This window comes from Scyliorhinus torazame, chromosome 16 (assembly GCF_047496885.1).
Source record: "Scyliorhinus torazame isolate Kashiwa2021f chromosome 16, sScyTor2.1, whole genome shotgun sequence".
NCBI lineage: Eukaryota > Metazoa > Chordata > Chondrichthyes > Carcharhiniformes > Scyliorhinidae > Scyliorhinus > Scyliorhinus torazame.
Window position 1 is genome coordinate 177,026,590 of NC_092722.1, and position 288,358 is coordinate 177,314,947.

The following is a 288,358-nucleotide window of genomic DNA, read 5'->3' on the forward strand; positions in this document are numbered from 1 at the left end:
CTCTGTGACGCCGCTCGCTCTGTGACGCCGCTCGCTCTGTGACGCCGCTCGTGACGCTGCTCGCTCTGTGACGCCGCTCTGTGACGCTGCTCGCTCTGTGACGCCGCTCGCTCTGTGACGCCGCTCTGTGACGCCGCTCGCTCTGTGACGCCGCTCGTTCTGTGACGCCGCTCGTGACGCTGCTCGCTCTGTGACGCCGCTCGCTCTGTGACGCCGCTCTGTGACGCCGCTCGCTCTGTGACGCCGCTCGTGACGCTGCTCGCTCTGTGACGCCGCTCTGTGACGCCGTTCGCTCTGTGACGCCCCTCGCCCTGTGACGCCGCTCGCTCTGTGACGCCGCTCGTGACGCTGCTCGCTCTGCGACGCCGCTCGCTCTGTGACACCGCTCTGTGACGCCGCTCGCTCTGTGACGCCGCTCGCTCTGTGACACCGCTCGCTCTGTGACGCCGCTCGTGACGCTGCTCGCTCTGTGACACCGCTCGCTCTGTGACGCCGCTCTGTGACGCCGCTCGCTCTGTGACGTCGTTCTGTGACGCCGCTCTGTGACGCCGCTCGCTCTGTGACGCCGCTTGCTCTGTGACGCCGCTCGCTCTGTGACGCCGCTCGTGACGCCGCTCGCTCTGCGATGCCGCTCGTGACGCCGCTCGCTCTGCGACGCCGCTCGCTCTGCGACGCCGCTCGCTCTGTGACGCCGCTCTGTGACGCCGCTCGCTCTGTGACGCCGCTCTGTGACGCTGCTCGCTCTGTGACACCGCTCGCTCTGTGACGCCGCTCGCTCTGCGACGCCGCTCTGTGACGCCGCTCGCTCTGTGACGCCGCTCTGTGACGCTGCTCGCTCTGTGACGCCGCTCGCTCTGTGACGCCGCTCGCTCTGCGACGCCGCTCGCTCTGTGACGCCGCTCGTGACGCCGCTCGCTCTGTGACGCCGCTCGCTCTGTGATGCTGCTCGCTCTGTGACGCCGCTCGCTCTGTGACGCCGCTCTGTGACGCTGCTCGCTCTGTGACGGCTCTCGTGACGCCGCTCGCTCTGTGACGCCGCTCGCTCAGTGACGCCGCTCGTGACGCCGCTGGCTCTGTGACGCCGCTCGCTCTGTGACGCCGCTCTGTGACGCCGCTCGCTCTGTGACGCCGCTCTGTGACGCCGCTCGCTCTGTGACGCCGCTCGCTCTGTGACGCCGCTCGCTCTGCGACGCCGCTCGCTCTGCGACGCCGCTCGCTCTGTGACGCCGCTCGCTCTGTGACGCCGCTCTGTGACGCCGCTCGCTCTGTGACGCCGCTCTGTGACGCCGCTCGCTCTGTGACGCCGCTCCCTCTGTGACGCCGCTCGTGACGCCGCTCGCTCTGCGACGCCGCTCGCTCTGCGACGCCGCTCGCTCTGTGACGCCGCTCGCTCTGTGACGCCGCTCGTGACGCCGCTCGATCTGTGACGCCGCTCGCTCTGTGACGCCGCTCGCTCTGTGACACCGCTCGCTCTGCGGCGCCGCTCGCTCTGTGACGCTGCTCGCTCTGCGACGCCGCTCGCTCTGTGACGCCGCTCGTGACGCCGCTCGCTCTGTGACGCCGCTTGCTCTGTGACGCCGCTCGCTCTGTGACGCCGCTCGTGACGCCGCTCGCCCTGCGACGCCGCTCGCTCTGCGACGCCGCTCGCTCTGTGACGCCGCTCGTGACGCGACGCCGCTTGCTCTGCGACGCCGCTCGCTCTGCGACGCCGCTCGCTCTGCTACGCCGCTCGCTCTGCGATGCCGCTCGCTCTGTGGTGCTAACGCTCTGCGACGCCGCTCGCTCTGCGACGCCGCTCGCTCTGTGGTGCTAACGCTCTGCGACGCCGCTCGCTCTGTGGTGCTAACGCTCTGCGACGCCGCTCGCTCTGTGACGCCGCTCGCCCTGTGACGCTGCTCGCTCTGTGACGCCGCTCGCTCTGTGACGCCGCTCGCTCTGTGGTGCTAACGCTCTGCGACGCCGCTCGCTCTGTGACGCTGCTCGCCCTGTGACGCTGCTCGCTCTGCGACGCCGCTCGCTCTGTGGTGCTAACGCTCTGCGACGCCGCTCGCTCTGTGAGGCCGCTCGCTCTGCGACGCCGCTCGCTCTGCGACGCCGCTCGCTCGTGACGCCGCTCGCCCTGCGGCGCTGCTCGCTCTGTGGTGCTGCTCGCCCTGTGACGCTGCTCGCTCTGCGACGCTGCTCGCTCTGTGACGCCGCTCGCTCTGTGGCGCCGCTCGCTCTGTGACGCTGCTCGTGACGCCGCTCGCTCTGCGACGCCGCTCGCTCTGTGACGCCGCTCGCTCTGCGACGCCGCTCGCTCTGCGACGCCGCTCGCTCGTGACGCCGCTCGCCCTGCGGCGCTGCTCGCTCTGTGGTGCTGCTCGCCCTGTGACGCTGCTCGCTCTGCGACGCTGCTCGCTCTGTGACGCCGCTCGCTCTGTGGCGCCGCTCGCTCTGTGACGCTGCTCGTGACGCCGCTCGCTCTGCGACGCCGCTCGCTCTGCGACGCCGCTCGCTCTGTGACGCCGCTCGCTCTGTGACGCCGCTCTGTGACGCCGCTCGCTCTGTGACGCCGCTCTGTGACGCCGCTCGCTCTGTGACGCCGCTCCCTCTGTGACGCCGCTCGTGACGCCGCTCGCTCTGCGACGCCGCTCGCTCTGCGACGCCGCTCGCTCTGTGACGCCGCTCGCTCTGTGACGCCGCTCGTGACGCCGCTCGATCTGTGACGCCGCTCGCTCTGTGACGCCGCTCGCTCTGTGACACCGCTCGCTCTGCGGCGCCGCTCGCTCTGTGACGCTGCTCGCTCTGCGACGCCGCTCGCTCTGTGACGCCGCTCGTGACGCCGCTCGCTCTGTGACGCCGCTTGCTCTGTGACGCCGCTCGCTCTGTGACGCCGCTCGTGACGCCGCTCGCCCTGCGACGCCGCTCGCTCTGCGACGCCGCTCGCTCTGTGACGCCGCTCGTGACGCGACGCCGCTTGCTCTGCGACGCCGCTCGCTCTGCGACGCCGCTCGCTCTGCTACGCCGCTCGCTCTGCGATGCCGCTCGCTCTGTGGTGCTAACGCTCTGCGACGCCGCTCGCTCTGCGACGCCGCTCGCTCTGTGGTGCTAACGCTCTGCGACGCCGCTCGCTCTGTGGTGCTAACGCTCTGCGACGCCGCTCGCTCTGTGACGCCGCTCGCCCTGTGACGCTGCTCGCTCTGTGACGCCGCTCGCTCTGTGACACCGCTCGCTCTGTGGTGCTAACGCTCTGCGACGCCGCTCGCTCTGTGACGCTGCTCGCCCTGTGACGCTGCTCGCTCTGCGACGCCGCTCGCTCTGTGGTGCTAACGCTCTGCGACGCCGCTCGCTCTGTGAGGCCGCTCGCTCTGCGACGCCGCTCGCTCTGCGACGCCGCTCGCTCGTGACGCCGCTCGCCCTGCGGCGCTGCTCGCTCTGTGGTGCTGCTCGCCCTGTGACGCTGCTCGCTCTGCGACGCTGCTCGCTCTGTGACGCCGCTCGCTCTGTGGCGCCGCTCGCTCTGTGACGCTGCTCGTGACGCCGCTCGCTCTGCGACGCCGCTCGCTCTGTGACGCCGCTCGCTCTGCGACGCCGCTCGCTCTGCGACGCCGCTCGCTCGTGACGCCGCTCGCCCTGCGGCGCTGCTCGCTCTGTGGTGCTGCTCGCCCTGTGACGCTGCTCGCTCTGCGACGCTGCTCGCTCTGTGACGCCGCTCGCTCTGTGGCGCCGCTCGCTCTGTGACGCTGCTCGTGACGCCGCTCGCTCTGCGACGCCGCTCGCTCTGCGGCGCCGCTCGCTCTGTGACGCCGCTCGCTCTGCGGCGCTGCTCGCTCTGTGACGCCGCTCGCTCTGCGACGCCGCTCGCTCTGTGACGCCGCTCGCTCTGCGGCGCCGCTCGCTCTGTGACGCTGCTCGCTCTGCGGCGCCGCTCGCTCTGTGACGCTGCTCGCTCTGTGACGCCGCTCGCTCTGTGACGCCGCTCGTGACGCCGCTCGCTCTGTGACGCCGCTCGCTCTGTGACGCCGCTCGTGACGCCGCTCGCTCTGTGACGCCGCTCTGTGACGCTGCTCGCTCTGTGACGCCGCTCGCTCTGTGACGCCAATCTGTGACACCGCTCGCTCTGCGACGCCGCTCGCTCTGCGACGCCGCTCGCTCTGCGACGCCGCTCGCTCGTGACGCCGCTCGCTCTGTGACGGCGCTCGCTCTGCGACGCCGCTCGCTCGTGACGCCGCTCGCTCTGTGACGCCGCTCGCTCTGTGACGCCGCTCGCCCTGCGACGCCGCTCGCCCTGCGGCGCTGCTCGCTCTGTGACGATGCTCGCTCTGTGGTGCTGCTCGCCCTGCGGCGCTGCTCGCTCTGTGGCGCTGCTCGCTCTGTGGCGCTGCTCGCTCTGTGACGCTGCTCGCTCTGTGACGCCGCTCGCTCTGTGACGCCGCTCGTGACGCCGCTCGCTCTGTGACGCCGCTCGCTCTGTGACGCCGCTCGTGACGCCGCTCGCTCTGTGACGCCGCTCTGTGACGCTGCTCGCTCTGTGACGCCGCTCGCTCTGTGACGCCAATCTGTGACACCGCTCGCTCTGCGACGCCGCTCGCTCTGCGACGCCGCTCGCTCTGCGACGCCGCTCGCTCGTGACGCCGCTCGCTCTGTGACGGCGCTCGCTCTGCGACGCCGCTCGCTCGTGACGCCGCTCGCTCTGTGACGCCGCTCGCTCTGTGACGCCGCTCGCCCTGCGACGCCGCTCGCCCTGCGGCGCTGCTCGCTCTGTGACGATGCTCGCTCTGTGGTGCTGCTCGCCCTGCGGCGCTGCTCGCTCTGTGGCGCTGCTCGCTCTGTGGCGCTGCTCGCCCTGCGACGCCGCTCGCTCTGTGACGCCGCTCGCTCTGCGACGCCGCTCGCTCTGCGACGCCGCTCGCTCTGCGACGCCGCTCGCTCGTGACGCCGCTCGCTCTGTGACGCCGCTCGCTCTGTGGCGCCGCTCGCTCTGTGACGCCGCTCGCTCTGTGACGCCGCTCGCTCTGTGACGCCGCTCGCTCTGTGACGCCGCTCGCTCTGTGGTGCTAACGCTCTGTGACGCCGCTCGCTCTGTGACGCCGCTCGCTCTGTGACGCCGCTCGCTCTGTGACGCTGCTCGCTCTGTGACGCCGCTCGCTCTGTGACGCCGCTCGCCCTGCGACGCTGCTCGCTCTGTGACGCTGCTCGCTCTGTGGCGCTGCTCGCTCTGTGACGCCGCTCGCTCTGCGACGCCGCTCGCTCTGCGACGCCGCTCGCTCTGCGACGCCGCTCGCTCTGTGACGCCGCTCTGTGACGCCGCTCGTGACGCCGCTCGCTCTGTGACGCCGCTCGCTCTGTGACGCCGCTCGCTCTGTGACGCCGCTCGTGACGCCGCTCGCTCTGCGACGCCGCTCTGTGACGCCGCTCGCTCTGTGACGCCGCTCTGTGACGCCGCTCGCTCTGTGACGCCGCTCGTGACGCTGCTCGCTCTGTGACGCCGCTCGCTCTGTGACGCCGCTCTGTGACGCCGCTCGCTCTGTGACGCCGCTCGCTCTGTGATGCCGCTCGCTCTGTGACGCCGCTCGTGACGCTGCTCGCTCTGTGACACCGCTCGCTCTGTGACGCCGCTCTGTGACGCTGCTCGCTCTGTGACGCTGCTCGCTCTGTGACGCCGCTCGTGACGCTGCTCGCTCTGTGACACCGCTCGCTCTGTGACGCCGCTCGTGACGCCGCTCGCTCTGTGACGCCGCTCGCTCTGTGACGCCGCTCGTGACGCCGCTCGCTCTGTGACGCTGCTCGCTCTGTGACGCCGCTCTGTGACGCTGCTCGCTCTGTGACGCCGCTCGCTCTGTGACGCTGCTCGCTCTGTGACGCCGCTCTGTGACGCTGCTCGCTCTGTGACGCTGCTCGCTCTGTGACGCCGCTCGTGACGCCGCTCGCTCTGTGACGCTGCTCGCTCTGTGACGCCGCTCGCTCTGTGACGCCGCTCGTGACGCCGTATGCTCTGTGACGCTGCTCGCTCTGTGACGCCGCTCGCTCTGTGACGCCACTCGCTCTGTGACGCCGCTCGCTCTGTGACGCCGCTCGCTCTGTGACGCCGCTCGTGACGCCGCTCGCTCTGTGACGCCGCTCGCTCTGTGACGCCGCTCGCTCTTTGACGCCGCTCGTGACGCCGCTCGCTCTGTGACGCTGCTCGCTCTGTGACGCCGCTCGCTCTGTGACGCCGCTCGTGACGCTGCTCGCTCTGTGACGCCGCTCGCTCTGTGACGCCGCTCTGTGACGCCGCTCGCTCTGTGACGCTGCTCGCTCTGTGACGCTGCTCGCTCTGTGACGCCGCTCGTGACGCCGCTCGCTCTGTGACGCCGCTCGCTCTGTGACGCCGCTCGCTCTGTGACGCCGCTCGCTCTGTGACGCCGCTCGTGACGCTGCTCGCTCTGTGACACCGCTCGCTCTGTGACGCTGCTCGCTCTGTGACGCCGCTCGCTCTATGACGCCGCTCTGTGACGCTGCTCGCTCTGTGACGCCGCTCGCTCTGTGACGCCGCTCGTGACGCCGCTCGCTCTGCGACGCCGCTCGCTCTGCGACGCCGCTCGCTCTGTGACGCCGCTCGCTCTGTGACGCCGCTCGTGACGCCGCTCGCTCTGCGACGCCGCTCGTGACGCCGCTCGCTCTGTGACGCCGCTCGCTCTGTGACGCCGCTCGCTCTGTGACGCCGCTCGCTCTGTGACGACGCTCTGTGACGCCGCTCGCTCTGAGACGCCGCTCGCTCTGTGACGCCGCTCTGTGACGCCGCTCGCTCTGTGACGCCGCTCGCTCTGTGACGCCGCTCTGTGACGCCGCTCGCTCTGTGACGCCGCTCTGTGACGCCGCTCGCTCTGTGACGCCGCTCTGTGACGCCGCTCGCTCTGTGACGCCGCTCGCTCTGTGACGCCGCTCTGTGACGCCGCTCGCTCTGTGACGCCCCTCTGTGACGCCGCTCGCTCTGTGACGCCGCTCTGTGACGCCGCTCGCTCTGTGACGCCGCTCGCTCTGTGACGCCGCTCGTGACGCTGCTCGCTCTGTGACGCCGCTCTGTGACGCTGCTCGCTCTGTGACGCCGCTCGCTCTGTGACGCCGCTCTGTGACGCCGCTCGCTCTGTGACGCCGCTCGCTCTGTGACGCCGCTCGCTCTGTGACGCCGCTCTGTGACGCTGCTCGCTCTGTGACGCCGCTCGCTCTGTGACGCCGCTCGCTCTGTGACGCCGCTCTGTGACGCCGCTCGCTCTGTGACGCCGCTCGCTCTGTGACGCCGCTCGTGACGCCGCTCGCTCTGCGACGCCGCTCGCTCTGCGACGCCGCTCGCTCTGCGACGCCGCAAGCTCTGCGACGCCGCTCGCTCTGTGACGCCGCTCGCTCTGTGACGCCGCTCGTGACGCCGCTCGCTCTGCGACGCCGCTCGTGACGCCGCTCGCTCTGTGACGCCGCTCGCTCTGTGACGCCGCTCGCTCTGTGACGCCGCTCTGTGACGCCGCTCGCTCTGTGACGCCGCTCGCTCTGCGACGCCGCTCGCTCTGTGACGCCGCTCGCTCTGCGACGCCGCTCGCTCTGTGACGCCGCTCGTGACGCTGCTCGCTCTGTGACGCCGCTCGCTCTGTGACGCCGCTCGCTCTGTGACGCCGCTCGCTCTGTGACGCCGCTCGCTCTGTGACGCCGCTCTGTGATGCTGCTCGCTCTGTGACGCCGCTCGTGACGCCGCTCGCTCTGCGACGCCGCTCGCTCTGCGACTCCGCTCGCTCTGTGACGCCGCTCGCTCTGTGACGCCGCTCGCTCTGTGACGCCGCTCGTGACGCCGCTCGCTCTGTGACGCCGCTCGCTCTGCGACGCCGCTCGTGACGCCGCTCGCTCTGTGACGCCGCTCGTGACGCTGCTCGCTCTGTGACGCCGCTCTGTGACGCTGCTCGCTCTGTGACGCCGCTCGCTCTGTGACGCCGCTCGCTCTGTGACGCCGCTCGCTCTGTGACGCCGCTCTGTGATGCTGCTCGCTCTGTGACGCCGCTCGTGACGCCGCTCGCTCTGCGACGCCGCTCGCTCTGCGACGCCGCTCGCTCTGTGACGCCGCTCGCTCTGTGACGCCGCTCGCTCTGTGACGTCGCTCGCTCTGCGACGCCGCTCGCTCTGTGACGCCGCTCGCTCTGTGACGCCGTTCGCTCTGCGACGCCGCTCGCTCTGTGACGCTGCTCGCTCTGTGACGCCGCTCGTGACGCCGCTCGCTCTGTGACGCTGCTCGCTCTGTGACGCCGCTCGTGACGCCGCTCGCTCTGTGACGCCGCTCGCTCTGTGACGCCGCTCGCTCTGTGACGCCGCTCGCCCTGCGACGTCGCTCGCTCTGCGACGCCGCTCGCTCTGTGACGCCGCTCGCTCTGCGACGCCGCTCGCTCTGCGACGCCGCTCGCTCTGCGACGCCGCTCGCTCTGCGACGCCGCTCGCTCTGTGACGCCGCTCGCTCTGTGACGCCGCTCGCTCTGCGACGCCGCTCGCTCTGCGACGCTGCTCGCTCTGTGACGTTGCTCGCTCTGCGGCGCCGCTCGCTCTGTGACGCTGCTCGTGACGCCGCTCGCTCTGTGACGCTGCTCGCTCTGTGACGCCGCTCGTGACGCCGCTCGCTCTGTGACGCCGCTCGCTCTGTGACGCTGCTCGCTCTGTGACGCCGCTCGTGACGCCGCTCGCTCTGTGACGCCGCTCGCTCTGTGACGCCGCTCGCTCTGTGACGCCGCTCGTGACGCCGCTCGCTCTGCGACGCCGCTCGCTCTGTGACGCCGCTCGCTCTGTGACGCCGCTCGTGACGCCGCTCGCTCTGTGACGCCGCTCGCTCTGTGACGCCGCTCGCTCTGTGACGCCGCTCGTGGCGCTGCTCGCTCTGTGACGCCGCTCGCTCTGTGACGCCGCTCTGTGACGCTGCTCGCTCTGTGACGCCGCTCGCTCTGTGACGCCGCTCTGTGACGCCGCTCGCTCTGTGACGCCGCTCGCTCTGTGACGCCGCTCGCCCTGCGACGCCGCTCGCTCTGCGACGCCGCTCGCTCTGCGACGCCGCTCGCTCTGTGACGCCGCTCGCTCTGTGGTGCTAACGCTCTGCGACGCCGCTCGCTCTGCGACGCCGCTCGCTCTGCGACGCCGCTCGCTCTGCGACGCCGCTCGCTCGTGACGCCGCTCGCTCTGTGACGCCGCTCGCTCTGTGACGCCGCTCGCCCTGCGACGCCGCTCGCCCTGCGGCGCTGCTCGCTCTGTGACGATGCTCGCTCTGTGGTGCTGCTCGCCCTGCGACGCCGCTCGCTCTGTGACGCCGCTCGCTCTGCGACGCCGCTCGCTCTGTGACGCCGCTCGCTCTGCGACGCCGCTCGCTCGTGACGCCGCTCGCTCTGTGACGCCGCTCGCTCTGTGACGCCGCTCGCTCTGTGACGCCGCTCGCTCTGTGACGCTGCTCGCTCTGTGGTGCTAACGCTCTGCGACGCCGCTCGCTCTGTGACGCCGCTCGCTCTGTGACGCTGCTCGCTCTGTGACGCTGCTCGCTCTGTGGCGCTGCTCGCTCTGTGACGCTGCTCGCCCTGCGACGCTGCTCGCTCTGCGACGCTGCTCGCTCTGTGGCGCTGCTCGCTCTGTGACGCCGCTCGCTCTGTGACGCCGCTCGCTCTGTGACGCCGCTCGCTATGTGACGCCGCTCGCTCTGTGACGCCGCTCGCTCTGCGACGCCGCTCGCTCTGCGACGCTGCTCGCTCTGTGGCGCTGCTCGCTCTGTGACGCTGCTCGCTCTGTGACGCCGCTCGCTCTGTGACGCCGCTTGCTCTGCGACGCCGCTCGCTCTGTGACGCCGCTCGTGACGCCGCTCGCTCTGTGACGCTGCTCGCTCTGTGACGCCGCTCGTGACGTCGCTCGCTCTGCGACGCCGCTCGCTCTGTGACGCCGCTCGTGACGCCGCTCGCTCTGCGACGCCGCTCGCTCTGCGACGCCGCTCGCTCTGTGACGCCGCTCGCTCTGTGACGCCGCTCGTGACGCTGCTCGCTCTGTGACGCCGCTCTGTGACGCTGCTCGCTCTGTGACGCCGCTCGCTCTGTGACGCCGCTCTGTGACGCCGCTCGCTCTGTGACGCCGCTCGCTCTGTGACGCCGCTCTGTGACGCCGCTCGTGACGCTGCTCGCTCTGTGACGCCGCTCTGTGACGCCGTTCGCTCTGTGACGCCGCTCGCTCTGTGACGCCGCTCGCTCTGTGACGCCGCTCGTGACGCTGCTCGCTCTGTGACACCGCTCGCTCTGTGACGCCGCTCTGTGACGCCGCTCGCTCTGTGACGCCGCTCGCTCTGTGACGCCGCTCGCTCTGTGACGCCGCTCGTGACGCTGCTCGCTCTGTGACACCGCTCGCTCTGTGACGCCGCTCTGTGACGCCGCTCTGTGACGCCGCTCTGTGACGCCGCTCTGTGACGCTGCTCGCTCTGTGACGCCGCTCGCTCTGTGACGCCGCTCATGACGCCGCTCGCTCTGCGACGCCGCTCGTGACGCCGCTCGCTCTGCGACGCCGCTCGCTCTGCGACGCCGCTCGCTCTGCGACGCCGCTCTGTGACGCCGCTCGCTCTGTGACGCCGCTCTGTGACGCCGCTCTGTGACGCTGCTCGCTCTGTGACACCGCTCGCTCTGTGACGCCGCTCTGTGACGCTGCTCGCTCTGTGACACCGCTCGCTCTGTGACGCCGCTCTGTGACGCTGCTCGCTCTGTGACGCCGCTCGCCCTGCGACGCCGCTCGCTCTGCGACGCCGCTCGCTCTGTGACGCCGCTCGTGACGCCGCTCGCTCTGTGACGCCGCTCGCTCTGTGACGCCGCTCGCTCTGTGACGCCGCTCGCTCTGTGACGCCGCTCTGTGATGCTGCTCGCTCTGTGACGCCGCTCGTGACGCCGCTCGCTCTGCGACGCCGCTCGCTCTGCGACGCCGCTCGCTCTGTGACGCCGCTCGCTCTGTGACGCCGCTCGTGACGCCGCTCGCTCTGTGACGCCGCTCGCTCTGCGACGCCGCTCGCTCTGCGACGCCGCTCGCTCTGTGACGCCGCTCGCTCTGTGACGCCGCTCGTGACGCCGCTCGCTCTGCGACGCCGCTCGCTCTGTGACGCCGCTCGCTCTGTGACGCCGCTCGCTCTGAGACGCCGCTCGCTCTGTGACGCCGCTCTGTGACGCCGCTCGCTCTGTGACGCCGCTCGCTCTGTGACGCCGCTCTGTGACGCCGCTCGCTCTGTGACGCCGCTCTGTGACGCCGCTCGCTCTGTGACGCCGCTCTGTGATGCCGCTCGCTCTGTGACGCCGCTCGCTCTGTGACGCCGCTCTGTGACGCCGCTCGCTCTGTGACGCCGCTCGCTCTGTGACGCCGCTCGTGACGCCGCTCGCTCTGTGACGCCGCTCGCTCTGTGACGCCGCTCTGTGACGCTGCTCGCTCTGTGACGCCGCTCTGTGACGCCGCTCGCTCTGTGACGCCGCTCGCTCTGTGACGCCGCTCGCTCTGTGACGCCGCTCGTGACGCTGCTCGCTCTGTGACGCCGCTCGCTCTGTGACGCCGCTCTGTGACGCTGCTCGCTCTGTGACGCCGCTCGCTCTGTGACGCCGCTCGCTCTGTGACGCCGCTCGTGACGCCGCTCGCTCTGTGACGCCGCTCTGTGACGCCGCTCGCTCTGTGACGCCGCTCGCTCTGTGACGCCGCTCGCTCTGTGACGCCGCTCGTGACGCTGCTCGCTCTGTGACGCCGCTCGCTCTGTGACGCCGCTCTGTGACGCCGCTCGCTCTGTGACGCCGCTCGCTCTGTGACGCCGCTCGCTCTGTGACGCCGCTCGTGACGCCGCTCGCTCTGCGACGCCGCTCGCTCTGCGACGCCGCTCGCTCTGCGACGCCGCAAGCTCTGCGACGCCGCTCGCTCTGTGACGCCGCTCGCTCTGTGACGCCGCTGGTGACGCCGCTCGCTCTGCGACGCCGCTCGTGACGCCGCTCGCTCTGTGACGCCGCTCGCTCTGTGATGCCGCTCGCTCTGTGACGCCGCTCGCTCTGTGACGCCGCTCTGTGACGCCGCTCGCTCTGTGACGCCGCTCGCTCTGTGACGCCGCTCGCTCTGTGACGCCGCTCGCTCTGTGACGCCGCTCGTGACGCCGCTCGCTCTGCGACGCCGCTCGTGACGCCGCTCGCTCTGCGACGCCGCTCGTGACGCCGCTCGCTCTGTGACGCCGCTCGCTCTGTGACGCCGCTCGTGACGCCGCTCGCTCTGCGACGCCGCTCGTGACGCCGCTCGCTCTGTGACGCCGCTCGCTCTGTGACGCCGCTCGCTCTGTGACGCCGCTCTGTGACGCCGCTCGCTCTGTGACGCCGCTAGCTCTGCGACGCCGCTCGCTCTGTGACGCCGCTCGCTCTGTGACGCCGCTCGCTCTGTGACGCCGCTCGCTCTGCGACGCCGCTCGCTCTGTGACGCCGCTCGTGACGCTGCTCGCTCTGTGACGCCGCTCTGTGACGCCGCTCGCTCTGTGACGCCGCTCGCTCTGTGACGCCGCTCGCTCTGTGACGCCGCTCGCTCTGTGACGCCGCTCTGTGATGCTGCTCGCTCTGTGACGCCGCTCGTGACGCCGCTCGCTCTGCGACGCCGCTCGCTCTGCGACGCCGCTCGCTCTGTGACGCCGCTCGCTCTGTGACGCCGCTCGCTCTGTGACGCCGCTCGTGACGCCGCTCGCTCTGTGACGCCGCTCGCTCTGCGACGCCGCTCGCTCTGCGACGCCGCTCGCTCTGTGACGCCGCTCGCTCTGTGACGCCGCTCGTGACGCCGCTCGCTCTGCGACGCCGCTCGCTCTGTGACGCCGCTCGCTCTGTATCGCCGCTCGCTCTGTGACGCCGCTCGCTCTGCGACGCCGCTCGCTCTGTGACGCTGCTCGCTCTGTGACGCCGCTCGTGACGCCGCTCGCTCTGTGACGCTGCTCGCTCTGTGACGCCGCTCGTGACGCCGCTCGCTCTGTGACGCCGCTCGCTCTGGGACGCCGCTCGCTCTGCGACGCCGCTCGCTCTGCGACGCCGCTCGTGACGCCGCTCGCTCTGTGACGCCGCTCGCTCTGTGACGCCGCTCGCTCTGCGACGCCGCTCGCTCTGCGACGCCGCTCGCTCTGTGACGCTGCTCGCTCTGCGGCGCCGCTCGCTCTGTGACGCTGCTCGCTCTGCGGCGCCGCTCGCTCTGTGACGCTGCTCGTGACGCCACTCGCTCTGTGACGCCGCTCGCTCTGTGACGCCGCTCGCTCTGTGACGCCGCTCGCTCTGTGACGCCGCTCGTGACGCCGCTCGCTCTGTGACGCCGCTCGCTCTGTGACGCCGCTCGCTCTGTGACGCCGCTCGTGACGCCGCTCGCTCTGCGACGCCGCTCGCTCTGTGACGCCGCTCGCTCTGTGACGCCGCTCGTGACGCCGCTCGCTCTGTGACGCCGCTCGCTCTGTGACGCCGCTCGCTCTGTGACGCCGCTCGTGGCGCTGCTCGCTCTGTGACGCCGCTCGCTCTGTGACGCCGCTCTGTGACGCTGCTCGCTCTGTGACGCCGCTCGCTCTGTGACGCCGCTCTGTGACGCCGCTCGCTCTGTGACGCCGCTCGCTCTGTGACGCCGCTCGCCCTGCGACGCCGCTCGCTCTGCGACGCCGCTCGCTCTGCGACGCCGCTCGCTCTGTGACGCCGCTCGCTCTGTGGTGCTAACGCTCTGCGACGCCGCTCGCTCTGCGACGCCGCTCGCTCTGCGACGCCGCTCGCTCTGCGACGCCGCTCGCTCGTGACGCCGCTCGCTCTGTGACGCCGCTCGCTCTGTGACGCCGCTCGCCCTGCGACGCCGCTCGCCCTGCGGCGCTGCTCGCTCTGTGACGATGCTCGCTCTGTGGTGCTGCTCGCCCTGCGACGCCGCTCGCTCTGTGACGCCGCTCGCTCTGCGACGCCGCTCGCTCTGTGACGCCGCTCGCTCTGCGACGCCGCTCGCTCTGCGACGCCGCTCGCTCGTGACGCCGCTCGCTCTGTGACGCCGCTCGCTCTGTGACGCCGCTCGCTGTGTGACGCCGCTCGCTCTGTGACGCTGCTCGCTCTGTGGTGCTAACGCTCTGCGACGCCGCTCGCTCTGTGACGCTGCTCGCTCTGTGACGCTGCTCGCTTTGTGACGCTGCTCGCCCTGCGACGCTGCTCGCTCTGCGACGCTGCTCGCTCTGCGACGCTGCTCGCTCTGCGACGCTGCTCGCTCTGTGGCGCTGCTCGCTCTGTGACGCCGCTCGCTCTGTGACGCCGCTCGCTCTGTGACGCCGCTCGCTCTGCGACGCCGCTCGCTCTGTGACGCCGCTCGCTCTGTGACGCTGCTCGCTCTGTGACGCCGCTCGCTCTGTGACGCCGCTCGCTCTGCGACGCCGCTCGCTCTGAGACGCCGCTCGTGACGCCGCTCGCTCTGTGACGCCGCTCGCTCTGTGACGCCGCTCGTGACGTCGCTCGCTCTGCGACGCCGCTCGCTCTGTGACGCCGCTCGTGACGCCGCTCGCTCTGCGACGCCGCTCGCTCTGCGACGCCGCTCGCTCTGTGACGCCGCTCGCTCTGTGACGCCGCTCGTGACGCTGCTCGCTCTGTGACGCCGCTCTGTGACGCTGCTCGCTCTGTGACGCCGCTCGCTCTGTGACGCCGCTCTGTGACGCCGCTCGCTCTGTGACGCCGCTCGTTCTGTGACGCCGCTCGTGACGCTGCTCGCTCTGTGACGCCGCTCGCTCTGTGACGCCGCTCTGTGACGCCGCTCGTGACGCTGCTCGCTCTGTGACGCCGTTCGCTCTGTGACGCCGCTCGCTCTGTGACGCCGCTCGCTCTGTGACGCCGCTCGTGACGCTGCTCGCTCTGTGACGCCGCTCGCTCTGTGACGCCGCTCGCTCTGTGACGCCGCTCGCTCTGTGACGCCGCTCGCTCTGTGACGCCGCTCGCTCTGTGACGCCGCTCGTGACGCTGCTCGCTCTGTGACACCGCTCGCTCTGTGACGCCGCTCTGTGACGCCGCTCTGTGACGCCGCTCTGTGACGCTGCTCGCTCTGTGACGCCGCTCGCTCTGTGACGCCGCTCGCTCTGTGACGCCGCTCATGACGCCGATCGCTCTGCGACGCCGCTCGTGACGCCGCTCGCTCTGCGACGCCGCTCGCTCTGCGACGCCGCTCTGTGACGCCGCTCGCTCTGTGACGCCGCTCTGTGACGCTGCTCGCTCTGTGACACCGCTCGCTCTGTGACGCCGCTCTGTGACGCTGCTCGCTCTGTGACGCCGCTCGCTCTGTGACGCCGCTCGCTCTGCGACGCCGCTCGCTCTGTGACGCCGCTCGTGACGCCGCTCGCTCTGTGACGCCGCTCGCTCTGTGATGCCGCTCGCTCTGTGACGCCGCTCGCTCTGTGACGCCGCTCGCTCTATGACGCTGCTCGCTCTGTGACGGCTCTCGTGACGCCGCTCGCTCTGTGACGCCGCTCGCTCTGTGACGCCGCTCGCTCTGTGACGCCGCTCGTGACGCCGCTCGCTCTGCGACGCCGCTCGCTCTGCGACGCCGCTCGCTCTGCGACGCCGCTCGCTCTGCGACGCCGCTCGCTCTGTGACGCCGCTCGCTCTGTGACGCCGCTCCCTCTGTGACGCCGCTCGTGACGCCGCTCGCTCTGCGACGCCGCTCGCTCTGTGACGCCGCTCGCTCTGTGACGCCGCTCGCTCTGCGACGCCGCTCGCTCTGTGACGCCGCTCGTGACGCCGCTCGCTCTGTGAAGCCGCTCGCTCTGTGATGCCGCTCGCTCTGTGACGCCGCTCGCTCTGTGACGCCGCTCGCTCTGTGACGCTGCTCGCTCTGTGACGGCTCTCGTGACGCCGCTCGCTCTGTGACGCCGCTCGCTCTGTGACGCCGCTCGCTCTGTGACGCCGCTCGTGACGCCGCTCGCTCTGCGACGCCGCTCGCTCTGTGACGCCGCTCGCTCTGTGACGCCGCTCCCTCTGTGACGCCGCTCGTGACGCCGCTCGCTCTGCGACGCCGCTCGCTCTGTGACGCCGCTCGCTCTGTGACGCCGCTCGCTCTGCGGCGCCGCTCGCTCTGCGGCGCCGCTCGCTCTGCGACGCCGCTCGCTCTGTGACGCCGCTCGCTCTGTGACGCCGCTCGTGACGCCGCTCGCTCTGTGACGCCGCTCGCTCTGTGACGCCGCTCGCTCTGTGACGCCGCTCGTGATGCCGCTCGCCCTGCGACGCCGCTCGCTCTGCGACGCCGATCGCTCTGTGACGCCGCTCGTGACGCCGCTCGCTCTGCGACGCCGCTCGCTCTGCGACGCCGCTCGCTCTGCGACGCCGCTCGCCCTGCGACGCCGCTCGCTCTGCTACGCCGCTCGCTCTGCGACGCCGCTCGCTCTGTGGTGCTAACGCTCTGCGACGCCGCTCGCTCTGTGGTGCTAACGCTCTGCGACGCCGCTCGCTCTGCGACGCCGCTCGCTCTGTGACGCTGCTCGCTCTGTGACGCTGCTCGCCCTGTGACGCTGCTCGCTCTGTGACGCCGCTCGCTCTGTGGTGCTAACGCTCTGCGACGCCGCTCGCTCTGTGACGCTGCTCGCTCTGTGACGCTGCTCGCCCTGTGACGCTGCTCGCTCTGTGACGCCGCTCGCTCTGTGACGCCGCTCGCTCTGCGACGCCGCTCGCTCTGTGGTGCTAACGCTCTGTGACGCCGCTCGCTCTGTGACGCCGCTCGCTCTGCGACGCCGCTCGCTCTGCGACGCCGCTCGCTCGTGACGCCGCTCGCCCTGCGGCGCTGCTCGCTCTGTGGTGCTGCTCGCCCTGTGACGCTGCTCGCTCTGCGACGCTGCTCGCTCTGTGACGCCGCTCGCTCTGTGGCGCCGCTCGCTCTGTGACGCTGCTCGTGACGCCGCTCGCTCTGCGACGCCGCTCGCTCTGTGACGCCACTCGCTCTGTGACGCCGCTCGTGACGCCGCTCGCTCTGTGACGCCGCTCGCTCTGTGACGCCGCTCGTGGCGCTGCTCGCTCTGTGACGCCGCTCGCTCTGTGACGCCGCTCTGTGACGCTGCTCGCTCTGTGACGCCGCTCGCTCTGTGACGCCGATCTGTGACGCCGCTCGCTCTGCGACGCCGCTCGCTCTGCGACGCCGCTCGCTCGTGACGCCGCTCGCTCTGTGACGCCGCTCGCTCTGTGACGCCGCTCGCCCTGCGACGCCGCTCGCCCTGCGGCGCTACTCGCTCTGTGACGATGCTCGCTCTGTGGTGCTGCTCGCCCTGCGACGCCGCTCGCTCTGTGACGCCGCTCGCTCTGCGACGCCGCTCGCTCTGCGACGCCGCTCGCTCTGCGACGCCGCTCGCTCTGTGACGCCGCTCGCTCGTGACGCCGCTCGCTCTGTGACGCCGCTCGCTCTGTGACGCCGCTCGCTCTGTGGCGCCGCTCGCTCTGTGGCGCCGCTCGCTCTGTGACGCTGCTCGCTCTGTGGTGCTAACGCTCTGCGACGCCGCTCGCTCTGTGACGCCGCTCGCTCGTGACGCCGCTCGCTCTGTGACGCCGCTCGCTCTGTGACGCCGCTCGCCCTGCGACGCCGCTCGCCCTGCGGCGCTGCTCGCTCTGTGACGATGCTCGCTCTGTGGTGCTGCTCGCCCTGCGACGCCGCTCGCTCTGTGACGCCGCTCGCTCTGCGACGCCGCTCGCTCTGCGACGCCGCTCGCTCTGCGACGCCGCTCGCTCTGTGACGCCGCTCGCTCGTGACGCCGCTCGCTCTGTGACGCCGCTCGCTCTGTGACGCCGCTCGCTCTGTGGCGCCGCTCGCTCTGTGGCGCCGCTCGCTCTGTGACGCTGCTCGCTCTGTGGTGCTAACGCTCTGCGACGCCGCTCGCTCTGTGACGCTGCTCGCTCTGTGACGCTGCTCGCTCTGTGGCGCTGCTCGCTCTGTGACGCTGCTCGCCCTGCGACGCTGCTCGCTCTGTGACGCTGCTCGCTCTGTGACGCTGCTCGCTCTGTGGCGCTGCTCGCTCTGTGACGCTGCTCGCTCTGTGACGCCGCTCGCTCTGTGACGCTGCTCGCTCTGCGACGCCGCTCGCTCTGCGACGCCGCTCGCTCTGTGACGCCGCTCTGTGACGCTGCTCGCTCTGTGACGCCGCTCGTGACGCCGCTCGCTCTGTGACGCCGCTCGCTCTGTGACGCCGCTCGCTCTGTGACGCCGCTCGCTCTGTGACGCCGCTCGTGACGCCGCTCGCTCTGCGACGCCGCTCGCTCTGTGACGCCGCTCGTGACGCCGCTCGCTCTGTGACGCCGCTCTGTGACGCCGCTCGCTCTGTGACGCCGCTCGCTCTGTGACGCCGCTCGTGACGCCGCTCGCTCTGTGACGCCGCTCTGTCACGCCGCTCGCTCTGTGACGCCGCTCGTGACGCTGCTCGCTCTGTGACGCCGCTCGCTCTGTGATGCCGCTCGCTCTGTGATGCCGCTCGCTCTGTGACGCCGCTCGTGACGCTGCTCGCTCTGTGACACCGCTCGCTCTGTGACGCCGCTCTGTGACGCTGCTCGCTCTGTGACGCCGCTCGCTCTGTGACGCTGCTCGCTCTGTGACGCTGCTCGCTCTGTGACGCCGCTCGCTCTGTGACGCCGCTCGTGACGCTGCTCGCTCTGTGACACCGCTCGCTCTGTGACGCCGCTCTGTGACGCTGCTCGCTCTGTGACGCCGCTCGCTCTGTGACGCCGCTCTGTGACGCCGCTCGCTCTGTGACGCCGCTCGCTCTGTGACGCCGCTCGCTCTGTGACGCCGCTCGCTCTGCGACGCCGCTCGCTCTGCGACGCCGCTCGCTCTGCGACGCCGCTCGCTCTGCGACGCCGCTCGCTCTGCGACGCCGCTCGCTCTGCGACGCCGCTCGCTCTGTGACGCCGCTCGTGACGCCGCTCGCTCTGCGACGCCGCTCGTGACGCCGCTCGCTCTGTGATGCCGCTCGCTCTGTGACGCCGCTCGCTCTGTGACGCCGCTCGTGACGCCGCTCGCTCTGTGACGCCGCTCGCTCTGTGACGCCGCTCGCTCTGTGACGCCGCTCGTGACGCCGCTCGCTCTGCGACGCCGCTCGCTCTGCGACGCCGCTCGCTCTGTGACGCCGCTCGCTCTGTGACGCCGCTCTGTGACGCCGCTCGCTCTGTGACGCCGCTCGCTCTGTGACGCCGCTCGCTCTGTGACGCCGCTCGCTCTGTGACGCCGCTCCCTCTGTGACGCCGCTCGTGACGCCGCTCGTGACGCCGCTCGATCTGTGACGCCGCTCGCTCTGTGACGCCGCTCGCTCTGTGACGCCGCTCGCTCTGCGGCGCCGCTCGCTCTGCGACGCCGCTCGCTCTGTGACGCCGCTCGCTCTGTGACGCTGCTCGCTCTGCGGCGCCGCTCGCTTTGCGGCGCCGCTCGCTCTGTGACGCCGCTCGTGACGCCGCTCGCTCTGCGACGCCGCTCGCTCTGTGACGCTGCTCGCTCTGTGACGCCGCTCGCTCTGTGACGCTGCTCGCTCTGCGGCGCCGCTCGCTCTGTGACGCCGCTCGTGACGCCGCTCGCTCTGTGACGCCGCTCGCTCTGTGACGCCGCTCGCTCTGTGACGCCGCTCGCTCTGTGACGCCGCTCGTGACGCCGCTCGCCCTGCGACGCCGCTCACTCTGCGACGCCGCTCGCTCTGTGACGCCGCTCGTGACGCCGCTCGCTCTGCGACGCCGCTCGCTCTGCGACGCCGCTCGCTCTGCGACGCCGCTCGCCCTGCGACGCCGCTCGCCCTGCGACGCCGCTCGCCCTGCGACGCCGCTCGCCCTGCGACGCCGCTCGCTCTGCGACGCCGCTCGCTCTGCGACGCTGCTCGCCCTGCGACGCTGCTCGCCCTGCGACGCTGCTCGCTCTGCGACGCCGCTCGCTCTGTGACGCCGCTCGCTCTGTGACGCCGCTCGCTCTGCGACGCCGCTCGCTCTGCGACGCAGCTCGCTCTGTGACCCTGCTCGCTCTGTGGCGCTGCTCGCTCTGTGACCCTGCTCGCTCTGTGACGCTGCTCGCTCTGTGACCCTGCTCGCTCTGTGACGCCGCTCGCTCTGTGACGCCGCTCGCTCTGCGACGCTGCTCGCTCTGTGATGCCGCTCGCTCTGCGACGCTGCTCGCTCTGTGACGCCGCTCGCTCTGTGACGCCGCTCGCTCTGCGACGCTGCTCGCTCTGTGATGCCGCTCGCTCTGTGGCGCCGCTCGTGACGCCGCTCGCTCTGTGATGCCGCTCGCTCTGCGACGCTGCTCGCTCTGTGACGCTGCTCGCTCTGTGACGCCGCTCGCTCTGCGACGCTGCTCGCTCTGTGATGCCGCTCGCTCTGCGACGCTGCTCGCTCTGTGACGCCGCTCGCTCTGTGACGCCGCTCGCTCTGTGACGCCGCTCGCTCTGCGACGCTGCTCGCTCTGTGATGCCGCTCGCTCTGCGACGCTGCTCGCTCTGTGACGCTGCTCGCTCTGCGACGCTGCTCGCTCTGTGGCGCCGCTCGCTCTGTGGCGCTGCTCGCTCTGTGACGCTGCTCGCTCTGTGACGCCGCTCGCTCTGTGACGCTGCTCGCTGTGACGCTGCTCTCTCTCTGATGCTGCTCTCTCTCTGATGCTGCTCTCTCTGTGACGCTGCTCGCTCTGTGACTCTGCTCTCTCTGACGCTGCTCTCTCTGTGGTGCACAGCTGAGGATCCATGCTCCGTCCTCAGCAGGGTGCTGGTCTTGGCCACATGCAGCAGCACGTCGCAGTCTCCATTGCTGCTCTATCGCTATGAGTAGAAACTCCAATTCAAGAACTCCAGCGCACTACCACCTTCTGAAGGGCAACTAGGGAAGGCAATAAATGCTGGCCTAACTAGCGACTCCCACATCCAATAAATTACTTTCTAAAATACTTCCAAGAATGAAACTGATGTGTTAGGCAGGTTGGTTCGATGTGGACTGCACTCGATGCAGGGAAGTTAGAAACAGACGTCTAAGACAGGAGAAGATCCAACACTGTTTTATTCAACTAGATGAACTGCTGTACATATTCAGCTGTGGGTCAACACTGTATCGTGGTAGTGTCCTGTCTGGTGATTGGCTGCACAGTGTTGTGTGCTTACTGGTCATCCTGTGTGTCAATCGCTGCCTGTCTGCATCTCATTATATACGAGTGGATAGTATGACATCTACCCCCTTTTTATTTTTTTAGTTAAATAAATACTGAGGTGTATATATGCCTGACTATATACAAAAGGTGATTGAACAAACGTATATACATGGGAAGGTGTCGATAGTGCAGATACATGGCAAACTAAGCAATATGTACACGAGTTAAGTCAATGGATTCAGTCACAAACATTTACAAAAGTTAAGTCTACAGATTCAGTCTTTGTGGCGGGCGACAAATTCTTGTCAATCGCCGCAGAGGTGGATCAGGAGCCGCCTGCACATGGATAGGCCTGATCGCTGCCATCGCGGTGGTCGCGTGGGCCGGCATGGTCGCTAGCAGATCGGTGGCCTCGTGGCAGGGTACGTCCGGAGGAAGCATGATAGCTGGCGGAGCACGGAGGTCAGGTGGTGGGCGTGTAACTCTTCGCAATGCCCGTCTGTTGTGCCGTAGCAGGGAGCCATCAGCCATGCAGACAATGAAAGACCTCGGGGCAACTCGTTTGACCACAACAGCTGTGGCTGACCAGCCGCCCTCAGGCAACTGGACGTGAACATGATCGGCTGGAGCCAGCTCAGGTAAATCCGTGGCATGAGCATCGTACGTGGCCTTCTGTTGGGCCCGGGACTGCTGCATTTTCTGGTAGTACCGTGAGGTGGTCAAGGTCTGGAACATGGATGGCTGGAACTGTGGTCCTCAGAGTGCGATTCATGAGCATCTGTGCTGGAGACAACCCAGAGGACAGCGGGGTTGCCCTGTATGCCAGCATTGCCAGGTTGAAGTCGGAGCCCGAGTCTGCAGCTTTGCACAGCAGCCGCTTTACAATGTGGACCCCTTTCTCGGCCTTCCCGTTTGATTGCGGGTAGTGGGGACTGGAGGTAACGTGACGGAAGTTGTTGGACTGTGCAAAATCAGACCATTCTTGGCTGTAAAAGCAAGGACCGTTGTCGCTCATTACCGTGAGCGGTATCCTGTGCCTGGCGAACGTTTCTTTGCAGGCTTTGATGACCGCCTTCGACAGGAGGTCAGACAGTTTCATCACTTCTGGGTAACTGGAGAAGTAGTCGACCAGGAGTACGTAGTCACGCCCCTTGGCGTGAAAAAGGTCTACACCTACTTTGGACTACGAAGAGGTCACGATCTCATGCTGTTGCAGTGTTTCCTTGGGTTGAGCTGGTTGAAACTTCTGACAGGTGGGGCAGTTGAGGACCGTGTTGTCAATATCCTGGTTAATGCCCAGCCAGTAAACCGCCTCCCGAGCTCTGTGTCGGCATTTCTCGACTCCAAGGTGACCCTCATGGAGTTGACCCAGCACCAGAGCCTGCATGCTTTGAGGAATTCGAGCTTCAGAAGGATTCCCTCCACAACCGTCAGTTCATCTTTAACATTAAAGAATTGGGGACATTGTCCCTTCTGCCAGCCATGGGTAAGGTACTGCATCACACGCTGCAGCAGAGGATCCTTGGCCGTTTCACTGAGTGCTGAATTTGGTGCTTTTTGAGTGCGATAGTGAGAGTTTGGTGACCGAGGGAGTATAAGGCTTCATTTTTATCTAAAGTTTAGTCTTTCTTTTATTTAGTTAATTAACTTAAAAGTTGCTGTTTGGTTTAGAAGAAGGTGAATTTTCAATCAGCTTTAAACAGGCTTCTACTTCTAGGCACTTGCAGCTGGAGCTTGTTAATTAGTTAATTGGATTAGGCCAGTTTTTCGGAGGCTAGATTCACAGTATAAAAGTGATCCCCTACAGTGCAGACTTTGTTTGCACTGAGTGCTGAATTTGGTGCTTTTTGAGTGCGATAGTGAGAGTTTGGTGACCGAGGGAGTGCTGAATTTGGTGCTTTTTGAGTGCGATAGTGAGAGGGAGTTAGGTGAGGAGGGAGTAAGGTGCTCCTTTCATTTTATTTCCGACATTTCCGCAAAGAGTGCGAAGAGAGCCAGGAGTTTACAGGAAGTGTAGCTGACTGGGAGCAGAGTCGGAGGGCGGAGATCTAGTTAGTCCACACAGCAGCTATATTCTGTAAGGTAAGAGGGGATGGAGGCTAGGCCAGTTGCATGCTCCTCCTGTAGGATGTGGGTGGTGAGAGATACCACCGGTGTCCCCACTGACTATACCTGCGGGAAGTGCACCCAACTTCAGCTCCTCAAAGACCGTGTTAGGGAACTGGAGCTGAAGCTGGATGAACTTCGGATCATCCGGGAGGCAGAGGGGGTGATTGAGAAGAGTTACAGGGAGATAACCACACCCAAGGTACAGGACAAGAATAGCTGGGTTACAGTCAGGGGGAAAAAAACAAACAGGCAGACAGTGCAGGGATCCCTCGTGGCCGTTCCCCTTCAAAACAAGTATATCGTTTTGGATGCTGTTGGGGGGATGACCTACCGGGGGAAGGCCCTAGCGGCCAGGTCTCTGGCACTGAGTCTGGCTCTGGGGCTCAGAAGGGAAGGGGGGAGAATAGAAAAGCAATAGTTGTAGGAGATTCAATGGTTAGGGGAATAGATAGGAGATTCTGTGGTCGCGAGCGAGACTCCCGGAAGGTATGTTGCCTCCCGGGTGCCAGGGCCAGGGATGTCTCGGATCGTGTCTTCAGGATCCTTAAGGGGGAGGGGGAGCAGCCAGAAGTCGTGGTGCACATTGGTACCAACGACATAGGTAGGAAAAGGGGTGTGGAGGTAATAAACAAGTTTAGGGAGTTAGGCTGGAAGTTGAAAGCCAGGACAGACAGAGTTGTCATCTCTGGTTTGTTGCCGGTGCCACGTGATAGCGAGGCTAGGAATAGGGACCTGTACAAGCAGGACGGGTTGCATCTGAACCAGAGGGGCACCAATATCCTGGGAGGGAGGTTTGCTAGTACTCTTCGGGAGGGTTTAAACTAATTTGGCAGGGGAATGGGAACCGGATTTGTAGTCCAGCAACTAAGGTAGCCGATATTCAGGACGCCAAAGCATGTAATGAGGCAGTGGGGAAGGGAACACTGACAAAGGAGAGTATTTGCAGGCACGGAGATGGGTTGAAGTGTGTATACTTCAACGCAAGAAGCATCAGGAATAAGGTGGGTGAACTTAAGGCATGGATCGGTACTTGGGACTACGATGTGGTGGCCATCACGGAAACGTGGATAGAAGAGGGGCAGAAATGGTTGTTGGAGGTCCCTGGTTATAGATGTTTCAATAAGATTAGGGAGGGTGGTAAAAGAGGTGGGGGGGTGGCATTATTAATTCGAGATAGTATAACAGCTGCAGAAAGGCAGTTCGAGGAGTATCACCCTATTGAGGTAGTATGGGTTGAAGTCAGAAATAGGAAAGGAGCAGTCACCTTGTTAGGAGTTTTCTATAGGCCCCCCAATAGTAGCAGAGATGTGGAGGAACAGATTGGGAAACAGATTTTGGAAAGGTGCAGAAGTCATAGGGTAGTAGTCATGGGCGACTTTAACTTCCCAAATATTGAGTGGAAACTCTTTAGATCAAATAGTTTGGATGGGGTGGTGTTTGTGCAGTGTGTCCAGGAAGCTTTTCTAACACAGTTTGTAGATTGTCCGACCAGAGGAGGGGCAATATTGGATTTAGTACTGGGTAATGAACCAGGGCAAGTGGTAGATTTGTTAGTGGGGGAGCATTTTGGAGATAGTGACCACAATTCTGTGACTTTCACTTTAGTAATGGAGAGGGATAGGTACGTGCAACAGGGCAAGGTTTACAATTGGGGGAAGGGTAAATACGATGTTGTCAGACAAGAATTGAAGTGCATAAGTTGGGAACATAGGCTGGCAGGGAAGGACACAAGTGAAATGTGGAACTTGTTCAAGGAACAGGTGCTACGTGTCCTTGATATGTATGTCCCTGTCAGGCAGGGAAGAGATGGTCGAGTGAGGGAACCATGGTTGACAAGAGAGGTTGAATGTCTTGTTAAGAGGAAAAAGGTGACTTATGTAAGGCTGAGGAAACAAGGTTCAGACAGGGCATTGGAGGGATACAAGATAGCCAGGAGGGAACTGAAGAAAGGGATTAGGAGAGCTAAGAGAGGGCATGAACAATCTTTGGCAGGTAGGATCAAGGAAAACCCCAAGGCCTTTTACACATATGTGAGAAATATGAGAATGACTAGAGCGAGGGTAGGTCCGATCAAGGACAGTAGCGGGAGATTGTGTATTGAGTCTGAAGAGATAGGAGAGGTCTTGAATGAGTACTTTTCTTCTGTATTTACAAATGAGAGGGGCGATATTGTTGGAGAGGACAGTGTGAAACAGATTGGTAAGCTCGAGGAAATACTTGTTAGGAAGGAAGATGTGTTGGGCATTTTGAAAAACTTGAGGATAGACAAGTCCCCCGGGCCTGACGGGATATATCCAAGGATTCTATGGGAAGCAAGAGATGAAATTGCAGAGCCGTTGGCAATTATCTTTTCGTCCTCACTGTCAACAGGGGTGGTACCAGGGGATTGGAGAGTGGCGAATGTCGTGCCCCTGTTCAAAAAAGGAACCAGGGATAACCCTGGGAATTACAGGCCAGTTAGTCTTACTTCGGTGGTAGGCAAAGTAATGGAAAGGATACTGAAGGATAGGATTTCTGAGCATCTGGAAAGACACTGCTTGATTAGGGATAGTCAGCACGGATTTGTGAGGGGTAGGTCTTGCCTTACAAATCTTATTGAATTCTTTGAGGAGGTGACCAAGCATGTGGATGAAGGTAAAGCAGTGGATGTAGTGTACATGGATTTTAGTAAGGCATTTGATAAAGTTCCCCATGGTAGGCTTCTGCACAAAGTAAGGAGGCATGGGATAGTGGGAAATTTGGCCAGTTGGATAACGAACTGGCTAACCGATAGAAGTCAGAGAGTGGTGGTGGATGGCAAATATTCAGCCTGGAGCCCAGTTACCAGTGGTGTACAGCAGGGATCAGTTCTGGGTCCTCTGCTGTTTGTGATTTTCATTAATGACTTGGATGAGGGAGTTGAAGGGTGGGTCAGTAAATTTGCAGACGATACGAAGATTGGTGGAGTTGTGGATAGTAAGGAGGGCTGTTGTCGGCTGCAAAGAGACATAGATAGGATGCAGAGCTGGGCTGAGAAGTGGCAGATGGAGTTTAACCCTGAAAAGTGTGAGGTTGTCCATTTTGGAAGGACAAATATGAATGCGGAATACAGGGTTAACGGTAGAGTTCTTGGCATTGTGGAGGAGCAGAGAGACCTTGGGGTCTATGTTCATACATCTTTGAAAGTTGCCACTCAAGTGGATAGAGCTGTGAAGAAGGCCTATGGTGTGCTCGCGTTCATTAACAGAGGGATTGAATTTAAGAGCCGTGAGGTGATGATGCAGCTGTACAAAACTTTGGTAAGGCCACATTTGGAGTACTGTGTACAGTTCTGGTCGCCTCATTTTAGGAAGGATGTGGAAGCTCTTGAAAAGGTGCAAAGAAGATTTACCAGGATGTTGCCTGGAATGGAGAGTAGGTCTTACGAGGAAAGGTTGAGGGTGCTAGGCCTTTTCTCATTAGAGCGGAGAAGGATGAGGGGCGACTTGATAGAGGTTTATAAGATGATCAGGGGAATAGATAGAGTAGACAGTCAGAGACTTTTTCCCCAGGTGGAACACACCATTACAAGGGGACATAAATTTAAGGTGAAAGGTGGAAGATATAGGAGGGATATCAGAGGTAGGTTCTTTACCCAGAGAGTAGTGGGGGCATGGAATGCACTGCCTGTGAAAGTAGTTGAGTCGGAAACATTAGGGACCTTCAAGTAGCTGTTGGATAGGTACATGGATTACGGGAAAATGATATAGTGTAGATTTATTTGTTCTTAAGGGCGGCACGGTAGCATTGTGGATGGCACGGTTGCTTCGCGGATCCATGGTCCCGGGTTCGGTTCCGGCTTGGGTCATTGTCTGTGCGGGGTCTGCGCGTCCTCCCCGTGTCTGCGTGGGTTTCCTCCGGGTGCTCCGGTTTCCTCCCACGGTCCGGGGATGTGCAGGTTGGGTGAATTGGCTAATGATGGATTGCCCTTGGTGTCCAAATTGCCCTTGGTGTTGGGTGGAGGTGTTGGGTTTGGGTAGGGTGCTTTTTCCGGGGGCCGGTGCGGACTCGGGGGGCCGGGTGGCCTCCTTCTGCACTGTAAATTCAATGATAATCTATGATTAATCTAGGACAAAGGTTCGGCACAACATCGTGGACCGAAGGGCCTGTTCTGTGCTGTATTTTCTATGTTCTATGTTCTATGTTTCCTCACAAATCTGGACCACCCGTTCGTCAGAGGCTGGGAGGTTGGTGGCACACAACTGCACTTGCGCTTCTATGTGGCAGACGAAGTCACCTAGTTCACACGGTGTGGTGATGGACCGGGATAGGGCACCTGCAATGATCAGCTCTTTGCCTGGCGTGTCGACAAGTTCGAAGTCATAGCGACGGAGTCGAAGAAGAATTCGCTGTAACCGAGGTGTCATGTCATTTAAATCCTTCTGGATTATGTGGACTAGAGGCCTGTGGTCCGTTTCCACCGTGAATTTCGGCCGTAAATGTAGTCAGGAAACTTGACTATTCCTGTCAGGAGACCCAGACACTGCTTTTCGATCTGGGCACACCATTGCTCAGTGGGCATCATGGCCCTGGAGGCATATGCCACTGGAGCCCAGGACGTGGAGTCATCTTGCTGGAGAAGCACTGCGCCAATGCCGTCCTGGCTTGCATCAGTTGATATCTTGGTTTGCTTGGTTGGGTCGAAGAACGCTAGAACCGGGGCTGTGGTGAGCTTTGCCTTCAGCTCACACCATTCCTCTTCATGCGTGGGCAGCCACTGGAATTCCATTGACTTCTTGACGAGATGGCGGAGGGCCGTGGTGTGGGATGCCATATTGGGAATGAGTTTCCCGAGGAAGTTGACCATCCCGAGGAAGCAGAGGACCGCCTACTTGTCCTCCGGGGTCTTCATGGCGTTGATTGGCAAGACCTTGTCGGCATCTGGCCGCAAGCCCTGCCTCGAGATGTGGTCACCTAGAAACTTTATATCAGATTTACCAAATGAGAACTTGGCCCTGTTGGGCTAGAGACCATGTTTATGAATTTGCTGGAGGGCCTGCTTGAGGCGTGTTCCTGAAGCATTGTGGATCAGATGATCACGTCGTCCACGTATACTCGTACCCCCTCGATGCCCTCCATCATCTGCTCCATGATCCAATGAAACACTTCGGAGGCAGATATGATACCGAAAGGCATCCGGCTGTAACAGTAGCGGCCGAACAAGGTGTTGAATGTGCACAGCTTGCGACTGGACCCGTCCAGCAGTATTTGCCAAAAACCCTTGGAGGCGTCCAGCTTAGTGAAGAATTTGGCATGAGCCATCTCACTGGTCAACTCTTCACGCTTCGGGATCGGGTAGTGCTCCCGCATGATGTTGCGGTTTAGATCCTTGGGATCAATGCAAATGCAGAGCTCCCCTGATGGCTTCTTTATGCAGGCCATGGAGCTGACCCAGTCTGTTGGCTCCGTGACCTTCGATATGATGCCCTGGTCTTGGAGGTTCTGTAGTTGCTTTTTCAGACGATCCGTGAGGGGCGTCGGCACCCGGCGTGGTGCATGGTTCACAGGGGTGGCGTTCGCCTGAAGCAGGATTTTGTATCGGTACGGGAGCGTGCCCATTCCATCGAATACACTGTGGTACTGCGTGATAATGTCGTCTATGTCGGTTTGCAAATTTCCATCGGGCGAGGCCGTCGCCGGTGACAATGACATGGTGTGGACTCGCTGAACCAGGTTCAGGAGCTTGCAGGTGCGAGCACCGAGCAGGGACGCCCTGTCAGGCCTGACGATTTCAAATCGTAACGTTGCCTTGATCGCCTTGTTGGATACCCCTAGTTGACATGAGCCATTGGCAGCTATGGTATTGCCATTGTAGTCAAGGAGCTGGCAGGCCGGTGGAAGAATGCTTGGTCGGGCCCGGATGGTGTCGAGGCCGGATTGTGAGATGAGGTTCGCAGACGCGCCGGTGTCCAGTTTAAATCGGATGCGAGCCTTGTTAACTGTGAGGACAGCACACCACTCGTCGTCGGGATCCACACTGAGGATCGAGAGGGGTTGCGCAGGTGTGGTGGAGGCCAGTTCATGTGTGGTTATGATGTCCACCCGATATGGAGACTTGAGGCAGTCAGCATCAGGGTCCATTGGGCTGTCGGGATCAGAATCTGGCATGCCTTGTTGTATTGAGCGGATACCTCTGCGCCGCAGCTGGGATCGCTGGCTGCTGGGCAGTGGAGCGGATCAACAGAGGGCTGCGTAGTGGCCAAGCTTGCCACACTGGAGACACGGCGCCCTCTTGCAGGACATTGCCGCTTTAAGTGGGCAGAGCCACAATTCGGACACGTCATGACGCTGACGTCAGCGCGATCCGTGCGGTCGGCCAACGTATGCACCTGCGCAGTCGGGTTTTCGGTCTCGTCGTGCCGCGCATGCAGCATCCGAGAAAAGCGCGCGAAACGGCCACTCTCCTCGATGCTCAGGCCCTGCATTTGTGCAATGACCTGCACCCTTTCTGCCTCATGGGAGGCCAGCTTTGCAGTTTCTGCCGCCCTGATGTGGGAGTAACGATTCTTAGCATGCTCATGGACAACGCACGTCTCGATAGCGACAGAGAGGGTCAACTGTTTGATTTTAAGGAGCTGCTGCCGCAGGGAGTCGGAGTGGACCCCGAAAACGATCTGATCCCGGATCATGGAATCAGCCGTCGAGTCATAGTTGCATGACTGCGCTAGGATGCGGAGATGGGTCAAGAAGGACTGAAAAGGTTCATCCTTACCCTGAAGCCTCTGCTGGAAGGTGTACTGTTCAAAGCTCTCATTCACCTCAATGTCGCAGTGGCTGTCGAACTTCAGCAGGACTGTTTTGAATTTTGTTTTGTCTTCGCCGTTGGCGAACGTATGCGAATTGTAGATATGGATGGCGTGGTCCCCCGCAGTGAAGAGAAATAGTGCGATCTTCCTGGCTTCCGATGCTGCCTCGAGATCAGAGGCCTCGATGTACAAGAGGAACTTTTGCTTGAAGATTTTCCAGTTGGCGCCGAGGTTGCCGGAGATGCGGAGTTGCGGAGGAGGCTGGATGTTTTCCATTTCGCTGGATGGCTGCTTGCTGGTCGATGCTGATTCACTCGAGGTAGGTCCGTCAAGATCAATATCACTCTGGTACCATGATGTGTTCGGCAGGTCGGTTCGATGTGGACTGCACTCGATGCAGGGAAGTTAGGAACAGACGTCTAACACAGGAGAAGATCCAACACTGTTTTATTCAACTAGATGAACTGCTGTACATATTCAGCTGTGGGTCGACACTATGCTGATCTGACTAGTGACCTTGTAGTAGCCGGACCAGACTTACTAGCTACCGCATGGTGTTTGCACTGTGCTAGCTCGTGGACTCTGACTGTCTCAGTGGCTGGGTCCAGAGAGAGCGGGAAACCTAGTGCCCTCTGGCTTTATAGTGGTAGTGTCTGTCTGGTGATTGGCTGTGCTGTGTTGTATGCTTACTGGTCATCCTACGTGTCAATTGCTGCCTGTCTGCATCTCATTATATACATGAGTGGATATTATGACAGAAACCACTGCTCATTTTATCTCTCTCTAATATTTATTTTCACCTTCAATCACGCCTGCCTAACTTCTTTGGAAATGTTGTTGCATTTGAAGTTCACATCAGTTTAACTTCACAGGGAGCACATTCATTATTTCTTGTTAGGCAACTCTGAATGGGACTTTGCAGAGTCAAGCATTGCTCTCTCTGTTGTAGTGCATCCTGCAGAGGGAGATCACGCGTTGACAGGTTCGATCCATTCAATTGGCCCTGGTCTGCAGTTCACAGTTAACCTGAGCATTTTTCTGCTTAAAAAAAGCAGACTCCCAAACTCAGCACACAGGAATCACAATAAAAACCACTACCAAAGTGCAGCAGTGACAACGCAGGTTTGGGTGAATTTTTCTCATTGCCTCAATGTTGTTTCTGACAACAGCTCTGATACATTTGACTTTTCCCTTTCCTATTCAATCTCAAGTTGTTTTTCTGACGGCTTGACCCGAGTTTTCTTTTTCTCTTAGCTTCACTCAGGTGCCCCCTGTTTGACCAGGTATTACACATCCTTTCCTGCTTCAACCCAATTGAAATATAAATAGTGCATCTTCCGCGAGAAAGCTGATCTTTCTGCCCTGCTGCCCATGATCATAAATTAAAGAGGTCAGAATTACATTCCAGGAAAAACTGCCAGCTAATAGCGAATAAAAACATTTCTTCAAATCCCTTATCCACTAATATGTTGGTTTGGAAGGTTGCATTTCCAATGTTTTGAACTGTGGGTGAACACTGTTCCTAATAATTTCCTTTGTGTATTAGCTTTGACAAATACTTATCATTCCAGCAAATGAGTTGTTAATGAGCTCTTTGCAATGAATGCAGAGAGGGGAATAGTCTAAATGTGCAATTAATAATTCTCAGGATTCCCAGGATGACGTCTAAGAGTATGGTTCCCAGAATATATCATAACAATGCTGGACCACTATTCAAACCTCCCGCATTGTGACAGGAAATCATTGTAGCACCATGTACCTTTTGCAAAGTGACAGTGAACTTCAAAAGTGCAACTCACTTCCAAACAAGGTACAAAGGCTTGGCTAAAGATGAATACGAAAATAAAAAGTGATTTAAGAAGGAGTTGCCGCTATTGAACAAAAGTAATGCTTTTGTGCAAGTTATAAAAATTCTAGTTATACGCAACTATAGAACCATAGAATTGCTACAGTGCAGAAGGAGGCTATTTAGTCCACCAAGTCTGCACTGACCTTCCGAAAGGACACCCTACCTAGCCCCATTCCCCCGGCCTTATCCCCATAACTTCACCTAACCTACACACCTTTGGACATTACGGGGCAATTTAGCAAGGCCAATACACCTAGCCAACACACCCTTGGATACCAAGGGGCAACTTAGCATAGCCAATCCACCTAACTTCCACATCTTTGGATTGTGGGAGGAAACCGCAGCACCCGGAGGAAACCCACGCAGACACGGGGAGAACGTGCAAACTCAGCACAGACAGTCCCCAAGGCTTGAATTTAATCTGGGTCCCTGTGAGGCAGTAGTGCTAACCACTGCGCCACCGTGCCACTATCTTTGACCTTTAATCAGAAAAAGAAAAGCATTATTGTAGAAGACTATGCCAAGGACCTTTGATAATGTACTGACCCGTTGCTCAATGACAATTGAATACACAACATATCACTCCATGCAATACAATGGTGCTTCAAAACCAGCGTTTTAATCTCCCATGTATTAAATTCCAATTGGTATTCGTAGACCATCAGAGTGAAGCAGCATTTGCTTGACACTGATGTTGAAATACAGGCTAAAAATTGCCTGTTCACCTAGAAATTTAAAGAGAGTGGGAATCTGGAATTAACGGGCAGTATTTTCTCATGCTTTGTGACTTAAATATACAACAGAAGGGCAGCGCGGTGGCGCAGTGGTTAGCACTGCTGCCTACAGCACTGAGGACCTGAATTCAATCCCGTCCCCGGAACATTGTCTGTGTGGAGTTTGCACATTCTCCCCGTGTCTGCATGGGTCTCACCTCCATAATCCAAAGATTCGGTGGATTGGTCACGCTAAAATTGCCCCTTAATTGGAAAAAAATATTGGGTACTCTTAAAAAAAAAAAAAAAAAAAATTTTTTTTTAAATAAAAATAAAATATACAACAGAAAGTAATTAAACAAGAAAAACACTTTAATAACTTGGAAGCAATAATGACCCTACTGCTAATTAAAGTAAAAATGCTGCTACTTTAATTAAAATATTTAATCTCCAAAATATAAATAAAGAGCAATCAGTGAAGTAGGACCCAAAGAAATTTTGAAAGGAAAAGTTATCGAATCATTGACATGAATTCCGTCAGTGCTATGTCATGCATCTAATTTTAAAATAAATCCATTTATATTTTCGCAATCATTTGGTGGGCATTCAAAAGTAAATGTTAAAACAGAAAGAAGCCATTCACACTAAAATCACATGTGGGGTACTCTTGTCTTTCACACGATTAACTGAGACAAAACCTTGACGGTTACCGAATCAGTTTCATTATTTCTGCCCTTCACATTGGCATTTACATACATGTTTTCTTTTAAAAGAAAGTGTCCAGTTTGAAACTTATGTACTACCTGGCATTTGGCGAGAAAAGCAATCATTAACCTCAGTCGAAAGAAATTGCTGCAATAATTGGCTTTCTAATTTTATGTTGCTTTAAATTTCAAAAAGAACAGAGAAGATGGTCCCAGTTAGTAGGAGTCAGCCTGAATCTGAACAAAGATTGATGTCTTTCCATAACCACATTCTAATGAGATAAGCCCACTCCTTCAATTTAATCTAAATGGCATAATGATGCACTGTTAATGGCAACTACTAATTAAGTGGTATTTAGAAATGGCAATTATTATTAATCAATTTAATAGCTCTACTCGGTGAGTTCTAGAAGTACTGAATTCAGTGCGGTACCTATATTTCCTATTCAAGAAATCTAGACCGACATTTTTTCATTATTCAGTATTTCCAAACCAGCACAGTCACTAAAGCAGTACAAATGTAAAATAATTTGCAATCATTCGAAATTTGGTATTCTTGCATTTGTCCTGATGAGTGCAAGATGAAAAGCTTTGGCAACACATCTCTTTTTTCATCAATTTACAGGATGAAATACACTTGCCTTGGCCATCAAGTCTTGGGGTGGGACTGTTGTGGGGAGGCAAATGAATGGATTTACTATCAAACAATTATTCTTCGGGACCTTTGAACTTATATAACGTTGGACAATATGGTGGACTAGGAAACGATAGTTCCACAAAGACGTCAACGATTAATATGCCAATGTGGCAAATGGACACAAGCAATGCTAACTGAATGCTGACATGGTACCATCTGCAAGTAGTCTGAATGAGGGTCAAACAACACGTTTCCAGTCTAACTGGCTCTTAGTGACCTCAGCAACTTGTTTTTCGAGACATCTGCGAGAAGTCAGAATATGGGTCAACAACATGTTTTCTAGTTTAACCTATGGACCAGATACAGCTAACTGTTCTAACAAGGAAAGAGATTGGGGAAAGGGTCACAGAAAGATATGGGTAGATAATACTCACTCTGCCCGAGTGCGCATCTGCAACTTGTTTAAATATAAATTTGAACCAGACAATGCTCAAATGTAAACAATGTCTTTCCCTATGTGCTCTGCTATTGTATAAATATCACTTGATTTTTCTTAGTTGGTGGAGTCAGTCCCAGAGACCTTTCTTCAATGTTTGCTCTCCCAATGTGTTGGTCAATAAATGCTCGTTCCTGTACCTGAGTCTCCTCTGACTATTCCTTTGACACTCGGTCAGATCATTTCAGACAGGCTTACTGCACTATTAATAATCTTTATTGTCACAAGTAGGCTTACATTAACACTGCAATGAAGTAACTGTGAAATCCCCCAGTCGCCACACTCCGGTGCCTGTTCGGGTACACTAAGGGAGAATTCAGAATGTCCAATTCAGCTAACAAGCACGTCTTTCGGGGCTTGTGGGAGGAAACCGGAGGGCCCGAAGGAAACCCCTAACTACAGGTGGTAAATAAAATATACTCACTCTTTTTGCGGAGCCGTTCTGATGATCCGACAAGAGCACGCTTGATCCTTGAAGATTCTTGACAGTGTTGGTATTGAAGCTGATGATGAGTGACTGAATGAGGTCAACAGTGAGCTGAAAGTCAAGAACGTAGACAATGTTATCACTGCTGCCAATGCCAAACTTGCCAGTGTCTCTGCTGGAGGTGTTGCAACTGCTGGCCCTACAGGTGGCGCTGCTCCAGCTGTAGCCTCTGCCGTTGAAGAAAAGAAAGAGAAGAAGAAAGAAGAGTCTGAAGAATCAGATGATGACATGGACTTTGGACTCTTACACTAAATACAAAACTGTTTTAAAATAAACTGTTCTGTGTCCTATTTGAATGTCACTTGTGTTTGTGCAGTGGTACAGCATTTTTGCAGATTGTAATTTATTAGGTTGAGAATGCAGCTGAGATTTCGTATCAACAAAGAATAGGAATGCCCCAAAAATCAGGCATTGGAAATGTAATTATATGGAACAAGCAGGACTACGGCAGAGTGTCCAAAAATCTGGGGCGGGATTCTCCGAGCCTCCGCGGCGAAATCACAATCGGAGTGGAGGTGGAGAATGTGCATCAAACCCGAGATCGGGTCAGACGCCGCTCTCGCGGTCCTCCGGCCCCCAGAGAATCGCCGCCAATTGCACACGCGCTAAGATGTGCACCCCTCGGAATTTGAAACTGCTAACCATCTCCACCTCGGCCCCGTTGATGCTGACAGGGGTGTGTACAGTACTTTGCTTCCTGAAGTCAATGACCAGCTCTTTGGTTTTGCTGGCATTGAGGGAGAGACTGTTGTCACTGCACCACTCCACTAGGTTCTCTATCTCCCTCCTGTATTCTGACAAGAGATGGTGTGAACAAAGAACAAAGAAACGTACAGCACAGGAACAGGCCCTTCGGCCCTCCAAGCCCGTGCTGACCATGCTGCCCGTCTAAACTAAAATCTTCCTGGGTCCGTATCCCTCTATTCCCATCCTATTCCTGTATTTGTCAAGATGCCCCATAAATGTCACTATTGTCCCTGCTTCCACCACCTCCTCCGGCAGCGAGTTCCAGGCACCCACTACACTCTGTGTAAAAAAACTTGCCTCGTACATCTCCTCTAAACCTTGCCCCTCACACCTTAAACCTATGCCCCCTAGTAATTGACCCCTCTACCCTGGGGAAAAGCCTCGGACTATCCACTGTCTATGCCCCTCATAATTTTGTAGACCTCTATCAGGTCGCCCCTCAACCTCCGTCGTTCCAGTGAGAACAAACCAAGTTTATTCAACCGCTCCTCATAGCTAATGCCCTCCATACCAGGCAACATCCTGGTAAATCTCTTCTGCACCCTGTCTAAAGCCTCCACATCCTTCTGGTAGTGTGGCGACCAGAATTGAACACTATACTCCAAGTGTGGCCTAACTAAGATTCTATATAGCTGCAACATGACTTGCCAATTCTTATACTCAATGCCCCGGCCAATGAAGGCAAGCATGCCGTATGCCTTCTTGACTACCTTCTCCACCTGTGTTGCCCCTTTCAGTGACCTGTGGACCTGTACACCTAGATCTCTCCGACTTTCAATACTCTTGAGGGTTCTACCATTCACTGTACATTCCCTACCTGCATTAGACCTTCCAAAATGCATTACCTCACATTTGTCCGGATTAAACTGCATCTGCCATCTCTTAGCCCAAGTCTCCAAACGATCTAAATCCTGCTGTATCCTCTGACAGTCCTCATCACTATCCACAATTCCACCAACCTTTGTGTCATCAGCAAACTTACTAATCAGACCAGTTACATTTTCCTCCAAATCATTTATATATACGAGCAGCAACGGTCCCAGCACTGATCCCTGCGGAACACCACTAGTCACAGCCCTCCAATTAGAAAAGCACCTTTCCATTGCTACTCTCTGCCTTCTATGACCTAGACAGTTCTGTATCCACCTTGCCAGTTCACCCCTGATCCCGTGTGACTTCACCTTTTGTACCAGTCTACCATGAGGGACCTTGTCAAATGCCTTACTGAAGTCCATGTAGACAACATCCACTGCCCGACCTGCATCAATCATCTTTGTGACCTCTTCGAAAAACTCTATCAAGTTAGTGAGACACGACCTCCCATTCACTAATACGTCCATTTGCTTCCAAATGGGAGTAGGTCCTGTGAGGGGGAGGGTTTCAGATTCCTGGGGCATTCGGACCAGTTCTGGCAGAGGTGGTATCAGTACAAATTGGACGGGTTACACCTCGCAGGACGGGGACCGATGTCCTTCGGAGGATACTTGCTAGAGCGGTTGGGGAGGGTTTAAACTAAAAAGGCAGGGGAATGGGAACCAATGCAAGGAATCAGAGGAGGGGAGAATCAAGGACCAAACCAAAAGACAGAAAAGGGACTAAGAAAAGTGATAGTCAGAGAAAGCAAGGGCCAGATTCAAACTGGGCCACAATGAAAAATATTGGGAGTGGGACAAGTAATGTCAAAAAGACAAGCCTGAATGCTTTGTACCTTAACGTGTGGAGCATTCGCAATAAAGCGAATGAACTAATCACGTAACTGGATGCAAACAGGTATGATATAATTGGGATTACGGAGACATGGTTGTAGAGTGATCAGGTTTGGGAACTGAATGTCCAGGGGTATTCTGTATTTAGGAAGGACAGACAAAAAGGAAAATGCGGTGGAGTTGCATTGCTGGTCAAAAAGGAAATGAATGCAATAGCGAAGAAGAATATTAACTCTGACAATGTGGAATCTGTATGGGCAAGGCTTAGAAACACTGTTGTGGTGATATTGGGAATGGCATTAAACAGGAAATTAGAGGCGCATGCGATAAAGGAACATTTGTAATTATCTGCATTTAGATTGGGTAAATCTAGGCAGCATGGTGGTGCAGTGGTTAGCACTGCTGCCTCAGGGCGTTGAGCATCTGGGTTCGATCCCGACTCTGGGTCACTGTCCTTGTAGATTTAGCACATTCTCCCGTGTCTGCGTGTGTCACACCTCCACAACCCAAAGATGTGCCTGGTAGGTGGATTGGCCACTCTAAAATTGCCTCTTAATTGGAAAAAGAATTGGTACTCGAAATTGTTTTTTTTTAAGAAAGATTGGGTAAATCTTATTAGTCACAATACCGTAGAGTAGGAATTCCTGGAGTGTATACGGGATAGTTTTCTGTATCAATATATTGAGGAACCAACTAGAGAGCAGGCCATCCTAGACTGGGTTCTGTGTCATGAAAAATAAATCGTTGACCATCTAGTTGTGCGAGACCCCTTGGGGATGAGCGACCATAACATGATAGAATTTTTCATCAAGATGGAGAGTGACATGGTTGATTCTGAGTCTAGGGTCCTGAACCTTAATGAGGGAAACTATTTTGATATGAGGCGTGTGTTGGCTATGATCAATTGGGAAACATTATTTAAAGGAATGACTGTGGATAGGCAATGGTAAACATTCAAGAAACACATGGGGGAAACTGCAACATTGTTAATTCATGCTTGACACAAAAGTAAAACAGGCCAAACCATGGCTTACAAGGGAAATTAGGGATGGTATTTTATCCAAGGAAGAAGCATGCAAATTGGCCAAGAAAAACAACAGACCTGAGGATTGGGGTTTCAGGATGGAAGTCCAAGGGATTGAATAAAGGGAAAATAGAGTACGAGAGTAAGCTTGCAGGGAATATACAAACTGACTGTAAAAGTTTCTATATGTGCGTGAATAGAAAAAGATTAGTGAAGACAAATATAGGTCTCACAGTCAGAAACAGGGGCTGGTTTAGCACAGGGCTAAATCGTTGGCTTTGAAAGCAGACCAAGGCAGGCCAGCAGCGTGGTTCAATTCCCATACCAGCCTCCCCGAACAGGCTCCGGAATGTGGCGACTTGGGGCTTTTCACAGTAACTTCATTTGAAGCCTACTTGTGACAATAAGCGATTTTCATTTCATTTCATTTTCATTTCGTTTTATTTCATTTTCAAACAGGGGAATTATAATGGGGGATAAAGAAATGGCTGAGCAACTAAATACACTTTGGTTCGGTCTTCATAATTAGACATAGACATAATAGTGCAGCAAGAGGCCATTCGGCCCATCGAGTCTGCACCAGCCCATGGAAAGATCACCTACCTAAGCCCGCACCTCCACCCTATCCCCATAACCCAGTAACCCCATTTAACCCTTTTGGGCACTAAAGGAAATTTTAGCATGGCCAATCCACCCAACCTGCACGTCTTTGTACTGTGGGGGGAAACCGGAGCACCTGGAGGAAACCCACGCAGACGTGGGGAGAACATGCAGACTCCGCACAGACAGTGACCCAAGCCGGGAATCGAACCTGGGACCCTGGAGCTGGGACGCAACTGTGCTAACCACTGTGCTGCCCAAACTGAGGGCACAAATAAGATACCAGAAAAGCTACGGAGCACCGGGTTTAGTGAGAGGGCGGAACTGAAGATGATCAATATTATTAGCGAAATGGTGTGGGGGAAATTGATGGGATTGGAGGCTGATGAATCCCCAGGGGCTGATAATCTGCATCCCAGGGTTTTTAAGGAAGTGGTCCAGGAAATAGTGGATGCATTGGTGTTCATCTTCCAAGGTTCTATAGACTCTGGAACAGTTGCTACAGATTGGAGGGTAGCTAAATGTCACCCACTATTTAAAAGGGGAGGTAGAGAGGAACAGGGAATTATATATCAGTAAGCCTGATGTCAGGAGTGAGGAAAATTCTAGAATCCATTATCAAAGATGTCATAGCAGGGCACTCAGAAAACACTTGCAGATCAGACAGAGTCAGCATGGATTTACAAAGGGGAAATCATGCTTGAAAAATCTACTGGAATTCTTTGAGAATGTAACTGTTAGGGTTGATGAGGGGGAGTCAGTAGATGTTGTTTATTTGGACTTTCAGAAGGTTTTCGGAAAAGTCCCACATAAGAGATTAGCGTGTAAAATTAAAGTGCATGGGATTGGGGTGGTGCATTGAGATGGATGGAAAACTGGTTGACAGACAGGAAACAAAGAGTAGGAATTAACGGGTGTTTTTCCAAAAGGCAGACGGTAACTAGTGGGGTACCACTGGGATCGGTGCTGGGCTGCCAACTATTCACAATATGTATTAATGAATTGGATAAGGGAAAAACATTTAATATCTCCAAATTTGCAGATGACACCAAGTTGGATGGGAGGGTGGGCTGTGAGGAGGATACAGAAATCATTCACTATGGTTTGGACAAGTTGAGTGAGTGAGCAAAAGAATGGCAGCTGCAGTATAATTTGGATGACTGTGAGGTTATCCACTTTGGCAGCAAAAACAGGAAGGCAGACTATTATCTGAATGGCCATAAAAAAGGAGGGGAATGTACAGCGAGACCAGAATGTCCTCGTACACCAGTCACGAAAGGTAAGCATTCAGGGCAGAGATGAGGAGAAATTTCTTGATCCAGAGAGTGGTGAGCCTGTGGAATTTGTTGAGGCCAAAACATTGTATGTTTGCAAGAAGCAGTTGGATATAGCACTTAGGGCAAAGGGGATCGAAGGGTAGTGGGATTAGTTTATTGAATTGGATGATCAGCCATGATCATAATGAATGGTGGTGCAGGCTCGAAGGGCCAAAAGGCCTCCTCCTGCTCCTATTTTCTATCTTTCTATGTTTATATATGAGCCTCCACACACAATTCCAGTGGTGCATTTACCATTGGGCTTTTGCGCGAACTGGTCCTTCAATTTAACTTAATTTAATTTATTGTCATTTTCATAACACACACCTGATTAACCAACCCGTTTTCAGCCTTGGCTCAGTGATAACACTCTCACCTCAGAATCAGAATGTTGTGTGTTCAGCTTCCACACCAGGGACTTCAGCTCATAATTAAGGCTAACATTGCAATGCAATCGAGCACGAGTGCTGCATTGTGAAATGAAAATCGCTTATTGTCACAAGTAGGCTTCAATGAAGTTACTGTGAAAAGCCCCTAGTCGCCACATTCCGGCGCCTGTTCGGGGAGGCTGTTACGGGAATTGAACCGTGCCACTGGCCTGCCTTGGTCTGCTTGCAAAGCCAGCGATGTAGCCCTGTGCTAAACAGCCCCTAATTGTCTTTCGAAATGTAAAGCTAAACCAAGGCCCTGTCTGTCTTCTCACTTGGACATGGCACCATTGAAAGAAGAGAAAGGGGGTTGTCCCTGGTGTCCTGGCCAATGTCTATCCCTCAGTCACCATCACTAAATCAAATGACCCAAACACTATCTCAATGCTAATTCTGAGATCTTGGTGTCTGCAAACTGGTTGATGTTATGTAGTCTGGCACACTCCTGGTGTTGGCAAGAGACTTCAGACTTTGTTGGGAACAAGAAGGTATTTAGTAATCAAGAGTAAATTGGTAGAGGAGGTTTTGAAGCACTAAGCTGACTTGGAACAGTCCCATCGTGTTTTTTCTACATGGTTGCTAGATGTATCTCCCCAAGAGAGGACTCCACCCTCTGGGACGATCACTCACTCTCAGTTCCCATTGGTCCCATTAGACAAGTTGAGTGAGTGAGCAAATGATTGGCAGATGCGGTATAATTTGGGTAAATGCGAGGTTATCCACTTTGGTAGTAAAAACGGAAGGTGGAACATTATCTGAATGGCCATAAATTAGGAGAGGGGAATGTGTAACGGGATCTGGGTGTCCTCGTATACAAGTCGGGATGCAGGTGCAGCAGGCAGTAAAGAAGGCAAATGGTATGTTGGTCTTCATAGTGAGAGGATTCGAGTACAGGAACAGGGATGTCAAATGACCCTTTTCAAATGCACTGTCTTATAGAGACAGACACTACAGTTCTGTTTCTGTACATTTGGAATGGCTACACTAATAAGGCCCTTCATTGGCTGTAACGTTATTTGGGGGGTGTTCTGAGGCTATGAAAGTTGTTACATTAATACTTCATTCTTTATAGAAGTAATTAGGAATCAATCTGGGATTTGCCCATGGCCTCCAATAGTGAGGATTAATGTAAACACTTTGTTTTACATCTAATTTGCCAAAATATTTGATGGCGTGGGATTCCTCCGGGTGCTCCGGTTTCCTCCCACAGTCTGAAGATGCGCAGGTTAGGTGGATTGACCATGCTAAATTGCCCCTTAGCGTCCAAAGATGCACAGGTTAAGTGGGGATAGGGCGGGGGAGTGGGCCGAGGTGATGCTCTTTCAAAGGGTTGGTGCAGATCCATTGAGCTAAATGGCCTCCTTCTGCACTGCAGGAATTCCATGATTCAATCAAACACAGAAATCTGAAAGTCACTGTCAGTGATACGATTTTCCTTTACACGGTATAATGCTACAGATTTCATAGATGTAATCAACAGTCAGCGATTTAATGTGAAGTTCAACTTCTCATGCCCTATCCTCATTCTGACATGTCACCTTCTACCCCAATCCCGTGTGTATGTGGCAACCTTTATTTCAATTCCTGTAAAATCTATGAAAAAGTGAATGATAATCTGCTCTTTTTTTTACTTCCTGGCTTGTGGTGTCAAAATTCATCAATCTGATTCACCCTTCAGTCTGCTTGACCACTTACTTCCCTCTTCTTGGCTGTCACAGATCCCCCATATACCCCAGAGGAAAAGTTCCATTGGAATAGGGGAAAACGATGCCACACAGTCTACTCAATATGTGGGGGCAGCTTTCTTTGAGGTCCCCGTGTCTCTTCACATGGTGATCGCAAAATCCAAAATATAATTCTGAAATATGCTCAAATAAGCTTGGACACCCTACTGCTCGCCTACAGAAATTTCTTCAGATCTAGTGCCATCGATTCCGAACACTTTCATTGTTCACTTCAAATCTGTTTTAGTTACAAATTTGGCTACAAGTTCCAGAACTCGCTACTTTTCCTGCTACTTTTAAAAGATTGTTGCAATGCTTTCTTTTTCACCTCATTGTCCAGATTTCATGCTGTGTTATCTCATTCTTCTTTTCCACATTCTTTGAGGCACTTTAATAAAACCTATTGAACTATTTAGTATAATACCCTAGCTCACTTGTTAAGCCCACAATCTGCAATCCTGGCAAGAAACAGATTATGCTTTCTCTTTTGCCTTTAGCGTGCCCTGATTATCTCCAATTCAGTTCCAATGCAATGAAATTCCCCGCGGTCAAAGCCTCTAACTGAGTAAGTCACAAAACAGTTCTCACAACATGCGACTCCGGGATATTTAACACTGTTTCAATGTTTCCTATGGATCCAGGAAAACCAATGTCGATTATCACATTTGTTCTTGCAATTACTCTTACTTCACATACCTACACAGATAATTGCGTACCTAGTGAGGGGTACAAATGGTTACCTTGAGCTCACGTTCCACTTACAGTTGATCTGCTGTTCCCTTAGTTCCCCACAAAAATCCCACACAACCTTGGCTTTTGTCACCCTTCCCACTCGTGTTGGAACCATCCTTCCTAAAATTCTGCCGATCCAGTCTGTCTGACAGATTTACTTTTCCAAATTATTCTGCATCACAGCAGCTTCATTAATCACTTGCCGATTTTCCTATAGTTTGCTCAGTACATGGAAATTTGCAAACTTCCTTTTAATGTTACTTATATTTTTTATAAAACCGTTTACCTTTATCCTTCAACAATCTTATTCCTCCCCGAGTCATACCATTTATTTATCCCATTACCTCCCATTTCTTGGTCAGCCTGTTAGCTCCTCCAAGATTTACCGAAGTACAGTATTTTTAAAAAGCATTTATTTTTCAAATTTTTCAACAAAACCCCCCCCTCCAACAAAAGAAAGAACCAAGAACACAACAATCAGAAATTATACAATGGATTTCCCCAATATACAATAACATCCCATATAACATTTAAAAACACAAATAGGGAAAAAACCCACCTTCACCCAAACGCCACCCCAAAAGAACCCCCCCCCCCGCCCTTGGGCTGCTGAACTCCTCCTAACGCTCCGCGAGATAGTCTAGGAACGGTTGCCACCGCCTGAGGAACCCCTGTAAGACCCTCGCAAGGCAAACTTTATCCTCTCCAGCTTGATGAACCCTGCCACGTCATTGATCCAAGTTTCCACACAAGGGGGCTTTGCATCTTTCCATAATAGCAAGATCCTCCGCCGGGCTACCAGGGACGCAAAGGCCAGAATACCGGCCTCTTTCACCTCCTGCACTCCCGCCTCATCCGATACTCAAAATAATGCCAATCCCCAGCTCGGCTTGACCCGGGCATTCACCACCTTGGACATAGTCCTCGCAAAACCCCTCCAAAGCCGTGCATGACCAGAACATATGGACGTGATTTGCCGGGCTCCCCGAGCACCTCCCACATCTGTCCTCCACCCCAAAGAACCTGCTTAACCTCGCCCCTGTCATATGCGCTCTGTGAGTAACTTTGAACTGTATTAGGCTGAGCCTGGCGCAAGAGGAGGAAGAATTAACCCTACCCAGGGCATCAGCCCACAGACCCTCATCTATCTCCTCCCCAAGCTCCTCCTCCCACTTGCCCTTAAACTCCTCCACCGAGGCCTCCTCCTCTTCCTTCAGCTCCTGGTAAATCGCCGAAACCTTGCCTTCTCCAACCCACACACGCAAAATCACCCTGTCCTGAATCCCACGTGCCGGAAGCAGCGGGAATTCCCTCACCTGCCGCCTCACAAACGCCCTCACTTGCATGTACCTGAAAGCGTTTCCCGGGCGTAGCCCAAACTTCTCCTCCAGCACCCCTAGGCTCGCAAACATCCCATCGATGAACAGGTCCCCCATTCTTCTAATCCCTGCCCGATGCCAGCTCCAAAACCCCCATCCATCCTTCCCAGGACGAACCGATGATTCTCCCGAATCGGGGACCAAAGCGAGGCTCCCACCTCGCCCGTGTCGCCTCCACCGCCCCCAGATCTTCAACGCCGCCACCACCACCGGACACGTGGTGTACCTTGTCGGCGAGAGCGGTAACGGTGCCATCACCAGTGCCCTCAGGCTCGTGCCCATACAGGACGCCATCTCTAGCCTCTTCCACGTCACCCCCTCGCTCTCCATTACCCACTTACGGATCATCGCCACATTGACTGCCCAATAATAGCCACACAAATTCGGCAGCGCCAGCCCCCCCCCCCTGTCCCTGCTATGCTCCCAAAACACTCTCTTCACCCTCGGGGTCTTATTCGCCCACACAAATCCCATGATGCTCCTGCTTACTTGTTTGAAAAAGGCCTTGGGGATCATAATTGGAATGCACTGGAACACAAAGAGATACCTCGGGAGGACCGTCATTTTGACCGACTGCACCCTACCCGCTAGTGAGAGTGGCAGCATATCCCATCTTTTAAAATCCTCCTCCATCTGCTCCACCAACCGCGTAAAATTGAGCTTGTGCAGGGCCCCCTCAACTCCTACCTACTTGGATCCCTCGGTACCGAAAGCTCCTTTCCGCCCTCTTCAGCGGTAGCTCGGCTATCCCCCTTCCCTGGTCCCCTGAATGCACCACAAAGAGCTCACTCTTCCCTACGTTGAGTTTATACCCCGAAAAGTCCCCAAACTCCCTAAAGTTCTGCATGACCACCGCCATCCCCTCCACTGGATCCGCCACATACAACAGGTCATCGGCATACAACGACGCCCGATGTTCCTCTCCCCCCCGGACCAGTCCCCTCCATTTCCTGGACTCCCTCAGTGCCATGACAAGCGGCTCAATTGCCAGTGCAAACAAAAGGGGGATAAGGGGCACCCCTGCCTCGTCCCCCGGTACAGCCGAAAGTACTCCGACCTCCGCCAGTTCGTAGCCACACTCGCCACTGGGGCTCTATATAGCAGCCTGACCCAACTGATGAACCCCTCCCCAAACCCAAACCTCCGCAACACTTCCCAAAGATACTCCCATTCCACCCGATCAAAGGCCTTCGCGTCCATAGCTGCCACTGCCTCCGCTTCCCCCGCCACCGAGGGCATCATAATCACATTGAGGAGCCTCCGCACATTTGTATTGAGCTGCCGACCCTTCACAAACCCCGTCTGGTCCTCATGAATCACCCCCGGGACACAGTCCTCAATTCTCGTAGCCAGCACCTTCGCCAGCAACTTAACGTCAACATTGAGGAGCGAGATCGGTCTATACGACCCACATTGCAACGGATCCTTGTCCCGCTTCAAGATCAAAGAAATCAGCGCCCTGGACATTGTCGGGGGCAAGTTCCCCCCCTCTCTCGGCTTATTGAAAGTCCTCACTAGCAACGGGCCCAGCAGGTCCACGTATTTCCTGTAGAATTCAACCGGGAACCCAACCGGCCCCGGTGCCTTCCCCGCTTGCATGCTCCTCAATCCTTTAACCAGCTCCTCCAGCCCAATCGGCGCCCCCAAACCAGCCACCTCCTCCTCCTCCACCCTCGGGAACCTCAGCTGATCTAGGAATCGTTGCATCCCCTCCTCCCCCACTGGGGGCTCAGACCTGTACAGATCCCCATAGAAGTCCCTAAACACCTTGTTTATTCTCACCGCACTCCGCATCGTATTCCCCCCTCTATCCTTGACTCCACCAATCTCCCTCGCTGCCTCCCTCTTACGAAGCTGATGTGCCAGCATCCGACTCGCCGTCTCCCCATACTCATACGTCGCCCCCTGCGCTTTCCTCCACTGTGCCTCTGCTTTACCCGTGGTCAACAGGTCGAATTCCGTCTGGAGGTTCCGTCGCTCCCTAAGTAGCCCCTCCTCGGGGGCCTCTGCATACTACCTCCTGTCCACCCTTAAAATCTCCCCCACCAACCTCTCCCTCCCCTCTCTCTTCTCCGTGGGCCCTAATGGAGATTAGCTCTCCCCTGAACTCCGCCTTCAACGCCTCCTGGACTACCCCCACCTGCACCTCCCCGTTGTCGTTGGCCTCCAAATATCTTTCAATACACCCCCGCAACCCACTCATCCGCCAACAGTCCCACATCAAGGCACCACAGTGGGCGCTGGTCCCTCTCCTCCCCTAACTCCAGCTCCACCCAGTGCGGGGCGTGGTCCGAGATGGCTATGGCCGAATATTCAGTTCCCTCCACTTTCGGGATTAGCGCCCTATTCAAAATGAAATAAATCTATCCGGGAGTAGGCTCTATGGACGTGGGAAAAGAAGGGAAATTCCCTGGCCAGCGGCCTGGCAAACCTCCATGGATCCACTCCCCCCATCTGGTCCATAAACCCCCTGAGCACCTTGGCCGCAGCCAGACTCTTACCCCTCCTGGACCTAGAACGGTCCAGTGCTGGGTCCAGCACCGTGTTGAAGTCCCCCCCCCCCCCCCCCCCCCCATTATCAAGCTTCCTACCTCCAGATCCGGAATCCTACCCAGCATGCGTTTCACAAATCCGGCATCATCCCAATTCGGGGCATATACATTCACCAGTACCACCTGCACCCCCTGCAACTTACCACTCACCATCACATATCGACCTCCATTATCCACTACAATATTCAGTGCCTCGAACGGCACCCACTTCCCCACCAGTATTGCAACCCCTCTGTTCTTCGCATCCAGCACTGAATGAAAGACCTGCCCTACCCATCCCTTTCTCAGCCTAACCTGATCTGCCACCTTCAGGTGTGTCTCCTGGAGCATAACCACGTCCACCTTGAGTCCCTTTTACTGCGCGAACACCTGGGCCCTCTTGACCAGCCCGTTCAGGCCCCTCACATTCCAAATTATCAGCCGGATCGGGGGGCTACTCGCCACCCCGCCGACTAGCCATCTCCTTTTCTAGGCCAGCCACGTGCCCGTGCCTCCCGCTCCCTCCAGTCCACCAGGCGGCGGACCCCCGCCCCGACTACCTCTCCTACTTCCAGCTCCCCTTTGGCCAATGCAGCAGCAACCCAGTTCCCCCCCCCCACCCCGCCCGCTAGATCCTCATCTAGCCAATTTGCTCCCCCCATGACACGCCCGTAAGTCAGCTGACTCCGGCTTACCCCAGCCTCTCCCGCCATTCTATCGACCCCCCCAGTGTGAGAATCCCTCCACCCCATGGCAGTCAGTGTGCGCTCCTCTCCAGCACCGCCCTTCCCCCCCTGGCCCCATCCCCATCCTTCCCTAATGTGGGAAAAAGCCCGCGGTTTCCTGAGCCGGCCCCGCCCTCTCTGGCGCAGCTCCTTTTTGCGGCCTTACCCCAACTCCCCATCCCAGGGCCTCCACCCCCCCTCTTCCTCCGTGGGGCCCTGCCCCTCCAACACCGAAGCCCACACTCTCCCACAGCCCCCACATCAAATCCATTCACCCATCCCCACCCAGCACCCAAACAAAAAGAACATTGCCCAAACGCAGTAAACACAGTAAACATCCCCCCACGACAAACCCTCAATTTGAGTCCAACTTTTCAGTCTGTATAAAGTTCCATGCCTCATCAGGCGTTTCGAAACAGTGGTGCCGATCTTGGAACGTGACCCACAATCGGCTGGCTGCATCAAGCATGGGGCAAGGAAAGGAGCAGGCCTCCATGAACTGCCACACCCACTCTAGGGATTGAACCCACAATGTTGGCCTCATTTACCACAACAGCCAGGTATTAAATGAAGACATTACAATTCCGGGAAGCTGAATAAATGGTTTTGAAGAACACTCCTCCATTGAATCGAAGCAGTAACAAGATTGAACTATAGCTTTTCCTCAAGGGGTCCTGCCCTGTGCCAGGGAGCAATGCAAAGAAGGGAATTCAGTTCAGCGGTACATTTTAAACCTATTGTGACACAAAATGACTTGTGAAGGAAACAATGTTCACATCTCAAACAATTGCGTAGATGCACAACATGGTGCGGTATCAAGGGAGTAAAAACAGGCAACTATAGGACAGTTAGCTTCACATTTGTCATTGGAAAAATGTTAGATTCCATTATAAAGGATGTAATAATAGCAGATCATTTAAAAAATATAATCAAGCAGAGTCAGCAAAGCTTCATGATGGGGAAATCATGCCTGACAAATTAATTAGAATCTTTTAGGTGGTAACGAGGATAGATGAAGGCGAACCAGTAGATGTAAAAAATATATTTGGATTTCCAAAAAGCATTCGCTAAGGTACCGTATAAAAGGTTTCTTAATAAGATAATAAGCTAGCATGCAAGTATAACAGGTAATCAGGAAGGCAAAAGGTATGTTGGCCTTTGTTTCAATGGGAATGAAGTATAAAACTGGGGAAGTCTTACTAAAATTATACAAGGCACTAGTTAGACCACACTTGAGATATTGTGAACAATTTTGGTCCTCTTCTGCAAGGATAGATATACTGGCATTGGAGGCAGTCCAGGGAAGGTTCACTTGTTTGATCCCGGGTACAGTGGAACTTTATAATGAGAAGCTGAGTAGATTTGGCCTGTATTCATATCCCGGGTACAGTGGAACTTTATAATGAGAAGCTGAGTAGATTTGGCCTGTATTCATCGGAGTTTAGAAGAATGAGAGGCGACCTTATTGAGATATATAGAATTCTCAGGGGCCTTGGCAGGGTAGATACCGAGAGATTGTTTCCTCTTGTGGGAGAGTCCAGGGTAAGGAGGCACCCATTTAAAACAGGGATGAGGAGGATTTTTTTTTCTCTCAAGGGTAGTGAATCGGTGGAATTATTTACTGCAGAGAGCTGTGAACGTTGGATGGTTAATTATGTTCACGGCTGAGATGGACAGATTTTTAATCAGTAAGGGAATCAAGGGTTGTGGATAAGGCAGGAAAGTGGAGTTGAGAATTATCGTATCAGATCAGCCATGATCTCTGAACGACGGAGTGGTCTTGATGGTCCGAATGGTCTACTTCTGCGCCTTATCAGGTTCAATTCAGATCTCTGGTTCATGTGGTCTTCACTGATGTTACAGACAAGAGATTTAGGAGTTCTTTTAATGTCCATAAGTAATGTGTTTTGTATGTGAAGTATGTATTTTCTTACCATGAAAGTGGCTGTTCCAATTTAAATAATCACAGCAACATACCTTTTGCGACTTTTGTTTTTAAAAAGATCATCATCTCACACTTGCCCTGGAAGTTTAAAAGAACGCAATGTCCCATTCACTCACACAAGGACTAAATACAGATGACGATAAAACAATATGGTTACAGTTAATAACTGCCTCAGTCTCGCTTTCATGGCAGGCCTGTAGTTTCTTAGATGAGCCGATGTTTTTAGTAGAGGTGAAATTCATGTAAGTGGAAGGGTCTCAGTAAATTTCAAGGCTTGTTGTATTTGAATTTCTAGGAAATTTTCAGGTGAACGTGAAGCCAGAAAAAGTTGAGGGGAGTCGTTCTCCCATTTTCAAGTTTTTGCTGCTTATAACTATGGCTACTTAGAACCTTAGTTAGGCCACACTTGGAGTATAGTGTTCAATTCTGGTCACCACACTACCAGAAGGATGTGGAGGCTTTAGAGAGGGTGCAGAAGAGACTTACCAGAATGTTGCCTGGTATGGAGGGCATTAGCTATGAGGAGCGGTTGAATAAACTTGGTTTGTTCTCACTGGAACGAAGGAGGTTGAGGGGAGACCTGATAGAGGTATACAAAATTATGAGGGGCATAGACAGAGTGGATAGTCAGAGGCTTTTCCCCAGGGTAGAGGGGTCAATTACTAGGGGGCATAGGTTTAAGGTGAGAGGGGCAAGGTTTAGAGTAGATGTACGAGGCAAGTTTTTTACGCAGAGGGTAGTGGGTGCCTGGAACTCGCTACCGGAGGAGGTGGTGGAAACAGGGACGATAGTGACATTTAAGGGGCATCTTGACAAATACATGAATAGGATGGGAATAGAGGGATACGGACCCAGGAAGTGTAGAAGATTGTAGTTTAGTCGGGCAGCATGGTCGGCACGGGCTTGGAGGGCCGAAGGGCCTGTTCCTGTGCTGTACATTTCTTTGTTCTTTGTACTTAATTGACTGCAACTGGTTTTATGGTTTTATGATGGTCACTCTGTCTCCGTAAAGCTGATTCTTGCTGTTTTAAAAATAGGTAACAAACATATTTGTCTCGCCAGTGTGGCCTTTTCCAAGTTGGTCAGCACGGTGGCACAGTGGCTAGCACTGCTGCCTCACAGCTCCAAAGTCCCAGGTTCAATTCCAGCCTCAGGTGAATGTCTGTGTGGAGTTTGCACTTTCTCCCCGTGGCTGCATGCGTTTCCGCCGGGTTCTCTGGTTTCCTCCCATTGTCCAGGTTAGATGGATTGACTATGCTAAATTGCCCCTCAGTGTCCAAAAGGTTAGGTGGGGTTACTGGGATAGGATGGAGGCATAGGCTTAAGTGGGGTGCTCTTTACAGGGGCCAGTGCAGACTCGATGTGCTGAATGGCCTCTTTCTGCACTGCAAATTCTATGAAGTCATTCCCCAAATAAAGTTGTAGGTCAATTCAATAAATGTCTCGTGTCATCTTTTGACACTTTGCAACATATCGAGTCTGGGTTCAGATGAGGGATCAACCTAAAACAATGGGATTTCAATGGGGACCCCTTCACATTCATCCAATACAGAGTTTTGATGTGTCTTTTATCCACGGTAAACCAGAGAGGTGAGTTGGCTGCAATGCTGTAGTTCTCTTGTTGATATTCGATCCTTAGAGGGATGAGTGCATTTTTCCAATGGACATTTACAGCTCTGCATCATTAGGTATTTGTTTCAGTCTCAGGACTATCTGGACCTTGTGCCACCAAAAGTCACATGGTTTTTCCATTCAAAATGTTGAAGTATTGCCTGAAAGTTCATATATACTGTATTTATCGAGTGTCAGAGGAACAAGTGCCTCATATTCTGGAGCTAGGGAGAAGACATAAAATGTTTTTGTTTTTTTTAAATTGGTGCATAGATTCTAGCGTTAACTATTATCCAATGGGACATGTACTGCACTACATTACATAGATCAAGGAAAGATAAGCTCAACTATAATGTCCTCTCATGTCAAGACATCAAGAAGGGAGACTCGAACAAGGTGCTGAATTATGTTAAAACTTGTGTTCGTAGGTTGGTGCGGGGGTGACGGGGGGGTTGAAAAGGAAAGACGCAAGGCGGAATGTGGGGATAGGAAGAAAAGTAGAAGAAGATAGTGGCATAATGGTAGCATCATTGGACTAATAATACAGAGGCCAAGGATTCATTGGACTAGCCAGAGACCGAGGCTAATGCTGATGCTCTGGGGACACGAGTTCAAATCCCACCACTCAAGCTGGTGGAATTTAAATTCTGCTCATTAAAATAAATCTGGAATTCAAAAGCTAGCCTCAGAAATAGTGACCATAAATGATAATCGATTGTCCCAAAAAATACCACCTGGTCCAATAGTGCACTTTAGAGAAGGAAATATGCTATCCTTACCTGGTCGGGCCTACATGTGACTCCAGGCCCATTGCAATACCTCAATGTGGTAGTATGCATTAGGGGTCATGTGGGACTGTGAAGCCATGATGTCATTGGCTGACAGATCCCGGGTCCTGGTTGGACGTTGACCTCTAGCTCCGCCCTGAAGGTGGAGTATAAGTACCTGGAGCCCTCCCCCGCAGGTAGTCTACTACTGAACTGCGGGGGAAACAGTCACGCTTAATAAAGCCTCATCGACTTCACTCTATTCGTCTCTCGGAGTCTTTGTGCGCTACACTCTCATTTATAGTTCTAAAGATAGCTCCTTTAACCTGATGGCACATTTTATGTCCTCCGAAACTGCCTAGCAGGGCAATTAGTAATGAGCAACAAATGCTGGACGTGCCACTGGAGGTTCGTATCCCATGAAAGAAGAAACATAATTCATTCTGACTGCTTTCAGACTAGCCAGTTGGCTCAAACTTGAGTCGTGCGTGGCAGCCAGGTAGCATTACAATTCTGATAATCCCATCACAAGTTGTCTTTTCTTCCCTTCCCCACCCCCTGGTTCAGGCGGTTTACCTTCTGTTCCTTTCACAGTTACATAAAATCACACTCAGGATCAAGGTCCAAGTGACGGTGCTGGGGATGGAACATGATCCTTTCTCATTTTAGAACAAGTGCAGATAAAATTACTTTTAAGAACATAGAACATAACAGCGCAGTACAGGCCCTTCGGCCCTCGATGTTGCGCCGACCTGTGAAACCACTCTAAATCCCATCTACACTATTCCCTTATCATCCATATGTTTATCCAATGACAATTTAAATGCCCTTAAATGTTGGCGAGTCCACTACTGTTGCAGGCAGGGCATTCCACGCCCTCACTACTCTCTGAGTAAAGAACCTACCTCTGACATCTGTCCTATATCTATCTCCTCACAATTTAAAGCTATGTCCGCTCGTGCTAGCTGTGGTAATACCAGGTATTGCGGTACCCGAGAGGTGGATGACCATTGGTTAGACCCAGGAGTCTACCATTGGCTGATGTACATAGCTCGGCCCTGAGAGGCGGAGTATAGAACATAGAACGTAGAACATTACAGCGCAGTACAGGCCCTTTGGCCCTCTATGTTGCACCGACATGTGAAACCACTCTAAAGCCCATCTACACTATTCCCTTATTGTCCATATGTCTATCCAATGACCATTTGAATGCCCTTACTGTTGGCGAGTCCACTACTGTTGCAGGCAGGACATTCCACGCCCTTACTACTCTCTTGAGTAAAGAACCTACCTCTGACATCTGTCTTATATCTATCTCCCCTCAATTTAAAGCTATGTCCCCTCGTGCTAGACATCACCATCCGAGGAAAAAGGCTCTCACTGTCCACCCTTTCCAATCCTCTGATCATCTTGTATGCCTCAATTAAGTCACCTCTTAACCTTCTTCTCTCTAACGAAAACAGCCTCAAGTCCCTCAGCCCTTCCTCATAAGATCTTCCCTCCATACCAGGCAACATTCTGGTAAATCTCCTCTGCACCCTTTCCAATGCTTCCACATCCTTCCTATAATGCGGCGACCAGAATTGCACGCAATACTCCAAATGCGGCCGCACCAGAGTGTTGTATAGCTGCAACATGACCTCATGGCTCCTAAACTTAATCCCTCTACCAATAAAAGCTAACACATCGTACGCCTTCTTAACAACCCTCTCAACCTGGGTGGCAACTTTCAGGGATCTATGTACATTGACACCGAGATCTCTCTGCTCATCCACACTGCCAAGAATTTTACCATTAGCCCAGTCCTCAATCTTCCTGTTATTCCTTCCAAAATGAATCACCTCACACTTTTCTGCATTAAACTCCATTTGCCATCTCAGCCCAGCTCTGCAGCTTATCTACGTCCCTCTGTAACCTGCAACATCCTTCCGCACTGTCCACAACACCACCGACTTTAGTGTCATCTGCAAATTTACTCACCCATTCTTCTACGCCCTCTTCCAGGTCATTTATAAAAATGACAAACAGCATTGGCCCCAAAACAGATCCTTGTGGTACACCACTAGTAACTGGACTCCAGTCTGAACATTTCCCATCAACCACCACCCTTTGTCTTCTTCCAGCTAGCCAATTTCTGATCCAAACTGCTAAATCACCCTGAATCCCATGCCTCCATATTTTCTGCAGTAGCCTACCATGGGGAACCTCATCAAACGCTTTACTGAAATCCATATACACATCAACTGCTTTACCCTCATCCACCTGTTTGGTCACCTTCTCAAAGAACTCTAAGGTTTGTGAGGCACGACCTACCCTTCATAAAACCGTGTTGACTATCTCTAATCAAATTATTCCTTTCCAGATGATTATACATCCTATCTCTTGTAAACCTTTCCAAGATTTTTCCCACAACAGAAGTAAGGCTCACTGGTCTATAGTTACTGGTCTACTCCCCTTCTTGAACAAGGGGACAACATTTGCTATCCTCCAGTCTTCTGGCACTATTCCTGTAGACAAAGATGACTTAAAGATCAAGGCCAAAGGCTCAGCAATCTCCTCCCTAGCTTCCCAGAGAATCCTAGGATAAATCCCATCCGGTCCAGGTGACTTATCTATTTTCACACTTCCCAGAATTGCTAACACCTACTCCTTATGAACCTCAAGCCCTTCTAGTCTAGTAGCCTGAATCTCAGTATTCTCCTCGACAACATTGTCTTTTTCCTGTGTGAATACTGACGAAAAATATTAATTTAGCACCTCTCCTATCTCCTCGGACTCCAAGCACAACTTCCCACTACTGTCCTTGACTGGCCCCACTCTTACCCTCGTCATTCTTTTATTCCTGACATATCTATAGAAAGCTTTAGGGTTATCCTTGATCCTACCTGCCAAAGACTTCTCATGTCCCCTCCTGGCTCTTCTTAGCTCTCTCTTTAGGTCCTTCCTAGCTAACTTGTAACTCTCGAGCGCCCTAACTGAACTTTCATGTCTCATCTTTACATAAGTTTCCTTCTTCCTCTTGACAAATGTTTTGACTGCTTTAGTAAACCACGGTTACCTCACTCGACCACTTCCTCCCTGACAGGTAGATACTTATCAAGGACACGCAGTAGCTGTTCCTTGAACAAGCTCCACATTTCCATTGTGCCCATCCCCTGCAGTTTTCCTCTCCATCCGATGTATCCTAAGTCTTGCCTCATCGCATCATAATTGCCTTTCCCCCATATATAACTCTTGCCCTGCGGTATATACCTATCCCTTTCCATCGCTAAAGTAAACGTAATTGAATTGTGGGCACTATCACCAAAGTGCTCACCTACCTCCAAATCTAACACCTGTCCTGGTTCATTACCCAGTACCAAATCCAATATGGCCTCGCCTCTCGTTGGCCTATCTACATACTGTGTCAGGAAACCCTCCTGCACACATTGGACAAAAACGGACCCATCTAATGTACTCTAACTATAGCGTTTCCAGTCAATATTTGGAAAGTTAAAGTCCCCCATAACAACTACCCTGTTGCTTTCGCTCCTATCCAGACTCATCTTTGCAATCCTCTCCTCTACATCTCTGGAACTTTTCGGAGGCCTATAGAAAACCCCCAACAGGGTGACCTCTCCTTTCCTGTTTCTAACCTCAGCCCATACTACCTCAGTAGACGAGTCCTCATCAAACGTCCTTTCTGCCACCGTAATACTGTCCTTGACTAACAATGCCACCCCTCCCCCTCTTTTACCACCTTCCCGGAGCTTACTGAAATATCTAAATCCCGGCACCTGCAACAACCATTCCTGTCCCTGCTCTATCCATGTCTCCGAAATGGCCACAACATCGAAGTCCCAGGTCCCAACCCATGTCGCAAGTTCGCCCACCTTATTCCGCATGCTCCTGGCATTGAAGACGACACACTTTAAACCACCTCCCTGCCTGCCCGTACACTCCTGCAACTTTGAAACCTTACTCATGACCTCACTACTCTCAACCGCCTGTATACTGGAGCTACAATTCAGGTTCCCAAGCCCCTGCTGAACTAGTTTAAACCCTCCCAAAGAGCATTAGCAAATTCCCACCCCCAGCATATTGGTACCCCTCTGGTCCAGGTGCAGACCATCCCGTTTGTAGAGGTCCCACCGACCCCAGAATGAGCCCCAATTATCCAGAAATCTGAAACCCTCCCTCCTGCACCATCCCTGTAGCCACGTGCTCAACTCCTCTCTCTCCCTATTCCTCGTCTCGCTATCACACGGCACGGGTAACAACCCAGAGATAATATCTCGGTTTGTCCTAGATCTAAGTTTCCACCCTAGCTCCCTGAATTCCTGCCTCACATCCCCATCCCTTTTCCTACCTATGTCATTGGTACCTATGTGGACCACGATTTGGGGCTGCTCCCCCTCCCTCTTGAGGATCCCAAAAACACGATCCGAGACATCACGCATCCTGGCACCTGGGAGGCAACACACCAACCGTGAGTCTCTCTCATTCCCACAAAATCTCCTATCTATCCCCCGAACTATGGAGTCTCCAATGACCAATGCTCTACTCCTCTTCCCCCCTTCCCTTCTGAGCAACAGGGACAGATTCTGTGCCAGAGACCTGTACCCCATGGCTTAACCCTGGTAAGTCCCCCCCTCCCCCCAACAGTATCCAAAGCGGTATACTTGTTACTAAGGGGAACGGCCACAGGGGATCCCTGTACTGACTGCTTCCTCCCAGCCCCTCTCACCGTCACCCATCTATCTTTATTCTTCGGAGTAACTACATCCCTGAAGCTTCTATGACCAACTGTGCCTCCCGAATGATCCGAAGTTCATCCAACTCCAGCTCCAGTTCCCTAACATGGTTTCTGAGGAGCTGGAGATGAGTGCACTTCCCACAGATGAAATCAGCAGGGACACTGACGGCGTACCTCACCTCAAACATTCTGCAGGAGGAACATTGCACTACCTTCCCTGTCATCCCCTCTAGATTAAAAAAAAAGAAAGAAAGAGCTTACCTGTTATTCACTCCCTTTCTCAGCAAGCACTCACTCAGCAACCTCTGCGCCCCGCACGATAACACCTGAGGGAAAATAAATAAAAACTACTTACCAGTCACCAGCCAATCCCTTACCTGCAGGCTGTGACATCACGGTTCAACTTTGCACTTCTACCTGCCCTCGAGCCTTCCTCTTGATCCTTACAGCTGTTGGTTTTTTTTTTGGTTAGAGGAGGGGGTAGGAAGGGAAACACTGAAGAAGTGTTTCGGGTTTAAGTGTCACTTGACAAGAGCTCCTCCACAAACCACCTCCAGGTTAGGGTGAGCACACAGACGTATGCAAGTTTCCCCTGCAACGGCCAATCAGCAGCTCCGCTCTACTGCCCTCTGTTTGATACTGGTCTTCACTTGAACAGCTAGGGTCTCTTGTTCAGGTACTCCTCCACGTTAGGGTGAGCACACGGACATATGCAAATTCCCCCTGCAACGGCCAATCAGCATCTCCGCTCTACTGCCCGCTGCTGGATAAGAACTGATGCCGTTCCAGCAGCCTTCACTTCCTGTATCGAAGCTGCTGGGGTGAGTTTAGCAGATTCAAGCCTTCAGTTATGACTCACCTTGTCTTGAGAGTAATTGATTGCGCATCAATTTAATCTGCTACAACTTCAGTGAAGGGATGGATCTCCGTATCAAACCGGGTGCCTTCAGCTCAGCCCCCATGCGGACAACTCTGCTGCTATTTTCAAACATTGGCTGGCGTGCCTTAAGGGCTACCTCGACACGGCCGCCGACATCCCCCACGGAAGGACAAAAGATGCATCTCCTATGCATCTGGGATGTACCCTCTTATCGAAGAGGCGGCGAATTATGCTGCCGCGATCGAGCTGCTAGAAGGACATTATATCCGCCCTGTGAACCAGGTCTACGCTCGTCACCTGCTGGCGACTAGGAGGCAAAGCACCGAGGAAACGTTGGAAGACTTCTACCGGGCGCTGCTGGTGCTGGGCCGAAACTGTGGCTGCCCGCCAGTTTCGGGGAACGAGCACACGGAACTTTCGATCAGGGATGCTTTCGTGGCAGGTATGACCTCCCCCGATTTCCGTCGAAGGCTCCTAGAAATGGACACTCTGGGACTTGCAGAGGCACGGGCCCTGGCGGGGTCCATGGATGTTGCATATAAAAACGCGCTGTCCTTTGCTCCCGATCGCGCGGCGGCCCCCTGGGCTGCGTGGCACCCCGCAGCAGCAGCCCCTCAGACCTTTCTCCTGACCCCGCAAGCCTGCGCGGCGAGACGGCCCGCTAACTCCACCGGACACCGCTGTTTCTTCTGCGGGCAGGCGAATCATCCCCGCCCGCGCTGCCCAGCCCGCAGCGCCACCTGCAAAGGGTGCGGCAAGAAGGGCCACTATGTGGGGGTCTGCCAGGCCCGCACCGTGACCGCAGTCTCCAGCGACTATCGACAGCCCCCCTTTCAGGCCCCGACCGCCCAGCGCTCACCGCCACCCCCTATCCTAAGGCCACGTGCGACACACAGGGGCGGCCATTTTGCCCCCCGGACACCACGCTGGATGGGTGGGCGCCGCCATTTTGTCCCTCGCTGCCACCATCTTCTTCATCCCCGGACACCATGTGCGACCCATGGGTGACGCCATCTTGGATGGGGCCCCAGGCCCCCAGCACAGCCGACTACATGCTGTCTGACCAGAACTCTCCATTACTTCAGCTGGCCTCGGTGACTCTGGACCAGAGTCGGCCCCGGACGCTTGCGAAAGCTACGACGACAATCTCCATCAATGGCCACAAGACGTCATGCCTGATTGACTCTGGGAGCACAGAAAGCTTTGTTCACCCTGACACGGTAAGGCGCTGTTCTCTTGTCACACATCCCGTAAATCAAAGGATCTCCCTGGCCTCCGGGTCACACGCGGTGGAGATAAAGGGGTTCTGTCTAGCGAACCTCACTGTCCACGGCAGGGAATTCCACAATTTCCGCCTGTACGTCCTGCTGCACCTCTGCGCAGCCACCCTCCTTGGGCTGGATTTCCAGTGCCATCTGCAAAGCCTGACTTTTAAATTCGGTGGCCCTATACCCCCCTTACTGTCTGCGGCCTCGCGACCCTTAAGGTCGACCCGCCTTCCCTATTTGCGAAACTCACCCCGGATTGCAAACCCGTCGCCACCAGGAGCAGACGGTACAGTGCCCAGGATTGGATCTTTATTAGGTCAGAGGTCCAAAGGCTACTCAGGAAAGGAGTAATTGAAGCTAGCAACAATCCCTGGAGAGCTCAAGTAGTGGTGGTAAAGACCGGGGAGAAGCATAGGATGGTCATCAACTACAGTGAGACCATCAACAGGTTTACGCAGCTGGACGCGTACCCCCTCCCCCGCATATCCGACCTGGTAAACAGGATTGTGCATTACAAGGTCTTCTCCACGGTGGATCTTAAGTCCGCCTACCACCAGCTCCCCATCCGCTCTAGTGACTGCAAATACACTGCTTTCGAGGCAGATGGATGGCTCTATCACTTCTTAAGGGTTCCCTTCGGTGTCACCAACGGGGTCTCGGTCTTCTAGCGAGAGATGGACCGAATGGTTGACCGGTACGGCTTATGCGCAACATTCCCGTATCTGGATAACGTCACGATCTGCGGCCATGACCAGCAGGACCACGACACCAACCTCCGCAAATTTCTCCAGACCGCGAAAGTCCTTAACCTGACATACAATAAGGATAAATGCGTGTTTAGCACCGACCGTCTAGCCATTCTAGGCTACGTAGTGCAAAGTGGAGTCATAGGACCCGACACTGAGCGCATGCGCCCCCTCATGGAATTCCCCCTCCCTCACTGCTCCAAGGCCCTAAAGCGCTGCCTCGGCTTCTTTAGCTACTATGCACAATGGGTCCCTAATTACGCCGACAAGGCTTGACCCCTGATCCAGTCCACAACCTTCCCCCTGTCGACGGAGGCCCGCCAGGCCTTCAGCCACATCAAAGAATAGACATTGCAAAAGCCACGATGCGCGCCATCGACAAGTCCCTCCCCTTCCAGATCGAGAGCGATGCGTCCGACGTAGCTCTGGCGGCCACCCTCAACCAAGCGGGCAGGCCCGTGGCCTTCTTCTCCCGCACCCTCCATGCTTCCGAAATTCTCCACTCCTCGGTCGAACAGGAGGCCCAGGCCATAGTAGAAGCTGTGCGGTACTGGAGGCATTACCTGGCCGGCAGGAGATTCACTCTCCTCACGGACCAATGGTCGGTTGCCTTCATGTTCGATAATGCACAGCGGGGCAAGATTAAGAACGACAAGATCTTGCGGTGGAGGATAGAACTCTCCACCTACAATTACGAGATCTTGTACCGTCCAGGGAAGCTGAACGAGCCTCCTGATGCCCTGTCCCACGGCACTTGTGCCACCGCACAAGTGGACCGCCTCCGATCCCTCCACGAGGACCTCTGCCACCCGGGGGTCACTCGTTTTTTTCATTTTATCAAGACCCGCAACCTGCCCTACTCCATCGAGGAGGTCAGGACCATCACCAGGGACTGCCAAATCTGCGCGGAGTGCAAACCGCACTTTTACCGGCCAGAGAGGGCGCACCTGATAAAGGCTTCCCGTCCCTTTGAACGCCTCAGCATGGATTTCAAAGGCCCCCTCCCCTCCACCGACCGCAACACGTACTTCCTTACCGTGATTGATGAGTACTCCTGGTTCCCATTCGCCATCCCCTGCCCAGACATGACCACAACCACCGTCATCAAGGCCCTCCAGGGTATCTTTACACTGTTCGGTTTCCCCGCATACATTCACAGTGATAGGGGGTCCTCCTTTATGAGCGACGAACTGCGTAAATTCCTGCTCAGCAAAGGCATCGCCTCGAGCAGGCCGACAAGTTACAACCCCCGGGGAAACGGGCAGGTAGAAAGGGAGAACGGTCCTGCTGGTCCTACGGTCCAGGAATCTCCCAGTCTCCCGCTGGCATGAAGTCCTCCTGGTGGCCCTCCACTCCATCCGGTCACTGCTCTGTACAACCACGAATCAGACACCTCACGAACGTCTCCGTATTTTCCCCAGGAAGTCCTCCCCCGGGACCTCGCTCCCAACCTGGCTAGCGACACCCGGACCCATCCTGCTTTGGAAACATGAGGGCGCACAAGTCGGACCCGTTGGTCAAGAGGGTCCACCTGCTGCACGCCAACCCCCAGTACGCCTACGTAGCGTTCCCTGGCGGCTGCCAAGACACGGTCTCCCTTCGGGACCTGGCGCCCGCCGGAACCCCACGCGCACCCGCACCATTGCCCCCACCCTCCCAACAGCACCTAACTGGAGGGTCAGTACTCCCGCCGCTCCTGCCCAGGCCCGAACACACACCGACGCCCCCGACTGGCGCCTTCCCCCCATCCACCTCTTGCCCCAACAGCGCCGCCTAGGGGTGACGAAGCTGCCTGGGAGGACGACACCACACTCCCAGAGTCGCAACCGCCGGGACCCCCATCAGGTTCACCGCCGAAGCCCAGATGCTGCAAAAGGACGGCCAGGCCATCCGATCGACTGATTGCTGCACCATGAACACTTTGCTATTACCCTCGACATCACGGCACCTCCATACCTGGTCATACCATGCGAAAGGCGACTATTAACGCTGGCCATCACCCCGCCGGGCTCTTTTTTAAACAGGGGGTGAATGTGGTAATACCAGGTATTGCGGTACCTGAGACGTGGATGACCATTGGTTAGACACAGGAGTCTACCATTGGCTGATGTATATAGCTCCGCCCCGAGAGGCGGAGTATAAGAACCAATGCCGTCCCAGCAGCCTTCACTTTCTGTATTGAAGCTGCTGGGGAAGAGTTCTAGCAGATTAAAGCCTATTAGTTATGCCTCACCTTGTCTCGAGAGTAATTGATTGCGCATCACGAGCCATCACCATCCGAGGAAAAAGGCTCTCACTGTCCACCCTATCTAATCCTCTGATCATCTTGTATGCCTCAAATAAGTCACCTCTTAACCTTCTTCTCTCTAACGAAAACAGCCTTAAGTCCCTCAGCCTTTGACTTCCGGTGGCGAGGGCGAGCAGGGCGGCCGCAACAACAAGAGCTCCCGCCGGTGGCCGCGATTCACGGTGATTTCGGGGAAATCCCCGAGTCCTCACGCACTCCCCGACTATCTTCAGCCTTTGGGACCGCCACGAGCAGCCAGCGGGGCCGGTTTAAAAACCGAAGAACCCCGTGCGGGTGTCGGGCGGCGGGGGCTGAGGCACCGGGCCCAGCGCGGCAGGTCAGAGCAGCGGGGGTGGAGCTTCGAGGAGGCCGAGGCGGCAGGCCCGAGGCCAGGGCACTATGTAGAGAGGGTGCTCCACGTCGGATGGCTCCCACCTAGGAAGAAGAAAGAAGATTGAAGCCTGGTCCCAGGTGAATGTAGAGGAGAAAGAAAGAAGGTTTAAGGAAGTTTAGTGAAAGTTTTTTTTTCTCTCCCCCCTTTTTTTTTCTAAAAAGGCATGTCAGATTGATGAAGGACAAGAGGGTGAAGGGGGAGAGAGGAGAAAAGAAAGATGATAAAAAACAATAAGCCGCTAAAGGATGCGAAGAGCAGCGTCGAAGAAAGGAGGAAACCGGTTCGCCGCCGAAGGAGAAGACGAGCAAAAGTGTTGACAGGATGGCGGAAGCCGAACTGCAAGGCGGGGCCGCACTACTTACGGTGGAGAAGACGACCGAGGTGATGGCGGTGGAGCTGGAAAAACAGTTTGCGAGGCACATGGAGGTCTTGAGGAAAGAGATGGCGATCGTGTTGAAGTCATTGGTGGAGGAGGCAATCGGCCCGATGAGGGTGGAGGTGGCAAAGGCATCGGCCGAGGTGAGAGCAGGGTGAGAAGATGAAGGAGGTGGAGGAGGCCGTGACACGACACAGCGACCAGGTCACCTCGATGGGGGACGAGCTGCGGAGGGTGGTGGAGGTTAACAGAGGACTCCGAGCAAAGCTGGAAGACTTGGAAAACCGCTCAAGGCGGCACAATTTGAGAATCGTGGGCTTGCCCGAAAAGACAAAGGGCCCAAGGCCAACGCAATACTTCGCTAAGAAGTTGGCGGAGCTGATGGGGGAGGGCGAGAGCCCCACCCTGTACGAGCTAGACCGAGCTCATCGGTCACTAAGGCCGAAGCCCAAAGTGAACGAGCCGCCAAGGGCAGTAATTACCTGCTTCCATAAGTTTTGCATGAAGGAGAAAGTATTAAGCTGGGCGAAGCAGGAGCGTGAGGTGCCGTGGGATGGTACTGCGGTTCGGATCTACCATTACTTGCCGGTGGAGTTGGCAAAAAGACGAGCGGCGTTTGGGCGAGCGAAGGCGGCTTTGTACAAGAAGGGGGTGCGATTTGGTGTGGTGTACCCGTCGAAGTTGAGAGTAACATATAACGCCAAAGACTTTTATTTTGAGACAGCGGAGGCGGCTGAGGCGTTCGTGAGGGCAGAAGGCTTGGGACAGACGTGAAGAGCGGAACTGGAAGAGAGACTGTGGACTGTGTTTGAGCGGCTGGAAAATGTACAAATGTTACAACTTTCTTTTTACTGATTTGTATTGAAATTTACTTCTCGTTGCATTGTTACAGAGTTCAAGTTAATGGTGTTCTGTGTTGCGACGGTTAAATGTTATGTTAGTAAATTGTAGGGGTTAGATTGTTGGGTTTCTTTTGGTGTTTCTTTCTCTGGGACTGGGTGGAAGGGGGCGAGAGGTCTTGGCGGGGGGAGCCACCCACGCTAGCTAATTAGAATCAGTTAGTGAACGGGGGTGAGGCGAGAGGACGACTGCGGACGTTGGAGCCTGGATAGCAGGCTTCAATGGACCTACGAGGCGAGCAAGAGGGGGTGGAGGGATGGATGTTGGGGGATGTTTTTGTCGGGGGGAGTTCTTGGGAGGTGGGGGGGGGAAGGGGTTTGATGTTAACAATGGACGGGGCAGGGCCCGGTGGTATGGTGATGGTGGATAAGAAAGGTTGGGGGGGGGGGGGGGGGGGGGGAAGAGAGACCCCCAGTAAGGATAGTCACGTGGAACGTGAGAGGGCTAGGAGGTCCGGTCAAGAGGTCAAGAGTGCTTCCACATCTTAAAAGTTTGAAAGCCGATGTAGCAATGCTGCAGGAGACTCACTTGAGGGTGAAGGACCAGGTGAGACTTAAAAAGGGCTGGGTTAGCCAAGTGTTTCACTCCGGATTTGATGGAAGGGCTCGAAGGGTAGCGGTGCTGGTCAGCAAAAGGGTACGCTTCCAGATGGAGAAGGTGGTGGCAGATCAGGGGGGTAGGTATGTCATTGTGACAGGGGCACTGGAGGGGAGATTAGTGGCGCTGTTAAATGTTTACGGTCCCAATTGGGACAATGTGGGACTCGCGAGGGAGGTGTTTGGGGCTATTCCCGACTTGGACACGCATGAGCTGATTGTGGGGGGGGGGGGACTGGAACTTGGTGGAGGAGCCAAGGTTGGACAGGTCACGGCCGCGCTCGCTGGTCCCATCAGGGGGGGGGCGAAGACGCTGGCTGGGCTCATGGTGGAAATGGGAGGGGTGGAAACTTGGAGGTTCCTGCACCCAAGGGAACGGGAGTACTCGTTTTTCTCAGCGGTCCAGAAGGTATACTCGCGGATCGACTTTTTTGTGGTGGGGAAGGCTTTTCTGGCTGGAGTCTAGGGGTCGGAATACTCTGCAATTGCAGTGTCAGATCACACTCCACATTGGGTGGATATGGTGCTGGAGAAGGGGGCAATGCAGAGACCGGGGTGGAAACTGGATGTGGGGCTTTTGGGGAACCAAGTGTTCTGCGAGAAAATTGAAAAGGTAATTAAGGAATATGCAGGTTTCAATTGTACGGGTGAGGTGTCGAAGGCAGTCGGCTGGGAGGCTCTAAAGGCGGTGGTGAGAGGGGAGGTAATTTTGTTTCAGGCCAGGGTGGATAAAGAGAGGTTGGAGCGGCAGAGGGTAATAGATGAGATGTTGGAGGTAGATAGGAGGTATGCAGAGGATGTGGACCTGGCGAAGCTGGTAAAGAGGAAGGAACTACAGGCGAGCTTCGACCGACTGTCCACCAGGAAGGCGGTGCTCCAACTGAGATGAGCAAGGGTTGCAGTTTATGAACATGGAGATAAGGTATGTTAGCAGGTCAGCTCCGGAGGGTGGGAGCGGCAAGGAAAATTCTTCAGGTGAAGGATAGGGCAGGGAAGTTGGTGGTGGCTCCAGTGCTGATTAACAAGGTTTTTGAGGAGTTTTATGAGAGGTTGTACAAGTCAGAGCCACTCAGGGGAGACCGTGAAATGCAGGAATTTCTAGATGGGTTGGAGTACCCGAGGCTAGGGGAGGAGGACAGGGCTACATTAGAAGGAGCAATAGTGGAGCAGGAGATAAAGGATGCGATTGGGAGGATGCAGTCGGGGAAGGTGGCAGGGCCGGATGGGTTTCCGGTGGAATATTATAAAACATTTAGGGATAGGTTGGCACCCCTGATGGTGGGGATGTTTGAGGAGGCGATAGGGAAGGGGGTGTTGCCGCAAACCTTGAGGCAGGCATCGATTTCCCCGTTACTAAAAAAAGATAAGGATCCGACGGAGTGTGGATCGTATAGGCCATATCACTTCTGAATGTGGACGTAAAAGTGTTGGCGAAGGTACTGGCGGGTAGGCTGGAGGAGTGCCTCCCGAAGGTGATAGGGGAGGATCAGACGGGGTTCGTGAAAGGGAGGCAGCTGTTTTCGAACATTAGGAAGGTTTTGAACGTTGTTATGGCGCCGGCGGAAAGAAAGGAAACAGAGGTCGTTGTGGCATTGGACACCGAGAAGGCGTTTGATCAGGTAGAATGGGGCACCTGATGGCAGTGTTGGAGCAGTTTGGGATTGGACCAAGGTTTGTGAACTGGGTAAAGCTATTATACAAGGAGCCGAAGGCGAGTGTCCGCACAAATAATATCAGTTCAAGATACTTTTCTCTCCACCGTGGGACGAGACAGGGATGTCCTATGTCCCCCCTGCTGTTTGCACTTGAGCCGTTGGCCATCGCATTGAGAAGTTCGGGAGCATGGAAAGGAATAGTGCGGGGGGGGGGGGGGGGAATGGGGGGGATAGAGCATAGGGTGGCCTTATATGCTGACGACTTGCTGCCGTATGTGTCGGAACCGAGTGCGTCGATAGGAGGAATATTGGAGCTACTGCAGGTATTTGGGTCTTTCTCGGGGTACAAGTTGAACCTGGACAAGAGTGAGTACTTTGTGGTGTCTCGGCCGGGGGTGGGGGCAGGGGCAGGGGTGGGGGGGCTGCCATTCCGTAGAGCAGGGACTCATTTTAGCTATCTGGGGGTGCAGGTTGTCTGGGAGTGGGGAGGCTTCGCAGGTACAACATCACTAGTTTGGTGGGGAGAGTGAAAGCCGATCTGGCAAGGTGGGATGGCCTTCCTCTGTTACTGGCAGGTCGGGTGCAGGCGGTTAAAATGAATGTGTTTCAATGCCTACCGATTTTCCTGCCAAAGTCTTTTTTCAGGGAGATTGAGGGAAGGATTACCTCATTCATATGGGGAGGGAAGGTGGCCAGAGTGAGAAAGGTGCTGCTACAGAGGGGAAGGCAGGCAGGGGGTTTGGGTCTCCCAAACCTGTTGTACTACTACTGGGCGGCGAACGTGGAGAAAGTGCGGAGCTGGGTCAGAGGGGTTGATTCTCAGTGGGTCAGAATGGAGGAGAGTTTGTGCAGGGTGTCGGGGCTGAAGGCACTTGCAACAGCGCCGCTCCAGATAGCTCCGGGGAAATATTCAGGGAGTCCGGTAATAATAGCTTCATTGAAAATCTGGAGGCAGTTTTGCCAACACTTCGGGTTGGGTTTAGGGTCAAGGGAAATGCCGATTCGGGAGAACCACAGATTTGAGCCAGGGAAGTGGGATGGAAGTTTTCGGAAATGGGAAGAGAGGGGGATTAAGACGCTAAAAGATTTGTTTCTTCGGGGTCGGTTTGCAGGATTGAGGGTGCTGGAAGCGAAGTATGGGCTAGAACAGGGAGAAGGGTTTAGGTACATGCAGGTTCAGGATTTTGCCAGGAAGGAGATACAGAGCTTCCCAGAGGAACCGGCCTCCACATTGCTGGAGGAGGTGATGAAGACAAGGGGACTGGAGAAGGGGGCAGTGTCAGCGGTGTAGGGAGCTATTTTGGAAGAGGATAAGGCACCACTGGAAGGGATCAAAGCAAAGTGGGAGAAAGAGCTGGGAGAGGTTATAGAGGGGGGGGTCTGGTGTGAGGTGCTCCGGAGAGTGAATGCCTCCACCTCGTGTGCGAGGTTGGGGCTGATACAGCTGAAGGTGGTATATAGAGCGCACCTCACGAGGGCGAGGATGAGCCGATTTTTTTGAAGTAAAGGATGTGAGAGCGCGTTTTGGGGGGGGGGGGGGGGTGAATCACGTTCATATGTTTTGGTCCTGTCCAAAGCTAGGAGAGTACTAGAAGGAGGTGTTTAGGGTAATTTCCAAGGTGGTGCGTGTGAAACTGGACTCGGGTCCCCAGGAGCCCATATTCGGGGTGTCGGACCAGCCAGGGTTGGAAATGGGAGCAGAGGCAGATATCATAGCCTTCGCCTCGTTGATCGCCCGAAGGCTGGGATGGAGAGCAGCCTCTCCACCCAGTGCCCTGGTGTGGCGGGGGGACCTGTTGGAATACTTGACCCTTGAGAGGGTTAAGTTCGAACTGAGGGGAAGCTCGGAGGGGTTCTACAAGTCATGGGCACTATTTATTATGCACTTTCAAGAACTGGATAACATCGAACATTAGTTTGGGGGGGGGGGGGGGGGGGGTGCTGTGCAATTAAGGGTGCCTATGGGTAATCCCTGATTCCTTTTTGTAATTTGTTTATGTAAACATGCGGGCTGATGTTTGGGGGTTGGTGGGCGGATGGGATCGTTGTTATTATGGGGATTGACATATCTTGCTAATTATAGTTTATTGTTGATGGGTGTAAATGCGGGAGGAGAATAAAAATATTTTTTTAAATAAAAAAAAAAAGTCCCTCAGCCTTTCCTCATAAGATTTTCCCTCCATACCAGGCAACATCCTGGTAAATCTCCTCTGCACCCGCTCCAATGATTCCACGTCCTTCCTATAATGCGGCAACCAGAACTGCACTCAATACTCCAAATGCAGCCGCACCAGAGTTTTGTACAGCTACAACATGACCTCATGGCTCCGAAACTCAATCCCTCGATCAATAAAAGCTAACACACCGTACGCCTTCTTAACAACCCTCTCAACCTGGGTGGCAACTTTCAGGGATCTATGTACATGGACACTGAGATCTCTCTGCTCATCCACATTACAAAGAATCTTACCATTAGCCCAGTACTCTGTATTCCTGTTACTCCTTCCAAAACAAATTACCTTATACTTTTCTGCATTAAACTCCATTTGCCATCTCTCAGCCCAGCTCTGCAGCTTATCTATGTCCCTCTGTAACCTGCAACATCCTTCCGCACTGTCCACAACTCCACCGACTTTAGTGGCATCTGCAAATTTACTCACCCATCCTTCTACGCCCTCCTCCAGGTCATTTATAAAAATGACAAACAGCAGTGGCCCCAAAACAGATCCTTGTGGTACACCACTAGTAACCGAACTCCAGGCTGAACATTCCCCATCAACCACCATCCTGTCTTCTTACAGCTAGCCAATTTCTAATCCAAACTGCTAAATCACCCCGAATCCCATGCCTCCGTATTTTCTGCAATAGCCTATCGTGGGGAACCTTATCAAACGCTTTACTGAAATCCATATACACCACATCAACTGCCTTACCCTCATCCACCTGTTTGGTCACCTTCTCAAAATCTAATCTTTGTGAGGCACGACCTACCCTTCACAAAACCGTGTTGACTATCCCTAATCAAATTATTCCTTTCTAGATGATTATAAATCCTCTCTCTTTTAAACCTTTCCAAGACTTTGCCCACAACAGAAATAAGGCTCACTGGTCTATAGTTACCGGGGTTGTCTCTACTCCCCTTCTTGAACAAGGGGACAACATTTGCTATCCTCCAGTCTTCTGGCACTATTCCTGTAGACAATGATGACATAAAGATCTTAGCCAAAGGCTCAGCAATCCCCTCCCTAGCTTCCCAGAGAATCCTAGGAGAAATCCCATTCGGCCCAGGGGACTTATCTATTTTCACACTTCCCAGAATTGCTAACATCTCCTCCTCATGAACCTCAAGTCCTTCTAGTCTAGTAGCCTGAATCTCAGTATTCTCCTCGACAACATTGTCTTTTTCCTGTGTGAATACTGCCGAAAAATATTCATTTAGCACCTCTCCTATCTCCTCGGACTCCAAGCACAACTTCCCACTACTGTCCTTGACTGGCCCTACTCTTCCCCTAGTCATTCTTTTATTCCGGACATACCTATAGCAAGCTTTAGGGTTATCCTTGATCCTACCTGTCAAAGACTTCTCATGTCCCCTCCTGGCTCTCTCTTTTGTAGTTGTGTAGTTCAGAATGCAGGGAAGTAATGTCCAGGTACTTACCTCTCGTTTGTATTGCTAAAGTTAGCTCCTTTAATCTGATGGCACATTTTATGCTCACAAAGATATGGGGCTGAATTCTCCACACCCCGATGCAGAAATCGTGGCCGGCGGCGGGTCGGAGAATCCAGTTTGGCGCCAGAATCGGGCCCGCCGTCGGTTCGGCGATTCTCCGGGCACCGAAAAGTGCCGTCACCGAGGTTTACGCCGGGGTGTACGACGCAGCACCGGGGGGGGGGGGGGGGGGCATTGCCAGAGGCCCGCTTTCTACACACTCTGCCACCGACCGCCGAGTTCCCGACGGCGTGGAAATAACCTGGTATTGCCGCCGGGATACTCGCGTGGCGGCTGTGGACTGAGTCCACGGCCAGCCTGGTCGGGACGGGCCGATTGGAGGCGGGGGTGGGGGAAGGGGGGCCTTATCGGCGGCCGGGGAGTGATTGTGTGGGGTTTCTTTCGTGAATCTGGCTCCGCGGTCCGAGTCCACCATGGAGCATGCTGTGCGCATGCGCGGCCTCTGACCAGGAAGTGCGAGGGCCCGTATCTGCATCAAAAGCTACCAGATCTACTCCGGGTACCTGCTAGCCCCCTGCAGGGCTAGCAACGTGTGTCCCTTTTTACCAGGATTTTCAGGAGTAAAACGCCACAGTTTTGACGCTGGCATGGGGAGATCGTCCCAATAATGAAGAATCCAGCCCATGTACTTTTGACCAAGGACAGTTCCAGAAATGTAAATGGGGTTAGTATGCAGGGATCACCCATACAATAGAGCTATTAACTTATAATTGGGCGTGTGTACAATTGCACTTTCAAAGTCCCAACTCGCTAGCCTTTGGCCGTCTGTTTGCCACAGCATTTCTCCAGCTATTGATTTCCTCAACTGCAACCTTATCTTCACCTTTGATGCCAACGTCCTCAATAAAAACATTGTACTCTCTCTTGTGACATGGACTTTTTGAAGAGGGTCATGCTCCCACACAGATGGCTCTTAACTTTAGGATTTTATAAAGGAAAAAATTACAGAGATACAGGGCTTGGCTCAACCACTAATTTAATCATTTAAACACTCCTAACGCCCTGACACAAATAGCTCTAAACTAGAGTAAATGACACTGCACAACACTTAATTGATTAGCCCAATTTAATCTCTGCTTCCATGTAAACACAAACCATGGTTTATTAAATGCCTCCACTGAAAAACTACAGGCGAAACCCGTGTCTGGCCAAAACCCAAGATTTGGTTGTTGCCCTTAATTTACCTCTTAAACCTCAACCACAATATCCCTCAGATTTGGTTGATAACATATAACTCCCCACAAGGTTGATCCTTCAGGTGAAGGTTGTCCACAATTAAGGTTAACCATTCCTTAGTTTCGATCGTGTCTATGATGATTCTTCTCAAAATATCAAAATCCCATACCCCGAAGACATATTTCCTGATGCCATGTTGCCAGGTCGTCAGTGTTAGCACTCTTAGTTACATGCCCTGGTCCAGATAAACCCATTCACCACTGTTGTTGTTTCCATTATCAAAATAATAGAATCCATTCAAGTGATGTCGCTCTGACTCCTGAACTGTTAGGGATGTAACATGTTCCTCTCCTTCGTAGTCATTATTGATGCTCTTTATGCGATCGTTGTTCCAATGCCACCCCCCGCCCCCCGCTTAATTGAGTCATCTGATGGACAATGTCCCAAAGCCCTTTCCATAGTATGTTTTGCTTCAAGGTTGGAATACTCTGCAAATTAACCTAACTGTATAGTCTGCCTCTGTGCGTTTTTCCTGTTGCAGTTTGGCCTGTTTATTTGCGGTACTTGCCTCGCTAGGTTTTACATTTCATGAAGTCCAGTTGGGGGGGATTCTGATCCTTTACCCTCTACTCCCCTGAAAGGAGATGGAAGACAACTGGTTTAATCAGCTACTGCCAGGTCCGGCCGGACAACAAAGCCCTGCATACATCAGCTGAAGCTACTTTAATATTCCAGGATCAGAACAGAAAGTCAACCCCCTGCTTCTTTTCTCTACTGCCAACCCCCTTAAATCCCTCTCCTGTCTGCTTCACCCTAATCTCCAAATAATAAGTACGACGCTCTCATGGATTTCTAAGTCCTGCTGCAGCCCTCCCCTACCACTAGCCCACCTGGTTAAATTCCTCCAAAGCTTCCCCTGCCCCAGACTTGAACTCTCCTTTTCGACAGTTTCTTATCCAACTCATTTTGTCCATGAGATCCACCTCATATTCCCTCGACACTGCTGACCCCTAACGTCTGGCCCCAAGTTAGCTGATATTGTTAACGGTTCTCGGTTCAGTTGTTATCTGGTCCCTTTAAATCGGACCTAGTTTTAAAAGAAACCCGACCCGACTATCCCTGCAACTACAATCCCATCACCGTTATTCCCTGCAACTATAACCTCATCACAACCCTTCCTTTCCTCTACAAAGTCCTTGAACATGTTGTCACCACTTAAATCCATACCATCTTTCCCAGAACACCATATTTGAAACTCTTGAATCAGATTTCAGCCCAATACAGTACCGAAATGGCTCTCATCCGTCACAAATCCTTTGTGATTGTAACAATGGCAAACTGTAACAATGGTAAAGTATCACTTAACCGGTCTACAGCTTTTGGCAATATTCTCCTCCGTCTTCCTCACTATTATCCAACGTGGTTGGACTGCTTGTACCTGGTTCTATCCTTATCCATAATCAGATCCAGAGTACCACTTGCAATGGTTTCTCACTCTGTTCCCTCACATCACCCAATGGTCTATTATTTGATCCCTATTTCTAATCTACCTGCTGCGCTATGGCACCTTCATCTAAATGGATGTTAAGTTTTCACATGTACGCTAAGATGCCCAGCTGGGGATACCCAGTTCTACCTCATCACCTCTCTCAACTCTTTCACTGTTACTAAATTATTATTAGAGTACTGGATGAGCATAAATTTCTTCCAATTAAATAATAGGAAAGCTGAAACCATTGCTTTTGGTCTCAAATCCAGTCTCCGTTCTCTAGTTTTTGACTCCACCCCTCACCTTGGCCAGTCGAAGATTAAATCAGTCCGCTTGCAACTTGGGTCACACAATCCTCAAATACACTTCTAAATACACATTCTCGCCATCACCAAGGTTGCCAATTTCCACACCTCCCTAACACCTGACTTTGCCCAACTCCAATGCTGCTAAAGCCCTCATTCATACTATATTCACCTCTAGACTTTACCTATTTCAATGCACTCCATTGGAACTGGGTGGCATCCCAGGTGTATATGGGTTTCAGTAAAGAGTTTGAAAAGGTTCCCCATGGTAGGCTACTGCAGAAAATACGGAGGCATGGAATTCAGGGTGATTTAGCAGTTTGGATCAGAAATTGGCTAGCTGGAAGAAGACAAAGGGTCGTCGTTGATGGGAAATGTTCAGACTGGAGTCCAGTTACTAGTGGTGTACCACAAGGGTCTGTTTTGGGGCCACTGCTGTTTGTCATTTTTATAAATGACCTGGGCGTAGAAGGATGGGTGAGTAAATTTGCAGATGACACTAAAGTCGGTGGAGTTGTGGACAGTGCGGAAGGATGTTGCAGGTTACAGAGGGACATAGATAAGCTGCAGCGCTGGGCTGAGGGGTGGCAAATGGAGTTTAATGCAGAAAAGTGTGAAGTGATTCATTTTGGAAGGAATAACAGGAAGACTGAGTACTAGGCTAATGGTAAGATTCTTGGCAGTGTGGATGAGCAGAGTCCATCTCAGTGTCCACGTACATAGATCCCTGAAAGTTGCCACCCAGGTTGAGAGGGTTATTAAGAAGGCGTACGGTGTGTTAGCTTTTATTGATCGAGGGATTGAGTTTCGGAGCTATGAGGTCATGTTGCAGCTGTACAAAACTCTGGTGCGGCCGCATTTGGAGTATTGCGTGCAATTCTGGTCACCGCATTATAGGAAGGATGTGGAAGCATTGGAAAGGGTGCAGAGATTTACCAGAATGTTGCCTGGTATGGAGGAAGATCTTATGAGGAAAGGCGGAGGGACTTGAGGCTGTTTTCGTTAGAGAGAAGGTTAAGAGGTGACTTCATTGAGGCATACAAGATGATCAGAGGATTGGAAAGGGTGGACAGTGAGAGCCTTTTTCCTCGGATGGTGATGTCTAGCACGAGGGGACATAGCTTTAAATTGTGGGGAGATAGATATAAGACAGATGTCAGAGGTAGGTTCTTTACTCAAGAGAGTAGTAAGGGCGTGGAATGCCCTGCCTGCAACAGTAGTGGACTCGCCAACACCAAGGGCATTCAAATGGTCATTGGATAGACATATGGACAATAAGGGAATAGTGTAGATGGGCTTTAGAGTGGCTTCCCAGGTCGGCGCAACATCGAGGGCCGAAGGGCCTGTACTGCGCTGTAATGTTCTATGTTCTATCCTCTGTAAACCTGCCATCCAAAACTCCTCTATGTTTCAACTTACAGCAAGTTCCATTTATGGGACTCTGACCTTTTTTTGGTTCAGTGAAGCAACATTGATTTTAAATGACTTGTCCTGCTCTCCACACCCCTCCAATGGGGGCAACATCTTTAGTTGCCCTGGCCCAAGATTCCGCAATTGCCTCCCGACACCCCTTTAACTTGTTTTCCTCCTTTAAGACACTCCCCCAAAACCTACCTTAGATCAAACTTCTGGTCATCTGACCTAACATTGACTTATCGGACTTGGTGGGGGGGGTTCCCTTGATTAATGGTCCTGTGGGGCATTTTATGTTAAAAGATGCTAGTGGGTTTCCTCCCACAATCCAAAGATGTGCAGTTTAGGTGCATTGGCCACTATCAATGCGCAGGGTTATGGGGATAGAGGATAGGTAGGGTGCTCTAATGGAGGGTCGGTGCAGACAACGTATGGATCTAAATACGTTGTTGCTTTCATCACGACCTCTAACCTTCAAACAACTTGTCCAATCATATCCAGCATGTAACTATAAAAGCAAATGGAATGTTAGCGTTTTTGCAAAAGGACTAGAGTATAAAAGTAGAGAGGTGTTGCAATTGTATAGGGTGTTGGTGAGACCACATCTGGAGTATTCTGTCCAGTTTTGGTCTCCTTATTTGGTGGCATTGGAGGCAGTTCAGAGCTTCACCAGATTGATTCAAGGGATGAAAGGATTGATGTATCAGGAGAGATTGAACAGTTGGCTTATACTCGCTGGAGTTTACAAGGATGAGAAGGGTCTGATCAAGGTATAGAAAATACTAAAAGGGATTAATAAAGTAAATGCAAACCAAATGCTCCCCCTTGTGGGGCAATCTAGAATGAGGTGTCCCAGATACAGGTTGAGAGACAGTAGATTTAGAACTGAGATGAGATGAGACGAGGATGAACTACTTCTCGCAGAGGGTAGTGAATTTGTGGAACGCGCTGCCCCATATTGCTGTGGAATCGGAGTCATTCAATGGTTTCAAGGAGATAGGTATATTTCTGATTTTTAAAAAGAGGATAAAGGGATATGGGGAACAGGCAGGGAGGTGGATTTGAGACCAGGAAGAGATCAGCCATGATCTGATTGAATGGTGGAGCAGCTTGAAAGGCTGGATTGCCTACTTCTGCTCCTAAGTTCTTCCATATCCGTCTGGTTTTTTTTAAAAAATGATCAAGGAGAACTAAAATGATGTTGAACACCCTTATGATTTTTATCCAAATGTGGGATTAGCAGCAGACAGGAGATTAATATTTAGCTTCCCGAGATACCAGGACAATCTTAGCAGAATCAATCCTAGATACAAACTAAACAAGCATAAAGGCATCAAAAAACATTTTCTTGGTCTGATGTGTATGTTCTGCATTCCCATAACGCCATGCACAAACCATCTGATTTTTAAAAACTCCCATGCCAGGGCACTTCCACCTAATGAAGTACCTCCCTTTATGGGCTTGAAGAGGGTGACCAAACAATTGTCCCAAAATCGAAGCCAGTTTTGCAATTCAGATCCACTGGGACCCAGCTTAACAACACATTTTTTGTTTGCATATAATTAACATTCTTAACCAGAAAGGAGATTTTATCCCATCTGTTTGCACCGGCTGAGATTAAAGTTTTTTTTAAAAATCTCAAGGGGCCCATTTAATGATTGCTTACACATCAGAATTTCTTCAAATTACACGTCTAATGTATTTCTTAAACACCTAGAAACATGTGCTCAAATGTTATTGCAGTAACTTTGCAACTGGAGAATTGCAACCAGTTCTGGGCATCATACATCAGGAAGGCTTTAGGAAGGATGCAGATGACTTCCTGAGAGTGGCTAGGGATGAGAGTGAAATTGGGAGACTTCCCCCTAGCAGAGAAGGTCGAGAGATTCGATGGAGGGATTCAAAGTCATGAGGGATCTGGGCAGAGCAGATAGGGAGAAGCTGTTTCCATTGGTGTAATGATTTGAGCAATGGTGACAGGAGGAAAAACCTTTCCACGCAGCCAATGGTTAGGATCTGGGATGCACGGCCTCAGAGGGTGGTGGAGGCAGGTTCAATCGAAGCAATCAGGAGGGAATCGGATTATCAGAAAAGGAAGAACATGAAAGACTACTAGAAGCAGCAGTACAAGTTGAATTGTGCCTTCAAAGAGCCAGCAGAGACGATGAGCCAAATGACGGCCTTCTGTGCTGTAACCAATCTTATTCTGTATTCATTTAATACGCTTGGCAGGTTTTATCCAAATGCAATAATCAGCAGCTGCAGTTGTTAAAATGGAATCACAAGCAACTAGATTGACAACTACAATGTGAAATTTTATTATGTATGCTTGGTTTTTGATTTTAAACTTTAGCTTGAGCCAGACGAGCAGATGCTGCTGGATCTGGAACCAACATTATAACACTCCTCCGCTCCACCTCAAAGAATACAATATTCATTCCAGCATGCAAGTTACTGCCTGCTTATCGCTGAACTAGCAGTATTTAACTCTTCATAACCCAATATGCAAATATTTACCTAACATGACTCGCTCAATACAACCAAGAACAAATTACAGTGATAGATATCAGGAAATATCTAACTTTATGGTGGAAAAGGGCCAAGTGATACAGGCTTCCTCCAATGTTCATTCATGACACCTGCTTGGACAAAGCATAGTTGGAAGATTAGGTAATAATAATAATCTTTATTAGTATCACAAGTAGGCTTACATTAACGCTGCAATGAAGTTACTGTGAAAATCCCCTAGTTGCCACACTACGGCGCCTGTTCGGGTACACCGAGGGAGAATTCAGAATGTCCAATTCACCCAACAAGCACGTCTTTCGGGACTTGTGGGAGGAAACCGGAGCAAATCCACGCAGACACGGGGAGAAGGTGCAGACTCCGCACAGACAGTGACCCAAGCCAGGAATCGAACCAGAGGCCTTGGCGCTATGAAGCAACAGTGCTAACCACTGTGCTACCGTGCCATTTGTTTATGTTCTAAATAGTTAGTGGAACGTTTGTGGGTTTTTTTTTTTTTAAATGAGGGTCACATTACTGTGAAAAAAGTCTAGTCTTTGGTTTACTGAATGGGTGCACTGGACCACACCTGCAGGAGATACTCAACGATTCCGTCGAGACGGACCCTGCAGTCCACGCTGGGGAGAGAACCTATAAATGGTGCCATGGCAACTAATAGGTTACACCCTCGTGGCCTCAAACACACCCCTGGGTGGCATGGTAGCAGTGGTTAGCACTGTTGCTTCACAGCGCCAGGGTCCCAGGTTCGATTCCCACTTGGGTCGCTGTCTGTGCAGAGTCTGCACGTTTTTCCGTCTACATGGGTTTCCTCTGGGTGCTCCGGTTTCCTCCCACAAGTCCCTAAAGACGTGCTTGTTAGGTGATTTGGACATTCTGAATTCTCTGTGTACCTGAACAGGTGCCAGAATGTGGCGACTAGGGGATTTCCACTGTAACCTCATCGCAGTGTTAATGCAAGCCTACTTGTGGCAATATCAAAGATTATTAATACCATGGGGCAACATGTATATAGTTGTTAATATGGTCATTGTATATGGCTGTCCCAGAGGTTAAACTTAATATTAGTACTGATTCTGCAAAAGATACCTCAGCAACTGCATTCCTCAGGAAGAGGGGATATGGATGGCTTCTGGAAGTGGACGATGATTCTGAGGAATCAAAACCACTCCTGGAGGAGTTGGACATTGATCTAAAGGATATTTACATTTGGAGTTTGCTGTTAATATGCCTCGTGTTTCTGTATAAGTTTCCTGTGCGTTGTTATAAATACAAAGGAAAATCAATAAAAAATGCTTTAAAAAGTGGTAAGGAATACAGAGAACTGTATTGAACTTCCATTGAAGTGGAAGAAGTGATTGATGATATATTTTGGGAAGGGAAAGGGAAAAGGAAATAATCTTTATTATTTTTACTGGTTAAATTACCGAACAAATAGGATACATTAAGAAAACTGTTTCAATAGGTAGATTATTGAAAACAGCCTTTAACAATTTCAACTGACTTGGATTTCTGTTGTTGCAAAATAATTCCCTCTTGGGTTTGAAGGAAACATCCTGAACTTTGGCATTGTTTTCTTGCCATAAATCAGGCCTAAAGCTGTGACATCATTGTGTACATTGTAGGCTGTGCCAACATCTGAGTAAGACATTCAGCAGGAAAAGAAAACTATTTGGACTCTTATTGCAGAGACCTCAATCGTCTTTGGGTAATGCTACGATGACTTATCTTTTTGCACTGCAGCTAATGGCAGTCTTCTGATCCCAATTAAATATGGAGCAAGGGCAAGTGTTATTGACATTTTTCATAAACTCCTGAAGATCGAAATCGCTCAATGGCAAAATGCAGGTGACCCCCCCCCCCCCCCCCCCCCCCCCGTCCCAACAAAACAATCACCCTGTTGCTTCAATTCCAATAATTTTTATTATCCCATCATTAGAGACACAAAGGTGGCTGGAAGCAAAATAAATGTATGTTTTAATATCTTTACAAAAAATAGCCCGGGGTCAAGTCAGCATCATCTGATGGTGATAAAAGTGGCATCAGTGATCTGCGCAATGAGTTCCAAGTTGTCATTTAGCTTGGCGGTATCTTCTAAGTGCCCTATATGTTCTATTGTGTGTGAAGAACAGGCCCTGATGAACGTAACCCAAAAGATATCTTGAAACACACAAAGCCTGAAATAATTGTTTGATACTTTTTTGTTTAAAACTGGATTTGGAAAAACCTCAAGTGATCTGCAAAAAACTGTCTTTGAAAAATGTCAATTTTTGTATTGAACTTTTGAATCTTACATGTATACATTTATAGAATTGAATATTACTCAGTTTCTCCAATTTCTTGGATCAACATTTAACACATCGTAGAAACATTAAAGTTTCAGTAAATAGTTTAATATTGTTTACACCAGAAACATTGGCAACACATTTAAATGTCAATTGCTCGTGTGCAAAATGAAATAGCAAATCAGATATACAATTATCACCTGTGATATTTTTCTTAATATTCTTACCTGAACAGAAATATTAATGATCTTACTTTAAATGTTATAGCGGAAGTGAATGTTCCTTTCAAAACAGCAGCCAAAAATCACCCCCTTCCCCACACCCACGGATCAAAGTAAATTGTACACTTTTAAGCCTTTTTAAAAAAACATGCAACAGTTGCAAAAGACTCAACAGCTCATTTACAAATTTGCTATTTATAATGAATGTACTGATACACTGAATGACCTTTATAAAAACAAACAAAAAGGCAAATTTTATATAGACATAAGATAATTGACAATTGGTTTAAAAATGTTTGTTTACCAGTTTGTACATTCTTAATTTTGGTGTGTGAATATAATGGTCTGATTATACTACCAAACAAAAATATTTTGTGCTATCTGGTAAAAGGCCTGCCAAAAGAAGGTAGGCAAAGTAACCAAACCATTATTTGTAAATACTGGTTTATTTAGCCAAATTAACTTCTCAAAAATTAACAAGGACTGGTGCAGAATAATTGATAAATTACCCGCTGCCTTTAGGGATATGTTTGTATAAAACCCTTTATTTAAATTGCACTTAAATTCATGATGTGTCTGGCATTGTGTGTGTCCTGCATTGTGACTAAGCTGCTTTCCCTGCTCAACTTTATTTTCAAATGCTGTATTCTAGATAATACTAATGCAGCTTTATGTGGGAGCTAGTGTTAAAACTGTGGTAGCATCAAAGGCAGTAGCCACCCAAAGTGATCGGCAATTGCTAAAACTCCAAAGATCGAACCCTTTTCGATATATTGGATATTAACATTTACTACGTCACCTTTGAACTGCACATTTTTCACCAGTCACACCTTAATCGGAGAGTAATTGTGAACTCCGCAAGTAATTTGATAAAGCAGCTGTGCTGATGTGTGAATATTTTTACAACATATTTTACTAACATTCTAAAGTTTATTTTCTTTCTTCCTGTCAAATAACAGCGCAAAGCATGAAAAAAAGCTATATATAACATTCCTCACCTTAGCCTTCATGCAGTCAAGAGGTCAGAAATGACACATTAATGATTACGCAGCTTAACAATCTTTTTCATCAAATCCCAAAAATATATTTATAAAAAGTTCAACTGTGTGGTCAAAGTTAAAAGGGAGTACTATCCATTCTTACTTTAAAGTACCAGTGAACACAATAATAAAGTGAATACTGCAGATTTAAAACTTCACTGTAAGGCTGAAAAGTCTGAGCCATTTTGTTTGTTTTTAAATAAAACCAGAAACACAGTTTTTGCCAGGCTTCACCATGGATCCGAATAAAGACTTATCAGGTGCCAAGAATTTTTCATTTTGACAAGTTGCATGTAAAAACAGACAACAAAGCAAAGACAAAGCTAAGACGGTATTGAAAAAAATTAAACCCAGAGACATTAATACATACACCAGCTAAAAACTTTAGAAAACAATTTTTTTTCAAACTGACCATGTAGCACTCAATCTCCTAGTGTTCCATAAAATACAATTAGCACCTGACAGTTCATACACTGGAATAACCACAATTACACCGAATTTCAGTTCAAACTGCCCACTGCAGTTAAAAGTACGTTGCTGTGTAGAATCACTATCTTTTGTCTGACAAAGTTTTTAAACTACAAAAAGCTTTATATTTCACCTTTCCTACATGCTAAAATTTCTCATTCATAGAATACTTGGGGCTAAAGGCAATACTCAAAACCACTAAGCACTGCAACCGTGGTCATTATGCTCACATTCAAAGTACAATAAATGATGTTTGTTTTCAATGGAAACTTCTTCCAACTGCACAACGCAGCTTACTCAACACATTTCGCTGGAACAACTGGTCACCAAAGCCGACAGAGACAGCATCGTTAGCAGTCAATCTAAACTGCTCTATTTGTAACTTTTTCCCACTTTTAAATAGGTTTCACTGTGGGCGGTAATTTAATATGGGACATTCTAGAGGTCTACAACTGCCAAGGACTTTTCCAATAAATTGGCTCTTTTGACAAGTTTTCCAAACTGTGATCTCGATTGCAATTCATTCAACGGTTGCTACTATATCGGATACCCGTAAATAGCCCTTGGTTTGATGAGATCAATTTCTGTCTCGTAGATTTTGCAGGACAGTACTGCCCTTTAAAAGAAATAAGACAACACACAGTGCATTGACCCGGACAACAAGCTTTCAATATTTTCATGCAAGGCTGAAGTGGACTTCCACCAACACAGATCTGGATTAGTCAAGAGCAACAGCAAATTGCAGACAAATGACAACTCACTTATTAATGAGCTCGGTCTTACTGTTTCCAGAAGACACAAGTGGTTTGATTTCCATGAAACCTCAGTTTTGCCAACTTTTGAAAGGGAGGTGAAATAAAATCCCAATTTTTTTTTTCGGTTACCCAGAGAAATTTAAGCCTCAAAATGCAACAATATTTTGGTAGAGGAGTTCAAATCCTATGATTTAAAAACCTTCCTGCTTCCAAAAAGATGCTGATAACATGCAATGATATGTAACTACACTAACTTAAAAGGCAACCGGTAATAGCCTGTACAGAGAATGAGTTAACCATTTCCAACTGTGGAACATTCTTCAAGTGAATACTGGATAGAAAGGCTGGCTTATATCAATACTATGTGCATCAATCTCAGTATTTATCGAAGGGTTCCAAAAAACTTCATGACATTTTTCATGGTTCTACCGCACTAGTATTCACATTAACTGAGACTAAAAGAAACTGCTCACACTCGATTAGCCCACACGTACAAGTATTTGGAAAAAATACATGCAGCAGCAAAAAATGTACAGTACGAGGAAAATTAGCCTTGCGTACATAGCTTCATGTGCAGATGCAACATGAAGGGCAGATAAAAATACTAAACCTTTGTTTACTTGAACCGACTTGACAGATCACCATATGTGCTTGCAAGCCGCAGTAGTGAGTAAAAGGTGGTTTTGTCACAGGACTTCGGGGGAGTGGGAAAACAGTTGTATGTATCCAGGGCCCAAAATGATTCAGACTTTATATGAGAGAAGTATTACATGTATATTAAATGTGAACACGTCTCGAGTTGTTTCGGAAAACGTTAGCCGAGTCAGAGACCATTCATTTGCTTTGCTCTGAAACTCATTTCTACCCTCAAATGCAACAAAGTGATAAAATAATGGGCAACAAACCTTAAAAGCTGTATTGCTGTGTATACTAGAGGGGTCATAATACAGGTAAACTATGAAGCAGTGTATACTGTATGACCAGTATATCCATATTATATGCATATTGCCCATCAGCATCACAACATTGCTCAAATCAAGTGCTAAATCTTGGTGACTATAAAAATTATGGAAAAGCTCAAGAATACAGCAAAAATTAAGGAAAGGACTTGCCTACCAAAAAAAAAACAATTAAGTAAAGTTTATTTCAAATATACAAAATACTTATGTAGGGAGAAGACCTTTTAATCTTTATCCTTTTAACTCAAATTACTTTCCTTTTGTCTTTGTCTTTGGTTTTATTTTTTTCTTTCCAACATTTGTTGTCATAGGTTATGTTGCTCGAGGGGGTCTCACTCTTTTATGGCCTAGCTTTCTTCACATCTTTCTTTCTATTATTCATCAGCCTTTTCCCCAACCCCTCTCCTGAATCCTCCCTTCCATCTCCAAGACATTACAGTCTGACTTTCGTCAACCACTGAATTAGACTGGGACATGAGGGGAAAATGCTGGACATGTAGCATTTACAGGCTTTTGCAATGGTGCACGTGATTTTGAAGACCAAAGGTGCATGATAACTAGCAGGAAAAACCAAGTCTGTAATTGGCACCCATTTCTTCGGTTCAGGATTCCCCAGGTCCTACACCTGTCACTTTGAACACAAAAGAGTTCATCACAAAGAAAATGTTAAACCGTGTATTAAATACACAGAATAGTATTGTAAATGCACACTATTTTTAAAAATAAAATCATGCTCATGATTTTGCAATACTTCCCCCCCCCCCCCCCAAAAAAAACAAAACCGTACTTCGCACATTAACATACATCCATTTAATTCTGTGAGAAAACCTCTATCCAGCACTGTAATTCTTTACAGGTTTTTAAAAAAAAATTCTAAATGGCTACGATTCCTCTATTACCGGAAACACATACTGCAGTCTTAGTAAAATTGCTTTTATATATAATGACAATGATGCACTTTATATTTTGTACAGTGTATGCAACATTTCCATTCAGTCAGACCATGGCCCGATAAGGGCCCTGCATCTTCAGGAACTGGATGATGAAGGACGGACCACCAGCTACAATCTGTGGCGGGAGGTGGCTGAGTGGGCAGTTCTCAATGCTCATGATGGACAATTTGCTGCAGAGGGCCAGCTCAAAGGGAAGGCTGTGTAGATTTGGATTATCATTTAAATACAACTCCTCCAGATTTTCCAGTGTACCTGCAAAAAAAAGTGCAAAGTGTTTAATTAATGCAATTAATCCCTTGTACTGGATACATACAACAGGTTAGATTGCACAAAAGAGTTATTTGTTCTAAAACCATTCTCAACTTCTAGGGAAAAATTAACAAAGACCTTAACGGATCATAATTTTTCCTGGAGTACAACACTTAACCAGCAAACACAAATCAATAAGTGTGTCACAGACTAGAGGTTAAGGTTTATGGCAGTAAGTTCAGTAAAGTAGATTTGTAAGGAAGCAGACAGTCATAACACAAACTTTAACAAATCAATACAAATTAACAAAGTGTAGAGTCTATTCAAGACTTTGAGAAGGTTTAATACATAAAATCACCTGGTTTCCACCACAGGAAGGCATTAGTAAATCTAAAGTAAAATGGCCTCATTATTTAAAACAATACAGGATTCGGGAATTCTGCAAAATCACTATTTAAAGCAAATGTTTTGCTTAATTATTTGACTTAATTATTTATCTATTCTGCCACACAATAGTTTAAGCAGATCCAAAAATGAAATCAAGAGATCAGCGACATCAGGTGTCCGTATCTTACTATATTTGTCTATTTTCCAAACCATCATTTCAGTTGCTATTCAAAAACAATGTTTTCTGCAATGACAGTAAAGCTTTTCTTTGGAATTCAGATTGTCTTAACGTGGATCAATATTTAACGATTGGGAGGAATGTGTGAATTCCTGCAGTGGGTCCTTCACTTTTGAAACGGCTACCCCTCTGTTCAATCCATAAAATGATTAGTTGTCGGGCAGCATGTGACACAGTGGTTAGCACTGGGACTGCGGCGCTGAGGATTCGAATCCTGGCCCTGGGTCACTGTCCGTGTGGAGTTTGCAAATTCTCCCCATGTCTGCGTGGGTTTCATCACCACAACCCAAAGATGTGCTGGTTAGGTGCATTGGCCATGCTAAATTACCCCCTTAATTGGAAAAAAAAGATAATTGGGTACTCTAAATTTATATTTTAAAAAATGATTACTTATACCAGTTGCAAGAAAAGTAGTGATTCCACATTGAGTTCCAAATACAAAGCAAAGGGACAGATAACAAGTGGCAGGAACTGCAAAAAGGAATCAAAGGAAAAGCTTGCAAGGGAACAATGGTGGTCAGATAAAGGCCCTCTAGTCTACCTAGCATGTCCCATGCAATTGCAATCCTTTGCTTATCCCATAATATGCATCCCCACATGATAAAATGTAGGTTAATTTGAAGGAAGTGTGTGTGTGGAGAGTTCCTCTCTGGCTCGTCAAAATGATCAAAACTATTTCCTAAATTACCTGCTTGCGATGCCCACCCTAACCAGAAGCAAGTTCTGCTGTTGCTTCAAGGAATTTAGCAAACATGGCAACCTGTTCCAGAAGTTCACTATTGGGAAAAGAGCCATCTCCCGAAATCTAACCTCGATCTGGCCATACACAACTTAAAATTGGGATCCTGGTGTTCCCTAATTATTCAAATGTGAATGGCTCTTAACTGTCCCGTGAAATGGCCTACTAAGCTACTCAGTTCAAGGGCAATAATCAGTGGGCAACAGTGCTGGTCTTGCCAGCATCCCACCAAAGACTACATTTAAAAAATGGAAACAAACTGTCAACTGAAACACAGCCGATTCTCTTATAAACTTCTGCTGCATTACCTTACTGACCCCCAGGGATCGACACACTGCCCCTTTGTGATTTCATCCAAAAACAATGTTACTTTTAAAATGTACATGGATGCCACCCAGTTCTACCTCACCGCCATCGCTAAATAATCCTGCATCCAAAACTGGATGAGTAGAAATTTGCTCCAATTAAATATTGGGAAGGCCATTGCTTTTGGGCCCTGTTCCAAACTCCATTCCCTAGCTTTCAGCTCCATCCCCCTCTCGGGCAACAGTTTGAGATTAAAACCATCTGTTGCAACCTTGGCGTCAACATTGGATTGCAAACTGAGCGTCCCATCACATATTCAAGCCATCATTCAGACTGCCATTTTCCACCTCTATCACCCACCTCCGCTCTGTCTCCGCTCTAATGCTGCTGAAAACCTCATTTGCACCTTTGTTACCTCTAGACTGGACTAGTGACACCCACTCTTGGCTGGTCTCCCAAATTCTACTATCTGCACTTTTGAGGTCATCAAAGATTCTGCTCCCCTTTCCTTATTCGCACCAAGTCCCATTCACCCATCAGCCCGTCTTGCTCACCCCCACGTGTCAAGCAATATCTTGGTTTTAAAACACTCATCCTCATTTTCAAATCCCTCCACTGCCTCACTCTCCCTCCCTATCTGCATAATTTCCTCCAGCCCCATAATCCTCAGATGAAATTGCACTCATCTAATTCTGACCTCTTCAGCATAGCATCCCTGATTTTAATCGCTCCACCTTTGGAGTCCTTGCCTTCAGTTACCTAGGACCTAGCCTCGAAAGTTACCTCCCTAAACCCCTCTGCCTCACTATCTCTCATTCTTTTAAGTTAAGCTTACCTCTCTGACAAAGCTTTTGGCTACCTCAATATCGCCTGATGTGGACTGGTGTCACATTTTGTTTTTATAATGCTACTTATGAAGCATTTTAAGATGTTTTATGTTAAAAAGCACAATACAAATATTGTTATAGATAACTAAAATGGTTTGCACTGGAAATTAGTCTTGCGATCCTCCTTTTCATCCTTTCCAAATCCTCAGTATTATCCAGCATGGGGAAACAAAAAATATTCTAACTCCGGCCTGAAGAATGCTCTTCTTGCAACCAACTGGCATATTATTGTGCCACAAGACTTTATTTGCTTTAGCGATTGCTTCGCACTCATCAAAGCCAACACAAAAGGTTTTTATAAATTGAAGAGAATATGTTGGCCATTTCTAAAAATAGAGATTCATTAAGAAAATAATGAGAAACTAATGAGATGGTTTAATAGCCTGGGGCATAAAAGTGGGTGAGAAAATTGTTGAGGCACTTGAATGATTTTCCAAAATACAATAGATTCAGCAATTACTGGAATAAGGTTATTAGAGACAAATTAACTGCATTTGGATACATTTGAGCTCATCAGAAAGTCAGCATGGATATGCAATAGGTTCGTCATATCTAACAAATCTAGCTGAACTTTGAAGAAGTAAGAACAATCACTTTTTTTAATCCTCTCACAGGACGTGGGCATCGCTCACTATGCCAATGTTTTTATTGCCCATCCCCAATTGTCCTCAAGTATATCAGGCAGCGTCTGTGAACATTTATATGGATTTTTGGAAGGTATTCAATAAGATGCCACATATCAGACTTCACAAAAATGAGTGCACATGGAATTGGAGGCAATCTATTGACTTGGATGGGGAACTGATAGTTAATGTTCTCAAATTGGCAGGATTGTGGATCTACAGGGATTTGTACTGAGGCTTCAACTTTTCACTATAATTAAATGGAGCACAATGTGGGAAATGTGAGGTCATCCACTTTGGACCAAGATAGATAAGAGCATCTTTAAGTGTCAAGCTGGGAACTGTGGATGAGCAAAGAGATAAGTGTCCAAGTGCAGAAATCATGAAAAGCTAGTGGACATGGAAAAAAGTCATTAAAAAGGTTGAGCATCCCTTATCCGGAAATTCCAAAATCCACACTTTCTCCCCCTCCCCCTAGCGCCCATGTGACGGCACGAGTGGGAAATGCCACAAGGCTCTGGGAAACTTCCCAAGCAATGTGCAGGTCCCAACGTGCTGCACATGAGCAGATCCCAGCACGCCGCACATGCGCAATTCCCAGGAAGATGCAGTTTCATACAATCCCTACAGTGCAGGAGGCAGCCATTCAGCCCATCGCATCTACACCAACCGTCAAAGAGCACCCCACCTAGGGCAACTCCCCCCACCCTATCCCTGTAACCCCATAACCCCACCCAGCCTTTGGACAGGACAGGAAATTTAACATGACCAATCCACCTCACCCGCACATCTTTGGGCTGTGGGAGGAAACCAACTCAGGCATGGGGAGAACGTACAAACTCCACACAGACAATCGCCCGAGGCCGGAATTGAACCCGGGTCCCCGGCACTGTGAGGTAGCAGTGCTAACCACTGTGCCGTCATGCCGCCCCTCTAAAGGGCATTGCAGTAAGAGGTAATGGTACTGGACTACTAGTCCAGAGACCTGGACTAATAGCCTGGAGACGAGTTCAAATCCTACAATGGTAGTTGGGGAGATTAAAATTCATTTAATTAAATAAATTTGGTTTTCGAAAATTATATTCAGAAATCTAAAAAATTCTGAAATCTGATACACACTCAGCCCCAAGCATTTCAGATAAGGGATGTCATCGTGTAATAGAATGTTGGTCTTTGTCTTATGGAGGCTGGAGGGCATATTAGAGCTGTACAAAGCTCTGGTTAGACATTGTCTGGATTACGATATTTATTTTGAACAATGCAACTCAGGAAGGATATACTGTCCTTGAAAGCGCAGGGGAGGCTAAGGAGATTCAGTAGAATGACAATCAGGTTAAAAAGGCTAAATTATGAGGACAGGATGCATTGAACGCTCTTGCCTCACCCGACTGATTCCTGAGATGGCAGTTTTGCTCTACAAGGAGAAATTGGGTCGACTAGGCCTGTATTCACTGTAGTTTAGAAGAAGAGGTAACCTCATTGAACAGTTAAAATTCTGACAGGGTTGGACAGACTGGATGCAGGGGTGATGTTTCCTCTGGCTAGGGTATCATACATGAAGAGACCAAGACCCTGACGCAAATACATTTTGGGCTGAGTCCCGAGTTGCTACACTGACAGGTCTACTCTAAACTCGCCCTACTTTAGCAATAATTCCAAATCTCACTTGAATGCTGCTGTAGAGGTGCTGCTGTGGTTTGTACAGGAAACAAAATAGATGCGTAATTAGGCAGCAAGTGCTTTTTTGAGGGCAGGGGTTATTACTGGGGCAGAACGGAGGCACGTACCCAGGAGTGCTTGGTGCTGACTGGGATGATCTGTAATTGCAAGTGTTCCATTCTCCAGCAATAGCATTTGCCCCCAAGAGGCACGTCATCTAAAATTACTATAAAGGAATGGAATTTTCATACATGCTAATTCAGGTACAATATTTAGGGGACGTGAACTGTGAACTTACCAATCTCTTCAGGTAAGTGAGTAAGTAAGTTCTCTCCCAAGCCAAGGTGAGTTAGACTGGTTAGATGGCCAATCCCTCTAGGAAGCGTAGTCAGTTGATTGTTGGTCAAGACCAGTTTCTGTTGGAAAAATATTTATAGTCTCAGGCACGTGTCCACAAAACCTAAAACAAACTCTAGGTGATTCAGGATCAGAAATTACACAAATGAAGCAACCTCCACCAAGGCAAATGGGTATCCTACTTCCTAATAATATTGCCATTCCTTCCAAAATTAATTTGCCTTCATTTGGGATGTGATTGGGAACTGAAAAGGCTATATTTAAAGTTGTCCACGCTTGTGCTGAATAACCTAATCAGAAAATTTTAAAATGAAATCCAAACTCGACACCTCAATATGAAATGCGGCAAATTGAGACTACATGACATGAAATTATAAAGCATCTTACAGCTTTCTGCAGTTAGCTGGAAATGAACTGCAATATTGTACTATAAAAAGATTACATGTGCATTAGAGTGAAGTGACAGAAGGCTGCAGAGATTTGAATATTAATAAAGATCAAATAGGTTGTTTGGGTAAGAGTTCAACACTACAAATAAACTAGTAACGAACCACAGCATGAATAAAATTTGAACAGTCTTTCCAAAAATTGATCATTAATTTTCTTCACACAAAAGAAACACCAATCTTTACGGAACACTGAGCCCAATAGACCATTTGGCTCTCTGCCAAAAACATAAAACATTCAGCGAGAGGCCAATCAAACACCTTAGCAACAAGGGGCGTGGTGGCACAGTGGCTACCACTGCTGCACACAACATCAGGGACCCAGGTTCGATTTCGACCTCGGATGATTGTGTAGAGTTTGCACATTCTCAGTGTCTGAGTGGGTTTCCTCCCACAGTCCAAAGATGTGCAGGTTAGGGGGATTGGCCATGCTAAATATACATTAAGTGTGCAAAAGGTTAGGTGGGGTTACAGAGATAGAGCGCGCATTGGGTCTGTGTAAGGTGGTCTGTCAAATGGTCAGTGCAGACTTGATGGGCCGAATGGCCTTCTTCTGCACTGTAGAGATTCTATGATTCAAAGGGTTCCAAATACATCATTGGACGACCTGCTCAAGAATACCAGAATACTTCTTACATCCAAAATTATATTTGCCATCTTACCATATCCTGTTAAAGTCAGCTTTGTACAGTGCATCAGTGTAACTAAATTGTCATGTTTCTGTAAGAATGCAAGTTTAACCACAGTGCACTTTGACACAACTCTAAATGAGAAATAACTCAAACCCGATTGATGTGCAATGCGTTTTGAAAAATATTTTAAAAGACATCAGTTTTGCAATAGTGCAGGCTTGGGTTTGAGGTCAGAAACTAAGACACTGCAAGGAATACAAAACCTTCTGATTCTGTGCAATTTCTCGTGAAAGTAGACTTCTATTATGCTTCAAACTAGAAAATGCTTTTTTTTTTTTTATAAATTTAAATGATTTTAGATGGACTTCCAAAAAAGAACAGATATGGGGAGGCCATTGATCCGAGCCGATTACCACATAATGCAGAAATTACAACACAATAGGATGTTAAACCATTGTTAACTTCCAATTCCATATGCCTTTATTCCATTTTCCTTCAATCTATTCTCAAATGCAGATATAGCCACAGGCTCAATCACGAATATGGGTTTTTGCCTTCCATCGCCACTCAACTCTTGATGCAAATTTCTCTTGCTGTTACTTTTAAAATCTCAACGACGTATTAGCTCAGTGGTAGCACCCTGGCATTTGAGTACGGTGATCATGGGTTTGAGTCTTTGTCCAGAGACTTGAGCACAATCTGGACTGATAACATTGTAGTATTGAGGGAGGGTTGCACCGTTGGATTTACGGTCTGTTGGGTGTGCTGTTAAATTAGCTTTTTCTATCCTCCGAGGTTGATGTAAAATATCACATGAGCTATTCAAAGAAAGGAGGATTTATTCTGTTGTTGTGGTCAACGTGAAGCTCCCAACCATCATCACCAAACAGATTAAAGAGTTTATTTATGCCATTGTTGCAGCTGAGACAATACCATGCCCAAATTTGCTGCTACATTTGGCTAGTGACTACACTTCATTAAGTGTGAAATGCTTTACAATGTCTTGTAGTTATTACATTTGTAAACATTAAGTTTACAAATTCCCCTTCTCATATCTGTTCCCTGATCTCTCACCTGCTGAAATGACTCCGGTCCTATGCTATCCAGAATTTTAAACACCAAATTCTCTTAATCGCCTTTTTAAAATGAAAACTGCACAGGTTTCTTTCTACATATCTGTATTTCCTCATGCCGAGGAGCATTTTAATGCATCTGTGCTACACAAACTATTGCTTCAACATCCTTCCTATAATGTGGAGCCCAAAATTGTATTGTGGTCTGACAACAGTTTTATATAGATTCACCAAAACACCTCAACAATCATGTTAAAAAACTCCTAATACAAAACCAAGAATCCATTTGTTTTTTGCAGAAAAGTAAAGGCCCTATCCACGAGGTGGTGCTTTTCATATTTTCAAATTAAAGCTTTCAAATCCCTCTCCTCTTTTGCACTCAACTTATCTCTTCCCACCCCCAAAGTATATTTATTCCTTTAATATTTTTGAACTAAATGCATCACCTCACAATTACTGATATTAAATTCCACCTGCCACTTCCACCAGCTTATCAACAACTTCTTGCAGCTTCCTTTGATTCTGTGAAATTATACCTATTATGGTGATATCTTCAAATATGGACAACTCCACACAGTTGATATCCTAATCACTGATTGAGAAACATCATTTGCAGTATTCACACATTAATTACAACAGAATCTGCCACATGCCTTTGAAACATTACTGCAAGTAAACCAGTATTGAATGGTTTAGAATTATTACCCTGAAAATTAGGTTAAAAGAACAAGCAAATAAAATACCGTCATTAACACCATATCTAGGCGTGTGTGCTACAATATTATTTGCCTACAGTGAAGCATTGCAGAGCAAACCTGGCTTTGGAAGTCCCAGAAAGTTTTATAAAAGTAGAGTTTGCTCAAGCAATTTAGGCCTCTGCTTTGAGGGCAAAGAGGGACTTCTAGGTAGGATTATCTGTCAATGTGTCACTGGAGGTTTTGACCTCTTTTTGGAGCAGTTTAAGTATTGAGCAAGTCAAATATTGTATTACTCATTGCTGGAGATGCATTTGCTGTTTTTGCAGAATTCTCCGGATTGCAAATAGAAGTGTTTTTAGTTTTGGCCTACCACAATGTCGCTGTGGATTATGGAGTGTAGGGAGCAATGCATTTAGTCTCCTATGCACAATACTGCAATAAAAGCATCATTAGTCCTATGGCACACTGTTGCACGAGGGTATAAGTTTCAGTTCTTAAAAGGTGCCTGTCCTCAAAAGGAAAGAGCATTTTCATAGCAAGCATAAATTTAAAATGCTGAAAGGAATGACATCATTGTTTATTCCTAACCACCCATACCCTTAAAAAAAAGCTTGCATTTAATATAGTGCCATTAATGACCTTGGGACATCAAAGCACTTTGCAGCTAACAATGCACTTTTCTTAAGAGTTGTCACTGATTTGTTTTTAATAAATTTAAAGTACCCAATTCATTTTTCTTTTCAATTAAGGGGCAATTTAGTGTGGTCAATCCACCTATCCTGCACATCTTTGTGCTGTCAGGGTGAGACCCACGCAGACACGGGAGAATGTGCTAACTGTACGCGGACAGTGACCCAGGGCCGGGATCGAACCTGGATCCTTGGCACCGTGAGGCAGCAGTGTTAACCACTGCGCTGCCCTGAGTTGTCACTGTTAATAGTGTAGGAAACATTGCAGCCAATTTGCATAAAGCAAACTTTCACAACACCAGTGTGGTAATGATCAAATAATGTGTTTTGGTGATGCGGATTGAGGGATAAATATTTGGCCAGGGCACGCACCAAGAATAACTCTCTTGCTCTTCAATATAGTGTTGTGGTATCTTTTTTGTCCACCTGGGAGAGTAGGTTTGATTTAATGTCTCATTCAAAAGACAGCCTTCACTTCAACAATGAAGCACTCCCGGGCAGCATGGTGTTGCAGTGGTTAGCATTGCTGCCTCATGGCGCCGAGGTACCAGGTTCGATCTCGGCTCTGGGCCACTGTCCGTGTGGAGTTTGCACATTCTCCCCGTGTTTGCGTGGGTTTCGCCCCCACAACCCAAAGATGTGCAGGCTAGATGGATTGGCCACGCTAACTTGCCCCTTAATTGGAAAAAATGAACTGGGTACTCTAAATTTATTTTTTTAAAAACAGTGAAGCCACTCCCTCAGTGCTCATACTCGAGTAGTACTCGAGGCTACAACTTTGAGTCAGTCAGAAGGAAAATTTACAACCAACTGAACCATAGCTGAATGTGGTATCATGATAAACTCTTCAGTGCACTTCCTTACTCTTTAGTGTCCTTACTCTTCAGTGCACTTCCTTTAATGGGCAATCAAAGAAATGGGTTTCTCCTTTGAAATAATCTCTCAGATATCATTATCATACAAGATGGAGCTTCAATATAAACTTTGGGAGTTTTCATTAGAATCACTACTGATGTATTAATTCAAGGTTTCAATCCATTTGCGAAGAGGATTTCCAAATGCTTCCTATAACATTTATTCAAATAAATTAAGAGAAATAAATCAAGGCAAACATCATTTAGCCTCTAGTCTGTTTCTCCGTTACTCCAATTTAAGCAACATGCAATTCAACCTCATATCGCTTTCACATGCAAATCATTTTGAAGAATGAATTTCTTTATGAAGAATAAAACCATGTTTAATTTCTATATTGTTAATCTATTAACATATTTATACCATCACTTAGACCACCTATTTCCACCTATGTAACAGTACCTTACTTTGCCTGTCTCAGCCATCTGCTGCTGAAACCCTCATTCCTGCCTTCATTACCTCTGGATTTGATTATTCCAGGAGAGGCTCGTCTCCTACAATCTAAACTCCACAAACTGGAGGTCTTCCAAAACATCATGCCTTAAAATTGCACTAAATCCCAAACATTCATCAACCCTATGCTCATTGAACTACATCAGCTCCCAGTCAATTATCACCTTTGACATGTCCTTCAGAGATGAAAGATATCATAATCTATGTAAATCAAACTATATTTTAAAAATCATTTAATAAACTTTTCTGAACTAAAAGATGACTGTCACAAGTCACCTGAAATTATACGGTGACCACTAAAGCATTATTGCACTAAAGACAGGGACTGACATACCACTCATGGAATCGCATCTGTGAGTTTCAAGGTCCATTTCAAAATCTAATTATTGAAAGGATATGGGCATCATTTGCATCTCTATAAAGCGTACCCCTCTAGCGGAGTAGAGGGTCTACGAAGACAGCAGTTATCCGGAGCAGGGTCATCAATATGGATAATGTCTCTTTAAAAGGCTAACAGCAGGAATATATAAGCCACCAAATCAAAGCCAGACCCAGGCACCAATTAAACATCCCTTTAGAAATTCATTGTGGAAGGAGTGGCTAGAGTGACCATTTTGAAATCTCTATATACTCAAGAGAATTCAGAATCTACCAGTTTGTTGATTTATCTCCAACCTGCAAACATCCAACAGCAGGACTCCAGGCTGACCATGCAACCTCCATCAGGCCCTCCTCCAAGCATGCTTCTCTGGAAGCCACTGGCCATCCTCCGTCAAGCAAAACAAGTCTCTGAACAGCGATGTGATTTCACTATGGCAACATTGCCTTTAGCCAGGAACCCGCCTGAACCGGTTTTGCATTTCTGCCTTCACCCAGGAACCTTTCCTCTGTGAGGAAATCTCTTCCGGATTTGGACTTTCTGGACTCTTGAAGTCACGTCAAATCATAGATTATCATAGAATTTACAGTGCAGAAGGAGGCCATTCAGCCCATCGAGTCTGCACCGGCTCTTGGAAAGAGCACCCTACCCAAGGTCAACACCTCCACCCTATTCCCATAACCCAGTAACCCCACCCAACACTAAGGGCAATTTTGGAGACTAAGGGCAATTTAGCATGGCCAATCCACCTAACCTGCACATCTTTGGACTGTGGGAGGAAACCAGAGCACCCGGAGGAAACCCACGCACACACAGGGAGGATGTGCAGACTCCGTACAGACAGTGACCCAAGCCGGAATCGAACCTGGGACCCTGGAGCTGTGAAGCAATTGTGATATCCACAATGCTACCGTGCTGCCCTCAATGATGTCCACTTCTGTGGTTCTTTTTACTGTTTCCTATCCCCTTAAATGAACGTGTTCCCAAACTGGGGTCCACGCATCACCAGGATCCATGAAGCGTCTCTAGGGAGCTGTGATACTGGCAGCTGCCACATCACCAGCCAATACCAGTTGCAGTGCTCCGGATTTTAAAATAAGCATGGAAAACAAATAGGCCAGAGAGCTCAGCCTATTAGCATTCAGTGCTTTGTGAGGTCTTGCTCTGGCTGGCTCATTTAAATATTTTGATCATATTGTTGCTGGACATAAAAGCCTAAGCCAACAGCGAAGATCAATGGTGAGTCGGTCGGAGCAGGGGACCAGAAGAAAGTTGTGTCAGAACTTGGGGGGGGGGGGGGGGGGGGAGAGAAGAGAGGAGAAGAGAAGCAGGGAAAAAAAACAGGGGGCATTGACATTGAGAATGTTTGGGGTTCCCCAACGCACTTAGGAGGTCACTAGGAGTTCCACAGCTCTTAAGAGTTTGTGAACCCCCTGCCTTACTGCAAACTTGTGTGGTTATCAAATTGTGATCACCCCCCCCCCCTTTCCAGGTTTCAATTATTGAATAAACTAAGCTTCTTATTCAATCCAAACAGAGCTTGTCCCTCCATGTACGGACATAGAGAAATTAAATAAAGGAGTTCAGTTATGCACCTCTCTCCTTTCTGTAACAATCCTGATTTTAAATTTTTCATGCTTGTTCCCAAATCACCATGGCCCGGTTCCTCTTCATCTCTGTAATCTCCTCCAGCTTCAGAACCCTCAGATGCCCATACTCATCTAAGTAAGGGCTCTTGACAATCCACAATTGTAATAGCTCCACCATTAGCAGTCGCACATTCAGTTACCTCGGCCCCACATTCTGGAATTCTCTGCATGCACCTCTCTACCTGATTTTTGTCTTTTAAGACATTCCTTAAAACATGCCTCTTTGACCAAGCTTTCAGTATCTGACCTACAATCTCCTTCTGCGGCTTGGAGCCATAACTTGTATTGTGACATTTTATTAGATTAAAAGACTACATAAACATAAATTGTTGCAATTCAAATGGATGATTTGTCTTGCTAACTTGACTCCACCTGCCAGGACTATAAGATCTCCCACAAAAAACATTAGGTTTTTATGGAGATACTTTCCATTTTTAAAACAGAGATGTCAATTTGACATTTAATGAACAGTGCTATCCAACAAATTATTCAGCTGATACTCAGCGTTTTTACCTAACTTTCTTTTCACTCATTGCATGATAAAAATTAATTCCATTATAGACTTCACTTCATGAAGTTCGTGAGCAAAACTTTCAATCAGCAATAGCAATTCTCAAATTTGAATTTGCACAACAGCACCAATATTTGTGACCCCTTCTTTCTAGTTTGAATAAGTCATTCAATTATACATGTAGATAGTTTACCGTACATATTACCCAACATAAAACTTGGCAATTTGAAAGAAATCAAGGATAAATTTTCAAATTCAAAGTTAGAGATCACATTCTATTTTTAAACTTCATGATATGTAACATTCTTATTGTCTGGGATAACCAAACATATCCGCAATTTAGCATGTAGCAAATTGTGACATTGTACCTTTCACGCAAGTTGCATGTGACAATTTAATAAGTCCTGATTCTGTACATTCCAAATAGGATGAGGGAAATGGCCTCAGGGCACTGAAGATTTCAAACTACATTAACTGTAGTAATATTTACAATGGTAAATCCAGGATAAACAATTCCAAAGGTTCGTCATTCCACTTCGGCAGTTATGCAGTTTTGTGTATACATTTTTTTTAACGATATGCACTGGTTCCAATCCCTGTGACTGCCAAGAATTAAAGTATGAAACAAACTTGAAGCAGAGATAACGTTGCATAAGCTTGGGCACAATAGAAAAAAAATATGAAGGAAGGCCGGCTAGTTTACTTGGACTTTGATTCAAAACACTCACCTGCAGATCCTTAAGATAAGCAATTTCATTTGGAAGAGATTCAAGCTTATTTTCTTCCAAGTCCAACTCTCTCAGTTTTCTTAAGTGCCCAATGCCATGTGGCAGTTTGCGAAGGAGGTTATTTGATAAGATGAGAACCTGAACAAAAACCATTGCATGGGTCAGTAAAGTCCTGAATTTCATACCATTAACTATCATCTGGCTTTCCCACTTGCTCATTAAAGGAGCACTTGGGTGTGAAAAAAAATCACAAACTAAGACGACTAAATTAGCATATCACCCTGGGAGGGTAACTTGCCAGGATAAAGCAGAGACAACAGGACAGGGGAAACCTCGAAAGCACATCATAATGAAAAACGGATACACACCATTTGGAGCAGAAGCCATCTTAGAATCCGAACACTGGAGCGTTGACAGTGGTAGAACATAGTAACAGGAAGATTATTTGGCAAGATTAGCAAGAACTGTTTAGAGTAAAAAAAGATGACCTTTATCATCAGGAGAACAAGCGATTGAATGATCAGGAGTGAAGAAAAATGGGAAGAGAGGATTTACAGCATTTTCAGTACAGATTTTGCAAGGAAGCAGAAAGATGATGGATCAGGAATGTGGCAGTTGAGGTTTCTGGATAAATTTGTGTCTAGCTTTCGTGTGTAATTTTATTCAGTGCTGTTACAAAAAAAGAAACAAAAATCAAACACAAAAGTATCACCACACAAAAGATTGCATGCTGGCACTGTGCCTTGACATCTTTCTATGGTCTGTTTCATTTCAAACATTTGCTTTTTTCTTTCACAGTTGGGATTGAGGATTGAGTTATGTTAAGGGTTGAACATTGAATTCAGACAAGTTTGTAATGAGGAAAGCCACACTTTGTGGATGTATACTATTTGTGAAGTGTCAACCTGCTGCAGTAAGAATCAAGCTCTCTCTCCAAACCCATATTGCTATGATGGCCCCGATTTAATGAGGGAACAGCACTGGGGGCAGTATGGTGGCACAGTGGTTTGCACAGCCGCCTCACAGTGCCAGAGGCTTGGGTTCAATTCCAGCCTTGGGTGACGGTCTGTGTGGAGTTTGCGCATTCTCCCAGTGTCTGCGTGGGTTTTCTCCGGGTGCTCCGGTTTCCTCCCACAGTCCAAACTTGTGCAGTTTAGGTGAATTGGCCATACTAAATTGCCCCTTGGGTGCCCATGAATGCGTAGGTTAGGTTAAGGGGTTTTGGGGATAGAGTTGATGCTGAGAAATTATTTCTGCGGATTGGGGAATCTAAAACATGGTTTCTGTCTCAGGATAAGGGACGGAGATGAAGGGAAATTATTTCACTCAAAGGGTTACGAATCATTGGAATTGCCTGCCCCAGAGCCACAGGATGCTCCATCATTGAATACACTTAAAAGGCTGGAACAGTCAGATTTTTGGTCCCAGGGAATCAAGGAATATAGGGAACGGACAGGGAAGTGGTGTTGATGCCCGAAATCAGCCTATTCATAATGAATACTGGAGCAGGACTTCCGGTTGCGGTGATGCGGAGCTAAGCCGCACAATTCGGCAGCTCCCGCGATCACGGACTTTCGGGCTCTCTAGAAGAGCCCCAACGGGAATTTTTTGAAGACGTTCCGTGTGGGAAGTGGAGAGTGAGGTCCCCCCTTCACCGTTTATGGATCGGACAAGAAGCGAAACAGCCAAAAAAGCAGCGTTGGAGCAGCGGGAGAAGCGAGGGAAGAAAAACAAAATGGCGGCGGCCAGAGATAAAGTGGAATGTGGACCGGAGCTGCAAGAGTTCATTAAGCGCTGTTTTGAGGAGCTGCGGAAAGAGATGCTGGCGCCTATGCTGTCGGCGATTGAAGGATTAGGGATGACCCAGAAGGCCCACGAGGTAAAGATCCAGGAGGTGCAGAAAAAAGTTAATGAGAACGAGGATGAGATCTTGGGCCTGGCGGTGAGGGTGGAGGCGCACGAGGCGCCGCACAAGAGGTGGGCGGGAAGATTCGAAGACCTGGAGAACAGGTCGAGGAGAAAGAATCCTCGGATCCTGGGTCTCCCTGAAGGAGTGGAGGGGGCCGATGCCGGGGCATATGCGAGCACGATGCTCGAGTCGATGATGGGCGCGGAGGCCCCTTCGAGGCCGTTGGAGCTGGATGGGGCACACCGGGTGCTGGCGAGGAGGCCCAAGGCTAATGAGCCGCCAAGGGCGATTGTGGTGAGGTTTCACCGTTTCACGGACAGAGAGAGGGTCTTGAAATGGGCCAAGAAAGAGCGGAGCAGCAGCTGGGAGAATGCGGAGATCCGAATATACCCGGACTGGAGCATGGAGGTAGCAAAGAGGAGAGCGGGTTTGAACCGGGCCAAGGCGGTGCTGCACCGGAAAGGAGTGAGATTCGGAATGCTGCAGCCAGCGCGATTGTAGGTCACATTCAAGGATCAACATCACTATTTTGAAGCGCCTGAGGAGGCTTGGACCTTTATTCAAACTGAAAAGTTGGACTCAAACTGAGGGTTTGAGAGGGTGGGGGGGGGATGTTTGATGTTTGTTGTACATAGGGTGTTAATCACGCGCAGGAAATGTTCCACAGGCTGGGGGGTGGATGGGGATGGGGAAAGGGACCGGGTGAGAAGACCGTACGAGACGGTGGGCGCTGGTGCTGCAGGGAGAGGAGGCTCGGGGATGGGGGAAATGAGACAAGGCCGTGACAGGAGCTGCACCTGAGGGGGCGGGGCAGGCTTAGGAAAGCGCGGGCTATTTCCCGCGCTAGGGAAGGACGGAGGGGGGGGAGAATGGAGGAGCGCACACCGATTGGGAGATTCCCACACGGGAGGGGGGGGGGGGGGGGGGGGGGGGGGTCAATGGGACGGCGGGGGAAGCCAGGGTCAGCAGGAGTCAGCTGACTTACGGGAGTGCTATGGGGGGGGGGGGGGGGGGGCAAAAGAGTTAGACACGGGTCTAACTGGGGGGGGGAAATAGGGTTGCTGCTGCACTGGCCGAAGGGGAATGGGACATAGAAGAGGTGGTCGGGGCGGGGGTCTCCCGTCTGGGGGACTGGAGGGCGAGGGCAGCGCGGGCACGGGACTGGCCTAGAAAAGGAGATGGCTAGTGGTGGGGGGGGGGGGGGGGGGCGGGGAGAAGAGGCCCCCCCAATCCGGCTGATAACGTGATAACGGCATTCCGGACCTGGAGGTCGGAAGCTTGCTCATGGGTGGGGATTTTAATACGGTGTTGGACCCAGCACTGGATCGCTCCAGACGTAGGACCGCAAAGAGGCCGGCTGCGGCCAAGGTGCTTAGGGGGTTTATGGATCAGATGGGGGGGGGGGGGGGGGGTGGACCCGCGGAGGTTTGCCAGGCCACAGGCCAGGGAATTTTCGTTTTTCTCCCACGTGCACAAAGCCTACTCCCGGATAGATTTTTTTTGTTCTGGGCAGGGCGCTGATCCCGAAAGTGGAGGGAACGGAGTATTCGGCCATAGCCATTTCAGATCACGCCCCGCACTGGGTGGAACTGGAGTTGGGAGAGGAGAGGGACCAATGCCCGTTGTGGCGGTTGGATGTGGGACTGCTGGCAGATGAGGCGGTGTGTCGGAGGGTGAGGGGGTGTATCAAAAGGTACTTGGAGGCCAACGTCAACGGGGAGGTGCAGGTGGGGGTGGTATGGGAGGCGCTGAAGGCGGTGATCAGGGGAGAGCTAATCTCCATCAGGGCTCATAGGGAGAAGATAGAGGACATGGAAAGGGAGAGGTTAGTGGGGGAGATTTTAAGAGTGGACAGGAGATACGCAGAGGCCCCTGAAGAGGGATTACTTAGGGAAAGGCGACGTCTCCAGACGGAGTTTGACCTGTTGACCACAGGGAAGGCAGAGGCACAGTGGAGGAAAGCGCAGGGGGCGATGTATGAGTATGGGGAGAAGGCGAGTCGGATGCTGGCACACCAGCTCCGTAAGAGGATGGCAGCGAGGGAAATAGGTGGAGTCAAGGATGGAAGGGGAGCTACGGTGCGGAGTGCGACGAAAGTAAATGAGGCATTCAAGGCCTTCTATGAGGAGCTGTACAGATCCCAGCCCCCAGCAGGGGAAGAGGGGATGAGACTATTCTTGGACCAACTGAGGTTTCCGAGGGTGGAGGAGCAAGAGGTGGCTGGGGGTTCCCGGTTGAGTTCTATAGGAAGTACGTAGACCTGTTGGTCCCGCTGCTGGTGAGGACTTTTAATGAGGCAAGGGAGTGAGGGACCCTGCCCCCGACAATGTCGGAGGCGACGATCTCTTTGATCCTGAAGCGGGACAAGGACCCACTGCAATGTGGGTCGTACAGGCCGATCTCGCTCAACGTGGATGCTAAGTTGCTGGCAAAAGTGCTGGCTACGAGGATCGAGGACTGTGTCCCGGGGGTGATTCACGAGGACCAGACGGGATTTGCAAAGGGTAGGCAGCTAAACACCAATGTGCGGTGGCTCCTAAACGTGATAATGATGCCATCGGTGGAGGGAGAGGCGGAGATAGTGGCAGCTATGGACGCGGAGAAGGCCTTTGACCGAGTAGAGTGGGAGCACCTCTGGGAAGTGCTGCGTAGGTTTGGGTTCAGGGAAGGGTTTATTAGTTGAGTTAAGCTCCTTTACAGAGCCCCGGTGGAGAGTGTGGTTACGAATCGGTGCAGGTCGGAGTATTTTCGGCTGTACTGTGGTACGAGGCAGGGGTGCCCCCTGTTGTTTGCATTAGCAATTGAACCCTTGGCCATGTCATTAAGGGAGTCTAAGAAATGGAGGGGGGGTGGTCCGAGGGGGAGAGGAGCATCGAATGTCGCTTTATGCAGACGACCTGTTGCTGTATGTGGCGGATCCAGTGGAGGGGATGGTGGAGGTCATGCAGACTCTAAGGGAGTTTGGGGATTTTTCGGGCTATAAGCTTAATGTAGGGAAGAGTGAGCTCTTTGTAGTACATGGTGGGGGACCAAGAAAGAGGGATAGGGGACCTACCGCTGAGGAGGGCGGAGGGGAGCTTTCGGGTATCTGGGGATCCAGATAGCCAGGAGTTGGGGGGCCCTACATAAACTGAATCTGACGAGGTTGGTGGAGCAAATGGCGGAGGATTTCAAAAGATGGGACATGTTACCGCTCTCGCTGGCGGGTAGAGTGCAGTCGGTCAAAATGGTGGTCCTTCCGAGGTTTCTGTTTGTATTTCAGTGCCTTCCCATCGTGATCACGAAGGCCTTTTTTAAGAGAGTAGGCAGGAGTATTATGGGGTTTGTGTGGGCGAATAAGACCCCGAGAGTAAGGAGAGGGTTCCTGGAACGCAGTAGGGACAGAGGAGGGTTGGCGCTGCCAAACCTGGGGAGCTACTACTGGGCAGCAAATGTGGCGATGATCCGCAAGTGGGTTATGGAGGGAGAAGGGGCGGCATGGAAGAGGATGGAGATGGCGTCCTGTAAAAGGAACGAGCCTGGGGGCGTTGGTGACGGCACCGCTGCCGCTCTCGCCGACAAGGTACACCACGAGTCCGGTGATGGCGGCAACGCTAAAGATCTGGGGCCAGTGGAGACGGCACAGGGGTGCAATGGGAGCCTCGGTGTGGTCCCCGATCAGGGGTAACCATCGGTTTGTCCCAGGGAGGCTGGATGGGGTGTTTCAAAGCTGGCATAGAGCAGGGATTAGAAGAATGGGGGACCTGGTCATTGATGGGACGTTTGCGAGCCTAGGGGCACTGGAGGAGAAGTTTGGGCTACCCCCGGGAAATGCTTTCAGATACATGCAGGTGAGGGAGTTTGTGAGGCGACAGGTGAGGGAATTCCCGTTGCTCCCGGCACAGGAAATTCAAGACAGGGTGATCTCGGGTGTATGGGTCGGAGAGGGCAAGGTGTCGCCGATATACCAGGAGATGAAAGAAGAGGGGGAGGCGTTGGTAGAGGAGCTGAAGGGTAAATGGGAGGAGGAGCTGGGGGAGGGAATTGAGGAGGGGCTATGGGCTGATGCCCTAAGTAGGGTTAATTCCTCTTCTTCGTGTGCCAGGCTTAGCCTGATACAGTTTAAGGTGGTTCATAGAGCGCACATGACAGGGGCGAGGCTGAGTAGGTTCTTTGGGGTAGAGGACAGATGTGGGAGGTGCTCAGGAAGCCCGGCAAACCATGTCCATATGTTTTGGTCATGCCCGGCACTGGAGGGGACTGGCGGGAACAATATCCAAGGTGGTGAAAGTCCGGGTCAAGCCAAGCTGGGGGCTAGCAATATTTGGAGTAGTGGACGAGCCGGGAGTGCAGGAGGCAAAAGAGGCCGGCATTCTGGCCTTTGCGTCCCTAGTAGCCAGGCGAAGGATCTTGCTAATGTGGGAGGAGGCGAAGCCCCCCAGCGTAGAGGCCTGGATAAATGATATGGCAGGGTTTATCTAGTTAGAGAGGATAAAGTTTGCCTTGAGAGGGTCTGCGCAGGGGTTCTACAGGCGGTGGCAACCGTTCCTAGACTATCTCGCGGAGCGTTAGATGAAGGTCGGTCAGCAGCAGCAGCAACCCTGATGGGGGGGGGGGGGGGGGCTGTCTGGGGGGTCTTTGAGCAAGAAAATACATGAGGGATCTGGAAAACTGACATGTACGGGAGGAATCCAATGTACAAAGTTCTGTAACATATCGTTTTATCATGTTTATGTCTTGCTATGTGCGTTTTCTTTCTATTTGTTACGGGGGGGGGGGGGGGGGGGGTTGTTTGTAAGGGTGAAAAATTGTGTTAAAAATCGTAATAAATATATTTTAAAAATAAAAAATGAATACTGGAGCAGGTTCGACAGGCCATATGGACTTTTTCTGCTCCTATTTCTTGTGTTCAATACACAACCATGCTCTTAATTATACAGCTGCATTGGCCATTCTTGCACAAAATAGCTAATAAGATTAATTACAAGGCAGCGCTTTCAACTCTATAAGCCTCAAGCTGGTTTTAGAGCTTTAGTATTACAATACTTTTTCTGGTCACTTGGTGAGCCCGTTGGTTTGATGGATTGGGAAATCAAGAACATCTTGAAAACTGTGCCTTTAGCTGTTGAACAGCAAACTGGTCAAGGATACTTCTGGTGAGCTTTGTAGATTTAAATTCAATGTTCAATCTGTTAAGGTTTTCTATCTGAAGTAATATTTAACCTGAATGAAGAATTTACTCATGTTGCCCGCTCTCCAAATCATACATCATTGCTTGCTGCACAGTAAATGAATTGATCTCATGTTGTTCTAGTCAGTTAGTCAAATCAACCCATGAACAATTCAATCTTACTAACTAAAAATGGAAAAGGGTTTCCTGCTTCACTCCGAAAATACGTTAACAACAGAAATATCATCACAAGACAGTAAAACAAATGGAAGGGACAGACATAGGGCACAAAAGAGAACACTGGTGACTATTCACGTTTTAAGATACAGGGTCCCAATTTTAATTCATGGCATCATCGGACACATGGATACACAGCCTTACTGCACAAGAGGTTCAGCAGTTTGAAAGGATTCATTTTCAGCAATTCAGCTAACATCCACCCACGTGCACTACCAAACTAGTTTCTACAACTTCAATAAATGTAGAGTGAAGCCGTTCAGCATTGAGGAGAATGTTGTGATTAGCTTTCTCACCTCCAGGGAAGCCAGTCCTGACACATCCTCTGGGATCTTTGTGAGTTGGTTTGTGGCAAGGTTCAGTTCTACCATGCTTGTCCAGGTTCCAAAGTCCAATGGAAGTGAAGTTAGCTGATTGTCCTATGGAGACCAGGAGATGGATTTGGTCATTCAACCAGAAATAAAAATCAAAGTTGGTTCATTAGTATTAGAACAACTGCTTTGCGATCAAGCCTATATTTAACTTGAGAAATTTGAAAGCCTTCCAGTAATAGATTAAAAAGTAACTTGGTATTTTATATGCACTAAGTGTGTCAGTTTTGTGACATCAGCAAATTTGGAAACATTACATTTGGTCCCCATACCCAAATCATTTAGATAGATTGTGAACAGCAGAATAGTATTGATCTTTATAATAATAATAATAATCTTTATTGTCACAAGTAGGCTTATATTAACACTGCGATTAAGTTACTGTGAAAAGCCCCTAGTAGCCACAGACTACACACAGGCCACAGACTCCACACAGACAGTGACCACCCAAGCCGGGAATCGCACACGAGACCCTGGAGCTGTGAAGCAACAGTGCTACCCACTGTGCTACCGTGCCACCCAGGTACCCCACTAGTAACTGCCTGCCATCCGGACAATGATCCATTTATTCCCACATGGTTTTCTCGCTGTTAGCCAATTCTCAATCCACACCATTACCCCCAATCCATTGTGTTCCAATTGTGTTTACTAAACTCATCTGTGGGACCTTATCAAAAATCCACATTGACTTGTTCTCCTTTAGCGATGCTGCAAGTAACATCCTCAAAAAGTTCCAGCAGGTTTGTCAAACTGGATTTCCCTTTCAAATCCATGTTGACTCTGCGAAATCATATTATTTCCTAGTGTCTAGTTATCATACCCTTCATAATATATCCTGCTATTTTCCCTACTAATGTCAAACTAACAGGTATGTAGTTTTCAGTTTAATCTCTCCCTCCCTTCTTAAATAATAGGATTATATTTGTTACTTTCCAATATGCAGGAACCTTTCCAGAATCTATAGCATTTTGAAAGAAACCACCAATGCATCCATCATCTCTTTAGCCACCTCCTTAAACACTCTGGGATGTAGCTTTTCAGGTCTAGGGGATTTATCAACATTCAATGCAATTAATAGTTCAGTTACTATCTCTGTATCAATACTAACTTCTTTCAGTTCCTCATTTTCACAAGCCTCTTGGTTCCCTCGTATTTCTGGGAAATGTTCTGCATCTTCCTCCACAAAGACAGATACGAAGTAATTGTTTAATTTCTCCACCATTTCACTATTCTTTATTAGAAATTCTCTGTCTGTGCCTGTCATGCACATTAATTTGTCCTTGGTAATCTTGTCCTTTTCACACCTACAGAAAAGTTTATAGTTCACCTTTATGTTTCTCACTAGCTTGCATTCATATTCCCTTTCCTTGATCAGCTTCACTTAAGTTACACTTGAATAACGAATCCAGGTGTCATTATTTGTTACGTTGGACAGTCCAACAGTCAAATAGTTGACTGGGAGAAGGGAAATAGAGCAATTGTAAAATGCATAAATGCCAACCTGTCTTACCACAAGGTAGATCTCTTTACAGCCACATTGAAGAAAACTCACTTTCACGCCTGCTAAAATGATGACAGTTGATCAAAATACCGTTTTAATATGAGTTGAGTAGAAACTATTTTAACAATGACAGATCTTTGACAAATGACTCATCTAAATTTGTATATAAAACACAGCATAATTGCCAAATTTAGTGTGCAAGACAGTTAAGTTAAAGTGGACAGACAATGAGAAAATGGGAGTCTTGGAAATTAGCTACAGCCAAATATAAAAGCCAAGAATGATCAAGTCCTATAATAATGCTTCGAAAAATTGTAAATGGTCAAGCCAAAGAACTAGAATAGGTTAGGTTTCAGTCTATTCTCAATATGCATGTATACTCTACACTCCAGTATATATCTGATAGCTGAAAAGGGACAGTTAGTTTTTTTTAGCTGAAAAGGGGCAGTTAGTGGCGGCACGGTAGCACAGTGGGTAGCAGGTTCCCAGGTTCGATTCCCGGCTTGGGTCACTGTCTGTGTGGAGTCTGCATGTTCTCCCAGTGTCTGCGTGGGTATCCTCCGAGTGCTCCGGTTTCCTCCCACAAGTCCCAAAAGGAAAAGGGAGGAATTCTTTCTCCTGTACACGAACAGGTGCCGGAATGTGGCGACTAGAGACTTTTCACAGTAACTTCATACCTGTGTTAATGTAAGCCTACTTGTGACAATAAAGATTATTACTATTATAGTTCGAAAACTCTGCACATAATAAATTGTTTTCATAAACTTGAAACTTCAAAATACATCAGTTGTGAACAGCAGCAAAATGCACGAAGGATAACGTCAACAGCAATATAAGCATATTATTAAGACAAAATAAATTGTCTGAATCAAAAACTTGGATAATATTTTATGAAGCGACTTCTCATCCAGTTTCCACCTTAGTTGTTTGCAATACAAAACATTCAGAGCTTTCTTGTGGCAGAATCAAACTTTAGAATCTGATTTGAGCCACTTCCCGTAGCCTCTAGGCATTACTACCTACCTTCATGTTCAGCTTACTCAACACTTTTGCTCTGGAGAAGATTCCGAAAGGTATTTTATTGATACGGTTGTGTTCCATGTTGAGAGAGTAGATTGTTGAAAACTGCGAGGGTCCGCCAACTGGGTATGACTGGAAGCAATTCCTCGCTAATGTTAAACTGGTCAAGTTTGCAAGACTTGATAGAAGACCCTGCAGGGAAGTGGGAAGAATATTTTAATACAGAAAAGTCTGTATTTTTTAAAGTAACATGTCCAACAATTGTGGCAAACAATTCGCCTTAATCCGTCAGAAATTTAACCAAACTTTTTTTTTTTAAAAAAGAAACCCTTGCAATGGGAAGCATTTTAATATGGGCACTTTCTTCACATTATTTAAGGATTAAACTAGATTTCTCTCCACAAGTTTCCATTGAAATTAACCAACATTGATGTTCAAAGTTAGAAAGTTTACATTATTTCATGACAAGAGTATGCCCAACAAAGTGTCAAAACTATTGTTCAGCTTTCCCGAGAGTGTTGCTTAGTGTATCGAGCAACATGTAGGAAATTTACAAAATCAGAACTGTGGGGAAAAAAGCAACCTTGGCTTTTGCCTTACTGTTATTGCATCGGACCCAAGGCTACAGAATCCATCTGCAAAGCCAGCTAGCTCCATTCTCATACAAACAAAATCAGTAATATAAATGGGTCCTCATTTTTCTGCAGTGTATGGTTGAGTCAAAAGTTCATGCTCAGCTTTACCAGACGATTACAGTTAATTTTGCACAAATTTCAGTGAAATCTTTATTTAGCTGGGGCAACTGTGATGAAGTAGCTAATTTAAGACAGAAGACAAGTTTGTTTTAACTTTGTGCTTTATGGTTTAGACAGAGGGCTGTTGAACACTGGCATTAGACACTGAAACAGTCCATTCTAAAGTTAGTTTCAAATAGGAACCACCAGTGAGTACTAGTTTAACTAAAGCAAAGAGTAGCACAGTGGTTAGCACTGCTGTTTCACAGTCCCAGGGACCCGGCTTCGATTCCTGGTTTTGGTCACTCTGTGTGGAGTCTGCACGTTTTCCCTGTGTCTGCATGGGGTTCCTCCGGGTGCTCCGGTTTCCTCCCATAAGTCCCAAAAGACATGCTTGTTAGGTGAATTGGACGTTCTGAATTCTCCCTCAGTGTAACCGAACAGGCGCCGGAGAGTGGCGACTAGGGAATTTTCACAGGAACTTCATTGCAGTGTTAATGTAAGCCTACTCGTGACACTAATAAAACATTATTTACTTACTGTTAACTTTTCTTAAAAAGCAGTGGCAGCAAGTTGTACAGCTCAAGAACAAATGGATTTTAAATAGCTGCTCAACAGGTACCGTCACTGTGACATTAATGTGGTGTTCATCACCACATCATGCTTTGACCTGGCTCACTACACCTCTAGCATTTTTCACTCGCTATGAGCATCGCAGCTTGTTCAAACACTCTCACCACTCATTCAAAATCAGCATTCACAACTGCCCTCCCAAGTATGATAAACATCTTCTCATCAAGATATCTTCAGTGCTTCCCTCTGTCAGTCTTTGCCCTGAAAGACACTGCAAATACAACTGCCATCTCAACTCGTACTCTCCTTCTTCTGAATTCACTGCCCTCTTATCTTTCCAATATCTCTCCCTCCATGTAAACACCCTACCCACATTCAGAATCATCACTTTGACCTTTCCATCTTACTTGGTCTCACTATTTCCATTATATCAATCACAGATAAAGTCCATCTCCGATCACTGCCTTGCATCACTCACCGTTCGCATTCCCCTTCTGTGCCCCAGCCCAACCTTTTTCCATATGTTCTTGGAAAAAACTATCCTCAATTCACTGAGACTTTGCTTTCAAAAGGTGTCGTCTCTTTCTTTCAAATTTGCTGCCATTACTTCCATTGACCCATGTCCAAGTGAACTACCATTCAATTTCATGCTTTCCTTTCTTCTCCAAAGTTCTTGACTGTGTCACCTCCTAAGTCGAATCGCCTCTCCTATCTTTCCTATAACTCCCATGTTCGAATCCTTCTGGTGTTCACCAAGGATCTATCCTTGGTCCCCTCTGATTTCTCATCTACATGTTTCCCCTTGGCAACTTCAGCTGAACATACAGCATTAGTTCTCACTTTTATACTGATAAAACTCAGCTCTGCCCTGTCACCACCACGCTAGACTCCTGAATTATTGGACTCATGATCTAACATCTGGTACTAGAGGAGCATAATTTTCCTCCAATTAAATATTTTAAAAGACTGAAACTAGTTTGGTTGGTCCCTGCTCCAAACTATGTTTCCCATCAACCAAATCCATCCCTCTCCGTGGAAGTTTCCAACACCTAAATAGTCTTGTTCGCAATCTGAGTATCACATTTGACGCAGAGATCGGCTTCTGACCACATATCACGAAGACCATCTATTTCCACTTCCATAACATTGTCCACTGCTGCTCTGGTCTCAGCTCATCTACTGTTGAAACCCTGATTCATGCCTGTGTTACCAGTAAATGTGACTATTCCAATGCACTCCTTGCTGGTCTCCCACATTCTACTCTCCATAAGCTCATCCAAAATTCTATTGCTGGTTTCTTAATTTGCATCAAATCCCATTCATTATTCCCTGAGCTCATTGACCTCCACACGCACAGCCAAGCAACTTCTTGCCTTTGGAAACTTATATCCTTATTTTTAAGTCCCTCTGTGGCCTAGCCTCTCACACCCCTAATCTTCTCCAGTCTCTTAATGGTATGAGATAGCTGCACTCAACTAATTCTGGACTCCTCTGTCTCCCAGATTTTAATCGCTCCAAGAGTAGTTGCGGTGCCTTCAGTTGCCTAGCCCCAAGCTCTGAAATTCCACCCCTACATGGTTCCTCTTCAACCTTGCTTACCTTCTTTAGGACACTGGCTCTGTGTCATATTGTGTTTTATAGTGCTCCTGCAAAGTGCTTTGGGACGTTATGTTAAAGGCACTATCCAATTTTAAGTGGTCTTTCCAGTGCAGTCAAATAACCACCTAAAGAATTACACGGCGTCACTCCAGATACTTTAGAAAAGTATCCACGTTGGTAGTTTCAAAAGATTGCAGGATTTTCATTGCAGTGTTAATGTAAGCCTACTTGTGACACTAACAAGTTATTGTTGTTTATACTTATTGTTGATTATTATTGTTGGTAAATCTTGGAGATGTGGTGACATAATGGTAATGTCATTGACCTTGCAATCCAGAGAGACTCAGGCTAATGCCATAGGGTCACAAGTTTAAATCTCATCACCATAGTTGGTGGAATTCAAATTGAATTAATAAATCTGGAATTAAAAGCTAGTCTAATGGTCAAACTGTAGTTCACAATGCCGTTTAGGGAAAGACATCTGTCGGCCATATCTGGTCTGGCCTACATGTGACTTCAGACCCACAGCAATATCCTCTTAAATGTCCTCTGAAATGGCCGAGCAAGTTACTAAGCTGCATCAAATTGCTACAAAGTCTGTAAAAAGAAATGAAAAGAGGCAGTGCACCCAGCATGGACTTAGGCACCTGAAACGACAAAAGAAAACCCAGCCCTCTTGACCTGGTCAAGTCCTCCTTATCAACACCTGGATGCTTGTGCCAGAATTGAGAGAGCTAGCCCACAAACTAGTCATGCCTGACATTGTAGGGTTTGATTCGGTGAGTATAACTATGACCCAGGCACCAACATCTCTGGCCTTCTCCTGCCCCACTGGCAGAACACACCCAGTAGAGGTGGCAGCACCGACCTTGGACCCCATGAGGTCAAATCAAACATGGGCATGAAAACCTCCAGAAGTAGCTGCACGTCCAATCAAGGTGCTCCAGCACAGGTGTAACACTAGGATCAACACAGAAATGTGGAAAATTGTCCACAAAAAGTACAAATCCAACCCAGTCATTTACCACCTCATCTGTCTACTCTTGATCAGTGACGGAAGGGGTCAGCAACAGTGCTATCAAGTGGCACTTACTTAGCAATAACCTGGGTTCCACCAGGGGCACTCCGCTCCTGACCACATCGCAGCCTTAGTCCAAACATGGACAAATTAACTGCCCTCGACATCAAGGCTGCATTTGACTGAAAATGGCATAAAGGAGCCCTAGGAAAACTGGTCAATGGGAATCCATGGAAACATTCTTCCCAGTGGTTGGAGTCATACCTAGCACAAAGAAAGATGTCGTGGTTGTTGCAAGGTAATCATTCTCAGTCCCAGGATGTTACTGTGGGAATTCCTTGGGGTAGTGTCCTCAGACCAACCATCTTCAACTCTTTCATCAACAACCTTCCTCCCATAAGGTCAGAAGTGGGGATATTTGCACAATGGTCAGTATTATTTGAGAACATGGCAGATACTGAAGCAATCAGTGTCGATATCCAACAAGACCTGGACAACATTCAGGCTTGGACTGTAGGGTGGAAAGGAACATTAACACCATTCAAGTGCCAAGTAATGACCATATCCAACAAGAGAATTGAACCATCACCCTTTGACATCAATGGCAGTACCATTGCTGAATGCCCACTATCAACACCCTAAGGGTGACCAGAAACTGAACTGGACTAGCCACGTAAATACAGTGGCTACAAGAAAAGGCAAGAGGCCGAGAAGTAACTCACCTCCGGACTTTAAGTCTGTCCATCACTAACTAGGCACAAATCAGCAGTGTGTTAGAATACTCTCCCCTTGCCTGGATGAGTGAAACTCCAACAACATTCAAGAAGCTCTAAACATCCAGGACAAAGTGGTCTGTTTGATGGGCACCTCATCCATCACCTTAAACATTCACTCCCTTCTGAGGCACAGTGGCAGTAGTGTGCACCAGCTGCAAGATGCATTGCAACCTGTCACGGCTCTTCCGACAACTTCCAAGCACCCTCGCAACCTCTACCACCTAGAAGGGCAAGAGGAGCAAATGCATGGGAACATCTCCACCTGCAAGCTCACATCTAAGCCACACACCATCCCGACTTGGAACTATAATCGCTGTCCCTGTCAGTATCCTTGAAATCACTTCCTAACAGCACTGTAGGGGTACTTACTGCAGCAGTTCAGGGCAGCAGCTCACCAACACCTTCACAAGGGAAGTCAGATTTAAATGCAAAAAAAGTATCAATTCTTTTTAACCAGTGGTTCACAATTGCATAATCTATTTCTTTTAAGTATATATAGTTTTTTTTAAACCGTCGCTCAATAATAACTAGTTTAATCCGAACCAACATTTTTGGTATATTTCTAAAGTGCCATGAATCTGGCCACCTGAAGGCATGCCCTGAAGAACCCCCCTGTTGTGCATAGTATTTTGAGAACACAGTATTTGCTGTTTCTACACCTTCATTTCTCTCTATATATTTTTTTTAAACTGTACTAGTATTTACATCTCAGCTACTGGAAGAATACACACCCAAAATATTAACATGTCTTCTCCCTACAGATGCTCAATGCCAGGTTTGTATTTCCAGTATTTTATCATTTCATGTTGCACAAGCTCTGGCCAAAAAAAAACACTGCATAGTCGTTGGTCTAGGGGCATGATTTTCACTTGGGGATTTCCATTCCTAATATGGGAAAGTTGGGTATAGAGTGTTATGGGCAAAATGCAGGCAATTAGGACTAGCTTAATGGTAAAAACTGGGTGGCATGGACAAGTTGGGCCTAAGGGCCTTATTTCATGCTGTAAACCTCTATGACTCCATCCATACGCTGAAGTAGTGAAATAAGATTCGTTTCCAGACCTCTAGCATTCCGGGGAAAAGGGAAAAAATTCAAATGATTGATCTAGGATAATTTCCGATTGCTGACAATCGCTTCCTTCTGTCCGGTTACTAGTGGTTCTAGCTCGGGAAGGTATCCAAATTTAAAATCAAATATTCTTAAAATTCTGATTTCACTTTCAGAAGAGTTCTTCCACCATTGCTGAAAAAACGTGCTACCAAACAACTGCTTCCACCATTCTTTCAAGGTGCCGAGGTGTGGTGAGAAGAACGTGTGGAGTCTGCGCGTTCTCCCAGTGTTTGCATGAGTTTCCTCCGGGTGCTCCGGTTTCCTCCCACAGTCCAAAGATGTGCAGGTTAGGTGGATTGGCCATGCTAAATTTCCCTTAAGTGTCCAAAAAAGGTTAGGTGGGGTTACGGGCATAGGGTGGAGGTGTGGGGATAGGGTGGAGGTATGGGCTTAGGTAGGGCGCTCTTTCCAAGTGCAGACTCGATGGGCCGAATGGCCTCCTTCTGCACGGTAAATTCTATGAAAAAAAGACCATCAAGTTATTCCAATAAAAAATATATCATTTTCAGAACGTTTTAGCAATTTTCTATCTATTTCTTACCTCAGGTAATGTTGAGATGTTATTATTCTCTAGATTAAGTTCATCCAGCTCACTGCATTTCGCCAATGATTTGGGTACAGCTGACAGTCTGTTGTACCTCAGCCCCAACCGACTCAAACTGGACAAATTACCTGCAAGGTGTTAAAAGTTCTAGGTTATATCGGTCATTTGCAATTTGCGTACACAAAGATATTAGGTGGGGAACAGTAGACCTTACAGCAAGTAATCTAAAAGAATGGTTAATGTACAAAGTTCAAATCACAATGTACAACACCAACTTTTTGAATTACACTATGTAAATAAGTCAGTATGAAAATGGTCCAACATTAAAACTTGCTATAAATTAATTACAACTTTAAAATATGCCAATGTAGAACATAAATAATGTTCTGCAGGTTCTACGTATTACAGAAGAAACATAGATGGTTGCAGCACTGAAGGAGGTCATTCAAGTCTGTTAAACCTGCATTAGCTCGCCACAAGAGCAGTTTCACTGGGCCAGCACCCTGAACTATTTTCCCCCTCCTGATGCTTATTCATTAAAGTAACTATCCAAGAGTACTCAAATCTATTGCAACATGTTTTCATCCAATAGATCACACCCTTTCATTTAAAAACATTCTGGCTTTAAAGATGGATATTAACCCTTCAATCCCAATGAGCTATTGAGCGCAATGAATTATTCTTCACAAGTGGGTTAAGGGATACTTGGCTCAACCAACCCATCTAAAGACGAGCAAATATAAACAAATTCACCAGTTACTCGCTGAAATAAACTCAGTAGTTTTCAATCTGCGTTGTTACAATTTTATATTCAATCAATGTATTTTGTGGCTCCTTCCTTCAATAACTGATTTTCTGATCAGAGAAAGCAAACCCCCTTCTAAAAAGGCCACTGTTGCCCACCCGACAATTTACCCGTCTTGAAAGTAGACCACACTTCCTATGTCAGTACACGAAGAGCACAACTCTTGGGCAACTGCCATTTGTGTAGTTGTACACTGGACCACATGACCTGACTTTCACAAGTGCAATTTTTAAAGAATTTAAAACCACTGAAACCCATCTGCGATAAACCAAAGGGGCTTTCAATTTAAAAATAACTGCAATGTGACAATGTTTTGATCCTACAAGATTAAAATTCTGCAACAATGATAAAATCTATTTCCTACTTCAACTTCTATTCCTCTTCAATAATGGTTCAGATCAACACATCAGGACATCCCAATTCAACATGGTTAAATGGAATTACACTGAATTACTTCACTGTGCCACAAGTCTATCAAGACTCATAAAAATACATATATTAAGTAGTGCATGCCTAGGCCATAACTTTGACTAAGAGAAAGCATGAAAGTATTAAAGTCACAATTGTGCGCTAAATTTTCTTTCAGGTTTCCTCGATAGTCATTCAAACTGCACAAACAAACTTTCCAGCAGAAACTAGCAGATAGATAATGACCAGTAGCAAAAGTTATCTTTAATTAATTTGGTTAAATTGTCAGCCACGATGACAACTGCCAATTGGAAAAAAGTAAATGTCTTGCTTTCATATTGTGCCTTTCATGACATGTGGAACATCCCAAGTGCTCTGAATTGCAGCCACTGCTGTATTGTAAGAAACTCAGCAGCCAATCTACACAGAGCAAGCTTCCACAAAGAGCAGGGTGATACTCGCCAGATAGGCAAGTATCTGCAGGACTCCAGGAATAACTCTCCTGCTTGGAACTCCAAGGATTATTCTCCTTTGGATTTTAAGATACGGACACGGGATCTTTTCACCTCATTGGACCTCGGCACCTGTGACAGTGCAGCTCTCAGTACCTAGATTTGTCTGCACAAATACATTTGAACCCACAATCTTAGTCAGAGATGAGTGCTACCAACTGGCATTAAAAATGTTTTACTGCGCTCAAGAATGTTAAACTATCGTTGTTATAATACCATTTCTAGATAAGCAAAAGACAGTGTAAAAAAGTAATTTTAATGTCGTGCAGCTCAAAACACACAGGAAATGCTGTTTGTAGATTTATCAACTGAAAATTGTTTTCAGATATCTGCCAAAGAGTAGACTTGACCATTTCCTGTTTGTGACATTCAAAATAGTTCAAAAACATCTCTAAAAAGTTAAATAACAAGTCCAACTACCAAATGAGGTAGAATATCAGCAACTAAGATGACCTAAAGGGATAACGCTTTGTGGAAAATGGAGAACATTGCAGAGGTTTTAAATATTTCAACAACAAAATTGTGAAGATAAACCAATCTATAAGCTAGCACCACTTGTGTCTCAGTTGATAGTAGTCTTGCCCAAGTCATTCCATTATAGGTTGAAGTTCTACTCCAAAGGATTGAGCACCAAATCTAAACCTAGACTACAGTGCAGTACGGAGTGTGTATTGCATAAAGGAGACTAAAAGTAAGATTTACCTCTCTTCTACAAGTCAACATTTAGTCTTTACCTACATTCATTGGTCTGGTGGTGTAGCACATACTGCCTAACTGGACTGAGAGAACACTGCTTAGGAAATCAAGTGATTACCAACAGCTCGTTTCACAACAAAAATGGTCATTGTTAATCCTGGCATGTTATCGGGCACTGCAAGCACGAGGGTGCTGGATCCAGTTCAGACAAAACTCGTCTCTCATACTGCCTTCTTGCTTTTGTTATGATCCCAGTTGATGTTTTACCGGGACGGGTGTATTTTGTGAATTTGTGTGTGTGATATGTTTCATGGTTAAAATTTGAAAATATTTTTCCAAATTAAACTGGACAGGAAGATCCCAGAACGGAACCCTGGGTCAAAGGACCATAAATTTTACTTTTTCCAAATAAAATGTAGAGGAACAGAGGCACAGCATCGTGAATCAACAAGAAAAACATTGGCTGATACAATACTTCGTCACTCTCCCCTTGACTTCACAACTACAGCCTCCCCCCCCCCCCCCCCAACACACACAATGACATGCATTCTGTGAGGCACCATGTCACACTGAACCCCGGCTTCCACACCAGTTATTTCAAATTCCACTTTCAAAAGTCACACTTTCAAATCATCTTTTAAATTAGGCTTGCCCTCCACTACTTCCAAAGTCTCACTTCCAGGTTTACACCTCTCCCGTCAGGTTACCGAAGGTCTTTTACTCAAACTCCAAGATTCAACCACCGATTTCCACGAAAAAACATGCAAATTCTAAATAATGATTTTAACAGTATTCCTGAGAGCTCCCAATTCCTCTGGTGGAAGTCAAGGGGGCAGAGTCAATAAGCCAGAGTTAGAGGCAAGATTCATGCCTTTCCTGTAGCTAGAGATGCCTTTCTTCTTCCCCCACCGCTCCCCTACCCCCAAAAATTTATATTCCATCAAGTTGTGAAATTATACCATCAGCAAAATAAAACATTTCTCCAGCTACAGAATAAACTACCATTGCCACGCTCAGAATATTCCTGATTAAATTGAACAATAGAACATTACAGCGCAGTACAGGCCCTTCGGCTCTCGCTGTTGCGCCGACCTGTGAAACCAATCTAAAGCCATCTACACTATTCCACTATCATCCATAGGTTTATCCAATGAACATTTAAATGCTGGCGAGTCCACTACTGTTGCAGGCAGGGAATTCCATGCCCTTACTACTCTGAGTAAAGAACCTACCTCTGACATCTGTCCTATTTCTATCTCCCCTCAATTTAAAGCTATGTCCCCTCGTGCTAGACAGCACCATCCGAGGAAAAAGGCTCTCACTGTCCACCCCATCTAATCCTCTGATCATCTTGTATGCCGCTATTAAGTCACCTCTTAACCTTCTTCTCGCTAACGAAAACAGCCTCAAGTCCCTCAGCCTTTCCTCATACGATCTTTCCTCCAGACCAGGCAACATCCTGGTAAATCTCCTCTGCACCCTTTCCAATACTTCCACATCCTTCCTATAATGTGGCGACCATAACTGCACGCAAAACTCCAAATGCGGCCGCACCAGTTTTGTACAGCTGCAACATGACCTCATGGCTCCGAAACTCAATCCCTCTACCAATAAAAGCTAACACACCATACGCCTTCTTAACAACCCTATCCACCCAGGGGGAAACTTTCAGGGATCTATGTACATGGACACCGAGATCTCTCTGCTCATCCACACTACCAAGAATCTTACCATTGCCCAGTACTCTTGTCTTCCTGTTACTCCTTCCAAAATGAATCACCTCAACACTTTTCTGCATTAAACTCCATTTGCCACTTCTCAGCCCAGCTCTGCAGCTTATCTATGTCCCTCTGTAACCTGCAACATCCTTCCGCACTGTCCACAACTCCACCGACTTTAGTGTCATCTGCAAATTTACTCACCCATCCTTCCACGCCCTCCTCCAGGTCATTTATAAAAATGACAAACAGCAGTGGCCCCAAAACAGATCCTTGTGGTACACCACTAGTAACTGGACTCCAGCTTGAATATTTCCCATCAACCACCACCCTTTGTCTTCTTACAGCTAGCCAATTTCTGATCCAAACCGCTAAATCACCTTCAATCCCATGCCTCCGTATTTTCTGCAATAGCCTACTGTGGGGAACCTTATCAAACGCTTTACTGAAACCCATATACACATCGACTGCTTTACTCTCGTCTACCTGTTTGGTCACCTTCTCAAAGAAGTTAAATCATTGGCTGATTATATTAAAATGTCACAATGTGGCCCCGGAACTAAATCAATACCAAATTAGAAGCAGCTTGGTTCGAGTGACAATTCTGGCCACCAAAGTCAACTGAACAGGATTTCATCAAACTGAGCACTTGTCAGAGATTCTAAAGGTGCAATACAGTGTGCTGATGCAATTACTCAATACCCTTTCCAAATTTCTATCCTTGCACGTCAAGTAATATTTTAGGCTGTTCTGGCATTTACTCTGATAAACTAGGAACCCTTTCACGCGCACGCGCACACGCACACCAACTTCAATTAACCACAATTATATATACATTTTCACTTGTAAAATCCCTCAAGTTATTTTGTTGTCTAAATAATGACAATACAGTCACCAGATTAGCGTAAACTACAAAATGTGTGTTAATTTTCTGGAACACAATCTGTAGGGGAAAAACATGTGCATTTCCACAAGTGGTTTTTCATTACTAGCAGCCAGTTATCAAAGAACAAAGAAATGTACAACACAGTAACAGGCCCTTCGGCCCTCCAAGCCGTGCCGACCATGCTGCCCGACTAAACTACAATCTTCTACACTTCCTGGGTCCGTATCCTTCTATTCCCATCCTATTCATATATTTGTCAAGATGCCCCTTAAATGTCCCTATCGTCCCTGCTTCCACTACCTCCTCCGGTAGCGAGTTCCAGGCACCCACTACCCTCTGCGTAAAAAACTTGCCTCATACATCGACTCTAAACCTTGCCCCTCTCACCTTAAACCTATGCCCCCTAGTAATTGACCCCACTACCCTGGGGCAAAGCCTCTGACTATCCTCAAAAACCCATATGCAAAGCAGTGATAATCAAGCCCTGTTAAATGAAACCAAGGTTTAAGAATACAAAACTAACATTAATCTTCTATGGAAAGTCATCCGACTTTAACTTCAACAACCTATTCATCTCAGCTTAAAAATAAACAGCTAGCAGTTTGGTATTCTGCAATCTGCAGACAAAGTAAATGTTTTAAGCCCTGAAGTACAGAAAAAGTTCCAAAATCAACAATATAAAACTAATAATTTTGAAGTCTAAAATACATAATACCAGTGACATGCAGAAATCCAAACAGCTGATGTGGCTCAATTCTATTGTTTAAAATCTGCCCTGTGTACACTAATGGGTAAAATATGCTTCACTTAAAACAGCAACTTTGATGCAATCTGGGGAAAAGCTAGCAATTAGAATTTTTTTAACATTAGATCAAGTGATTAGTGAATTAAACCTTAGATAGAAGGCATTGAGATCTTACAATAACAAACAGCTTAGTGTGTATCAATTTACTGCCAATTATTAAACAATGGACATCAGTATAGTCAAAAATCATCTCCCTACACATTATTACAGGTGAAAAAAGCCGCAAAATGACAAAAGCACCGGCAAGCAAGTCCAATCATATTGTGGCACTAAACCCCAGGATAAGAATGTTCGTAATGTGGAGACTCCTTAAAACAAGCTTGGGTTGTTACATGAAAACATGCAGCCAGACCCCACTCACTCCCATTTAAGGGCATTCCTGAAAGTCTTTTACAAAGCTCCCAGCCCTATCAGATCAAAGTTCTGCAGTTTTGTTGCATCCACCCATGAAGGCTGATTGCCAACTAAATAACCATCTGAACGAATGAGGGTCCATGAACATCTCCAACGATGGAGGAGCACAGCATTAGTGGATAATACATGCAAGCCTCCTTCTGAGATTCCAATCATAGCCTTCAGCCAATTCAATTCACTATGTACTCGGAAAACACACTGGATATACAGAGCAAGAGTTCTAGGCCCTGACAATATCTAACTACAGTGGAAAAACTAACTTCAAAACTAGTTGCATCACCAGCCCCAAGCTGTTCCAAGTAAAGTCGCACTAGCCCCATAGAATTCCTACAGTGCAGAAGGAGGCCATTCGAGTCTGCACTGACCCTCTTTCTCACTACCCGCCCTTTCCTCATAACCGAGGAACTCCAACCAACCTGCACATCTTTAGATACTAATGGGCAATTTAGCATGGCCTATCCACCTAACCTGCACTTCTTTGGATTGTGGGAGGAAACCGGAGCACCCGGGGGAAAACCACACCAACACGGGGAGAATGTGCAAACTCCAGTCAGCAGATGCCCATAGGTTGCTTTACCCTTTGAGGGGTGAGCTGACTGGTGGTGATATAACCGGAGAATCACCACACCTCAAGTGAGGGGTAAGGTTGAGAAGATGGGCCCTTCATAAATAACCTCAGCCGGTTTGAGAATTGAACCCACGCTGTTGGCCTCCCTCTGTATCATAATCCAGCTGTCCAGCCAACTGAGCTGTTCCAAGTTTAATAAAGGTGAAAAGGAGTCAGACGAGTAACATTGGAAGACGTTTATTTATAATTCCCCCACAGCACAGAGGATGGTTGTGGATGCTGAAGGCCAATCATTCCAGTCCAAGGACATTGTTGCAAGACTTCCTCAGGGAAACAACCAAACATCTTTACCAAAGACTGCTCAGTGGGGATGTTTGCTGATGATTGCTGGTTAGTTCCATTCACAACTGCTCAGATAATGAAGCAATCCATGCCTGCATGCATCAAGGCCCGGACAATATGCAGGCTTGGACTATGAAGTGGCAATTTACAACTGTGTCACACAAGAGCAGGTCAAAGGTGGGATAGTCTGCAACAAATGACTCACCTCCTGATTCCCCAAAGTCTTTCCACCAAAGCCACAAGTCAAGAGTGTGATGCAATACTCTTCACTCATCTGTATGTGCAATGCAACACAAGAAACTCAAAACTATCCAGAACAAAACAATCTGCCTTGCTGCCACCCATCCAACCGTTAATATTCACTTCCTCCACCACCCTGCACCATGTCGGCAGAGGGCTCCATCTACAAATGTACTGCAACAAGGCACCAATGTTTCCTTGATAGTATCTCAAAAATGGACAATCTCTACCACCAAGAATAAGTACAGTAGCATGGGGGAAACCTCCACCTGAGTAATAATAATCTTTATGAGTGTCACATGTATGCTTACATTAACATGCAGACTCCGCACAGTGACCCAAGCCAGGAATCGAACCTGGAACCCTGGCGCTGTGAAGCAACAGTGCTAACCACTGTGCTACCGTGCCACCCTTCTCCAAGTCACTTATCAGCCCGACTTAAACTATATCTTTAATATTGCTGAAAATAGAGACATGCTGCCAATGCCACAAAACAAATCGAAGAATGCCAAAATTTCAAATGATCACAACAATTTATACCTCAGGAGAAAAGGGGTGCTGGTTGTTGGCAAGTTGACTCCAATTGGTCACGGCATTGCTTACCGTCACTCAGTTAAAATTCAGATTTATTATCAAGCAGCATTGTGACAATTCCTTAATCATATAGATTGCAGAAGCTCACCACCATCATCTTAAAGCCATTTAAGGATGGGCAATAAATGCTGTCCTTACCAGCGACATCCACACACCGTGAATGAATATAAAAGAAAAATCTGAAGTTATTTGAAAAGCGGCTTTCAAACTGCAAGACAAATGCAACTCGCAGCAACATCCAAAAATTAACCCACCACACATTGTTTCACCATTTAGACACTCAAGGATTACTTAAAGATTAGGCATATTAAGGCACATTTGCCCAGTGTAACTTTAATTTATATTGATCCAAAAGGCTTACTTGTTTGTGTGTTTTATGTAAAGCCTCACATTGCATTCCTCCAGTTATATTACATGACATACATGATTTTTTTTCCCCCAAAAGCAATGCGATTACACAATTTGTACTGAATGCTTCTTTTGGGGAGTGCTACATTTCTGAAAATCATCATTAATTCACGTTAATTTGCGTTAGTTTCCAAGAGGCTGACGAGCAAAAATTCAGATCATGGTGTTTTATTCAAAGAAGTTGGGAAATCATATTTGGTCTGAACAGGAGTTAACAGTGGGATACAATTTGCAAGATCAGGCAGGTAGATAATCACATTGTATAGCCTATTTTGAAAGAATTGAATTAGATTACACAAATGAGAAACAATCAGATAATGAAAGGCCAGGACAGGAAAACAGCCAAATCTTACAGGCGGCTTTAATTGGAGTTTGAAGCTGAAGCTGTCAGCTTGAAACTACTTTGTTATTTGTTCCCAAGTCCTTTCATCCATTTAGCACTGAGTGACCATGTGGCTATGTTCCCAAAACCTACATGATGAGTGTCAGAAAACTGCGAGCAGGAAAGGCAAAGGTGCAAGAAGTGTCCCAGGTTCAAAGTTGTAGACTTCCAGAATAAAGGGGAGAAAGTTTGCATTGCATGGCAGAGGAAAGGTATACAAAGTTAGTCATCCCACCACAGGGAGGGAGATGCAAGTTAAATTATAAGAGAGGATTTAAACTAATATGATGAAGCAAAAGTGTGTATATATAGGTAGCTTGAAAGGAAATGTTTTAGGATAAGAAGAAAACAGTCTAACTGTGAAATAAATACATTGAGATTAATTAAAGCTGGAATTTATATAATTTTCATGTCGCTACACTGGAAAATATAAAGACGGCTGAATTTAAATCTGTCAAGATAAATGCTTGTTTTAGAGCTAAATTCACAGAACAGCCGGATTGAGAGGTGTTTGCTTTCAGACAGGGTGACTGAATCCAAAATTCCCAGACACGATGCAAGATAATTTGACATTTCAGCGACCATTCACACCCACTGCTGCTGCAGCAACACCACTCATTTAAACACCAAACCAGTCATTGCTAAATTACATTTGTGGGGCGGGTGGAGAAAGAGGTGGTTAGTCAGTTTCATTAAAATCTGACACCAATCAAGCTTTTAAAAAGAACAGACAAGTTCATTCAGGCAAGTAAAAGTTGTGGGAAGATCGATAAAGCAAGTGACTACATGCTGCATTGCAGGACAGAATACAGAGATAATTATTCTGCTTATATTATGCAAGACAACCACAGAGAAGAGATTGTATGATGCATTCTTTATTTTGTATCAAAATACTACAACAAGTTGCATCTCCATTGTGCCGTTACCACAGAAAAGCACCCCGAAACACTTCGCGGGTGGGGAGATCATAAAATGGATGCAAGCCATAAAGAAAATGTTAGTATGTTTATCGTCAGTTTGGATATGGTTGTAGGTTTTAAGCAGTCTTAAAAAGGAAGAAAATGAGACATGATGTAATTTCATATCATGGGGCCTTGAACAAGACAAATAAATTGTGCAACTGAACTAAGCAATTCTCATCATGCCTGGTACTGTTCTGATGGAAGGTCATTGACCTTCCTCTCCCTAAGGTGTTGTTGAACCGGAGTATTTTTTTAAATAAACGTTTTAATAGAGGTATTTTTTGGTTTTACAGCGACAACAAAATAAACAATATACATGAATCTATAAACATAGTGCAAAAGCCGTCTTCCTCCCTTACAGGTCCCACCTATTATTAATCCCCTACTCTCAGCGAAACAAACCTCCCCCCCCCTTCTGCTGACGATTAATTTTCCGCAAAGAAGTCAACAAACGGTTGCCACCTCCGGGCGAACCCGAACATCGACCCTCTCAAGGCAAACATGATTTTCTCCAAACAGAAAGCTAGGCATGTCTGATAGCGAGGTCTCCGACTTCGGGGGCTTTGAGTCCCTCCCGGCAATAATATCCGTCTCTGGGCTACCAGGGAAGCAAAGGCCAGAACGTCTGCCTCTTTCTCCTCTTGGATTCCCAGATCTTCCGACACCCCGAAAATCACCACCTCTGGACTCGGTGCTACCCTTGTTTTTAACACCGTGGGCATGACATCTGCAAACCCCTGCCAGAATTCCCTAAGCTTTGGACATGTTCAAAACATGTGGACATGGTTTGCTGGCCCTCCCACGCACTTTGCACACCTATCTTCTACCCAAAGAACCTGCTCATCCAGGCCATTGTCATGTAAGCCCGGTGAACGACCTTGAATTATATCAGGCTGAGCTTGGCATATGCTGTGGACTCGTTGACTCTTCTCAACACGTCCGCCCATAGACCATCCTCTAGCCTCTTCCCACTTGCGCCGCAGCTCCCCAGTCTGCGTCTCCTCTGATCCCATAGGTTCCTTGTAAATGTCAGAGACCCTCCCTTCTCCCACCCACCTTCTGAAAACTACCTTGTTCTGTATCTCCCTTGGTGGTAGGAGCGGGGAGGTTGAAACCTGCCTGCGGAGGAAGCCCCACACCTGCTGGTACCCGAATTAGTTTCCCCTCGCCAATCCAAATTTCTCTGCCAGCTCCCTCAAGCTAGGAAAGCTCCCCTCGAAAAACATTTCCCCCATCCTCTCAATCCCTGCTCTCTGCCATCTCCAGAAACTCCGCCCATCCTTCCCGGGGCAAACCGGGATTATTACAAATTGGAGACCAAACCAATGCTCCCTCTGCTCCCGCATGCCTCCTCCATTGCCTCCAGACTCTCAGGGCCGCCACCACCATAAGGCTGGTGGAGTACCATGCCGGCAGGAACGGCAGAGGCACCGTTATCAACGCACCTAAGCTGGTGCCTTTACATGAAGCCACCTCCATACGCTCCCATGCTGACCCTCCCCCCACCACCCACTTCCTGATCATGGTTATATTCTCCGCCCAATAGTAGTTACTGAAGTTTGGTAGCGCCAGCCCGCCCTCTCCCCGGCTCCGCTCAAGCATCCACCTCCTTACTCGTGGGTCTTGCCCGTCCATAAAAAGCCAGTGATCACTTTGTTGACCCGTTTAAAAAACGACCGTGGAATAAAGATGGGGAGACACTGAAACACAAACAGGAATCTCGGGAGGACCGTCATCTTCACAGTCTGCATTCCTGGCTAGAGACAGCGGGAACGCGTCCCACCTCCAAAAATCGCCCTTCATTTGGTCTACTAGTCGGGCCACATTTTGCTGGTGCAGCCATTCCCATTCCCGTGCCACTTGGATGCCTAGATACCTAAAGCTTCCCCCTACCACTCTAAACGGCTGCTCCCCCAGTCGCCTCTCCTGTCCCCTCGCCTGGATCGTAAACATCTCACTTTTCCCCATATTTAGTTTATAACCTGAAAATCAGCCAAATCCTCATGATTTCTTCCATCCCCTCCGCTGGGTCCGATACATACAGGCAGGTCGTCTGCGTAAAGCGAGACTCTGTGCTCCACCCCCCCGCCCCCCCCCCCAGATCAGCTCCCTCCAGCCTCGAGGCTCTCAGTGAAATTGCCAACGGCTCTATAGCTGATGCGAACTGTGGGGAGAGGGGGCACCCCGTCTCGTCCCCCGATGCAGTCTAAAATAGTCCGATGTTGTCCTATTCGTCCGTATGCTCGCCACAGGAGCCTCATACAGCGACCTGACCCAGTCGATAAAGTCACACCCAAATCCGAAACCTCGCACAGATATTCCCATTCTACTCGATCAAAGGCCTTCTCTGCGTCCATTGCGACCATTACCTCTACCTCCCTACCTTCTGGGGGCAACATGATCACGTTTAATAGCCTTCTGACATTGACCACCAACTGCCTTCCCTTAACAAACCCCGTCTGGTCCTCCCCAATAACGTCCAGAACACAATCCTCAATCCTGGAGGACAAAATTTTGGCCAGCAGTTTGGCGTCCACATTCAATAGGGATATCGGCCTGTCAGACCCACACAGCTCTGGGTTCTTGTCCCATAAGACCTAGGAGCGGAAGTAAGGCCATTCGGCCCATCGAGTCCACTCCACGTTTCAGGATCAGCAAAATCGTGGCCTGTGACATCATCGGGGGAAGCACCCCTCTCTCCCTTGCCTCATTGAATGTCCTCATCAACAACGGCCCCAATATAGAACATAGAACATAGAAAATACAGGCCCTTCGGCCCACGATGTTGTGCCGAACCTTTGTCCTAGATTAATCATAGATTATCATTGAATTTACAGTGCAGAAGGAGGCCATTCGGCCCTTTGAGTCTGCACCGGCTCTTGGAAAGAGCACCCTACCCAAACTCAACACCTTCACCCAACACCAAGGGCAATTTGGACATTAAGGGCAATTTATCATTGGCCAATTCACCTAACCCGCACATCTTTGGATTGTGGGAGGAAACCGGAGCACCCGGAGGAAACCCACGCAGACACGGGGAGGACGTGCAGACTCCGCACAGTCAGTGACCCAAGCCGGAATCGAACCTGGGACCCTGGAGCTGTGAAGCAATTGTGCTATCCACAATGCTACCGTGCTGCCCTTGAGAACAAATAAATCTACACTATATCATTTAACCGTAATCCATGTACCTATCCAATAGCTGCTTGAAGGTCCCTAATGTTTCCGACTCAACTACTTCCACAGGCAGTGCATTCCATGCCCCCACTACTCTCTGGGTAAAGAACCTACCTCTGATATCCCTCCTATATCTTCCACCTTTCACCTTAAATTCCCAGAGAACCTTTTCTGGAATTCCGCTGGGTACCCGTCTGGTCCCGGGACTTTATCCGACTACATAGCCTTCAGACTCTCCACTATATCTTCCATCCCCTAGGAAGTGCCTCATCCCCTCCGGCCCCGTTGGGGATTTCAACTCATACAACCTACTATGAAACTCCTTAAACGCCTTATTCACCCCTGCTGAGTCTCCAACCAGGTTCCCATCTCCATCCTTTACTTTCCCTACCTCCCTGGCTGACTCTCTCTTTCTAAGCTGCTGTGCAAACATTCTGCTGGCCTTCCGTCCATGCTCGTAAATCGCCCCCATCGCCTTTCTCAGCTGCTCCACCGCCCTCCCTGTGGTTAACTGCCAAACTCTACCTGTGGCCTCCGCCATTCCCTTAAAAGTCCTGCCTCTGGGGCTCCGCTTACCTCCTGTCGACCTATATTTTCTCCTTTACGAGTCAATTCATCTCTGCCCTGTCTACCTTCTCCCTGTGCGCCAGTATCGAGATCAAGCTCCCCTCTAACCACCGCCTTCAATGCTTCCCAGACCACTGCTGCCGTGTCGTTGACTTCCAGGTAGTTCCGAATACATTTCCTCAGCCGCCCGCATACCTCTGTCAGCTAGAAGACCCATGTCTAACCTCCAGTGCGGGTGCTAGTTACGGTCTTTACTAACGTGTAGGTCAACCCAGTGCGGGGCATGGTCTGAGATTGCGATCGCCGAATACCCCGTGCCCACCACCCCCGTCAGTAGAGCCCTGCCCAGAATAAAGAAATCAATCCGGGAGTACACTTTATGCACTTGGGTAGGAGGAGAACTCCTTCACCCTCGGCTGCCCAAATCTCCATGGATCCATTCCAGGTGATCAGCCTAGTTGGGGGACTCATCGGCGCCCCCCCCTCCCCCACCGCCCCCCCCTTCACCGATCAGCCATCACCTTTCTTGGGCCAGTCTCCAGCGTGTGCCCCGCGCCTCCACTGGCCCGCCCCCAGGCAGCCTCTGCCCCCGACCTCCTCTCGGTCCCGCAGCAACAGTCCCTCCCTTGTCAGCAGAACATTTCCCCCCCTCACCCCCTAGTAACAGCACAATGCAAATCGACCCCTTTGATAAGCCTAACATCTGCTCACCCCCCTCTACGCTTCCGTGAGCTAGCATGCCCAACTAGCTTGGTGGCACCCACCCTTGGCGTCAGACATTCTCCAACCTATTGTTCCCTCCCCAACCCCCAACAACTCTCTTTCTTCTCCCCCCCCCCCCCCCCCTCATACACACATATTCAAATGACAAACAATCCCAACACAATTGCCCGACAGAGAAAAAAAAACACTAAACAAAGAAAAGATCAAACAAATGATCCAGCATCTGAACAAACACACCTCCATCCCCAAGCAAATGTAAACTTTAACTCACTCAGCTCTGCAACTGGCCCCAAATCAGTACAGAAGGCATTACAAATAGAGTCCACAAAACAAAAAATGAGAAACTTTTTGAAACATGAACGTTGTAGCAAAGTTCAAAAATTCTCACTCCGCCACCAGTCCTTTCCATTTCGCGAAGTCCAGCGCCTCCTCAGGTGACTCGAAATAACAGTGTTGCTCTTCGTACATGACCCCCGAGACGGGCCGGATACAGCAGTCCGAACTTCACCTTTTTCTTGAAAAGGGTCGACCTGATCTGGTTAAACCTCGCTCTTCTCCTGGTCACCTCCGCACCCAGGTCCTGATATATCCGCAGGATACAGTTCTCCCATTTGCAGCACCGTGCCTGCTTGGCAAACCGTAAAATACGCTCCTTGTCCAAGTACCTGTGGAATTTCACCGCCATTGCCGGGGGGGGGGGGGGGGGAAGAGTCTCCCATTCGCGGCTTCCTCGCGAGCACTCTGTGAGCCGTGTCTACCTCCAAGGGTCGGGAGAATGCCCCATCCCCCAGCAGCTTCGTGAATATGTCCACTATGTATGCCCCAGCATCCGCTCTTTCGGACCCCTCCGGGAACCCAACGATTCTCAGGTTCTGCCGGTGGGACCTATTCTCTAGGTCCTCCACTTTCTCCAGGAGCCTTTTCTGCTGGTCCCTCAGCATCCCCGCCTCGAGCTCCACCGCAGTTTGATGTTCCTCCTGGTGAGCCAGCACCTTGTCTACTTTCAGAATCGCCCGATCTTGGGCATCCAATCGAAGCTCCAGCCGCGCAATTGACTCTTTAATCGGCTCCAAGCAGTCCTGCTTCTGCTTGGCGAAGCCCTCCTGGATAACTTGCATCAGCTGCTCCGTTGACCGCTGGGTCGACAAGCCAGAGAGGTCAGGCCATCCGCCATGCTTTCTCCCCCTGCTGCTTCAGCCCAAACCTTCTGTGTCCATCTGTTTCTGCCTTTGCGAGCACTTCTAGTCCTCCTCTCCATGCACCAATGTGCGAATCCAGTACCCAATTGCCTCTGTCATCGATTTTTCACATCAAGTCCGGTAAAACAATCGGGGGGGGGAAAAAGGTCCAAAAGTCTGACCCAAGCAGCAGCCACCAAATGTGAGACTTACTCCGTCATAGCCGCCACCGGAAGTCTGTTGAACCTGAGTATTTGCAGCATTTTCTGCTTTTATTTCATATTTCCAACATCTGCGATACATTGCTATTGTCTCATCATACCAAGTGTTTTGTACATTTCACCGCTTGGTGGAATAAAATAGCTTTTGATTGCAGTCAAACTTTACCTTTTTTCCATAGAATGTTAACTAGAGAGAGATTAAAAATCTAGCCAAGATTAATAGGAATTTCATTGTTCTAATAGTCAATAAAAGTGATTTTAGGGCAGTGCAAATCAATTATACAAATAAGGCCTAAACAGACAGCTTACCAGTGTGACTGACACTGTGGAATACAACACAAACTGACTCAAATCCTTGGAACATAAAACAGCTTCAAGCAAAGCTATAATATTCTGATTTTTACTGTTCTCACCATCTGGTTTGAAAACAAAAGATTATTAAGTACCATCTTTTTTTTTTAAGTGACCAAAGTTGTGATACTAAATAAATTCTGAAAATATCAAACACATTTGGGCATATCTTAAAAAGTGTGCATATTTCAATTAATGGTTTAGCCTCTCCCTCAGACAAGCTGCCTGTTGACAACTATATCAAGTTAAACTGGTTTTTAAAATCATTATGCCTTGTGGCAAAATTAAAGAAACCGATTTCAAGCTAAATAGAACAAAGAACAAAGAAAATTACAGCACAGGCACAGGCCCTTCGGCCCTCCCAGCTTGCGCCGATCCAGATCCTTTATCTAAACCTGTCTTCTATTTTCCAAGGATCTACTTCCCTCTGTCGCCCGATCATATATCTGTCCAGATGCATCTTAAATGATGCTATCGTGCCCGCCTCTACCACCTCCGCTGGCAAAGTGTTCCAGGCACCCACCACCCTCTGCGTAAAAAACTTTCCACGCACATCTCCCTTAAACTTTCGCCCTCTCACCTTGAAATTGTGATCCCTTTTAATTGACACCCCCACTCTTGGAAAAAGCTTTCCACCCTGTCCATACCTCACAATTTTGTAGACCTCAATCAGGTCCCCCCTCAACCTCAGTCTTTCCAACGAAAACAATCCTAATCTACTCAGCCTTTCTTCATAGCTAGCACCCTCCATACCAGGCATCATCCTGGTGAACCTCCTCTGCATCCTCTCTAAAGCATCCACATCCTTCTGGTAATGTGGCAACCAGAACTGCACGCAGTATTCCAAATGTGGCCTAACCAAAGTCCTATACAACTGTAACATGACCTGCCGACTCTTGTACTCAATACCCCGTCCGATGAAGGCAAGCATGCTGTATGCCTTCTTGACCACTCTATTGACCTGCGTTGCCACCTTCAGAGTACAATGGACCTGAACTCCCAGATCTCTCTGTACATCAATTTTCCCCAGGACTCTTCCGTTGACCGTATAGTCTGCTCTTGAATTAGATCTTCCAAAATGCATCACCTCGCATTTGCCTGGATTGAACACCATCTGCCATTTCTCTGCCAACTCGCCAATCTATCTATATTTTGCTGTATTCTCTGACAGTCGTCCTTGCTATCTGCAACTCCACCAATCTTAGTATCATCTGCAAACTTGCTAATCAGGCCACCTATACCTTCGTCCAGATCATTTATGTATATCACAAACAACAGTGGTCCGAGCACGGATCCCTGTGGAACACCACTAGTCACCTTTCTCCATTTTGAGATACTCCCTTCCACCACTACTCTCTGTCTCCTGTTGCCCAGCCAGTTCTTTATCCATCTAGCTGGTACACACTGAACCCCATACGACTTCACTTCTTCAATCAACCTGCCATGGGAAACTTTGTCAAACGCCTTACTGAAGTCCATGTAAATGACAACTACAGCCCTTCCCTCATCAATTAACTTTGTCACTTCCTCAAAGAATTCTATTAGGTTTGCAAGACATGACCTTCCCTGCACAAAACCATGCTGCCTATCACTGATAATTCTATTTTCTGCCAAATGTGAATAGATCCTATCCCTCAGTATCTTCTCCAACAGTTTGCCTACCACTGACGTCAAGCTCACAGGTCTATAATTCCCTGGATTATCCCTGCTACCCTTCTTAAACAAAGGGACATTAGCAATTCTCCAGACCTCCGGGACCTCACCCGTGCTCAAGGATGCTGCAAAGATATCTGTTAAGGCCCCAGCTATTTCGTCCCTCGCTTCCCTCAGTAACCTGGGATAGATCCCATCCGGACCTGGGGACTTGTCCACCTTAATGCCTTTTAGAATACCCAAAACTTCCCCCTTCCTTATGCCTACTTGACCTAGAATATCCATCCCTAGCCTCAACATCCGTCATGTCCCTCTCCTTGGTGAATACCGATGCAAAGTACTCATTAAGAATCTCACTTAAAAGGTTAACAATTTTTACCATGAGATTTAAACAGATAAATTAGGAGTAGGCCATTCAGCCCCTCGAGCCTGTCCCACTATTTAATGAGATCCTGGCTGATCTGTGGCCTAACTTCACACACCTGCAGCAAGTGGACATATAATCCCAATAGTTTTGCTGAACAAAAATCTCAGATTTAAAATTAACAACTGATCCGAGAGTCCCAAACCTCTACCACCCTTTGCGTGAAGAAGTGCCTCCCAACATCGCTCCTGAACGGTCTGGCCCTAATTTGTAGACTATGACCCCTAGTTTCAGAATCTAGAACCAGTAGAAACAGTTTATCTTTATCTACCTGGTCTTTCCATGTTAACATCTTGAATACTTTGATCAGATTACAGAACCATAGAATTCCTACAGTGCAGGAGGATGCCATTTGGCAAATCGTGTCTGCACCGATCCTCTGATACCCTTTAACTTTCTAAATGCTAGCAAAAACTGGTCCAATTTGTGTAATCTCGCTTCATAACAACTGCAGTCCAGGTATCATTTTTGTAAACCTACATTGTGCTCCCTCCAAGTCCAAAATATCCTCTGAAAGTGTGGTGTCCAGAACTGCTCTCTGTATTCCAAATGGTTCCAAATAGAACCCGAGGATTAAGCCAAACCATGGGAAATAAAGAAATGGCAGACGAATTGAACACATACTTTGGTCCTGTCTTCACAAAAGAGGGCAGAAATAATCTCCCAGAAATGTTAGGGAACCATGGGTCCAGTGATGGGGCGGAATTTCATGAAATGACTATTAGTAAGAAAATGGTGCTGGGGAAATTAATGGGGTTAAGGCTGACAAGTCACAAGGGCCTGATAATCTAAATCCCAGAGTATTAAAGGAAGTAGCTCTGAAAATATTGGACAGACTAGATGCAGGAGGGCGTTTTCCCTGGTTTGGGAATCTGGAACCGGGGACAGTCTCAGGATACGCGGTAGGCCATTTAGGACTGAGATGAGGGAAAAATGTATTTACTCAAAGGGTAGTGAACCTACGGAATTCTCAACCACTGATGGCTGTGGAGGCCAAATCACATTGTATCCAAGAAAGATTTTAATGGCATCAAGGGTCTGGTGTGAAAGCGGGAATATGGCCGAGATAGAGGAACAGCCATGATCATATTGAATGGCAGAGCAGGCTCGAAAGTCTGAATAGCCTACTCCTTCTCCTAGTTTCTATGTTTTTCATAGATTTCATAGAATTTACAGTGCAGGAGGCCATTCAGCCCATCGAGTCTGCACCGGCCCTTACAAAAAGCACCCTACTGAAGCCCACGTATATACCCTATCCCCGTAACACAGGAAACTTTTTTTTTGGACACCAAGGGCAATTTAGCATGGCCAATCCACCTAATCCGCACATCTTTGGACTGAGAGGAGAAACCGGAGCACCCGGAGGAAACCCACGCAGACACGGGGAGAATGTGCAGTCTCCGCCAGGAATCGAACCTGGGACCCTGGAGCTGTGAAGCAACTGTGCTAATCACTATGCTATTGTGCTGCCCTTTTTATGAAACATGAAGAATCCCATTCCTTGTACATTTGACTGAAGAGAATAAAAGGGTTCTTGTCCAGAATTCATGCAAAAAGAATGCTGGTTAATGAAATTGTCGAACAGCAACAGAAAAGATCATGGCATAACTTAAACGCTTTATGAAGGATATGGACAACTGCAGTGAAAATCCATTGCCAGCCAGAGCTGCGTTGTGAACAACATGTATAGCACCAATAATATAATAAAATGTCCCATGGTGCATACTGGTTTGAATCTAGTCTGAGTACATTGTGAAAACAGCGCGAGAGGAGGAGAGAGCCGGGAGATTTTAAAAGCACGGGAGGAGAGAGCCGGGACAGCGAAAACAGCGCGGGAGGAGAGAGCTGGGAGATTTTAAAAGCGCGGGAGGGGAGAGAACCGGGACAGCGAAAACAGCGCGAGAGGAGAGAGAGCCGGGACAGCGAAAACAGCGCGGAGGAGAGAGCCGGGAGATTTTAAAAGCGCGGGAGGAGAGAGAGCCGGGACAGCGAAAACAGCGTGGGAGGAGAGAGCCGGGAGATTTTAAAAGCGCGGGAGAGAGAGCGAGCCGGGACAGCAAAAACAGCGCGAGAGGAAAGAGAGCCGGGACAGCAAAAACAGGGCGGAGGAGAGAGCCGGGAGATTTAAAAAGCACGGGAGGAGAGAGAGCCGGGACAGCGAAAACAGCGCGAGAGGAGAGAGAGCCGGGACAGCGAAAACAGCGCGGGAGGAGAGAGCCGGGAGATTTAAAAAGCACGGGAGGAGAGCCGGGACAGCGAAAACAGCGCGAGAGGAGAGAGAGGCGGGACAGCGAAAACAGCGCGGGAGGAGAGAGCCGGGAGATTTAAAAAGCACGGGAGAGAGAGCCGGGACAGCGAAAACAGCGCAAGAGGAGAGAGAGCCGGGACAGCGAAAACAGCGTGGGAGGAGAGAGAGCCGGGAGATTTTTTAAAACGCTGGAGGAGAGCCGGGACAGTGCTGGGAGAGGTGAGTGCACAAAAGGTGTGGCAGGAGTGCCTTTAGTCATGGAGTGCTGATTGGAACAGAGTGCATCTGAGTTTAGGTGAGTGACTGAGTTCGGGCGAGTGGCTGTGTTTTTGTTGGTGTTCGGGTTTATCCTGGAGGTTCTATAAAAAAAAAAAATTTTTTTTTAAAAATTAATTATTATTATTTAAATTAATTAACTAATTGAATATAGCTGGACCTGTGATGTGCTGTTGCTGTATGATGATGGAACTGGTGGATCCCATTGAGACCGTCAGTGACCACATCTGCAGCAAGTGTTGGCTGCTCGAGGAACTTCGGCTCAGAATTGATGAGCTGGAGACCGAGCTGCACACACTGCGGCACATCAGGGAGGGGGAACATTACCTGACGCTTTGTTTCAGGAGGCAGTCACACCCGCTAGAATAAGTACTGTTAATTCGGACAGTGGTCAGGGACAGAGTGGTGCGACTGCAAAGGAGGCAGGTAGGGGGATCCTGAGTTTAGGAGTTGAGGAGCCTCAGCCCTTGACCTTGTCCAACAGGTATGAGGTACTTGCTCCCTGTGTGGATGAGGAAGAGGGCTGTAGGGAGGATGCGTTGACTGACCACTGCACCGCGGTACAGGAATCCATTCAAGAGGGGGGAGCAAAAAGACAAGTGGTAGTTGTAGGGGATTCTATAATTAGGGGGATTGATGGCATCCTTTGTAAGCCAGATCGAGAGTCCGGCATGGTATGTTGCCTGCCCGGTGCCAGGGTGAGGGACATCTCTGATCGGCATGAAAGGATTTTGGAGAGGGAGGGGGAGGATCCAGTTGTTGTGGTCCATGTTGGGACTAACAACATAGGTCCTCTTTCCTAGTCTTACCTGTTTGGGAATTATCAAACACTAGGGACTAAATTAAAGAACAGGTCCTCCAGGGTTATAATCTCTGGATTATTACCCGAGCCACGTGCCAATTGGCATAGGGTTGAGAAAATTAGGGAAGTTAACACGTGGCTAAAGGAGTGGTGCGGGAAAGAGGGATTCCATTTCATGGGGCATTGGCATCAGTACTGGAGCAGGAGGGACCTGTACCGTTGGGACGGTCTTCACCTGAACCATTCTGGGACCAGTGTTCTAGCGAATAGGATAAACAGGTTGGTCACAAGGACTTTAAACTAGCAAGTTGGGGGGAAGGGAAGTGTAAAGCTATGGACAGTATAATGGTTAATGGAGATTAAGGCAGCAGGTTACGTGACAGGTTATTATGTAGAGATATGGGTTCAAAGACAAGGAAAATTAGGAGAAAGGGTAAGAGGAAAAATAAATTGCAAAAAGTTACTGATCAAGGTGTTAGGATTCATAACAAAGACATAAAAAACAGCATAAATGTACTTTACCGGAATGCTCGAAGTATACGAAATAAGGTAAATGAGTTGATGGCGCAAATCATCGTGAATGACTATGATTTAGTGGCCATTACTGAAACATGGTTAAAAGATGGTCACGACTGGGAGTTAAATATCCAAGGGTATCAGACTATACGAAAGGATAGAATGGACGGTAAGGGCGGTGGTGTAGCTTTGTTGTTTAAGGATGGCATCTGGGCAATAGTAAGGGATGATATTGGTGCTATGGAGGACAAGGTTGAATCAATTTGGGTGGAAATCAGGAATAGTAAGGCGAAAAGGTCACTGATAGGAGTTGTCTATAGGCCACCAAATAGTAACAGGATGGTAGGGCAGGCAATAAGCAAAGAAATAACAGATGCATGTAGAAATGGTACAGCGGTTATCATGGGAGATTTTAATCTGCATATCGATTGGTTTAACCAGGTTGGTAAAGGCAGCCTTGAGGAGGAGTTTATAGAATGTGCCCGGGATAATTTCCTGGAACAATATGTAATGGAACCTACAAGGGAACAAGCGGTCCTAGATCTGGTCCTGTGTAATGAGGCAGGATTGATTAATGATCTCATAGTTTGGGATCCTCTTGGAAGGAGCGACCACAATATGGTGGAATTTAAAATACAGTTGGAGGATGACAAGGTAAAATCAAACACTAGTGTTTTGTGCTTAAACAAAGGCAATTACAATGGGATGAGAGAAGAACTAGCTAAGGTAGACTGGGAGCAAAGACTTCATGGTGAAGCAGTTGAGGAACAGTGGAGAACCTTCCGAGCGATCTTTGACAGTGTTCAGAAAAGGTTCATACCGACAAACAAGAAAGACGGTAGAAAGGGGAAAAATCGACCGTGGATATCTAAGGAGGTGAGGGAGAGTATCAAATTGAAGGAAAAGACATACAAAGTGGCAAACATTAGTGGGAGACTAGAGGACTGGGAAGTCTTTAGGGGACAACAGAAAGCTACTAAAAAGCTATAAAGAAGAGTAAGGTAGACTATGAAAGTAAACAGGCTCAGAACATAAAAGCAGATAGTAAAAGCTTCTACAAATATGTAAGGCAAAAAAGAGTGGCTAAGGTAAATATTGGTCCTTTGGAAGATGAGAAGGGAGATTTAATAATAGGAGACGGGGAAATGGCTGAGGAGCTGAACAGGTTGTTTGGGTCAGTCTTCACAGTGGAGGACACAAATAACATGCCAGTGACTGATGGAAATAAAGATATGATAGGTGAGGACCTTGAGATGATTGTAATCACTAAGGAGGCAGCATTGGGCAAGCTAATGGGGCTAAAGGTAGACAAGTCTCCTGGCCCTGATGGGATGCATCGCAGAGTGTTAAAAGAGATGACTAGGGAAATTGTAAACGCACTAGTGATAATTTATCAAAATTCACTAGACTCTGGGGTGGTCCCAGAGGATTGGAAAGTAGCAAACGTGACACCACTGTTTAAAAAAGGCTGTCGGCAGAAAGCGGGTAATTATAGGCCAGTAAGCTTAACTTCGGTTGTAGGGAAAATGCTGGAATCTATCATTAAGGAGGAAATAGCGGGGCACCTGGAGGGAAATTGTCCCATTGGACAGACACAGCACGAGTTCACAACGGGTAGGTCGTGTCAGACTAATTTGGTAGAATTTTTTGAGGACGTTACCAGTGCAGTAGATAACAGGGAGCCAATGGATGTGGTATATCTGGATTTCCAGAAAGCTTTTGACAAGGTGCCACACAAAATGTTGCTGCATAAACTAAAGATGCATGGCATTGAGGGTAAAGTGGTAGCATGGGTAGAGGATTGGTTAACTAACAGAAAGCAGAGAGTGGGGATAAATGGGTGTTTCTCTGGTTGGCAACCTGTAACTAGTGGGGTCCCTCAAGGATCAGTGTTGGGCCCGCAGTTGTTCACAATTTACATAGACGATTTGGAGTTGGGGACCAAGTGCAATGTGTCAAAGTTTGCAGACGACACCAAGATGAGTGGTAAAGCAAAAAGTGCAGAGGATACCAGAAGTCTGCAGAAGGATTTGGATAGGTTAGGTGAATGGGCTAGGGTCTGGCAGATGAAATTCAATGTTGCCAAGTGTGAGGCTATCCATTTTGGGAGGAATAACAGCAGAATGGATTATTATTTAAACGGTAAGATGTTAAAACATGCTGCTGTGCAGAGGGACCTGGGTGTGCTGGTGCACGAGTCGCAAAAAGTTGGTGTGCAGGTGCAACAGGTGATTAAGAAGGCTAATCGAGTTTTGTCTTTCATTGCTAGAGGGATGGAGTTCAAGACTAGGGAGGTTATGCTGCAATTGTATAAGGTGTTGGTGAGGCCGCATCTGGAGTATTGTGTTCAGTTTTAGTCTCCTTACCTGAGGAAGGACATATTGGCACTGGAGGGAGTGCAGAGGAGATTCACTAGGTTGATCCCAGAGTTGAGGGGATTAGATTATGATGAGAGGTTGAGTAGACTGGGACTGTACTCATTGGGGTTTAGAAGGATGCGGGGGGATCTTATTGTGACATATAAAATTATGAAGGGAATAGATAGGATAGATGCGGGCAGGTTGTTTCCACTGGTCGGGGAAAGCAGAACTAGGGGGCATAGCCTCAAAATAAGGGGAGGTAGATTTAGGACGGAGTGTAGGAGGAACTTCTTCACCCAAAGGGTTGTGAATCTCTGGAATTCCTTGCCCAGTGAAGCAGTTGAGGCTCCTTCTTTAAACGTTTTTAAGAAAAAGATAGATACCTTTCTAAAGAATAAAGGGATTCGTGGATATGGTGTACGGGCCGGAGAGTGGAGCTGAGTCCACAAAGATCAGCCATGATCTCATTAAATGGCGGAGCAGGCTCGAGGGGCCAGATGGCCTACTCCTGTTCCTAGTTCTTATGTTCTTATGAAGAGTAAAGTTAGCTGTAGGGATCCTTGGTGAAATAAGATTTTGGATGGCTACAGTTAATTGCCTGATGGATATGGGTCTAAAGTGTAAGATACTCAGCTGTAAACTGGAACTCAGCAGCTCTCAAGCATGACAGGTGTTGAAAATAGAAAGCACCATTAGTACAGCTGGAGATTTTACAAAGTTGGGAGTTAAAACACATCAAGACAAAATGCATTAAACTTTGCGGTCTTTAGCACAAAAGTGCTTAATGGCAAGTGCCAAATGTATTGGTGGAGACTAAACATGCTGAATAATTGTAACGAAAGAAAACAATTTGCATTTACAGAGCACGTTTAAAGTTATTAAACATCATCCTACAGTGCTTCCCAAGAGAGTGCAGTATTAGACAAAATTTGACACTGGGCTCCATAGAAACGAGGACAGGAGACCTAAAGCTTGATCAAAAAGATAGCTTTGAAGCAACAAACAGATAGGATAGGTTTGAAGGAAAAAAGAGGTGGGCATGAACTAGTTTAGAATTCAAAACAACTTGCAGATTTGAAAAGCTGTTTGGTCGAGGGTGGGTGGGGAATTTGTCCTTCTATCAAAAGTCAAACAAAACTTGGTTATTTGTAATTACAGAAGAAACATTGAAAACCTAATACAAAGAGAATAAATTGTAGAATTTATAAATTGCCAGTAATGGACTTCAAAAATGGAGATAAGAGTTTTTTTTTAAAAAATCAATGGTATTTAGTGCTAAAGTTCACATAAAAACAAGACAGAAAATGAAAATAAATCATTCTACACAATTTCCAACCTTGCAGGCAATCACCTCCCCCACTGTGCAATCAAATGTGTGCGTTGTAAGCAATTACATTGCAGAATTTCATGAAACCTGGAATCACTGGAGACCAGCTTATGTGACCCATTCAACTCTGGTAAAAGGGTGCATTCAAATTTAGCCCAGGTACTGGAATGAGATTTCTTCCTCTGCTGGCTAGGTGGTTCTTCGGCAAAGTTAATGTGAAATGAATGAAATGAAATGAAAATTGCTTATTGTCACAAGTAGGCTTCAAATGAAGTTACTGTGAAAAGCCCCTAGTCGCCACATTCTGGCACCTGTTCAGGGAGGCTGATACATGAATTGAACCGTGCTGTTGGCCTGCCTTGGTCTGCTTTACAAGCCAGCTATTTAGCCCACTGTGCTAAATGTCTCAACTGGATTTTCCATCCATGTAGATCTGGTACAGAACTACCTATAAATTCACTGCTACTTGAGGTTATAATATAGAACTCACTACTTTATGGAATAGTTGGAAGAAATATTATAGATGCATTTAAGGGGACATACCGAGTGTGATGGAGAAAAGCATAGAAAGATGTGGTTAGAGGCAGGAGACGCATTGTGCACAAATAGGAGCAAACCACTTAGACCAAATTTTGATTACAGCAAGGAAAACCAAGTGCTAGAAAGAACTGGCAGCATCTGTGGAAAGAGTCCAATATGATTCTTCTTTGAAATTCTAAAAGAGTAATTTTGGACACTCAAAATGTCAATTATTTCACTCTCCAGATGCTGCCAGATCAGAAATTTGACAGCATTTTGTTTTTATTTCAGATCTTCAGCATCATGGTACATTCTTTTTCTTATGGCATGATTTGGTGTTCAAAATTCTATGTAATTTGACTGTCTAATGTCAGGGGAAATGGAAAAAAATATTTTGGTGCAGCAATAGTTCTGTTACTAGAGTTAGAATCATCAATATTTCGGAGAGAATAATAATAATCTTTATGGTCACAAGGAGGCTTACATCAACACTGCAATGAAGTTACTGTGAAAAGCCCCTAGTCGCCACATTCCAACGCCTACTCGGGTACAGAGAGAGAATTCAGAATGCCCAAATTACCTGACAGCACGTCTTTCGGGACTTGTGGGAGGAAACCAGAGCGCCCGGAGCAAACCCACAGACACACTGAGAACGTGCAGACTCCGCACAGAGAGTGACCCAAGCCAGAAATCGAACCTGGAACCCTGGCAATGACTTTTGGCCTGTGCCATACCTGATCCCAATATTAGGTGCTTAAAAACTAGAAACCTGTCAGTGTGGGGGGGGGGGGGGGGGGGGAGAGAGAGAGAGAGAGAGAGAGAGAGAGAGAGAGAGAGAGAGAGAGACCATGCAACAATTTAAAAAAACAGAAGTGCCCCACAGTGTTTCACAAAACGACTTGGTATCCCCATAAATAATGAAAATAGATCAACTCATTATAATTAATGTCCGCCGCTATAGTTTAATTTATTCATTTTCACTTCAGGACCGCTGCGATAGAACATACAGTGCAGAAGGAGGCCATTCAGCCCATCGAGTCTGCACCAACCCACTTAGTCCCTCACTTCCACCCTATCCCTGTAACCCAATAATCCCTCAACCTTTTTTTGGGACACTAAGGGCAATTTATCACGGTCAATTCACCTAACCTGCACATCTTTGGACTGTGGGATGAAACCGGAGCACCCAGAGGAAACCCACGCAGACACGGGGAGAACGTGCAGACTCCACACAGACAGTGACTCAGTGGGAAATCGAACCTTGGACCCTGGTGCTGTGAAGCAACTGTGTTAGCCACTATGCTACTGTGCTGCCCTGGAAAGTGCAACATTGGTTAGTGGAGAATAATCAGACAAGAAGTTGATTAAATTACTAGTTTCCCTTTAAGAGTCAGTCAGATTGCAGGCTTTCATCACATCTGTCGTTGTTAGATTGAATGCCCCAGAGGTGAAATGGTAAGTGCTCCACTCTTAATACCACAGCAACATCTGTGACTAGGATCACAAAGCAAAGAAAAAGCAACTGAAAATGCTGGCTTTCTGTAATCATGGCCCAGAACTGGCTACAAGTTCCTAAATAAACTGAAAATCTGAAATTGAACAGCAAATGCTGCAAATACATAGCAAGTCACTCAACCTGTAAAGGGAAAGAGTTGTTGACAATTTGGGATGGTACCTTCATCAGGATTGAAGACTAAAAAGGCACTCCGGAACTGGAGTAGCTATGGAAAGTGGTTGGGGGAAGTGAAAAAGGGAGCAGAAAGGATTAACAAATAGCAATCACAGAAAGGGTTAATTGGTTGTCTGACCTCCAAAAAGATCAGCAAAAAGATTTTAGATTATATCAGAGATCAATGACCTAAATGTGAAAATAGTTTAATTAGGTGAAAAGATGAACAGCTCACACAAATGAAAACATGAATTTTAGAAATAAGATGGAAGTAGAAAGACAAACAGCAAACGCAGTAAATCCATAAAGTAGTGCTCAGAGTTGGCAAGCCTTCGGGTTACAAAGTGACATATTAATAATCCTTGAGTAGAGACATGCTTTTTCACTTTCTAAACCTCAAGTGATCAAACTCAACATAAAATGCACCATGCACAGGGCAGCAGAGTGGTGCAGTGGATAGCACTGCTGCCTCACAGCACTGAGGACTCAGATACGATCCAGTCTCTAGGTCACTGTCATGTGGAGTTTGCACATTCTCCCAGTGTGCGCATGGGGCTCACCCCACAATCCAAAACATGGTCATGATATGAATTGACTACGCTAAATTGTCCCTTAATTGAAAATAAATAATTTATTTTTATTAAAAATGCACCATGTAGGAAAGTAGAGACATTATGAGAAAAAAAAATCTCTGGAGTGACAATCCCATCTGGATTACTGCTCTAATACTTCATAATTACACTGAAATGCAGCCACATTTCTCACTCAGCCTTCCATTGCACAGCAGATGAGAATAGTGTAGTGGGTTCCCAAGGCCTTCAGTCGAGTGCAGGAGTCAAGGTTCAGGAAGGCACACACCCTTTTTTCCAGAACCAGGTGCCATAAACAGTTGAATTTAGAGGTCCAGCCACTTTGAGAAGCCAGAACTTGCGTACAGTAAGTGAACAAGCTGAGTCAGGGGTGGGGTAGGTGGTCAGAAGGCTGGGGGTTGGTAAAGTTGTCGTCGAAGGGCTTGGGGGGGGGGGGGGGGGGGGGCCAAGAAGAATGGGAATTAGTACTATAGTTACCCAGGAGTTGGAGGTGGTTTTACTTCTTCTAACTTTTCCTGGGTAACTATTCCTGTAAAGACAGTAGGAATCATCCAAAGACTGCGACTTAAATCAAGAGTATCAGATGACTCCCAATGCAAGGCAATAGCCGAACAGAAGTTGGAATTTCCCAGGCAATTTCCCGGGAATCAGTGTGTGAGTACTTCAAAGGGGCATCCTCCAGCATAGCTATGAGATGCCCCCCAGGAACGATATTCTGAAGATCGGACATTATGGGCCAACATACTTATTCCTTGATCTTTGCTAGTCTAGTAATGTTTTGGCTCATAGAAAGTCCTGGTACAACAGATTAACACAGCAGCACGGTAGCATTGTGGATAGCACAATTGCTTCACAGCTCTAGGGTCCCAAGTTCGATTCCGGCTTGGGTCACTGTCTGTGCAGAGTCTGCACATCCCCCCCGTGTGTGCGTGGGTTTCCTCCGGGTGTTCCGGTTTCCTCCCACAGTCCAAAGATGTGCAGGTTAGGTGGATTGGCCATGATAAATTGCCCATAGTGTCCAAAATTGCCCTTAGTGTTGGGTGGGGTTACTGGGTTATGGGGATAGGGTGGAGGTGTTGACCTTGGGTAGGGTGCTCTTTCTAAGAGCCGGTGCAGTCTCGATGGGCCGAATGGCCTCCTTCTGCACTGTAAATTCTATGTTAAAAAACACTTAATTTTTCTTTTAATTATTCCTTTCTCAGTTACTAAACTAATGCGCAAAGCAGACAGGGCATGCCCATAAAGTTATTAGACCTGACTTTACACTTTATCTTCTCAAAAAAGGTTGAGAATACAATTAAATCAAATTAAAGCCAAACATGCAAATTTTATCCATTTAACAACAATTGTACCTATGCAGCATTTCTAAACTTCAAGGTGTTTTGCAGGTAATACAAAACAAAACATGACACCAAGCTACACAAAAAGAGAGGCAGATCAATTAGCAATAGAAAGCAAATTTACATTAACCAATCTGGTATAGATCATGAATCCTATGGTTGAACCAAATTTATGCAAATTAATTTCATACCTTGCAAATTATTTGCATTTCTATTTACTTGCCACAAAGGTTTCAGAAAGCATTCTTTAAAATAAATGTACACTGAACTATGGGAGCATTGCTGCTGGAACTTTTAGCAATTGTAGGAATTTAAAAGAATAGAATACCATGAATGTTCAACTAGTTTCAAACTGTATTCTGCTCTACCATAGAATATGGGGAAATCTGAATCTCAATTCCCCCCTATTCAACTGTACTAAGGCATTATCAACACTTGCTGTCAAAGACTTGATTTTAAAAATTAGGCCAACATCTAGGAGTTTAACATTGCGGTGCACAAGCCAAAGTTATGGTGGTAATTTTCCATGCTGCTCAGTGCCAGCTAAGTCTTGACGTAAAAATACACGTTGATGCTAACTGCATCTATTTTACCTCCTGTTGCATACATCAAGCACAGTATGATAGAATATGATACAGTTAACGCAGCTTTGAAGCCAGACTATATATCACTACATTCTATACTTTTAATTCTGCAATATTAGCTTAATAAACCATAGAACAGAACATAGAACAGTACAGCACAGAACAGGCCCGTCGGCCCTCGATGTTGTGCCGAGCATTGTCCGAAACCAAGATCAAGCTATCCCACTCCCTGTCATTCTGGTGTGCTCCATGTGCCTATCCAATACCCGCTTGAAAGTTCCTAAAGTGTCCGACTCCACTATCACAGCAGGCAGTCCATTCCACACTCTAACCACTCTCGGAGTAAAGAACCTATCTCGGACATCCCTCCTACATCTCCTACCCTTAATCTTATAGTTAGTTATGCCCCCTCGTAACAGCTACATCCACCCGAGGAAATAGTCTCTGAATGTCCACTCTATCTATCCCCCTCATTATCTTATAAACCTCTATTAAGTCACCTCTCATCCTCCTCCGCTCCAAAGAGAAAAGCCCTAGCTCTCTCAACCTTTCCTCATAAGACCTATCCTGCAAACTAGGCAGCATCCTGGTAAATGTCCTTTACACCCTTTCCAATGCTTCCACATCCTTCCTATAATGAGGTGACCAGAACTGCACACAGTACTCCAAATGTGGTCTCACCAGGGTCATGTATAGTTGCAGCATAATCCCGCGGCTCTTAAACTCAAGCCCCCCCCCCCCCCCCCCCGTTAATAAACGCTAACACACTATAAGCCTTCTTCACGGCTCTATCCACCTGAGTGGCAACCTTCAGAGATCTGTGGACATGAACCCATCAAGACACACTGAACTTAATGTGCTTTTTCTGATTTATTTTGCAGTATGCTTTCTTAGATGTGCAACATGTTATCAAAGTAACGCTTCCCAAGGAGCCATTTGTAAGATCACAGACTTCAAAGTCCTTGTACCATTCAGTGTTCACTCGCTAGGTACCTCATAGGTGATTGACATATGTTGAAAAATCTACAGCAGGAAAGCAGACAAGAGCATCAAGTCTCTCAGCTCAAGGAGAGCAGCATTCTCGGAGACTTTCTGCCTTCCAAAATTAGTTCCATCCACTGGGTAATATGGTGCCTCATGGAATTCGAGTGAGTGACTACGGTGTCCTGAGTTTAAAATTATAAAACCATCTTAAAACTTCACCAGAGACAGAAACTGATGAATAAGGCGTAAAACTAAATCCCAAAAGAATTTCACAACCTTTATGTAATAAACTCTTGCATCTGAAGTTAGCCACCTAACCTAGGCTTCAGGCGAGAAGTTGCCATCAGATAAATAAATGCATCTCACAGCAAGTCTTTTTCATTCTGAAATTATACATTAAGTCCTTATGGGTAGCTCAATCGCAGCAATTGACAGCCAATTTATACTTCAGTAACCTAAACACGTTGATTTATAACTGACATCAATTCAAGACAGAAGATTGAAGTCATCATAACCTTCCGACAAGAAACCAATCAAACATTAAATACTCTATTCCACAGCGCCAATAGGGTTCGCCTAATTTTTTGTGGCAGTATACTGGTATGTCCATTAACTCCAAAGGTTCTGTGACTACAAAAAATGAAGGGTGTTTCGATAAAGTAATCTACAAATACTCATGGATGGCAGATTTCCTTTCCGAAACAATATTGATCAGATGTTTTTTGTGCAACAAATCAACAATAATTTTATGGTCATTATTTTCAATTCCATGGTCACTATTTTCAATTCCTGAAGTTATTAATTGAATTTAAATTTAACCAGCTGTTGCGTTGGGATTTGAACCCATACCCCCAGAGCATTACCCTGGGCCACTGTATTACTACTGTCAGATTAAATCAAATTCCATTTTTATATAGTTTTTTTTGGATATTACCAGGATTTTGAGGATTGAACTCTCAATCAATTTCACTTTTATAGTGGAAACTATAAAATCAGTAAGCCTAAATATGACAAATTCAATAAACTGTTGAAAATTAACAAAGGTTCTTCTAATGTTTAGAACCTCAGATAAGGGCGACAAGGTGGCGCAGTGGTTAGCACTGCTGCCTCGCGCCGGGTTCGATCCCAGCCCCGGGTCACCGTCCATGTGGAGTTTGCACATTCTCGTGTCTGCGTGGATCTCACCCCCACAACCCAAAGATGTGCAGGGTAGGTGGATGGGCCATGCTAAATTGCCCTCAGAAAAAAGAAAGAACCTCAAGGAGAACCTGTAGAAATGAAACGCTGAGATTTCAGAGCAAAGATCTGCAGCATTAACAACCAAATATAAGTAAACAGATTAAATGTGCAACGCCATGTAATTTAAGTTATTTCACCAAGGAGAAAGAAAGAACAGTAACAGCAGTAAACAACTGTCTCCTTACCTATAGTTTCAGGCAGATCAAGTAGCTCATTATGTTGTAGGTCAAGGTTTGTGATTTGTGTGCAATTGCCAATCTCTTTTGGGAGGTGTTCAAGTTGATTGTGAGCCACATCCAGTGTTATGAGGTTACAGAGTTCACCTGTTAAAAAGAAAAGCAAATCTAGACACTCAAATATTTTGCATTAGTAATTTTGGTACTATTTTGTTTTCATGAAAAAAGTTCACCAAAAGCAACATGACCAACCTCTCCACAATATCCCCGAAAAGACAGGTGCACAATTCCTTCATTATTTCCATAAGCAATTACTTGCATGTGGCCTTTAACGTAATAAACGTCTTAATACACTTGGTGCTGAATAGTACGAGATTAGACAGTGACCGGACGCAGAGTCGAAGCGGTATATTTAAAAAATGGAGAGTGGCATTGCAGATGGGTTGAGGGAGAGTCCCCGAATGTAGGACCCCATTAACAAGGCAAAGATTAATCCACTATTGCATATGCAACGTAACTAAGATTCAATGCAAGTTGTACAGTAAATTTGGAAAATCTCAACACCAGTGAATTAATTCCCGGTTTCCCCAATCCTGATCCAGCAGGTCCACAAAGTTTAGCAGAGCCAAAATCTTGAAAATCTGTTGCTCATAAAGACATGCACCCGTTGAAGACACACATTTTAAAAATCTGTTAATGCCGCTTCTCCCAATTATTGTAATTTTAATGACTGCAAAAAGTAGAACTATTATTTGTCAGTCGTTTTAGGAAAATGGCATTTAAATGTCGATACATCGAGAAATAGCATTTGACTTGCAATATTTTTCATTTATGAACGGACATTGTTGGGCAGCACAAGTGGATAGCATTGTGACTTCACAGCACTTGGTCCCAGGTTCGATTCCCTGCTGGGTCACTGTCTGTGAGGAGTCTGCACATTCTCCCAGTGTCTGCGTGGGTTTCCTCCGGGTGCTCCGGTTTCCTCCCACAGTCCAAAGACATGCAGGTTAGGTGGATTGGCCATGATAAATTGCCCTTAGTGACCAAAAAAGGTTAGATGGGGTTACTGGGATAGGGTGGAAGTGAGGGCTTAAGTGGGTCGGTGCAGACTCGATTGGCCGAATGGCCTCCTTCTGCACTGTATGTTCTATTGAGTGCTCACCCAAACTGTATTAACAAAGTCTCAGTCTCTATTTGCACTGCATCGACCTTTCCACTCGCAATTGAATGCTGGGTTGTGTCGCAGCTTATGTATTACAATGGAAATGGAAAGGCTCTGCTCAGAATTTAATCACAGCTATAATCAATTTAAGTTTGATCAGATATTAGATATAAAAGGTGGAAGTATTAATTCCAATATATCATTAAAATTACAAGTGATAGTATATAAAATATAGGCATGAGCTAAGTGGTCACTGGGAGAAATGCGACCCTTTACACAAATGATGCATGCACTGATAAATAATACATTATTGGGGATCTGCATAGTAGTTATTTTCCATTGAACCTCATGGTCCTTCATTAAAAGATAGTTTGTCAGCTTATTTTGGGACCAAGTCCTTTATTTATTGTGTGTTTGCATCTAATCAACCCAAATTGGGTGCTTTTACCCAGAGATGGGAGGAAAGAATAAAACGTCCACAACTGATTGGGTTTTAATTCAGTGGCTTAAAAAGAAGTATTTTAAATGAAAAAAAAAGCTTTGCACGTTTTGCTTATACATTTCATAAATATAAAAAGATTTTCTATGCTGGAATCATGCAAGCTCTTGCGATTACTGTCATTTTAGACGCAAAGGCTCACGCATTGTCAGTTCAGGTCACCACAGCCTCGAAGTGCCTCAGTTCAGTGGCATCTTCATTAAATCATGATTAATTGCTCCTGGAATCTAATCAAGTCATTGGTCATTTTTTTAAAAAAGCATCAAAAACTTCAAAAGGAACATTCAAATCTAGCTCACCAAAGCATTTTATGACGCATAGGTCAATTTTTTTTAATTTTTTTTATAAAATCAGAATTTAGCCAATGTTTGAATTTGGAAGTTCAATATTTTTCTACATTCTCCAAGGTCACCATCGCTGCCCTCATTCCAGCTGCCAATGTCACCATCAAGTTATCAAGCACAAGTGGAACAAATTACCTTGCCCAAAGTTCTTTTCTTTGCCCCCCTCCCCCGACTAAGATAGATTAGGATCCTGACATTAACCTACATCGCACCATCTAAATCAATAGATGAAAATAATCAGATTCTGTCCTCTAATCGTACTGTGAAATTTTTTTTTTCCCCCCCCGAAGGTGCTGCATATTTTCAGGCAGAATATAATTCAGACTAATATTCTAAAATGTAGGCTGAAGGTTCTGGAAGGCGGAGAGGGTGGAAGCGCTTTCGCCACCACTGGCAGCATAACCCCCCCCAGCGAACGGGCTCTGTCTGCAGCCGGATGGTGAGAAGCTCCGTCGAACAGATACTCAATAGCCACTACCTTGGAAAAGAAAGAGACAAGAGCCCAGGATAAATACCCAGGAGAGCAATATTCCTCCTTTGAGTGGTACATCTCAGTAACAGTACTGCAGGCACCTCAGTCCAGGGCCTCTGTGGCATTCCTGATGCCCCTCACCCATCAGTGAAGATCCCGGGTGGGCAAGGGAATGGAAGGGATCACACTCTTACAGCTCTCTTCCACACAGATGAGAAGCTAACTGTAACGCAAGAGCTACTGGCAAATGGAAAGCAACATATTGTCCATTTTCAATACATGTTAACAGACTCCAAGGTCTCCAAATGGGATGCCGTTTTCTCCAATAAGAATCTCTTTGTGGAAATTCCTAATGGCATTTTGGCAGAAGGAAGCAAAGAAGGGTTAACTGCGCTGTTAGAATTTGCTGAGGAGAAGATGCAGGTGGAATATGTATTTGTCTGCTTCTACAAGAACAGAGAGGATCGAGCCTTGCTTCTGAGGACATTCAGCTTCATGGGCTTTGAGATTGTGAGACCAGGCCATCCCTCGGTTCAAGCTCAGCCGGATGTCCTGTTCATGGCATACTCCATTGATCAATCGTTGTCTGAGAAGTAGCAGCCAGCCGCATCGAGGAACATTTTACTGTTTCCCCACTTTTTATCGTAACACGATTGGGAGAGGGTAGTCCTTAGTATAAATGCTGTGAAATGCCATAGCTACGGCCTGTAAAAGGTGCAGCTTTTCGTTGTAATTTGGATAAGCAAAATTGATCATCTTGCCTAGATGTTCTTTAGGCAATCTGGGCTGAATTCAGCTTGGATTAATACGGAGCAGGAATAGTGTGTCTAGAATTACAAAATTATCAAGATTTTCTTTTGTCATTTGTTTCCTGAACTGTGTGCCTATTTGTCATTGCTGTTTACAGAAAATATTTGAAAGCCTGTGAATTCCTTTCACATACTGCGGTTTTTATGTACCTTCTAGAAAGCGGTTTTAAAAAAGAAATAAATAAAAGTATTTCAATTTTTTTTAATTTTTTTTTTTTTAAAAGCTTTGAGCACGAGTAATTATGTTGATCTGAAAAATACAATTTTGAATCTTTCCTTGGGGGTGGGGGTGAGGGGGGGGGGGGGGAGGAGAAGAGCGACATAGAAACATTGCAGATGATCACCCCTTAATGCATTAAATCTTCTAGTCAACAATGTATTAATCCTAGACAGATGGAGTATGGGCATTAGATGGGATTTAGTTTATTTCATGCAGAAAGACCATTAAGTAGTATCCCAGCTGTTTCTGCATATAGCACACGCCATCAGGCCTGTTGTTTAGAGTCTGAAATTAATAAAGTTGACCTTTTTAAAATACCAAATTTACTTTATTCCATTATTTCCCACACCTTGCAACTCCTACAACCCAATTAAACAAATATGGAATGGGAGAGTTAAATTACATGATGTCAGAAATGCAGTTTGCAGGGGGGAGGGATGATTTGTTGAAGTATTTATCCCTACTGAAGCTCCCATCCACACTATTCCTCTCAGCATTTTCCTGAGCCCATGTGAATTCAAACTCTATCACCTCATCCTATCCAGACTTGCTAGGCATCCTTCCTTACAACCATCTGACTCCTGATCTCCCAACGAATGAATTCAAAATCCTCTTTTACAATCCTTCCACCATCATCCCCTCCCAGTCCTACATATGCATACTTTACTCTTAGAATTCTGGCCTGATGTATATGTCACACCTTCTACTTCATCTTCAATAGCAGGGATTTCAACCTTGTGCAATATTGTAATTTTTCTTCCCAAACTCTCTTACTTTGGTACTTCTCATCCTCCCTTTAAAAACCTCTCGAAAACCACTCTCCTACAAGACCGCTTACACAAACTGATCTAGTACTAATGCTTAACCACAATTGTGCAGAGAATTTTTTTTAACTCTACATTGGTTCCAAATGCTTGTCCCTGGCTTATTTTGCTTATTAAAATCTATGGAATCAGAACCTGGTCAGAAGGCTTAGCTTAAACTACTACACCAGCTTTCAAACCGTTAAATTCGACAAGTTCCTCTACTGGGTGGTGTCAGCTAACAGCTTGTTTCAGTTATAACAGGCAGCAAAAAAGTGTGAATTTGCTAACACCTATCTGTAGCTGTGCTTCCTCGAACTCTAATAACAAAATGCTATGCACAAAAGCAGCAATGTCTACAAGTGTATAATCCACATTTCACTGAGAAAAATGAGACATAATTCAGTCTTATAATCAACCATCTCCATTTAAAAGTGCACAGGTGCTTAAGCAACTGCATCAATACAAATATTCTTGCACAGTGACTGATCTTAAAAATGCATACACACAATATCCTCCCTTTCCCCCAGATCAGTGAAACACTAAGCTTCACCCAAGTCACAGTAGAAAAGGAAATGAAGTATTGGATGAAAGCCTAATCTTTACATAGGTTCATATTTCTCTATGCTCCACGTCAAATGTCCTACATAACCACAACAATGGTAAGTGAACCATAATAGTCACAGGTCTTGGATGCAATGGGGCATTAAATTAGGTACAACACCCACTTTTCTGGCATCAACTACCACTGTACCAAAATGCACAGGTCTTTGTCACATTTCTGTGGGAAAAGAATTAATCTGCTCATGAATAAGTTACTGTCCTTGAAGGGATCTCCTTCCATCCAAACAAAAATTAGCAATAAATTAAAAGGCTCCAATCAATAGGAGGATTAAATAGCAATGATGCACTGCAAACTTGCCAACTATGCTTTAACATTTATCCACAAACTATTGTACTATTTATGGCCCACGGGTAAACTATATGTGCAGGTATACATTATGTAATACTAGCAGAGAGCTTTTATACTCTATACCTATTTAGAAACCCAAGCATCCTGTAAGCCTTAACAACTGTTTCAACTTGCCTGCCCACCTTCAGAGAATTATACACTTGAAACCCAAGGTCCCTCTACCCCTCAAAGTTGTACCATTGAGCCTATATTGTCTCCCATGTTTCTTCTCCCAAAATGCCTTACCTCACATTTTGCTTCATTGAACTTCATCTGCCAGGTGTCTGCCCATTTGGCCAAATTGTCAATGTGCTTCTGAAGTCACTTAGCATCATCCTCGCAATTTACTATTCTTCCCTAGTTAATCATCTGTAAATTTAGAGATTTTGCCTTCAAAACCCATTTCAAAATCATTTATATAAATCAGAAAAGGCAACACTGAGCCCTGAAGAACACCACTTTCAACTCGTCTCCAGTCTGAGAAATGCTCATCTATACCTACCCTCTGTTTCCTATCTCTCAGCCAGCTTCTAATCCATGCTGCCAAGGACGATCAATTCCAAACATTCTTAATTTGCTAACCAACCTGCCATGTGGCACCATTTGAAATGCTTTCTGAAAGTCCAAATTTACAACATCCACAGCACCATCTTCATCCACTGCCTGTGTCACTTCGTCAAAGAACCTGCCATTGACAAAGCCATGTTGATTGTCTCGTATTGCATTAATTCATTTTTCCCTTGAGTGTATATTTATCCCATCCCACATTATGGCCTCCATCAATTTTCCCACTAGATGTCAAGCTGACAGGTCTGCAGTTTCTGGAGTTATCCTTTGCCCCTTTCTTAAACAACAGCATCACATTTGCAATCCTCCAGTCCCTCGGGACTAATCCTGTGTTCAGAGGAGCCTGGAAAATTTCTGTCAACGGCTCCGCAATATGCTCCCTTACCTCTCTCAGCAATCTAGGATGCATCCCATCCGGGCCTGGCGACTTCTCTACCTGGAGTGCTGCCAGCCTTTTTAGCTCTTTTTCTTTACCAATCACTATACTGCTCAGTTGCTGAACACCTACATTTTCAACTGGGCCATTGTCACCATCTTATGACTTGGTAAAGGCAGAAGCAAAGTACTCATTTAGTACCACTTCCATACCCTCTGCTTCAGTGAGCAGTTTATCATGATTGTCCCTAATGGGTCCCACTCTATCGTTCACTAAGCTTTTAACATTAATATGTTTGAATAACATTTTGCTATTTGTTTTAGCACAGCCGGCCATCCTTTCATCATGCTTCCTGTTAGCCTTCCTTATTCCAGCCTTAGCCTCTCTCCTGCATTTGAGATACTCTTCCTGATTTCTCTTGCTATTATTCCAGCATGCATCATATGCCTCTTTTTTTTCTTCCATATCCTTAGTCATCCAGGGTACTCCAGCTTTGGATACCCTGCATTTATTCCTCATGGGTTCGGACCTAGCATGCATTCTATTCATCTCTCCTTTATTAAAATGGAAAATTCCTGAACTGGCCTTAAGACTGTAAAATCTAAGTAAGTTTATTTTAAAAGCTTGAAGCAACCAAAGGTGACTCACTGCTTCAATAAAACCAACTAAATAGGCATCTTCAATGGCTGCACAACGTACAACCCCTAACCAAAGTGAACCTGAATAATTTGAGAACAATTTTAAAGCCAAAGCTAGCAAATATTTGGCGGCAATGATGCAAATTTGCTGAATTAAAATTCAGCAGATCTTACGTTAGATCTTACATAAAATCTTACATTTTTATTTTAACCCGAATTGATGCTTTGATAGAATATTTGACAATACATATACATCACCCTCATTTCAGTAATTTTATTCTTAAGCAATTTATTGGTGGAAAGTATGTTGCAATGACTATTTACTGTTAAGAGGCCTTGCGTTTTAACTAGTGGCAGCAGTTAATAATGCAATGCCAAAAGGTAGCGACCCAAGAAAGAACAAAATCAAAAACTTCCTCCACAAGGAGACAATGACATTCCCCCAGATACCGGGATGCTCACTACTGAACAGACTACTGACCGCAAGCGAACTAAGAAACGGAAACTGTGCGGAGATGTATGGGCAACTACTGGAGGAGGTATGCTCACCCCTGGATGAAACAAGGGAGATATGGGAGAAAGAACTAGGCATGGAGATAGGGGGAGGACTTTGGATCGAAGCACTGCACAGGATAAACTCCACGTGCGCAGGGATATGCCTAACGCAGTTACAGGTGGTGCACTGGGCAACCAGCACAAAAATGAGTGGGTTCTTCCTGGAGGTGGATAACAAGTGTGAATGGTGCCAGAGAAGCCCGGCCAACCATGGCCAAATGTTCTGGTCTTGCCCCAGACTTGGCAGGTACTGGGCAGCCTTCTTTGAAGCCATGTCCAGGGTTGTGGGGGTGAGGGTGGAGCCTTGCCCATTAGTAGCGATCTTTGGGGTGTCAGAAGAGACAGAGCTCTTCATAGGGAGGGGGCCGGACACCGTAGCCTTTGCCTTCCTGACCATCCACTGGAGACTCCTGCTCGGCTTGCGATTGCCAGCGACACGCCAAAGCTGCAGACTGGCTGTCCAACCTGCAGAATTTCTCAAACTAGTGAAAATAAAATATGCCATTTAAGGATCAGAGGAAGGCTTCCACTGCACGTGGAGGCTGCTCACCAACATGTTTCAAGACCTGTCCGTAATCAGCGGCCGGGGTGGGGTGGGGGGGGTGCACCAGAACAGGCCACAAAACACCAAGAATAGACCACAAAACAAAGAGGGGAAAGGCAGGGGAGGAAAAGAGAGAGAGAACATACTAAGAGAAACAAAGGGCAAATAGAAGGAAACCAGAAGGGAGTAAAGGACAATATGAAAGCAACCACAGCAGCTCGAATTTCATTTGGTCTTAACAAGCGCACCTTGTAATAAAAGTTTTACATATCGAGACTATATATCCCATGATAATTGAAACTATGGATGGTGTTGTAATTTTGATACATGCATTGATTTTGTCTTGTTCCATAAATGTCAATATAAAATGTCAAAAGTCCACTAAAAATACTTTTTTTAAAAAATAATGCAATGCCACCAATATTAAACATTTTACACATCATACCCAACTTTACCATTTCAAATGTAAACCTGTTTTCTTCCTCATTAAGGACCTTAATCCATATTTGTACATTTGTAGTTCAATGAATTACTGCAAACATACTTGAAGAAAAATTCACTTGGAATTGACAAAAAGTGGCAAGAATTTTGGTGCAAGAACACAATGAAAAAAATATCCTTCAGAGCAAAAATAAACATTGACGTGTTTCCCAAAATTGCTGATAGGAATCTAGACTGCATCAAAAGCATTTTCCCCACAAATCCAAAATAACTGGCTTTCTAGTGATTTGTTTAGCCTACGCAGTAGAGATATCACTCCTGGTTAATGATAGAACTGGAAAAGGGGCCCTGCCAGCCTTCTTCGAGGTAATGTCCAAGGTTGTGGGGGTGAGGGTGGAGCTGTGCCTAAAGTGGCCGTCTTCAGTGTATCCCAGCCAGGTAGGGCCGGCGCCCTTGCCTTTGCTTCTCGAAATGGCCCACTGGAGAATCCTGCTTGGCTGGCAATCAGCAGTCTGCCACAGCTGCAGACTGGCTGGCAGACTTATCAGAATTTCGCACCTGGGGAAGATCAAGTTCATCATCCAAGGATCACCATGACAAAGTGTGGAGATCATTCACCAACTTGTTCCAGCACCTGCTTGAAGCCAACAGCCAAAAGAGCTTGGGGGTGGGGGGGACACGGAATCACAGGGAGCAGACAAGAAAGGGAGGGTGGGATGGGGGAGACCGGAAAACAACTGACACAAAGGACCCTGAAACAACGAATGAAGACGGCACAAAGGAAATTGACATGTACATTATAATCGGCACAGTTATCCTTACTGATTGGAGAGTGTACAATATGTAAAAACTTCAATAAAAGCATTTTTTTTTTTTAAAAAGAAAAGGAGCTCTGCTGCATTCAAGTGGAAGTCAACTATTACAAAATCTTTGTTCCCAATTACTGAAATAAATGTAAAGCTGTAGTCTACAATTCCCAGCATACTTTCATCATAATGGGTATAAATGAAGAATCTTGCTCGCTTCATCTGAAATCCAATCTTTGCTCAGTTTTTGAAAAAACATATTCACAGCACCTTGAAAGATATAGGAATTTTTTACACTAATTTACAGAGTAACCATACGGATATACACACAGCACTATGATTGCAAAGACAATTTCTTTATAGAAACAATATTGTAGATTTACAAGGAGCAATCGGTTCTCAGGATTCAGGGGTGGAATTACTCGGGCTTCATTCTTGTAGTTAGGAATATTCATCTGAACCCTCAAGTGAATTATGGCCTTATGATTGACTCATAGCCTTCCAAGCATTGAGTAGTCAACGCATATTATTATTGTGTAGAGTTTTACACAATCTTCACTTCAGAACATCAATGTCCATTATGAAATTGCACCTGTTAACACGATAATCTCTGCGCATAACGGCACACGAACAAAAGTGATTGGACTTGTATTGAGATATGACTCCAATTTGTACAGCAAAGCTGTGCAAAATCAATATAGAAAAACAGATCAATAATTAATGAAATCCTCCAAACCCCATCAACCAGTTATACCACAGTAACATTCCAAATGAATTTGCAGGGAAAATAAATCAAAATTGTTTTGGTCATGCAGGCAAGACACAGGATACACTTACCTATTTCAGCAGGGAGCTGTTTAATTTTGTTCTCACGGATACTCAGCATTGTAAGTTTGGTTAGATTTTTGATATCCTTCTCCACAGTTGTTATCCGGTTGAACCGCAGATAGAGTGTGGTGAGGGAAACCAGCTTGTATACTACTGTAGGTATTTCTCGAAGTTTGTTGTGCCGTAGATCAAGCATTCGCAATTTCTTCAAGTTATCGAGAGAGTCAGGCAAACTTGTAAGTGAATTTTCACTTAGTGCCAAGGTGACCAAGTTCACAAGGCAACCCAATTCGACTGGCAAACACTGCAATTTGTTACTATACAAATAAAGCTCAGTTAATTGGGTCAATTCCTTGATTGATGTTGGAAGCATGTGAATAGATCTCTTGGCCAAGTCCAAACGCATTGCATTCTCCTCACGGCACTTGTTCAATTCTTTAACCACTTCAGCATTACTTGATTTTTTCCGTCCTGGAGCTGGATTTGGCCGTTTTATTGTATTATCCACTTGGAATTGCACGCCTGGTTGCACCCCACTAGATTCCTTTTTCCCCTCTTTGGCATCTTTCCCTTTGGTCTTGGATTCTTTCTCTTTGCCATCCTTCCCAAAGCTACCAGAAGCCTTTGTGTCCCTTTCCCTGTCCTTTCCCAATGAGACTTTATGGTCCTTTTCTTTGCCGTCTTTTTCTTTTCCGAGTGTACTGCTCATCATGGCTGCAAGTAAATAGCCACTCGATAGTTTTTTTTTTTAAAACACAATGGAGTAAATTCTTATCTTCAAAGATTAAACGGATTGTATTTAAAATGTTCTAGGAAACCAAGTAAAATTAACCAAGACGTCTGATATGGTACCAAGCTGCACATTTGTCATTAATGGATATGACCTCCAGTTATAATTTGGAAAACAGCTGCTGTCCACATGTTGAACATTAAGTCTCCCTCTTCAGGTGCGGCGACAGAAGCATTCCTGCAATAAAAACAGATAAGAAAATAGGTATGAGCAGCAGTAGACCAATATATATTTTAAGTGGGCAGCACGGTGGCACAGTGGTTAGCATTGCAGCCTCATGGCACCGAGGTCCCAGGTTCGATCCCGGCTCTGGGTCACTGTCCGTGTGGAATTTGGACATTCTCCCCGTGTCTCATGGGTTTCGCCCCCACAACCCAAAGATGTGCAGGCTAGGTGGATTGACCATGCAAAATTGCCCCTTAATTGGAAGAAATGAATTGGGTACTCTAGATTTTAAAAATATATATATATATATATATATATATATATATATATATATATTTTAAAATTTTATTTAAAATTGGGGAACAGCTTTAATAATTCCCTCAACGTCTTAATTCACCACATAAAATCCCACGGAAATAAGAAATGTCCTATTCAGTCTTTCACTCTCACTGCAGTGTCTGAGCCAAACCTTGATCACGTAAAGGTTTGATTTTATTCTTTCATGGGCTGTGGGTGTTACGGAGCAGGCCAGCACTTGTTGCCCATCCCTAATTACCCTTGAACAGAGTGGCTTGCTCAGCAATTTCAGAGGGAGGGCAGTTAAGAGTCAACCAAATTGTGAGGATCTGCAGTCACGTGTAGGCTAGATAGTCCAGTGACATTACCAAGACGCCACCATTTCCCCATAAATTTACGGAAGTAACTATCAGCATTGTCCCTAGCGAACGGGCAAAAACGTCACTGGTCGAGGGAAAAGGAGACAAATAAAAGAGAAAAAAATTAAGTGGGAGAGGAGACGAAAGCTGCCAATAGAGATTCTCATGTACAGTGAGTTTGTGATCCAGCACAGCACAAGAATGATATCTTTAGAAAAATAAACAGGCAGTGAGGGCAAGTAGATAGGAGAGCTGATGTTTGAATGCCGAATATCCATTCGCGACAAGAGTCAAAGAAGAAAAATATTTCTGGAACAAATAATAAGAAAGTAAAATTTGGCATGATGATACAAGTAACCAATATGATTTACTGACTGCATGAATAAGGCTGTAAATAACAGCCAAACTTACCAAACCCATTCGCTCTCCTATTCAAAGTCGTTAGCTCTCTCACTGCAGTGTCTGAGCCACGCCTTGATCATGCAAGCACTTTTGAATAAGGTAATCAAAGGCTTGCTTAAATCGTTTGCCTATAAACGGGTGAACCAACAGCACACCCATACCTTTGACAGCTCCATCATCATCTACTAGTATGCATCAGTATGTCCTTCCACTTCAAACAGAAGTCCTTCGATAGAATTCCCATTAAGGGCACCCCCAGTTTCCGCTTTGGTCCCAAGAACTATTGTGCCCCTCAAGTCTCACTAAAACCAGTCAGCGCAAAGACTTCAATCTTGTCCCAAGTGGCTGGAAAGGTTCTTCCTGCATCCCTGTTGTGCTGTTGGAAAACATGCACGCCAATATTTTCCTGTCTTCTCCTCATCCAGTTGTGGTCATAAAAACATTTTAAAATAGGTGCACTATTCATACGGCCCCTCACCCCTGCACGATTCATACGGTTCCGCACCCCTGCTCTGTCATTCAATACGATAATGGTTATTTTCGGCCTCAACTCTTCTTTCCCACCCATTCCCCATATCCTCGATTCCCCAAGACCCCAAAAATCTATCCATCCCAGCCTTTTTTTTTTTAATTTAGAGTACCCAATTCTTTTTTCCTCTAATTAAGGGGCAATTTAGTGTGGCCAATCCACCTACCCTGAACATCTTTTGGGTTATGTGGGGTGAGACCTACACAGATGCGGGGAGAACGTGCAAATTCCACACGTAGTGACCCGGGTCCTCAGCAGCGTGTGGCAGAAGTGCTAACCACTGAGCCACCATGCCGCCCACCTTAAATATATTTAACGATGGAGGATCCACAACCTTCTGCAGTAAAGAATTCCAAAGGTACACTATACTGACTAAAGAAATTTCTCATCTCAGTCCTAATGAATCCTCCCCCACCTATGGTGCCGGTGTCCTTGTTTCCCAGGGGAAAACGGGTTGACCCTGTCAAGTCGCTTCAAAATCCCACATCTTTCAATAAAAATCACTACCCATTCTCCTAAACATCAGACTATAAACACAATCTACTCATCATATAATCCTCATCCCAGCTATCAATCTAGTGCACCTTTGCTATACCATCTCTAATCTTATCTATGCTACCACAAGCTCATTTCCAACATTTCCCTGTATTAAAATTTTCCTGATGTTCAAAATCACGGGGCTGGGCTAGATAGGGAAAACTGTTCCCTCTCGTAACAACATCAAGAACAAGGGGGCACAGATTTACGGTGATTTGCAAAAGAAGCAAACGCAATGCAATAAAAAAAACTTTTTCGGGTCTGGGATGCACTACCTGGACGTGTGGTGGAGGAAGGTTCAATTGAGGCATTCAAGGCATCAGATGATTACTTAAATAGAAACAATATGCAGGGATATGGGCAAGAAGCAAGGGAAATGGCACTAAGCACGGTAGCACAGTGGTTAGCACAGTTGCTTCACAGATCCAGGATCCCAGGTTCGATTCCCAGCTTGGGTCACTATCTGTGCGGAGTCTGTACGTTCTCCCCATGTCTGCGTAGGTTTCCACCGGGTGCTCTGGTTTCCTCCCACAGTCCAAAGATGTGCAGGTTAGGTGAATTGGCAATGATAAATTACCCTTAGTGTCCAAAAAGGTGAGGTGGGGTTAATGTGTTACAGGGATAGGGTGGAGGCATGGGCTTAGGTAGGGTGCTCTTTCCAAGAGCCAATGCAGACTCGATGGACTGAATGGCCTCCTTCTGCACTGTAAATTCTAGGACTCTATGATAAGCCTACCTTAATGCTCATTTGGAGAGCCATTTTAGACATGAGCCGAATAGCTTCCTGCTGTACCATAACCATTGAAATTCCTTTGAATATCCCTCACATTCCTCTAAACTCGCGAGTCATTTCATGTTTCGTCTTCCCTACACCCTTACTTTCCTGAAACGAAGATTCATCTTCCCAACCTGAACTTGTGCTTTTCCAGAATGTCAAACCTGTGAAACTGTACATTATGTACATATGAACACAATCCTTGAAATATGATGCATTGGACAGAAATAATCACATTCAACAACTATTATGTTCCAAGTAGCTGTTAAGATACCTTGGTTTGCTCAAATGCATTACTATTTTGACAATTCTATAGTCAGCATCCAGGCTGTGCTTTATAAGAAGTTGCATGCAAAAATGAAAAGAAACAAATAATCAACTAAGCTTACTGTGAATCAAAACATTACAATGGACTGTTTCCTTTCTTCTATTACTGTCACACTCTTAAAACATAAACTTACCAAATAATTTTTTGGGACATCATTAGAAATTCCCAAATAATCTTATTCTTTTCAAACCTGCCCACGCCCTCAAATAAGGATTTTGGCACTTCACCTTTGGATTATCAAATTTTAAAATGTAAGATGTCCCAGGGTCTGAAACACTTTCAGCTCTCCACTCCTTTCTTTTGCAAAGATTACACATCACGTCATTTGTGCAGTTTTACAATACTGAACTCCGACACTCAATTCTTAGCGAAAAGATTCACACAATTACTTGCGCAGTAAATTTCCAAATACAACATGTTCCTACATAGTCACGGCCAACAGTGACTGCTGCGTATATTATGAAGATCTATGCCATTTAAGATCTTAAAGTCATTTTGACGGAAACATAAACGGGCAAAGCCAAAGCCATCAATTTGGTCATAACATTTCCCTCACTGGTCAAATCACAATAAAGGAATGGTGCTGTACCAATCTTTTAGATATACAATTCAATTATTTCACAAAACTGGTAATGGAGTGAATGAAAAGAACATTTAAAAGCTAGCAAGTCTAGCATCAGATATCACAGGTGGGTACTATTCAATTTTCTAAACCTACACTCAAGAGCAATCCAAATATAACTTACCTTCCAAACCTTAATGTTCTTCTCATTCAAATATTTATCCACTTCCTTTTTAAAAGGCAACATAAATTCTACTTCCATCACTGAAATTTCTGGTTGACCACTCCACCTCCCACTAACTGCGCACAACAGTTTCTTCTCCCAACCTCTCCTTTCATTAGTTTAGAAGCCGTAAATGCACGCACTTGAAGTTTATGGATTCAAACTGCAAAAAGATATACTCGCTTTATGAAAGCCTCTTAACTTTGAACACATCTATCAAACCTACTCATGCATTTCCTGTTCTAATGAAAGCAGAAGCCCAATTTCTCCAGTCTCTCTTCAGAACTCAAACCTCACTTGCCTTTCTTAATTGTAAAATAAGGGAAGAGTCACTAGGCGGATTAACTTCCCGCAGGCCTCGAGAGGAGGTTTGATAAATCAAGCTGCTTTCTAAAATGTACATCTTTAACTTGAGAGTTGAATACAAATCAGACCTCCAAAGCAACAGTAAGTCGAATGCTATTTACCCAGCATCAACCTGCATGGCTGCTATTTAGGTCATAAAAAGGCACCAAGTACAAACATTTGGGTTGCATGAACCCAGTCCAAAGATGTGCAGGTTAGGTGGGGTTACTGGGTGATGGGTACAGGCTGGGGTAACTGGCCTAGATAGGGTGCTCTTTCGGAGGGCCAGTGCAGACTCCATGTGCCGAACGGCCTCCTTCTGCACTGTAAGAATTATTTTTTTAAATATAAACTTAGAGTACCCAATTAATTTTTTTCCCAATTAAGGGGTAATTCAATATGGCCAATCCAGCTAGCTGCACATCTTTGGGGTTTGAGGGTGAGACCCACGCAAACACGAAGGATTCCATGAACATAATTTAAACAAGGCAAACTGATCTATTATTTTAATTACTTGCCCACAGATGTACACATGCTCCATCATAAACTTTCTGCAAGTTCAAAACCATAAGACAAACTAAGATTTCTGAATCCATCACTGGCCAGATGATTCTTTCTACATATCTAACAAAGAATGAGGAACTTTGAAATGTCATGCCATATTCAATGTCAACGTTTTCATTAATGGACATTGTAGACACTAAACTTGAACATAGGTGAAATAGGACAAAGTGATGGATAGTTCACATTTCAATCTGTCACAAGTCGGCTTACATTAACACTGCAATGAGGTTACTGTGAAAAGCCCCAGTAGCCACGCTACAGCGCCTGTTCGGGTCAACGGTTATGACGCCAATTGTTTTCCAAACAATTTGGTTTGTAATAATTGTAGATATATTGTAACATAAATATATCTCCTTTCTCTTATGATTCAACAAATGATTTCCAGAGAATTTTCTAAAGCTGCAATTCTATTTCCTTATCGCTGCCATGTTGTGACATGAAATTAGCTTTAAAAACTAGACCATGGGTCACGAGCTTAGTCAACAAACATTTCCTAACTGCAATTGATAAGTGCAAAAAAAAGTGCGCTTCATCTTAAAAATAATTTTACAGCAAAAAGACCAGAAACAATCCAAGTTTTTTGTCGCAATAAACCGCAAAACCTAAACTTCCCATTCTAGACTACTCAATAAAATGTGACATTTATACACGAGAATGCTTTTTCAGATCTTTGGACACAGTATAATTAGAAAGAAACAGCCAAAATATCAAATCAGATCAAGTTAAAGCAAAACAAGAGACAGAAATTTGGACTTAAACATGTGATGCCCCAAACGGTTTCCCAATCTCAACTGGCAATAAAATAATTCATAGAATCGCTAAAGTGCAAGAGGCCATTTGGCTCATCGGGTCTGTGCCAGCCCTCAAAGTGCACCCTATCTAGGCCCAATCCCCCGCCCTATCTCCAGTAACCACACCTAACCGTTGGACACTAAGGGGCAATTTAGCGTGACCAATTCACCTAACCTACACATCTTTGGACTGTGGGAGGAAACCGGAGCACCCAGAGGAAACCCACGCAGACTCGGAGAAAATGTGCCACCTCTACATAGACAGCTCTCCGAGGTCAGAATCGAACCCAGGTCTCTGGTGCTGTGGGCACCAGTGCTAACCACTGAGCCCATTGTTTTGCTTCAGTTATTCTTCAGAAGCATTTAGACACAAGCATCATCTCAGATCTGGCCATTTTAAAATTAGAAGGGCAGCACGGTGGGGTAGTGGTTAGCACTGCTGCCTCACATTGCTGAGGGCCTGGGTTCAATCCCGGCCCCAGGTCACTGTCCGTGTGGAGCTTGCAGATTCTCCCTGTGTCTACGTGGGTCTCATGCCCACAACACAAATGTGCAGGGTAGCTAGATTGGCCATGTAAACTGCCCCTTAATTGTGAAAAAATAATTGGGTACTTTAAAAATTTTTATTAATAAGAAGAAAAAGAATCGCTTATTGTCACAAGTAGGCTTCAATGAAGTTACTGTGAAAAGCTCCTAGTCGCCACATTCCAGCACCAGTTCAGGGAGGTTGGTATGGGAATTGAACCTGCGCTGCTGGCCTTGCATTACAAGCCAGCTGTTTTAGCCCACTGTGCTAAAGAGAATTAGAATAATAAATAGATATCACTGAATCTTTACAAGTAAACATGATTTTCCCTTAATTATCCTGCACTTATCGAAATGATTATTGATTTTGTCCCGAACTATAGTTTGCAGAAGTTTCCCTAGCACCAAAGTCAAAATAGTCTGTAAGTGTCAGTATTTTCCGTGCATCTTTGCACACAGGTATAAAATTTGCAATTTGCCAGTCCCCTGGTTCTGCCTCAATGTCTAAGGAAAACTGGAAGATAGTCACCAGAGCCTCTGCAATTTCCAGTCTTCCCTCCATCAGTATCCTTGAATGAATCTTACCCGGTCCTGGTACCTTATCAATTTTAAGTAAATAGCCTTTCTAACACCTTCTTCTCAATTGTAAATTCCTCAAGTGTACCAGTTACCTCCTCTCTCACCGCGGCATGAGTGGCATCCTCTTCCTTTGCAAAGACAGTACGAAGTCTTACAACACCAGGTTAAAGTCCAACAGGTTTGTTTCAAACACTAGCTTTCGGAGCACTGCTCCTTCCTCAGGTGAATGAAGAGAATTTGTGAATTTGTCTATATATATATGTTTCTGGAACATACTCTTCATTCACCCGAGGAAGGAGCAGTGCATCCGAAAGCTAACGTTTAAAACAAACCTGTTGGACTTTAACCTGGTGTTGTAAGACTTCTTCCTGTGCTCACCCCAGTCCAATGCCAGCATCTCCACATCTTTGCAAAGACAAATGCAGGGTACTTGTTAATATCTTCAACATGTCTCCTGCCTCCGCGTGCAAGTCTCTGTTTTATTATCCCTAATCGACCCTACTCTTTCTTTTTTATTATAGACGATATCTGGGTTAAAATGGCATGGTCTGTTGAGCTATTATGCAAGATGGTTTGTAGCTGTTGCATTAAAAAGATTCAATTTCCAAACAGTACAGCTATTTGTTTAAATAATTGAATTGCGTCAAAGTCAAATCTGCTAGGCAGCACAGTGGTGCGCTAGCACTGCTACCTCACAGTGCCAAAGTCCCAGGTTCGATCCCGGCCCGGGGACACTGTCTGCGTGGAGTTTGCACATTCCCCCCGTGTTTGCATGGGTTTCGCCCCCACGATCCAAAGATGTGCAGGGTAGGTGGATTGGCCACGCTAAATTGCCCCTCAATTGTAAAAAATAATTTGGGTACTCTAAATTTATTTTTTTAAAGTCAAATCTGCTTACAGTCCAAAATCATGGACACATTTTACCAAAAAACCTTTAAACAGTACAGCTGTTCCAGTACAGGCACAACACTGGCATCTACCCAGCAATGTGGAAAATTGCCTAGGTATGTCACGTACACAAAAAAAGGACAAATCCAACCTTACCCGACCAATCATTGCCCATCAGTCTACTCTTGATCATCAGCAAACTGTGGGAAGGGTTATCAACAACCTTCCTTCAATCATACGGTGGGGATGTTCGCGGATGATTGCACAATGATCAGATACTGATGCACTCAATGGCCTGGATAATATCCAGGCTTGAGCCAACGGGTAGCAAGTAACGTTTACGTCACATACATGCCAGGCAAAGTCCATCTCCAACAAGAGAGAATCCAACTATCTCCCCATGACATTTAAAAGCATCATCAGCATCACTGAATCCCTACTATCAACATCCTGGGGTTACTGTTGAACTGGATAAGCCATATAAATACTGCAGCTACAAAAAGGATCAGTGGCTGGGAATAAGCAGGGAGAAACACAAGTCATGACTTCCCAAAGCCAGTCCACAATCTACAAATCACAAGTCAGGAGTGTGATGGGAAACTCTCCACTTGTCTGGATGGAATGCAGCTCCAACAGCACTCAATAAGCTCAACACCATCAAGGACAAACCAGCCCCTGATCAATTAGCACCCATCGACAAACATTAATTCTCTCCACTAACGATGCACATTGGCAATAGTGTGCACCATCTACAAGATACATTGCAGGAACTCACCAAGATTCCTCAGACAGCACCTTCCAAACCCACAATCCCGATCATCTAGAAGGGCAAGGGCAGCAGATGCATGGGACCTGCAAGTTCCCCCGCCCAGTCACACACCATCCTGACTCAGAAACTAATTGGCTTGGATTTGTTTATTGTCACGTGTACAGAGGTACAGTGAAAGGTATCTTTCTGTGAGCTGCTCAACAGATCATTAAGTACATGGGAAGAAAAGGGAATAAAATACATAATAGGGCAACACAACATATACAATGTAACTACATAAGCACTTGCATCGGATGAAGCATACAGGGTGTAGTGTTAATGAGGTCAGTCCATAAGAGGGTCATTTAGGAGTTTGGTAACAGCGGGGAAGAAGCTGTTTTTGAGTCTGTTCGTGCGTGTTCTCAGACTTCTGTATCTCCTGCCCGATGGAAGAAGTTGGAAGAGTGAGTAAGCCGGGTGGGAGGGATCTTTGATTATGCTGCCCGCTTTCCCCAGGCAGCGGGAGGTGTAGATGGAGTCAATGGATGGGAGGCAGGTTCGTGAGATGGACTGGGCGGTGTTCACGACTCTGAAGTTTCTTGCGGTCCTGGGCCGAGCAGTTGCCATACCAGGCTGTGATGCAGCCCGATATGATGCTTTATGTGGTGCATCTGTAAAAGTTGGTACGGGTGAATGCGGACATGCCGAATTTCCTTAGTTTCCTGAGGAAGTATAGGTGCTGTTGTGCTTTCTTGGTGGTAGCGTCGACGTGGATGGAGCAGGACAGATTTTTGGAGATGTGCACCCCTAGGAATTTGAAACTGCTAACCATCTATAGGTATGTCAGGAATAAGCGAATGACTAGGGAAAGAGTAGGACCAGTCAAGGACAGGGATGGGAAGTTGTGTGTGGAGTCTGAAGAGATAGGCGAGATACTAAATGAATATTTTTCGTCAGTATTCACTCAGGAAAAAGATAATGTTGTGGAGGAGAATGCGGAGACCCAGGCTAATAGAATAGATGGCATTGAGGTACGTAGGGAAGAGGTGTTGGCATTTCTGGACAGGCTGAAAATAGATCAGTCCCCAGGTCCTGATGGGATTTATCCTAGGATTCTCTGGGAGGCCAGGGAAGAGATTGCTGGACCTTTGGCTTTGATTTTTATGTCATCATTGGCTACAGGAATAGTGCCAGAGGACTGGAGGATAGCAAATGTGGTCCCTTTGTTCAAAAAGGGGAGCAGAGACAACCCCGGCAACTATAGACCGGTGAGCCTCACGTCTGTAGTGGGTAAAGTCTTGGAGGGGATTATAAGAGACAAGATTTATAAACATCTAGATAGGAATAATATGATCAGGGATAGTCAGCATGGCTTTGTGAAGGGTAGGTCATGCCTCACAAACCTTATCGAGTTCTTTGAGGTGACTGAACAGGTAGACGAGGGTAGAGCAGTTGATGTGGTGTATATGGATTTCAGCAAAGCGTTTGATAAGGTTCCCCACGGTAGGCTATTGCAGAAAATACGGAGGCTGGGGATTGAGGGTGATTTAGAGATGTGGATCAGAAATTGGCTATCTGAAAGTGGTGGTTAATGGGAAATGTTCAGAATGGAGTTCAGTCACAAGTGGAGTACCACAAGGATCTGTTCTGGGGCCATTGCTGTTTGTCATTTTTATCAATGACCTAGAGGAAGGCGCAGAAGGGTGGGTGAGTAAATTTGCAGACGATACTAAAGTCGGTGGTGTTGTCGATAGTGTGGAAGGATGTAGCAGGTTACAGAGGGATATAGATAAGCTGCAGAGCTGGGCTGAGAGGTGGCAAATGGAGTTTATTGTAGAGAAGTGTGAGGTGATTCACTTTGGAAGGAATAATAGGAATGCAGAATATTTGGCTAATGGTAAAGTTCTTGGAAGTGTGGATGAGCAGAGGGATCTAGGTGTCCATGTACATAGATCCCTGAAAGTTGCCACCCAGGTTGATAGGGTTGTGAAGAAGGCCTATGGAGTGTTGGCCTTTATTGGTAGAGGGATTGAGTTCCGGAGTCAGGAGGTCATGTTGCAGCTGTACAGAACTCTGGTACGGCCGCATTTGGAGTATTGCGTACAGTTCTGGTCACTGCATTATAGGAAGGACGTGGAGGCTTTGGAGCGGGTGCAGAGGAGATTTACCAGGATGTTGCCTGGTATGGAGGGAAAATCTTATGAGGAAAGGCTGATGGACTTGAGGTTGTTTTCGTTGGAGAGAAGAAGGTTAAGAGGAGACTTAATAGAGGCATACAAAATGATCAGGGGGTTGGATAGGGTGGACAGTGAGAGCCTTCTCCCGCGGATGGAAATGGCTGGCACGAGTGGACATAGCTTTAAACTGAGGGGTAATAGATATAGGACAGAGGTCAGAGGTAGGTTCTTTACGCAAAGAGTAGTGAGGCCGTGGAATGCCCTACCTGCTACAGTAGTGAACTCGCCAACATTGAGGACATTTAAAAGTTTATTGGATAAACATATGGATGATAATGGCATAGTGTAGGTTAGATGGCTTTTGTTTCGGTGCAACATCGTGGGCCGAAGGGCCTGTACTGCGCTGTATCGTTCTATGTTCTATCTCCACCTCGGTCCCCTTGATGCTGACAGGGGTGTGTACAGTACTTTGCTTCCTGAAGTCAATGACCAGCTCTTTTAGTTTTGCTGGCATTGAGGGAGAGATTGTTGTCGCTACATCACTCCACTAGGTTCTCTATCTACCACCTGTATTCGGACTCGTCATTATTCGAGATCCGGCCCACTAATGGTCGTATCGTCAGCAAACTTGTAGATGGAGTTGGAACCAAGTTTTGCCACGCAGTCGTGTGTGTACAGGGAGTAGAGTAGGGGGCTAAGTACGCACCCTTGCAGGGCCTTCACTGTCGCTGGGTCAAAATCCTGAAACTCTCTCCCTAAAGGCACTGTGGATGTATCTACACCACATGCCTACAGCAGTTCAAGGTGGCAGCTCATTACCACCGTCTTAAGGGCAATTAAGGATGGGCAATAAATGGTCTAGGTAGTGACACCCACTTCCCATGAATTTAGTGAATAAAATATTTACATTAGAAGTAATGTTGATTTGTAGCCAATACAGGAGAGATGTTGTTTGTAGAATTCTATACTGATCCCCACAAGATGCATTGATGAATTCAAAGGCCAATTCCTATTTTTGGCAATTGGTGCAGTAAATTGGAGGATTACATAGCTTTCCCTGTTTTACCTTTAAAAGCTTAATTTGGTCACATTCTAGGATGCACATATACTTTCTATTGCATAATTGAACTGTATCCATATTTTAGTTATGAACTGTATCCATAAGAAATCCAAGAGCACAAGCTTGCTTCATTCCTGATGTGATACAAAGATAGCACAAGTGCTGCAAACATAGATGCTGCAACTTATACCCATCCCAGAAGCAAAAATAAATGCACTTCAGATGACTTGAGCCTAATCAGCTAATAGGTTGTGCAGTTTAGCATTAGGCTTTTGCCTGTTCTCGCCCACAGGCCTCTTACAGCACTGATTGTATCTTCTTGAAGTTAAAATTGCACCAAAAACATTTCTTGCACAAGACAAACAGTTCGCCTTTGCTATTTTTCTCAGCTCCACGTACACTAGTCTGACTTGCACACACGTACAGGATCCACAACCAGCACAAACTTTAAAAAGTGTCCGATTTAGAATTTGAAAAAAGATGTTACACATGTTTTTAAAAAGTTAACCCAGAATGAGAAAGGTGTTATTCAGTCTTGAAACATTTTACACAGAATGCTGCATTCATTAAAAAAAGCAGAGTTTTATCTTCTTATACTGACGTATATCAGTTATCGAATCTCTTCATTGTATCTGCTTCACTTTGCTTACCAAGAGATACAGTTCAAACATTACCAACCCAATGCAGACCAGGCATCAAATCAAATGAATGGCATTTTCTCACAACCAGACCAAAGCAAAATTCACTTACTGCTCAGTTCCCTGGAGAATGAAATGTCAGTGGCAAAAGCCTAACCTTTAGCCTGTCTTCACTTTCACATACTGCAGAGCTATCTTTTATGGTACAGATCAACATAAATTTTACACAATGGAAAACATTCTGTTAAGTCTATTTTAAAGACTCTGCAACTACTTCTATGTTCTATACTTTTGTGACAAAAAACATGCTCCAACTTTCCCTCAGCTGACGTTCTACATTGGGAAACCGGTCATGATATCCACATCAGCATACCATGGTGCAATCACACACACACTGATGGACAGGCAGTTGGACCAACCAGCACACACACACATCGCAGCCAATCACCAGTGAGAGCACACGCACTATAAAACAGGGATCACCACAGTTCCCACTCATTCTACCAGGAGATAGCTCAGAGCACAGAGCTCACAGCGTGCCACTCAGACATAGACCATGTGCCGAGTGCCTCACTATGATAGTGATAGGGCTGGGTCCACAGGTTAGCTGGTGAAGCACGTACCCAAGCCAGCAGTTAGTTGTTACCATTGTTTAGACAATAAAACAGAGTTGTACCATCTACAGCCGTGTTGGATCATTTGTGCATCAGAACACCCAACACGACAATGTTCTACATTGGGAAACCTACATTGGCTGGCACGGTAGCACAGTGGTTAACACGGTTGCTTCACAGCGCCAGGGACCCAGGCTCGATTCCCGGTTTGGGTCACTGTCTCGGCGGAGTCTGTACATTCTCCCCTTTTCTGCGTGGGTTCCCTCCGAGTGCTCCGGTTTCCTCCCACAAGTCCTGAAAGGCATGCTTGTTAGGTGAATTCTCCCACAGTGTGCCAGAGTGTGGCGACTCTGGGATTTTCACAGGATCATTGCAGTGTTAATGTAAGCCTACTTGTAAGATTATTATTCATTAAACATTTTCAAAAATGGGGATGGGAAAGAAAAAGCAAAATGAAGAGAAATGGTATGAAAATATGATAGGGAGAAAAAGAGGAACGAAAGGCTGCCTTTAATAACTGCTCAGCAAAGTATTATACCAAAGGACAACCACTGCTGTAATATACAGAAAATAAACTCATTTTAGGTACAAACAGTCATGTTAAATGAATTTCATGGCAGCATTAGTTAATTATTTAAATTGAAGGTTTATGGCACTTTCAATATAGTCAACTAACTTCAATTGCGCAATGGGAGATTTTCAACCTGCCATCCAATCACCAGTAAAACAAAGGGTTATTGTGACAAGAAGATGGGGAATAAGTATGTGTACATTACAATTAAGACAACACTTGTCAAGTACTTCGTTGGGGAGTCGGTGGCTTGTGGTAATGTCACTGGACTATAATCCAGAGGCCCAGGCTAATAGGGGAGATAGGTGCAAATTCCATCATGGCAACTTGTAGAATTTAAAATTAAATTAAATGTGGATTGTAAAACTAGACTCAGTACTGGTGAGAATGGCAACTCTCATGGATTGTTGTAAAAAAAAAAAAAAAACAATCTGTTTCACTAGTGTCCTTCAAGGAAGGAAAACTGCCATCCTTATCCAATTTGGCCTACATAGGACTCCAAACCCTACATGTGGTTGACTCTTAACTGTGTTAGGAAAACAAAAGTAGTTCCAAGGGATTGTAGCCATCTGGGATGGCCACGTCCAATTACAAAATGGACATCCGCAAAGACTGCAGTGAAAATTGAACAATGCTAAGAAACAAGCAGGTGCAAGCTCTGCCTGTTGATTAGAACCTTAAACTCTCAGACAGGACAGAAACTACCAAACGATCTACATACTAATGAGCCATCTCCGGGGACAAAAGGGAAACATTTAGATACACAATGTTAGGACAGACTCCCCGGCGCCAGAAGAAGCCAAAACAAACCATGATAGTCACTAAGACACGCCCAGCGATCAGGGAACCACCCCTCTATTGGAGGAAAATCGATACAACTGATTGAGAAAGACCCAATTAGATGATGCCAAGTTCATGGCCCGCCCAAAAGAGCGCAAAGCCCTTTTCAGTATAAGAGGTATCACCCAAGGGAGAATCTTCCTCCTTTGGCTTTGGCTCTCACCGAAGAGAGAGACCTGCCTAGCAGCTACATCAGACCAAGTATGTCCCAAGTCAACGCACGCTACGAGTTAGACGCTCCTAGTTGCTACCCTGTAAACAGCTCAACCCAGCAACCTTAGAACCGAGCAACGGCCATTGTTCCTCTGACTGAGTGGGCGCCCAAACTAAGTATATGCTTTAGTAATAGTGGTAGTTTAGTTCGTAGAGTTTATGCACGAGTAGATTTGACTGTGTGTAAATAAATAAGCATTGCTTTGAACTTACTAACTGGTGTATCGAGTCATGGATCAGTATTCGGTTCTGAACCTTGTGGCGGTGTCGAAATATACCTGCCGACTCTTGAGCAAATGTGATTAAATAGAGCCAAATTACGAATCAACCAAAGGTTAGCAACAGGATCTATATATGGGATTGGTAAACATTACAAATAAGGCATAGTTTTAAGTGGGTTTAATTTAATGTTTCTGGCATGGTAGAACCTATAATTAGATTCATGCTGGACAAAGGTGTTTGTGTATGTGATGTGGAGATGCCAGCGTTGGACTGGGGTGAGCACAGTAAGAAGTCTTACAACACCAGGTTAGAAGTTCAACAGGTTTGTTTCAAATCACTAGCTTTCGGAGCACTGCTCCTTCCTCAGGTGAATGAAGAGGTATGTTCCAGAAACATGCATACATATATATACATACACATATATATATATATATATATATATATATATATAAATATATACACACAAAGTCAAAGATGCAAGACAATGCTTTGAATGTGAGCATTTGCAGGTAATTAAGTCTTTACAGATCCAGAGATAGAGGTAACCCCAGGTTAAAGAGGTGTGAATTGTCTCAAGCCAGGGCAGTTGATAGGATTTCGCAAACCCAGGCCAGATGGTGGGTGATGAATGTAATGCAACATGAATCCAAGATCCCGGTTGAGGCCATACTCGTGTGCGGAATTTGGCTATAAGGTTCTGCTCAGCGATTTTGCATTGTCGTGCGTCCTGAAAGCCGCCTTGGAGAACACTTACCCGGAGATCAGAGGCTGAATGCCCTTGACTGCTGAAGTGTTCCCTGACTGGAAGGGAACATTCCTACCTGGCGATTGTCGCACGATGTCTGTTCATCCTTTGTCGCAGCATCTGCATGGTCTCGCCAATGTACCATGCTTTGGGACATCCTTTCTTGCAGCATAGGAGGTAGACAACGTTGGCAGAGTCGCACGAGTATGTACCGCGTACCTGGTGGGTGGTGTTCTCCCGAGTAATGGTGGTACCCATGTCGATGATCGGGCACGTCTTGCAGAGATTGCCATGGCAGGGTTGTGTGGTGTCGTGGTCACTGTTCTGAAGGCTGGCTAGTTTGTTGCAACAATGGTTTGTTTGAGGTTGCGTGGTTGTTTGAAGGCAAATAGTGGGGGTGTGGGAATGACCTTGGCAAGATGCTAACCTTCATCGATGACGTGTTGAAGGCTGCCAAGTTGTCATAGTTTCTCCGCTCTGGGTAAGTACTGGACGACGAAGGGTACTCTGTCGGTTGTGTCCCAGGTTTGCCTTCTGAGGAGGTTGGTGCGGTTTTTTGTTGTGGCGCGTTGGAACTTTTGATCAATGAGTGGAGTGCCATATCCCATTTGTACGAGGGCATCATTCAGCGTCTTTGGATGTCTGTTACGCTCCTCCTCGTCTGAGCAGATCCGGTGTATACGGAGGGCTTGTCCATAGGGGATGGCTTCTTTAATGTGTTTAGGGTGGAAGCTGGAGATGTGGAGCATCGTGAGGTTATCCGTGGGCTTGCGGTAAAGCGAAGTGCTGAGGTGACCGTCCTTGATGGAGATGAGTGTGTCCAAGAATGCAACCGATTTTGGAGTTTAGTCCATGGCGAGTCTGATGGTGGGATGGAACTTATTGATGTCATTGTGTAGTCGTTTCAGTGATTCTTCGCCGTGGGTCCAAAGGAAAAAAATGTCATCGATGTATCAGGTGTATAGAATTTACAGTGCAGAAGGAGACCATTCGGCCCATCGAGTCTGCACCGGCTCGTGGAAAGAGCACCCTACCCAAGGTCAACACCTCCACCCTATACCCATAACCCAGTAACTCCACCCAACACGAAGGGCAATTTTGGACAACGCCGGTTGAAGATCCTGTGCGGTAAAGAGGTCTTGTTCATGAAGATGTTGGCATATTGAGGAGCGAATTTGGTCCCCATGGTTGTTCCATGCGTCTGGATGAAGAACTTGTTGTCGAAGGTGAAGACGTTGTGATCCAGAATGAAGTGGATGAGTTGCAGAATTGCATCTGGAGATTGGCAGTTGTCGGAGTTGAGTGCTGAGGCTGTTGCAGCAATGCCGTCATCATGGGGGGGTGCTGGTGTAGAGTACTGAGACGTCCATTGTGACGAGGAATGTTCCTGGTTCAACTGGTTCCTGGGTGCAGAGTTTCTGTAGGAAGTCCGTCGTGTCGAGACAGAAGCTGGGCGTTTCTTGTACGATGGGTTTCAAGATGCCCTCGATGTAGCCAGAGAGGTTCTCACACAGGGTCCCATTGCCTGATACGATAGGACGACCTGGTGTGTTGGCCTTGTGTATTTTTGGGAGGCAGTAGAGACCTCCAACGCGGGGAGTACGTGGGATGAGAGCACGTAAGGTGCTCAGAAGGTCTGTACCCAAGGTCTTGATCAGTCCGTTGAGTTGGCGGGTGTGTTCCTTGGTCGGATCTGCGGGTAACTGTCTGTAGTGTTCCTGGTTATTGAGTTGTCGGTACACCTCTTTGCAGTATGACGGTGGCACCTCCTTTGTCTGCTGGTTTGATGACGATGTTGCGGTTAGTCTGGAGAGCGCGGATGGCGTTGCGTTGTGCTTGGGTGATGTTCAGGGCTGTCTTGTGAATGCGACTCATGAATCTGGCATTGACGCGACTCCTGACGGCTTGAGCATACATGTCGAGTCTAGGGCAGCGGCATACCGGAGGGGTCCAATTCGCCTCTTTCCTCTTCGGTTGCACCTTTGACTATATATATGTTTCTGGAACATACCTCTTTATTCACCCGAGGAAGGAGCAGTGCTCCAAAAGCTAGTGATTTGAAACAAACCAGTTGGACTTTAACCTGGTGTTCTAAGACTTCTTACTTTGTATATATGGGGGTTGGATAAGTTGCAACTGTGATTCTATTGTGCTAAGACAGGGCAATGGCATGAAAATAAATAAAAGTCATAAGCATGTGGCTGTTGCTTAGCAAACGGAGGCCCCTGTACGATTTTAAAAAAGCTTTTAACTGGATATATTGCAGTTGGAGACAGGACACTGGGGAGTGAACAGCTGAGCTGGACAGGACAAGGGAGTTGCAAAGATGCAAGCTTCCCAAGGAACAAGTTCAATCCAGGTAGCCAGGGAATTGGGACAGGAAGAATGTCTAAGACGACTGGATTTAAGAGAACAGAGACCAAGGTATTGTTCAGAAGGAAACAAGGAAGATTAAACAAATTGTTCTGTGTTAAAGAGACAACTTCAGTAACCAGATTTAAAGTTGGACAACAGGCATCAAAAGGTAAATCAAATGTCTTATACCATTTTAATACAGTCTGGGAATTGAGAGTTAAAGCAATTATGCAGTTTGTACAGCAGTCAAGACAAGAAATCCTAACGGTATTGATGTAAAATCCTGGACTGGATTCACTGTTAAAAGTGGAGCAGAGGCTTTGTTTAAAAGTGTCATTTGGAAAACTTAGTCTGGATTTCTGGATGCAAGCAATAAGGGACAGCATTATTCTAAGATTTTAAAGCATTTTTTGGGGTGGGAGTGGAGTTCAGAAACTCTCATGTGACAATCATCTGGAGAGATTCCAAGAAGAAATCGACAGACACTAACTTGGGTTCAGAGTGAAGTGTGTATTTGGCCACAGCTCATTTGGGAGTTAATTGAGACGATTGCAGTTTAAGATGTATTTTGCAGCACATGTTAATCTCAATATCTGTGTGTATTTGTTAATCAAAAGGGGGGTAAGGGGAGTAAAGGAGTAATTAGCAGTCCTGCATCTCTGTCCCTCCACATTTTACTTTTAATAAAAGTAAATGTTACGGTCTTTGTGCCCAGGGTTCCACTCTGGAATCTTTCCATCCAATTATATCAATTGGGGCCATAACAAAAGCCCACTGAAATGGCCCATTCAGTTCAAAGGGTAACAAATGCTGTAACAAATGTGAAACACTGCTGGTTATTTTTTCTCTTTTAGTGCAATAAAAGTAATATAGAGCACATATTCTTGCAAAACAGCCAACATTAATTTCAATTTTTTTCATTCCAAACTTAGGCTATATCTGGAGACCATTAGGAGCTAAATTGAAGTAATCGTACGAATGGAAGCAATGTGAAGGACTTAATTAAGAGCAAGGCACACGTATACTGCATGTCAGCAAAAGCTTATTGGTTCAAGAGTCATTTTCCAAAAACCGATACACTAAATATATCCATTGGTAAATATAATCTGTGCTTTCCCAAAACGCTAATTAGATGCCATGGCATGGACTGTTGACTGCTTTCTATTTTATAAGTTGTCTACAGTTCCTTCATCTGTGATAAATTATGCACTAAATCATATAACCTTGGGAAGTCAATAATGGAAAAAATATCAGCTCAGAAAACAAAAACTTTGGACACTGCTGAGTTAATCCAAAGCTGCAAAAATGAACAAAAATCAAGTCGAGCAATCATGGTTGATCTCATACTGATCAGATAAGACTGCAAGAGTTTGGATGTCTTGAGCTTTGCAAGCAATAATTCAAGTGCAATTGGTGCAACCACAAAAGATATAAATCTGCACACTCACTCTAATGTTTTGACGCAGACTGAAAAGTTTGGCGCTAATGAAACAAGTTTTATAATCATTGCATTAAACCAAATTATTTTTGTAATAGGCTTCTGAAGAGATTCAGTTGGGGCAGCACAGCGGCGTAGTGGTTAGCACGGTTTCCTCACAGCACTGAGGGCCCGGGTTCAATCCCGGCCCGTGTGGTGTTTGCACATTCTCCCCGTATCTGCATGGATCTCACCCCCAAGACCCAAAATGATCTGCAGGGTAGGTGAATTGGCCACGCTAAATTGCCCCTTAATTGGAAAAAAAATAATTGGGTACTCCAAATTTATATTTAAAAAATCCAATCACATTCTGTACAAATCTCACTATCCAAGCAGAGAAGGTTTCAGATTATAAAATCAAAAATAATAGCATGTGTAGGGCACTTCAAAGTTTCCCAAAATACTTCACGCAATTAATTATTTTTGAAGTTGGACAAATGAACAATTTCTGTCCTTTGCCTGCTAACAGTTGAGGAAGGACGCAAATAGAATAATTTTTTTAAAATAAGGGTGTTGTGGGATCTTGAGATCTTTTATTTTTAAACAAACAATGTTATTAAGGTATTTTTTGGCACTGTAAACAGTTACAGATAACAGAAATGTGCAAACATCAATATAAAACCAATACTTCAATCAAATCATACTGCACATGCCCGCTCCTCTCCCCTAGATACTACCCGCCTATTTATCCCTCCTATTCTACTCTAATCTCCCCCCTCCCTTTCCTCCCCCCCCCCCCCCCCCCCCCCCCCCCTCCCCACTGCTGACGTTCACTCTCCCGCAAGGTCGTCGATGAATGGTTGCCACCTTCGGGCGAACCCCAGTACAGATCCCCTCAAGGTGAACTTAATTTTTTCCATACCCAGAAAACTTGACATGTCTGCAAGCCATAGTTCGGTCTTCGGGGGTTTTGAGTCCCTCCATGCCAGTGGTATCTGCCGCCGGGCTATTAAGGAAACAAAGGCCAGAACATCTGCCTCTTTCTCCACCTGGACTCCCGGATCTTCCGAAATCCCGAAAATTGCCACCTCTGGACTCATCACCGCCCTTGTTTTCAGCACCCGGGACATGACCCCCGCAAATCCCTCCCACTACCCCCTAAGCTTAGGACATGCCCAAAACATGTGAACATGGTTCGCTGGTCCTCCCGCGCATCTCGCGCACTTGTCCTCTACCCCAAAGAATCTGCTCATCCGAGCTACCGTCATGTGGGCCCGGTGAACGACCTTAAATTGAATCAGGCCGAGCCTGGCACATGTTGCGGTTGACTTTACCCTACTCATAGCTTCCGCCCACAGCCCGTCCTCCATCTCCCCGCCAAACTCCTCCTCCCATTTGAGTTTCAGTTCCTCCGTCTGGGACTCTTCCCCCTTCATAAGCACCTTGTAGATATCCGAGACTCTACCCTCTCCTCCTCCTCCTCTAGAGACTATTCTGTCCTGGATCCCTATTGGCGGGAGGCGTGGGAAGGATGGGACCTGTCTGCGTACATTCAAAGTCCCGCATCTGTAAGTACCTAAAGTCATTTCCCCTTACCAACCCAAATTTCCCCACCAAGCCCCTCAAACTCGCAAAGCTCCCCTCCAGGAACATATCGCCCACCCTCCCCATCCCTGCCTGCCGCCATGTTCGAAACCCTCCATGCACGTTCCCGGGGCAAATCGATGGTTATCACATATTGGAGCCCAGACTGATGCACCCACCCCCCCCCCCACATACCTCCTCCACTGGCCCCATATCCGCAGGGCCGCCCCCACTACCGGGCTGGTGGAGTACCTGGCCGGCAACAGCGGTAGGGGAGCCGTGACCAGGGCTGCCAAACTGGTGCCCCTGGATCTTGAACATCCTTTTGAACTACTAGAACCGGCAGGTGTTCAATTCCTCCAAGGATGGCGTCTTCAAGAAAGGAACCAGCGTCTCATTAAATTCAGGCTCAAAGTCTGACATGTCTCAAACCCTTAATGGTTTGACCAACTGGAATCAGCCTTGCACACTTTTTGGATAGAACAAATTTATGCTACTTGCATATATCCATCCAACTGAACTTTCATGTTCAACATCAAGTATTCCTAAAGTGAAAAAAAAGTATCCCAGTATCAAAAATTAAGAGACATAAAATGGCCCACTCAGTATTTTACAACCTCTTTTTACAAGCGTGTTAGTCCAACCTCTTTTTACAAGCCTATATCATCTTTCAAAATGCACATCAGTTTTCTAAATGAAGTCAATCTCTCCTGAAATCACAGAACTTGTCAATGTTACTTTAAAATCAGTCTACAAGGTCTCTTTTTAAATGCAGAGTAATATTTGCGAATTAAATTTGAAACCAGCTTTGATATATAAAATTAAATCTCTTTCCAGCACTATACAGCTTTAACAAGAATGCTTTAAATATAGTTAATATGGTGGTTAAACATTTAAAATGGTAAATAATTCCCTTTCATCAGGGATCTGATAGGTCTTAAGGAGGTACTTTAAACATTATCCTATTTTTTGATTATTAGGGAGGAAAATCACCACACTCTGCATTCATTTGGAAAACATCAATATCCCTTTGTGTGCTTTCTGCGCTTTGCATGGGTGCTTCAGTTATTATGCATAAAGTAATCACCAGGTCTTGCATATTCAATGTTATTGGAAAGAATACGTTTGGCATCATAGAACAGCTAAAGGTCATTACCACAGAGCTTTAACTTTCCCAACATTCTTCAAAGCGGAGACCGCCCATAGGCATTCAGACTGCACCAGCGAGGCAGGGGACAGCAAACAAGCCACAACACAGCCAAACTCATATTATTTTCAGTCTTAAATTGACATACCAATGTTCACTCATTTCATGTTTTAACTTCTTCCTAAAATGCACTGTGCTTATAATCTTATGCCATTCACAGAACAAGACCTACTACAACATAATGCAGCATGCTTAAGAACTTGAAGTGTTTCGACAGATCAGAAGAAAATCACCTTTGATGTAGCAACCTTTAAAGGCTACCTTTCTCCCCGAGGTCTTCTTTTAGGATTGCTCTGCCATTTGTCAATGTTTAGCAATCAATAATTCTCTTTTACTTTAAAAAAAATTCAGTTGCAAACTAAAACATGAGTTTCTGAACAAGAGTGAAAAAAACATTACATTGGGTATCTAAATCTTTTGAATTGAATTGCAGTCATCTAAACATTAAAAACATGCAGTTAGTAATACAGCTCAGGAAACCATTAGACAATATGATTGCATCAGTTTGCGCTGAATTCAAGATGTAAAATCAGGAACTGGCTTTTCTCAATCATGGGAGCCCCAGACTGAAACTGGAACTAACATTTTATTTTATAAATTGAAAGTACCAAATTCATTTTTTTTTCCAATTAAGGGGCAATCCACCTACCCTGCACATCTTTGGGTTGTGGGGGTGAGACCCACGCAGACCTGGAGAGAATGTGCAAACTCCACACGGACGGTGACCCGGAGACGGGATCGAACCCAGGTCCTCAGCGCCGTGAGCCAGCAGTACTAACCACTGAGCCATCGTGGCACCCTCAGAATTAACATTTTATAATCATTATTTTACTGCAAAGACATTCAGGTTTTATCAATTTGTTCAGGAAATGTATCAGTGCAGCAGACAGATATTGAATCAATCCATACATGACAGTGATATAATGGGTGTGATATAAAGGGGAAATCTCTAGATAGCTTTATGCTGTTGTCAGGGTTCTAGGATCAGCCCAACCAAATATGTGCAAGGTCTCTCTACCTCAACAACTGCATGATGTGTGTGCTGCCATTGGGATTCTAAATTGCATCCCACAACATAAATGGGGAAATTGGGAACAACAACAATGTTTAAAGTCCTATTTTACTGCGCTTTATGCACGCTAGTTTTTTTAGATTCACACCACTATTAATGAGCTCCAAAACCCATGCAGTTGCCAAAACTATGCAAGAAATTGTTTCAAAGCAGACGAAAAAGCAAATTACCACATGGCAGAATAGTTGTGGTTGTGCTGAATGGCCTGTTTCTGTGCTGGACATGCTACATAATTACATAATATTTCCCCTGCAGAGCTACAACTATTTCACTGCACGCAGGGAATCAGAATGTGCAACTACCAGACAACAACAGCCCGCTAATGCCTGCAAAATTAGCATTCAGGTTTAGATCGAGAAAGTTACCAAGCCAATTACAACTCCCAAAGTCAACTAATCATTGCAAAGATCGTGTACAAAAATTCGTACCAAGCATTCTTGATGTGAAGCCATAGAAGCTGATAAACATCTTCGGGTGACCAGTTTTTTTAGAACAGATTTGATTACAGGCCTCAGATAACAGTAGCTAACAGGTACTCAAAAACCCATGGTGGTTCACAAGTGGATGTTCATCCTCAGCCAAGGTCCACTCAGCTGCAGAGCTCTTAACAACCTGACTTCAGACATGGACAGAAGAACAGAGGAGTGATGAGAGTGACTTTGACATCAAGGAAGCATTTGACTGAAGGGGGCCTAAGAAAATTGGGGAAATCTCCACTGGCTGAGATCTCATTTTGCAGAAAGGAAACTGGTTGCATTTGTTGAAATCTCTGACCCAAAGCATTGCTGCAGGCATTTCCCAGTGTGCTTGGCCCAATCATCTTCAGCTGCTTCATCAATAACCTTCTCTTCATTTTAAGGTCATAAGTATGAATGTTCAATAATGGCTGAATAATGTTCAGCATCATTGGCAACACCTCAGATACTAGAGCAGCCAGTGTACATATGCAGCAAGGTCTGGGCAACTTTCATACTTGGTCTCATAAGTGACAAGTTTCCATCACACAAGTACCTGGCAAAGAACATCTCCATCCAACAGAGAATTTAATCATCTCTCCCTTGATAGTTAATGGGATTACAATCATGCAATGATCCATCGGGAAGGATTCTAGGAAAGGGATTATATAACTGCAGCAGTATTGTTTTACATCCTAAAGGAGAGGCCTAATGGGTCTTTGTTATGATTTCAGGGGAGTTGATAATTACAGACATTGATAATTAGGTCATGGGATTGGAGTGGGATAAATATGATGCAGTAATGGGAGGGGCAGTCAGTTTTGGTTGGGAGCTGAACAGTAACTTCTGCAAAAGGCTGTCAGGTTAAGCAGTGGTCTGACACAGACAATCTCCAGGCTGTTTCCTCACAGGATCTGTCTCTCTTTAACAGTCTCAAAAGATCTTTCAATCCAAAGATTGGCAAGCAATCCTGTGCGATTAACTTTATTTAAAAGTGGGTTTTGAACGGTGATGGGTTTTGCTTGATTGGAGATAATGAAGATAGCAGTTAGGAGTTAAATAGTTTAATTTCATTATTCAGCATTGTTTAACTGGTAATTGTAAGCTACATTTCTGTGCAGTTTCAGGTAGTTTAACACTGCGTGAATAATAGTTTCTTTTCACCATATCCCTATTTGTGCATGGAATCACTCCTGGAACGAAATATCCGTACATGGTCGTGGATCTGCACACCCTTCAAAGACTCTTGGTGTTCTTGTATCACTTCTCCACTTTGTTACCTGGAGTTTAACCCACCAGGCAGAAAAGCAAACAGGAAACACTACCTTCCATCAGGGCTATGCAAATAAACGATGGTCAACTTACAGGTTTGGACTTTACTGACGACATCACTGCCCAGTCAGACAGCATAACAAGGTTGCGACAGCTCATTGCGAATTTGAGTCAATCAGGCTGAGAGTGAAACTCAACCTAACCAGAAAAATATATCATGGGGAAACCTCCAACAAAATTGTATGCTTATGCCAATCAAAACAAAGTTGACATTGTAGAGGACTTTACCTTTCTGGGCAGTTTCATTAATAACCAAGAAGCCATAGACAAAGAGCTCAATGCGAGAATAGGTAAAGCATTATCAACTTTCAACATACTGAATAAGATTTGGAACTGTAAAAAGCTCCCCATGAAATCAAAGATTAGATTCTACAGTGTGCATGGGCTCTCCATTCTCCTACATGGTTCTGAAAGTTGCAACCTGAAAACGTACCAAGAAAGCAAACCAAATGGCTTTGTTACCAGACGACTCTGAAGGATTCCAGGCATGGGATTTTATACTCAATACTAAAGAAAGAAAACGTGCAGAAAAATTTCATCCATCAGCTACAAAAGATGGCTCAGCTGGCTTGGCCAGGTCACGCAACCTCTGTCAATGTGATCTGTCCATCAAGTCGTGTAGCGCGCATCTAATGGGCGTAGAAAACGGCAACACACAAGATGAACTAATGCCAGCTAAGGATGCCAGCCTATTAGCAAAGATCTCCAGCTAATCAACAGATATGGGAGCGACACAAGAACATTTGCTGTGGACAGAAGGGAATGGAGAGCTCAGTCTACCTTATGCGTCTCTAGACACGGGGCCAAGTCTATTGTTTAAAATAAGGGAGCACAATTGAAATATGTGCAAGTCAATTAGCATTGTAATTTACATGCTGCAAGATCCTTTTGCTAAAAATCTGAAGCATGTTGGGATAATTTTCTACATTAAAATTATAAAAATGTCCGTAAAGCTGCTTTGAGCATTAGTCGTTATGGAAGCATTTTTCCACTTAGTTTCCTGAAGAAGCTAAAGACCCAGTTAAAAGTGTAGTTACAAGACACCAGAGGGCAATACCATGCCCAGCCACAGGAATGGAGCAGTGAAAAGCTTTGGAGAATAAGTAATTTCAGTAACTTTCTTTGCCGATTGAATCCAATAGATAATGTATGTTACAGATAAACAAGTCACCTAGAAGGAGCCAAGTGTATCAGAGAAGTATGACACAGCTGGCATGTCAAGGAACGTATTTTCGAAAGTTGTGAAAGAACAGAGGTCATTAGATCTTACAAAACCAAGTATAACCTTTAAAGTCTACAAAATGTTTCAAGTACATCTATGCAACTTACTCTTGGGGGGGGGGGGGGGGGGGGGGGGGTGGAATCCAAAAACTGGGTCAAAATCTGTAATTATATATAGAACATAGCAGCGCAGTACAGGCCCTTCGGCCCCCGATGTTGCGCCGACCTGTGAAACCAATCTAAAGCCCATCTACACTATTCCCTTATTGTCCATATGTCTATCCAATGACCATTTGAAAACCCTTAGTGTTAGCGAGTCCACTACTGTTGCAGGCAGGGCATTCCCTGCCCTTACTACTCTCGGAGTAAAGAACGTACCCCTCTGACATTTGTCCTATATCTATCTCCCCTCAATTTAAAGCTATGTCCCCTCGTGCTAGACATCACCATCCGAGGAAAAAGGCTCTCACTGTCCACCCTATCCAATCCTTTGATCATCTTGTATGCCTCAATTAAATCACCTCTTAACCTTCTTCTCTCTAACGAAAACAGCCTCAAGTCCCTCAGCCTTTCCTCATAAGATCTTCCCTCCATACCAGGCAACATCCTGGTGAATCTCCTCTGCACCCTTTACAATGCTTCCACATCCTTCCTATAATGTGGCGACCAGAATTGCACGCAATACTCAAAAAACGGCCGCACCACAGTTTTGTACAGCTGCAACATGACCTCATGGCTCCGAAACTCAATCCCTCTACCAATAAAAGCTAACACACCGTACGCCTTCTGAACAACCCTCTCAACCTGGGTGGCAACTTTAAGGGATCTATGTACATGGACACCAAGATCTCTCTGCTCATCCACACTGCCAAGAATCTTACCATTAGCCCAGTCCTCAATCTTCCTGTTATTCCTTCCAAAATGAATCACCTCACACTTTTCTGCATTGAACTCTATTTGCCACCGCTCAGCCCAGCGCTACAGCTTATCTATGTCCCTCTGTAACTTGTAACATCCTTCCGCACTGTCCACAACTCCACCGACTTTAGTGTCATCTGCAAATTTACTCACCCATCCTTCTACGCCCTCCTCCAGGTCAGTTATAAAAATGACAAACAGCAGTGGCCCCAAAACAGATCCTAGTGGTACACCACTAGTAACTGGACTTCAGTCTGAACATTTCCCATCAACCACCACCCTTTGTCTTCTTCCAGCTAGCCAATTTCTGATCCAAACTGCTAAATCACCCTGAATCCCACACCTCCGTATTTTCTGCAGTAGCCTACCGTGGGGAACCTTATCAAACGCTTTACTGAAATCCATACACACCACGTCAACTGCTTTACCCTCATCCACCTGTTTGGTCACCTTCTCAAAGAACTCAATAAGGTTTGTGAGGCACGACCTACCCTTCACAAAACCGTGTTGACTATCTCTAATCAAATTATTCCTTTCCAGATGATTATACATCCTATCTCTTATAAACCTTTCCAAGATTTTGCCCACAACAGAAGGAAGGCTCACTGGTCTATAGTTACCAGGGTTGTCTCTACTCCCCCTCTTGAACAAGGGGACAACATTTGCTATCCTCCAGTCTTCTGGCACTATTCCTGTAGACAAAGATGACTTAAAGATCAAGGCCAAAGACTCAGCAATCTCCTCCCTAGCTTCTCAGAGAATCCTAGGATAAATCCCATCCGGCCCAGGGGACTTAGCTATTTTCACACTTTCCAGAATTGCTAACACCTCCTCCTCATGAACCTCAAGCCCTTCTAGTCTAGCAGCCTGAATCTCAGTATTCTCCTCGACAACATTGTCTTTTTCCTGTGTGAATACTGACAAAAAATATTCATTTAGCACCTCTCCCATCTCCTCGGACTCCAAGCACAACTACTCTACTTGACTGGCCCTACTCTTACCCTAGTCATTCGATTATTCCTGACATATCTATAGAAAGCTTTAGGGTTATCCTTGATCCTACCTGCCAAAGACTTCTCATGTCCCCTCCTGGCTCTTCTTAGCTCTCTATTTAGGTCCTTCCTCGCTAACTTGTAACTCTCGAGCGCCCTAACTGAACCTTCATGTCTCATCTTTACATAAGCATCCTTCTTCGTCTTGACAAGTGTTTTGACTGCTTTAGTAAACCAAGGTTCCCTTGCTCGACCACTTCCTCCCTGCCTGACAGGTACATACATATCAAGGACAGCAGTAGCTGTTCCTTGAACAAGCTCCACATTTCCATTGTGCCCATCCCCTGCAGTTTTCCTCTCCATCTGATGCATCCTAAGTCTTGCCTCATCGCATCATAATTGCCTTTCCCCCATATATAATTCTTGCCCTGCGGTATATACCTATCCCTTTCCATCGCTAAAGTAAACGTAATCGAATTGTGGGCACTATCACCAAAGTGCTCACCTACCTCCAAATCTAACACCTGTCCTGGTTCATTACCCAGTACCAAATCCAATATGGCCTCGCCTCTCGTTGGCCTATCTACATACTGTGTCAGGAAACCCTCCTGCACACATTGGACAAAAACAGTTCCATCTAAAGTACTCAAACTATAGCATTTCCATTCAATATTTGGAAAGTTAAAGTCCCCCATAACAACTACCCTGTTGCTTTCGCTCCTATCCAGAATCATCTTTGCAATCCTTTCCTCTACATCTCAGGAACGTTTCGGAAGCCTATAGAAACCCCCTAACAGGGGGGCCTCTCCTTTCCTGTTTCCAACCTCAGCCCATACTACCTCAGTAGACGAGTCCTCATCAAACGTCCTTTCTGCCACCGTAATACTGTCCTTGACTAACAATGCCACCCCTTCCCCTCTTTTATCACCTTCCCTGAGCTTACTGAAATATCTAATCCCCGGCACCTGCAACAACCATTCCTGTTCCTGCTCTATCCATGTTTCCGAAATGGCCACAACATCTAAGTCCCAGGTACCAACCCCTGCCACAAGTTCACCCACCTTATTCCGGATGCTCCTGGCATTGAAGACACTTTAAACCACCTTCCTGCCTGCCCGTACACTCCTGCAACTTTGAAACCTTACTCATGACCTCACTACTCTCAACCTCCTGTATACTGGAGCTACAATTCAGATTCCCAAGCCCCTGCTGAACTAGTTTAAACCCTCCCAAAGAGCATTAGCAAATTTCCCCCCAGGATATTGGTACCCCTCTGGTCCAGGTGTAGACCATCCCGTTAGTAGAGGTCCCACCGACCCCAGAACGACCTCCAATTATCCAGAAACTGAAACCCTCCCTCCTGCACCATCCCTGTAGCCACGTGTTCAACTCCTCTCTCTCCCTATTCCTCGTCTCACTATCACGTGGCACGGGTAACAACCCAGAGATAATAACTCGGTTTGTCCTAGATCTAAGTTTCCACCCTAGCTCTCTGTATTTCTGCCTTAAATCTCTATCCCTTTTCCTACCTATGTCGTTGGTACCTATGTGGACCACGACTTGGGGCTGCTCCCCCTCCCCCTTAAGGATCCCGAAAACACAATCCGAGACATCACGCACCCTGGCACCTGGGAGGCAACACACCAACTCTCTCTCGTTCCCACAGAATCTCCTATCTATCCCCCTAACTATGGAGTCTCCAATGACTAATGCTCTACTCCTCTCCCCCCCCTTCCCTTCTGAGCAACAGGGACAGACTGTGCCAGAAATCTGTACCCCATGGCTTACCCCTGGCAAGTGTCCCGTGTTCCCCCCCCCCCCCCCCCCCCCCCCGCCAACAGTATCCAAAGCGGTATACTTGTTACTAAGGGGAATGACCACAGGAGATCCCTGTACTGACTGCTTCCTCCCAGCCCCTCTCACCGTCACCCATCTATCTTTATTCTTCGGAGTAACTACATCCCTGAAGCTTCTATCTATGACCACCTCTGCCTCCCGAATCATCCGAAGTTCATCCAGCTCCAGTTCCCTAACGCGGTTTCTGAGGAGCTGGAGATGGGTGCACTTCCCACAGATGAAATCAGCAGGGACACTGACGGCGTCCCTCACCTCAAACATTCTGCAGGAGGAACATATGACAGAGATGGACAAATCAGGCAAACAAAATTCCCCTTCTATTCCCAACTATGTTACATTGCAGTCAATTGACCCCTGAAAACTTAAGATATTTACTTTTTCTACTAGACCATGGTATCTTTGGACATGCAAGCATTATTTAGCATTCGCCATTGGCCAATGCCTAACCGGCTAAAATATCCAACTTGGTGAAGAGACTGGTATAGGACACTAAACAGTGTACAAACCATCTTGATGTTCAATACCAATATCATGTACCAGAGTTAGCTGCTCCAAACTGTTTCATCTAATTCTGCTGTAATGGCCTCTGCCAAGGAGGGTTTGGCATGAGGGTAACTGCCTCTGTCTCTAGGATGCGGAGCAACAGAATGGTGTAAACTACAAATGCCCCAACAGCCATTCCTTTTTGTTACAAATCGCTTCACATCTCAATTCCAGATGATACATACAAGCCAAAAGAGCCTTGCCATTGAGCAATCAGGAGTTCTGTCTTACAAAAATGTCTACTTGGACATGGCCTGTACGTCACAAGCTTAACTCAAATTCAGACCGTTATCAAAAATAAGACCAAAGGATGAATCAACTCCTTACAGCAAGCTCCCAGAGATTTTGAAGTGAAGCTCCTTTTCCACCAAATGAATTTACAAAACTCACAAAAGGAATATATTGTTTGATCACTCAACTGTCAATTTTGGAGACTTCCGGGTGCGGCGACGACCAGCTAAATCGCATGTTTCGGCAGCTCCCGGTGGAACGGACTTTTGGGCTCTTAATAGGAGCCCCATCGGCAATTGTAACGGCAAATAACACTGTGCGGTAATCCAGAAGGGAATCCCCCCTGGACACGGATGGAAAAAAAGAGAGGAAAGTAGCCGGATTGCGGTGGATCCTCAAGAGCAGCGGCCAGGAAGGCAGGCACAAAGCAAGATGGCGTCGGAAGGAGGCAGTTTAATATGGGGCCCTAACCAACAAGAGTTCCTGCGGCGTTGCGTAGATGAACTCAAAAAGGAGAAGAAGAAGGAGCTGTTGGCCCCGATATTACAAACGATTGAGGGGCTAAAGGAGGAGCAAAAGACCCAGGAACAGGAGCTTCGGGTCGTGAAGGCAAAGGCTGCTGAAAATGAGGACGACATATAGGGCCTGGTGGTGAAAACGGAGATCCACGAGGCACAACACAAAAGATGTGTGGAAAGGCTGGAGGTGCTGGAGAACAATGCGAGGAGGAAGAACTTAAGGATTCTTCGTCTTCCCGAAGGTGCAGAAGGGGCGGACGTCGGGGCATATGTGAGCACGATGCTGCATTCGTTAATGGGATCGGAGGCCCCAATGGGTCTGCTGGAGGTGGAGGGTGCCTATCGGGTTATGGCGCGAAGACCAAGGGCTGGAGAAATTCCTCGAGCAATAGTTGTGAGACTTCTCCGATAAAAGGACAGAGAGATGGTCCTCAGATGGGCCAAGAAAACTCTGAACAGTAGGTGGGAGAATGCGGTGATCCGCGTGTATCAAGATTGGAGGGCGGAGGTGGCGAGAAGGAGGGCAAGCTTTAATCGGGCCAAGGCGGTGTTGCATAAAAGGAAGGTCAAATACGGAATGTTGCAACCGGCAAGACTGTGGGTCACACATCTAGGGAAACACCACTATTTCGAAACGGCAGACGAGGCGTGGACATTTATTGTCGAGGAGAAGCTGGAGTGAGCGGGCCAGAAAAAGAACGTTTGGGACAAAAGTGGGGGGTGAATTTGTGGGATGAAGGGGGGAAAAGGGGGAAGAGAGGACTTCACAGATTGTTAAACCTGCGACCCTGTAACTTCTCTCTCTTCTCCATGTCGTGGGGGAGGGGGTGAGGGAGGATGAGGAGTTGTGGGCGCCGGCCATTGGGGGGCAGGGCCAAAAGGGGAAGCGCGGGCTTTGTTCCCGCGCTATGGTAATCATGGCGGGAACAGGGAAGCAGGAAGGAGGGGGCCTCGCACAGTGTGAGCCGAGGTCACGGGGGGAAGCCGAGGTCGGCCAGAGTTTGCTGACTTCTGGGAGCAACATGGGGGGTGCAATTACGCTAGCTTGGGATCTAGCGGGGGGGGGGGGGTTAACTGGGTTGCTGCAGCTGGGGAGAAGGGGGAGCTGGTATGGGGGGGGGGGGTCGGGGCGGGGGGCCGCCGCCTGGGGGGGATACAGCTACGTGGGAACCGGGTGAGGAGCTGGATTGAAAAAGGAAATGGTTGTCGTCAAAGGGGGGGGGGGGTAAAGAGCCCCCCAACCCGGTTGATCACGTGGAATGTGAGAGGGCTGAACGGGCCGATTAAGAGGGCACGGGTACTCGCACACCTAAAGAAACTTAAGGCAGATGTGGTTATGCTTCAGGAGACGCATCTGAAGCTGACAGACCAGGTTAGACTTCGCAAAGGATGGGTGGGGCAGGTGTTTCATTCGGGGCTAGATGCAAAAAACAGGGGGGTGGCCATAATAGTGGGGAAGAGGGTAATGTTTGAGGCAAAGACTATAGTGGCGGATAGTGGGGGTAGATACGTGATGGTGAGTGGCAAACTGCAAGGGGAGGCGGTGGTATTAGTGAACGTGTATGCCCCGAACTGGGATGATGCCAATTTTATGAGGCGTATGTTAGGACGAATCCCAGACCTAGAAGTGGGGAAGTTGGTAATGGGTGGAGACTTTAATACGGTGCTGGACCCAGGGCTGGACAGATCGAGGTCCAGGACAGGCCGGCTGCAGCTAGGGTGCTTAAGGATTTTATAGTGCAGATGGGAGGAGTAGATCCCTGGAGATTTAGTAGACCTAGGAGTAAGGAGTTTTCGTTTTTCTCCTATATACATAAAGTATTTTCACGAATAGATTTTTTTGTTTTGGGAAGGGCACTGATCCCAAAGGTGACGGGACGGAGTACACGGCTATAGCCATCTCGGATCATGCTCCACACTGGGTGGACCTGGAGATAGGGGAAGAAAAACAACAGCTTCCACCCTGGAGAATGGACATGGGATTATTGGCAGATGAGGGGATGTGTTTAAGGGTGAGGGGGTGTACTGAAAGGTACTTGGAAATTAATGATAATGGGGAGGTACAGGTGGGAGTGGTCTGGGAGGCACTGAAGGCAGTGGTTAGAGGGGAGCTGATATCTATTAGGGCACATAAAGGAAAGCAGGAGGGTAGGGAAAGGGAGCGGTTGTTGAAAGAACTGCTGAGGGTGGACAGACAATACGCGGAGGCACCGGAGGAGGGACTATACAGGGAAAGGCAAAGGCTACATGTAGAATTTGACTTGTTGACTACGGGTAACGCAGAGGCACAATGGAGGAAGGCACAGGGTGTACAGTACGAATATGGGGAGAAGGCGAGTAGGTTGTTGGCCCACCAACTGAGGAAAAGGGGAGCAGCGAGGGAGATAGGGGGGTGAGAGATGAGGAGGGAGAGATGGAACGGGGAGCGGAGAGAGTGAATGGAGTGTTCAAGGCATTTTATGAAAGATTATATGAAGCGCAGCCCCCGGACGGGAAGGAGAGAATGATGTGCTTTCTGGATCAGCTGGAATTTCCTAAGGTGGAGGAACAGGAGAGAGTGGGGCTGGGAGCACAGATTGAGACGGAGGAAGTAGTGAAAGGGATTGGAAGCATGCAGGCGGGGAAGGCCCCGGGACCAGACGGATTCCCAGTTGAATTATACAAGAAATATTTAGACTTGCTGGCACTGCTACTGATGAGAACCTTTAATGAGGCGAGGGAAAGGGGGCAGCTGCCCCCGACTATGTCAGAGGCAACGATATCGCTCCTCCTAAAGAAGGAAAAAGACCCGCTGCAATGCAGGTCATACAGGCCCATTTCCCTCCTGAATGTGGATGCTAAGATTCTGGCCAAGGTAATGGCAATGAGGATAGAGGATTGTGTCCCGGGGGTGGTCCATGAGGACCAAACTGGGTTTGTGAAGGGGAGACAGCTAAATACAAATATACGGAGGCTGATAGGGGTAATGATGATGCCCCCACCAGAGGGGGAAGCGGAGATAGTGGTGGCGATGGATGCCGAGAAAGCATTTGATAGAGTGGAGTGGGATTATTTGTGGGAGGTGTTGAGGAGATTTGGCTTTGGAGACGGGTATATCAGGTGGGTACAGTTGCTGTATAGGGCCCCGATGGAGAGCGTGGTCACGAATGGACGGGGGTCTGACTATTTTCGGCTCCATAGAGGGACGAGGCAGGGATGCCCTCTGTCCCCGTTATTGTTTGCATTGGCGATTGAACCCCTGGCCATGGCACTGAGGGGTTCCAGGAAGTGGAGGGGAGTACTTAGGGAGGGAGAAGAACACCGGGTATCTCTGTATGTGGATGATTTGTTGATATATGTGGCGGACCCGGCGGAGGGGATGCCAGAGATAATGCAGATACTTGGGGAGTTTGGGGATTTTTCAGGGTATAAACTGAACATGGGGAAAAGTGAGTTGTTTGTGGTACATCCGGGGGAGCAGAGCAGAGAGATAGAGGATTTACTGTTGAGGAAGGTAACAAGGGACTTCCTGTACCTGGGGATCCAGATAGCCAAGAATTGGGGTACATTACATAGGCTTAATTTAACATGGTTGGTGGAACAGATGGAGGAGGACTTCAAGAGATGGGACATGGTGTCCCTGTCATTGGCAGGTAGGGTGCAGGCGGTTAAAATGGTGGTCCTCCCGAGATTCCTTTTTGTGTTCCAGTGCCTCCCGGTGGTGATCACGAAGGCTTTTTTCAAAAGAATGGAGAAGAGCATTATGAGTTTTGTGTGGGCTGGGAAGACCCCGAGAGTGAGGCGGGGATTCTTGCAGCGTAGTAGGGACGGGGGGGGCTGGCACTACCGAGCCTAAGTGAGTACTACTGGGCCGCCAATGTTTCAATGGTGTGTAAGTGGATGGGAGAAGGGGAGGGAGCGGCGTGGAAGAGATTGGAGAGGGCGTCCTGCAGGGGGACTAGCAATGGTGACGGCGCCGTTGCCGTTCTCACCAAAGAAATACACCACAAGCCCGGTGGTGGTGGCTACATTGAGAATTTGGGGGCAGTGGAGACGGCATAGGGGAGGGACGGGAGCTTCGGTGCGGTCCCCGATAAGAAACAATCATAGGTTCGTTCCGGGGAGAATGGATGGGGGATTTGGAGCATGGCAAAGAGCTGGGGTAGTACAATTAAGAGATCTATTTGTAGATGGGACGTTTGCGAGTCTGGGAGCGCTGACGGAGAAATATGGGTTGCCCCAAGGGAATCCATTTCGGTATATGCAATTGAGGGCTTTTGCGAGGCAACAGGTGAGGGAATTCCCGCAGCTCCCGACGCAGGAAGTGCAGGATAGAGTGATCTCAGAGACATGGGTGGGGGACGGTAAGGTGGCGGACATATACAGGGAGATGAGGGACGAGGGGGAGATCATGGTAGATGAGCTGAAAGGGAAATGCGAAGAACTGGGGGAGGAGATTGAGGAGGGGCTGTGGGCTGATGCCCTACGTAGGGTAAACTCATCGTCCTCATGTGCCAGGCTAAGCCTGATACAATTTAAGGTGCTACACAGGGCGCATATGACTGGAGCACGGCTTAGTAAATTTTTGGGGGTAGAGGATAGGTGTGAGAGATGCTCGAGAGGCCCAGCGAATCACACCCACATGTTCTGGTCATGCCCGGCACTACAGGGGTTCTGGGTGGGGGTGGCAAAGGTGCTGTTGAAGGTGGTGGGGGTCCGGGTCGAACCAAGCTGGGGGTTGGCTATATTTGGGGTTGCAGAAGAGCCGGGAGTGCAGGAGGTGAGAGAGGCTGACGTGTTGGCCTTTGCGTCCCTTGTAGCCCGGTGCAGGATATTGTTAATGTGGAAGGAAGCCAAACCCCCGGGGGTGGAGACCTGGATAAACGATATGGCAGGGTTCATAAAGTTAGAACGGATTAAGTTTGTGTTAAGGGGTTCGGCTCAGGGGTTCACCAGGCGGTGGCAACCGTTCGTCGACTACCTCACAGAAAGATAGAGGGAATGGAAAAGAAGTAGATAACAGCAGCAACCCAGGGGGGTTGGGGGGGGGGGGGGGGGAGGAATCGGACGGACTCTCAGGGATGTTATGGTATATGTATAGGTATTTGGTATATGTAATTGCATATTGGATTGCTGGACTGTATTTCTGGAGAGTATTTATTTTGGACAAGGCAGTTGCCATTTAGTTTTGTTTTTTGTTTATATATTACTTATTTATTTGTTTAAAACTGGCCACAGTTATTTATATTGCTTTGTTGCTGTGTAAAAGAAACACTACGTATTATGATGTTTGGCCAAAAAACTTGAATAAAATATATATATTTTTTAAACTGTCAATTTTGGTGAAAATTCAAATACTTGACGCACTACAATCCTTTGAGGCTAAACTGCTAGAGCCCTATTTGAAGAAAATAATTTGGTTTCTTTTTAAAGATAGGGCGGCACGGTGGCAGTGGTTAGCACCACAGTGACAGGGACGCATGTTTGATTCTCAGCTCGAGTGACTGTCTGTGTGGAGTTTGCACCTTCTCCCAGTGTGTGTGTGGGTTTCCTCCGGGTGCCCCGGTTTCCTCCCACAGTCCAAAGATGTGCAGGTTAGGTGGATTGGCCATGCTAAATTACCCCTTCGGGTGAGGTTGCAGGAATAGGACAGAGAGATTGGGCCCAGGTAGGGTGGTCTTTCAAAGGGTCGGTGCAGACCCGATGGGCCTAATGGCCTCCTTCTGCACTGTAGGGATTCTATAAAACAGGAAGGGCTATGAAAGGAGGGATATCAAGGCACTTAACTGTATAAGTAACATAGCCAGCATAAACATCCTTGCTTCCTGAAGCAAGTAGAAATGGGGCGAACTTACAGAATCTCAATCGTTCAAAACTGTCAATTGGAAAAATATGGATGAGAGAGCAAACACAGCTTTGTTTTAAGGAAAACTGTGTTTGACTAGAGTTCTACGATGAAGTAACATTAATGAGATTGATGTGGTGTATGGACTTTGACAAATGAGCACAGTTGTGGGCAAAACTAAAGTCCATGGAATGGGGGGAGAATGGTGGTCACAATTGACTCAGAGGCAGGAAGCAGAGTAGTGATGAACAATGAGTTTCAGACTGCATAGTACTACATAATGGTGTTCCCCAAGCCCAATAGAATCACTGGACTTTGATATAATAATGACTTGGATATAGAAGCTGTACTTTCAAGATTACAAAAATTCTGAGCTTCGTATCATCTGTAAATAAGAACATAAGAACTAGGAACAGGAGTAGGCCATCTGGCCCCTCGAGCCTGCTCCGCCATTTAATGAGATCATGGCTGATCTTTGTGGACTCAGCTCCACTCTCCGGCCCGAACACCATATCCCCGAATCCCTTTATTCTTTAGAAAGGCATCTATCTTTTTCTTTAAAATGTTTAAAGAAGGAGCCTCAACTGCTTCACTGGGCAAGGAATTCCAGCGATTCACAACCGTTTGGGTGAAGAAGTTCCTCCTACACTCCGTCCTAAATCTACCTCCCCTTATTTTGAGGCTATGCCCCCTAGTTCTGCTTTCCCCGACCAGTGGAAACAACCTGCCCGCATCTATCCTATCTATTCCCTTCATAATTTTATATGTCACAATAAGATCCCCCCGCATCCTTCTAAACCCCAATGAGTACAGTCCCAGTCTACTCAACCTCTCATCATAATCTAATCCCCTCAACTCTGGGATCAACCTAGTGAATCTCCTCTGCACTCCCGCCAGTGCCAATATGTCCTTTCTCAGGTAAGGAGACCAAAACTGAACACAATACTCCAGATGCAGCCTCACCAACACCCTATACAATTGCAGCATACCCTCACTAGTCTTGAACTCCATCCCTCTAGCAATGAAAGACAAAACTCGATTAGCCTTCTTAATCACCTGTTGCACCTGCACACCAACTTTTTGCGACTCGTGCACCAGCACACCCAGGTCCCTCTGCACAGCAGCATGTGTTAACATCTTACCGTTTAAATAATAATCCATTCTGCTGTTATTCCTCCCAAAATGGATAGCCTCACACTTGGCAACATTGAATTCCATCTGCCTGACCCTAGCCCATTCATCTAACCTATCCAAATCCTTCTGCAGACTTCCGGTATCCTCTGCCCTTTTTGCTTTACCACTCATCTTAGTGTCGTCTGCAAACTTTGACACATTGCACTTGGTCCCCAACTCCAAATCGTCTATGTAAATTGTGAACAACTGCGGGCCCAACACTGATCCTTGAGGGACCCCACTAGTTACAGGTTGCCAACCAGAGAAACACCCATTTATCCCCACTCTCTGCTTTCTGTTAGTTAACCAATCCTCTACCCATGCTACCACTTTACCCTCAATGCCATGCATCTTTAGTTTATGCAGCAACCTTGTGTGGCACCTTGTCAAAAGCTTTCTGGAAATCCAGATATACCACATCCATTGGCTCCCTGTTATCTACTGCACTGGTAACGTCCTCAAAAAATTTTACCAAATTAGTCAGACACGACCTACCCTTTGTGAACCCATGCTGCGTCTGCCCAATGGGACAATTTCCCTCCAGGTGCCCCGCTATTTCATCCTTAATGATAGATTCCAGCATTTTCCCTACAACCGAAGTTAAGCTTACCGGCCTATAATTACACGCTTTCTGCCGACCTCCTTTTTTAAACAGTGGTGTCACGTTTGCTACTTTACTATAGAGAATAGAACTGACACCAGCAAGACGTAGATCAAATGTGCAGATACGCCGGAAGTGCGATTTAACACAGAAGTGAGAGTGTTGCATTTGGTAGGAGGAATAAGGGCAAGTAAAATAACTAATATTAATTAAAGTGCCTTTAACATGGTGAATCAGTGCAGGCAGATTAGCAAAATTTGACAAGTCATGTGAGAAAATATTAGCACAGTTGACCAAATATTTTGTCCAAATGGTAGGTTTTAAGCAGTGTCTTAAAGGAGGAAAGGATGGAAAGTTTAGGGAGCAAATTTATTTTTATTTATTCATGAGCTGTGGTTTGCAAGGTAGTTGTGAGCTGTCTTCTTGAACCGCAGCAAGTCCGTCCAATGTAGGTATTACCCACAATGCTGTTCCAGGTGAAGTGCCATGATTTTGACCCAGTGACAGTGAAAGAGTAGTGATACACTTGCAAGTCAACATGGTGAATGGAATCCCAGAGTTTGAGCTGAAGTCAAATCTGCTGGTGGAGTGATCAAATCAGTTACGTGCAAAAAATCAAAAGAGTGCGAATACCTCTGTGTTGAAGGACTACAGGTGGTTACAGAGATAGGGAGAGATGATGCCATGAAAGATTTGAAAACAAGGGTGAGAATTTTAAAATGGACTCCTGGTTGTAGATCAGCAAGCACAGGGGTGATTGAGTGAACAGGACTCGGTGCGCGTTAGGACATGAAATGGGCAAAGTTTTGAATGACATCAAGTTTACGGAGGGTGGAAGATGCGAGTCCAGCCAGGAGTGCACCTAATACACAAGTCTAGAGGTAACAAAGGCACAGGTGAGGGTTTCAGCAGCAGCAAAGCTGGGGTCAGGGCAGCATTCAGTGACGTTATGTAGGTGGAAATAATCTGTGATGGCACTAGTCATAAACTAAAGGAGTGGTGGGAAACCTGCGGTTTGTGTGCCACATGAGGCCCATCTGGGTTGAGTGTGGCCCACAAGACATTTTGTTGACCATTGCCCACATGCAGGGTGTCACATTCCGCTGATTTCCTTTCATAAAGATTTTATCCTACCGGTATGACTGAAGTGAAACGCAGGTAAAGCATGTACAAGTGAGGTGCATGGTGATTGTACACAATATTGACTGCAAGAGCCGTATGCTCCCTCTGCGCAAATATAATGCAAATGTTTATTTTCTTTTTAGCATTAGAAGTGGATAGTTCTATTAAAATACAAATGATTAAACATTTTCTATAACTAATAATGAAATATTTGGCCTGCATTAAATGTATTTAATCTTATTCTCAGGGTCATGGTTCGTGAACAAGCCTGATTTCAATCTTGCAGCACAATGAGAAGAAGAATCATTCATGCGGCCCATCCACTAGCCGAGGTTCCCCATCACTGAACTAAATGGCCCAATTTTATAGGGTGCACAGGAATGAAGACTTAGGGATACAAGTACAACATATAAATCTTTGAAGGTGAAAAAACAAGTTAAGAAAGTTGTTAAAAGCATAGAAATCCTTGCACATTCTCCCGTGTTTGTATGGGTCTCACCCCACAACCCAAAGTGCAGGGTAGCTAAATTAGACGTGCTAAATTGCCCCTTAAATGGAAAATAAAATAAAATTGGATACTTTAAATTTATTTTTAAAAAGCATAGGAAATCCTTCACTCACGTAACTGTAGCTGTAGTAGTGTTCAATTCCAGGTACTACTTTGGGAAGGATGTTTAGTTAGGCCTTGGAGAGCATACAGAAGAGATTTACTAAAATGGTACCAGGGAATTTAATTTTATGAAAAATCAATGTAACATTAATTGCTGCATTTCCCATATAAAGCACATCTTAATATGCCTTCTTTACATCAACCTTCAGAAAATGATCCCTAATTGCAACAGTGCAAGTTTCCATTTCCCTCATTAGAAACATTGTGGTCTCAGTCAATTTAGAATCAAGTTCTAGACAAGTTGTGTACTTAAAACCCAAATCATTGGCTTTTGGGACAGCTTCTGGACTGCCAGTAAAATTCCAAAAATGTTTCTATCAGCTTGTGCAAGTTAGGTGCTTTCACACATTGACTTGCAAGAATACCATATGGTAGCAATTCACTGTTCTTCCCGACTGTCATCATGTCAACTGGCTTATTGAAAAACAGTGTGAAATAATTCAGACTGCAGGAGGAGGCAGACGGATTTGTTACATCACTGCCACAGCAGAAAAGTTTGGCAAATGAATGACACTGAATTTGTGTGGAAGGAACAGATTGGGGAGGGGGGGGGGAGAGAGAGAGAGAGAGAGAGAGAGAAAGAGAGAAGAAAGTGCAGTTGAAATCAGTGTCAGGTAGAGTTACAGCTAACTAAGAAAACGGAGCTGAAAATAAACTGGTCATGTATTCATGCATATTTTGTACAATAAGATAAAATGAAGAATGAAATTTCAGCCACCTAAAAAGGTGTTGATCTATAAACATACTACAATCCATCCTCATGGAGCATATGCATAGATGCCAAATAACAGAACACAAGGTGCCACAAACAGGCTAACCTACTCCACAAGTGAAAGGTTACCAGCTGAGCTACAAAATCACATTGCCATCGCACTCCCCACCCCATCCCAGCTGGCTCAATGCAAGTGGAGAAATAAATATGTCAGGAAGTTTTATTAGCAATTAATGTATTGGGGAACAGGAAAGGGCTTCATTTGCTGCAAACAAAAATAACATTCATGATATACAGACAGTTTGCGCGCCACGTCATATATCAGATTTAAATCTTCAGATGCCAAGTATTCTGTTGTGAGACAAAGTTGCAGTGAATGTCCAGAGCAACCATTGCAGGCAACTGAATGTAGCAAGGGTACAATGTCTCTGGGTGGGGCACACCACTCCTGACAAAAGGTGTTAAAGTACTGAAAAATCAACCATCCAAACTGGGCCTGCAGCAAATGCTGACCGGACCAAAGGATAAAACCTTTCTTGACCTTGGGCGGCATAGTAGCTAGCACTGTTGCTTCACAGCTCCAGGGTCAGCTTGGGTCATTGTCTGTGCGGAGATCTGCACGCATTCCACAGGTCTGCATGGGTTTCCTCAGGATGCTCCGGTTTCCTCCCACAGTCCAAAGATGTGCAGGTTAGGTGGATTGGCCATTCGAAATTGCTCTTCTTGTCCAAAAAGGTTAGGTGGGGTTACGGGGATGGGGTGGAGGTGTGGGTTTTAGGGTGCTCTTTCCAAGGGCCAGTGCAGACTTGGATGGGCCAAATGGCCTCCTTTTCCACTGTACAATTCTGTGATTCTATTATTCTTGCCCTCATCAAACTACCTGTCACAGACACATCAGTTTATGACAGAAATTGGTAGGCGACACCTTGTAGAGACAAAGTCCTGTCTTCACACTGAGGACACCCGCTATCATATTCCATGGCACCTTTGCCCTAAATGGGATAGATTCAGAACCAATCTAGCAGCTCAAAACCAAGCACCCATAAAGCACTGTGGGCCACTAGAATTCTATTCAATCACAATCTGTAAACTCATGGCCTGGCATATTCCTCACCTCCAAAATTACCCACAAACCAGGAAATTAACCCTAATCCAATGGCGTATTGGAGAGCATGTTATAATCGGTACCAGACATTCCTAATGCAATATGGAGCACAGGACAACATACATGCTAGGCAGCAGAAACAGTGGTTTCAAAACCAACGGATCAGATCAAGAGTTGTGCAGTGTTGCCAGATCCAGTTGTGAAGCACGAACAATTAAATAACCAGAGGTGGCAGCTCCATAAACAGCTCCATTCTGTATGACGGTGGAGATAGGCACATCATTGCAAAAGAAAGGCTCAAGCATTTGCAATCATCTTCAGACAGAAATGCTGAGTGAACGATCCATCTCGGCCTCCTCCAGGGGTGCCCTGTATCAAAGATGTCAGTCTGCCAATTTGATTCAAGGAAGGCGCTAGCTATGACAACAAGCCAGCTGTATTACTGATTTGTGCTCCAGAACTAATTATACCGGTAGCCAACTTGTTCCAGTACAACTACAACATTGGCATCTACCCAACTAAGTGAAAAATTGATCAAGTGTGTCCTGTCCCGTAAAAAAACTGAACAAATTCAATCTGGCCAATTATCATCCTATCAGTAATCTCAATCATCAGCAAAATCTTGATGTTGTTGTCAAGTGCTACCAAGCAACACCTATTCAGCAATACCCTGCTCATCGATGCTCTGTTTGGATTCCACCAGGGTCACCCAGTTCTAGATCTCATTAAAACAGAGACAAAGAGCTGAATTTCTGGGGTGAAGGCAGGGGTGTGATGATATATACTCCATTTATCAGAGTGCATCTCCAACAACACAAGAATTTCAACGCCATCCAAGATAACGCAGTCCACTTGGGTCAGCACCCCATCCACCACCTTCAGTATTCACTCCTTCCAGTACCAAGTATGTTATAGTAGCAGTAATGGAAAGCTGCATGCAATGATTTGCCAAGACTCCTTAAGCAGCACCTTCAAATGCATGCTTTCAACTTCATCAAGGGACAAGGGTACCATACACATAAGAACACCACCCTCCAAGTCACACATCATCGTGACATAAAGTACATAATTTTCACCTTCAGTGTGCCTGGGTTAAAATCTTGGAACACCTTCCCTTCCTAACAGAACGGTGGGTGTTACCTACACCACAGGAACTGCAGCATTTCAAGGGCAATTAGGGATGCACAATAAATGCTGGCCATGACAGCAATGCTCACATCCTATGAATGAATTGAATTGGTAAAATTTAACATTCATTCTCCATAGGTTTCCAAAAGTATAAAGTTAAAATGTAAGGAATAAACATACTCTCACAAACCAATACGTCCCGATGATGCTAAGAGGAACATCCTGGAACATCCTGGATTTTAGGTGGATTGGCCATGATAAATTGCCCTTAGTGTCCAAAATTGCCCTTGGAGATGTTGACCTTGGGTAGGGTGCTCTTTCCAAGAGCCGGTGTAGACTCGATGGGCCAAATGGCCTCCTTCTGCACTGAAAATTCTATGCAATTAGGGATTTTAAATATCTAAATGTTCGCTAACTGCTCTCATTTCTGACCAAGACGGTTTGCACTTATTTAATACAGCAATATCAATTTGCCAGTGAAATCAACAACTTATTGGCAAGATCTCAACTATTCAAGCCTACACACAATTTGATTTTAAACATGGCAAAATCCCAACAATTCACTACAAAAAAACACCACTTTAGTTTGTAGGATTTTAACAATTCCAAAATTGCTCAGGCCAACTTACATGCTATCAGCCTTATGGAAACTGAATTATTAAAAAGTCAGCTGAATAAAATCAATGAAGTGCAAAATGTTCTTATTAAATAGAATCAGTCTCATGCAGATTTATGAAATTTGGCTACTTTCTATGACTAAGCCAATTTCTTTTTAAGTGGTAGATTTTTCTATCAGCATTGCAGTCACTAACCGTATGGCATTGGTCTCCGTATCATGACAGCACAAAATATATTATTCAAGGTTTCAACACTGTGCACACACCAAAAACACTGTTTGAAGTCATGGCTGTAAGGGTTACATTCCAAAGAAGTGAAGAACAAACTAGGACTTGCCAGGAATTTACTGTGTGCAGAACAATATCTGAATCTACGTAAACGTGAGTCTATTTTGGTTGCAATGAGAAAGCAAAATATGAGGAGACTTTCCAAGGTAAACACTGATGTCAGAGAAATTAAAGCAGCAACATACTTAGGTACACAATTTAGACAGCCCCCTGTTCCAGGACCAAGTCCAGTGGTTAGCATTGCTGCTCACAGTGTCAGGGACCCGGGTTCAATTCCGACCTCGGGTGACTGTCTGTGTGGAGTTTGCACATTCTTCTCCTGTCTGCGAGGGTTTCCTCCAGGTGCTCTGCTTTTCTCCTACAGTCCAAAGATGTGCAGGTTAGGTGGATTGGCCATGCTAAATTACCCCTGGATGGGGTTACAGGGATAGGGTGGGGGATTGGGCCTAGGTAGGGTTCTTTTTCCAAGAGTCAGTACAGACTAAATGGGTTGAATGGCCTCCATCTGTACTGTAGGGATTCTATGATCCTATGAATTATGCATCCATTTATCTCTGTCCAAAATTTGAAATTTATGTCACCCATGTTCAAAAGTAGGAGTCATCTCAGATGCACACTAAACTGCACATATTGAGAAGCACTTTAATCTGTTCCTCATCCAGTGCAACTTGGTCCGTCTGGGTCTAGTGGCAGGGCATTAAACTGTTAAATAAAATAAAATTTTCCATTTTCTAGATAGAATGACAAGACCTGGTATCATTTGGCTAGATAATGAATAGTTTTCAGCTTTTTGGATGGAAAGCAGAAGTTGCCTTATATGTGGATTACTGTACTAGTAAGTAAACATAGTAACTGATTACCAAGAAAGAAAAATCATCTGAAGAAAAGGAGCATCGAAGCACTCATTCCCTTCAAATCTAAAGCCAATTATGTGGCTTAAATTTTGCTCTTTTTTTTAAAAAAAAGTAAACCATAACAATTTGAGTGATCATGTCTGCAGTTGTAAAAAAATTATTGTAAAAGCTTGTGTACAGATTTTTTCTTTAAAAAATGAAAGATAGACATTGTGCAACAAGTCACAACAGTTTGCTGTTATTGCTTCATGCTTTTCTTCCCCATCCTGAAGATTAATAATGTTTGGACGGTAGATATAGCTCTCAGATTTAAAGTCTATGTTTTGCAAATTATTAACACTACTAGAATCTAATATTCTTTTAGGACTTGCCTTGAGTGGGTTGTACTATAAATTCACTTAAAAGAGCACTGAAGGGCAGCACATTGGCACAGTGATTAGCAATAAATCAGGGGCTGGTTTAGCACAAGGCTAAATCGCTGGTTTTGAAAGCAGACCAAGGCAGGCCAGCAGCACGGTTCAATTTCCGTATCAGCCTCCCCGAACAGGCGCCGGAATGTGGTGACTATGGGCTTTTCACAGTAACTTCATTTGAAGCCTACTTGTGACAATAAACAATTTTCATTTCATTGCTGCCTACGTGCTGAGGACCCGGGTATATTGACTTCAACACTGCAAACATGCATGCAATTGTGGTAAAAGTATTTTAGCAGTTAAATATTCATCCCTAATCAAGGCCCTATCCAACCACATTTTTACTGTTGAAATACAGGGATCCGGGGAGACAAACAGAGGACTTGCCGATCAAGTTCACCTCTGAAGGTACCCAGTGAACTGCAAAGACATCCCTCGGCTCATTCACAAGAACTACCTGTGAGGCTCAATGTCAGAACTCTGCAAAAGCTGGTGATTTTACCTCCAGTGATGCCCAGAGCATGCCACATAATTTCTATCAAGTAGAGATTTAAAATAAGCAGTGTTTAGAGTGAAAAACTGGGCAGTATTGCATGCAATAAAGAGAGTCCTAGTTATCAAAGTTGACAGCTTTCATAGAATTTACAGTGCAGGAGGCCATTCGGCCCATCGAGTCTGCACCGGCTCTTGGAAAGAGCACCCTTCCCAACCGCACACCTCCACCCCTATCCCCATAACCCAGTAACCCCATCCAACACCAAGGGCAATTTTGGACACTAAGGGCAATTTAGCGTGCCCAATCCACCTAACCTGCACATCTTTGGACCGTGGGAGGAAACCCACACACATACAGGGAGAACGTGCAGACTCCGCACAGACAGTGACCCAAGCCGGGAATCGAACCTGGGACCCTGGAGCTGTGAAGCAATTGTGCTAATCACTATGCTACCGTGCTGCCCATAATAATATTTGTTGTCACAAGTAGGCTTACATTAACACTGCAATAAAGTTACATTACAACATTCCGGCGCTGTTCGGGAACACGGAGGGAGAATTCAGAATGTTCAAATAACCTAACAGCACGTCTTTTGGGACTTGTGGGAGGAAACCGGAGCACCCGGAGGAAACCCAGCAGACATGAGAATGTGCAAACTCCGCACAGACAGTGACCCAAGCAGGAATCGAACCTGGGACCCTGGTGATGTGAAGCAACAGTGCTAACCACTATGCTACCATGCTAGCAACCGAGTTATACTGTCAGGTGGTAAATTATAGAGAAATAGATTTCCAACGCAATATGGCTTACATACGTTTTTCATATTCAAATGCTAGTTTTCATATACACAAGAGAAAACTGTTTTTGGTAGTTTATTCAATAGTAGTGCTCAATCTTTACATTTGAAAAAACTTCAATCATGCAGAGCCACTGACCAATTAGACAACCTTGAAATTTGTATGAAATTATAAACAATTTTGACCAGGTTGCACTGCTTTAAACCATAGGAGATATAATTGGGTATTTATGAAACAGTGCATTTCAGATTGAATAGTCAGCAACCAAAGTAGACTTCCCAGACAATAAATTCATCAACACGAGGAAACACAGATAATCTGCAGACAAGTATTCTCAAAGCCAACTGCTTCCCCAATTACTTGCTATTTCAACAATTACACTTCTAAAAAGGTTAGAGACATGAAATTTTAATTTTGGTTCTTCTACCATAGGTGCTGAACCACCTGTTGAGTATTTCAATTAAATTTCACTGTTATTCAAACAGAAACTCATTTTGGTTGTTTGTGTAAAAAAATTACAAACAAATAAACAAAAGTAAATGGCCCGATTACAGAGATCTAACTAATTCAATGTATTCAAATAATGAGTCCCACCCAGACTGTATAGCTTAATCTTTACATCAAACTCCTGTTGAAACTTATTTGAGAGAAGGACGCAAATGAGTTCAGGATTTATCCTGCATGTGAGGAATTGCAAACGTTTTCCTGAACGCATCAATAGTAATACTGAGACAAGGAATGAATCTGTATTCCAACTATGTTTACTTACAATATTTTTGTTGCATCCTTGTAAATCCAATAACTAATAATGTCTAAAATAGTAACTGCCTTTACATTTAATCCAGAAATACAAATGATTATTCGGACTATCCTAGTGGCAGGTATTCAAATTCAAAGAATTAGACTATGTTATAACGGCAGTAAAGCAAAAGTCCCATAAAATAAAATAGCATACACAAACAACTTGAATTGCAGAGAATAATCTACGGCAAAATATTACCTGCCCCCATCATACTTGGTGCCCCAATATGAAATGATAAATGGTTATGTGGAATGGTCAGGGCAATGCAGGTCATTCAGCCCATTGAGCCTGCTCTCCCATTCAAATGATAGTGGCTGATATTCCACTTCAATGCCCTTTCTTCCCCCCCCCCCTCCCCCCCCCACTCTCACTATCGCCATATCCCTTTACATCATAGAACCCCTACAGGCAGAAGGAGGCCATTCGGCCCATCGGGTCCAAAAGAGCACCCTATGTCGGCCCACTCCCTCGCCCCATCCCTGTAACCGAACCTTTGGACACTAAGGGGCAATTTAGAATGGCCAGTCCACCTAATCTGCACATCTTTGGACTGAGTGATAGCCACCCTCCAGACGTGGAACCAATTACGGCAGCAATTCGGACGGACCGAAATGTCCGACAAAGCCCCCATTTGCAATAACCACAGATTCACACCAGCACTCACCGACGCCACCTTCAAAAGGTGGAGACAGGACTGGGGGACATTGACAGTCAGGGACCGATACACTGACGGTAGGGTCACAATACTAGAAGAACTGATGCAGAGATTCCAACTAGCCAAAGGCAACAAATTCGGATACCTGCAGCTTAAAACTTCCTACGGAAGGAGACAAGGACATACCAGCGGCCACCACAACAGACACTATTAGCAGAGCTACTGGACGCAGACATCCTAGGCAGAAGGAACATGTACGAACGACTGTGAGAGAGGGCTGACAGCGAACTGGACACGACAAGGAGGAAATGGGAGGAAGACTTGGGGTTCGAAATAGGGTGGGGATTCTGGAGCAAAGCACTGCACAGGGTCAACTCTGCCGCCACATGCGCGAGGCTCACCTAACGCAGATAAAAGTGGTACATAGAGCTCACTTGACCAGAATCCGAATGAGCAGGTTTTTCCCAGAGGTGGAGGATAGATGTGAACAGTGCCAAGGAGGCCCGGCCAACCACGTCCACATGTTCTGGTCTTGCCCCAGACTTGCTGGGTACTGGACAGCCTTCTTCAAGGCAATGTCCAACGTGGTGGGGATGAGGGTGGAGCCATGACCAATATTGGCGGTCTTCAGATTTTCAGACCAGCCAGATCTCTTCATGGGGAGGAGGGCAGACACCCTTGCCTTTGCCTCCCTGGTCGCCCGCCGTAGAATCCTGCTTGGTTGGCGATCAGCAGCACCACCTAAAGCTGCAGACTGGCTGTCCGACCTATCAGAATTTCTCCAAATGGAGAAAATCAAATTCACTATCCATGGGTCGGAAGAGGGCTTCCACAGAACATGGGAGCCATTCACCCGTCTGTTCCGAGACCCATTTGTAGCCAACACATAAATAAATAAATAGCCAGTAGCCAGGGAGAAAAAAAACCAGGACAAGCTAGAAAGAGGAAAGCAAGGGAGGAGCAAGGTGAGGTAGCAAAACCCAGCAAGAAAAAATGGGGTGCAGCAGTAAAAAAAAAAGGGATGGTCAAGGAGAGGGGAGCTGGAGGGGGGAATAGGGAGGATTGCATACTGAGCCAGATGGTAACAGACTGTAAATAGAGAAAACAAGAAGAAACCTTTGTGACTGTACAATAAATGATAACGAACGGCAACGTATATAATTTTGAAAATGCCAATAAAAAGATTTTTAAAAAATCTTTGGACTGTGGGAGGGAACAGAAGCACGCGGAGGAAACCCATGCAGGCACGGGAGAAAGTACAAACTCCACACAGACGGTCACCCAAGGTCAGAATTGAACCCAGGTTCCTTGGTGCTGTGAGGCAGCAATGCTAATCACTGTGCCACCAAATCCGTAGATCTCTACTTTAAACATACTTAATGACTGAGCTTCCACAGCCCTTTGGTGTAGAGAATTCCAAGATTCAAAAACTCTGAGTAAAACAAATTCTCCTCATCTCAGTCCTAAGTGGCTTCCCCTTATTTTGAAATTGTGTTTCCTGGTTCTAGACTCCCTAACCAAGGGGAGCATCTCACCTGCATCTACCCCATCTATCCCTTTAAGTACTTTGTAGGTTTCAATGAGATCTCTCATTTCTTTGAAACTCCACAGAATAAAGGCCCGGTTTCCCCAATCTCTCTTCATACAATAGTCCTGCCAAGTCTGGTGAATCTGGTTGCATTCCACCTATGGCAATATCCTTCGTATGGTAAGGGGACCGAAAACGTACACAGTACTCCAGGTGCAGTCTAACCAAGGTTCTATAGAATTGAAGTAAGACTTCACTACTCCTGCACTCAAACTCTCCTGCATTAAAGGCTAACATACCACTAGCCTTCCAAATTGGCAGCTGCACTTGCATGTTTGCCTATAGCGACTTATTGGCGTAGACATCCAGGACCTTTTGTACATCTACACTTTCTAATCTCTTGCCATTTAATAAATATTCTGCACACCTATCCCTCCTACCAAAGTAGATGAGCCTCATTTTTTCACATTATATTCCATCTGCCATGTTCTTGCTCACTCTCCACGTCTGTCCAAATCCTCTTGAAGCAGCTTTGCACCTTCCTCAAAAATCACATTCCCACCTAGCTGTGTCACCCACAAACTTGGAAATATTACATTTGATTCCCACATCCAAATCATTGATATACATTTTGAGCAGCTGGGATCTCCTGAGTACTGATCTCTGTGGTACCTCATTGAAACCTACAAAGTACTCATCACAGCCTGTCAACGAGAGAATGACCTGCTTATTCCTATTGGGTTTTCTGCCCGTTAACTAATCCTTAACCAATCCTTAATCTGTGCCAGTATATTACTCCTATCCATTAGAGGTCAAAACCCCAAGTGAATTTCAACAGCCTGTTACTCCTGTATACACTGGGGTTGATGTTTGGCCTGAACTGGAGGCGTGTGCCCAGCTCTGTGTACCACACTTGGGAAAGGAGCAAAGAAGCAATTACAACAGGAGGAAATTGTTTTTTCTTTATAAACGTGATTGAATAGAATTTGGAGTGCACTACCCGAGTGGTTCAATCATGGTTTTCAAAAAGGACAATTATCTGAAGAGAAAAAAAAATGCAATGCTATGGGGAAAAGGAGATTTGCTCTTAGAGAACTGGCATGGACCTGATGGGCAGAATGGCCTACTTCTGTGCTGTAACCATTCAGATGGCATTGGAGACTGTTCTTTTAAATACATGAACAATGTGTTTAGTGTATCACCATGTTCAATATTAACACTCGTGCTAGCAGTTAACTTAAACTATTTGTAAGGGCAGTGGTTTTCAGCCTTGTGTGCAGAACTCTACAAAATCCCTGACACTCAGCGAAACTATCCTGCTTCTAAAAATAAGCACTCACTACGCAAAAGGAAAACAGTGCTCATTAGTATACTACCCAGAGGTAATACACATGTGATCACAAACTACTACCCATTGGTCTCTTGCACACTTTTCCAACAAAACTATATACATAATAGCGTTTAAAAAGATTTAGATAGTGGCCGGGATTCATGGCTTAATCTCAGCCAAATTGCCCATGAGAGTTGACAGGTACCATGTTAATGTACAGAGACGAAAAGCACAAAGTTGCATAGCTTTAGCACCTGGTTAAAGGTCAAATGTGACAGGAGGAGTCAAGAGCAGATTACCTGTCATCCAATTCAATGAAAACATTGAAGGTTTTTAAATCAACACAAAGACAGTCTGGTAGCCAAGTCGTTAAGGTGGCACCAAATTCAGGTAATTTAAATCAAGTGGAACACTGTGGAGCATGCCCTGGAGAAACAACAGCCAGCATTCCAAATTGGATTGCTACCCAGTGGCCTCATGTTGGTCTGCACTTGGTTAGGATTTCTCCCTGTGCTCCCCCACCAATACTCACTACTTCACAAACAACTGGTGCACAAAATTCAAGACCAACACTCCAGTGCTGCACAGAGGGAATGCTCCACTGTCAGAGGTGCCACCTATTGGATGAAGCTTAAACTGAGGTTCTGTCTGCCCTCAAGTGGGCACAAAAGACCCCATGACGCTATTTTGAAGAACAGGAAAATTTCCCCAGCATCCTGGTCAATATTTATTCCTCAATCAACATTAAAGAAATGGATCAACAGCTCCTCCCATGCACCAATGTCAATTTGCCTCCTTTTCAATGAGGTCTGAGGTTGGCTTCTGTTTAATAATAATCTTTCTTGGTGTCACAAGTATGCTTACATTAACACTGCAATGAAGTTACTGTGAAAATCCCCTAGTCGCCACACTACGGCGTCTGTTCGGGTATACGGAGGGAGAATTCAGAATGCCCAATTCACCTAACAAGCACGCCTTTCGGAGGAAACCGGAGCACCCGGTGGAAACCCATGCAGACACGGGGAGAACGTGCAGACTTCGCACAGACAGTGACCCAAGCCGGGAATCGAACCCGGGTCCCTGGCTCTGTGAAGCAGCAGAGCTAACCACTGTGCTACTGTGTTTCTTACATGGTAACAGTGACTATACTTCAAAAGTAATTAATTGGCTGCAAAATGCTTTGGGTCATCCTGTGGTGTAAAAAGCGCTATAAGTTTTTTTATTACCTGGTGTCAGACTTGACGCAGTCTCAACTGAGTCAGAAAATTGTTCTTTCAAGCCTCACTACATTGACTTATGCATGTCATCTAGGCTGGCACTTTAGAGCACTAAGTTTGCTTTGTTATATGTGCCATCTTTCTGACAAGATATTAAACAGAGGCCTGATAAAAAGATTCTGGCACTATTAAAAGGTATGAGATTTCTCCCAGTGCCCTGACCAATATTTATCCCTCAACCAACACCCAAACACTGATGGTCTGGTAATGTTTCATTGCTGCTTGCAAATTGGCTACCAAATTTCCTGCACTACAACAATAACTGCACTTCAAAAGTACTCCACTGGCGGTTAATTGCTTTGCAAAGTTATGAGTGGGTCTGTATCAATGCAAAGCTTGCTCTTTCATTACACATATGGGACGCAAGTAGCTGTAGCCTAGCATGAAGTCAACCCTCTGGGGAGGGGAGATAAGACAGGAAGGGACAAAAATATTTGCAGTAGAGTTCATAAAATTCACATGAGAGAGCAATTGAGGGCAAAACAGAAAGAATTTCAAATACTGTATGTGCACTTTCTATCATACCAATGTGCCAACTGCCATGTCCAGATTTTTCAAACTGACCCCAAGAATGCTACCTCTTTGGTAGGCTGATGTAAACAAAAGCTGAAAATTATCATTTCTGGCGAGCTCCTGATAGAACATTCAGAGAATTTCTTTCCTCCCCTTCAAAGCATTCTTGCTGCCAAACACGAACACTATTTGGCACCAGCCAAAGGCTAAATAAGATACTGAGACACCAGACTGAGCAAATCAGCTAAAAGCATTTCAAAAAAGAAACAGTTCAATATAATTTTGCATTAAAATTAAACCCCTGGGCAGGACACTTTAGTGTGGCCAATCCGCCTACCCTGCACACACAAATCATAGAATTTACAGTGCAGGAGGCCATTCGGCCCATCAAGTCTGCACCAGACATGGGAAAGAGCACCTACCCAAGCCACCTCCGCCGTATCTATTCCTGTAACCCAACCCTTTTTGGACACCAAGGGGAATTTAGCATGGCCAATCCACCTAACCCGCACATCTTTGGTCTGTGGGAGGAAACCGGAGCACCTGGAGGAAACCCACGCAGACACGGGGAGAGTGTGCAGACTCCGCACAGACAGTGACCCAAGCCAGGAATCGAACCTGGGACCCTGGAGCTGTGAAACAACTGTGCTAACCACTAAGCTACCGTGCTGCCCTGATCTTTTGGGTTTGGGGGTTGCGAAACCCACACAAACAGGGGGAGAATGTGCAAACTCCACACGGACAGTGACCCAGGGCCGGGATCGAACCTGGGACCTCAGCGCCGTGAAACAGCAGTGCTAACCACTGCACCACCGTGCTGCCCCTATTTCAATGTTTTATTTATTTAGAAAACCAAACTCAAACATGGAAATTCCATTGAATATGAAGAGGGGTTATAAAGATTGCGTTTTGTGAATCCCCATCACATTAAAAACAAAATGTTACAACTTTCATGTTACTGCCTTTTTCCCCCAGTTTTATCATTCTCGGATTTGGGGATCATTACAAGATTTCAAAGATGATTATTCAAAAATTAAATAGTCTTAAAATCACAAATTTTATGCACTTTTTGCACCTCTTCAATCTGGGCAGCACAGCGGTTAGCACTGTAGCTTCATAGCACCAGGGTCCCAGGTTCGATTCCCGGCTGGGTCACTGTCAGTGCGGAGTCTGCACGTTCTCCCCGTGTCTGCGTGGGTTTCCTCCGGATGCTCCGGTTTCCTCCCACAAGTCCCGAAAGACGTGCTGTTAGGTCATTTGGACATTCTGAATACTCCGTGTACCCGAACAGGCGCTGGAGTGTGGAGACTGGGGTCTTTTCACAGTAGCTTCATTGTAATGAAGCTACTTGTGACAATAAAGATTATTATCCCATTACATGGTTCTTAACTGTCAACTATCCTCTGGTGTCTCACAAAAAAGTGAATCTAGATGGGAGTTAGGTCACAGATTAGCAATGGTCTGTGAATGGCAGAGCAGACGCGACGGGCTAAATAGCCCACTCATGTTCTTAAATTCCTTGATTACTGTCGGTACAGTATTTAACTAAATTTAATCCCATCTTCAAATGTGCACAGACACACATCTATTATTGTATTGTAAATGCAACAATATACAAGAATCACTGTTCAGTGATCAGGTAACACTTCTTTTTATAAATTTAGAGTACCCAATTATTTTTTTTCCAATTAAGGGGCAATTTAGCGTGGCCAATCCACCTACCCTGCACATCTTTGGGTTGCGTGTGTGGTTGGTTGTTTCTAAAGATGGCACCTTTGACATTGCAGTTCTCCCTCAATGCCACACTGGTGTCAATTTAAATTATGGGTTTCTTCTGGTGCTCCGATTTCCTCCCACAGTCCAAAGATGCTCAGGTTGGGGGAATGGTCATGATCAATGCGTGGGGTTAAGGGGGATAGGGCAGGGGAGTAGGCGTAGGAAAGGTGCTCTTTTGGAGAGTTGGTGCAGTCCCTATGGGCTAAGTGGCCTCCTTCTGCACGTAGGGACCCCATGGATGTCTTTGGAGTGGGAATTGATCCCAATACCCAACGCAGAGAAGAGAGTCTCTCTGAAACAAAGCAAACAAAAACTTGATAAAATCGATGTCACCTATTAGTCCTCTGATGAGGTACCTCCTTATGAAATTGAGAAAGAAATAAGTAACTTCAGCCTTCTTTTCCAATATACTTCAGGAGAAAAGCATGCAAGTCAATACATTTGCCGGTACACTTTACGTGATTCTCTTAACTCTGCATCTCAGATTATTCTTACCACAAACAACAGACCTGCATCTACCAGTATTGCATCACAATGGTGTTATATAATATTGCTCTCCAGACATATCGGCAACAGAACTGGAAGAACAAAATATATAATTGTATTGCTGGATGGTTTTCACATTTCAAGTGGACACAGTATAAACAATTTCACACACCCACCATTCCAGTTCACTGAAATCCTAATGACAACACGGGAAAGCACTTTCACCCTGCAATTATAGGTTTTAGATTTTTAAAACATCAGTGAAAATGTAATTTAGGAGATACATAAAGCCTTTGAACTGCAAGTTGCTGCTTAAAGTTGAGAATATTAAAGTTAATTATAACTCCATCAAGCCACAATCAGATATTGAACAATTTACCCTCAAACTCCATTATTTTAAACTCTCACTTTCCAAAGCCAGGTACTGCACCATCTCATTTAAAAAAAAAAATTGAGTATCCAATTCTTTTCCAATTAAGGGACAATTTAGCGTAACCAATCCAGGCACATCTTTGGGTTGTGGGGGTGAGACCCATGCAGACACGGGAGAATGTGCAAACTCCACACGACAGTGACCCGGGGCCGGGATCAAACCTGGGTCCTCGGCATTGTGAAGCTGCAGTGCTAACCACTGTGCCACCTCAAGCATCTCACATATATATTCCAGCTAGCCCGACTGGAGTCAAACCAGAAAGTGAATTTTTAACCTCAAAAATAAGTTTACACATTGAATTTTTCACTTCAAGCCCAAAGTTTCAAAAAACAGTCCAAACTGGGGGCATCTGTTAAGTTTCTAGACAACATATTTGCCAGTTCCAACTCGGTTCAGATGGCATGAGATCACAATACATAACTTCTCATCTAGCAAGGGTTCATGTTATGGTATGGAGAAATCTACACTGATGCATTCTGGAATTTCCTTATGGGCTGGCACGTTAAGGCAGCAAAGAGGGAACTTTGCTCTGAAACTCATTATGTTGAACCCAACTTGGGAGTGATTGATTGCTGGCATGAAATCAAATAAATGTTCCACTCCCCAAGACTGATACGCCGAGAGATAAAATTCACCCAACTTATTTTTAAAATGAATGTTACATAAAACAATTCTTGGTAGGAATGCCATATGTAGAAAAACAGTATTAGATTATGAAGTGTATGGCCATTCCTGCACACAATGTAATCACTCCAGGGAGCAATATTACTTTGGTGGGATAATACTGCAGGTCCCAATCTACGTGCAATGTTTTTCTATTTCTTTGATCGCAAACAAATCATTATCCATGCAATAAATGAAGGCACAAGCACGCAACAGCAAGCCATGTATTATATGCACCATGCATCTATTTTAATGCTGAAAACAAACATTTGCACAATAGTCATAGGCACTTCAGGTTACAGAGCTAATATTGTGGAAAAAATACAACAGATCCATAATTCCAATTACAATCAATAAGTTTTCATGATGAAATTATAGAATAGATATTGGGGGTGTCATTCTTTGTACTATGAACTATACAACAACTGAATTAAACAGGCACATTAAAATGGGAATCTGATGCTTTTGAACTACGGAACTGAATCATAAGAACTACTCCACACCAGCTCCAAGTTTCCAGAAGAGATATTTCTTAAAATAGTTCCGAAATATGAGTTAACCTCAAGAGGAATACACATATTTGCCCAATATTGCACTCTTTCAAACAATTATGCCAGATAAGGAGACAGTAAGTTTGTTAGCATTCAGCTCTAGTAAATGTCACCACAGTCCCAGAGGACCATAGGCTGCGCTGCCCTTTGAGAGCTGATTGCAGGTGATTTAACCTGAGGGTCACCACACCCTCATCACGAGGGGGCGATGTTGAGAAGATGGGGACTTTATGACTAACCTCAGCTGGTACAGAAATTGAACCTGCACGGTTGGCATCACTCCGCATCACAAAACAGCCACCCAGCCAACTGAGCTAACCGACAGGAAGTTATAGACAAGAGTTCGTGTAAACAACATGCATTTATATAGTACTGCTAACAGAAGATAAACATCCCACAATATTGCAGAAGCATAACCAGCTAAATATGGCCAGAAGAAGATATTTTAGGAGGGGGCGACCAAAAGCTTGGTCCAAATTGTTACATTCCAAGTATGGTCTCAAAAAACTGGAAAGGCACGTGGGTTTAGAAGGATATTCCAGAGCTTGGTTCCTGAACAGCTGACAGCATGCCCATTGATGGGGATGGGAGATATGGTCGAAAGAATGGACAGTTAAGAGTAGTTGCAGGGGTGAAAGAGGTTACAGAGATAGGAAGGAACAGGAGGGTGAAGAGAATTTTAAATTGGATAAGTTAACGTGCAATGGACAGGGGTGATGGGAACGCTGGAGTTGTTCTGGGACACAATAACACAGAGTCGCTATTTGGGTGACCCAAGGTTTATTTTTTAATATAAATTTAGAGTACCTAATTCTTTTCTTCCTAATTGAGCGGCAATTTAGCATGGACAATGCACCTTCCCAGCATATATTTGGGTTGTGGGGTTGAGACCCACGCAGTCATATGGGGGAATGTGCAAACTCCATTTGGACAGTGACCTGGGGCCAAACTTGCGCCTCACGGTCCTCAGCGCCGTGAGGCAGCAGTGCTAACCACTGCACCACCCTGGGTGAGCCAAGGTTTAAAGGCCACAGAGGATGGGAGGCTGTTCAAAAGGGCATTGCAATAATCACGGTTCAGTTTCTAAAAATATTTTTCTTCAAACGAAATCCAGCAGAGGGCAGTAGAGCTGAGCTGCTGATTGGCTGCTGCGGGGGAAATTTGCGTACGTCCGTGTGCTCACCCTAACTTGAAGGTGTACCTGAGCAAGAGACCCTAGCTGTTCAAGTAAAGACAAGCATCCAGCAGAGGGCAGTAGATCGGAGCTGCTGATTGGTTGTGCTGTACCCGGCAGGAAGGTCTCTGATAGCCTCACGCTATTCAGGGATACGATCGCCTACGTGCAGGACAGGAGGGTGGACACCTGGCTCATCAGCCTTGACCAGCAGAAGGTTTTTGACAGAATATCGCACATCTACATGATGGATGTGCTCTCTAAAATGGGGTTTGGGGAAGGAATTCGCAATTGGATCAAACTGCTCTACACAAGCATCTATAGCGCAGTCTCAATCAATGGGTGGGAATCAGAAAAGTTCCAGATCAAATCTGGAGTCAGGCAGGGCTGCCCTCTCTCCTCTGCCCTGTTTGTGTGCTGCATAGAACCTTTTGCCGAGTCCATCAGGAAGGATCCAGGTACAAGAATGACGATCCCAGGCAGTGGAGGCGTGCAAGTCAAGGCTTCCCTGTACATGGACGACGTCGCCATCTTCTGCTCGGATCCCGCATCCGTACGCAGGCTCTTGAATGCCTGCGACCAGTTTGAACTGGCCTCGGGAGCCAAGCGCGGCAAGAGCGAGGCCATGTTCTTTGGAAACTGGGCCGACCGGTCTTTTGTCCCCTTCACTGTCAAGTCAGATTACCTGAAGGTGCTGGGGATATGGTGTGGAGCGGCTGGGGCGTGCACCAAAAACTGGGAGGAGCGCATAGCCAAGGTAAGACAGAAACTGGGCTGGTGGGAGCAACGCTCCCTCTCCATTGCGGGCAAAACCCTGGTCATCAGGTGTGAGGTACTCTCGGTGTTACTGTACATAGCGCAGGTCTGGCCCATTACCCGACCCTACGCCACAGCAGTCACCCAGGCCATCTTCAAATTTATCTGGAGATCCAAGATGGACCGTGTCCGAAGGGACACTATGTACAAACATCTGGATAAGGGAGGGAAAGACATACCCAACGTCTCCCTCATCCTGATGGCCACCTGTGTGTGCAGCTGTATCAAGCTGTGTGTAGACTCGTGGAGGGCATTGGACGGTTCCCTGAGCAGACTGTCAGAGTCATAAGAATATAAGAACCAGGAGTAGGCCATCTGGCCCCTCGAGCCTGCTCCACCATTCAATGAGATCATGGCTGATCTTTTGTGGACTCAGCTCCACTTTCCAGCCCGAACACCATAACCCTTAATCCCTTTATTCTTCAAAAAACTATCTATCTTTATCTTTAAAAAATTTAATGAAGGAGCCTCTACTGCTTCACTGGGCAAGGAATTCCATAGATTCACAACCCTTTGGGTGAAGAAGTTCCTCCTAAACTCAGTCCTAAATCTACTTCCCCTTATTTTGAGGCTATGCCCCCTAGTTCTGCTTTCCCCGACCAGTGGAAACAACCTGCCCGCATCTATCCTATCTATTCCCTTCATAATCTTATGTTTCTATAAGATCCTCCCCTCATCCTTCTAAATTCCAACAAGTACAGTCCCAGTCTACTCAACCTCTCCTCGTAATCCAACCCCTTCAGCTCTGGTATTAACCTAGTGAATCTCCTCTGCACACCCTCCAGTGCCAGTACGTCCTTTCTCAAGTAAGGAGACCAAAACTGAACACAATACTCCAGGTGTGGCCTCACTAACACCTTATACAATTGCAGCATAACCTCCCTAGTCTTAAACTCCATCCCTCTAGCAATGAAGGACAAAATTCCATTTGCCTTCTTAATCACCTGTTGCACCTGTAAACCAACTTTTTGTGACTTATGCACTAGCACACCCAGGTCTCTCTGCACAGCAGCATGTTTTAATATTTTATTTAAATAATAATCCCTTTTGCTGTTATTCCTACCAAAATGGATAACCTCACATTTGTCAACATTGTATTCCATCTGCCAGACCCTAGCCCATTCACTTAGCCTATCCAAATCCCTCTGCAGACTTCCAGTATCCTCTGCACTTTTTGCTTTACCACTTATCTTAGTGTCGTCTGCAAACTTGGACACATTGCTCTTGGTCCCCAACTCCAAATCATCTATGTAAATTGTGAACAGTTGTGGGCCCAACACTGATCCCTGAGGGACACCACTAGCTACTGATTGCCAACCAGAGAAACACCCATTAATCCCCACTCGTTGCTTTCTATTAATTAGCCAATCCTCTATCCATGCTACTACTTTCCCCTTAATGCCATGCATCTTTATCTTATGCAGCAACCTTTTGTGTGGCACCTTGTCAAAGGCTTTCTGGAAATCCAGATATACCACATCCATTGGCTCCCCGTTATCTACCGCACTGTTAATGTCCTCAAAAAATTCCACTAAATTAGTTAGGCACAACCTGCCTTTTATGAACCCATGCTGTGTCTGCCCAACGGGACAATTTCCATCCAGATGCCTCGCTATTTCTTCCTTGATGATAGATTCCAGCATCTTCCCTACTACCGAAGTTAAGCTCACTGGCCTATAATTACCCGCTTTCTGCCTACCTCCTTTTTTAAACAGTGGTGTCACGTTTGCTAATTTGCAATCCGCCGGGACCACCCCAGAGTCCAGTGAATTTTGGTAAATTATCACTAGTGCATTTGCAATTTCCCTAGCCATCTATTTTAGCACTCTGGGATGCATTCCATCAGGTCCAGACTTGTCTACCTTTAGCCCCATTAGCTTGCCCATCACTACCTCCTTGGTGATAACAATCCGCTCAAGGTCCTCACCTGTCATAGCCTCGTTTCCATCAGTCACTGGCATGTTATTTGTGTCTTCTACTGTGAAGACCGACCCAAAAAACCTGTTCAGTTCCTCAGCCATTTCCTCATCTCCCATTATTAAATCTCCCTTCTCATTCCTCTAAAGGACCAATATTTACCTTATCCACTCTTTTTTGTTTTATATATTTGTAGAAACTTTTACTATCTGTTTTTATATTCTGAGCAAGTTTACTCTCATAATCTATCTTACTCTTCTTTATAGCTTTTTTAGCAGCTTTCTGTTGCCCCCTAAAGATTCCCCAGTCCTCTAGTCTCCCACTGATCTTTGCTACTTTGTATGTTTTTTCCTTCAATTTGATACTCTCCCTTATTTCCTTCGATATCCACGGTCGATTTTCTCTCTTTTTACCGTCCTTCCTTTTTCTTGGTATAACCCTTTGCTGAGCACTGTGAAAAATCACTTGGAAGGTTCTCCACTGTTCCTCAACTGTTTCACCATAAAGTCTTTGCTCCCAGTCTACCGTAGCTAGTTCTTCTCTCATCCCATTGTAATCTCCTTTGTTTAAGCACAAAACACGAGTGCTTGATTTTACCTTCTCACCCTCCATCTGTATTTTAAATTCCACCATATTGTGATCGCTCCTTCCGAGAGGATCCCTAACTATGAGATCCTGAATCAATCCGGTCTCATTACACAGGACCAGATCTAGGACCGCTTGTTCCCTCGTAGGTTCCATTACGGGCAGCACGGTAGCATTGTGGATAGCACAATTGCTTCACAGCTCCAGGGTCCCAGGTTCAATTCCAGCTTGGGTCACTGTGCGGAGTCTGCACATCCTCCCAGTGTCTGTGTGGGTTTCCTCCGGGTGCTCCGGTTTCCTCCCACAGTCCAAAGATGTGGTTAGGTGGATTGGCCATGATAAATTGCTCTTAGTGTCCAAAATTGCCCTTAGTGTTGGGTGGTGTTACTGGGTTATGGGGATAGGGTGGAGGTGTTGACCTTGGGTAGGGTGCTCTTTCCAAGAGCCGGTGCAGACTCGATGGGCCGAATGGCCTCCTTCTGCAATGTAAATTCTATGAAATTACATACTGTTCTAGGAAACTATCGCGGATACATTCTATAAACTCCTCCTCAAGGCTGTCTTGACCGACCTGGTTAAACCAATCGACATGTAGATTAAAATCCCCCATGATAACTGCTGTACCATTTCTACATGCATCAGTTATTTCTTTGTTTATTGCCTGCCCCATCATAATGTTACTATTTGGTGGCCTATAGACTACTCCTATCAGTGACTTTTTCGCCTTACTATTCCTGATTTCCACCCAAATGGATTCAACCTTATCCTCCATAGCACCAATATCATCCCTTACTGTTGCCCAGATGTCATCCTTAAATAACAGAGCTACACCACCTCCCTTACCATCCACTCTGTCCATCCGAATAGTTTGATACCCTCGGATATGTAACTCCCAGTCGTGACCATCCTTTAACCATGTTTCAGTAATGGCCACTAAATCATAGTCATTCACGATGATTTGCGCCATCAACTCATTTACCTTATTCCGAATACTACGAGCATTCAGGTAAAGTACACCTATGTTGGCTTTTTTACCTCTGTACTGAATCTTAACACCTCGATCAGTAACCTCTCCTAAGTTATATTTCCTCTTAACCTTTCTCCTAATTTTCCTTGTCGTTGAACCCATATCTTCATGTAACAACCTGCTGTGTCACTTACCATTAATGTTTTCACTTCCCGTTTTATTCCTTTTAGTATTCCTGGTCCTATTCACTGAGCTCCCCTCAGTCACTGTACCTTGTACTATCGCCCTTTTTGATTTTTGACTATGGCTTCTCTGCCTTACACTTTCCCCCTTACTGCCTTTTGTTTCTGTCCCTGTTTTACTACCTTCCAACATCGGTTCCCATCCCCCTGCCACATTAGTTTAAACTTTCCCCAACAGCTCTAGCAAACACCCCCATTAGGACATCGGTTCCAGTCCTGCCCAGGTGCAGACCGTCCGGTTTGTACTGATCCCACCTCCCCCAGAACCGGTTCCAATGTCCCAGGAATTTGAATCCCTCCCTCTTGCACCATCTCTCGAGCCACGCATTCATCCTATCTATCCTGACATTCCTACTCTGACTAGCTCGTGGCACTGGTAGCAATCCTGAGATTACTACCTTTGAGGTCCTACTTTTTAGCTTAACTCCCAACTCCCTAAATTCAGCTTGTAGGACCTTGTCCCGTTTTTTTACCTATATCGTTGGTGCCTATGTGCACCACGACAGCTGGCTGTTCACCCTTCCCCCCCAAGAATGTCCTGCAACCGCTCCGAGACCCTTGCACCAGGGAGGCAACATACCATCCTGGAGTCTCTTTTGTGTCCGCAGAACCGCCTGTCTATTCCCCTTACAATTGAGTACCCTATCACTATAGCCCTCCCATTCTTCTTCCTGCCCAGCTGCGCAGCAGAGCCAGCCACGGTGTCATGAAGCTGGCTGCTGCTGCCTTCCCCTGGTGAGCCATCTCCCTCAACAGTATCCAAAGCGGTATATCTGTTTTGCAGGGAGATGACCGCAGAGGACACCTGCACTGCCTTCCTACTCTTGCTCGGTCTTTTGGTCACCCATTTTCTATCTCCCTCAGTACCTTTCACCTGCAGTATGACCAACTCGCTAAACGTGCTATCCACGACGTCCTCAGCATTGCGGATGCTCCAAAGCGAGTCCATCCGCAGCTCCAGAGCCGCCAAGCGGTCTAACAGGAGCTGCAACTGGACACACTTCTTGCACGTGAAGGAGCCAGGGACAGTGGACGTGTCCCTGAGCTCCCACATCGCACACGAGGAGCATCTGGCAGAACATCTCATCACCAGAACTTACAAACAAGCACCAAGACCTAGCTTGGCTGGTGGTGAGAAGGGCCCTCCCCGTCAGATTCTTCATGTACACCCGAAGGCTCTGCGCCGTTGCACGCTTCCCTCGGGAGTGGCTGTGGGGAAAATGAGACGGTCACCCACCTCCTTGTGGAATGTGCCTTTGCAAAGAAGGTCTGGAGAGAGATGCAGTGGTATTTGTCAAGGTTCAACCCGAGCAGCTCTGCGACGCAGGACTCTGTGCTCTACGGACTGTCTCCAGGGGGACACACCGAGACAAACATCAACTGCTGCTGGAAGCTCATCAACTCGGTGAAAAACACTCTTTGGTCTGCCCGAAACTTGATCTTTCAGTGCAAAGAGCTGTCCTCGACCGAGTGTTGCAGACTGGCACATTCCAAGGTCCAGGACTACGTGCTGAGGGACGCACTCAAGCTTGGGGTAGCTGCCGCAATGGGGAAAGACCACGGTGTAAGGTCTTACCAGCAAATGTACACCGAGGGGCGGGTAACAGTGTAAACCCCCCTCGGTCTGGGTCATTAACACTCCAATGTACAACAGAAGCATGACAATGTAAATGTTTCAGAAGGAATTGTAACGTAAAGAGCGATATGTGTGTAAGGTTATCAAGATTGAATGGAAGAAAGTCAAGGGAATGTGTAACTGATGGAAATGTAGTCAAGACAATTCAAAATGTTCTGTAATGTTTATGATAGATTTTATGAATAAAGTATATTTTTTGAAAAAAAAAGTTGCGAGGGAAATTTGCATACGTCCGTGTACTCACCCTAACTTGAATGTGGTTTGTGGAGGAGCTGTTGTCAAGTGACACTTAAACCCGAATTACTTCTTCAGTTTTTCCCTCCCTACCCACTCCTCTAACCAAAAAAAAACAACTGCTGCAAAGATCAAGAGGAAGGCTCGAGGGCAGGTAGAAGTCGAAAGCAGTTGAACCGTGATGTCACAGCCTGCAGGTAAGGGATTGGCTGGTGACTGGTAAGTAGTTTTTCTTTTCTTTTCCCTCAGGTATTATCGTGTGGGGCGCAGAGGTTGCTGAGTGAGTGCTTGCTGAGAAGGGGAGTGAATAACAGATAGGTTCTTTCTTTTTTTTATCTAGAGGGGATGGCAGGGAAGGTAGTGCAATGTTCCTCCTGTAGAATGTTTGAGGTGAGGGACGCCGTCAATGTCCCTGCTGATTTCATCTGTGGGAAGTGCACCCATCTCCAGCTCCTCAGAAACCGCGTTAGGGAACTGGAACTGGATGAACTTCGGATGATTCGGGAGGCAGAGGTGGTCATAGATAGAAGCTTCAGGGATGTAGTTACTCCGAAGAATAAAGATAGATGGGTGACGGTGAGGGGGGCTGGGAGGAAGCAGTCAGTACAGGGATCCCCTGTGGTCGTTCCCCTTAGTAACAAGTATACCGCTTTGGATACTGTTGGGGGCGGGGACTTACCAGGGGTAAGCCATGGGGTACAGGTCTCTGGCACAGAGTCTGTCCCTGTTGTTCAGAAGGGAAGGGGAGAGAGGAGTAGAGCATTAGTCATGGGAGACTCCATAGTTAGGGGAATAGATAGGTATTCCGCATCCATTGAAATAATTACTTCTGGCTTGGTCACTGTGGCGGGTGTCAACACCACATTCAACAATCTCAATGTTAGCTGACAGCTGCTGGCCCTTAACAAATCCTGTCTGCTCCACCGAAGGAGTCAACATTGTTTATGAAATTCGACAGGGAATCCATTCAGACCAGGTGCTTTACCAATCTGCATTAAACAAATGCACTTCAGGATCTCCTCCAGTCCAATTGGCGCCTCCTCCCGTTCCACCTCCAGAAAGGTCAACCTGTCCAAAAATTGTAACATTATCGAATTCTCCTCCGGAGGCTCAGACTTATATAGCCCATGGTAAAAGGCCACAAGCACCACATTAACCTTCTCTGGGGCAGAAACCAACCCGCCACCCAAGTCCCTAACCTGAACTATCTCCCAGGTGACAGGCTGCCTCTTCAGCTAACGACTAGCATTCCCCCATTTTCTCAAAATGTTCCCCTCAAGGGACGCAGCTGGCTCACCACCTTCCCCATTGACAACTTGAAATCCGTCTGCAATTTCTTTCTCTCTGCCACAAGTTCCAGTGTGAGGGCAATCGAGTATTGGCGGTCCATCTCAAGGATGGCATCCACCAGCCTCTGCCTCGTTCCCAGAGGGAGGGAGGGGGGGGGGGGGGGGTGGATGGACACGAGAAAAGAAAGAAAACACGCTTGGATACCAAAATCTCCACAGCTTTGCCTGCCACCATCTGTTCCATGAACACCAACAATTCCTTTGCCACCACCGATGTAGTGAAGGGCTTGTGACTCAAGCCTATGATTCAGAATATAATTTAAGTGCACCCCACATAATTAACTGATGTGAATCGAGATTTGGAACAGAAGGCAGCGCCTTTTTAATGAACTCCGTGCCATCCCAATTTGGGGCATACACGTTGGCCCACTAACAATTACGTATCTCCCTCTCGAGTCTACTAAAATGTTAACCGCAGAACAGGCCCCCCTCGTGTTAATCAGCACCACGGTCCCCAAATGATACCCATCCTTTCCACAGCCTTGTTTGAACTCGGACTCTCAAATGGGTCTCCTATAGAAAACCCACATCAGCTTCCAAACTTGACCTTTAAACTGGGCCATTTAATCCCCTCACATTCCATGTAACCAATCGGACAGGGAACATCTGACGACCCCCTCCTCTTCTCCCAGCTAGGATCAACCCTATCCCAGTGAGGTAATCCAGCAGAGCCCCAACCTGCACCAGTTCCAGATCAGCACAAGATGGCCACCATCACCCACATCAAGCCAGTTCAAAAACAATGGAATTGTCATCATCAGCAAACTACTATTTCCCCACCCCCTCAGTTCCACCCCACCAGACGCCAGACAACCAACCAAGAAGCAAAAGCGCCCCCGCCCCCATGAAACAGAAACAAAAAAACTTAAGCTCATTATCTTGAAGAACAAAAGAACACCCCCCCATAGGTAACCAGCTACAGCCATCCCCCCTCCGCTCCCATTAATTATTTGTTTTAAATTTCTCCAATTGAGGGGCAAATTAGCATGGCCAATCCACCTACCCTGCACATGTTTGGGTTGTGGGGGTGAGACCCACGCAGACACGGGGAGAATGTGCAAACTCCACACGGACAGTGACCCAGGGCCGGGATAAAACCCAGGTCCTCGGCACCATGAGGAAGCAGGGCTAACCACTGCACCACCGTGCTGCCCCACTCCCCGCCCCCATTAACTATTAACTAGTTATACTGCCAGGGGGGGAAAAAAATCAAAGTCTTTCAAACATTGTTCAACCAGCTATGGATCAGTTTAAAATGCAGATGGGCTGAGTTGGGCACTGCTACAGCATGAAAGTCTTCTGAGGGAGAGTATGTGGGGTCAAAATAACTTGCGATCAAACAGTGACGGCCAACAGTCTGATTCAGCATCATGGCACATCAGCCAAGGAGGAGGCTGCAATCACTGGCATGGGGACAGACAGGGTCAGGGTAGGGAGGTGGGATGGGGAAACAGCGTAGAGCCAGCTAAATGGATGTTGGAAATTCCAATGATGCAGTTTTCACATTTGTGGGACAGGAGAATAATGGGGACGGCAGAGAGGAGTTCAAGGATAGATCCGGGATGAATGGACGGTTTTGGCAAGAGAATGGTTCTTGATAAGACCTGATATGGCACAGGTCTGATTATGCACAAATAGCCAGTTGTGCAACAGATATGCTCATGCTCAAGCTTTCACCACACTAGACTTGAAAGAGAGTGATTATGGGGGGAATACCAGGGGAATAACCAGGATGGAAGAGTAAAAGGCTTGAAAGGTGAGGGAGTCAGAAGTGAGAGATTAGATGAGGAAATCAACAGCTGCAGAAACATCATGGCAAATGGAGGGCAAAGCATTTTAGGTTGCAGGCAATTTTCAAATCCAATTTTTAAAAAGTGGTGCCGGGGAGTCGTTTTCCCGGCAGGTCACAGAAAACTGGTTTGGGGTGGGTGGGTGGTGAGGGGCTTAAGGGATTGAAGTTCTTGTGATCTAGACTACAAGAGCAGAAAGGCTATACAATCAGACTAGAGTCTACAATCGGACATTAGAGTTTATACGAAGAGATTCAAAAAGTACCGTGAAATCGGGAGGTGGAGTGGCGTGTAAGCGAGTTGACAAGGCGGCTAAAATCACTAGGGAAGAAATTTGACATTGCAGGGAAAATTTGGGAATGGGGCAAAGAAGGATTTTGAAAGACAAGCGGGGGGGTGAAACAAGATAAACTGCTTAAAGGGAAATGTGCCAGAACACTGAAGCGGGAAAACAACAATGATGTGATTTGTTGATACGGGCAGAGTCTAACGGGTCAGGGTGGATGGGATGAGTGGGGTTAGAAGGCAGAGGGGAGACTGTCTCCCAATATATCCTGAGTGATTCCAATTTCAACAAATGGCATGGAGCTTACTGATTGCAGAGAACACAATGGCCAGCCACAGGAGCTTAAAAGACCCCTTAATAAAGAAGGTACATAAATAAAAGCACACACACTTTCAACACATTATTCTCACGTAAACTCAATTAATATAAATAAAATGGAACTTTGCTCTTGTTATCTACTGTGTCAAATTAACACTTTTGTGAAGCTTACTGCTTTTCAATCACGTTCCAACTATTGACTCCAAGAGTATTAAAACAAATGATGACAGGATTTGAGCTTTTCTGAATTTCAATCGGGATTTATAAAAAGTAAACTAATTTTTAGTGAAACCCCCACTTCTGGCACATCACACTCCAGACCACACAGTTTAGTACATGAGGGGAAAGAGCTGTTCTGACCTGGAGCTGAAACTGACAAGCGATTTAATGACCTCTAATTCACCATGATCTCAACAAAATTATATGGATTTCCACTAGTCATACTGCAGCAATGGTTTTAACGGGGCAAAAGATTAACAGTTCAATGCCACGACAGTGCTCCAAAATGGTCATTTGCAACAGGGGAGAAATTCCTTGGGGTGACAAAACTGCAGACGATATTTCACCCCCCCCCCCCCCCCCCCACGGCCATTATTCCACGTAACGTCAATTTGCAAGCGTTGGTTTTAATGCAATACCCTCGAGTACTTCACACACGGAGACGTAAACTAACAGGGCGTCTCACTTTCCAAGTCACTTTGTGTTGCATGATGTATAATATGAAACATGTAACAATTTCCTCCCATCCAAATCCACAGCTGGACTCCAGCAGAACCACAGTCACATTTCTAAACAGTCTCGTTGCGTGTGAATTGTAACAACACTTCGCAATGCCTCCAGTGCTTTGTCAACAAAGTGACTCGAGGAGTGGGTCAGTTCTCTTTTAATCGCTCAGTGCTGGTGCATGGTTGGGAGGGGGGGGGGGGGGTAGAGATGAGAAACACCCCCCCCCCCCCTCAAAGTCAGAACCCAACTCGTCCCGAACAGAATATCTGCGGATAGAAACGTCGAAAACAAGGTTCCCAACTCTTTCTCCATCCCCCCCCAACAAAAAAAACAGCTAGCAAAACCCTGGAAATAAATGTGCAGAAATGAAGTGTTGGGAAGAAGTCTTGGAATCGTCTGACAAACCCCCCCCCCCAAACTCCTCCTTTTCCTGCTGAAAAAACAACAAAAAAGGCCCTGCTTAAAAACAAATGCACCAGCTCAGAAGAGGGAGATTCTCCGCCGAGTTTGGCCAAGAAACCCCCTGATATTTCAGTCCCCACACATACATTTATAGCACAATCTGCATTTCCGCTTTTATTGGTTCCCACAACAGAAGCTCGCGCTCCACACCAAACAACGCCCAGACCGACCCAAACCCAGCCAAACCTAAACCCAGCCAGATCCAAACCCAACCAGCCCCAAACCCAGCCAGACCCAACCAGCACCAAACCCAGCCAGACCCAACCAGCACCAAACCCAGCCAGACCCAACCAGCACCAAACCCAGCCAGACCCAAACCCAGCCCCAGCCAGACCCAAACCCAGCCAGACCCAAACCCAGCACCAGACCCAACCCAACCAGACCCAAACAGCACCAAACCCAGCCAGACCCAAATCCAGCCCCAGCCAGACCCAACCAGCACCAAACCCAGCCAGACCCAACCAGCACCAAACCCAGCCAGACCCAAATCCAGCCCCAGCCAGACCCAAACCCAGCACCAGACCCAACCCAACCAGACCCAAACAGCACCAAACCCAGCCAGACCCAACCAGCCCCAGCCAGACCCAAACAGCACCAAACCCAGCCAGACCCAAACCCAGCACCAAACCCAGCCGAACCTAAACTCAGCCCGAGCCAGAACCAATCGCAGCCCGACCCAAACCCAGCCGATGGACATTTGCTGATTTTACCTGAGCGAGTGGCCGACTCTCCTCCTCCTCCGGCCGGACTTGCTGCGGCTCCCAAGCCTTCCCCGCTCGGTCACTCCTCTCCCGAGGCCCGGCTGACAGCCCCGTCACCCGCCGCCACCCCTACACCTCGCCGCTGTTAGCCGGTTTATCCCGGCCCCAACCCCCTCTCCCTTCCCACCCACCCACCTCCCGGCCCACTCCCCCTCAGCGGCTCGGGGTTTGCCCACCGCCCCGCGGCCAGGTTACACGGGAAGGTTTGAGGCCTTGCCCTGGCTGTTAACGGCGCTCCCCCGCGCTCTGTCCCTCACACTGACTGGGCTCCGGGAGACGCTCCGACATCAACGGTCGCGCAGCCCCCTCCCCTCACAACACAACTCCAGCCGCCGTCATTGCGTCACCACCGTGCGCGACGCCGCCATCTTAGATCATCACGTCGACGTGCGCGCACCCGCCAGCGCGCGCACTCTCCCGCTGCCTGGGTCCCTCACGCCGCCCGCGCGTACGATCCCGCTGCCTGAGTCCCCCACCCCTCACGATGCCCTCCCCCCGCGTGCTCCCCCATCTCTCTCCCACGCATTTCCCTCTTGCCCCTTCCATACCCCACTCCCCCCTCACACCTCTACCCCCTCACCACTCTCCCCCATCACCACCCCTCATGCTCCCCCTCCCCTCGCGATTCCGCTCGCATTGCCCTCTCCCCCGGCACTCCCCTCATGCCCCCACTCACTCTACCCCTTGTGCCCCCTTGTTCTCACGCGCCCCTCTACACCTCCCCCTCCCCCCTCACATTGCCCTCTCCCCGCACTCCACCTCATTCTGCCCCTTTTGCCCTTCCCCTCTGCCCCACCCTCCCATCTGCCCCTCGCCCTCACCCCTCATGCTCCCTCTCACGCTTCCCCTCTCCATTTCACACACTCCTTCCAGATTTTGCGCTCTCCCTCCTGCTCCCCTCACATATCCCCTACCTTGATCCCCACGCTCTCTCCTCGCGCTCCCAATCTCTCCTCGCGCTGTTGCTCTTATTAGCCTTAGTTTTATTAGCTCTAATTCTGTCACCTTTGCTCACGAGTCGCCAGGTATCTTTCTGATACCGCCACGTGGTTCAGGCTCAAGTTATGATTAATAAGTCAGCACGCCGCTTAGTAAGATTGAAATCAACGGTCATTTATTATATACAACAAGTAATGCTTACACAATAATCCTACTATCTATATAGAAACCTATCACTACTGGCCAATACTTAACTTTAGGAAGGGCCCACCAGGTCAGGGGAACGAATGGCTTATCGAATCGGATCTGGCCCGCGGGATTCAAAAAGGCTGATACAGGTCGATGGCTAGGAGTCTTTATCGAGTAGCGATCGCTGGAGTCAAACTTACTGTTTCTTTGTCGATGTTCTTGCGAAGGTCTCGAGCAGGAGAAGAAGGGAGAGAGAGAGCGATCTGAACTTGGCCCCTTACTTTATAGGGTCCAGGGGCTTCCCGCCTCTCGGGGCGGCCCTTGACCCTGAGTCCCAACTGATTGGACTTGTTCCCAATCACTGGGTTCGATACGTCCAATAACGGGGCGATTCCTCGATCGGGGGGTGGTCGTTCACCTGTCTTTGTTTCGGCCACTGCAGGCGCCAACAGGTCTGGCCCGGCATTCAATTGCTAATATGTTGCAATTGTTCCCGGGGGTAGCCGATTAAACTGCAGATGTCTGGGTTGATGTGCTGCTAATGGTCTTGAGTATCAATCTGGGCCGGTTTCCCCAGAGCCGAATACGCTATTCTGTCTGCAGCTGTCCGTTTGTGTCCTGTTGGCTGCTTTTCCCATCAGCCTTTTCGGTGAGCCATTTTAAATCGGGTTTTGGCCAAATTAATAGGGAATCAGCCATTTTAGGTGGCTACAGCGCTCACCATGACCCCTCATGCTCCCTCTCACGTTGCCCTCTCCACTCCCCCCTGCCCCCCTCCCCCTCGGCTTCAGGTCAAAAATGGGTAAGGAACCCTCCAGCTGATTACCATCCACCATCAGCTGATGGATCAGTACTCCTCCATGTTAAACACCACTTGGAGGAAGCACTGAGGGTGGCAAAGGCACAGAATATACTCTGTGTAGGGAACATCAATGTCCATCACCAAGAGTGGTAGCACCACGACTGACTGAGCTGGCCGTGTCCCTAATGACAACTGCCAGACTGGGTCTACAACAGATGATGAGGGAACCAACAAGCTGGAAAAATATTCCAGACCTCATCCTCGCCAACCTGCCGGCTGCCGATGCATCTGTCCATGACAGTTTTGGTAAGAGTGACCACCGCAAGTCCTAGTGTAGACAAAGTCCTGCTGTCACATTGAGACCATCGTGTTTGGCACTACCATCATGCTTAATGGGATGGATTCAGAACAGATCTACAGATCTAGCAACTCAAGACTGGGCATCCATGAGACACAGTGGGCCATCAGCAGGAGAATTTACTTAGCCACAATCTGTAACCTCATAGCCCAACATATCGCCCACACTACCGTTACCATCAAGCTAGGGGATTAACCCTGATTCAATGAAGATTGCAGGAGGGCATGCCAAGAGCAGCACCAGGCACATCAAAAAATGAGATGTCAACCTGATGGAGCTTAGCTACAGGACTTCTTGCGTACTAAACAACATAGGTAGCAAGTGATAGACAGAGTTAAGCGGTGCCACAACCAATGGATCAGATCTAAGCTCTGCGGTCCTGCCACATCCAGCTGTGAATGGTGGTGGACAATTAACTCATTGGGGGAGGAGGCTCCACAAATATCCCCATTCTCAATGATGAAGGAGCCCAGCACATCTACAATAGACAAGGTTGAAGTATTCACAATAATCTTTAGCCAGAAGTGCCGAGTGGATGATCCATCTTGGCCTCCTCCAGAGGTCCCCAGCATCGCGGATGTCAGTCCTCAGCCAATTCGATCAAACCAGAGTCCTTGCCACGGTGGGGCAGCAGTGCTAGCCACTGTGTTGCCCTCTCAGTTTGTATTCCACCAGGGTCACTCTGCTCCTGACCTCATTACAGCCTTGCTTCAAACATGTTTAAAAGAGCTGAACTCCAGAGGTGAGGTGAGGATGACGTTAAGGCTTAACATTAAGACCGCATTTGACCAAGAACCCTAGCAAAACTGAAGACAATGGGAATCCGAGGGAAAACACTCCATTGGTTGGAGTCATACCCGTTACAAAGGAAGATTGGTGTTGGTGGTGGTCAGTCATCACAGTCTCAGGACATCACTGCAGGATTCCCAGGGTAATGTCCTAGGCCCAACCATCTTCAGCTACTTCATCAATGACCTTCCAACACAAGGTCAGATGTGGGGATGTTCGCTGATTATTGCACAATGTTCAGCACCATTCGCGACTCCTCAGACACTGAAGAAATTCACATGCAAATACAGCAAGGACAATTAACATTCGTACCAGACAAGTGGCCAGGCAATGACCATCTCCAATAAGAGAGAATCAACCATTGCCCCTTGACATTCAACGGCATTACCATCACTGAATTCGCCACTATCAACATCCTGCGGGTTACCATTGATCAGAAACTGAACTTAACTAGCCATTTAATTATTGTGGCTACAAAAGCAGGTCAGAGGCTAGGAATCCTGCAGCGAGTAACTCACCTGACTCACCAAAGTAACTCAGCGAGTAACTCACCTGACTTCACCATCTTCACGGCCTGTGGGGGGGAGGGGATTTCCTGCACATGGGGGGGCCTCCGATGGGGTCTGGCCGCGATCGGTGCCCATCGATCAGCGGGCCGGCCTCTCTAAAGGAGGGCCTCCTTTCCTCCGCCGCCCCGCAAGATCCATCCGCCATCTTGCGGGGAGGACGGCAACCGCGCATGCGCGGGTGACGCCATTTACGCGACACAGGCCGCGTCATAGACGCGGAGGCGCTTTTTATGCAGCGCCAACGCCCAGCGCACGTAAAATACGCAACGCCGCTCCTAGCCCCCGGGGGCGGGAGAATAGGGGGCTGGGGGCGGGCTCCGACGCCGGAGTGAAACACTCCGGTTTTCACTCCGGCGTCAGGACTTTGTCTCCATTTCGGAGAATCGCGCCCATTGTTCTGTGCACAGTCCAAACAGATTGTATCATACATGAAAAAAACATATCACATCCATAAATATACAATATAAATACATAGGCACAGGCATCGGGTGAGCATAAGGAGTGCAATATGACTCAGTAGCGAAGATGTGAGACAAGATCATTTCAGTCCATAAGAGGGTCATTCAGGAGTCTGGTAACAATGGGGAAGAAGCTGTTTTTGAACTAGTTAGTGCGTGTTCTCAGACTTTTGGATTTCCTGTGATGGAATGCTCTCCACTTGCCTGGATGAGTGCAGCTCCAACAACACTCAAGAAGCTTGACACCATCTGCTTGATTGACACCCCTTCCACAAACATTTGTTCCCTCCACCACCAACACACAGTGTGTACCATCTGTCGAGTTGGGTGTTCTGGTTCACAAACAAGCCAACAATGCTGGAAGTGGTGTAACGCTATTTTATTAACTGTTCAACTATGCTAACATACTGTAAACGTGGGTATAAGCAATACCAGCTTAACTGTGGACCCTTTCCTATCACTAGCTATGGTGAGGTACTCAGCACATGATGAATTTCTGTGATGCAGGCTGTGAGCTCTGTGCTCTGAGCTGGCTGCTGCTAGAATGAGCAGGAACTCTCCTGTCCCCTGTCTTTATAGTACTTGTGCTCTCACTGGTGATTGGCTGCGGTGTTATGTATGCTGATTGGTCCTACTGCATGTCCATCAATGTGTGTATGTGATTGCACCATAATGTATTGATGTATATTATGACACCATCTGCAAGATGCACTGCAGGAACTCACCAAGGCTCCTTAGGCAGGAGCAGAATTAGGCCATTCAACCCATGGAGTCTGCTCCGTCATTCGATCATGGCTGAAATGTTTCTCATCCCCATTCTTCTGCCTAATCATCATAACCCCATATCCCCTTATTAATCAAGAACCTATCTATCTCTGTCTTAAAGCCACTCAGTGATTTGTCCTCCACAGCCTTCTGTGGCAAAGAGTTCCACAGATTCACCACCCTCTGGCTGAAAAAAAATCCTCCTCATCTCATTTTTAAAGGGTCGTCCCTTCAGATTGAGCCTGTGCCTTCGGGTTCTAGTCTCTCTTACTGGAAAAATCTTCTCCACGTCCACTCTATCTAGGCCTCCACTCTATCAAGGCCTCTCAGTATTCTGTAAGTCTAGAACTTCTAAGTCCCTTTGTGCTTCAGATTCCCAAAGCCTTTTTCCATTTAAAAAATAGTCTATGCATCTATTTTTCCTACCAAAATGCATAACCTCACATCTTTCCACATAGTATTCCATCTGCCACTTCTTTGCCCACTCTCCTAGCCTGCCCAGGTCCTTCTGCAGCCTCCCTGCTTCCTCAACACTATCTGTCCCTCTACATATCTTTGTTTCATCTGTAAATGTAGCAACAATGCCCTCAGTTCCTTCTTCCAGATGGTTACTGTATATAGTGAATAGTTATGTCCCAATACAAATAGGACCCCATTAGTCACCGACCACCATCCTGAAAAAGACCCCTTTATCCCCAATCTCTGCCTTCTGCTCGTCAACCAATCCTCTATCCATGCCAGTACCTTGCCCCTAACACCATGGGCTCTTATCTTATTTAGCAACCATCTGTAATGCACCTTGTCCAAGACCTTTGACAAGGCCTTTGACCTGGAAGTACTCCTCCAAGTTACTCACCATTTGACTTGGAACTATATTGCTGTTCCTTCACTGTCACTGGGTCAAAATCCTGGAACTCCCTCCCTAACAGCACTGTGGGTGTACCTCCACCACATGGACTGCAGCAGTTCAAGAAGCAGCTCACCACCACTTTCTCAAGGGCAATTAGGGATGGGCAACAAATGCTGCCCTAGCCAGTGAAGTCCACATCCTGTAAAAATGCACTAAAAAGTGGATACCCTAAGTGCCACCATCAACCAAACATATGTCGAATTGCTCCTTTTTTAGAGTGGCACAACCAAAAACAGCTGGAAATGCTCAGCAGGTCAGGTAGAAACTGTAGGGAAGGAAATCGAGTTAACTTGTCAGTCCTGGCACCTCAGTGAGGAGCCCTGTCTGAATCAGAATGTTGTAGGTTCAAGTCCTATTACAGCACGGAAACCAAGACAGACACTCCAGTGCAGAACTAAAGAAGGTACTGTCTTCCAGAGGGGACAGGACACCAAGGCCCTATCTCATATCTGGGCTGATTTAGCTCAGTGGGATAGACCGCTGGTTTGTGATACAAGGCCAGCAGCGCGGGTTCAATTCCTGTACCAGTTTACCCAAACTGGCGCCGGAATGTGGCGACTAGGGGCTTTTCACAGGAACATCATACTTGTGACAATAAAATATTATTATTACTGGGGCTGGTTTAGCACTGGGCTAAATAGCTGGCTTTTAAAGCAGACCAAGGCAGGCCAGCAGCGCGGTTCAATTCCCGTACCAGCATCCCCGAACAGGCGCCGGAATGTGGCGACTAGGGGCTTTTCACAGTAACTTCATTTGAAGCCTACTTGTGACAATAAGCGATTTTCATTCATTTCATTTCATATCTTGTGACAATAAAAGATTCCTTGGTAGAAGAGCCATCCTGTAAAACTCCTCAAATTAACATTGCAAAAACAGATTACCATGTCATCCTCCCTTTGACGTTGTGGAAGCTTGCTTTGTGTAAATTGGCTACCATGCAGTGGCGTAGTGGTTTGTCACTGAACTAGTAATGCTGAGACCCAGGATAATGCTCTGCGGACCCAGGTTCAAATCCCAACATGGGTGGATGGTGGAATTTAAATTCAATAAAACATCTGGAATTAAAATCATGATGACCATAAAACCATTGTTGATTGTCGTAAAAACCCACTGGTTCCCTTTTTAAAAACATTTTTAAAAATAAATTTAGAGTACCAATTATTTTTTTCCCACTTAAGGGGCAATTTAGCATGGTTAATCCACCTCCCATGCACATCTTTTTGGTTTGTGGGGGTGAGACCCACGGAAACACGGGGAGAAGGTGCAAACTCCACACAGACAGTGACCTGGGGCCGGGACCAAACCCGGGTCCTCGCCAACTGGTTCACTAATGCACCACAGCAGTGGTTCATAGAATCATAGAATTTACAGTGCAGAAGGAGGCCATTCGGCCTACTAAGTCTGCACCGGCCCTTGGAAAGAGCACCCTACTCAAGCCCATGCCCCCACCCTATCCCCGTAACCCAGTAACCCCACCTAACCTTTTTGGACACTAAGGGTAATTTTTTTTGCATGGCCAATCCACCTACCCTACACATCTTTGGACTGTGGGAGGAAACCAGAGCACCCGGGGGAAACCCACGCACACACGGGGAGAACGTGCAAATTCCACACAGACAGCGACCCAGGGCTGGGATTCGAACCCAGGTCCTCAGCGCCGTAGGCAGCAATGCTAACCACTGTGCCACCATGCTGCCCCCATGGGGAGTATGTACAAATTCCAAACAGACTGGGATCGAAGCTGGGTCTTCAGCACCATGAGGCAGTAGTGCTAACCACTGCACCGCCCCACGCAATCCGTTTTAACCATAATTGTTTATATAGCCTACGGCTGACGGGAGTCAAACTTATATATCAATGGGTATTAGAAACACAGCTATTTCTAATAGTTTATGATGCACATCACAAATACATTGTGGATATATTACACAAAGATATTCGTGAAGCAAATGACATTGCAAATAATAATGTAACATCAATTATGATACATACGAGGTGCACAGAATTGTATTTTTTTTCCACAGACCACCAGCAGTACTCTCACGGACTACCAATGGTCCATGGACCACAGTTTGGGAACTACTGTCGTACAGCAGTGTTTTTCAAACTTTTTTTTCCCAGGACCCACTTTTGCCGGCTGACCCTCAGGACAAATGCCGACCGACCTTCACGACTCACACCGGCCAACCTTCATAACCCACACCAGCCGACCTTCTCAACCCACACAGGTCAACCTTCGCGACCCACACCGGCTGATTTTCGCGACCCAGACTGGCCGACCTTTGCGACCCAAAGCGACCGATCTTCGCAACCCACACCGGCCGACCTTCGCAACCCACACAGGCCGACCTTTGCGACCCACACAGGCCGACCTTCGCAACCCACACCGGCCGAACTTTGTGACACAGTCACATTAGCTTACTTTTAATGGAAAAGTAGAGCTTGCTTGGCCCTCACGATCTGCCTTGTGTCTTCATCCTTATGAACATTATGAAAATCCAACCTCGCACATAGGTCGTCGTGACGGGCAATGGCAACAAAATGCTTGTTTTACTCAGCCTGGATATTCCTGGGAGATCCTATTACAGAATGTCGACAGCCTCATGGACTTTTGCCATGTTTTTAATATGGTATCACACGTCAACTACTAAACCGTATTGTTTTAATTTGGAGTAAGCTATAATTTAATAACTGACTCTGCGGTCTCATCCTCAAAAGGAATTTTTCACCCGCCACTTCACTTTAAAAATCTGAAACTTCTCTCATTTGCCAGTACTTCCCTGCATATAACACACATGGGCTTTGCATCCTTATTTGCATTGGCACAATTGACAAAACCATACCTCAAGAAATCATCTTTATACTGCTTTGTTCCCCAGATACGTTTCAACTTCGTAGACTGTTAATCAGAGGCCCTGGAGCTCTGCACACAGATAACATTAGCACTGATCTATCCTGCCCTGGACTTTCCTCATCAGCTCTCTCCAGCCGATTCTGTTATGAGATCCTGTCCAGTAGGAACACTGCCTATTGGTGCCTCTGGCCATTTCCTACTTTGAAGAAAATGATCCATCTTCACAGTCCTCTTGCCAGCAGTTGGAAAATGGAGGAAATTGGATGGCAAAAGCACGTACAGGTGCTTGACGTCAAGTGTAATGCAGACCGCCATGACCTGCGCTCTGCTGCCGCTTCTGGCCAGAAGACTTCACACAGCCTCATTTATTTTCATTTAAAATATGGCAGTGGCCACAATTCTCAGTAAAAACCGGTCGCGGCCATTGGGCGCTTCTCCCGTGATCGGAACCATCATGGGAACAGTGTAATCGATCGCTCCACGCCCCACCTGACACCTGCCCACGACCCATCAATGGGTCGCGACCCACACTTTGAAAAGCATGCCCTACAGGGAAGGAAATCTGCCGTCTAGTCTGGCCTACATGTGACTCAAGACTCACAGTAATGTGGTTGACTCTTAACTGCCTCTTTTTAAGAGCAATTAAGGATGGGCAGTAAATGTCCAGCAACACCCTCATCCCATTAAAGAATAGACAAAATGTTTTCAACATTACAGCAGTGACTACACCTCTTCACCTGTGAAAATTATGAAATGCTGCATTAGCGATATAAAATACAAATAACATTAATATAGGGGACACAGATCTTTTGATTATTTAAGGGACATTTGTATGTCTATGGTTCTTGTCATCACCTTAGGATATCTCAAAGTGAAATATTTTCAAAATGCTCAACGTTGCTCTACTTGTCAAACTCATTCACTTATTCAAGATTGTTGAGAAGCAGGAGTGTGCAAGGAAATGATGTGATGTGGTACTTTCTAATTTTCCTCCCAGTCCTGTCTTCTAATCCTTCTTTGGACTTGGATTTGGATTTGGAGTCACGTGTACCGAGGTACAGTGAAAAGTATTGTTCTGCGTACAGTCCAGAGAGACCGTTTATGCGTGACAAAACATAGGACAGACGTTAAATGCACAATGCAAGTACATAGACATCGGGTGAAGCATACGGGAGTGTAGTACTACTCAGCAGAGAAGATATGCGGAGAGATCAGTTCAGTCCATAAGAGGATCATTCAGGAGTCTGCTAACAGCAGGGAAGAAGCTGTTTATGAATCTGTTAGTGCGTGTTCCCAGACTTTTGTATCTCCTCTCTCATGGAAGAGATTTGAAGAGAGAATAACCCAGGTGGGAGGAGTCATTGATTATGCTGCCCGCTTTCCCAAGGTAGCGGGAGCTGTAGGCAGAGTCAATGGATGAGAGGCAGGGTTTGCATGATTGACTGGGCTGCGTTCACGACTCTCTGTAGTTTCTTACGGTCTTGGGCTGAGCAGTTGGCTGTGATGCAGCCAGATAGGATGCTTTCCATGGTGCATCTGTAAAGATTGGTAAGAGTCAGTGTGGACATGCTGAATTTCCTTAGTTTCCTGAGGTAGTATAGGCGCTGTTATGCTTTCTTGGTCATAGCGTTGACATGGGTGGACCAGGACAGGTTGTTGATAATGTGCACACCTAGGAATTTGAAGCTGCCAACCATCTCCACCTCAGCACTATTGATACAGACAGGGATATGTGTACGATACTTTGCTTCCAGAAGTCAATGACCAGTTCCTTAGTTTTGCTGACATTGAGGGAGAGATTGTTGTCGTTACACCACTCCACTAGGTTCTCTATCTCCCTCCTGTACCCTGACTCATCGTTGTTCGAGACCCCATACACTAAGGTCGTGTCATCAGCAAGCTTGTAGATGGAGTAGGAGCCAAATTTTGCCACACAGTCGTGTGTGTATAGGGAGTAAAGTAGGAGCTAAGTACACAGCCTTGCGGGGCCCCAGTAATGAGAACTTTCTCTACAAGGCCAGGAAAATTCAGCCCAGTGCCTGGGAGAGGGAACCATTAAGAATATCAGATGACATGGAGGTCAGGATGATTAGCTGGGCCGTCAACAGTTTGGTGGGAATATGTCAAGAGAGGAGGAGGTGGGTGTCATGGACAAGTTGAGCCCAGATGGCCATGAAGGGTGAGAAGAGAGAAACTAGAGAATGATGTGAGTTCTGGGCTCGGGAGTCGACGGAAATGTTCAGAGTAGTTTGGCACAGGATGTCTAAATATACATATTGAAATTGAGCTAAGCGCCAACTCTCAGTCACTTTTTTCTACATCCCCCTAGACCATGACCACACCACCGAACAGCAATACATTGTTTCCAGCTCTGTCCTTAACCTCATTCCCTCTGGGGATCTTGCCTCCATAACTTCCCACCTCATAGCCCCCAACCCTGCCCAACCCACTTTTACCTCCTTCCCAAAACCCACAAACAGTTACTTCCTTATATTATCCATAGTTTCAGCTTGTTCCTGCCCCAAAGTACCTATTTCTTCATATCTTGACCTTTTTTTCCTCCCTTTGATAAGCCTCTTCCCACCTAATGAAACCCAATGTCATTTCAACAATTTCCAGTTTCCTGGCCCCCAACTGCCTACTCTTCACTATGGACCTCGAATTTCTCTACCAAATCCAGGATGGTCTGAGGGCTCTCTGCTTCTTCCTTGAACAGAGGCCCAACCCGGTGCCCATCCACTACCACCCTTCGCCACGTGGCTGAACACATCTCTCATTGAACATTTTCTCCTTTAACGTGCCTCACCTCCTCCTGCTATAGGGTTTTAGTTGTGTCTCTTTTTTCACGGGTTATGGTGGACACTTCTTGTTCCAGTTTTACTCAGGCTCTCTCCCACACTCTTTTTCCAGTACGTTGATGACTGTATTGGTGCCATTTCCTGCTCTCTCCTGGAACGGGGTCCACGGGGGCCATCAAGCACCTATTTACTCTACTCCCATTTTCCAGCACTTGGCCCATAGCCTTGTGTGCTGCGGCATTTCAAGTGATCATCTCACTGCTTCTTAAATATTGTGAGGGGTCCTGCATCTATCACCCTTTTAAGCAGTGAATTCCAGATTCCCACCACCCTCTGGGTGAAAAGGCATTCTTCACATCCCCTCTAAACCTCCTGCCCATTACCTTAAATCTATGCCCCCCTGGTTATTGACCCCTCCGCTAAGGGGACAGTATCTTACTGTCCACCTTATCTATGTCCCTCATAATGTTACACACCTCAATCAGGTCTCCCCTTCGCCTTCTCTGCTCCAGCAAAAACAACCCCAGTCTCTCTTGATAGCTGAAAGGATCTAGCCCAGGCAACATCCTGGTGAATCTCCTCTGTGCCCTCCCCAGTGTAATCACTTCCTTTCTATAGTGTGCTGACCAAAACTGTACATACAGTTGCAACCTTTTCAACAAAAAAAAATTTGTATGTGGGGAACGCTGGCATTCAATGCCCATCCCTAATTGCCCTTAAACTGAGTAGCTTGCTAGGCCATTTCAGAGGGCAGTTAAGAGTCATCCATATTACTGTGGGTCTGGAGTCACATGAAATGAAAATCGAAATGAAATGAAAATCGCTTATTGTCACAAGTAGGCTTCAAATGAAGATACTGTGAAAAGCCCCTAGGCGCCACATTCCGGCGCCTGTTCGGGGAGGCTGTTACGGGAATTGAACCGTGCTGCTGGCCTGCCTTGGTCTGCTTTCAAAGCCAGCGATTTAGCCCTGTGCTAAACAGCCCCATGTAGGCCAAACCGGGCATGGACAGATTTCCTTCACTAAAGGGCATTGGCGAACCAGAGGGATTTTTATCACGAAAAGTGATAACTTCATGGCAAGGCTAGCTTTCACTTAATTAATGAAGCTTAAAGTCCAACAGTTGCCCTGTGTTGAACTCGCTTCCCCAGGTCATTAGTCTGGACCCCTGGACTGTCGTGTTCCGCTATACAGACAAACCAACATGGTTGCAGATGGTACAACTCTGTTTTATTACTATCAATAACAACATCTGTAAACTTATGACTGTGGTTCGTTCTTTACCCTTTAACCTGTGGACCCAGCCCTAACACTATCTTAGAGAGGCACTCAGCACATGGTGTATGTCTGAGTGGCTTGCTGTGAGCTCTGTGCCCTGAGCTGTCTCTTGCTGGAATGAGCAGGAACTGTTGTGTTCCCCATTTTATAGTGCGTGTGCTCTTGCTTGTGATTGGCTGTGATGTTGCGTGTGTGTTGATTGGTCCATTGATCTGTCCATCAGTGTGTATGTGTGTTTGCACCATGATGTTTATCTGAATATCATGACATGGACTATTAGTTCCAGTGACATTATCACTATGCCACTGTCTCCCCATTCAACGGCAGCACATCTGATAGGCCTTCCTTTTTCCTCAACTGAGGATTCCTCTACACTGTGGTTTGACAGGCTCTTTAACTGTGCCCAACCCATTTCCGTCACTTCTGCTTTCACCCCTTCCCTTTCCTCCTAGAACCACGATAGGGTCTCTTTGTCCTAACTTTTCATCCCACCTGCCTTCGCATTCAAAGGACATTTCTGTCACCTCCAGTGTGATGCCACCGGTAGCATAGTGGTTAGCACTGTTGCTTCACAGCGCCAGGGTCCCAGGTCCGATTGCTGGCTTGGGTCACTGTCCGTGCAGAGTCTGCACGTTCTCCCCATGTCAGCATGGGTTTCCTCCGGATGCTCCGGTTTCCTCCCACAATTCCGAAAGACGTGCTTGGTAGGTGAATTGGACATTCTGAATTCTCCCTCAGTGTACCCAAACAGGGGCGGTAGTGTGGCGACCAGGGGATTTTCACAGTAACTTCATTGCAGCGTTAATGTAAGCCTACTTGTGACAATAATAAAGATTATTATTATTATTACCACCATCTTCTCCTCCCCTTCCCTATCATCATTCTGAAGGGATCATTCACAACATGACACCCTGGTCCACTCCTCAACCACTCCCATTGCCACACCCCTTTCACATGGCACCTTCCCAGGCATCGCAGGAAGTGTAACACATGCGGCTTTTACCTCAGCTCTCCTCCTTGTCCAAGGTCCCTAACATTCCTTCCAAGTGAAGTGGTGATTTACTTGTGCTTCTTTCAATTCAGTCTCCTCTGTTTGTGTAGCACCATCGATCACACACGAGACGAGACGTAGAGAACGTCAATCGAGACTTTATTGAGCAGACTTGTTCCCCAGCAGCTCAGTCACAGAATGCAGCTGTGGGGAGTAAACCGGATTCTTATACCCCTCCTATCTGGGTGGAGCCCAGTAGACGGCAGATCCAATCGGGACCCAGCATCTGTCCTCCAATAGCTCCTCGGCATTCATGATGTACCGTATTACCCCTAATACATACCACCACATTCTCCCCTTGTTAAAAATGAACCCGGCGGGGTGGTGGGTGGTATGGTGGTAGCGGTTTACAGGGGCGGTGCCTTAACCATTGAACTATATACAACCATGCTGCTTTTACTGGGCCACTGAATTATTCACATTTTACCCGATTAGCAGCGTTAACTATTTACAACAATGCCGCTTTACTGGGCCACTTAATTATATACATCTTAAGTCGACTCGATGAGTCGAGATGGTGCTCTGGTCGCCCTCTCGGGTCCGGTCGATTCTGGGAGCATCGCGCTGTCCCTCTCTTGTTTCCTTACTCCTGGGCGGGCCTGGGAGGAGAACCGATCCCCCCCGGGAAGGGGGTGGCTGTGGGGTGTACCGGCGGGAGTGAGGGGGTGGTGATTGGTGTTGGGGGGGTGTGGGGAGCTCCGGCGGGCGCCAGGTCCCGCAGAGAGACCGTGTCCTGTCGGCTGTCTGGGAACGCCACGTAGGCGTACTGCAGGTTGGCGTGGAGTAGATGTACCTTTTCCACCAGTGGGTCTGATTTGTGCGCCCGCACTTGTTTCCGGAGCAGGATGGGTCCCGGGACTGCCAGCCAGGTCGGAAGTGACGTTCCAGAAGCGGACTTCCTAGGGAAGACAAGGAGGCGCTCGTGAGGCGTTTGGTTCGTGGTGGTGCACAGCAGGGACCGGATAGAATGAAGGGCATCCGGGAGGACTTCCTGCCAGCGGGAAGTCGGGAGATTCCTAGACTGTAGGGCCGGTAGGACGGTCTTCCAGACCGTTCCGTTCTCCCTCTCTCCCTGCCCGTTCCCCCGGGGGTTGTAGCTGGTCGTCCTGCTCGAGGCTATGCCCTTGCTGAACAGGAATTGACGCAGCTCGTCACTCATGAAGGAGGACCCCCTATCGCTATGGATGTAGGCGGGGAAACCGAACAGGGTAAAGATGGTGCAGAGGGCTTTAATGACCGTGGCCGCAGTCATGTCGGGGCAGGGGATGGCGAAGGGGAAACGGGTCTATTCGTCAACGACGTTAAGAAAGTACGTGTTGCGATCGGTGGAGGGGAGGGGGCCTTTGAAATCCAGACTGAGGCGTTCAAAGGGACGGGAAGCCTTTATCAGGTGCGCTCTATCTGGCCTGAAAAAATGCGGTTTGCATTCTGCGCAGATTTGGCAGTTCCTGCTGACTGTTCGGACCTCCTTGACGGAGTACGGGAGGTTGCGGGCCTTTATAAAGTGGTAGAAGCGAGTGACCCTCGGGTGGCAGAGGTCCTCGTGGAGGGCTTGGAGGCGGTCCACTTGTGTGTTGGCACATGTGCCGCGAGATAGGGCATCGGACGGCTCGTTCAACTTTCCGGGACGGTACAAGATCTCATAGTTGTAGGTGGAGAGTTCGATCCTCCACCGCAGGATCTTGTCGTTCTTTATCTTGCCCCGCTGTGCATTATCGAACATGAAGGCTACCGACCGTTGGTCAGCGAGGAGAGTGAATCTCCTACTGGCCAGGTAATGCCTCCAATGTCGCACAGCTTCCACTATGCCTTGGGCCTCCTTTTCTACTGAGGAGTGGCGAATTTCTGAAGCGTGGAGGGTCCGGGAGAAAAAGGCCACGGGTCTGCCCGCTTGGTTGAGAGTGGCCGCCAGAGCTACGTCGGATGCGTCGCTCTCGACTTGGAAGGGGAGGGACTCATCGATGGCGCGCATCGTAGCCTTTGCGATATCCGCTTTGATGCGGCTGAAGGCCTGGCGGGCCTCTGTTGACAGGGGAAAAGTAGTGGACTGGATTAGTGGGCGGGCCTTGTCTGCGTACTGGGGGACCCACTGGGCGTAATAGAAAAGAAGCCCAGGCAGCGTTTCAGGGCTTTGGCACAGTGGGGAAGAGGGAACTCCATGAGGGGGCACATGCGTTCAGGGTCGGGGACTATCACTCCATTACGCACTACGTAGCCCAAGATGGCTAGACGGACGGTGCTAAACACGCATTTTTCCTCGTTGTAGGTCAGGTTGAGGGCGTTAGCGGTCTGGAGGAATTTGCGGAGATTGGAGTCGTGGTCCTGCTGGTCGTGGCCGCAGATGGTGACGTTGTCGAGGTACGGGAACGTGGCCCGTAAACCGTGCTGGTCAACCATTTGGTCCATCTCCCGTTGGAAGACCGAGACTCCGTTCGTGACGCCGAATGGAACCCTTAAGAAGTGGTATAGCCGCCCATCTGCTTCGAAGGCAGTGTACTTGCGGTCACCGGGGCGAATGGGGAGCTGGTGGTAGGCAGACTTAAGGTCCACGGTGGAGAAGACCATGTACTGTGCAATCCGATTGACCATGTCGGATATGCGGGGAAGAGGGTACGCATCTAGCTGCGTGTACCTGTTGATGGTCTGACTGTAGTCTACGACCATTCCCCTGTCTTCACTACTACCACCTGAGCTCTCCAGGGACTATTGCTGGCCTGGATTATGCCTTCCTTCAGCAGCCGCTGGACTTCGGACCTGATAAACGTCCGGTCCTGGGTGCTGTACCATCTGCTCCTAGTGGCGACGGGTTTGCAATCCGGGGTGAGGTTCGCAAACAAGGAGGGCGGTTTGACCTTGAGTGTCGCAAGGCCGCAGATAGTCAGTGGGGGTATAGGGCCGCAAAATTTAAATGTTAAGCTCTGGAGGTTGCATTGGAAGTCCAACCCCAGGAGAGTGGGAGTGCAGAGATGGGGGAGGACATACAGCCAGTAATTTTTGAACTCTCTCCCCTGCACAGTTAGGTTTGCGATGCAGAACCCTTTGATTGCAACGGAGTGGGACCCCGCCGCCAGGAAATATTTTTGGGTGCTTGGCCGAATTACAAGGGAACAGCGTCTTACCGTGTCCGGATGAATAAAACTCTCCGTGCTCCCCGAGTCGATCAAACATGGTGTCTCGTGCCCGTTCATCAGCACCTTTGTCGTTGTCGTCTGGAGCGTCCGGGGCCGCGACTGGTCGAGGGTCACCGATGCCAAACGTGGTTGGTGCATCAAATCGTTGTCTTCAGGCAGTGTGGAGCCATCCACGCTGGGGTCCTTGCCTGTCAGCCAAGATGGCGGCGTCCATGGATCGCACGCTGCCGGGGGTGGGCAAAATGGCCGCTCCCATGGGTCGCACGCAGCCGGGGGTGGACAAAATGGCCGCTCCCATGGATCGCACGCGGCCCGTGGGTAGGAAGATGGCGGCGCCAGTCCCCCCCTCGTGGTGTCCGGGGTCCAAAATGGCGGCGTCCGTTGGCCGCCCGTGGGTCGCTGGGGGGGGTTGAGCCCGTGGTCCTGTTTCTTCCCCGGAGATAGCGGCGACCCCACGGGACTGGCACACCGCTGCGTAGTGCCCCTTTTTGCCGCAGCTTTTACAGGTGGCCGAGCGGGCCGGGCAGCGCTGGCGGGGGTGTTTCGGCTGCCCGCAAAAGTAGCAGCGGGACCCCCCTGGGTGGTCTGGGATTCTGGCCGCGCACGCTTGCGGAGGGGTGGGGGGTGCCGGGGGGTCGATCGCGCTGGGGGTCCACGGAGCCCAAGGGGCTGTAGTACGGTCGGGGGCATAGGCGCGGGCGTTTTGGGAGGCCACGTCGAGGGAGGCTGCAAGGGCTCGTGCCTCTGTGAGTCCGAGAGAGTCTTTCTCTAAAAGTCTCTGGCGAATTTGCGACATGCCAAACCTGCTACGTAAGCGTCTCTGATCAGGAGGTCCGTATGTTCATTCGCCGTTACCGCTGGGCAGTCGCAGTTTCTTCCCAGGATCGTCAGCGCATTGAAGAATTCGTCCAGCGATTCCCCGGGGATTTGTCGTCTCGTCGCGAGCTGGTAGCGTGCGTAGACCTGGTTGACGGGCCTAATGTAGGTCTGTTTCAGCAAGTTGATCGCCGCTGGGAATTCTTCCACGTCCTCGATGATTGCGTAGATTTCGGGTCTCACTTTGGAATGCAGGACCTGCATCTTCTGGTCTTCCGTTGGTCTGCCGGGGGCCGTTCGGAGGTACCCCTCAAAGCACGCCAGCCAGTGTTTAAACGCCGATGTTGCGTTAGCTGCTTGGGGGCCGAATCGCAGGCACTCCGGGGCGATCCGGAGCTCCATATTCCTTTTTAAGTCTGCTCAATAAATTGTAGCACCATCTATCACACACGAGACGAGACGTAGAGAACTTCAATCGAGGCTTTATTGAGCAGACTTGTTCCCCAGCAGCTCAGTCACAGAATGCAGCTGCGGGGAGTAAACCGGGTTCTTATACCCCGCCTATCTGGGTAGAACCCAGTCGGTGGCAGATCCAATCGGGACCCAGCATCTGTCCTCCAATAGCTCCTCGGCATTCATGGTGTACTGTATTACCCCTAATACATACCACCACAGTTTGCTGCTCACAATATGGTCTCCTCGGCACGGGGGAGACCAAGCGGAGATTGGAAGACTGCTTTCTGGAACACCTCTGTCCATAAGTACGACCCCGAGCTTCTGGTTGTTGCCATTTTAATTCACCACCTTGTTCTCATGCTCCCATTTCTGTCCTAGGCCTGCTCTGCAGTGTTCGCGTGAACCTTAACGCAGCTCGAGGAACAGCACCTCACAGAACACTATACCAGCCTTCTGGACACAACTGAGTTCAACAATTTCAGACCATGAACTCTTTCCCCTATTTGATTCTGTTTCTTTGCCACGTGCCGGTCTGAATCTTGTTTTCCATGTTTTTACCTTCGGACAGAGCTGTTCATTACTCTGCCCTTCACACGCACTCTGGACAAATTCATTGTTTCTTTACCACAACCATTACCACTCCCTTTGCATTTTGTTCCAGACGTCATTGTAATTTAATCTCTCCTGCCCTCTACCCTCTCACAGACCTTCTCTTTTGTTCTTCCTCCCCCTCCCTCACTTTCAATACAGTAAGAAGTCTTACAACACCAGGTTAAAGTCCAACAGATTTGTTTCAAACACTAGCTTTCGGAGCACTGCTCCTTCCTCAGGTGAATCACCTGAGGAAGGAGCAGTGCTCCGAAAGCTAGTGATTAGAAACAAACCTGTTGGACTTTAACCTGGTTTTGTAAGACTTCTTACTGTGCTCACCCCAGTCCAACGCCGGCACCTCCACATCATCACTTTCAATGGCATAAAACCCATCACATTTCCACCTTCCGTCAGTTCTGAAGAAGAGGTCATATTCAACTCGTAACATTAAACCAGATTCTCTCTCCACAGGTACTGGTCGTACCTATCATAGAACTTACAGTGCAAAAGGAGGCCATTCGGCCCATCGAGTCTGCACCGGCTCTTGGAAAGAGCACCCTACCCAAGGTCAACACCTTCCATCCTATCCCCATAACCCAGTAACCCCACCCAACACTAAGGGCAATTTTGGACACTAAGGGCAATTTACCATGGCCAATCCACCTAACCTGCACATCTTTGGACTGTGGGAGGAAACCGGAGCACCCGGAGAAAACCCACGCAGACATGGGGAGGATGTGCAGACTCCGCACAGACAGTGACCCAAGCCGGAATCAAACCTGGGACCCTGGAGCTGTGAAGCAATTGTGCTATCCACAATGCTACTGTGCTGCCCTATACCTGCTGAGTGTTACTTTCTGTTTTTAATTTCAGATTTCCAGCATCTGTGCTATTTTACTTTTTACTGAAATCGGATCTTTGTGATGGAAGGTAGGTATCAATAACAACATGAGCAGCTGGTCAGGCCTCAAAGAGAGGAGGGGCAACCAGTCAGCAGGAGGAGGAGCAAGGTTAAAAATGGCAGGCGTAGTGTTGTGAGCAGTAAATCATTCCCTGGATTGAATGCTTCTTTGAGTAATTATCCATTTATGGCCTCCATGGTGTGTAACCAAATGGCACGCAAAGAGAAAATGTTTGGACTTTGGGATTAAGTGTCTTTGTCATTGTCACTTTTTAAAATCACTGCCTCTGCAGGTTCCTGATTTTGATAGCTTTGTTGTAATTACACCCCCACCTCTCCCCCAACACCCCCCCCCCCCCCTCCCACCACCACCACTTTCACCCTTCTGAAGTGATAACTCACACTGGGATAAAGTTATGTGGACTCCAGCAGGTATCACTGAAAAATGTACTCCAATGTCTAAAATTCTTTAATCGGTGGGTGATTAGTCTCAATGTTTGAGCTTGGATAATAAGTAGCAGAAAGCTCTTCTCCCATTAGGAGTACCTCAACACAGCCAGATTCTGTCCTCAATTAACAACCTTGTGTATATTGTCCAGCAGGATAGCGATTAGGAATGCAATCTAAGATTTATTTTTCCCCTTCCCATCTGAGATTTCTTTAAATCCCTTCACGGGGTATGGGCTTTTCTAAAAAATATTTTTTAAATTTCCAATTAAGGGTCAATTTAGCGTGGCCAATCCACCTACGCTGCACATCTTTGGGTTGTGGGGGTCAGACCCACGTAGTCACGGGGAGAATGTGCAAACTCCACACGGACAATGACCCGGGGCCGGGATCGAACTCGAGTCCTCGGCGCCGTGAAGCAGCAGCGCTAACCACGGCATCACTGTGCCACCCTCCCCCCCCCCCCCCCCCCCCCCCGCCCACCTCGAGTCCTGCGCTAATTGCCCACCCCGAACTGCCCTTTGAGAAGATGACGATGAACTGCCTTCTTGAAAACAACTGAGTGTTTGCTAGGCACGGTAGCATAGTGGTTAGCACTGTTGCTTCACAGAGCCAGGGTCCCAGGTTCGATTCCAGCTTGGGTCACTATAAGTGTGGAGTCTGCACGTTCTCACTGTGTCTGTGTGAGTTTCCTCCGGGTGCTCCGGTTTCCTCCCACAAGTCCCGAAAGACGTACTTGTTAGGTAATTTGGACATTCCGAATTCTCCCTCAGTGTACCCGAACAGGCGGTGGAATGTAGCGACTAGGGGATTTTCACAGTAACTTCATTGCAATGTTAATGTAAGCCTACTTGTGAAAACAATAAAGATTATTATTCGGCAATTTCAGACGGCATTTAAGAGCTTTATGGTCCTATTACTTTTATATTCCAGGCTTATTGAATAAACTGAATTGGTGGAATTTGAACTCACATCACTGGATCATTAACTCTGAGTTACTAATCCAGCAGCTTAACCACAATGTTACCATTCCCCTAAAGCCAATTGTCGTGTTTTTACCATGGCCCTGACTGAAACTTTAAAGCACAGCACAGAATAAAGATCAAACCTGGTTTTGTTGGTGTGTGTGGCAATTGTCTGGGCCCCATCGCTTGTTGTCTGGTGGCGGGGGGCTCACCATTGGCCAGCGGCGGGATCTTCCAGTCACGCCAAAGTCAATGGCCATTTGCATTGCTCACCGGCCATGTCCTCTAGGCATCCCACCACAGGGGGAGCCACCTTCAGCAGGACTGGAAGATCCCGCTGGCACTAAGGACTGGAAAATCTTGTCCCTGAGTTTGTTGATCCGCTGAGCCATGAGAATAATGGTAAATAATCATCAAAATTCACGTTTGCGCGGGTTTCACCCCCACAACACAAAGATGTGCAGGGTAGGTGGATTGAACACGCTAAATTGCTCCTTAATTGGAAAAAATGAATTGGGTACTCTAAATTTATATTTTAAAAAATAATCATCGAAATTCTAAAGATTACTCTTCCAGATCCATGATTAGTTCTAGTACAGAGATTTAGGAAGGAGCTAGCAAAATAGGAAAGAATGTTAGAAGTAAAAGTTAAAACCAAAAAGCATAAGACAACTGCAAATCCATTCAAGCATATTTTGTGTTAGATTTCTGCTCATTCGATAAATTTAAAATCTTGTCCATCAATCCCCTTTCAAAGTAGGATAAAGCAAAAGTGGTCACATATTTGAATACCAAAGGTGAATGAGTTTAAATTAGCAACATTTAAAACATAGGTCCCAGGGGTGGCACGTGGCACAGTGGTTAACACTGCTGCCTACGGCGCTGAGGACCCGCGTTCGAATCCCGGCCCTGGGTCACTGTCCGTGTGGAGTTTACACATTCTCCTCGTGTCTGCATGAGTTTCACCCCCACAACCCAAAGATGTGCAGGGTAGGTGGATTGCCACACTAAATTGCCCCTTAATTGGAAAAAAAAAATTGGGTACTCTAAATTTATGAAAAAAAACATAGGTCCCCCATTTAACGGAGTTTCAACGTTATAGAACAAACAGTGCAGAAGGAGGCCATTTGGCCCATCGAGTCTGCACCGACCCACTTCATCCCTCACGTCCACCCTATCCCCGTAACCCAATAACCTCTCCTAACCTTTTTGGTCACTAAGGGCAATTTATCATGGCCAATCTACCTAACCTGCACATCTTTGGACTGTGGGAGGAAACCGGGGTACCCGGAGGAAACCCACGCAGACACGGGGAGAACGTGCAGACTCCGCACAGACAATGAGCCAGCCGGGAATCGAACCTGGGGCCCTGGCGCTGTGAAGCCACAGTGTGTGGTACTAGAGGTATTACGGTACCTGATAGGCTGGAGCACCATTGGTGGAAACTGTATGCTTTCTATTGGTTAGGATGTATGGTAACTCCGCCCTGCTAGGCGGGGTATAAGAGCCCGTGCCGCCCCAGCAGCCTTTATTCTGTACCTGAGCTGCTGGGGGAAACATCTAGCTTATTAAAGCCTTCAATTGGACTACAACCTCGCTTTAGTGGTCATTGATCGTGCATCAATTTAATAAGCTAGTTTTTTTTTAAAAAAAGGATGGAGCTCCGAATCAAGCCGGAGTGTCTGCAACTCAGCTCCCACGCGGCGAACTCAAGCACTGGCTGGCGTGCTTTAAAGGGTATTTCAGGACGGCCGAAAACACACCCACCGGAGAGCAGAAAATGCAAGTCCTGCGCTCAAGGGTGAGCCCAGAGATTTACACCCTCATCGAGGAAGCGGAAGACTTTGATGCAGTAATAGAGCTGCTAAAAGGACATTATATTCGCCCGGTAAGCCAGGTCTACGCCCGGCACCAGCTTGCAACAAGGCGACAAACCCTTGGGGAATCGCTGGAAGAATTCTACCATGCACTCCTGGTATTGGGGAGAAACTGCAGCTCCCCGCAAGTTTCAGCGAGCGAACACACTGAACTCTTGGTCCGGGACGCTTTCGTGGCAGGTATGCTATCCTCACAAATTCGCCAGCGACTGCTAGAGAAAGACACTCTGGGTCTCAAGGAGGCACGGGCCCTTGCCGGCTCCCTGGACGTGGCCTCCAGGAATGCCCGCGCTTACATTCCTGACCGCGCGGCAGCCCCCTGGGCAGCGTGGAACCCCTCCACGGCCAACCCCGAGACGTCCCCCATTCCCCCACAAGCCTGCGCTGCAAGACGACCTGGCAACCCCGGGGGGCCCCGCTGCTACTTTTACGGGCAGGCCAAGCACCCCCGCCGGCGCTACCCGGCCCACGCATCCAACTGCAAGGGATGCGGCAAAAAGGGCCATTTCGTGGGGGTATGTCAGGCCCATGCGGTTGCCACGGTCTCCGGCGGCGAATGCGGACCGCAACCACAAACTTCTCCATGGTCCCCGTGCGGCCAGTGGTCGCCGCAATCTTCCTATTCCAGGGCCACGTGCGGACTCCGGGCGCCGCCATCTTGTCCCGCGAACGCCACGTCAGAGGGATGGGCACCGCCATTTTGTGCACCCCAGCCATGTGCGACCAATGGGAGCCGCCATCTTGGATGAACCCCCAGGACCCTAGCACGGCTGACCATGCACTGCCCGAAGAGAACTCTCAACTGCTGTGATTAGCCTTGGTGATCCTGAATCAGTCCTTGCCTCGAACACTCTCAACTGCTACAACGGCTGTATTCATCAACGGGCATGAGATGTCCTGCCTAATCAACTCTGGGAGCACGGAGAGGTTTGTACACCCCGACACGGTAAGGCGCGGTTCTCTCCTCATCCACCCCGTTAATCAAAAAATCTCCCTGGCCTCCAGTTCGCACTGGAGATAAAGGGGTTTTGTGTAGCAAACCTCACAGTCCAGGGAAGGGAGTTCAAAAATTTCCGTCTCTACATCCTTCCCCACCTCTGCGCGGCTACACTCCTGGGTTTAGACTTCCAGTGTAACCTCCAAAGTCTAACCTTCAAATTCGGCGGCCCTCTCCCCCCCTCACTGTCTGCAGCCTCGTGACCCTTAAGGTCGATCCGCCTTCCCTGTTTGCGAACCTCACCCCAGATTGCAAACCCGTCGCCACCAGGAGCAGATGGTACAGTGCCCAGGACCGGATCTTTATTAGGTCAGAGGTCCAAAGGCTACTGAGGGAAGGGATCATTGAAGCCAGTAACAGCCCCTGGAGAGCTCAAGTAGTGGTGGTAAAGACCGGGGAGAAGCATAGGATGGTCATCGACTACAGTCAGACCATTAACAGGTTTATGCAGCTGGACATGTACCCTCTCCCCCGCATATCCGACCTGGTAAACAGGATCGCGCATTATAGGGTCTTCTCCACGGTGGATCTCAAGTCCGCCTACCACCAGCTCCCCATCCGCACTAGTGACCGCAAGTACACTGCCTTCGAGGCAGATGGGGCGGTTTACGGGCAACATTCCCGTATCTCGATAATGTCACCATCTGCGGCCACGACCAGCAAGACCACGACACCAACCTCCGAAAATTCCTCCAGACCGCAAAAATCCTTAACCTAACATACAACAAGGATAAATGTGTGTTTAGCACCGACCGCCTAGCCATCCTCAGCTACGTAGTGCGAAATGGAGTTATAGGCCCCGACCCTGAACGCATGCACCCCCTTATGGAGTTCCCCCTCCCTCACTGCTCTAAGGCCCTGAAGCACTGCCTAGGGTTTTACAGTCACTAGGCCCAGTGGGTCCCCAACTATGTGGACAAGGCCCGTCCCTGATCCAATCCACAGCTTTTCCCCTGTCGATAGAGGCCCACCAGGCCTTCAGCCGCATTAAAGCAGATATTGCAAAGGCCACGATGCACGCCATCGACGAGACCCTCCCCTTCCAGGTCGAGAGCGATGCGTCTGACGTAGCTCTGGCAGCAACACTCAACCAAGCTGTCAGACCAGTGGCCTTCTTCACACGTACCCTCCATGCTTCCGAAATCCGCCACTCCTCAGTCGAAAAGGAGGCCCAGGCCATAGTAGAAGCTGTGCGACATTGGAGGCATTACCTAGCCGGCAGGAGATTCACTCTCCTCACTGACCAACGGTCGGTTGCTTTCATGTTTGATAATGCGCAGCGGGGCAAGATAAAAAACAACAAGATCTTGCGGTGGAGGTTCGAACTCTCCACCTACAACTACGAGATCTTGTACCGTCCCGGGAAGCTAAACGAGCCTCCTGATGCCCTGTCCCGTGGCACATGTGCCACCGCACAAGTGGACCGCCTCCGAGCCCTCCACGAGGACCTCTGCCACCCGGGGGTCACTCGCTTTTTCCATTTTGTCAAGATCCACAACCTGCCCTACTCCATCGAGGAGGTCAGGACAGCCACCAGGGACTGCCAAATCTGCGCGGAGTGCAAACCGCACTTCTACCGGCCAGAGAGAGCGCACCTGATAAAGGCTTCCCGTCCCTTTAAACGCCTCAGCATGGACTTCAAAGGCACCCTCCCCTCCACAGACCGCAACACGTACTTCCTGAACGTGATTGATGAGTACTCCCGGTTCCCATTTGCCATCCCCTGCCCCGACATGACCACAAGGCCCTCCATAGCATCTTTGCACTGTTCGGGTTCCCCGCTTACATACATAGTGATAGGGGGTCCTCCTTTATGAGCGACGAACTGCGTCAATTCCTTCTCAGCGAGGGCATCCCCTCGAGCAGGACGACCAGTTACAACCCACGGGGTAACGGACAGGTAGAGAGCGAGAACGGAACGGTCTGGAAGACCATCCTACTGGCCCTACGATCCAGGAACCTCCCAGTCTCCCGCTGGCAGGAAGTCCTCCCGGATGCCCTCCACTCCATTCGGTCACTGCTTTGTACCACCACCAACCAGACACCTCACGAACATCTCCTTGTCTTCCCCAGGAAGTCCTCCTCTGGGACCACGCTCCCGACCAGGCTTGCAGCACCCGGACCCATCCTGCTCCGAAAACACGTGCAGGCGCACCGGACCCGTTGGTCGAGAGGGTCTATCTTCTCCACGCTAACTTCCAGTACGCCTACGTGGCGTACCCCGATGGCCGACAAGATACAGTCTCCCTATGAGACCTGGCGCCCGCCGGAGCCCCACGCACACCCCAGCCACCAGTCCCACCCTCCCCTCCACCAGGGCACCTTACAGGAGGACCAGTCCTTCCGCCGGCCCCGTCTGGGCCCCCCACCCATCGACGCACCCCGCAGGCGCTCCCTTCCCAGGTCAACCGTTTTCCCTACCAGCGCCGTCTAGGGGTGCCGAAGCTGCCATGGAAATCGAAGCCACGCTCCCGGAGTCACAGACGCCCGAGCCTCCACCGGAGTCACCTCCGAAGCTCCGGCGATCACAGAGGACGACTACGGCCCCCGATCGACTGATTGCTTCATTTTAAATTGTAAACTCTAAACTGATTGCTCCATTTTAAATTGTAAACTGCAAACTGCAAACTGTAAATTTAAACCATCAATTGTAAATAGCTATCAGAATTGTAAATAGTTACAAAACGCTGTACGGAGGTATTACGGTACCTCCATAACTAATTCTACCACGTTGCCATGTTTGTAGTATCAGGCCACCACCCCCGCCGGACTCTTTTTTAACAGGGGGTGAATGTGGTATTAGAGGTATTACGGTGCCTGATAGGCTGGAGCACCATTGGTAGAAACTGTATGCTTTCTATTGGTCAAGCTGTATGGTAGCTCCGTCCTGCAAGGCGGGGTATAAGAGCCCGTGCCGCCCCAGCAGCCTTCATTCTGTACCTGAGCTGCTGGGGGAAACATCTAGCTTATTAAAGCCTTCAGTTGGACTACAACCTCACTTTAGTGGTCATTGACCGTGCATCACAGTGCTAGTCACTTGTGCTACCGTGCTGCCCTGGTTGATGCCCTTTTCCAACTCTTTATCTACAACAGTTAACAGTTTCTAATTTAAAGCATGAAGTGAACAGATATAGCGTGCCGAGTATTCCTTGCCATGAAAGTGATCTGGGACATCTCTGTAAACTCCTGACCCCCTTCACTTGATTAAAATATATCATGGCGTCAGGTCTTGTAATTCAACCTGAAACGAAGGGCGGAATTTTCCCATAATTTGTCAGTGTCAGATTCTGTCAGAAGACCGATGTGCCGCTCTCCAGCTGCACCATCGAGCTTTCTCTCTCGGTCTTTTGGCACTCTATGCCCAGAGAATCTGAGGGGATAGTTTAGGTCATCACTCTTGTCGGGGGGAGGCTTGATAGACCAGCAAGGCTGGCTCAACAGAGATTGCGGCGACATCGTTAAAGATCTGTGTTAAATATAAACTTCCTCCCAACCCCCAAAGGAGACAGAGGACCCCGCCATCTCGTCCACAGACATCAAAGGTGCTCCCCACCGCCCCATCCCCACAGGCATCGGAGAAGACCCCCCCCCCGACAATCATCAAAGGAACTACCCGCCCCTCCTCACACCTCTCACCACCCAGGCATCAGCAATCTCCCCCACCCCCACTCCCTCAGACATCGGTGCAACCCTCCCCCCACAGCCAGCCCGGACAGGCATCGAGGCACTCCACTCCACCCCACAGGCATCGGGACACTTCCCCAGCCCCCATCCCCATAGACATTGAGGCACTCCCACCTGCCCACTCCCACAGGCTTTGGTGCACCTCGCCCACCCCACTAGACAGGCATTGGGACAGTCTAGCCCCTCCCACCCCCCAGGCATAATGACACTCCTCTCCACCGCACAGGCATTGGGTCACTGTCCGTGTGGAGTTTGCACATTCTCCTCATGTCTGCGTGGGTTTCACCCCCACAACCCAAAGATGTGCAGGGTAGGTGGATTGGACACACTAAACTGCCCCTTAATTGGGAACAAAACACAATTGGGTACTGATATACCTTCAATTCACCTAGAGGCAGAGACAGCGAGTGAACATTAGGCTTTATTAATCATGAACTTGCCTAGCCCGAGTCGGTTGTACAGATGAATGCCGCCCACAGGCGGCCGGTCTACATATGGCCCCGGTGAGGGCGGAGCCAGAGGCGGAGCCCACCGGGGTTACAGTACAGTACCTGGAAGCAGCTCGTATCACCACTTCCAGGTCATAGGTCATAGGGTACAGTACATGCATTAGGTGAATACATTCACCACATTCACCCCTGTTAAAAAAAATCAAGTCCAGCGGGGGTGACGTGGGGTCATTACATATTCAGCCTATCTGGAGGCCGGATCGTTCTCTTCGACCTCCTCAGCTCTGGCGGTGCGGCGCGCACGGTTGTTGCAGGTGGTGACGCCAGGAGCGTTGTGTCTGGAGCTTGAGCCTCAGTCCGGTGTGTCGGAGAAGGTTGGGGTGTGGGGGTAGGCAGGGGGGTGATGGGTGGCGGCAGTGTCGGCGCGGGACAATACAGAAGACCCAGGGAGCGTACGGGGCGCTGGAAGTGGCAGCGGGCAGCGGGGAGGGGGGCGCATTGGCAGGGGAACCAGCTGGCGCCATGTCCCGTAGGGAGACCGTATCTTGCCATCCGCCCTGGTGCGCGATGTAGGCGTACTGGGGGTTGGTGTGGAGCCGCTGGACCCTCTCGACCAGGGGGTCGGTCTTATGGCTCCTCATGTGCCTCCGGAGAAGGACTGGTCCCGGAGTTGTCAGCCAAGATGGAAGCGAGACCCCGGAGATGGACGTCCTGGGGAAGACAAACAAACGGTCGTGAGGGGTCTTGTTCGTGGCTGTGCAGAGGAGTGTTCTGATGGAATGGAGGTCGTCGGGGAGGACCTCCTGCCAGCGGGGGATTGGGAGACTTCTAGACCTGAGGGCCAGAAGAATGGACTTCCATACCGTCGCGTTCTCCCTCCCCACCTGCCCATTTCCCTGCGAGTTATAGCTCGTAGTCCTGCTCGAGGCGATGCCCTTACTGAGCAGGTACTGACGTAGCTCATCGCTCATGAACGATGTGCCCTGGTCGCTGTGGACATAGGCAGGGAAACTGAACAGTGTGAAGATGCTGTGCAGTGCCTTTATTACAGTGACCGAGGTCATGTCGGGGCAGGGGACAGCAAAGGGGAAGCGGGAGTACTCATTGATGATGGTGAGGAAGTATATATTACAGTCGGTGGAGGGGAGGGGCCCTTTGAAGTCGATGGTTAGGTGCTCAAAGGGCCGGGAGGACTTTACCAGGCAGGCCTTGTCTGGCCGGTAGAAGTGTGGTTTGCACTCCGCGCAGACTTGTCATTGCCTTGACCTCTTCGGTGGAGAAGGGCAGGTTGCGGGCCTTAATAAAGTGGGTAAGCCGGGTGACCCCCGAATGGCAGAGGTCATTGTGGATAGCCCAAAGTCGGTCATCTTGCACGCTGGCGCATGTGCCGCGGGACAGGGCATCTGGGGGCTCGTTGAGCTTCCCAGGACGATACTTGATATCGTAATTGTAGGTGGAGAGTTCGATCCTCCACCTCAAGATTTTGTAATTTTTTATTTTGCCCCGTTGTGCGTTGTCAAACATGAAGGTGACCTACCTCTGGTCGCTGACGAGGTTGAACCTCCTACCGGCTAGGTAGTGCCTCCAGTGCCGCATGGCTTCCACTACACTTGTGCTTCCTTCTCGACCGAGGGGTATTGAATTTCGGAAGCGTGGAAGGTCCTAGAGAGAAATGCTACTGGCCTGCCCGCCTGGTTGAGTGTGACTGCCAGTGCGACGTCTGACGTATCGTTCTCTACCTGAACGGGGGCGGACTAGTCCACCGCATGCTTTGCGGCCTTGGTGATGTCGGCCTTGATGCGGCTGAAGGCCGAGCGGGCCTCGTCCGACAGGGGAAAACTGGTGGTTTGAATAAGTGGGCGGGCTTTGTCCGCATAGTTGGGGACCCACTGGGCGTAGCACGAGAACAGCCCCAGGCAATGTTTTAGGGCCTTGAGGCTGTGGGGAGGGGGGAGTTCTGTGAGGGGGTACATACGGTCAGGGTCGGGCCCTAGGACTCCTTTCTCCACAACGTAGCCGAGGATGGCTAGTCGGTAGTACGGAAGACGCACTTTTCTTTGTTGTATGTGAGATTGAGGGATTGGGCGGCCTGGAGGAACCTCTGAAGGTTGGCTTCATGGTCCTGCTGATCATGGCCGCAGATGGTCACATTGTCCAAGTACGGGTATGTAGCCCGCAAACCGTACTGGTCCACCATTCGGTCCATCGTTCTCTGAAAGACCAAGACCCCGTTAGTGACGCCGAAGGGGTCTCTGAGGAAGTGGAAGAGTCAGCCGGCTGCTTCAAAGGCAGTGTAGTGGCACTCTTCCGGGCGGAATGGGAGCTGGTGGTAGGCCGACTTCAGATCGACCATTGAGAACACCCGGTACTGCGCAATCTGGTTGACCACCTCCGCTATGCGGGGGAGGGGGTACACATCCAGTTGCGTGACACCGGTTAATGGTCTGGCTGTGGTCCACAACCATCCGATTCTTTTCCCCGGTCTGGACGACCACCACTTGCGCTCTCCAGAGGCTGTTGCTGGCCTCGATGATCCCTTCACTCAACCTCCGACTTGATAAATGTCATGTCTAGCGAACTGTACCGCCTGCTCCTGGTGGCGATGGGCTTACAGTCAGGAGTGAGGTTCGCAAAGAGTGAAGGGGGGAGACCTTGAGGGTCGCGAGGCTGCACACCGTGAGGGGGGGGCAAGGGTCCGCCGAACTGTAGGGTCAGGCTTCGGTGATTACATTGAAAGTCCAATCCGAGCAGTGGGGGGGTGCAGAGGTGGGGGAGGACATAGAGCTTAAAACGAGTGTACTCTGCGCCCTGCATCGCGAGATTTGCGATACAGTACCCCCGGATCTGAACCGAATGGGACCCGGAGGCAAGGGAGATTGTTTGGGAGGCTGGGTAGGTGTGGAGGGAACAGCGCCTTACCGTGTCGGGGTGGCCAAGCTCTCCGTGCTCCCGGAGTCGGAAAGTCAAGGGGTCTTGTGCCCGTTGACCCGGACGACCATCATGGAGTTCTTCAGCTGTTTCGGCTGCGATTGGTCGAGAGTGACTGCGCCCAGCTGCGGGTAGCCTGTGTGGTCGGTGGAATCACAAGATGGCGGCCACCATGAGTCTCACGTGTCGGGCTGGGGCGACGATGGCAACCAAGATGGCCGCCCCCATCAGTCGCACGTGTTGGTCGGTGCCGGAGCCGGCGGCTAAGATGGCGGACCCCATGAGTCACACGTGTCAGGTGGTATTGGAGCCGGCGACCAAGATGGTGGCCCCCATGAGTCGCACGATGCTGATGACACATCTGACGGGGGCATTCCGGGCAGGCACGCAGCCACATTGCGGGGTCTGTGGGGCTGCGAGTCCATGGGTCGGGCCTGGTGCGTTTTCGATTTCTGAGCCTTAGGTCGGCCCAGACAGACTCGAGCGAAGTGCCCCTTTTTCCCACAGTCGCTGCACGTCGCTGTGCGGGCTGGGCAACGCTGCCGGGGGTGTTGTGCTTGGCCGGAGAAGTAGACTGCGGTTCCCCGGGCTGGGCTGGCAGACGCGCGGCGCAGGCCTGCGACGTAGTCGGGTCCGACGGGGGCCGCGACGAGGGTGTCCTCGAGGGGTTCGCCAGGCCCGCGGGGAACGCACTGAGGTTCTGGTGGGCCATCTCTAGCGAGGTAGCTTTACCGTGTCCCGCAGGTCGGAGGTCCCGTTTTCCATCAGGCGCTGCCTGATGTAGTTCGAGCGGACCCCCGCCACATAGGTGTCCCGGATCTGTGAGTTCATGTGTTCCTCCGCCGTCACATCGCGATAGCTGCAGTTCCCCGTGAGTAGAGTCAGGGTTTCCAGATACTCGACCAGCGATTCTCCGGCGCGTTGACGGCGAGTAGTGAGGAGGTGCCTGGCGAACACCTCGTTTACGGGCTTCACGAAGTGTGCCTTGAGGGTTGCGATCGCCGCCTCATACGTGGCCGCTTTCTCAATCATTACTGAGATTCAATGGCTCACCCGAGCGTGGAGGAGTCGCAGCTTGAGGGTCTCCGTTGGAGGAGTCGAGGTAGGCCTCGAAGCATCAAAACCAATGTTTGAATATCTCCTTGGCTTCGGACGCGCGGGCGTCGAGTTCGAGCCTCTCTGGCTTTAGAGCGGATTCCATAGTGTTGTCTATGATTAATAAATTGATATACCTTCAATTCACCGAGAGGCAGAGAGAGCGAGTGAACATTAGGCTTTATTAATCATGAACTTGCCTAGCCAGAGTCGGTTGTACAGATGAATGCCGCCCACAGGCGGCTGGTCTATATATGGCCCCGGTGAGGGCAGAGCCAGAGGTGGAGCCCACGGGGTTACAGTACAATGTGGTGAATGTATAATTACTGATAATTCACCAGTGCACTGTATTATGTTATGTTATGTTATTAACCCTGTGGGCTCCACCTATGGGCCATTGTGTGGCATCACCCATCGGGGGATATGTTGGGGCATGTACGGGCTCCGCCCATGGCTCCACCCCTTTAGAGGAAGTATAAGAGCTGCTGACCTGCAGGGCCGCCTTCTGTATTGTACCAGGCAGGCACATTCTAAGCTGATTAAAACCACGGTTTACTTCTCCACGTGTCTTCGAGTGAATTGATGGTAGCATCAATTTAATCAGCTTAAAATACTACTATGGAATCAGCCTTCAAACCTGACAGACTGGAACTCAATCCACAGGCCGCGGAGGTGAAAGAAATGTTTTCACATTGGCTTCGATGCTTCAAGGCCTATCTCGCAGCGTCGTCTACGCCATCCGTCACTGACGAACAGAAGCTGAGCCTATTCCACGCATGGGTGAGCCATCACATTTCTGTCCAGTTCGACGAAGCCGCTTCCTATACAGAGGCCCTCGCACTAATCCAACGCTTCTACATGCGGCCTGTGAACGAGGTCTACGCGCGTCTTCACCACTCGCCGCCAGCGCTCCGGGGACTCGCTAGATGATTACCTACACGACATCAAAGCCTTCGCGCGCAACTGTAACTACCAGGCCGTTACGGCCACTCAGCACATGGAGCTCGCTGTCCGAAACGTTTACGTGGCGGGGGTCCGATTGAATTATGTGAGACAGCGCCAGCTCGGAAAAGGGGCCCAGGACCTGGACGACGTGTAAAACTGGCTACCTCTCTGGAGGTCGCTTTTCAGAGCCTTACTGCATTCCCGGCCGACCACGCAACACCCTCGTGGGCCCCCGACCAGAGACTACCCCAGGCCTGTGCCGCGCGGCTGCCCGCCCATCATGGGGGGCTACCCTGCTATTTTTGCGGCCAGTCCCAACACCCCCAACAGCACTGCCCGGCCCGCAACGTGAACTGCAGCAGCTGCGGGCGAAAAGGACACTTCGCCAAGGTCTGCCTGGCCAGGTCTAAGAACTCACAGACCCGATCCACAGACTTACGGCCTGAGGTGGCAGCGTGTCTCTGCCGGCTCCGCCTCCGCACAACACGTGCGACTCATGGGGGCCGCCATCTTGGCCATCCTCCCCCACGCTGCCGGCCACGTGCGATCCATGGGGGCCGCCATCTTGGACGCCATCTTCCTCACCGCCCGCCACGCTTGACCAACGGGGGCCGCCATCTTGGCCGCAATCTGCTACGCCGCTCGACGCGTACGACCTACATGGACAGCCATCGCGGGGCCGCCCCAGCTACCCACGACTCAGCACGGTCACCCTGGACCAGTCGTGACCTAAGCACCTCCGGAGCTCCATGATGGCCGTCCAGGCTAACGGGTACGAGACACCTTGCCTTCTCGACTCCGGGAGCACAGAGAGCTTCATTCACCCGGACATGGTAAGACACTGCTCGCTCCCAATATTCCCGATGCAACAAACCATCTCCCTCGCCTCTGGGGCGCACTCAGTGCAAGGGTGCATTACTGCAACCCTAGCGATACAGGGCGCTGAGTGCGCTAATTTTCAACTATATGTGCTCCCAGACCTCTGCGCTCCTCTCCTTTTGGGACTCGACTTCCAGTGCAACCTCAGGAGCCAACTCTTAAGTTCGGGGGGGCCCTGCCCCCACTCACCATATGCAGCCTCGTGACCCTAAAAATCGACCCCCCCTCCCCTTCGCAAACCTCACCGCCGATTGCAAGCCAGTAGTCACCAGAATCAGGCGGTATAGCACGCACGACAGGACGTTCATTAGGTCCGAGGTCCAGCGTATCTTGCGGGAGGGGGTCAGAGAGGCCAGCAATAGCCCCTGGAGAGCTCAGGTGGTGGTCGTCAAGACCGGGGAATAGTTCTGGATGGTGGTTGATTACAGCCAGACCATTAAACGGTTTACGCAACTCGATGCTTACACCTTTGCAGACATGGTAAATCAGATCGCGCACTACCGCGTGTTCTCCACGGTGGATCTGAAGTCTGCAAACCACCAGCTCCCAATCTGCCCGGAGGACCGCCACTACACGGCGTTTGAGGCAGACGGCCGCCTTTTCCATTTCCTTCGGGTCCCCTTTGGCGTCACGAATGGGGTTTCGGTGTTCCAACGAGCGATGGACCAAATAGGTGACCAGTACGGGCTGTGGGCCACGTTTCCGTACTTGGACAATGTCACCATCTGCAGCCATGATCAGCAAGACCAGGACGCCAACTTCCACCGATTTCTCCAAACTGCCCAAAAACTCAGCCTCACCTACAAAAAGGAGAAATGTGTTTTCCGCACAACCAGACTAGCCATCCTCGGCTTCGTCGTGGAAAACGGGGTCCTAGGGCTCGACACTGACCGTATGCGCCCCCTCCTACAACTCCCTCTCCCTCACTGTCCCAAGACCCTGAAGAGGTGCCTTGGATTTTTCTCCTATTTCGCCCAGTGGGTCCCCAATTATGCGGACAAAGCCCGCCCACTATTTAAAGCCACCCTCTTTTCACTGGCAGTCGAGGCCCGCCAGGCCTTCAACTGCATCAAGGCGGACATCGCCAAAGCCGCGATGCGCGCGGTGGACGAGTCCGTCCCCTTCCAGGTGGAGAGCGACGCCTCAGAGGTCGCTCTCGCCACCACCATCAACCAATCAGGCAGACCGGTAGCGTTCTTTTCACGCACCCTCACCACCTCTGAAATTCGACACTCCTCACTCCTGGGGCATGTACGGAATCTGCCCATGGCTCCACCCCTTTAGAGGAAGTATAAGAGCTGCTGACCTGCGGGGCCACCTTCTGTATTGTACCGGTTGCAGGCAGGCACAGTCCTAAGCTGATTAAAACCACGGTTTACTTCTCCACGTGTCTTCGAGTGAATTGATGGTTGCATCGTACAGTACCTGGAAGCAGCTCGTATCACCACTTCCAGGTCATAGGTCATAGGTTACAGTATCATACATGCATTCGGTGAATACATTCACCACAGGTACTCTAAATTCATTTTTTAAAATGTCAGGAAATATGGCGGCCAGTTTTTGCCCAGTAATGTCCCAGTGCAATGTGATAATGACTAAATGTTCTCCTTTAGTGGTGTCAATTGAAGGATAAATATCGGCCAGGGGCAGGGCACTGGGGACAACTCCTGTCTTCTTCTTCAAAATAGCATCTTGGAATTGTTTTTGTACACCTGAGAGGGCACACAGGGCCTTGAATTAACCTTTCATCAAAACAAAATGGCACCTTCAACAGGACAGCATCTCTTTGTTACTGCACTGGTGTGTCAGCTTGTACCATGTGTTCAAGTGTTTGGAGTGAAATACAAACCCACATCCTTCTGATTCAGGCGAGATTGTCATTACTGAGTCATGACTGACACCGCTCACTGTGGGATGTAACTTGCTATCCTTGTACAAATCAACAATTCCACTCACCCAGTTAGTTACCTTTCTAGTCAAACTGCAAAATTCATGTGTTTTTTTTAAATGACACACTTACTTTACCTTTGACTTGTTTTCCACCCATCCTAGTTCTGGCTTTTCTGTTTTTAGTGTTGTCATTCCTCAGGTCATTAACATTGTTTGATTAGCTGAACGGGAGGAGAGTTAACGCAACGTAACTTATTGCACATTCTATAAATAATCAATATTGCTGCCAACCATTAAGAAATCCTTTATTTGTTCAATGGTATTAAAGCAGCGATGGGAGGCGGGGGGGGGTGTCCTTTGTTTGTAGGCAGTGCCTGATCAAGGGATTGGCATCAGGAAGGAGGAGGGGTGGGTTCACTGTGAGGGTACTTGCTGCTGACCTCTCCTTGATTCCCCCCTCCCATCATCACTCACTCACCTGTGATCCAGCGACGATATAATAATAATCTTTATTAGTGTCACAAGTAGGCTTTCATTGACACCGCAATGAAGTTACTGTGAAAATCCCCTCGTCGCCACAGTCCGACGCCTGTTCGGGTACACTGAGGGAGAATGCAGAAATGTCCAATTCATCTAACAAGCACGTCTTTCGGGACCTGTGGGAGGAAATCGGAGCACCCGGAGGAAAACCATGCAGACACAGGGAGAATGTGCAGACTCCGCACAGGCAGTGACCCAAGCGGGAATCGAACCTGGGATCATGGTGCTATGAAGCAACAGTGCTAACCACTGTGCTACCCTGGGTGGGTGTCATACGAGCAAAAACCACCTCCCCAGTATGTTGCTCTGTTTCTCTGGTTCTAAATATGGCGGTCAATATGGTCCGCTTCCTTAATCCTAATTATGTTTGCTTTAGAGTCGCCAGGTATCTCTCGATACCGCCACAAGGTTCAAACCCGAATACTGATCAAAGAGCCAATACACCAGTTAGCTAGTTCAAAGTCAATACTATTTATTTATACACACAGTAATATCTACACATGCACAAAGTACTACAAACTAAACTATCTCTAACGCTAACGCCTATACTTAGCTTCGGGTGCCCACTCAGTCAGAGTTGTTCGGATCTGAGGTTGTTGGGTTCGAAGTGGTACAGGAGAACAGCTAAGGTCGTCCATCTGGTAGCGAGCGTTGACCTTGGACTTACTTGCTTCTGGTGCAGCTGGTGGACAGGTCTCTCCACTTTGAGAGCCAAATCCAAGAGAGCGATTGTCTCTCGAGGGTTTCTTCTTATACCCGGAAGGGCTTCGCGTGCTTTTGGGCGGGCCTTAAACTTGGCCCCAATTAATTGGGCCACTTCTCGATCACTGGTATTGATCTTGACCAATAAAGGGGTGGGTGCCCTGATGGCTGGGCGTGTGCTAGGTGGCCATTGGCCTGGCTTTGTTTACGCTTTCGGTTTGGGGAACTGGCGCCGGGGTGTCAGGAGCTAGATCGGTTGCTTGAGTGTCTTTCCTTTGTTCCTGGAGATGGGCCATCAATATGTTAATTGACCTACAGTTTCAGTCTTGTCTGGGAGCTGCCTTCTCAATACGCATACAGGCTCTGTGCCTGCTTGCTTTCTCAACATTGTCCATAGTTCCCTACATTCATTGCGAGCATCCATTTTGTATTCTGGAAGTGGCCATCCCAGGTGGCTACAAGTGGCGCTGCTGTTCAGTGGAGTGGCCGGCCTCTGTCGAGGAGAGCAGCTTAATACAATGGTTTTATAAGGCCGCAAAGGATTCCTCACCAAGTACTTCAAAGATACTTAATTTATTTACAATAACTATTATATATATATATATCACACGGTAGATCGCTGCCTTGCCGGGGCCAAACTGGCCGGCTTTATAAACCAACTATGCATTGTTTAGAGGTTGCCCGCCCGTTTTACGCGGGAACCCGTGTTCTGCGAGGTACATGGGGAAGTTAGTTGCTCCCACCTCGTAAGACCCTTGTGGGTTATAACAAATGGGCTTTCCCTAAAAGAGGCAATGCGCAAGACCCACATCAACTCCACTAAATCCAGCCCCTCAAATCTGATGGGTGTAGGGTGCGTGGTAATTACAAACTATCATATATGCCGGCAAGTGAGCTCGATGTTAGATTATTGCAGGTGTCTGCTGGCCAAACCTTTCGGCTTGCAAATTGTCAGTTGCTTGTAGATTTCCTTTCACAAGTGTCCCTCACTGAAAGCAAATAGACTGCAAGCCTGAGAAGCCTCTCCGCCCATCTCGGGGTTTTCAATACTTTTGATGCCCTCAAAACTTTTATCACAACGGACGTTTTCTAATTGCAAACAAAAAAAGGCTGTTTACCATTGTCACGCGCTGCGCCACAGGGAGACTTGTGCACGAAAGCGAGTTTTTCTTTTAAAAATGGAAATTTGCTTGAGCACTGTAATCCTAATGACAGTTGCCATGGAAATAAACACTGTACGTGAGACTTTCATTCTGCACATTTAGAACGTCTTCTAAAGTCAGAAAGAGGAAGATACTTTGGATCAGCTTTGTCGCTGGCTCACTTTCCAGCGGGAGTATTCAGTGATGTTTATATCATATCTCCGGTTTCCACAGCGATAGGAGAATATTCACCATGACCTTTAAATTTGTACCTCCAACAAATCAGTCACATGCCTCAATTCATTCTGCAAAGCACAGCCCCAAACACAAACAGACATGTAATTCCAAACTAGAGTGGAAAAATATTAGCCCTTGAAATGACTATAGGTAATGTTTTTTAAAAATAAATTTAGAGTACCCAATTCATTTTTTTCCCCCAATTAAGGGGCAAGTTAGCGTGGCCAATCCACCTACCCTGCACATCTTTTGGGTTGTGGGGGCAAAACCCACGCAGACACGGGGAGAATGTGCAAACTCCACACGGACAGTGACCCAGAACCGGGATCGAACCTGGGACCTCGACGCCGCGAGGCAGCAGTGCTAACCACTGCGCCACCGTGCTGACTATAGGTAATGTTAGCGGATGAACACTTACAGCAATGATGCAATATTCCTCTGTCCATTTTATCAACACTTGTTTTGAATTTATTAACAACTTGCATTCATATTGTGCCCTGTAATGTGGAAAAACGCGGCTGACTGTTTCCCAGAAGCACTGTCAGAAGAAACGCAGATTGCAAGACAAAGCAGGAGGGTTGACCAAAACTTGGCCAAAGGAAAAGAGAGAGATGAAACAGCAGAGCAATCCAAGGACGGAACTCAAAAGGGTGTCATTCATGCAGCTGAACACAGAGTTTCAATGATGGACAAATAGGGAACAGAGATTGATAAGAAACCAGCTGAAGGAGAGTTTGTTTTAAATCTGTCCATGGAAGTGTGGGCGTCGCTGGCCGGGCCAGCATTTATTGTCTATCCCTGAGGGCATTTAAGAGTCAACCACATTGCTGTGGATCTGGAGTCACATGTAGGCCAGACCAGGTATGAATGGCAGATTTCCTTCACTAAACCACATTAGTGAACCAGGTGGGTCTTTACAACAATCGACAATTAATTCCAGATTTTTATTGAATTCAAATGTCACCATGGTGGGATATAGCCCGGGTCCCAGGCTATAACTCTGGGTCTCTGGATTACTAGTCCAATGACTAGACAATACCACTGCACCACTGCGTAGAGCTGGGGGAGGGAATAATTTCAAGATGGAATGAATATGTTAAATTTGAGGCTTAGGGTGGGCGAGAAGAGTGATGGGAGGAGAGTATTGGATGGTAGCTAGATTATCAAGAGCGAAGGATCAGAGTCCAACTAGGAAGCAAGGTAGCACAAGTGGATAGCACTGTGGCGTCACAGCGCCAGGGTCCCAGGTTCGATTCCCCCGCTGTGCGGAGTCTGCACGTTCTCCTGTGTGTGCGTGGGTTTCCTCCGGGTGCTCCGGTTTCCTCCCACAGTCCAAAGACGTGCAGGTTAGGTGGATTGGTCATGCTAAATTGCCCTTAGTGACCAAAAAGGTTAGGAGGGGTTATTGGGTTACGGGGATAGGGTGGAAGTGAGGGCTTCAGTGGATCGGTGCAGACTTGATGGGCCGAATGGCCTCCTTCTGCACTGTGTGTTCTATGTTCCAGGAAAACTTTAGAATGGTTGAGTCTCGAGATGACAATGGTACAGACAGACTGAGGCAGGGAGAGAGCTGAATAATATTGTACAGGTAGAATCTTTGTGATTGAGGGGATCAATTGTTCAGCTCTGGATTGCTTAGAATCATAGATGCCCTCCACTGCAGAAGGAGACCATTCACCCCATCAGGTCTGCACCGACCATCTGAAGGAGCACTCTACCCAGGTCCACTCCCCCGTCTACCCCAGCCTATCCCTGTAACATAACCTGCCACCCCTGGAGGCTAAGGGGCAATTTATCATGACCAATCCACCTAACCTGCTCATCTTTGCGGAGGAAACCAGTGCACCCAGAGGAAATCCACACGGACAGGGGGAGAACCTGCAAACTCCACACAGACAGTCACCCAAGGTTGGAATCGATCCCGGGTCCCTGGTGCAGTGGGGCAACAGTGCTAACCACCGTGCTACCGTGCCGATACCATGATTGCAAACAAACTGGATTAGCTTGAGAAAGTGGCCAAGGTTGGCAAACAGTGTCAAGGGTGGGGAGAAGAAGATAATGAGCGGTTTTCTCAGCTGATTAACTGGTACAAATTGTTGCCCATTCACAAATGGATATTGGATCAGCAATTTGAGAGCAGAAAACTAATGCTGCCATTGTGAGTTTGGTCCATTTATAGCTCACCTTCCAGAAACACATAACCTGTTTGCCAATCAAAGTAATATTGCAGTGCCATAGAAAACCTCTGTCCTACGATCAGAAAAACAATGTTACACAAATGAGAAAGGCTGGAGAAGTAGAGGTAAGTGTCACCATCATACATGTGGAGTCTGACCTCCATGTCCAAAAATATAGGTTAAGTAAATTGGCCATGTTAAATTGCCCCTTAGCATCCAAAAGATTAGGGTGGGGTTATGAGGATAGGGCGAGGGGGTGGGCCTAGCCCCCTTCTGCATTCTATGATTCTACAGACAAAGAGAACAAAGCAGTTCTCAGTTATAATTATAGATGTCGATATAGATGCAGAAATTTATAATGGGAAAAGCTGGCACAAAATCTATATGGATACAAGATGGAGTCATTGTTTTCAACAGAGATACACAAACAGAATTCATGATTGAGAAAGTGTTTTTAGATCTCCTTTAGGACTTAGCAGTGGAACCACCTTGCAATTTATCATTCACCATTTGCATGTTCAGATTCACTGGTGGTTTTGAAAGCTTTACCTTGATGTTATTTTATTTACACTGATGTTAAATCGATTCTGTTTAATGGGGCAGGGCAGTTGAATTACATCGAAGTTGCAGCACAGAAAGAGGTCAGTTGACCCAACTAGTCTATGCCAGTGTTTATGCTCCACATGGGCCTCCTCGCATCTATCTCCATCAGCATATTCCTTCTCCCTCAAGTATCTAACCCACTTCCCCTTCTACACATCTATGCAATCCGCTTCAATTATTTACTATTGCAGCGAGTTCAACATTCTAACCACACTCAGGGTAAAGGCGCTTGTGGTGAATGGAACTACTGTTAATTCACCAGTGCACTGTGATATCATGTTACTGCTGTATCGTGTTACGTTATGTGTTTAACCCTGTGGGCTCCACCTATGGGCCATTGTACGGCTTCACCCACAGGGGGATATGTCGGGGCATGTATGGGCTCGCCCATGGCTCCACCCCTTACCGGAAGTATAAAGGCAGCTGACCTGCGGGGCCGCATTCATTGTTGTACCGGTCACAGGCAGGCTCAGTTGTAAGCTGATTAAAACCACGGTTTACTTCTCAACATGTCTCTCAGTGAATTGATGGTCGCATCAATTTAATCAGCTTAAAATACTACTATGGAATCAGCCCTCAAACCTGATAGACTGGAACTCGATCCACAGGCCGCGGAGGCGAGAGAAATTTTTTCTCACTGGCTTCGATGCTTCAAGGCCTATCTCGCCGCGTCGTCTACGCCATCTGTCACGGACGAACAGAAGCTGAGTCTTCTCCACGCACGGGTGAGCCATCGTATTTCTGTCCAGCTCGACGGCGCCGCTTCCTATACAGAGGCCCTCGCACTACTCGAACACATATATGTACGGCCCGTGAACGAGGACTACGCGCGACACATCTTCACCACTCGCCGCCAGCGCCCCGGGGAGTCACTAGATGACTACCTACGCGACCTCAAAGCCCTCGCGCGCAACTGTAACTACCAGGCTGTTACGGCCACTCAGCATATGGAGCTCACTATCCGAGATGTTTATGTGGCGGGGGCCCGATCGAACTATGTAAGACAGCACCTGCTCGAAAAAGGGGTCCAGGACCTGGAGGACACGGTAACACTAGCTACCTCTCTGGAGGTCGTGTTTCAGAGCCTTACTGCGTTCCCCGCCGACCACGCGACCCCCTCGTGGGCACCCGACCAGAGACTACCCGAGACTTGTGCCGCGCGGCCGCCCGCCCATCATGGGGGGCTGCCCTGCTATTTTTGCGGCATGTCCCAACACCCCCGACAGCACTGCCCGGCCCGCAACACGAACTGTAGTAACTGCGGGCGAAAAGGACACTTCGCCAAGGTCTGCCTGGCCAGGTCTAAAAACTCGAACTCACAGACCCGATCCACAGACCCACGGGCCCGCAGACCCCGCAAAGTGGCAGCGTGTCTGCCGACTCCGCCTCAGCACAACACGTGCGAGTCATGGGGGCCACCATCTTGGCCATCATCCCCCACGCGGCCGGCCACGTGCGATCCATGGGGGCCCGCCACCTTGGACGCCATAGTCCTCACCACCCGCCACGCTCGATCAACGGGAGCTGCTACCTTGGCCGCCATCTGCTACACTGCCCGAGATGTACGAACGACATGGACAGCAGCCATCGCGGGGCCGCCCCAACACCTCCGATCACGCCGCCGGCTACCCCCAGCTCAGCGCGGTCACCCTGGACCAGTCGCGTGAAGCACCTCCGGAGCTCCATGATGGTCATCCGGGTAAATGGGTACGAGACACCTTGTCTTTTCGACTCCGGGAGCACAGAGAGCTTCATTCACCCGGACATGGTAAGACGTTGTTCGCTCCCAATATTCTCGACGCAACAAACTATCTCCCTCGCTTCTCGGTCGCACTCGGTGCAAATCCAAGGGTGCACTACTGCAACCCTAGCGATCCAGGGCACTGAGTACGCTAATTTTAAACTATATGTGCTCCCAGACCTCTGCGCTCCTCTCCTCTTAGGACTCGATTTTCAGTGCAACCTCAGGAGCCTAACTCTAAAATTCAGGGGGGCCCTGCCCCCGCTCACCATATGCAGCCTCGCGACCCTAAAAATCGATCCTCCCCCCCCTTCTTTGCAAACCTCACCGCCGATTGTAAGCCAATAGCCACCAGAATCAGGTGGTATAGTATGCAGGACAGGACGTTCATTAGGTCCGAGGTCCAGCGTCTTTTGCGGGAAGGGGTCAAAGAAGCCAGCAATAGCCCCTGAAGAGGTCAGGTGGTGGTCGTCAAGACTGGGGAAAAGTTCCGGATGGTGGTTGATTACAGCCAAACCATTAACCGCTTTACGCAACTCGATGCGTACCCCCTTCCCCGGATTGCAGACATGGTAAATCAGATCGCGCACTACCGCGTGTTCTCCACGGTGGATCTGAAGTCTGCATGTCACCAGCTCCCAATCTGCCCGGAGGACCACCACTACACGGCGTTTGAGGCAGATGGCCGCCTTTTCCATTTCCTCCGGGTCCCCTTTGGCGTCACAAACGGGGTTTCGGTGTTCCAACGAGCAATGGACCGAATGGTGGACCAGTATGGGCTGCGGGCCACGTTTCCGTACTTGGACAATGTAACCATCTGTGGCCATGATCAGCAGGACAAGGACGCCAACCTCCACAGATTTCTCCAAACCGCCCAAAAACTCAACCTCACCTACAAGGAGAAATGCGTTTTCCGCACAACCAGGCTAGCCATCCTCGGCTACGTCGTGGAAAATGGGGTCCTAGGGCCCGACCCTGACCGTATGCGCCTCCTCCTCCAATTCCCTCTCTCTCACTGCCCCAAGGCCCTGAAGAGGTGCCTTGGATTTTTCTCCTATTACGCCCAGTGGGTCCCCAGTATGCAGACAAAGCCCGCCCGCTATTTTCCACTGACAGCCGAGGCTCGCCAGGCCTTCAACTGCATCAAGGCGGACATCGCCAAAGCTGCAATACGCGCGGTGGACGAGTCCGTCCCCTTCCAGGTGGAGAGCGATGCCTCAGAGGCCGCTCTCGCCGCCACTCTCAACCAAGCAAGCAGACCGGTAGTGTTCTTTTCCCGCACCTTCACCACCTCTGAAATTCGACACTCCTCGGTCGAAAAAGAAGCCCAAGCCATCGTGGAAGCAGTACAGCGCTGGAGGCACTACCTCGCTGGTAGGAGGTTTACCCTCATCACCGACCAATGATCGGTTGCCTTTATGTTTGACAATATGCAACGGGGCAAGATCAAGAATGACAAGATCTTGAGGTGGAGGATCGAACTCTCCACCTATAGCCACGATATAGTATATCGTCCTGGGAAGCTCAACGAGCCCCCAGATGCCCTGTCCCGCGGCACGTGCGCGGCACGTGACCGTTTACGTGCTATCCACGATGACCTCTGCCACCCGGGGGTCACCCGGCTTGCCCATTACATCAAGGCCCACAACCTGCCCTACTCCATCGAGGAGGTCAAAGCTGTAACCAGAGACTGCCAAATCTGTGCGGAGTGTAAACCGCTCTTCTATCGACCGGATAAGGCCCATCTGGTAAAGGCGTCCCGGCCCTTTGAACGCCTTAGTATCGATTTCAAAGGGCCCCTCCCCTCCAATAACCGCAACACGTACTTCCTGAACATCATAGACGAGTTCTCCCGTTTTCCGTTCGCCATTCCCTGTCACGATATGACCACCCCCACTGTTATCAAAGCCCTGCATAGTGTCTTCACCCTGTTCGGTTTCCCCAGCTATGTCCACAGCGACAGGGGCTCATCGTTCATGAGCGACAAACTGCGTCAGTACCTGCTCAGTAAGGGCATCGCCTCGCGCAGGACTACCAGCTATAACCCCAGGGGAAACGGGCAAGTGGAGAGGGAGAACGGGACGGTCTGGAAGACTGTTCTACTGACCCTATGGTCCAGGAATCTCCCGGTTTCTCACTGGCAGGAGGTCCTCCCCGACGCGCTCCACTCTATTGGTCCCTCCTTTGCACGGCCACAAACCAGACTCCTCACGACAGCTTGTTTGTTTTCCCTAGGAGAGCTACCTCAGGGGCCTCGCTTCCGCCCTGGCTGATGACATCGGGTCCAGTCCTCCTCCGAAAACATGTTCGGAGCCATAAGACCGACCCCCTGGTAGAGAGGGTCCAGCTCCTGCACTCCAACCCACACTATGCGTATATCAGACACCCCAATGGCCGGCAGGATACCGTCTCCCTCCGGGACCTGGAGCCCGCAGGCTCCGACACCACGACCACTACTGCGTCCCCCACACTAGGTCCCGTCCAACCTCCCATGTTCAGCGCCCCTATCCCTATCCAACCTCCCATGTTCAGCGCCCCTACCCCGATATGGTTCTCGCGCTCCCTCCCACCCGCTGCACCGATCCACAGGAATGAAGCTCCAGAAGAGCCGCTCCAGGAGTCCACGCCTGTGCCTGCTCCGGTCCCAGCTCCACAGCCACCCAAAACGGCTGCAACACCAGTGCTTCGGTGGTCGCAACGTACGATCCAGGCACCAGACCGACTGAATCTGTAAACCCGTCACCCCCGCCGGACTTCATTTTTTAAACAGGGGGTGAATGTGGTGAATGGAACTACTGTTAATTCACCAGTGCACTGTGATATCATGTTACTGCTGTATCGTGTTACGTTATGTGTTTAACCCTGTGGGCTCCACCTATGGGCCACTGTACGGCTTCACCCACAGTGGGATATGTCGGGGCATGTACGGGCTCGCCCATGGCTCCTCCCCTTACAGGAAGTATAAAGACTGCTGACCTGCGGGGCAGCATTCATTGTTGTACCGGTCACAGGCAGGCTCAGTTGTAAGCTGATTAAAACCACGGTTTACTTCTCAACGTGTCTCTCAGTGAATTGATGGTCGCATCAGCTCCTCCTGAATTTCTGAATGAATTTATTAGTGACTATCTTCTATCTGTGGTTCCTCCTTTTGGTGTCTTACAGAAGTGGAATCATATTCTCTAATTTTATCCTATCTAACCCTTTGATAATCTTAAAGATCTTTATCAGCTCAGCTTCCTCGTTTCTGGGGAAAAGATCCCAGCCTATTCAATTTATCTTGAAGGGTATAACCTCTCAACTCAGGCATCATTCCTGTAAGTTCAGTGCAGTTCAACATTATCTCGAGGAATTGCATCCCCTCTCCCATGGAATCATAGAATTGCTGCAGTGCAGAAGGAGGCCTTTCGGCCCATCGAGTCTGCACCGATCCTCTGAAAGAACATCCTGCCTCAGCCTACTTCCCCACCCTATCCCCATTACCTCGCCTAACCCTGCACATCTTTGGACACCAAGGGGCAATTTAGCATGGCCAATCCATCTAACCTGTACATCTTTGATCTGTGGGGGGAAAGCGGAACTCCTGGAGGAAACCCATGCAGACACGGAGAGAAAATGCAAACTCTCCACATAAGGGGCGAGATTCTCCACTCCTGCGCCGGTTGGGAGAATCGCCTGGGCCGCCAAAATTTCCCAGGCCGCCGGTCCGACGCCCTCCCGCGATTTTCCCCCAAGCGGTGGGAATGGCCCCGTCGAGTTCCGCGGGCCGCAGTCCGGAGAATCGCTGGAGACACCCAAAACGGCGATTCTCCGGCACCCCCGCTATTCTCAGGCCCGGATGGGCCGAGCGGCCAGGCCAAAACGGCGGGTTCCCCCCGGCGCCATCCACACCTGGTCGCTGCCGTCGGGAACAGCGCCGGAACGCTGGGGGGGGGCGGCCTGCGGGGGGGGGGGGGGGGATCCTGCACCGGGGGGTACCTCAAATGTGGCATGGCCCGCGATCGGTGCCCACCGATCGTCGGGCCGTCCTCTCTGAAGGAGGACCCCCTTCCTTCCGTAGCCCCGCAAGATTCGTCCGCCATCTTCTTGCGGGGCGGACTCGGAGAGGGCGGCAACCACGCATGCGCAGGTGACGCCACTTATGCAGCGCCGGCCGCGTCATCTATGCGGCGCAGCCTTTACGCGGCGACAAGGCCTGGCGCGTGTAGATGACGCGGCCCCAATCCTAGCCCATTGTCGGGGCCTGAATCGGTCGGGATCGGGGCCGTTTCACGCCGTCGTGAACCTCGACGGCGTTCACGACGGCGTGGGCACTTCGCCGTGGGAGTGGAGAATCCCGCACAAGGTCACCCAAGGCCGGAATTGAACTCGGGTCCCTGGCACTGTGAGACAGCAGTGCTAACCACAGTGGCAACGTGCTACAGTTAGACATTTATAGCAAGGTAGACAGTGGTTAGCACCGTTGCGCCAAGGTCCCAGGTTCGATTCCCGGCTTGGGTCACTGTCTGTGCGGAGTCTGCACGTTCTCCCCGTGTCTGCGAGGGTTTAACTCTGGATGCTCCGGTTTCCTCCCACAAGTCCCGAAAGACGTGCTTGTTCGGTGAATTGGGCATTCTTAATTCTCCCTCCGTGTACCGAACAGGTGCCGGAATGTGGCGACTAGGGGCTTTTCACAGTAACTTCATTGCAGTGTTAATGTAAGCCTACTTGTGAAAATAAAGATTCTTCTTATTATTATTACTTCTGGACTCAACACTGAATTCGACTATTTCAGACCTTGAACCCTGTCCCCGATTCTGATTCTGCTTCTTTGCCACGTGCCGGTCTGAATCTTGTCATTCATGTTTTTGCTTTTGGACAGAGCTGCTTATTATTCTGCCCTTCACACTCAGTCTGGACAATCGCTTTGTTTCTTCACCACAATCATTACCACTCCCTTTGCCTATTATTTCATGGCATCCTTGTCATGCAATCCCTCCTGCCCTCAACCCTCTCCCAGACCTTCCCTTTTGTTCTTCTTCACCCTCCCACCCCCATTTCAATGGCATAAAACCCATCACATTTCTCCCCTATTAAAATAAACCAAATACTGCGGACGCCGGAATCTGAAACAAGGACAGATGGAGAAACACAGCATCATCTGTCAGGAGACAAACACATTTCGACCTTCCCTCAGTTCAGAAGAAGAGTCATATTCAATTTGAAACATTAAACCGGTTTCTCTCTCCACAGATGTCGCCAGGCCGGCTGAGTATTTCCTCATTTTCCGTTTTTATTTCAGAGTTCCAGCATATAGTATTTTGCTTTTATTTTGCTTTAATCATTCCTGTAAATCATGTTTGCACCTTCTTCAGTGCTTCTATATCCCAAGTGCTGATATTTGTCCCAAATGCGCCCTCCTCGAGTAATAGATATTTGAAACTTTTGCTTAAACGTCTTTGATTTTGTATTTTATTTTTTCGCATTCCTATTGTTATAAAATGTTGTTCTGATGTGAAAACAGGGTTACACAGGAATAAGAACAACGTGTGCAATTTATTCAGGTTGCTTCTCCACGTTTTTCTGGCCAGCCTTATCTGCTAGCATGAGTTACGTCGACAGAACACAATGCCCGAGTGAATTAAATTTCAAACACAGCGTGGAGATAAGAACAACGTTAATGATTTACAACCTTGCAGTTGCTGCTAGGGAAAAGTGCACACTCTGATGTTTTCTACAAAATAACAAGACGGGTGAAATTATTGGTGTCTTTCGCAATTCTTGAGCTAGGCTATTTGGCCAGATCTTTTGCTTTACCTTGCTTGGCAAGGTCCTGTATCGTTGACTTGCCCAGGCATGCAGCGACCTGTGAGCACGGAGGAGGCAGGAATATTCACTTTTATGTGCTAAGAGACATCTGTGTAAGGAATATAAATAAATCTAGGGAAGACAGTTCCTAAAAGCTTGCACATTAAAAAGTCAGCAAAAAAATAGAATATTGAACATTTATTTGGAGAAAGTATTCACTTCGGGAAACAATTTTGAACACTTATGCTTCCATTAACAGTTCTAACACTGACCTCTTGAAATAGCTGAATGGGAAAATGCTTTGTGTGCATTTAGAACTTAACCATACAAGCCAGAAAGGTACCTTTGACTCATACATGCCAACCTAGACAGCTAGCACAAGATGACCAGCAGCTTTGTAGGCCTTTGTAGCATTAGCTGCAGGTGTAACGTTCCAGTACTGTTCTCGGAGAAAAACAACATAAGTGCACAAAGATCTGATGGAGGAAGTCCAAATGTTGAAGGCCATCTCCAAAAATATTGATTATTTTAATGTTAAAATAGATGTTTTCCCTCTAACTTTGAGCATTTTATCCTTTCCACTGGTTAATTTTTAGTCTAAAAAACAAACAAGCTGATGTGTAATTTCAGCAAACCAATCAGACCATCAATTCTGTAAAAAATATCTCAACAATTGTAGTGATATCATGGTTGTGTTGTAATTCACCGAATGACCACTAGGAGTCTCACTAGTATATAATCGAATGTTAGAGTCAGGTGACCTCAGACTGACTGGAGAGCTGGGAGAGAGGTTGCCTGTGCATGATCAGACTGTTATTCATCTGTTGTTTTGTATATTGTTAACCCACAATTAATGTTAATAAATCATTTATAGCTTTAGCTACAAGTGTTCTTGTAATATTAGTCAGGCCATCCAACAAGAACTTTCTTGTCCAATCACGTTCTTGGGCTGGCGCAGTGGTTAGCACTGCTGCCTCGAGGACCCGGGTTCGAACCTGGCCCTGGGCACTTTTTGCTTGGAGTTTGCACATTCTCTCCATGCCTGCATAGGTCTCACCTCCACAACCCAAAAATGTGCAGGATTAGTGAATTGGTCATGCTAAATTGCCCCTTAATTGGAAAGAACATGAATTAGGTAGTTTAAAATTATTTTTTTAAAATGAGATGCTACAGTACCAGGCTTTGGAAAGTGAAAGTTTAAAATAATGGAGTTTGAGAGTAAATTGTTCAATATCTGATTGTGGCCTGATGGACAACATGTGCCTTATTGCAGTTATAATTTAACTTTAAAATTCTCAACTTTAAGCAGCAATTTTCAGTTGAAAGACTTTATGTATCTCCTAAATTACATATTTACTAATGCCCTCATAAATTATCTACTCTTCAGGGAATTTACAGCAATCATAACAATATCCCATTAGCCCTTTATCTGTAACCAAGTAAGTGGTTGGAATCAATCATAACCTCACTTTTTATGACTTCTTAATTACAGCTTTAGCAGACATACAGTTTCCCTCATAATATTATTGCAACAAATATACACCTTAATCCAAGTATTTAAAACCTTTACTGCAGCAGGTATAAAATACAATATACAATAATTTCCACATTCATTACATTAATTATTCAACTCACCACTCTCTCAGAGACAGAGGGCGGGATTCTCCACTCCCACGCCGAAGTGGCTGCGCCGTCGTGAACGCCGTCGAGGTTCACGATGGCGCGGAACGGCCCCGGTCCCGACAGATTCAGGCCCTGACAATGGGCCAGGATCGGGGCCGCGTCATCTACACGCGCCAGGCCTTGTCGCCCGCGTAAAAGGGGCGCCACATAGATGACGCGGCGGGCGCCGCATAACGAGCGTCATCCGCGCATGCGTGGTTGCCGTCCTCTCTAAATCCGCCCCGCAAGAAGATGGGGGACGGATCTTGCGGGGCCGCGGAAGGAAGGAGGTCCTCCTTCAGAGAGGACGGCCCGACGATCGGTGGGCACTGATCGCGGGCCACCCCACATTCCAGGTGAAGCCCGGTGCAGGATCCCCCCTCGCCCCCCCCACAGGCTGCCCCCCCAGCGTTCACGCACCGCCCACGACTGCAGCGACCAGGTGTGGACGGCGCCGGGGCGAACCCGCCATTTTGGCCTGGCCGCTCGGCCCATCCGGGCCTCAGAATAGCAGGGGTGCCGGAGAATCGCCATTTTGGGTATCTCCGGCGATTCTCCGGCCTGCGGCCCGCGAAACCCGACCGGGCCGTTCCTGCTGCTTGGGAGAATCGCGGGAGGGCGTCAGACCGGCGTCCCCGGAAATTTGGGCGGCCCAGGCGATTCTCCCAACCGGCGTGGGAGTGGAGAATCGCACCCAGAACCTTTCAATTTTATACGGACTAGCGCCCCCTTCATCTCCTCAATTCAACTTATCTACGGCCATCCCACTCAAGCTGACACTCTTTTCCTTCCACTCCACCAACCCCCGTATGCAGCCTCTTCTCAACCAGATAATCATTTCATGCTCAGAAAAACCTGAGGTAGGCGATCATGTGGCACCATTATAATGTGAGTGCCAGACTAACTTTAATGTTGGATGCTTCTTTTGGCAAACTAGTCATCGTTTTACTCAATCCATAGCATGATGGACTTGCATGAGAGGAGGCACGGAACTGCCACTCTACTCTGCTGAATTGGTTGCGTGCCATATTTGCGCTTCCTGATGCATCAATCTACCAATGACTGTGGGCATCTGCCATATGACCAGCAAAAAGGGCAAAACACATTTAGGCGAGGTAGCCTTGGAGAGTGGGTGCAAACAGTAACACATGTCCATTTGTGTCTGGTCCACATTTGCCATGAACCAGTCATGAACTAGAATCGTAGAATCCCTAAGGTGCAGAAGGAGGCCATTCAGCCCATCAATTCGGCACTGGTCCATTCCCACTACCCGTAACCCCATAACCTAACCTGTATATCCCTGGACACTAAGGGGCAATTTATCATGGCCAATCCACCTAACCTGCACATCTTTGGACTTTAGGAGGAAACCGGAGCACCCGGAGGAAACCCACGCAGACAATGGGGAGAAAGTGCAAACCCCTCACAGACAGTCACCCCAGGCCGGAATCGAACCCGGGTCCCCGGCGCTATGAGGCAGCAGTGCTAAACACCGTGCCACTCTAAACCTCACAGACAGTGGAAAATCTAATTGACTGACTAGAAAGATCAACACACAAATAATGTACCAGAAAGGCGCTGTGTCAATTTCTGCCTCCAGGCTAAGAGAAAAGAAAATCGGAAAGGAACGCAAACTAAGTCAAAGAATGAGACACAAATGTCCTGAACTCAGCTGATGGCTCCGAGGCAAACCCAATATAGAAATAACTAAAATACTATTTCTAATTTACTGTCAGTAACTAAACGTAAGCATCATTCCATCCACCAAATTGATTTGTTTCACCTACTTTCTCAGCTACTATTCCACTTGTTGCTGAGTGTTTACAATCATGTGCAGTCACAGAACAAAAAGCAGTATGTTAGCCATTGCATCACACAGCTAATAATGGTAACAAGTGTTCTCCCACTTTATGGAATGTGTGCATTTCTTGATTACTGATCGACAGGTCTTGTGAAGCTCTTTATCTCACTGTTTGTCAACTGGCTCTCTTTCTCTTCATTACCCCATCTTGGCAATTAATGCCTGGAATGAAACTTCGACGAAATGCTTTCTCGTGTGTATTGCCATAAAAATGGCGCCCTGTGAGACAGCACGGAGTGGCAGATAAACAGTGAACAGCCTGTCCTCAACCGCCCTTAGGGCTCCACAAGACGGTTTCAAGGGGTCCGCCTAAAACAAATTTCTAGCTCAGACTGTCCTCCGCCCAGCAAAACGTATCATCACAGACTGGCCCTGACCTCCTTTATGCCCTTGGGCGGGAATCACTGTGGGGAAAACAGGTCATTGAAACCAATAATGATTGTGGGCGAGGAGTTCAGAGTTGGGAGTAACTCAGCGTGCTGCAATGTAGCTCATGCACCAGTTTGCAATGCCCCCTCAGTGAAGCCGTAAGACATCTGTACACTTGCACGAGCGATCGGAACCTCTTGCGCTGACCGAGGAGCTGGCGCAGCCCTTCCATGTCGCGAACGACAACACACGTGGCTGCGCAGGGCAAATTGCTGACCACCTCCACGCAGAGACTGACTGCGACTGAGAGCAGGACGCACAGGAACCATTACAGAACCTGGAAGGGGCAACGAATGATGAATAAAACTGCGTGTAGAATGTCTAATCCAGCTGCTGGGGATGAATAACACTGACGGGGCAGGGAGGGCCCACTGTCAGGCTGACCTGTTGGGCGCGATCCAATGGCCACGCTGCGCCGGAAAAGCAGCTCGCCGTGCGCGGCACAGTGTGGCCGATGAAACCAGGAGACCCTGCTCCCGGAATCTACCCGGCTTGCCACGCCTTGCAAGATCCAACACTCCCTCACGTGACGCTGCGATGTAAATCCTGCCCATTGTGGGCGGGTTCACGTTTTGGCAAATCTGCATATCAGAACGAGACATCTAGTCTTATTCTAATGTGTAGATTTCCGAGGTACCTGAGCTTTGGGATTCATTCCCTTTGCCTCGGAGATCTCGGGCAAGTGTCGCTCAGCACAAATGACACACCGAGACAAGCTTCTCGGCTTTTTGGCTAAGATCAAGTGTAGTTTTGTTTGATCGAGGGAAGCTGAGGATTTCGATGTCGATCGTGGATTGGAGAACTCGGAGGGATTGAAGTCGTCAAAGAGGAAACGTTTGGAGCTCGGCTGCTATTGGTGGATCTACATGCTGGCCTAAACCTCTGGTTTAGGCCTAACACCGATACAGTTCAGACTCAACGTACGAGCTATGGATGCAGCTGCATCCCGACCACCAGGCTGGGGAGTGCGAAACACTGTCCGAGTCACAGTGAAGAAAGCGGAAGGAGAGTCACCTGTGGACCGGAAATTCTTCGTGAAGCAGGTGCTGCTCGAGTGTTGTGGGTTTAAAGCAAGAGATATCTTCTGCTTGCAAAACTTCCCCAACAATGGATATTTTGATGTCACCTTCAAGAGTGTCGCAGCGTGCATCAAATTCCTGAATGTCTTCAAAGAAAAAGGTAACCAGAGTCCCCTGTCTATCCTGACTGCGGAGCCTCTGTTTACGCTACCGTCGCAGCAAAACCGGGTTGTTACACTGCACACGTACAACCCCCACGTCCCCGTGTCTGATGTGCTCACGTTCCTCGCCAGGTACGCTGAGCTGAAAAGTGACAGCGTGCAATTGAAAGACACCTTCGCCATCTGGACAAGTGAGCACCAGATCAAGGTGACTCTGAGAACAGACAGCAACGGAACCATCCTGCATCCCCCCTCCAGTTTCGCTATTGGAGGAAATCGTGGCTACCTCTACTACGTGGGACAGCCACGAGTATGCCACACCTGTGGCAAAACGGGGCATGTTGCCGCAAACTGCAGTGTGACCTTCTGCAAAAACTGCAGGCAGGAGGGACACATGACTAAGGACTGCAAGGAAGACAAGTGCTGCAACCTGTGTGGGGAGGCAGGCCACCTTTACAGGGCCTGCCCGAAACGCGGGGCGACATATGCACAGATCATCAGCAGCGGAGTTAAAAAGGCGACCAGAGAGGAGGTGCATACACCCTCCACCGAAAAAGACCCCACAGCACAGAATGCGGAAAAGCAACAGAAGGGCCCCCAACAAAAAGAGGAGGCCCCAGCACGCCCTGACAACCCAACCCCAGCCTCATCTGACGAGGAACACTCAATGGAAGAGGAAGAGGATGGGACAAAGAATAAAGAGCCCTGGGAAACAGTGAACAGGGACAAATGAAAGAGAAAACAAAAAAACAAACTGAAGAAACCCCCGATGGGGAGGGGCAAAAAGCGACACCTTTCAGCCAGCGGACTTAGCGCCGACACCTCCTCCGATGAGGGAAAACAAGACAAGAATCGGCCTCAAATAAAGAGGCAAAGCACCAATGTGGAACGGGAGGCACAGCCCCCCCAGACCACAGACCGGGAAGAAAATAAAACCCGCCGAGACAATCAACCTCTGGCTCATGGGAACAGCAATATGACCAACGGCCACCAAACGGCGGACATCGAAAACAAGGTCACAGACCAACCCCCGAAAGTAACAAGCAGCAACAACCCAGGCGAAGACCGGCCTGCAACCCCAACACCTACTGACTGCCACAACGAACGCCAGGGCTACACCCCTCCCCCCCAATGCATCTGCATCAAGTTCACGGGGCCAGTGCGGACCAGAACAGTTTTCTCAGCCCTGCAATGTGCTAAAGTTTGCGAGCACCACCGGCATGCTGGGGAACATCCAACAGCTGGAACAGCCAACTGTATAGACTCTGGACTCTTGAGACTGGTAAATCTACCTTTTTATAATGGGTTTTAAAATTGCATCCATAAATGTGCAAAGCATCAAAGATACTTCGCGGTGTGTAGCCACACTCAATTATTTAGCAAATGTAAAAGCCGACCTACTGTTCCTGCAGGAGTGCGGAATTCCGCACCTCAGCAACTACAGGCGCTGGTCGAGCTGGTGGTCCCACGACTTGGAGAGGACGAAACTCTCCAAGTCGTCAGGTCAGGAAGAAACGACTGCCGCTCCTCCGGCCTGGGTATTCTGCTGAGGGGAGGCAACTTCACCATCTCCGACGTTAAGGAGGTGGTGGGCGGGCGCCTCCTCGTAGCAGACGTCAAATACAAAAACACCCCTCTCAGACTTATTAACGTGTACGCCCTGGCCGTAAAAAGTGAACGGCTGGCAGTCCTTCAGCAACTCCCACTGCTGTTGGCCACCTCCAAGCCTGTCATCCTGGGCGGTGACTTCAACTGCATCAACGATGCGGCTGGACGATCTGGCAGAGCCGACAGCAAACTAGACGCTACGTCCAGACTCCTGATGGAAACAGTAAAAGACGCCAAGCTGCTCGACGTCTGCAGCAACCCTGCAGACGGAGCGCAGCGTAGATACACATGGTCACGGCCAGACGGGTCCGTCCGCTCCAGGATAGACTTCTTCTTTGTGTCCCGTGCTTTCATGGTCAGGTCCACCGACGTAAGGCACCGTTCTTCTCTGACCACTGCCTCCTACTGGCCAACTGCCACCTGCAGGAAAACCAGGTGGTAGGCAGGGGGACATGGAAGCTGAATGTAAAACTGCTGACCCCTGAGAACATCGAGGAACTCAGGAAGGATTACAAAGGTTGGAGAACCGTGAAACCCCTCTTTGAGGCCCCACATCTCTGGTGGGAAGCAATCAAGGGGAATATCAAGAGGTTTTTCACCCTCAAGGGCGTTCAAAAGGTGAGAGAGAGACGAGGGGTCATGTCCAGGCTCCAGAAAAGTATGCAAAATTTGCTCCAGCTGCAGTCGATGGGGGTGGATGTCAAGGAGGATCTCCAAGAGGTGAAGAGCCAGCAAGCCTCGCTCTACACCTCGGAGGCCTCCAAGGTTATCTTCCGTTCCAGAGTCCGCTCCGTGGAGCAGGACGAAAAGTGCTCACGCTTCTTCTTCCAAAAGGTGCACAGAGAGACCTCTGTGATCAGCAGCCTGAAGGAAGAAGATGGCTCTGTAAAGTCATCGCAGTCTGACATCCTGAGGATCAGCCAATCCTTTTATGCCGGACTGTATGACCTGAAGCCAACAGATAGCACTGTTTCCCAGACCTTCCTGTCGACTATCACGGAGGTCATAGGCGACAGCGAGCTGGAAAACCTGGACAAACCGCTAACTCTGGATGAGCTGACAAAGGCGGTCAAGTCCTTCGAGACGAGTAAAACTCCCGGAAGCGACGGCTTACCGGTTGAGTTGTATTCGGCTCTGTGGGACTGGATCGGCCCAGACCTGCTGGAAGTGTACGAGAGTATGCTTCTGGAAGGCAGCATGTCAGAGTCCATGAGGAAAGGCATCATCACCCTCATCTACAAGCAGAAGGGGGAAAGGGAAGAAATTCGAAATTGGCGACCCATTTCACTGTTGAATGTGGATTACAAAATTCTAGCCAAGGTCATCGCAAATCGGGTCAGGTCTGCTCTGGAGTCGGTGATCCACCCTGACCAGACCTGTGCTGTACCCGGCAGGAAGATCTCTGATAGCCTCGCGCTACTCAGGGATACGATCGCCTACGTGCAGGACAGGAGGGTGGACACCTGCCTCATCAGCCTTGACCAGGATATCAGACAGAATATCGCACACCTACATGATGGATGTGCTCTCCAACTGCTCTACACAAACATCTATAGCGCAGTCTCAATCAATGGGTGGGAATCAGAAACGTTCCAGATCAAATCTGGAGTCAGGCAGGGCTGTCCTCTCTCCTCTGCCCTTTTTGTGTGCTGCATAGAACCTTTTGCCGAGTCCATCAGGAAGGATCCGGGTATAAGAGGAGTGACGATCCCAGGCAGTGGAGGCACGCAAGTCAAGGCCTCCCTGTACATGGACGACGTTGCCGTCTTCTGCTCGGATCCTGCGTCTGGACGCAGGCTCTTGACCACCTGCGACCAGTTTGAACTGGCCTCGGGAGCCAAGGTAAACCGTGGCAAGAGCGAGGCCATGTTCTTTGGGAACTGGGCCGACCGGTCCTTTGTCCCCTTCACTGTCAGGTCAGATTACCTGAAGGTGCTGGGGATATGGTTCGGAGCTGCTGGGGCGTGCACCAAAAGCTGGGAGGAGCGCATAGCAAAGGTAAGGCAGAAACTGGACTGGTGGGAGCAACGCTCCCTCTCCATTGCGGGCAAAACCCTGGTCATCAGGTGTGAGGTACTCTCGGTGCTAATGCACGTGGCGAAGGTCTGGCCCATAACCCGACCCTACACCACAGCAGTCACCCGGGCCATCTTCAAATTCATCTGGAGATCCAAGATGGACCATGTCCGAAGGGACACCATGTACAAACCTCTGGAGAAGGGAGGGCGGAACGTACCCAACGCATCCCTCATCCTGTTGGCCACCTTTGTGTCCAGCTGCATCAAGCTGTGCGTGGACCCCCAGTATGCAAACACCAAGTGTCACTACATACTGAGGTTCTACCTGTCCCCGGTGTTACGAAGGATGGGCCTGGCCTCATTGCCGCGGAACGCTCCAAGTAGTTGGACCATACCGTACCACCTGTCCTTCGTGGAAAAGCTTTTGAAGAAAAACACCTTTGACCACAAGGCAATGAAGCAGTGGTCAGCACGTAATGTCCTCGAGGCCCTCAGGGAAAAGGAGACCGTGGAGGACGTTTGATGGTTCCCTGAGCAGACTGCCAGAGTCATCTGGCAGAACACCTCATCACCAGAACTTACAAACAAGCACCAAGACCTAGCTTGGCTGGTGGTGAGAAGGGCCCTCCCTGTCAGATTCTTCATGCACACCCGAAGGCTCTGCGCCAATGCACGCTGCCCTCGGAGTGGCTGTGGGGGAAATGAGACGGTCACACACCTCCTTGTAGAATGTGCCTTTGCAAAGAAGGTCTGGAGAGAGATGCAGTGGTATTTGTCAAGGTTTATCCCAAACAGATCTGTGACTTAGGACTCTGTGCTCTACGGACTGTTTCCAGGGACACACACCGAGACAAACATCAACTGCTGCTGGAAGGTCATCAACTCGGTGAAAGACGCTCTTTGGTCTGCCCGAAATTTGCTGATCTTCCAGTGCAAAGAATTGTCCTCGACCGAGTGCTGCAGACTGGCACATTCCAAGGTCCAGGACTACGTGCTGAGGGACGCACTCAAGCTTGGGGCAGCTGCCGCCAAGGCGCAATGGGGAAAGACCACTGTGTAAGGTCTTTCCAGCAAATGTACACCGAGGGGCGGGTAACAGTGTAAAGCCCCTCGGTCTGGGTCATTAACACTCCAATGTATAAAAGAAACATGACAATGTAAATATTTAAGAAGGAATTGTAATGTAAAGAGTGATATGTGTATAATAATATCAAAATTGAATGGAAGAAAGTCAAGGCAATGTGTAGCTCTGACGGAAATGTACAGTCAAGACAATTCGAAATGCTCTGTAATGCTTATGATAAATTTTATGAATAAAGTATATTTTTTTGAATAAAAAAAAAGACACACCGAGACAAACATCAACTGCTGCTGGAAGGTTATCAACTCGGTGAAAGACGCTCTTTGGTCTGCCCGAAACTTGCTGATCTTCCAGTGCAAAGAGCTGTCCTCAACCGAGTGTTGCAGACTGGCACATTCCAAGGTCCAGGACTACGTGCTGAGGGACGCACTCAAGCTTGGGGCAGCTGCCGCCAAGGCGCAATGGGGGAAGACCTCTGTGTAAGGTCTTACCAGCAAATGTACACCGAGGGGCGGGTAACAGTGTAAACCCCCCTCGGTCTGGGTCATTAACACTCCAATGTATAAAAGAAACATGACAATGTAAATGTTTAAGAAGGAATTGTAACGTAAAGAGCGATATGTGTGTAATGTTATCAAAATTGAATGGAAGAAAGTCAAGGGAATGTGTAACTCTGATGGAAATGTACAATCAAGACAATTCAAAATGTTCTGTAATGTTTATGATAGATTTTATGAATAAAGTATATTTTTGGAAAAAAAAACGGGGACCATTCAGAATGATACTTGTGGGGGTCTCCCAGAGGATCGGAGGCTGCCAGCTGTAAGTGTTTTGCACAGGGTGGGGCCCTGGCATTGCTGCTGCCACCTGCGTACCTTGACAGTGTCACCTTGGCACCCTGGCAATGCCAGCCTGGCAACTTGGGTGGCACTGTCAAGGTGCCCAGGTGGCATTGCTAGCTGGCACAGGCACTGCCAGGGTGTCAGTGCCAAAGTGCCATTTATTTGGGCATGCACAATTGGGCCGGGGGTGCCCTGTGTTTGGGGAGATGGTAACTGGGCTGGTCATGGCCCCTCCCAGAGTGCATTTGGGCTGGGAGGGAGGTTGGGAACGCTTCTGGGGCCTCAGAGGTCGGGACAGCATTTAAAAACGGGGCTATGTGCGGCCTTGGCCCCCCATTCCCTTATACAACGTGAGTTGCGTGTTGAATAGCCATGTGTTTCTCGGCACTGCGACCACCAGGAAACACGCGGCTAAACGGGCTCGCTAGAGGACTTTGTTCCCTTTTGGTAGAATAGCGCCTGCTGTGTGCTGTTGTATCACTTTCAGCTTCTGTTATTATTAAAAGTGGATTTCAATTTAATAACTATTGGAAAGGAAACTGAGTGAATGCTGAAATGTTTCTTTAAGTGACTGCAGTAGAGTTCTGTTTATTTTGCTGCAGTGAAGTTGGCTGCCGTCCACTTATCCGTCTGGGCCTCCCACATGATCCCATCCAACTGCTGGCCCCAAACACGCCAGAGTTTAAAAATTAACAAACCCTTTTGCAGATTTTGGTGCTGTTTTCCTGACTTTTAAAAAGTATCTATTTATGCTTTGACAGGACGTCTCTGCCCAGGTCCAGCCCTGTATAGGTTCAGAAACGTCCAGCTCTTTAACAGGGCACACATAACTTTACAAAGAAGGTTGGTGCAGATTCCTCAGGATATTTCCCCGCCCTGCCGCAAACTCAGCAAGATTTCCCGCTCATAATGCCTCAGAATTGCTCTACAGCAAGGGCAGCACAGTGGCGCAGTGGGTTAGCCTTGCAGCTTCACGACGCCGAGGTCCCAGGTTCGATCCTGGCTCTGGGTCACTGTCCGTGTGGAGTTTGCACATTCTCCCCGTGTCTGTGTGGGTTTCGCCCCCACAGCCTTAAGATGTGCAGGCTAGGTGGATTAGCCACGCTAAATTGCCCCTTAATTGGAAAAAATGAATGGGGAACTCTAAATTTTTTTTTTAAGAGAAAAAAAAAGAATTGCTCTACAGCTCATCCATTGAATGCAAATTTGACTAAATTGGTTTAGTGCAAACAAAATGTGGTCCCAGGTCTTTTCTGCAAAAGTATTACAATTATTTCCTTCTTGATTGTATAACAAATGCCCTTCAAAGGCAATTAGGATGGGCAACAAATGCCATCCTTGCCAGTGATGCCCAAACCCCATAGAATCCCGACAATGCAGAAGGAGGTTATTCGGCCCATCGAGTCTACACCGACCCTCTGAAAGAGCACTCTACCTAGGCCCACAACCCCCCCCTGCCCCCCGCCCACCCACACCCTATCCCAGTAAACCAGTAACCCCACCTACCCTTTTTTGGACACTGAGGGGTAATGTGGCGTGGCCAATTAACCCAACCTGCATATTTTTGGGGACTGTGGGAGGAAACCAGAGGACCTGGAGGAAACCCACGCA

The 288,358-nt window shown here is 48.3% G+C and overlaps 1 protein-coding gene and 1 pseudogene across 1 annotated transcript; one reads left to right on the forward strand and one right to left on the reverse strand.

Moving 5' to 3' along the window:
• Positions 1-78,916: 78,916 nt before the first annotated feature.
• shoc2 (SHOC2 leucine rich repeat scaffold protein) lies at positions 78,917-227,451 on the reverse strand. Its single transcript, XM_072479516.1, has 9 exons — positions 227,279-227,451; positions 156,073-157,030; positions 146,057-146,194; positions 113,381-113,511; positions 107,032-107,220; positions 104,433-104,555; positions 96,842-96,979; positions 88,613-88,730; positions 78,917-83,478 (listed from the first exon to the last, which is right to left on the reverse strand). Exons 2-9 carry the CDS (start codon positions 156,773-156,775, stop codon positions 83,270-83,272), a joined length of 1,749 nt encoding a protein of 582 aa, XP_072335617.1. The 5' UTR covers positions 156,776-157,030; positions 227,279-227,451; the 3' UTR covers positions 78,917-83,269.
• Positions 148,489-149,121, forward strand: LOC140392456 (ornithine decarboxylase antizyme 2 pseudogene; annotated as a pseudogene).
• Positions 227,452-288,358: the final 60,907 nt, after the last annotated feature.

What these genes read in the sequence shown, in the direction of transcription:
- shoc2 (XM_072479516.1), bottom strand. Translation starts at nt 156,775, where the DNA reads ATGATGAGCAGTACACTCGGAAAAGAAAAAGACGGCAAAGAAAAGGAC. An exon ending in TGAGTAAGCTGAACATGAAG is followed by an intron (nt 104,556 to 107,031) that starts GTAGGTAGTAAT and finishes TGGTCTCCATAG; the next exon opens with GACAATCAGCTAACTTCACT. An exon ending in CAGGACTGGCTTCCCTGGAG is followed by an intron (nt 96,980 to 104,432) that starts GTGAGAAAGCTA and finishes GTTTTTGTTCAG; the next exon opens with GTTCTCATCTTATCAAATAA.